Source organism: Ochotona curzoniae, unplaced genomic scaffold (genome assembly GCF_017591425.1).
Source record: "Ochotona curzoniae isolate NIBS_2020 unplaced genomic scaffold, NIBS_Ocur_1.0 contig_3520, whole genome shotgun sequence".
NCBI lineage: Eukaryota > Metazoa > Chordata > Mammalia > Lagomorpha > Ochotonidae > Ochotona > Ochotona curzoniae.
In genome coordinates, this window is record NW_024465894.1 from 3,433,574 (window position 1) to 3,717,856 (window position 284,283).

The window sequence follows — 284,283 nt, forward strand, 5'->3', positions numbered from 1 at the left end:
CAGCCCCGCCTTCGTGTCTCCTCCCCCCCAACTCTCTCTCTCTCTCTCTCTCTCTCTCTCTCTCTCTCTCTCTCTCTCTCTCTCTCTCTCTCCCCGCTCCATGAAGGGATGGTGAAATATATCATTAAAAGCTTAAAATAGCTCAACACTGGGGAAAAGATGAGACTTTTTTCCCTGATATCTCTCCCAGCCCTGTTTTTTTTTTTCACCCAAACATTGCATAATGTTAAAAAAAAAAAAAAGCTCTTTCTGTAGGATTGAGTTTCATTCTCCATGTGGCTGTGGTCACGGGGGATAACGGGAGCTCTTGGGGACCAGCAGATTTTTGGAGGATGCGTGATCCCAGATCAGTTTTCATGTGAAGTTTTAGTGGAGGGAACGCTGTGTGCCCTGGGGTCCCACCCCAGCCATCACCACTACCATTGCGTTGTACACGGGCGCTTGCCTTCTGCCAGATGTGGACATATCCCCCCTCTGGCCCCCCACCACCGAACCTCAGGACGCCGATCGTGTGTGGAGTCTGCTTGGCCCCACACCTGTACCCGATGCCAGGCCAGAGCTGTGTGTTTGCTTAGCCCACGGGGCCTGGCTGCCCACTCTCGGGATGTGGTGTTCAAGCCCGTGCTGTCCAATTTTGTGAGACGTGACAAGAACTGCATTTTGTGTTTTATTGGGTCTATATAAACCCAGCAATATTTTGACAAAGTTTAGCATCTGTAAGAAAAACAGGTGGGGCTTGGCATGGCAGCCTAGTGGCTAAAGTCCTCACCTTTAATGTGCTGGAATCCCATACGGGCACAGGTTCTAATTCCAGTGGCTCCACTTCCCATCCAGCTCCCTGCTTGTGGCCTGGGAAAGCAGTGCAGGATGGCCCAAAGCCTTGGGACCCTGCACCTGCATGGGAGACCCAGAGGAAGTTCCTGGATCCTGGATTTGGATCAGCTCAGCTCTGGCTGTTGCGCTCACTTGGGGAGTGAATCATCAGACAGAAGATCTTCCTCTCCTTTGTATATCTGACTTTACAATAAAAATAAAAATAAAATAAAAGCAGGTGTGTGTGGTGAGGAGCAGCTAGTATTTGCTCATGTTTTCCTTCAGTTCACCTGATACTGATAAACACCTGCTTTTTTCTTTTAAAGATTTATTTATTTTTCTTAGAAAGGCAGATTTACTGAGAGAACAGGAGACAGAAAGTCTTCTGTCTGCTGTTTGACTTCCTGAATGGCTGCACTGGCCAGAGCTGAGCCAATCCGGAGCCAGGAGCCAGGTCTCCCACACGGGTGCAGGGTCCCAAGGCTTTGGGCTGTCCTTGACTGCTTTCCCGGGCCACAAGCAGGGAGCTGGATGGGAAGTGGAGCAGCGGGACACACATCAGCAGTCATATGGATTGCTAGTGCTTGAAGATGGAGGATTAAGCTGTTCAGCCACAGCACCAGCCACAAGCACCAACTTCTTAAAAATGTTTTCACTTATTCCCATTTGAAAGCAGACACAGGGACACAGAAAAATCTTCCATCTACTGGTCCACTCCACCCCTCCTTCCAAGTCCACAGCCGCCAGGGCCTGGCCAGACCAGAGGCAAGAGCCTGGACCCGGTGAGGCCTCCCATGTGGGTTGGCAGAAACCCACGTCCTTGGCTCGCCCCCTGCTGCCTCCCAGGGTGTGCAATCGCAGGAGGCTGGCACTGGGAGCAGAGCTGGGACAAAATGACACACTTCCAAGCAGAGGCCTGATAGAGGCCCAGTGCCTGCCATGGGTCAGCATTGGTCTTTTCTCGTGCCTGGAAGGACGACTGCGAGCCCAGTGCTTGTCCTGGTGGCCGTTAAGACGTGTGTGAGGGGGAAGAGACAGGAAACCCACATGCCAACCCTGACATCAGCTGAAGGTAAAGCCAGCCAGGTAGGGAAAGGAGGTGAGAGGAGGTGATGGGGCGGGCCACTGGAACAGCAGCCCGTGCATGCGGAAGCCCTGGGGTAGAAAGGGCTGGGTGTGTTGGAGAACACGTGGCTGCAGGTGAGGGCCGTGGGAGAGAGTGGAGGACGTGAGATGAGGGGTGGACAGGACCCACAGAGGCCCTCAGGTGTAGGCATCCTGCAGCAGGCCAGTGTGATCAGGGCTGGCCCTCTGCGCTTGCGCTGTGCCCAGGGTTCTGTTTACTCCCTTCGCCCACTCATCAGTGATCTACCCAGGGGCTTGGGCTTCCACCCACGTCCCGGAACCCACAGTGCCACGTCTGGCCGTTCAGGGAAAGGGCACAGTGACCAGTCCTTGCAGGCAGTTGCTTTTCCTACCAGGAAAGTGAGCGGTCCCTGTTGGGCTGTATTGCCTGCAGGACCCTCGGCAGAGGTGTTTGTATGCTCTCTTTTGGGGGGCTGTCTGGCAAGCCTGGGGCAGTAGCCAACCGCCAAGCCCCAGCAAGTGGGTCTGGAGGAAGAGAGGGATAGAGAAAGATGAATTGGGTCCTGTTCTTAGACGCTGCCACGTTTCCCGAGTGTGCCCGCCCGGGTCGGATTTCCAAGACGAAGCCATTTTTTTTTTCTTTTTTTGCAAGAATCAGGCTGGGTTCGGATTCCTCCGAAGAAAGGAAGAATAATGAGAGCAGCTGTGGCGAAGAATGTAGCTAGTGTCTTAAAGATGGGCAAATCCTCGTTCTCATTTGTCCTTTGATGTGAAACAGATTTCTTAAAAGGCAATTGGAGTAGCTAATGACATCCAGAGCCCTGTTGATTCGAGTGGGGCTGGCAGGGGCGGGGCGGCTTCAGTGGGCCCCGGCAGCTAATCAGGCCCCCAGAAAGAGGTGAGTTGATTATGCTGGCAATTGCACAGGAATTCTTCAAAGCCAGGGCCAGGAATCAGAGTCGAAGCTGCTACTCTGTATGCACATAACTTAGCATAACTTTATTAGGCAGCTCATCACCGGAGGAATAAGGGTAACCCACGTTGCAGAGCAGCCGAGCCCCAGCCTTTCTGCTGGGCCCTGCTGGGACGTGGGAGGGACAGGAATGCAGCGTCAGCAGGGGCGGGGAGGGGGCAGCAATGTGGCCCAGAGGCAGCTGGCACTGGATGCTCCCCGGCTTAGGGATGGCAGCCTCCATTTTCTGAGCTTGGGTCCCTCTCCTGGGATTATAGGAGTGTAGACACCAACTGTGAGGGTTGGCAATGAGGCTGCACAGGAGGCTTGCAGGCACAGGGGTGGGAGTAGTCCAGCGCTCTATATCTGTGACTGGAGGGCGCCCATGGGACCTCAGTGTAAACGTTCCCCTGCACACCTCTGTCTCCCTCTGGCTGGAGTTTGTAGAGGATACCAGAGTGTGTGCACGGGGGCAGACTCCAGCCCCACCTTCCACGCCTTTTAACCATCTCGTGGGTGCTCCACCTTTGGGAATGTGCAGCTGGGCCAGTTGCCTGGTCTCTTTTCCTTGAGCTGGGAGAGGCTGACGTTGAGCTGGGGCCCACACAGCCCCGACAGGTGTTCTGTGGCTGAATTTTGGCAGGGCATGTATCTAAGAAAAAACATCCAGAAAATTTCTTGACAGTGAAATTTAAAATAAGATAGAAGGTGCACCCCAGACCCTCCATAAAAGGCAGCCACAGTTACCAGGGCCAAGAGGAGCTGTGCTACTTGGGTGTCCTTTGAAACCAAGTCCCCAGCTCTCTGGTCCGCTGTCTTCCCCTCAAGGTCCAGGATGGCTGCTGGAGATCCAGCCCTCATGTCTGCAGCCCGGACAGCAGGAGGGAGCAAGACCCTGAGTGCTGTCTCCTGAAGGAGACTTCCCACCACTCCACACTGCATGTCTGCTGACATCACAGGCAGGCAACCCTGGGCCCCAGCTGGCCGACTGAGCCTTTCCCAGCTCCCTGGTGGCAGCTGACACTGTTCCCAAAGCCAGAGGGGAACGTGTTTTGGGGGTGAGCACATAAGGTCCCCATGCTGAAGAGGGGGGATGTGGGGTCCTTGGAGGGCTGGAGCAGGTGTGGACACCTGGGTGAGAGACGGTGCATGCTGGCCAGACACGGTGCTGCGTCTCTCCCTCCTTTTCCTGTTTGCTTCCCTTTATTTCATGCATCTCCGTGTTCATCCAGTCCTTTAGATTCTCTTTTCCATTGCCTCATATGAACATAGCCTAGTCTGCCCGAGTGGCCCAGGCTGATGTTAAACACATAACCGATGACTCTACCTGCATGGCGTTACAGCTGGGAGGCCACCAGCAACGTCAGATGGGGAGTGTGGTTCGTCTATGGAATGGCCGCTGACGCCACAGCGAGATGTGGCTTCACGCTACGGGATGAGCAGAAGAAAAAGGCAGGCTAGGGCTCAGTGTTGTGGCACAGTGTGTTAAGCTGCTGGTTGGGACGTTGGCATCCTGTATTGAAGTGCCTGCTGAAGACCAGGCTGCTCCACCTGAGCCAGCCCTCTGCTCATGTTCCTGGAAAGGCAGTGTAGGATCGCCCAAGTGCTTGGGCTCCTGCATTCATGGAATTCTCAGGCTGCTGTTAGATTTGCCTGAGGCCCAGCCCCAGTCACTGTGAGCATCTGGGGAGGAAACCAGCAGGTGGAAGGCCCCCTCTCCCTTCCGCCCTCTTTCCTACCTCAGCCATCTCTTTTTCCCTCCCTCCCTCGGTGTCACTTTGCCTTTGAAGTAGATAAATAACTTTTTAGTAAGTTAAAAAATAAAAAGGGTAAGTGGGGAGTAGGCCAAGAACAAACCACCTCCTCCTCTGCCCTTCCGAGCAGCCTTCTTTCCCAGACGCCCCGGCTGTTGGCACAGCCGGGTTGCTTCGTCTCCTGGCTGGTCTGGCTTACTTGCCCCTCTGACTTGAATGAGGTGGCAGGTGGTGGGTGCAAAGAGAAAATGAAGTACACAAGGCGCTTGCAGTGTGCGGTGGTTGAAGTTAACTCGGATTCCACCTGGGAGGTGGACTTGAAACAGGATAGCGTGTGAGAGGCTGTTTTGGACGTGGTGGCTGTGGGGGGCACCTTGAGCCTTGGGGGAGGAGCCAGCGTTGTTCAACATCAGAGAAGCTTATTTCTGGCAGCTGAGGGGGCATGTGCAAATGTCCTGTGGCAGGCAGGGCATCCTGGATCAGAACCCGATGGGTGCTAGTGCCACTGAGCACCGACAGGGGGCAGTGCTGCCTAATAGGAAATCATGTGTTTACCCCAGCTGCTGCTCTTAACCTGTAGTCGGCTCAGAGAGTGGGTCTTGGGGTCCCTGACTCCCCTGGCCAGAGAATCCAAGGCTGTGACTCCACCCCCGAGCACAGCACTTGCTCTTGCACAGTGAGTGTCTGTCTGAGTTCAGCCTGTGGCTTGGGCAGTAGCGTCAGCACAGAAAAAAAAGCTCTCCAGACTTCCCTGGTCCAGGGAAGAGGCTCCTGGGGCTGTGGGTGCTGGGCACATCCACTGCTCTCATTGGAACTGAGCAGACCTGAACTCATCTGACAGATAAGGGGGATGATTTGTTCTCAGGCCCCATGACTTAGGAGCCTGGGAGTGCCAGGCCAGCCCTGTGCCAGGAGCCTGGGACTGCTCACCTGGGCAGCAGGCACCTGCCTGTGTCCCTGTGTACCAGGACCCGCACCCTCACCAAGGCCGTTTGTCAGGAGAGAGGAGTGCAGTGTCAGTGCTGGGTCTCGCGCTGGGCATGCACGCTTCCTGTGTCCGTTACAGCCCTGTGGCTGCGTGTGACAGAAATCAGTACTGGCCGAGTCAAACCAGGAAAGGGGGAGGGGAGCTCCACAGCCGGCCTGCGGTATGGCTCACAGACCGGCCGTGGCTGGACACCAGTAAGAACCCTCGAGGCGCTGGGGCGAGCAGCCGGGGCCAGGGTCCCAGCCTCCAGCTGCACCTGTGGCCTTTGCTCTCCCTGCCCCCACCTTGCCTAACCTCCAGTGACAGTCAGATGGGCAGAGCTTGGGTCCCATGGCAGGATGTTCCGACCAACAGCCATGAGGAAGAGGGATTGTTCCAGGCAAGGGGATGCTTGGCCAAACTCCCCTCCCCTGCCCGAGGGCCTTTAGGAGGATTTGTCCTCTGACCCGCCCACATGGCTGCCCCCTCTCTGGACTTCAGCTCCTGCTGTGTCACTGGAGGACACCAAAGGATGGCTCGCAGAAGATGAAGACACTCTTACAGGCTCTCTTACTGGACTGGCTTTGAAATCGGTCCAGTGCTCCTCCTTATATCTCATTGGTCAGTGCTGGGACACACGCCCATGGCTAAACCAATCACTGGTGAGGGGGAATAGATGGAGCCCAATCAGAGTGGGCCAGTAGTCTACTCACAGAGAGGGTGAAGGCAGTAGGGTGGGCAGACCAGGTGTTTGTATCCAGCGCACAAATAAGTAGTGGCTGAGTTGGGAAAGGTCACCCTGCCTGGCCCCAGGCCCCATCCACGTAGATGGAGTGCAGGTTTTAATTATGAAGCCAGGTATGGTCTGGTCTGCTCTGCCTGTGTGGGGCTGTGGACCGTGACACGGCTGGGCTGGCCTGTAACCTAACCCCACATGGCCCTCAATCACTGGTAACTAAATTTGAGGTGCTGAAAGAAATATTGCAATTGAAATAACACTCCGGGGAGCATTCCTACGCCTCAGAGTGAATTAAAGTCTCAGGGAGAAAAAAGTCCCGTCTCTCCCTGCCCAGATGGATCCCTCGCACCTTGCTCCTTGGACACGGAGGGGCTTGACAGGGGTGTAAATCAGGGGCCACCGGCCACATATTTCAGGGAGGGAGTTCATTTTGTGTGTGAGAGCTGGCATGTGCTGCAGGGCAAGGAGTCTGCAGTAATGAGTGCTGGGCTTTCTGATCCAGGCAGCAGGCTGAGGGGCCTGGGGTGCTGCTAGTGAAGTGGCTGTTTCTGCGTGATCCCCACTTACTGGACAAGGTGCTGTAAGGCGGGGAGAGCCAGCAGGAGCGTGCACTCAAAATGCCTCAGTTCAGGGATGGGTTACTGAGGCAGGCTCCCTGCTGCTGCCTGGAAACTCAGTAGAAAATAAGGTAGGGTCTAGTATGGCTGGCTTTTCACTTTGGCAGAATAAATAGAACATGTACTTTTGAAACTAGATTTTGTTTGTGTGAAAGGCAGAGTTAGGGAGAGTTCGAGAGAGAGAGAGAGATCTTGTGCCCACTGGCTCACCACCAATGGCTGTGCCATTCAGGCCTGAGTTAGGCCAAAGGCAGGAGCCTAGGCCTCCGTCTGGGTCTCCCACTTGGGTGCAGGGGCCCGAGCACCTGGCCATCTGCTGCTGCTTTCATGGTGCATATGCAGAAAGCTACATCAGAAGCGGAGCAACCTGAACTAGAACCTACACTTAAACTTGCGGGGGGGGGGGGCTTAATTGCAACGTAGGCCTCAGAATACTTACAGTTATCAATAAGACTGCAGTCACTAACTACAAGAGTGTTATGAAGGGAAACCTGGGTGTTACAACGACTGGGTACTTTGGGAAGACCCAGTAGTTGCAAGGTAGGGTACGGGGAAGGGAATTAGGAAAGATCTTTCTGGACACAGTAGTGGAGAGGGCTTGAGGCTGGGCAGAGAGCTAGCGGAAGAGTTGAGGATGTGCATGGGAGGTGGAGAGCAGGCCTGCCGTCTGTGGCTGATGCTCAAATACCTGAAGACTACCTGGTGGGCTCTCAGCTGGGTTCAGGATGGGGAGAAGAGCTGGGACTTGCATCAGCTGGGCCTATGGTCACAGCCTTCACAAGCCTAACCAGCTAGGAATTTAGGGGTGCATGTTCCTGAAAAGCACAGAATAGATGGCTTCAGGCGTGACTGGCTCCGGCATGCACATGACTTCAGGCATCTGCATCTTCTGTATACTTTGCTGCGTTCTCAGGCAGGGCATCTCTCCCTGCTGGCCACCCCAGGCTCTCAGCCCAGTCAGGTGACTTCCTTGTCCATGGTTCCAGGACAAGTTACAGGTCTGAGTCTCTGGCCCTGATGACAAGCATCACTGTGGCCGTTTCTGGCTTGTGTGCCATTGGTGGAGCCAGTGAGGGAGAGAATGGAGAGCAGAGAGACATGGAGAGGAGAGAGAAGGGGAGGGCAGAGCAGTGTACTCTGTCTAAACCTCAAGAATGAGGATGGAGATGGGCAGGTTCCCCAAGGGGAACTTGGGCTGCTTTCCTGAAGGGAGAGGGTATTGGATGGTGAGCCGGCAGGCCAGCTGGCTGTGGGCGGGGGAGCCTTGAAAATCCGCCAAGTGGCCGTAAGCCTTGGTGGTGTTTCTGCTTTGTGCTTAGAAAGTGCTGACCAGGGATGGCTCGTGATCCTGCAGGTGTCTGCCTCTGAGCAGGCGGTCAGCTCCGTGAGGGGCTCAGCTCACCAGAATGCCATTTACCATTGTTGCCAGAGGCTCATCTCAAAGTGGCTTAAAAACCAAAGGGAGATGAAGCAGGTGGTGGATTGGTTTCAGGCATGGCTGTGTCCAGGAAGTAATTTTTAAGTGTAGATGCTGTCAATTTCAGAGCTCTCCTTTCCTTGAGCCGACAGGTCTCATGGTGGCTAGTGGCCCTCAGCAGCTGCTGCATCATACCAGCCTAGCAACAGAGGGGGAGGGGGAGAGAGAGCAAGGAGGAGGGGGAGAGGGCAGAGAGAGAGGAGGAGGGAGAGAGTGGGGGGAGGGGGAGGGAGAGAGTTGGGGGAGAGAGTTGGAGGGAGAGAGGGAGAGAGACCCTCCCTGTTCTAGTTAGGGATGGTAAATGGCCAACTGTGGGTCACTGGCTGGCAGGTTGCACATCTGTCTGCCCAGACCAGACTGGGTTGTGTCACCTCCTCCTGGACTTGACCCCAAACCATATGGTCTCAGCGTTGGGGAGGGACGATTCTCTGTCTCCTCAAGAGAACCAAAAAAGGGGAGCTGGTCTTTGCTTCAGAGAGCATGGCGAGCCATGGTGGCTGCTCGGCAGGGTGTGGGGCTGTGATCTAAGCGGTTTCCTGCACAGATAACTGCAGAGAGAGAGAGAGGAATCAGGGAGTTGGGGGAGGAGGGCTCTGTGATGGTCAGAAGTTTGAGACAGAATTGGGGCTTCTGGGGTGACATGGGGAGCTCTTGCAGGGGAGGGGAGGGATGGGCAGGGTCTATGATACTGGTTGGTGGTACAGGTGGAAGAGGGGATGCCATCCCTGGAGGTGGGAGGGACATGAGACATGACCCATGCACCCTCAGAGCAGTTGGGAACAGGCGGGCATGCACCCTGGGGGCACTCCCCTTCTCACTGTGGGCAGGGGGCCCTCAGCTGGCTGCCATTCCCCCTCAAAGCTTTCCAGATGTCTGCTGGATTGCTTTGGCTTATTTATTTTTTTAAGTGGTAACAACAAAGGGAAAACTTAAAAAAGAAACACACACCAGAGCAGAACGGAAGTTGGGCAAGAAGGAGGAGAGAGGCAGAGGTGTGCACCTGCCCTGGGGTGCCAGCCCCTCCATCCTCCCTTCCCTCCCCATCACCCCCAGGCTCTGAGCTCACCCTGGCCGGATTCCTTCGGAGAAGGAGCCCCACTGGGCTCTGGCTGATCCCAGGCCCTCCCCACACTGAACTCCGGCCTCCATCCAGGAGCTTCACCAGTGCAGCTGTTTGCCTGTTGGCTCCTCCAAAGTGCCACTGCTGGGAAACTGAGTAGCAGTGTGACCAGGTGAGTGTCTGCGCTGGGAACCTTGCTGTACCAATCTGTTTGAGGGGGTCTTCTCGAATAGTGCACGGGGAGGAGGCAAGCTGAGCCCTGGCATGGCTGCCTTTCCCCCAGAGAGGCGTGGTCCCCATTCCTTACACAGGGTGTGTCTTTGCAAACAGAGGACATTGTGGCCCAAAGGAGCCTGACATGGACTGGCTGGGACTGAGGGGTTGGGGTGCTGTTATGTTACACTCAAAGTGTTATTTATTGCTCTTCTGATATTCCCTTTAGTCCCTTTAGTTCTGTGATGTAAAGTGCAAAGTGTTAAAGTGATCCAAGTAGAAGGCCGACCTGTGTGGAGGTCAGGTTCCCCCAGTGGGGCTGGAGTTTGGTTTTGATCTGAGCCTCCTGGCTCTGCTCTTACTGCTTCACGTTGCTCTCCTCTCTGTTTCCACGTCAGACAAAGCGGGATCCCTGGGTGCCTCTTGTGCCCCCTCTGAACCGGCCGCTGTGGGAGGACTTAAGGCTTCCCACACAGGCCTGCTGAGGGCAGCCATTGCCGCCCTGCCCCCAACCCCGTGCCCCTGGGGAACAGGGCACTGTGAACCTGTTTGTCCAGGGTGGAGGCGTTGGCATGAGTTGGCCCTGAACACACACAGGTGCACATGCGTGTGGGAGCCATCAGTGTCCGGTTTTCCTCTGGCACCAGGGCCAGCAGCCCTCGTCCACAGAGGGCCAGGCACAGCATGGCCCAGCTTTGCAGGCCCTGCCTCTCCAGTCAGCCGTCATTGTGCCACTGGATGTGTCAGCAGCCCTGGGCAACTTGCAAGCGGATATGCTTGGCTGTATTCCAGTACCATTTTAATCATAAAATAGGCAGAAATTGCAGAGATGGCAATTGTCTAGTCGGGAAGCTGTTTTACCTATTTATTTATGTTTCATTTTTATTGGAAAGTCAAATATATAGACAGGAGAAGAGACAGACAAGATCTTCTGTTCGTTGATTCACTCCCCAAGTGGCCACAACATCCTGAGCTGCGCTGATCTGAAACCAGGAGCCCGAAACCTTTTCCAGGTCTCCCACATGGGTACAGAGTCCCAAGGCTTTGGGCTGTCCTCAGCTGCTTTCCCAAGCCACAAGCAGGGAGCTGGAAGGGAAGCGGGGCTGCTGGGATTAGAACCGGCGCCCATATGGGATCCCGGGCGTGCAAGGCAAGGACCTTAACCATTACGCCACCGTGCCGGGCCCATGTTTGTTTATTTTTTAAAGATTTACTTTTTTATTGGTAGTATTTTACGTATTTGAAAGGCAGAGGTAGAGATCTTCCATCTGCTGGTTCACTGCTCATATGACCTCATTAGACTGTGTTGGGCCAGGCTGAAGCCAGCAGCTCCATTTCCGTTTCCCACGTGAGTGCTTGGGTCATTCTCTGCTGCTGCTTTGGGCCATTAGCAGGGAGCAGGATTGGAGGTAGAGCAGCTGGGACCCAAACCTGCACCCATATGGATGCCAGTGTCACAGGCAGCAGCTTAACCTGCCATGCCACTATAATGCTGGCCCGGGAGCTGGTGTTTTAAATCTTATAATTCCCATAAAACCATGACACAGAGGTCAGTCAGTTTTGACCTCGTTCCGATCGGGACCCAGCGGCTGGCAGTGCCATTGCCTTCTTGCCAAGGCACCTGGCGCTGGCTGCTGCCATGCACGTTCATGTGGACCATTCCACAGCCTGCACACAGGCGAGCATGCCTGTGGCTGGGAAAGTGAGTCAGGGGCCTTCTGTTCCCACTGGGATGTCTCTTTGGCTCTTGTCATGCCCTTGAACTACACGTGCAGGTTTTAAGCAGCCCTCTTATCCCTGTTGTGACTCAAGCAAGCCTGCAGTCATTCATTCTTCCAACAAATATTGACTTCTTCGTGTTTATTTCTCTTCATTCACTTGCAATGCAAATGGAAAGCGAGGGAGACAGGCAGAAGGGAAGAGCTCTTCCGTGTGCTGTTTCACTCCCCAAATTCCTGTGATAGGCAGAGCTGGGCCAGGCAGAAGCCAGGAGCCGCGAGGGCCAGCCAGGTGGGCTGCAGAGATCTGAGCCATCCTTGCTGGCTCCTCCCAGGGCGTGCATCAGCAGGAAGGAGGAGTCAGGAGCGAGCCAGAACGCCAGCTCAGGCAGCAGCATTGGCTGCCGTGTGCACCCTGGCCTCCACACACTAACTTCTTCAACAGCCGTGATGTGGGCTTTGCTGCCACTTCTGCTCTTGCATTGTGCATACTTCTCCCCACTCGTGTTCCTGACACCGGAGTCCCCATTGGACATTGGTGGTCATGTGGCTTGTGAGTGCTGAAGTTCTATGGGAGACCTGGGTCTCAGGGCTGCCACGTGGCCTCTCCCACTACCCATCTACCCAGCAGGTACAGGTGTATCTGTGCTTACACCTGCTCCAGCCCAGGCCTGGGCTCCCCCAGGGTGGAGACTGTGTCTCTTCTGCCTGTGTGGTGCTGGGCCCAGAGCAAGGCCTCACAGGGCCTGACCAGCAGACAGACTCATTGGACATAGGCGGGGGGGGGGTGTACCTGGCACCTGCAAGCCAAGTGCACCTGAAGAACAGGGACCTTGTGCAGGACCAGCAGCTCCTGGGCTGCCTCCTGCGCTGGCACTTGGCTCAGGACACTGGGATCCCTGGCCTAGGAGGCACGGCTCTCCCACTCTGCCGGCGGCCAGGCTCCCCCACTCTGCCGGCGGCCAGGCCCGGGGACACACTGTGTTTACTTTGGAAGGCCTTGTCTCTTTTGTAACACTCACTCATTGTTGCTGGGAGCCCGAAAATACTTTTATTAATGGAAAAACAAGGATAGCTCCACAGAGAAATATTTTGACAAGCACAGAGGAGCCGCAGGAGGATCCAGCGCACATCCTCAGGAAACCCTTGGGCTTCTGATCTGCCAGGACGCCCAGCGGGCACAATGTGACCCGCAGCTTCTGGTAGGGCACCCACTCCGTTTCCGTGCAGCCCAGTCTCCTGAGCTGGACATGCTGGGGAGGCGTTTTTCTACAACACGCTTGGACCCAGCCACACCTTTATGCGGGACACAGCACCTTGGGAGGAAGCCACCGGGAATTGGTGGGGGCCTGTGCCTCCCAGCTTGGCATCAAGATCGAAAGGTGCAGGAGAGGGCAGCTGCTCATGGTCTGCACCACAGGGTCCATGCACCCTGGCTCATGATCACTCATGTCATAACCACCACGGCTCCCTGGGGCAATGGTGCCCCCATATTGCAGAAGAGAAAATGGAGGCCTAGAGAAGTCACTAAGTGATGGGCAGGCAGAGTGGGAATATGAATCCAGGTCAGCTGGCCCGGAAGCCTCACCCTGAACCCCAGCCAAGACCATCTTCCTAAAGTCCATTTCTGACCTTGTTGCTTAAGGTCTCCATGCCTGATGGCTCCCGTTTCAGCTGTCGTACTGAAGACCTCCAAGTAGCAGCAGCTTGGGTGAGTTATTTATTTTTCTCCGAGGAAAGAATTTGGGAGGACGGTCTGGGTTGCTGTGGAGACTCCAGGATTGGTGGGGATGTGCGCTCCTTCTGTCTGGCAGCTCCCATCTCTCTGAACTCTTTCCCCCTCATGGCCCAAGGTGGCTGCCTGAGCTCCTGCCGTCCAAGGAAGTTGGAGACTATGTCCCCAAAGGATCCCAGCCTCCTCCATCCCGTGGCCATAGTAAGCCTCCCAGCCTCTTTTGTCATCCATAGGAAGGGAAAATATTTCAGTTGCTTTCAAAGACGATGTGAAGACTAGATAAGTTGCTAGAACAAGGTGCCGCGAGGATGCGTTCCAGGAACTGCTTGTACCGACTCCCTTGCAGTGTTGCTGCTCTTGGAGACTCCCCTGAGATCCCTCCTGTCCTCCCTGTGGCTCTCTTAAAGACAGCATGGTTGCTCATTTTCTCACTGCATCCCCAGTGCCAAGTTCACAGCCCGTTACCAGGAAAACCTGTCAAGTGCTTAAAGCAATGAGCATTTCCAAGGACAGCAACTCACTGCCTGCAGGACCCTTTCCCTGGGGCCTTTGCACCTGTTATTCTTTCTGCGTGCCAGGAGTTTCCCCAGGCCTCGGGACGCTGCGTTCTGCTAAGGGTACCCTTTGTAGTGAAGCCTTCTGCCACCCCTGCGGTTACAGCTCCCCCCTTCCCCTTGTTCTCAGTGCCATGGCTTTCTGGTGTCACCCCCACCAGCATCATCCATATGTGGACACTGACCCTCAGCCTCCCCAGCTGGACTGACAGCTCTTTCCAAGTGGCATCTTCAACTTTTGTGCTCACCGCTGCATCCCCAGTGCCCAGAACATTCTAGGTAGGCAGTGGTGTTTGTTGTACCCATAAGCAAAGGCGCATGTTAGCCCTTTTGACTTTAAAACAAACAAACAAAAAAGGTGGGGGGAAATGCCAGTGATTGACACCTCAGTCCTCTCCTTGGACAAAAGCAAGCCAAGGTGATACCTCCCCTCCCTTGTCCCTCTGTCTTCTGCCCAAAGACATACAGTGGGAGCGGAGTCTGCTGCAGGAGTGTCAGAAGCAAAAAGAGGCTTCTAGGAACATCCGATCCGCCGGGCCTCTGCACAGCTCCTCCCGGCCTGCCTGCCAGGGAAACTTGCTGTCAGCAGCCCCAGTGCTGGCAGGACACATGGGGCTTCCTCCCAGTGGCTCGGTAACCTCCCTGTTGGGTTACATTCCAGCCTGGGGGGACCCTGGGAGGCGCTCGGTGGCAGCCAGGGGCTGATTGGGAGGGAGGTAGTGAGATTCAGCAGTTCAGAGCTGGAAAAAGTGTTGCCGCGGGTTATTTTGGGAACAGGCAACCAGAGCCTCGGGCGAGGGCCCCGGGGAGAGAGGCTATTAAAAGGAAGACAATGTCTTCTGCAGGCAGTCGGGTTAGGGACCCCTCACACTGAGCCACTGCCAAAGCCTAAGCGGCAGAATGGGACGTTCTTGCCAGATGAGAAGATCTAACCGGTGGCTCAGAGTTGGAGAAGGTGGCCCCCTCTGCCAGCTCTCGCCCCTTGGCCCCCCAGCCACATGACCTAGCAGAGGCCTCCCTAGCCAGCTGAGCAGGTGGCCATGCTTGCCTGCCGTCCATTAGTCACTCAACAAGCACTGACGGGACCCAGGAGTATGGCTCCGGGATGAGATTGCTGCTGTCTGAGTCCGCTTCTGCTATTTGCCATTTGGTGATCTTGGAGGCTCGGTGCCTCGGTTTCCTTCTCTGTAACATGAGGCTGATCATCACCTTCCTGCTGGAGACATGTGAGGCCCAGAGTGGGCTGGTGTGGGTGACTGGACATGTCTGCCGTAGCATTGCTCAATGGACCAGAGTGGGGGGAGGTCCCTGGCCTGGTGGCCTCCAGTTACAGACAGGGTGCCAAGCCCCAAGTCAGACAGACAGGCCTCTGTCTTCCTAGACTGGCGGAGAGATGAGTCAGAAGCAAGCAACCAAGCAAACCACCGAGGCCACATCCCATTCAGTTATTCACTCAACAAGCATTTTTGAGGTCCAGTCACAGGCCAGGCGCAGTGTACAGATGCTGGGGACCAACAGCGACTCAAACACGGGCCCCACCCTTGCCAAGCTGGGGTGGTTGAGGCGGGCACCAGGGGTGCCGAAGCCTACACAAGGGAAGGCGCTGGGCACCACTGATGTGTGCAAGTGCTGGCTTGCTCGCTGGATGCCACATGGAATGCGGGGAGGGGGTTTCCCAGCAGGGGAGGAAGGCCAGGGTGAGAGTTCCAGGGGCTGGTGTCCAGCCTCACCGTTAGGATGCTACACTTCCATATGTGCCTGGGTCTGAAGCCCTGTGCCAGTCTTGCTTCCCACTGCCTGCAGGTACACATCTTGGGCAGCAGAGGAAATTGTTCAGGTGCTAGGGTTCCCGCCACACACACAGGGGACCTGAATTTTGTTCCCAGTTTCCAGCTCTTCAGAGCTGTCACTGTGGGCATCCGTGCAATGAAGGGACAGAAAGGAGCTTTTCGGCTCACAGGTAAAGACAGAAAAGTTAAGACAAATACAAAGGCCAGCCATGGTGATCTGGGAATGGAAGGTGTTGGGCCGAGGCTTGGTGAGGAAGCTGGGGCAGGCCTGGGGGTGATACGATGAGACAGGTGGGCGGGTCAGGTCTTGGGAGGCTGTTGTACGCCTTTCCAGTTGTGTCCTCCAAGCTTAGGGGCATGCAGGAGCAAGCTTGGGTCATTTTACAGGCTCTGGGTCAGGTGCAGCTTTCTGGGAGCGGTGTAAGGTCTTTCTTGGACTGGGCCACAGCCCGGGTGTCTGAGGGACTTTGAGGACTGGCCGCTGGCAGGGCCACCGGAGATACAGCCTCGGCCTGCGTCAACATGAGGAATCCAGGAGCACAGGGCCGAGCCACACACCATCCTTGCTGCAGTCTCTTAGGGTTATGTGGTGGGACCTGTGGGGGCCATGCGTGCCACAGCAAAGGATGGTTTGTCTGCTGTGTGAAAAGGGCAGACAACCTCCTGAGTATCCATCTGGCTGGCCCTAGTGCTTGCAGAGCATCCGTAGGCCATGGCAGTTCCCAAGGCCAGAGCTGCATCCAACACCAGGGTACCAGATCCTCAGATCTTCCTAAGAAGTCAGTGTGGCCCCGCTTCACAGATGGCAAGGCAGAGACCTTTGAGGATAGGTTGTTCAGGGCAAGGCCAGGAGGCCGGGAGAATGGCTCAAGTGTAGACAGGAGACTTGGGTAGACCCCAAGATGAGGGGAAGTTAGGGAGCTTGGGTCTGAGGCAGGGGTCAGTGGCAAGGCTGGGGGCGAGGGTGGGACATGGGATTTGTGTTTTATCCAGAGGGCAGCTGTCATCCAGTGCAAGGGCCTAAGCTGAACAGATATCCCTTCAGAGTTCATCAGGTAGCACAAATCATGTCCACTTTGCAGGAGCACACAGACCTTGGGGAAGCCACTGGGCAGGTCAACAGGAAGGGCAGCGAGCAGCCTATGGGGTCACCTGGGGGCGGGGCGCATCCAGATGGCCCTGGCAAGGCAGTGATATGGGGAGGCATGGAGTTAGAGATTCCTTAATGAAACTGTCAGGGCTGGGACGTTGGTAAGCTGTGGCCATGGATGGAGTATCACAAGTCCTGGGTTGTGGCAAAGGGAGCCCAGAGGTCAGAGGCTTCCACTCAAATACCCCTCTATCCCTCCAGATATCACCGCATCCAAGGCAGTCATTGCCTTGGAAGGGAAGCCCGTCCTTTCCTTGGGCCGCCGACCCTAGCTTCACCACATAGCCAGGGAGCGAGGCTTATGCAGAAGCCCAAGGAATGAATAAATGTTTGCCAGGTGTTGGAGAAACCACTTGACAGCGTAGCTTGGTGGGCAGAGTTGTGGGCACTAGAGTCACGTGACTGGACCCAGCTCCACCTTTGCTGCTTACTGGCTGTGCAGCCCGGGCTCAGCCCCACAAGCTCCCTGTGTTGCCCGCCTTGGTCTTTAGAAGAGAGTGTTGGGAGCATTTAATGAATGAGTGCACCGCACACAGCAGGTGCTCAATGCCTTTGCTCTCCTGGGGCAGGTCGGTGCATCCTGTGGAGACTCGGGCAGGTTCTACTTTCTGTACTGGAGACAGGTATGGGGACACAGTCCCACTCCCATCTGCCCTGTGCATCTCAGCCAGATTGGGGTTGATGGTCAAGGTGACCCATAGGTGCAGAGGTGACGCGTGGGCTCTCCAGGCAGCGAGGTGGACAGGGAGGTGTCACCTCTTGGACTCAAGTCCTTGTAATCCTGCCTGCTGTTGAATTAGTTGTTTGGGGCAGCAGCAGTAGGTAGCGTCTCAGCAAAAATACCTGCCTTTCCTATTTACGAGGCTGTCACGGCACAGGGAATGTAATAAAAGGTTTCCCCGGTGATTCAGGACCTCCTCCAGGCCAGATGTCGGCCGCCTCTTGGAGCACTCCGGCCATGGCCACCTGGCTGCCTTCTGTTTGCTTTGATTCAGCTCTCTTCTGCTTTTTCCTCCCAGCCTGGCGTGTTCCCATCCCAGCGGAGGGACTCTATTTTGGGGAGTTTTCGTGGATAATTTAGTGGGCGGAAGCTCCCCACCCACCCCCCTTGGAGCATCCCTTAAAAGGGGGAGTGGGCAGGAGTGCTCCAGAGAAGCGAAAAACAGTGGGTGGTTCGGTTCAAAAGGACAAAATATTTCTTGCTCTGGCACTGGGAGAGGAAAGAAGTTGTCTGAGGAACCCAAGAGCAGCTAAACTAAAAGAGCTGCAGCCCAGGAGGGTGAATTAGGTGACTCAGCTGCGACGGCCTGGGTTCCAGCCCTGGTAGTATTAATGTGCTTTAAAAGGGAAAATCGCTTAACAAAGAGAGGCTTCCATAAAACTGTGGCCAATGCTGATTCCACTGAGTTCCAGAAGGAGTCCCCCACGCAGCAGCAACAGCAGCACCACTGGGCACCTGCAAGTGGGGGCCTCGCCTCAGAGGCCCTGGGGTTGGGTGGGACTGAGTCTAAAATTAGCCCGATAATGAGCCCGCCAGAAGAGGGCCCAGCAAGCAGGCTTCCTGGCTGGCGCTGGCCTCCAAGACCTCAGCTCAGGAGGCCTCTGGAAGGCAGGGGCGGTGGTGCTAAAAACACAGCCCTGGTTGCCAGAGTGGAGTTGGGCTCTGGGCCGGCCATGTGAGTACCCACTCACAGAGCCTCAGTCTGCTCATCTGTTTTTTTTTTTTTTTCCTTTATTGATTACATTGTATTATGAGACATTGTTCTGTATGTATTGGGATTCCCCCCACCTTCCCCCAATCCTCCCACCATGGCAGTCTGCTCATCTGTAAATGGGACTCACAGCACCCAACCCAGAGGAATGTGGGGGAATCTGATCTTGCAAAGAGCTTCCTCTACGTGGCCTAGATGTGAGCAGCAGAGCTAAAGAGGCTGACTCCTGGGCTTCATCCCTCCTCACTGTTCCACCATGGGAGGGCACTTTTTCAATGTCTCATTTTAGCATTTGTTCATGCCTTGCTGCTCTTAGTCCTTTGGTGAAATGCCCTCTGTGAACCTTAACAGCCACTCGTTTTACACAGCTCCATGTGGACATGGCTGAGCCAAGAACCAATGAGTTTTGAGACCTCTTGGGTTGCCCAGCCCATTGCTACCTGCCAGAACTTTCTAGAGTCATGACAGTGTCCACATTCAGGAGCCACCTGTCACATGGGGCCTGGGAGCACTTGAGATGAGGCATGTGTGGCTGGAGAGCTGTCATTGACCTTTGTTTTAATTGCTGATTGCTTTTGCTTTGTCAGAGCCACATGTGGCCAGCTGCTGCCATGTTTCCCAGTGCAGCACAAAACTCTCCCCGCTTCCCTTGTATTACCTGCAGGAGAGTGGTGGAGGGGGAGCTTGTGGGCAGGAATTTAGAGATGGCCTAAGCTCCAAGCCTGATGCCTAGCAGGTGGGAGTTGGGGAATGCCAGTCACAGTATTAGCATGGGAGCTGCCTTTAGAATACAGTGGTTGTTCGGTTTTCTGGGCATCTGGATGTCTGCCAAAGGAACTTGTGCTTCCTGAGTGCCCAGGGTGCCCAACAACCTCTTCCGATTTACCTGGGACTTCTTTGGCCCTAAAAATGACAGCCTGGCATCCTAGGAAACTCTCTTGATCCCAGACCCAGGATGGTTGGTGGCCCTACTGCTGCTTCAAGGTGCCTAAAGAGACCTGGAGATGTGCAGCAAGCTAGCCATCTGCCCTCTCTATGCCTCAGTGTCCCTTAGGGAAAGCTTGCACAGAGCATCTCTTGCTGACAGGGTTGTTGCAAAGAGGCCAGGAGACTCCCTCACTTGGAATTGCTTGGCAGGTGTTCAGATAACAGCTGCCCTCTGGAAGGGACAGTGGAACTTGAGCTGTCAGGTGCAGAAGAGAGTCCCCTAGCGGGGATGGGGATGGGAGTGGGTCAGAGGGCGTCTTTGTGGTACCACTGTGGGCAGAGGCATGGAGAGGAGTGTGGGCTCATGGCTGGAGCCAGCTGTCCATCAGTACTCCCGTGCAAGGCTGTGTGTGTGAGAGTGCAGGCAGGCAGTGAGTCAGCAGCCGGGGGCAGGCTGCATCTGAACACTTGCAAGGTCCCCCAGGGGTCGCAGGTGGAGAGGTTGAAGTCTGGGACCCTCGGCTTGCCAGCTGCACCTCTCCCTCTGCCTCCCCACATAAGACCCCTGGCTGGGGCCCATGCACAGTGCCCATGCGTGCCATCCCACAGACCTTCTGCTGGGGTCCCAAGTTCATGACATCCCTCCTTTATTTTCCTGTTTATGCAGAGCGTGTGTAAACACATGGGTTGCCTGGTTTCGGCGTCGTTTTGGCCATTTCATTACTGCTGGAGACTGCGAGCATCCCTGGAAACCCTGGATTCCCTAAATGAATCTAAAAATAAACCCTTTGAGAAAAAAATATCTCCAAGCTGGAGCGTTGACACAGGCACTGTTATTTATTTCTTTTCCTTTCCTCCTCCTCCTTTTCCTCCTGGTCCAACATCCCTGAACACACAAGACTGGGTAGCCAGAGGAGCTGGCGAGGCAGGTGTCCGAGGTGGGGGGAGGGAGTGACCCAAGGACTTGGGGTGCAACCTGAAGTCCTTAGTAACCCTTTAAAACGAGGGGCCACGCGATATGGTGTGGCCCCTCCTTGCACGCAGCCGCCCTTTGCGCCTGCAGGGCCGCCCCGACACCCGCGCGCCCCCACCCCCTCTTGGCAGCATTGCCCGACTAGCTCCCTCTCCCCGACTTTTCTCGTGAACAATCAGGGACTTGTGCTGGCTGCCGAGGGAGCCACGGAGCTGGCTGGCCGCGGAGGAGGCGACGTCATGGATTCCTGAGTGTGAAGGTTGCAGGAAAGCCCTTAGTTTTGGAGATGGACGGGATCCAGCGGTTTCCATGGCGCTGGGTAAACAGGAGGAAACAGTGAGGGAATCCCGTTATTTTACTGCATTGAAAGCCTATAAACACGGAGCGCAGGGAAGGAAGTCGCGCTGCCTCTGGAGTAAGCCGGAGCGCGGAGCCGTGCCGACTCTGCCGTGCCGGGAGCCGGGAGGCGCGCAGTCCCCGGGCCGCTGGAGGCTCCCGCGGGCGCGCCCCGGCCGAGACGGCGCCCCGCGGCTGCTGCATTCCCCACGCAGACCCCCGTGCCCCACACGCCGAGCCCCCGGCCCCTCCAGATGCAGAGAGAGGCTGCGTTCAGACTGGGGTCGTGCCATCCCCTCCGCACCATGGGGTCGGTGGACCAAGGTAACGGACTCGCGGCCATTCCTGCCTTTCCCCACCCCTCGCGACCCCTGCCCGCTCCGCCGGCTCCTGTCCTGGGTGACGCTTCCCGCTCCGGCCCCGGGAGTGAGGGTAGGTGGGTGGGCGCTCAGGACCCCCTGGATTCCGCTACCCCAGGGACGCACAGGTAGAGCAGTTGAAGGATCGGCGGCCAGTTGCTGCCAGCCAGGGGAGGGAGCGGACGGGAAGCCGCGGCGAGACGAGTGTGCGCGGGGGGCCGGGGACGTGTCCAAGGCGGGATTCCCTGGCGAGCCTTGGGGAGGACTTTCCTCCACGGGACCCCGGGAGGATCCTTGCTACTAACCAACCGCTGACTTGCTTAACCATTTCGGCGCTCGGCTTGGGGACAGCACACGCCAGGCAGCTTGCATGATTTTACCCTTCCTAATGATGGTCGTTCTTATTTAGCTACTTTTACACTTTGAAGCAGACAGGCTCGGCTTTTTGCTGTCCAGTAAATACGGTAAGGGAGGCCGTGCTTTCCAACTGTCTTGGCGGAGGATGCTGCGGGACATTTAAACCCTTCCCGGCTGGGCTCCTCACGGCGCCTGCTGATGGAGAGCGTCTCCTGCACTCCTTTAAAGTGCAGTGTACCGTCAGTTTGTTTCGTGACCCGATAACTCCCCCCATTCTGTGTTTCTCCGGCTGGCCCCTTCCTCTTGGATTTAGCCCCAGACTCGTCCTGTATGTATCTTATATCAGAGGGCTAACCGTGCAAGAATATGATCCGGGAAGACCCTGTTTGGTTGGGATTGTTGGGGGGAGGGAGCTGCGCTCGTTCGGCTGCTCCGTGCTGACTCAGGCTGTGAGAGTGGAAACTCGGTAGTACCCTGTAGTTTTCGGAGGCCAATCCTGCGGGGAGGAGGGATGGGGCACTGCCCAGTGGGCAGGGCTGCAAGAGTTAAGTGAAATAAATTCGTGTAGGAGGAGTTAGCCTCGTGTCATAAAATCTGAGTTGAATGTAGGTTTTGTGCTCTGCGTGGCTGATTAAAGTTCTGGGGGGAAAGAAATGACAATTTCAGTAAATAAACCTCAAGGGTTTTTTTTTTTCTTCTTCTTTTTCTTTTTGAAAGCCAGACTAAAGCCAAGTGCCTTGGGTTAGGTAAATGGTTCACTTTTGCCTCAGCGGACCTTCATGACATATTTTTACTGAGTTGCGTTTTTGAAAGCAAGATGGTTGCATTTTTGAAAGCCAGTCCTTTGACTCCTTTAACTGGTACCAGTTTATCCTGTCCTCGGCTCCTTGTCAAGCCTGTGACACAATATGGCCAAAAGAAAAAAACATGACTAATGTCGCATCATCTGTGAAAAACGACGGTGTCTCAGATGAGTGGCACATGGGTGAAGGACGCAGATCAGCTTTTACTGTCCAACACACTGGATGCTGGAAGTCCGGGTGGTGGGTGGGGTGCCGGCCGCCGCGTGCGCGAGAGCAAAGCGGGCTTCTGTTTAGCCCTGTGAGCTAACACAAGCCTCGCGTTTTATGGGTACTGGGAAATCTCAGCTTCCAGATTTCTGAACTTGTTTCTCTGAAGGTTAAGGGTGTGCATGTTTTGTGTATGCTTGTGTGGATGGAGAGTGTGTGGATGCCAGTGTGTGTGTGTGTGCGTGCGCGCGCGTGGGTGAGCGCGCATGTGGGCAGCAGGGCAACAGCTTGCACCCTGGGAGACACACGTGGCATGACAAAGCAATGGAGCCTGTGGATGGAGTTCTGGCCATTAGGAACAGCTGGTTTAAAGTAGCCTGATCCGAAGGCTTGGCCTGTGTGTCCCCCACCTCCCTCCAGCACGGGGGTCTCTTGGGAGAAAGCTGAATGCTCCTTTCACACGCGAGCCCCAGGGTGAGCCGAGACACAGACCTCAGTGTACATGCACATGGGTGCGGTCATTCTCTAGAAAATAGAAATATTTACATGGGAAAAAAAATACCGAGCCTGCTGCCCAGCTCTGGGCCGAGGCCCTGGGGAAAAAGCAAAGATCAGAAAGAGGTGTGTTCAGTGTTATCTGAAGTGAGATGATGGAAAGTATTTCAGAAATAAACAAATGGGCCAGGCTCAAGCTCTGTGCTTGCTGGCTGGATCTGAATTTCTGCTTGTTCACATTGCAATGCTGTGATCCTGGGCAAGTGACTTAATCTCACAGGGCCACGGTTGTCCCATCTGGGAAATGGAGCCATTATTGGTACAACAGTCAGACCAGGTCTTTGGAGTTGATGCCCAAGAGATGTGAACTGTGCACTTGCTACAGTTGGAAGATGCGACACAGTAGCTACTGTTGGAGCTCGCCTGAATTTCCCAAAGTTCTTCGGAGAGGTGCAGGGGCCCCCAGCTCTCAGGGCACTTTTGAACTTACTACAGGAGCTTCCTGCTGCCGTGGTTTGGGTGAAGATAATGGCTTCTGAAGCTTCATTTCCCCATTTGCCAACAAGCATAATGACAGCATTGATTTCACAGGGCTGTCTCCAGCATATGAAATCACACTCGCAAAAAAAAAAAAAACCCTTAGCTCCGTACTTAGCATGTGGTGCACCCACGCTAAATGCCAGGGTCGTGTGGCAGTTGAGGGAGAGGCAGACCCAGCCTTGTCTGAAGTCACACTCAAATTAGTAGCTGGGCAGTCGATGCCAAGCAAGTGCTCGGCTGCTGTGGGTGAGGACGCACGCTCATTGAGCACTGACTCAGCTGGGCTCCAAGCTGCCCAGCTCCAGAACAGGGCTGCCCCCTAACCCACGCAGCGGACACTCAAGTCCCCTTTGTGAAGGCCTGGAATGAGCCCTGCACATTCTCCCTTACAATGCAAATGATACACAAATCTATGCAAATGAGGATCATATTGCATTGTTCAGGGGATAGTGGTGACCCACGAAAACTCTCCAGGTTGGTTGAGTGTGTGGAATTGGAACCTGTGGCTATGCAGGTAACTGCACTGAGAATTTTCTAAGAATTGATTTATTTGAGAGACATGGGAGAGAGAACATGTGAGACCACAAGAGAGTAAAAGAACCAGAGAGATCTGATACAATAGCCAGATCTGGGATAGACTGGAGCCACTTCATTCTGGTCTCCTGCGTGGGAGGCAGGAGCCCAAGCACTTGGGCTGTCTTCTGCTGTTTTCCCAGGGATGGGAGCTGGATGGAAAGTGCAGCAGCTAGCACTTGAACTTGCAATTCTAATATGGGATGCCAGCAGAAACTCCACTTTCCCAGAGGACAAAGAGGCCCCAGGTGGGCAGTGAGGATGCCCAGAGGCCACGTGCTTTTCCATGTTCCCAGAGTCGAGGCCCAGGCCTTCCCTGGCTGCCTGGATGGCGGTCCCCCTCAAGCCTCCGCCCACCCAAAGCCTCTCCTCTTCCAGAGCTTAGGGTGAGGCCCCTCTCACTACCTTTATTTAAAATTTTGCTTTCTTTAGGTGCCTGGGGGACAGGGCCAGGTGTCCCCTGGGTCTCTAACTGGGAGGCCAGCAACTTGAGCTCTGAGCCAGAAGTTGGAATTCTGACCCTGCCACCTGCCTTGCTAGCTGCAGGAAATTTCACTGTCCCCACCTTTGTTTCCCCATGACCAAAATTATGACAGAAATGTTACTCATGGTAATTTTTTTTTAAGATTTATTTTATTTTTACTGGAAAGGTGGATATACAGAGAGGAGAGACAGAGAGGAAGATCTTCCATCCGATGATTCACTCCCCAGGCGGTGGCAAGGGCTGGAGCTGAGCCAATCAGAAACCAGGAGCCTCTTCTGGGTCTCCCATGTGGGTGCAGAGTCCCAAAGCTTTCGGCCATCCTCGACTGCTTTCCAGGGCCACAGGCAGAGAGCTGGATGGGAAGCGGGGCTGCTGGGACTAGAACCGGCGCCCATATGGGATCCCGGGCTTGCAAGGCAAGGACCTTAACCACTGCACAACCCCACCGGGCCCACTCATGGTAATTTAATCAGCGTGGGGTGCTGGTTTAAAACTCAGTGTCTCCACTTATGATCCAGCTTCCTGCTGATGTGCTTGGGAAAGCAGCAGAGGCTGGCCCACAGCTGGCCCATGGCTGGCCCCTGCGCCCACGAGGGAGAGACAGAAGCTCCTGGTTTCTGGCTTTAGCCTGACTGAGCCCCAGTTGTTGCTGACATCTGGAGAGTGAAGCAAAGAATGGATGAAGAATTCTCTTTCCTCCTCCTCTCCCCTGCCCCAGTAACTGCCTTTCCAGTAAACAAAATAAGTATTAAGAACAATATTTATTTTTATTGGAAAGGCACTTATACAGAGAGGAGGAGAGACAGAGAGGAAGATCTTCCATCCACTGATTCACTCCCCAAGAGGCTGAAACAACTAGAGCTGCGCCGATCCCAAGCTAAGAGCCAGGAGCCTCTTCTGGGTCTCCCATGTGGGTGCAGGGTCCCAAAGCTTTGGGCTGTCCTTGACTGCTTTCCCAGGCCACAAGCAGGGAACTGAATAAGAAGCAGGACTGCTCGAATGGTACTTGCAAGGCGAGGACTTTAGCCACTTAGCTACCCCACCGGGCCCAACAAAAAGACTACACATGGATAAAGGTTTTATTATTTATTTAATAATAATTAATACAACAACTGGATAGAAACCCATCAGAACAGTAGGAGAGCTGGATCCCAGTACAGTCCCCCGCTAGGCCAGGCATCAGCCTGTTATTTGCTGAATTGTGGAGGAGGGTCCCAGCGGAAGTCCTCAGAGGGGGTTGGGAGTGGCAAATGGTTGACAATCCATGGTAGTTCTCAATCTTTTCATAGACAGTCTTACTCAATAAGCAGTTGCTATCATTATTGTCCAATGTATTGATGTAACATTTGCTGTCACTCCCTTTAAAAATGTCGACCCTCAAACTAATTCCCAAGAGTTTGGTGATGTTTTCTCAGAATCCCTGAGAGTATTTTGTATCTGACCTGGCAGGCCAGACTTGAAGCTGCCTTTCTGTCCAGGCCACCCCAGGGCCTCCCAGGTGTCCCTGGGCCTCCGTCTTGTGGCCCAGTGATTTGTCCTTGTGCCCCACAAGAAGCTGAAAAACACATGGCACTTCATAGGCGTTCAATAACACTTTTGGTCAAACAGGTGGAAGGTGAAGAAATGAGGAACTGAATGGCTGGTGCATGGGAGAGGCCTGGCTTGTTAAACCACAGCATGGAGGGAGCCCTGCTCCCGGGGCTCTCTCTGCTGCCCCCTTGACAGTGACTTTCATGTCAGTACCTCCTTGCTGGACTGGACTCAGAAGCCCCCAAGACAACACCATGGTGACTGTCACTGACAGAGCTCTAACTGTTACCAGGCACCACCAGGAGAGCTGCCTCCAGGGTCCTCACTCTGCCTTATGGTTTTGATCCCAGAGAAGGGTGGGGACTCGACTGGGGTCCCTCCGTCCCCGGAGTCCTTGCTGCTGTCTGTGCCAGCCCTTGCCTGCTTTTCTCATTCCTCTGCTCCCACGCTCTCCAGCCTTCCCCATGCCCATGCTTATATCAGTCTTCCTGGGCTATCACATCTTTCATGAAGGCCCTGTCCAGAGACAGTGCCCTCTTGACCATTCCATTTGCTGGAATCAATATTTTCAGAGCATCTGTTGCATGCTGGTCAGTGTCCAGGACATGAACAAGGCAGACATGAGGCTTGCCTTCTGGGTGATGAACTGAACAGTATCTAGCATGATCTGTGATCTCCTTGGCTGTGAATGAGTGTACGTACATTGTGTGTGTAGGCGCAGGCGGGTGTATATGTGGTGGGTTGAGTCTGTCTTGACTTGGTATTGCTTGTACCTGGTACAATTATGCAACATAAATGCCAGGTAAATGGTTGTTTTACCATATTATTCAGGAAATAATGGCAATTTTACTAGTCTGCACGCCCTCAGAAGAGCTCGTGTTTTTCTGTGGATTCTGTACCTGTGCTTGACTGACTGCATGAACACAAAGGCCATGTCTGTATTTCTGTTGGAAGCGACAGGCACAACCCAATCCATAACCGTGTGGTGACCGACTGGGCGGCCTCTCCTCTATGGAGACATCTTTTTGTCACTGCCTGAATGGGAAGGAATTTGCCAGTAGCTCTGGGGAAAGAGCCTTCCATCCAGCCGGCTCAGGAGATGTTGGGGCTATTCTGTGAGCAGCAGGAACCCAGTGTAGCTGAGGAGACAGCAGTGGACACCACAGAGTTGGGCGCGCAGCGTCCTGGAAGAACAGCCAAGTTCTTTCTCAGGGCACTGAGGATCCACTGGGGATGGGGACACTTCTGGTCACACAGTATGCAGTCTTACTCGCCCTTCTACATGTTTCCACTGTCTTTGCAATGAGGAAAACCAGGGAGAGAGGCTGCTGGGGTGGGCCAGGTAGGAGAGGGAGGTAGCTGGGTCTAGGAGCAGGCAAGGAGAGGGCATTAGGAGCAGTGCCTCCCTGTCCACTGTTCTCAAACTGTGTTCCCTGGAACCCTGGGGTTCTGCAGGAGTCTTGGAGTCTCTGGGACCTGAATGTGGAGTGTTCAGTCCATTCACACGCGAGCCACTAGGGGCATGTGTCCTCTCAGTCCCCATAGTCCCCATGTCACTCCTTCTTCACCCTCTGCTTTCACTGGGAGTTGTAGCCATTTTTTTCCTCGAAGTTCTATCTTGGACCAAAAATGTCCCTGGACAGGTGTATCCTTACTACTGGCCTGGGACTGGTGTGACAGGGTCAGGAGGAACAGCATGGCATCTGTGGCTTTCAAGGTGGCGCTACAGCCTGCTGTGTGCGCAGCATGATGGATGTGTTTTGGCCGCCACAGCTACCATGAATTTTGTTGTTGCAAATTTGAGTTATTGCTTTTCTGCAGCCAGATGGTTTCCAAGAGTCCTTCCTGAAGGGAAAAAATCCATTTCCCACCAAATCCTGGGGATTTTTGGTGGGCCCGTCTGTCAAAGGAATGAATCTGGAGGGTTTATGGAGAGCTGGTGGCAGGACGAGCTTGGCTGGCTGGGGTGGATGTGGGACGTGTGCTTGCTGGCACAGGACACATCACAGGTGTGGTGAGGTTGGGCAGTGCCAGTGTGGGAGGTCACCCACACCCAAGGCTGCTGGTGGCCTTGGCCACACGCCACATAGCTGCATGGTGCTGTGTGGGAGGCAGGGACACCCTCTGAGGTTGGCCGGGCTTGTGGGAGCTGTAGATACGCAGCCCATCGGTCTCCAAAGTGAACTCACCTGTCCTTATCCTGGCTCAACTGCAAAGCTTAGGAAATGGAGATGGTGTTGGATTCTCCACAGACTACAGCGGGAGAGAGGAGAGACGCACAGATGTGGGACAGATGTGGGACACAGGAGACAGGTGGGAGCTGGCGGAGGGGAGTGAGGCGTTTCAGGAAGAAAGTTAAGGAAGCGCTGAGAACCTGTCAACAAGATGACTTGTATGTTGATGTAATGTTTTAAACATAAACATGAATGACAGCAATCCAAGATAAGTCCACAAAAAGAGAGATAAAACATGTTGATAATGACAGGGCTATGAGACTCCAGTTCAGGCTCTGGTAGTTGCCCATGCAGCCCCAGCTGCTGCTGCCTCCGTAACGCCCTAGGTGTTCACCCTGGGGATTTCTATGTTCATTTTGCTTCTTTGGAACACTGCATGACAAGGTAGTTTATTTGCTGACTTTGGAGTTGGGGGGCTCCCCCAGCACCAGCCCTGCGGAAGTCCAGTGCTCTGGTCTGTGAATGAGTATAGCAGACCAGCATCGGAGCAGCCGTGAGCCCCTGGGCACATCGGTCTCAGGGCAGGGTGGGAAGAGGGGGTCGTGCTTTTCAGATGAATGGTTCAGTGCCTGCCTTTTGAGATCATGTTTTATTGTTATCAGGATGTAGGTGGGGAGATGAGAATCTGTTCAGAAATTATTAGGAATTTAAGGATGGCAACAGCGCAGTGGTAAGCCAAGTGCAGGGCTCCTCCAAGAATAGGTTCTCCCAAATTCATCTGTGGTGTGACCTGTCTCACCCAAGCCCTGGTTGTTACTTGGGCAAATGTTTTAGCATGACAGGCTCCTGGACTACTGCAACAGGGATTGCCTAACTCACTGCCCCCCCCCCCCAACTGGCCCCATTCTAGGGATGGAGAAATGGAGGCACAGCGATGGCAGGTGCCTTAACTTTCAGTAAGTCAGAGGAAGTACTGAGATTGGATCATGGACCTCCCAGCTCTGGGCTATTACTACTCAGCCCCGTCTGCGCATGCGGGTTTTCATGCCTATAGGGGCCATTGACCTTCGAGAAGGTCAGCGTGGAAGGGGTAGCAGGATTCAGATCTGCCAGTCTCGGTGTAATGACCCCATAAATGGATCCCCTGTGAATACTAGAGATTTTCCTTTATAGAGAACTCTCATCTTTTCATTAAAAGCACAATAATGGGAGGCTGAATTTTCCTAAAGCCATGGAGTCAGATGGAATGGTGATGCTATAAAAAATGATTACAGGTTTTCTAAGCAGGCTAGAGGCTGGGCCACAAGCGTATAAAACACCACTCCTTTCACATGTGAAGCCTGCCTGTCTCCACAGGAAGCCAGGCAGGGCCGAAGGACCTCCTGAGATGCAACTTTACTTACTGGTGGCTCTCTTGGGCTGGAGCTTTTGTTGGCCCTGGTTTTTCACTCATTGCTAACTTAGAGTTTAGTGAGAGCCTAGCAGGTGCTGGGGGATCCAGCAGGGTGGCCACATGATGCCCAGTTAAGTTTCATGCAAACAAAACAAATCTTGAGTTGAAGCATACCTTAGATAATATGTGGATATACTTGTCATAGAAAAAGCCTTTTTTTGTGTATGTAAAATCAGCATTCTTGTGCTGTAAACTGGACAACTCTAGTAGAGAAAATAGACAAATCTTCCTGCTCCGTGTGCACCTGCCAATCCAGTCTTCTTCTAGGTCCTCCATGACTTCCCCCTTCCTATTGCTCAGGGCCTTGGCACTCACTTGTCCACCTGTCCATTCCTGTCCTCTCCGTTCGCTGGCCAGCTTCTCCACAGCCTTCCAGCCCCAGCTTACACATCAACTCCCTGGGAGAAGTCTTCCAGGAACTGCCTGCCTCAGTTTCTCGCTATCTACTGGGGCTGCTACTTGTGGGCATGTGGCATGTTCCTGGACCGGGATCACACACAGCTCCCGTGTGTGCAAGAGTCTCAAAATCTCAGCGACTGCATTGGGTTCTTGTTGCTCTTTTGTGGTAGAGGAAAGGCCTGGGCCTTTGCAGGGAGGTCAGCTGCAGGGCAGCGAGGAGGCTGACCCAAGTGCACTGTCAAGGCCTCTATCTCACCCCAGCCCTAGGGCAGCCTCTTGGTGCGAAAAGGTCCTGCATTCTCCAGCTGGCCCTTGCTGCTAAGAGCACAGATGATTTATTTTGGGGCAGAAAATATGCATCCTTCAACCTGCATTCCCATCTTTGTTTTATTTTTTCTTAAAAAAAAAAAAAGCCAGCGAGCGAGAGAATTTATTTTTATTTGAAATGCAGATTTACAGAGAGGAGAAAGAGTGAGGTTTCCAGCCTCTGGTTCATTCTCTGAATGGCTGCAATGGTCCAGGCTGAGCTGATCCAAAGCTGGGAGCCAACTGCCTCTTCTGGTCCTCCCATTTGGGTGCAGGGTCCCAGGGACTTGGGCCATATGCTGCTGCTTTCCCAGGCCATAATCAGAGAGCTGGATAGGAAGGAAGTGGCCAGGACATGAACCAGCATCCCATATGGGATGCTCACACCACAGGGTGGCAGGTTAGCTTGCTGAACACAGTACCAGTCGCACATTCTCATCTTCCAAGGTGAACTTTAGGGAAGAAGTCTCACTACCCACTGCTCTGGTCTGAATCCCTGCCTTCTAAAGGACTCTGGATTCTCTGGTGTGGACTTCAAATTCTAGAAGCGTTAGAAGATTTCCCACTGTTCAGAGACAGGGACAACTAGGGCAGCTAGCGTCCTGAGCCATCCTTCCTAAGGCTGACATTTTTGGAGCATTTAATTGATTGTAAAGTGGTCCTCGCTTCATGATTTCATATTATTATTAGATTTTCAATAGGATTTTAAAAAATATTTATTTTTATTGGAAAGTCAGATATACAGAGAAGGAGAGACAGAGAAGATCTTCCATCCACTGATTTCACTCCCCAAGAGGCCACAAGGACTGGAGCTGTACCAATCTGTTGTGGACTAAGGAGTTGATTAGCATTTGTTAAGCTTAGCACCTGCAGGAAATGGGCTTGAGGCTAGTGGCACCTGGTCTATCAGACTCATTAGCATCCTATTGTTCTGTTAAGGGGCTTGGGGGGAAAAGTACATATGGCTGGTAAGCTTCACCTCAGATGGATGGATGGATGGATGGATGGATGGATGGGTGCATGGATGGGTGGATGGATGGGTGTGTGGGTGGGTGGATGGATGGGTGGGTGAGTGGGTGGATAATGGATGGATGGATTGATAGGGAAAGCTTTTTTTATGTGTCTGACATCCTTAGATTTTTCTTAATGGATCCTCCTTGCTGAGGTTTACCCTGAATATGTAATTTCGAGGTTGAGAACAGTTTTACCCTCTACTTAATATCCTATTGGGGCCCAGGGCGCCATCCATCCATCCACACATTCCTCTGTCCATCTGTTTACACATCTACTGTACACACTAATCTGTAAATGAGGCCATCGTAGTGCCTGCCTTAGTAGCTCCCATGGACTAGTAGAGATAAAACTGTCGGACTGACCAGGACTGGGTCATTCACTTTCTTGCCAGGAAAGGTGGAACTGTGCTGATAGTTCTGCTGAGATGAAGCTTACAGTTCTTTCCCCAAGGAACACACTGGGGCGCTGTCCTCTGAGTGACGCTGGGTAGGCAATCAGCTGGTCTCCGGTAGACAGAGGGGAGGATGGGAAAGGGCATGTGTGCAGGAGGCTTTTCATGGATTTTTTTTCCTTTTCTGAGCACATTCAAGGTGGGGCCCTTGGGTCCCTGTTATAAGGACTCACGAGCATCCGTCTCCTTCTAGATAACTTGGCTATAACTACCCACAACTGGATCACCACTCGCTCCCTCCACCCACACGATCAGCCGCTCCCTAGGGAGCGTGTTGGGTAACACAGTGAAGCTGTGCTTATGGTTGGGAAACTTAAGAAAGGAATTTCCTGATGCTTTGACAACCAGAAAATGTGTCCTAAAACTCTGCAGGGAGTGCCACGCCAGACCCAGGGGCCTGCAGGGGAGTTTGATGCTGAACACGTGGTTGTCTTTCGTGCACATTGGAGGTGTCTGGCAAGCTGTTACAAGAAACCGAGGCCTCAGGTCCACCCCTAAACCTCCTGCTAACATTGGTTTCTGCTGGGGTCCTGGGGATTTAAATGCTTTAACAGCTTCCCAGGTGATTCAAATGTGCAGCCTGGTTAAAACCTGTGGTCTAAGCGCAGAATGAAAAACCCTAACTGTGCCTCTTGGCTTCCAAGGTCCTAAGAGTAAGGAGGGCGGACACTGCGTTGCTGACAGCGTCTCTGCCTTGCAGCAGGGCCAGGCGTCCTGAAGCAGGCACCTGACGCAGGTAGGTGCTTCATAGGTGCTGGTGGAATGAGTGCTGAAAGCTTTGCACAAAGCTCCGAATGCGGCACAGGTGGAAGACCTCTGCCCTCCGGCCTCTCCCTTCCTCTTCCTGGCCCCTCCCCAACCACAGAGAAAGAGTCAGGTTGCTTGGGATCCAGCCATGGTTGTTCCAGTGGACTTGTCCCTCAGACACCTGCGGCACACAGCATCCTTCGGAAGCTCTAAGATGTCTTTGTTGCAGTGGGCTGGCGTGGAGTTGGGGAGGACTGCGTCCCACACATTTTAAGTGCCCCAGGGGGTTCTCCCGCGCCCTGTGAGTCTGTGTCCTGACTTGGGCTTGGCCCAACACCTGTAGGGCATTTACTGGGTGGGGGTGGGGGTGTAGTATGAGGTTCTTCAGTAAGAACCTGCTTATAACATGCACCTTAGGGCTTCATTAAAAACAGGTTTCTGAGCCTGGCCTCCCGGCTGCTCCAGAGAGGGGCCTGAAATGTTGGGCTCACAAGAGCATGCAGGTGTCCCCCAAGCCTTACTGGTGAGCCTGGGACCCTGGCAGTGCTTCCAGTGCTGCTCTCCCACAAGCTCTGCCTCCTGCCGCGGGCCTTGGCCTGTCGGCTTCCCTGCCTCCATGCTGGCACCCTAGAGGGATCTCAGTTCTTTTGTTTCCTTCCCGCCTCACCCACCACCAGAACCACGTCCAGGGCTAGGGCAGAGTGGAAGAGTGGCACTGCGCACCTGCAGCGCTTTCCCAGGCCCCGGGAAGTCGAGTTCAGGCCCTTGCAGTTAGGCCGGGATGAACCTGGAGGCCCAGGTCTGTAACTGAGGGGGTGGGTGGGCGCGCCCTCCCTCTCTCCCTTCCTCTTGGAAAAGAAAAGCCGCCCAAAGTTCCTATGGGCCAAGTTCAAGCGGCAGCCGCTTTCTTGTTTACAACCTGGGCCGGGCAAGGTGCGCAGCGCTCCAGGGAGGGTGGGCGGCCGCGGCTGCCCGAGCCACCGACAGCGGCACCGGGACCGGCCCCCTTCCTCCGCCGCGGCCGGTGCCGCGCGCCCCTCCTCCCGCCCCCGGGTCCCGGGTGGCGGCCCCGCCCTCGCCGGCCAGGCCGTCCTGTCCCCGCCTCCTCGCCCCGGGCTGCAACAGGTGCCTCCCCGAGCAGGAAGCTCGCGCCGCCGCCGTCCCGCTGCGCTCGGTTTCCCCCGACGCGTTCAGGACCTGCTGCGCCAGGCGCGCCGTCCCCCGGGCCCCGCGTGCGTCCCCACGAGGAGAGTGACCCCACCGCCCGACCTTCTCCTCCTGCCGCCGGCCAGGGGCCCCGGGGGCCAAGCGTGCCCGGCCGCAACTCTCGCAGCCCTTTCGCCGCCTTGCAAGCCATGGACGCCACGGAGCCGCAGCCGGACCCCGATGGCGGGGACGCCCCTGGCCACGAGCCAGGGGGCAGCCCCCAGGACGAGTTCGACTTCTCCATCCTCTTCGACTATGACTATCTGAATCCTATCGAAGGTCGGTGGAGGCTCCTTCTGCCCGGCGCCGGGAGCCCAGGCAGGGGTGTGGGCAAGTGGCCCCTCTTTGCTCCGGATAACGACCCTTCTTGGTGGTGGAGGAAGGGCCGATGGTGTGGGGAGAAGCCTCCCCAGGTGAGAGGAAGAGGAGGCACTGGTGGACGCCGCTACCCTTAGGGGGCAGCACCTTGGCTCGTAGGGGCGTCGGCTTCCAGTTTCTTCCCGGGGTCGCTGTTGGCGAAGCCCCAGACGGCGGGTGCCAGGGTGGGGTTGGCTCCGCGGGCTCCTTGCCTGGGAGTGTCCGTCAGAGGCCCCGGGGAGGGCTTTGCTTGCTCTGAAGGGAGGATGTGAGGCAGTAGCCTGGAGTATGCCAGGGACAGGCCCCTCGGGAGGTCGCCGCCGCCTCGGCGTGCGAGCAGCGCGTGCTGGAGACCTTGTGTGCTGACGCGAGGAGGCGGCCGTTTCCTCCTGCATCGCCGCTGTGTTTGGGTTGGGATGGCGGGTGGAGGGTTGTCCCGGAGTGGACCAGGCTAAGCTGGTCTCAGTGTTCGGCAGCCTCCAGCCCTAAGAGGTGGGTGGGTGGGAGGTGTGAGTTCAGGAAGACAAGCTGGAGCTATTTCTGGCCGAGCTCTTGTCGCCGCTCAGCGCCTCCAGCTGCCCTGTCTTGCAGGGGGCCGGGGACTTCCCCAGGCTGGGCCGGTGCTCGTCTGTCATTTCACGTTTTGAGCAGGAGCCTTCAGCAGGAGGGGGAGGAGGAGGTCACAGATCGCTGTATTTTTCTGGTTAGCAGGTTGTCTTGGAAAAAAACACACCAAAAAAAAAAAAAAAAAAAAACCCTAAGCAGGCTTCCTGATTTTGACAGCCCAGCCCAGCCCAGCCCGGCCAATGCTTATTGCCAGCTCACTTCAGGGCGAGCCTATTGGTGACTTCTAGATGCTGCTTGTGGCAGGAGGGTAGATCTGGTGGGCGAGGCCTGGAGGGCTCCTTGGTGGTGCCCTGGTGGGCTGCCGTGCTAGGCAGCTGGATGGAGCGGCTGTCCTGCTCGTCTCGCCCTTGGCCTTGCTGGCCACCGTAGGGGAGGGGCTGGATTCGGCTTTGGCTCCTGTCTGCACTTGGTGAAGGCAGGTGCTGATTGGTAGCAAGTTTGTGTTTGGGATGGAGATGGGTCTCGGGAGAGCTGCAATCTGGAGGCCATCTTTACTTTGAAAAGATAAAATGAAGGTTCTGCAAACTATCCCTGCTGACATCAGTATTCTCTGTTCGTTAAGATTAAAGTCATGTTTCGCAGGGGACGAATACCCCCTTTCCAAGATTTACAATTGGTTAGCTTTCTTTTTTGGGGGGAGGGTGTGGGGGTTTCCAGGAAATAGCTTCCAAGCTGAATGTGGTGGGAGGTTCTTCTCTAGTTTTTCTTGGCAAGAGTGGTTTGGTGGCCACCAGATGGGTATCTAAATGACCACAATGAAAACTCTGGAATATTTTTTTTTAAATAAAGTGTATTTTTCGGAACAGTCTCATATTTACAGAAGCGTTATAAAGACAGGACACAGTTTCCATACATCCCAGCTCCCAGTTTTCTCCTATTAACATTGTACATCAGTAATGGGACCTTTGTTTATAGTTAACGAACCAATACTGACACGTTCTTTTTTAAATCCATCCTAGATTGTTCAGGTTTGTGAAGTCCTTGTTTTTATGACCTTGGCAGCGGTGAGGATTCTTGAGGGGGTAACTGCTGGTGCTTCATAAAGTTCACGCAAATGGGGAACTCAGATCTTGGTGCAAAATAATTCTGGAATCCTTGCAAAGGAGGTGGTGTTCAGAAGCTTCCTGCAAAATGCAAAGGGTGGAAAAACTTGGAGGATTTCAAACACTTTTTGCATCAGAATAAATTCCCTGGTCTCTGTGTAGCACCCTTGGGTTTTCCTGATATTCTTTTCTCTGATTTAAATTAGAGCTTGGGGTTCCTGGGAGGCCCAGTTTGAAGGTGGATTGTCCCTCTGAAGAGCAAGTTGAGTGTGCGTTTCTCAACTAGGCTGATGTTGACTGGGGTCACTTGATAACAGGCTTCCATACAAACCATGCCCGGGAAGGAAGTTCCCGGGTGCATCCTGCCTGTAAGGAGGCAGAGAGCTGCCCCCTGAGACCAGGCAGGAAGAGCAGGGACCGTGTGAGCTTGGCAGGGCTGCTCTGGGAGGCAGGTGTGGGTCCGGCTCCCACAGGTACACTCCCCTCCCCCCCCCCCAAAGCCACGTGGCAATGTCTTTCTTGGCTTTTGTGGAGTGGAAGCCCCCACCCTTGGACTTACACATTGCGTGCTAATGTGTACATTCAGCTTCTGGGTACAATGCAAATCGAGCGAGGATGGGGACTGCTCACAGGGACAGAACTGGTGAGCAGCATTAGTGAGGGACTGTGGTACCTAGCGGGCAGGCTGAGCAGCGGGTTCTGTTATCCCTGCACCTTCCCACTCCCCCACTTGCAGAGGGGCACAGCAGGGCACAGAGAGGTAAAGTAATTTTCTCCAGCCTGCAGAGCTAGTAAATGGCAGAGCTGAAATGTGAGCCGCCACGCCCCGTGCTGCGGTGGGAGGGATCCTTGTCCTGCAGTTGATGAGAGACACGTGTGAGCCAGTTGGCAGGGGCCTGAGACCAGGGCACAGCCAGGATTGGAAGCATTCGCCACGGGGGCCATCTTGAGCAAGTTTCCAAGCTTCTCTGCTTACCTGGGCAGTGCCTGGAGGCACAGTGCTTAGCTCCAGGGCTGTGGGCACACTCGGTCCAGCCCGTTAACACAGGGTGTGGTTTGTTCCCTGCAGTTCATTAGCCCCATGGCTTTTGTTAAATAGAGGTGCTCAGACCTTGTGAGCTATTATTCACATACTCATCAAGGAGCTGTTGAGTACCTGCTGTGTTAAATCCTGGGATACCTGTGCTGGGTGACTAAGGCCCTCTCCTCCCCCACTCCTGCCCTGGGTTGGGAGGTGAGGCCTCCGTTGAGTCCTCTGATCTGTTGTCTTGTCTGAACATAACATAGTAGAAGTAGTAGGAATCCTGGCCTTAGTTTTGGCTCTAGCGGGAGTACCTCTAGCACTGGCTTTAGGATGGCGATGTGTGCATGATGCACCATTTTGTTCTGAAAGGGAGCTCTTTTCTGCTGGTTTCCTCCCCAGATGGCAGCAGTGGCCTCCAGCAGGAGCCAGGAGTGCTTAGTCCTCCCCCATGGCAGCAGGAACCCAGTTACTTGAGTCATCCCTGAGCCTCCTGGGGTCTGCATTTGTAAGCAGGTGGCATTGGGAGCACCAATGTGTGAACCCAGCGATCAGATGTGGGCTGCGGGCATCTGAATTGCTAGGCCGAATGCCTGCCCAGGATACATTTAATTATGTTAAAAGAAGTACACTCATCCATCCATTCCTATTTCCTTGAGATATTTTTTAGGTATGGGAGTTTAATCAAGAAGCTTCTTGACATTCGTGCAACAATGATTTTATTCTTTTGAGACCCATGAATATGGTGGCTTGTACTGACTGGTTTTCTAATATTGACACATTCCTGGTATACACTCCACTTGGTTATTGGGGTGGCATCTATTTGATGCTGTTTCGTTTTCCCAGCAGACTTGACAAAGATTTGTGTGCACTGCTGTCAGGTTGATGTTTCTGTTCGTCTTGGCCCGGGAATGCTTTGTAACTCATGGCATTCTGGTTTGGAAAATTTGATAGAATTTCTCAGATGTTTTTAGGAGAGTTGTTTCTTTTTAAATTTTGTATTTGTTTATTTGATGGTGCTCGTTCACTTACTTGGGCTTCAAATGCTCTTGGTGGAAACTGGGAACTGGCAACACAGTCCCAGGCTCCCAAGGGTGTGGCAGGACCCCACTCTCTGGGCCCGTCACTGCTGCGTCCCAGCTCTGCGTCCGCAAGCATCTGGACCCGGGAGCCGAGCTGACAGGGCTGAGTCCAACCCGCGTCCTCCAAGGTGGGGAGGGGCCCAGCTGCTGGTCCAGGCACCCACCCGGAGCTGTCACTGCATGACTTCCTCTGTGTGTCCACAGGCATTGGGCTGCTTTACACTTTCTATTTCTGCTGGAGTCAGTTTTGGTGGTGAATGACATCTGACTGAGAAATCGTCCCTTCCATCTGTCTAGATTTGAGACAAAAAAACCACATTTGCTTGATGTTCCAAGGGGACATCTGCTTTTTGTGTGTATGTTGTTGGGGAGGTCAGAAGCCAGGGATGATGTGATGGTGCGGGCAGAAATGGGCGGCCTTACTGAGGTCACGGACCCGTCACACTGAGTGCTGGTCCTGTGCCAGGTCCTGTGGGAATGAGAGATGAATTAGTTGTGGTCTCTGCCCTTTTCTGGTCCTCAGGGCATTATGGGACATGGTAAACAAATAATGACAAATGAGGTGCTGTGATATAATATCTGTGTGTGTGTGTGTGTGTGTTTATGATGCTTACTAAAAATAGAAGCCAGCCAGCAGGTTCGCTAAACACACATGGCTTTCAGGCATTGCTGTCTGTGTTGTGTTAAGCACAGACCTTCGTAAACCTGCGCTGGGCAAATAACGTCTCCAGGTGCAGCTGGAAAGGTGAAGTGGGGCTGAAATCAAGCTCTGGTCATGCCAGGGAGGCAAAGGGAATGGACTAAGGTGGCCTCCATCAAAGGCTTCCCAACTGAGCACAGGGCATCCTGGGTTCAGGCGCCTGGTGCCCCTGTGCTTCAGGCGGCCTTTGGTTTTGATTGGGGAGCAACCTCGCTGTCAGCCTGGGGTGGGCAGTATTGGCAGCTGGGTTGCCCCGGGCTCACCGACCCTGTGAGGTGGCAGGTTTACTAAATTTGGAGAACACAGCTTAGGCTATTTCTCTAGCCTGCCTCAGCGATACAGTATCCACCTGGCCAGAGGAGTCGGTCTGTTTGGGGAGGGGGGTGACTTAAGTTGGCGGAGAGTCATGCATTAGAAAGTAATGAGGACTGGATGCTGGGGATCCCCCAGGCTGGACGGCTCACAGCTGGAAAGTGCTCTGCATTCTGATGGAGCCCCAGTCCTGTGACACTGTGGGCACACACTCACTCCTGTGGTTATGGGTATACACTGTGGGGCTGCTACTCCCCTGAGGGCGGCATCCTCATTATCACACTTCCAGAAAACTCAGAAATGAGCAAAGACAGCGAGCTGCCCAGGGAGCCTGCTGTTCTCTCCTCCTTTCTCCATCCCCGCGGAGGGTCACTCGTGGCGGTGGCTGGCATCCCTGGGCTTTCTTCTTCCTGCCAACCTTCTGGCTTGGCAATTCAGAGCTACAGGTCTCCTATCAGAGCATCTCGACTGTGCATTCTGCCTCGGCTTCCTTCTACCAGGGTAACCTCAGCTAAGCAGAAGTGCCTGGCGTGTGGCAAACACACAGGACGTGCTTGCTGGGCAGATGGGTGCAGTGTTACGCAATTCCTGCATGGTGTACTGGAGGACATGTGATTGTGGTACTGCTTTGGCCTTGCACATTCTCATCTGTGAAATGGGACTGGGGAAGCCACTGTCCATCTCAGGTGGACTGGCCATTGTAGGCACGTGTGATTCAGGGCCCATGCAGTGGGGTTTCTCTGGGGGGTGGGCTGACAGTGGCCCTGGCAGTGGCTCTGAGAGCTCCCACCCTCCTAAAATCTTGGGATCAGAGCTCCTTGTCTTAGGTCCTGGAGCTGAGAGAATGGGCAGGAGGTAAAGAGGCACACAGCCCCAGGGATTGGTGATGGAAGCTGCTCGCTGCAAGAGTTAGTGCCTTGACTCTGTCAGTCCTTGAACTCAGCTGGCTGCAGTGGTTGCCTGGAGCTGTCTCTCTAATGGATGCAGGGTCCCCCAGGGGCCAGGCCCTGTTCCCCCCTCCCTCCCAACCTTTCCCCTCCCCCATGGCTTGAGCCAGAGCCAGGAAGGTACAGTCTTGAACTTGTGGCATGGAGGACGTGCTGTGCACCCCCACCCCCACTTCCTCCTCTTTCCCTCCCTAGCACAGGAAGTAGCCTCAGGCACTGAGCTTAGGTTTTTTGCTGATTGTTCTCAAACTGAGCTGTGGGAATGAGGCAGGCCCTTGACCTTGCAGCTCTTCCTGGGGTGGCCCACCTGGAGAAGAGCCTGCTGAAGGTTCTCCATTTGACTCTACCTCCTGAACGTGGATGGGGAACTCTTTCCCCCCAAAGATGCAGCTAGCAGAGACAGTGACCTGATGAGCCCTGGTCACCCCACTCTGCGAGGATTGGCCTGAGGCCAATCTCACTCCTTCCCTTCTGTCCCACACACCCTCTCCATCCCACCTCTGATTACTTTAAATCCAATGTTAGTTAAAGTTAAGGATTCTTGAGAAAAGCTGGGATGAGGTGGCAGGGCAGTGGGGAGGAGGGTAGCACCATGGTATGGCAGGTAAAACTGCTACTTGTGGTGCCAACATCCCATGTGGGTGCTGATTTGAGCCCTGGCTGCTCCACTTCTGATCCTTCTTCCTGCTCATGTGCCCGAGAGCAGCAGAGGATGGCCCAAGTGCTGGGACACCTGCCACTGATGTAGGAGGCCCTGAGCCATTGCAGCCATTTGAGAAGTGGAAACATTGGCTGGGATGGCGTCTCCCTCTCTCCTGCCTCTCCCCACCTTCCCCCCTCACCTCCTTCTCACCTCCTTTTCCCTTCTCTCACCCTCTCTCACCCTCTCCCATCCTCCCCCTCCCCTTCTCCCTCCTCTGCTTTCTGTGTAACTCTGCCTTTCAAGCCAAATAAATAAATAAATCCTTTTTAAGAGAGCAAGTGTCATTATTGCAGCCCAAGTGACTTCATAACAAAGGGCCAACCTCGGATTTCTGGCTGGTCACACAGGTATTGTTTCACCGTGGATCGGCCGAGATGCAAGCTTGATTCACACGGCGTGTGGGCTCACTGCCCAGTAGGTAGGGCTCTTGTGTTTTCTGGTTGGGAGCCTCCTGGTTTCTGTGCCATGTTCCACATTGGGTCCTCCCCTGTTCTTGCTCCAGGAATCTTGATTTTCCTCTGCAAAAACACAAAAACAAAACAAAACAAAACAAAAACTACTGAAGGTAAAGCGTAAACTAGAGGCCAAGCCCAGAGTTGGCACTGGGGACTGGCTCCTCCCTACCTTCTAATCTGATGATTTGTGAAACGGCGAGTGTTTTTTTTTCCTTAGGGGGCCTGCATTAGTTAATAGATGTTTGGCATTTGAAAAAGCCAGCCCTTCCCGTGTGAGCCTTAATTGAGCTATGCTCGGGTGAGCTTTGTGGAGGGAAGAAAGCAGCCAGTAGAGGTGGGGATTTGTCAAAAGTCCTTACTGAAACAGACCTGCTTGGGGAGGGGGCAGGGAACCCTAAGTCCCTGCAGGAGTTCTTTAGCAGCCCACCAAAAGGGGCTGTTGACTCACGTGCTCCCCACAAGGTGGGCTGCAAAGTCTGTGGTTTTGGTTGTGTTGTCCCAAACAGGGAAGGAATGTCTTAATGACTGGGGGCTGCCAGGGGCCCCACTACCTTTAGCCCTGTGCTGGGCAAGAGTGCCCACCCTCATGAACATGGCCGTGAAGTGGAAGCTCAGGGCTGAGGGGAGAAGTATAAACAAAGAACCTGCCCAGGATTTAAAAATCTCTGCCCTTGGCCAGGTGTTGCCCAAGGCCCCGCTGTCTCCAAGGGGAAGCGTGCACTTGGATTTGAGGTTGACCAAACGCAGAGTGGAAGTTGGCTTTGTCAGCAGACAGGGCTGACGCTGCCGGAGGTGGCTAGTGGCAGGAGAGGAGGGCTGCTGGCTGTGTCACTTTGGAGATGAGAAGGGCTGGGCTCGCTCCTGCTCGAATCCCTTCCTGGCTGGAGCTAAGTGGGGAGATCATCTCAGCCAGCTCTGGCGATCTAAAATCTATTTCTGGTTCTTGCTTCTGACCACATCTTCCCTTCTCTTTTTGGGGAGGAAGCCAGCCCAAATCCTGCTGGCTGCTGTACACTGCACCTCTCCTTTGTCACACACAGGCCCTTCTCAATCACAGGCTTGGTCTCCGGTGGCTGACTGGGGCAGCGGCCAGAGGGCTTGCATCCAGAATTCATCTCTACTTGTGAGAGTAACGAAGGATCTACCCTTGCGCCTTCCCCAGGGCTGCCCGCGCTGTGTAGTTCCGTGTGTAGGACATTTCAAGTCCAGCTGGTGCAGAGGGATCAGTCAAGTGGTGGCTCCTGGGTGGAACACACACATGTTGTATGTCCCGAGTGTGGTGATTTCGTGCAAAAAGGCACGAGATGGATGTGGGTGCGTTTCAGGGCACATAAAATGATGCCTCCAGTTGCACCCCAACTTTGTCCCTATTTCTGTCACCTTGAGGGTGTTTCTGCCTCCCTGTGCCTCAGTTTCCCTATGGGAAACCCATCAGAGAGGACATTCCTGCCTGAAAGTGCACCAAGAGCTGATGGCAGAGTGACTGTCCCCTACCTGGTGAGTGAAAGAGCAGGAGGAGCACTGTGGGGTGCTCCAAGACGGGGTGCGCCCCAGGAGACAGCCCCAGCTAGCAAGGGGAGACTTTCCCGGCATACAAGAGGCACAGAAAGTTCTGTCTGCCGGATGCCTCAACCCTGCTGGCTGCATCTCCAAGGTGACCTTGAGGTCTGCGGGTTGCAGATTCCATACGTTTCCCCGCCCTCACACGTCAGTGTGTGGGCGCGCGAGTGTTTTTACACAGGGCTCTGCCAGCCCCCGGTCTGTGAGGCTCATTGCTACAGTGCCTGGCCTCACGGCAGGCCTGTTGAGCCTAGCTGTTGGCCATGTCTGGAGAGTGCAGACGGTCTCTTTGCTGGGGCAAGGTTGGGAAAGACCAGAGCAGTCGGGGTGGCTTTGTCCAGGGTTCTCATGGTGCTGAGCCAGGATGGCAAGTGTCCCTGCCTCTCCTCGCTGGCCCTTCGATGCCTGATTTATCCCCGGGGAATTTCTCCATGTCCAGGCACTCAAGCCTGTGTGTGTCACCTCTGGGTACAGGGCGGGACAGCCTGCGTCTCTGTTGTTGTTAGCGTCCGTGATTCACTGGTTGGGAATCCCATGCCTGCAGAGCCCGAGTGCATGGTGCGTGTGGTGCCGTGTCTCCGCGGGCCTTGGGCACTTTGGAATTGGGGAATTGGGGCTGAGTGGAAGGTAATCTGTTGCTTTGCAGAGAGGTTCTTTCCTGTCTGCCAGATGAAAAAGCCACATGCCAGCCTATGCTGTGGCCACGGATGGGCCGGCAGAGTCGAAGGGATCGGGGGCTGTCCCTCCACTGTCCTCTGGTTGCAGATCTGCGGTGGCAGGTGGTGGCATCCTGGTCGCTGCCATGGCGACAGACTGTAATGTCTGAAAGCCACTGGGTTGGGAACTCGCACTACCTCCGGCCGTGAGCTCATGGCGTGAGGGGCCGGCTGGCTGATCACTTCGGATGGGGATGAGCCGTAGCTCTGTGGCCCTGTGGCCAGCTGGAGGGCTATCTGGTTTCCAGGCTCTGCCCTGCCTGTCTTTTTCCCAGGATTTAAACCTGAAAGCCCTGGTTCACTGTGCTGCCCCTCCTTGGAAGGACAGCTGCCCCCAGTGCAGGTTGTTACCCTGCTGAGCTTCTATTTTGGTCACTCTGTTCTGCTTCCCGAAAATTCCAGCCGCCTACAGTTCTCGTTGGAGAAGATGTTCTCTTACTGTTCCCCTTTTTCAAAAGCGATCTGTCAGCGGCCGTTTCAGACTTGGCCGTGGGTCTGTCTGAGAGGGTGGGCAGCGGGCCCGCAGGAGAAGGCGCTGGCGGGGACCACCCTGCGGCCTGCATATGATTTTAAAAATAACCCTTGACTCAATTCTGGGGCAAATGGAGGGATGGGGAACATTCCAGAAGAAAGGAGCCAGTGTCTGTGGTTGTTGGAGCTACCTGCTCCAGCCATGTCTGTCCAGGGGAGCCTCCTTACCTACCTCGGGACCAGGAGGTAGCCGTCTAGGAGAGAGCCCCTTGTGTGAGAAGTGGGGTACAGTTGTGGTTGCGGGGAGGGGCCAGGTTTCATGAGCCTGACTCCCAGCTCTGAGCCTCAGCAGCTGTGTGAGCTCTGACACACGAGTCACCACTCTGAGCCCCCGGCCCCCACCTGCCGCAAATGATTCCTGGGCAGCAGGCAGGTAAATGCAGGGCAAGTATGCACAGTGCCTCTTGGTGCAGGCACGTGGGTAACATCATTCCTGGCATTGCTGGTAGCTCGCCGAGTTGTTCCCCCAGGCAGTCTGGAGCAAAAAGCACAAAATACAGAATTAGTGGGGCGGGGGGGGGGGCGGGGGAAGGTGCTAGATGCCACCTTTCCCTACTTCACATGTTTCTTTCTTTTGTTTTTGAAGCTTTATTTATTTGAAAGCGGAGTTGGTGAGAGAAGGGGAGACACAGATCTTCCATCTGCTGGGTCCCTACCCGTGTGGCTGCAGTGGCCAGGGCTGAGCCAGGTGGAAGTTGGCAGCCTGAAACTCTGCCCAGGTCCTCCACATGGGTGGCAGGGGTCCAAGCCTTTGGGCCATCCATGTCCTATTGCTTTCCCAGACACAGTAGCAGGGAGCTGGATCGGAAGTGGATTGATCAGCCACATGGAATGCCAGCGACGCAGGCAGTGGCTCAACTGGCTGTGCCATGGAGCTGGAACTCCCACGTCGTTTCTGAGGGCTGATAAGACCAATGATGAAGTGCCGACCAGCGCATTTCCTTTTTATAGAGATTCTTTCGGTAGCAGGAACGGAAGGGAATTTTCTCTTTGAAGATTCTTCAGTAATAACAACCACACGAGGGTCCCGTCTGCTGAGGCTTCTGTGTCGTGGGCGGTTGTGGGATGAGCAGACCCTCAGACTGTGTCAGCACCCACAGTGCCTGCCCCACCCGCTCCCCTCACATGGCATGAGTTGCTGGAGTTTCCCCAAGTCTCGCGGCTGGGGCTGGGACTCTTGCATTGGGCTTGCCTCTGGGGTGACCGAACGAGACCTTTTGCTCATAGTAGCCTGGACTAGTCTCCCCAATTTCTTGCAGTTTCTGGGAGCAGTGCTCTAATATTCAAGGGGTCTCTGAGCAGCCCCCGACCCAGTTCTGAGGAAAGGCAGGATTCCCTGAGAGGCCCACTAGGCATGGCCTGGGCTGTTTGCTGCAGCTGGAGGTGTGCTCATGTCCTCTCTGCGTGGTTCTGGGCTCGAGGCACACCTCGTGGGAAATGCCCACAGCAGCCCTGAGCCCCTGCCCACATGCAGGTTGCGTCTGCTGGGCAGGGCTGGAGAGCATAGTAAGTGCAGTGGCGGCTGGTGAGCCAGCTGCCTTAGCGTCTGCCTCCATCCCGGGTGAGAGGGGCCGAGATGCCAGTGCTGGCCTCCAGGGAGCAGGGCCCGTGGCTGCTGTGGATGCCACACAAGCCCTCGCTGCAGAGCAGCTGCCGGCAAGGTGCCACCTCCCTCTGGCTGGGCTCCAGCTGTGTACCGGGGCAGTTCCTCCACCTCCTTGGGATTCACCTCATCATCTACGTCTTTCTACATCTCACGGGGTCGTGAGGATCGAGTGGTTTTCTACCTGCAGTGCTCCCAGCAGTTCCTGATGATGATGATGATGGTGCAGGTGGGGGTAGGGGTGGTCATTGTTGGGAGGCCCCTGTGTGCCTTCCAGTGGCTTACATTCTAGGGGGGAAGCAGACCAGTTAATCTGACACACTTTCAGTGTGGGGCTTAGTAGGATCTGGGGCATAGAAGCAGAGCTGCCTGCTTGAGTCTGGGAGCCAGGGAGGGCCTCTAGGTGGAGGTGGCTTAAGTCTATCACAACAGGGAAATAGGAGCTCCTTAGGAGAAGTGAAGGCAGGAGGTAGGGACAGGAGTTCTGAGCAAGAGGAACATGTGCAAAGGTACCAGGGACCTAGAGCTGCCTCTTCTGAATCCCCAGTCCTCCAGGCTCTGCCTCCCTTTCAGGTACCTGCTGGGACCGGGGAGATGTGGATAAGACGATGCCGCCTTCTTTTAGCAGTGCTGTTCCCGCTGCAGCAGTCAGGAACAGGAAGTCTGGTGGGGCTCCTCCATCTCTTTCTCTGTTTTAAAAGATTTATTTATTTATTTATTTATTTTTGGAAATGCAGATTTACAGAGAGAAGGAGAGACAGAAAAGTCTTCCAGCTGCTGATTCACTCCCCAAGCGGCTGCAATGGCTAGAGCTGACCAGTTCCGGAGCCAGGAGCCTCCTCCGGGTCTCTCACACGGGTGCAGGGTCCTAAGGTTTTGGCCGACCCTGACTACTTTCCCAGGCCACAGGCAGGGAACTGGATGTGAAGTGGGGTGATGGAATATAAACTGGCGCCCGAGTGAGATCCCGGTACATGGAAGGAGAGGACTTTGGCCACTAGGCTACCCCTACACCTGCAACACTTTGTTCCTTTCTTGTTAAAGATAGGTGGGTGTGAAAGGCAAGGGAGTGAGCGAGAGCCAGTGCAAGCAATGACAAGGGCTGGGTCAGGCCAAAGCCAACAGCCTGAATGCTTTTCTGGTCTCCCACCCGGTGGCAGGTGTCCAGGCACTTGGGCCATCCTCTGCTGGTTGAGCAGGGCTCTGGGTCAGAAGTAGAGAAGCTGGGACTCGAACAAGCAGTCGTGTGTGATACAGACATCACAGGTGGCAGCTTGACCCGCTGCAGCGCAGCACCAGCCTTTCTCACATTCACTCTTCGATCCGCTTCTGCTTAGTCCTGACCGTGCGACGTGTTGAATGCGGTGGGGGTAGCAAGGTGTTGGGATGAGGCAGAAGTCCACGAACCTGGCTCCCCAGGGATGTGTGAGTGAGTGAGCCTCAGCTCTGAAACCCCAAGGTGGAGTGAGGTGGGCAAGCCGTACCCGGCTACGAGCCTTGGCTAGCCACTGTGTCCCAGTTGAATTGAGTAACTTCTTTTTTTGTGTTTCTACACTCCCTCCTATATATGGAGGTGACACTGATTTTCCATTTGCGGGAATAGTGTCAAGTTTCCTTTTAAAATTATAGAAAAGAAATTCATGTAAGTGAATTTCAGTAGAAATATTAAGTAAATACTATTTCCTGGCGGTGCCGGGCTAGCACAAGAACCGTACAGTTGGTAAGGAAAGCAGCTTTCTGGAAGCCCTCCCGAGAGCACAGCGGGATTCAGAGCTTCAGCCTGGCTTCACCCGCTGTCTAGTGGGCATAAGATGGTGACAAGGGTGGCAGCCCAGGGAACAGCCACAAAGAGTCCCAGCACTTAGAGGGGTGCGTGGACGGGCCGATGCCTGGCACTGAGCACAATTTGTTACCCCCTGCTTCCCTGCTTGCTGCCAAGTGAGGCCATGGGACATAGAAGCAGAGATGCAGGAGGTGCTGCCGGGCTCAGCCATGCCTTCAGGCCTGATCCGCTCAGTGGAGCAAGCCAGCGGGGGCTTTCTGTTCCCCAGCCTCGTGGGGCGTGTGTGACCGTATTTTGCCAATACCCTGTCAGCCCCCAGGGCCTGCTTCCCTCATCATGTGCCATGTGGTTTTTCCTCTGATCAGGCCGGAGTTTTTTTGCCCACAAGCTTCCTGTACTTAGTTGGGTCACAGGGCCGTGGACCTACAGGGTGCTCCCAGGCATGGATTTGCCCTTGATCTCTTGCTAGATTAGGGACGGATGCTGTTACCTACCAGGGAAGCGCGCGTGTGTACGAGCTTGCACGCACCCAAGTTCAAAGCTAAGTTGACTTTGTCAGTAGCTTCCCAAAAAACTCCAGGCCCTAGCTGCTCACACCAAGAAGAGATCTGCAGAGGCTGATTCAGTCGGTGCTGCAGCCTGGAGTGGGCGGGGACTTTTCCAAAGCCACACTGCTGGTTAGCAGTGGAGTGGGGCCGCAGTCTCAATTTCCTGCTTTGTAGACCGGTGTTTCATTACCACATTATCATGTTACGTCACTCCCACACCACTGGCAGCGAAGTGGAAGGTTGTCTCTGGGGAATTGCCTTTCGTTTCACATCCACAAGCCAGCTACTTTCCTGTCTGCCCAAGTGAAGCCATTGTCACCTGGGCCCAGCAGGGACTGCGGTGCATTCATCTTGTGTGTGTGTGTACACGCAGCCCTCTCAGCCTCCTTTTGTACACTGTGCATTTTGCTTTCTCCTTTAAACCCAGTCTGGGCGGCGTTCCCAGCAATGCAGCTGGAGCATCCCACGCCTTTTGTGGCTGTGTTGCATCCTGGCTGCGTGTGAACAGGGGAGCTGCTTGGCCGTCCCCCTTGGTGGGCTTGAAGACGGCTTACGGGGGCTGCAGGCCCCTGTTTCAGGTGCTCTTCATTCTGCATGTTACCCTGCCCGAGCGACTTGCCTTCTGCCTTTAGTTTGGGACTTTCTATCTCGATTTTTTTTCCCCACATGGACATTTCTGAACTTGCATTATTAATTCAACCAGCCAGCCGGCAGATCTTATTTGAGGTCCCGCTTGGTGGCAGGCCTGACCCTGTGCCGAGCCAGATCTTCGTGGCATTTAATGGGTGGCAGCAGTGCGGCTGGAGGTGAGGGGAGAGGCAGACACGAGGAACTTCATGGAAGTCTCAGGAGGCACAGAGAACACAGCAGGGACCCACAGGAAGGACTGAAGGTGGACAAGAAGCCACCCTCCTCCAGGCCTTGGGTCATGATTCCTTCATTAACTTGTTCCCTTGGCTGCTCAGCCACTGTTTATGCAGGGCCTGAGAGTGCCAGGCACTGTGGTAGGTGCTTGGCAAACAATGCCGAACCACGAGAGCCGCGGATCCAAGCTTACGGTCAAGTGCAGAGTCGCCGAGTGCGTAAGGGGCCAGGGAACAGATGCTCTTGTGTGTCCCAGCTGCCACCTCTGCTGCAGTCAGCTGTGCAGCCCGTGGGAATGAGCAAGGGCGGCTGTGTTCCAATAAAACTTTATTTACAGACACTGTCTGTGGGCCATATGGGGCCCCCGGGCTGTGGTAGCAGGACGAGATTCCCTAAGCAGGTGCATGTCACGTGTGGTGTCGGCGGGTAGCAGGTGTGAGTGGAGGAAAGTCACTAGGGGTGGGAGTGATCTTGTGATGAGCTGATGTAAGGAGGTACTTGCCGAGCAGGTGCATGGAAGGCTGCAGGAAGCAGCCACGGGAAGAGCTTGGGAGAAAGATTCTAGGCAGAGGGACGGCACAGTCAAGGTCATGGAGGCAGGAAGGACTTGGAGAGTAGCAGATGTGTCAACCAGGCCTTGTGGGCCACTGGGGCCAGCCGGGCCTTGTGGGCCAGCCGGGGGCCAGCCGGGCCTTGTGGGCCACTGGGCAGTGAGACAGGTGGGGCATGGGGTCATGAACGGGGCATTGCCGACTCCTAAGTCCAATCTGATATATTCTTATTGGAAAGTGTCGCTGTCCTGCAGCGATGGATAATAACACAACACGCATGGACTACTGACTGATGGGCAATAGCCGAATTTTATTAGGGGCAACAAACTTTATACACTGAGGGTCATATAGGATGGAGGTATTTAGCTCATCAACAAACCCATCAACTTTCTATGTCTTTGGAAGTCCTTATGTCTTGAATATTTCACCAAGTGTTCTCATACACATACTTTCCACTCAATTGTTCTTTTTTTTTTTTTTAAAGATTTATTTATTTTTATTACAAAGTCAGATATACAGAGAGGAAGATCTTCCTTCCGATGATTCACTCCCCAAGTGACCACAACCGCCGGTGCTGTGCCAATCCGAAGCCGGGAACCCGGAACTTCCTCCAGGTCTCCCACATGGGTGCAGGATCCCAAAGCACTGGGCCATCCTTGACTGCTTTCCCAGGCCACAAACAGGGAGCTGGATGGGAAGTGGAGCTACTGGGATTAGAACCAGCGCCCATATCAGGCGTGCAAGGACTTTAGCCACTAGGCCACTGCCCCGCAGGGCCCAACTGTTCTTATACAAATGATATCCCATCAGGTTTACAAAAGGTAGTCATTGGGTTGTTCTCAGGCAAAGGATACACAAAAGGCACCCATTCAGTTGTTTATCATACAAATATTGTCCAATCAACTGTAATCTTGTGCTCCCTGACCTTCTAGGGTCACAGTGTCCTCCTACAGGAAAGGCTCACTCTATAAAGTGGTGATACAGAAAGATCTTACATCCACTGCTTCACTCCCAAAATGGCCTCAACAACCAGAGCTGAACTAATCTGAAGCCAGGCGCCAGAGCCTCCTCTAGATCACCACGTGGGTACAAGGTCTCAAGGCTTTGGGCCATCTTCTGCTTTCTCAGGCTGCAAGCAGGGAGCTGGGTAGGAAGTGGAGCAGCCGGGACACAAACCGGTACCCAAATGGGATGTTGGTGCTCGCAGGCAGATCATTAGCTATTTGAGCCACTGAGCCATGCTCCAGAGGAAGGTTCTATGCTGGGTTTTGACAATGGACAATTTTAGGGACTGCTGTATGGGGACCAGACTGCAGAGGCACGTGTGGGAATGCAGGGACTTGAGAGAAGGTGACAGCGTGCCAGATGGTTGGGCAGGAGAAGATGTGTGAATTTGGTTTTTGGTGATGGAGCACTGAGGGTGTGTTGCTGGATGAGAACCAAGACTGACCCATGTGGCTGACAGCTGGGGGGAAGGGCTCTACTGGGCAGAGGTCATGGAGATGGATGAGAGTGGGTACTTGCCCCGTAGCAGTGCTGTGTGTGCACCTGTGTGGGGGGTGCACAGATCAATAGCACAGGTGTCTGCCGCGGGAGTCCATGTCGGTATCAGGTGGAGGGTGGTGATGTGGTGAACTGGGGCACTGGATCTAAGCAGTGTTCTATGTGTGGGATCTTAGTTTGCTCATCTGTAAAGTGGTGTTGGTGGGACAGCAGTGAGGGGTCTGAGTGTGAGACTTTGTGGTGTACGTCTGTTGCCATGCAGGATGCCACAGTCAGCATGGCATCCTCCTGGGTCACTCCACCATCCTTGTTTGCACAGCAGGAGGCAGGCTATAGATGAATGCTTTTCAGTAGTGGTTTGAAAGCCATCGGTGACCAGCGTTGGTGCCAAAGCAGCAGAGGAGGTTGAAGTCAGTTCTAGGTTCTCTGTCGTCGGGGAACCTGGGCTGAGGGCACCTGACTTCCTGTGACGAGGGCCCAAGGCTGTGGCTTGGGGGCTGGCATGGTGGGGAAAGAAAGATGTGGATGACGGGTCGGAAGCCGACCCAGGATGGCTGTTTCAGAGGCTTAAAAAGACCCCTCCCCCCTTCTCTTTCCAGAAGAATCGAGTGCGCATAAGGCCGGCAGCCCACCCTCCGGACTCGAATACCCCGGCGATGTCCTGGACTGTGGCCTCAAGCCATACAGCCCCCTTACCAGTAGTCTCTCTGGCGAGCCCCCCGGCCGGTTCGCAGAGCCGGATAGAGTAGGGCCCCAGAACTTTCTGAGCCCGGCCCAGCCAGTGAGGGCCTCGGGCCTGAGCCCTCGGATTGAAATCACTCCTTCCCATGAACTGATGCAGGCAGGGGGTTCCCTCCGCATGAGAGATGCTGGCCTGCCGCCAGAGCCGCCGCTGGTCGGGGCGGCCGCCGGCCCGAGGTTCACCTTGCCCGTGCCCGGCTTCGAGGGCTACCGCGAGCCGCTTTGCTTGAGCCCCGCTAGCAGCGGCTCCTCTGCCAGCTTCATTTCCGACACCTTCTCCCCCTACACCTCGCCCTGCGTCTCGCCCAATAACGGCGGGGCCGACGACCTGTGTCCTCAGTTTCAAAACATCCCTGCTCATTATTCCCCCAGAACGTCGCCAATAATGTCACCTCGAGCCAGCCTCGCCGAGGACACCTGCCTGGGCCGCCACTCACCCGTGCCCCGTCCGGCCTCCCGCTCCTCGTCGCCTGGTGCCAAGAGGAGGCATTCGTGCGCCGAGGCCGTGGGTGCCCCGCTGCCCGGAGCTTCCCCCCAGCGCTCCCGGAGCCCCTCGCCACAGCCCTCGTCTCACCTGGCGCCTCCCCGTGACGACGGCGCCCCAGCTGGCCACCCCCCAACGGCCGGCTCTGCCGTCCTCATGGACGCCCTGAGCAGCCTCACCGCGGACTCGCCTTGTGGGGTTCCCCCGAAGATGTGGAAGACCAGCCCTGACCCGTCACCTGTGTCCGCCGTCCCAGCCAAGGCCAGTCTGGCCCGCCACATCTACCCGGCCATGGAGTTCCTGGGGCCCTGCGAGCAGGAGGAGAGGAGGAACTCGGCCCCTGAGTCCATCCTGTTGGTGCCGCCAACCTGGCCCAAGCAGCTGGTGCCGGCTATTCCCATCTGCAGGTGAGTAGGGCTTGGGAAGTTCATGGTCATCACGAGAGACGCTTTTCTGGTGCCGAGTTTCAATCCTGGGTTTCAATCCTGGCTCTGCTGCTGGCTGGCTGTGATACCCTGAGAAGGGGAGTGACTGTTCCCAGCTTCCTCACCTGTAAGGTAGGCAGGATGAATGCACCTGACTCAGTCCCACAGTAACTGGGTCGCTCGTGTGTTATTCCCTGTACCCCTTCAGTCACAGCAAGTACACAGGACGCACCTGTTGTATGCCAGCCTCTGTTTCACAGGTGCCAGGAGCTAGTGAAGAATGTTTCTGCTCTGGGGAACTCTTCCACCTCCTAAGAGGCTCTCAGTGCCAAGTGATTTGACGGAGGCCCATGGAAAAATAGGTAGTGCGTGAGGCACGAACCCCTGGGAGCTTGGATCTGGGCAAGTTGAACAGGTACATGTCGGCGACAATGGACAGGCATTGGGGAACTCCCAGAATGGCCTCTGCTCCTGTCGGTCTCAGGCTGTGCCTGTGGTAGACATCGCTAATCAGTCAAGATTCTTTCTCATCCAGCAGCTTTTTGAGGCCAGGCCCAGGCAGGTGTCACTAACCTATCACCCGTTGTTATGAGCCTTTTGCTGGCCTTGGTTCCTGTGCTGTGAGTTGAGGATGATAGCGGTGCCTGCCTGTGGGGGAGGTACTTTCAGAGATTAGGAGCAATCTGCAAAGCCCTCAGCACAGAACCTGCACAGAGTGAGCTTTGAGGAAAGGAATGGGAGCGTTCCATCAAAGGATTCCCCATCACAAGCCTTGTGCAAGGAGACCGAGCTGGCTTGCCGAGACCCTGGGGCGGTGCTCCAGGATTGCCTCCACTGGCTAGGGTGCTTGCTGAGGGATGGACATTGTTCTGACGCCCTGGATCTGTCATTTTATTGAATCTCCACAACAGCCCCCCACGACAGGCTTGCTATCACTTCTTCATTTTGGTGACAAGGAGATGGGGGCGTGCAGAGGCAGACGGCGGCTGCTCTCCCACCAGTCTTACTAGGAGAGGAGTTGGGAGACTTTGCTCTCCCCTTAGATCTGGGCTTCTCAGGCTCCTTTATCCCTCTGTATTTCAGGGAGATGAAAATAGACATTTCAGCAGCAGGCTTGAGGTGTGTGGGTCTGAGATTGGATGTTTCTGAAATCCTTCCTGCCGTGGCAGCTCGGTCTGAACACGAGAGTTTGTTATCCACCCATTGAGTCACATCCCAAGTGGATGCGATGTCCTGGGCTGGGCTGGGTCGAAGCCAGGAGCTTCACCTCCATCTCGAGTGGATGGCAGGGTCCCAACAGACCGACACTTGGGGCAATGTCTGCTACTTTCCCAGGTGACGGTCCCATTCTGAAGACTGCATTTCACGGTGAAACCTCCTGTTCAGAACCAAATCACATTTTGAGTGGAAACCGGCAGTATCTCACTGGGCCTTCTACCTACTGTAGTTTTTGATACAGGGCTAAAGAGTCTTGTTTTCAAACTCCAATGTTTTAACATACAAACATGATACAGGCATGAATGTTTAACACTGAGGCCTCTTGGCTCCAAGCGGAATCCTGAAGGCCAAGTGGAACTAAAGGCCATCGGGATGCCTGAAAACCATCTGGGAAGGGGGCTTGAGGGAGCAGAGGGGCAGGAAAGAGATGAGTGAGGATCCCAGCCACTGTCAGCAGACGGAACCGGCTTGCTGGCGAGGGCCGCCCAGTGCTGAACCCAGCTGAGTCCATCTGCGGCCAGCAGCCCTCTGCTGAACCCGGCTGAGCCCATCTGCGGCCAGCAGCCCTCAGCTGAACCCGGCTGAGCCCATCTGCGGCCAGCAGCCCTCAGCTGAACCCGGCTGAGCCCGTCTGTGGCCAGCAGCCCTCAGCTGAACCCGGCTGAGCCCGTCTGCGGCCAGCAGCCCTCTGCTGAACCCGGCTGAGCCCGTCTGCGGCCAGCAGCCCTCTGCTGAACCCGGCTGAGCCCATCTGCGGCCAGCAGCCCTCAGCTGAACCCGGCTGAGCCCATCTGCAGCCAGCAGCCCTCAGCTGAGTGGGAGAAGACATTCTGATTCATAGTTCCTGCCACTTGTGACATGGATCCATGCACCTGCAACCTCAAAGCCACTTTGACTATGCAGCGCTTCTTGGAATGTCCTTCCTGCGTTTAATCCTCATCCACACCACCATCTCCCTGCTGAATCACCACTGAAAAGCCGCCATGTTTCAGGGATGGTGGCAGAGTCACCCCATGAGTGAGTTCTTTGCTTGGGTCTGTTTTAAGGAAACAGTATGAAGCTATGAGTGGTGCACTTGGCGTGGAGTCTGGAGGCAAGAGTTGGATCCTGCCTTGCCCTGTGACTTGGGGACACATCTCTGAGACATGAAGGAACAGTGCAGACCAGATCTTCAAAGCCCCAGCTGGCTCTCCAGTGACATAATTCTAAGCCCGCGCCAAGTCCCCGTCCTTTATGCTAAGTTCCTATACTGTGATAAAAAATGAAAACGGATGCCTACCCCCACAGCCTGACACCTCCTATGTGAGAGTTGGAACACCACAGCTAAGTCAGAGAGGTGATGAGAAATCCCTGCTGATTGGAAATGCTCGTTACAGTGCAGGAGGAAGTTATTGTGGTTCGTACTTACTGGGCCCTTACCGTGCTAGGCTCTTTATATGGTCTGAACGTTCTCATTTCACTCTAAAAGAGACGAAGATCAAGGGAGACGGGTGTTTGCTCAAAGTCACCCAGAGGGTCGGAGCTGGGACTTGAACTTGAGTGTGTAACTTGAGTTGAGGTAGCAACGTTTACTCGCCACTCCATTCAGGGAGTCTTGAGAGCTTTGTCTCACCTCTACCAAAACTAGGCCCCTTTCGGAGGCTTAACGCTCAACACTTGACCTGATAGTGACTGCAAAATGGTGTCCCCCCAAGATGCACTTTAATTAGTAATTGTTATTTGAAAGACAGAGACTTTTCTCCACCGGTTCCCAGATGTCCGCAGCAGCTGGCGCTGGGTCAGGCTGAATGAGTGTTCGAGCCATCACCTGCTACCTGCCAGGTGTATGTAGAAACCAAACCTGGACTGGAGTTGAGTTGCTTTGACATAGAAGGAGGTGTCGCAAGGGACATCTTAACTGCTGTGCCCATGTCTGTCCCCAAATACACTTAAAAAAAAGATTTATTTATTTTTATTTGAAAGTCAAATATACAGAAAGGAAGATCTTCCATCCGCTAATTCACTCCCCAAGTGGCCGCAATGGCCAGAACGGAATCGATCCAAAGCCAGGATCTTCTCCCGGGTCTCCCACATGGGTGCAGGGTCCCAAGGACTTGGGCCATCCCTTACTACTTTCCCAGGCCACAAGCAGGGAGCTGGATGGGAAGTGGGGCTGTCAGGACACAAACCAGCACCCATATAGCATCCTGGTGCTTGCAAGCCATGGACTTTAGCCACTAGGCTACTGTACCAGGCTCCCCAAAATATACTTCTGAGATTATTACGCATAGAGGTGAGAGCTGTTATGGCCCTCAGATGCCATCTGGCCCATTTGCCACGTGGTTGTAGGGGACTGTGGCTAACTGGAATGAAGTTCTTGTTTGGAGTCACATGACAAGGCAGTGACAGTGAGGGCCCCTGCATCATGTCTGAGATGTATGTGCTTCCTGAATGTCCATTGTCTTGTGCTTGTGTCCACTGGACACAGTTCTCAGAAAAGGAGCCATTTACATTTGCTGTGCAGATTGACAACTGTCTCCATTTCCCGCTGCAGCATCCCGGTGACTGCGTCCCTCCCTCCACTGGAGTGGCCACTCTCCAGCCAGTCGGGCTCCTATGAGCTACGGATCGAGGTGCAGCCCAAGCCGCATCACCGGGCACACTATGAGACGGAGGGCAGCCGAGGGGCCGTCAAAGCTCCAACCGGAGGCCACCCTGTGGTTCAGGTATGAACTTGAGTTCTTCTATGTGCCATGCCTGTTGCAAGGTGACCGACTTCTGCTAAGCTGTCATTTGTTGGACTGTCTCCGCCTCTACCTCCTCTGAGGGATGGGTCCCTGGAGCTTGAATTGGCATCAGAAACGAATGCAGAGGAGAAAGTCTTCCTAAACTGGATGAAGGTAGTCGTGGCGTTTGTGTGCAGGATGCTCCTTTTCTTGTTTTTCTGATGGATTAGCGCCTAGGTTGTGCTGAGATGTCTGTGTTTGCAGAAGATACCTGAAGTCATTGTCCTAGGTTTCAGGTAAGAGGTCACTGGGGGGAAGCAGAAGACTCTTGTAAAACACAGAAAAATAAGAAGTTAAAATGGCGCGTGAGCTGCCTACCATAACTGCGATAAGTATTTTCAGGTTTTTCTTTTTCCTGCTCACGGTCATTCTCCAGTACTGTGCAGCTGAGTACCTGTAGTTTATACTAAGAGTTGTTAAAAGATTTTTACTTTATGCCCTAAGCCTAAGCATTTGCTCCTAATTTTTGTTAATATCTTTTATGTTGATTGCTTTCAGCTTAATCCCCATTTTTGTTTTCCAAAATAAATTGAGTCATGCAGTGTTTTCTGCCTTCAAAATAGAGTTGAAGTAGTTTTAATTGTGTAGTCTGGTTAGCCAGGAACCACCTACAGACTAGCCAGCTGGAACCTTCAGTATCATGAGGTGAATGAGACTTTTTTAGGGTGGGGGGTGTGTCCGTGCCTTTAAGTGAAAGCATTGTGTGAGGAGCTGGGCTCTTTCCCTCTTCAGTGATTCTCAGAAATGCGATTTCTTGACCGTTTCCTGAACATGCACTTCAAAGCTGTGAAATCTGAGCAGCAAATAGAAATCCCCAAACCTGCATGGTGCTTTGGTGTGTTGCCCTGGTGGAGGATGTGTGTGGCAGCCAGAACTAGGAGCTAACAAAATGGCTCTTCCCAAACCCCACGCCTCGGCCACGTTGGACACTGCTGCTGTTCATTGATTTTTTTTTCTCTTGATGACAAATCACTTTGCTGTCTTGTACTTATTGGCTGTGTTCTGGCATCGAGACGGTACCTCCTGAACAGAGCAGAGCCTCTGGGCTGTGGGAGCTGCTGCTGTGTCTCCCATGTGCATGCAGGACTCCAAGCACTTACGCGGTCTTCCAGGCACTTTAGCAGAGAGCTGCAATCCTGGCTTTTCTTTATTAGGATGGGAGACTTCCTGCCTCAGAGGAAACTTTTTGAATCAAAGCTTTCCTAGAAACATAAATTTTTTTTCCAAAGTGGATTAGAGAAAGGGATACATCCCTGGGATTTTGTATAAAACCAGGATGAGAAATTTCTCGGAGACCTTGGAGAGGTTGACTTTCTGTTCGGTGAACTCTCTTGGCAGGTGGATCCGCTCTGCAAGTGTTTGTCGAGTACCTGCTGTGATTGCACAGGAGGAAAGAAGCTAGGGCCTCTCTTGCACAGGGCACCTGGGCTGGGGTCGGGGAGGGAGAGATTGACTTAGTAATGTGGAATACAGCTATGGCACGTGGCGTGAAGGGGCAGGTTACAGTGAGGGCAGGAAAGCTTCTGAAGGTCACTGCCACACTTCCTGTAGACCACTTTCCCTGCCTGCCCTGCTTGCCCTATTGCTTCTTCTGAGAAAGCCGCATAGAAAAACGCCTACACCTGTTGCCTGCCTCGTCCCACACTTTACATGCTGTTCCCATTCTAGCCCCGTCCTCTGCTTACTGGAACCCAAATCCTCATCCTCAAGGTGCCGGTTGGCCTTGAGCGGTGAGTGTGTCCCTCCCTGTTGGCCTATTGTGAGGAGGCCCTGCTCAGAAATGAAACCGAGGTGGAGGAAGAGCAGGCAGAGCTCGAGAGGGGCCCAAGTACCGCCATGGCCGCACAGCTCTGCTGGGAGCAAACTGGGTGACCCAGATGTCAGAAGGGGTTTTCCTCCCATTCATTGCAGGCTGGGGCCGTGGATGGTTCCAGGGGGCAAGACACCTGCTGCCCTTGGCTTGAACTTCACACTCCAAGCCTCCTGTGCCTCCCGTTTTGAAAACCCAGTGCACAATTCAAATATGCACAGCCTTGGCCTCAAAAGACACCAGCTAGGGCCTGGCACGGTAAGCCTAGTGGCCAAAGTCCTTGCCTTGAGAGCACTGGGATCTCATATGGGTGCTGGTTCGTGTCCTGGCAGCCCTGCTTCCCATCCTGGCAGCTCCCTGCTTGTGGCCTGGGAAAGCAGTCGAGGACAGCCCAAAGCCTTGGGACCCTGCACCTGCGTGGGAGACCCAGAGGAGGCTCCTGACTTCGGATTGGCTCAGCTCCAGCTGTTGTGGCCACTTGGGGAGTGAATCAGTGCTCGTAAGATCTTCCTCTCTGTCTCTCCTCCTCTCTCTATATCTTACTTCACAATAAAAAATTAATTAAATAAAAATCTTTTTTTTTTTTTAAAAAAAAGGTAGAGGATTGTCTCCAAGCCACTGGGACGTGTTGTGTCTTGCTCCAGGCAAAACACAGTAATCCCTGCCAAGGCCCTGATCCTGGCCTTGGGAAGCCAATATTTTCAAAGATGTGTAGAGTCAGAGAGAGGGAGTGACAGAGACATTGTGTCTGCTGACTCACTCCCCAGATGGCCACAACTACCAGGACTGGATCGGATCCAGGAGCTTCGTCTGGGTTTTCCACGCGGGTGGCAGGGGCCCCCAATACTTGGCCTGTTCTCTGCTGTTTTTCTCACGGCGTTAGCAGGGAGCTGGATAGGAAGTGGAGCAGCCGGGACACAAACCGGCACCCGCATGCAGGAGATGGCTTACCTGCTTCACCATAGTGCTGGTCCTGGGATGCCAATTTTTAGAATAAATAGTGGGGATGCTGCAATGTCGGCTGCCACGGCCCAGGCCGTGGTGGTAGCGGCCTGGCTATGTGGCTGCCTCCTTCCCGCAGAGCCCTGCGCCTGGCCAGCCCTGCCTGGATGCCACTGAGCCTCACTGCACCGCTGCTGTCTGCCTCTGCATCTGCTGCTATTTGGGGCCTCACCGCAGCAGCCTTACCCCTCCCCAGGCACAGGGCCCCACCCTTCTCTTCTCTCTTTGCCACACTGTAGAGCTTCATTTTTTTTTTTTTATGCCCAGTGGTTTTGAGTTGCTCTTATATAAAAAGGAAATGAATACAAGATTATTTCATTCTCTTTCCTTTGATAGAAAATTAAAGTTCTGAAAAACATATGTCAACCTCAGCTGTTGCTCTCTCTGCACACACACGCATACCCCTCCCTCCAGTTTTTGACTGTCACTTGATCTTGGATGAAAGGTTTTTTTTTTAAAGACTTATTTTTATTGGAAAGTCAGATTTACAGAGAGAAAGAGAGACAGAGATCTTCCATCCGCTGGTTCACTTCCCAAGTGGCCGCAATGGCAGGAGCTGAGCCGATATGAAGTCAGGAGCCAGGAAACTCTTCCTGGTCTCCATGTGGGTGCGGGGTCACAAAGCTTTGGGCGGTCCTTGATTGCTTTCCCAGGCCACAAGCAGGGAGCTGGATGGGAAGTGGGGCAGCCAGGACATGAACCAGCACCTATATGGGATCCCGGGGTGTGCGAGGATTTTAGCTACTAGGCTACCGTGCTGGGCCGGAAGAAAGTTTTTGTAAGCTTTAAATGTTCTCAGGCCTTGTGATTTGTTCGCTTGGTGACTGTGTGGTGGAGATCCTGCTGTGGCCAGACAGTGCCCGGTGCCAGGGATATGGACTCCTCCTCCAGGTGATCTCAGTGGCTGCCTTGGATTGGGGGCGGGAAGGCAGGGCAGATGAGCTAGCATGGGACTGGGAGTGCAGGACGCCTGGGGAGGGTCACCTGGAGGTGTGATGGCCAATGCAGGAGCGTATCCATGGAGTTTACAGATCACACCGAACAAACCCTGCCAAGAGGCAGTACTTGGAAGTCCTGTCCACCGAGGATGTGATGCGTGAGTCGGGCCTTGGAGCAGGTGGCGGGAGTGGTCCAGGCACGGGGGCGCAGCATGTGCAAAGGCCCCGAGGCAGAGAAGAACTTGGTGTGTCTGAGTTATTGCAGGCTGGTCAGTGTCACTCAAGTTTAGCTTGGTGGACTTGATCAGGGTTCAAAGGCCAAGGTCAAGAGGTACGGCTGATGGTTAGAAGGAGGAGGTGACACTGAGAAGGCCTCGAGACCGCTGGTGGCGGATTCACCTGGACGAAGGGAGGCGCAGAGAGCGCGAGGGACTTGGCAGGCGGGCCAGAAGGACCATCATCATCATGCAGGCCGCTGCAGATCTGAGCGTAGGCTCAGGTAGGGGTGTGGCGGGGAGGGGACTGAGAGTGGGCACCCAGCAGGGGAAGCCTGGGAAGGTAGGGGTGTGGCAGGGCAGGGTTGGGGAGTGACAGGCTCATGAGCACCCAGCCGGGGAACTGGTAGGGGTGTGGCGGGGCACTCCGCAGTCCCTGTAGGCTGTGCCCTGGGGGGGGGGGTGAATGCAGGGGGGGCACTCTGCAGTCCCTGTAGGCTGTGCCCTGAGGGGTGTGAATGCAGGGGGGCACTCTGCAGTCCCAGTGGGCTGTGCCCTGAGGGGTGTGAATGCTGGCACTTTGCAGTCCCAGTGGGCTGTGCCCTGGGGGTCTGAATGCTGGCACTTTGCAGTCCCTATAGGCTGTGCCTTGGGGGGTCTGAATGCTGGCACTTTGCAGTCCCAGTGGGCTGTGCCCTGGGGGGGTCTGAATGCGGCTCCCTTGGCTGGTGGCTTGTACCAGCTGTTTTCCCAGGAGCAGTCAGGACTCAGATCTTTTTGAGAGGAAGGAAGACAGCAGGTCTGTCCCCTGCTTGTTTATTCCCCTAATGCCTACAGCGGGTGGGGCAGAGCCGGCTGGTGGTCAGAAGGGTGAAACTCAGTGTGGGCCTCCCACTTGGGCCATCACCTGTTGCCTCCTGAGTGAGTGTGAACAGGAAGCTCAAGTGCAAGTGGGAATGGAACCTGGGCGTGCTGCTATGGAGTGTGGGTGTCTCAAGCCATGGCTCAGCCACTGGGCCAATGGCTCACCCCAGGAACCTATAGTTTTAGGTGCAACTTTTGATTTTTAAAATTTTGGCCTCTTGATCAGATGATGGGTTAAACTTGACTCATGGCAATTGTCCTTATGCAGAGTTTTGTGGTGTGAGTGAGAACAGTGCTGCCTCTAGGTTGGTGAGCGGGGATGGAGGTAGTGCCATTCTAGAACCATCCACACTGGAAATGGTCCACCCTCCCTGGAGCCTGTGAACTGTGAGGCACACCTGGGGCTCCTCAGGGAGAGCTGGGGCATGTCAATGTACTGGCCTGATCTCGGGCTGCAGGCCTGTGACAAGGCGGGGAGCTCCTGGACCCAGCTTGGAAGCATCACCTGTCTGTGGGTGGGAGCCTGTGCTGTTTCCTCCTCCTGTTTCACGGTGGGATTCTGGGGCCTTTTGCAGTGCTCACGGGCTGCTGGATTGTGACTCAGCTTATGGGATGGCACAGCACCCAGCAGTGAGGGCCCTTATGTCCGGGCTGTTGCCTCTTGCTGGCTTCCTTGAGCCTTGTGCCTGTCACAGGCCTCCCAGGGAAGAGATCTTGTCCCGTTCTTGTCCATCCTTGAATGGAACCTTCTTTCTGGGACGTGTTTGCCAAGGGAAGATGGTCTGAAGGCATCCTTTGGCTTGGCATGACTCACCATGGAGAACATTCTGGACTGGCTCAGCTGTGCAGACACACGGGAAAAGCACAGTGAGAACCCTTACAGGTGCAGAAACTGGTTTGTGCTCCGTCGCAGGTTTCTCAGGGCAAGGGGTGGGGACCCTGTGCTTCCCTGCCCGGGTGACTGTCCAGCTCACCTGGGCCGGAGGAGACTGGGAGAGGCTCCCACAGCACATCACAGGCGCTGCCGTGTTTCTTGTGTCACCGCCGGTGAGTCACTACCGAGAAGGAAAGGAGCCGGGGGAGGTTTTGTGCTGCTCAGGTGAGGTGGGAGCTGTTGTGGCTGTGAGCGGGGCCGTTGGCAGCTGGCCACCCGTGCTGGATGCACTCCTGATCTGCATGAGACTGCAGGAGGCAGGTCTCGCTGCAGCTGCGGCTCCATCGAGGCTGTTGCGTTGGTTGTTGCCACAGGCTCTGTGGGTCCTTCTGCATGGGGGGGTGGGGGAGGAGAAAGGGGGCAGTCCGTAAGTGCCTCAGGCTTGGGAAAGCAGGGAGAGGCAAGGGGTCCGAGTTGGTGTGTTTGTTCCTAACTTCATTTATTCACTTTCCCAGTACCTACTGGGTGCTGGGGGTGGCTCCAACCCAGAACTAACATTCTGGCCCAAGGGAGAGACGTGATATGTGATATCGTTTGTAGGAGCATTGTGGATGTGCTGGAAGTGTTGTGACATCCTGTGGGGAAACCCACCAGGGCCATGAGAGGGCCTGGCTGAGCAGCAGAGGGTGTGTGTGTGTAAATGTGAAAAAGGTGCAGGGGCCTGGGGCGGCCCAGGCCAGGGGATACCCAGGCCAAGAGCATGTGGCTCTGGGACAAAGGGGGGCACTTACAGGATGTGTTGGGCAGGAAGGGGGTTGCTATGTGGCTGCTTCGGGGGCCAGGGTGCCCTGGGTGGGGATAAGGTGAGCTCTGGTTGCATTCAGGGCGAGTTTTGCAAATGGAACTGCCTTGAGTCTCAGCGATTGGCTGTAAGTGCAGGGTACACACCCAGGTGAACTTGCAGCTTTGGGAGGCTGGGGGCCTTGGTTGGGGTGACCCTGTGTCCCGTCCCCATTGGGCCTCCCCTTGTTCCAGGACAAATGACTTCTTTGAGGAGCGACTTTCTGTTAGCAGGTGAAGGGATGGAGTAGGGTATAGACCCAGCTGGGATCACTTGAGGAGGTGCCATCCTCACCACCCTCTCCTTGGCCACACCATGCTCAGGCCGATTCAACTCACAGGACTGTGTGAGAGTAGGGTCTAGGCAAAGTAACCCCTTGCAACCTGCTGCTGGTGTCACGGGTGACCTGCAGCCGACGCTCTTGTGAAAGAATGGGAGGGGGTGCCAGCCCCTTTGGGTGTGCAGGTAGAGAGGGAGGGTGCTGGTACAAGTGGAGAGGTGTGTGTGCCATTGGCTCAGGTTTTCAAAAACTCTCGGAATGTGTGTGATAGGAAAATAAGGCACAGATTGATCTGCAAAAGGATTTAACCAAAATAAACTTAGCTTCTCATTCCATTTTCCATGCAGCCTTGACAGAACCGCTTCCTGGTCTCCCTCCTGTATGGCTGGAACTCGAGCGCTCGGGCCATTGTCTGCTGCCTCCCAGGCACATTATCAGGAAGTTGGGTTGGTGTGTGGAACAGCCAGGACTGAACAACCACTCCCATATGTGTGTGGACGTCTTATGCAGTGGTATCACCTGCCGTGCCACATGCCCACCCCTCACACCTTAAATTTGTTTGACAAGTGTTGAGTGGACTTCTGCCACAAGCTGGGTGCTGTTCTAGGTACTCCCTATTTGCTGTGGTCCCTGCATCCCTCGATAGCTTATTACAAAAGCAGGTTCCTGGTCCCCACATTGGCCTGCAGGATCGGAATCTGCAGTTATATGTAGGTTGTCTCTATACTTGGGAGTGCGAGGTACATGTTTCTAGGACCGGAATTGCCAGATGAGGCAGCCAGGTGCAGCCAGCCACCTACTTTTCTAAACAAAGTGGGATTGGCTCATGGCCACACCCGCTCATTTCCCTGTGGTCCACAATGGCTTCTGTGCTACTCTAGGAAGGCAGGGGCCTGTGAGGTACTGTAAGTGCCTGAAGTGCTGGCTGGCTGAGATGGCAGTGAGGGGGAACAGGAGAGGACCGTGACTTGGCGAGGATGGCTTGTGAAGAAATTCCAGAAGAGGTGAGACGTAAGCAGAATTTGGAGTGCAGGGACTGAGTAAGTGCTGCCATCCTGCGGGAAGGTGTTACAGCAGACAGGACAGTGAGGGCTAAGGTCCCATGGACACTTGGTGTCCCCCCGAGTGTCATTAGTACAGAGGTAGGAACCAGTTGGACCTGACCAAGGAGTTGACCATGGACGTGGTCTTCCTGTGAGCTGTGCTGGAGCCTTTCAGTGCCCTTTGTAAGATGAGGCAAAGAATGGAAACGGAGATCTCGAATTCTCTTCTTGAACTCTGTTCTGGGTGTCGCTTGGGGCAGTAGTGCAGGCTGTGCATCCTGAGGACATCACGTCTATCTTTTGATCAAGGCAGCATCCTGACACACCTGCCCGAGGCCCAGAGGAGGAGGTGCCTTTTGCCAATGGGCAGCAGGGTGCGAGGCAGCTGGTGGCCATGACACCTCTTCAGGGGAGGCCGAGTCCTCTTGCTGTGTGGTGGCTTTTGTTCAAGCCTTGGTCACATGGGCCAGAACCTCAATCATGTCTCCTGCTTGTCCCCCGAGAGTCCGACTTCGACACGAGAAGGCACCATTGCCGGGCTTGAAGCCCCTACCCCCTGCTGTTTTCCTTGTGGGTGGGGATGTTGGCCACCCTCTCTTTTCCAGCCCCACCCTCCCTCCCCACTAATAGGGCTTGCCAAACCTGCAGCCTCAGCCCACGTACTTCTCTCTGCTGCAGAGCTCAATCCTCCCACCCCTGCACGTCCCTGGTGAACAGCAGGACAGGTGCTACCCGCAGAGGGGGCCTGTGTGCGGGTCAGTGCTGCCCACCTCTCATCCCACTGGCCCACGTGGACTTCTGGCCCCTGGATCCATTCCTTCAGGGACTTGAAACTGGTTTCCTCTCTCCTCCTTCCCTCTCTACTTTCTTGAGTTTGCAAAGATTGAGCCAAAAGGAGCCAGGAGGGGACTTGACAGTGGTAAGATTGAATGACTGTTCCTATTCATGGCAGTGAGGGCATCTTCCGTGTGAGGGCCTCTCTGTGCCAACTTGTCTCATGCCATGTCACCTTGTCTCTGCCAGGTGGGCTCTGTCATTGTCAGCTGGCAAGGGATCAGATTGAAGCTCAGGGAAAGGATGTGAATGAAGAAGATGGCAGTGAGGGAGGGTGTTTGGCCAAGTGGTGAAGACACTGGCTGAGATACCATGTCAGTGCACCTGAATTTGAGTCCTGGCTCTGCTTGCAAATTCGGGTGCCTCTTAATGCGGACCCTGGGAGGGAGCAGGTGGTGACTCAGTAGTTGGACCCCTCCCTGCACTGACATGAAGACCTGGGTGATGTTCCCAACTAGGCCTCAGTGCAGATGCTGGGGTGAACTAGTAGATGGAAGATCTTTTTGCTGTTGGGGTCTCTGTCTGCCTCCTATGATGATGATGATGATGATGATGATGATGAAGGAAGCGGAATGCACCTGTGTTATAGCCAATATTGTGATCTATAGAATACAAAGGTCATGCAGTAGTGAACTCAGCAGAGCCACAGCTATGACTGAAGACGAGGGTGTATTTATTGGGCAGCTGCAATAGTCCTGATGCCATCTACGCATGGACTTGGTTTATGCATCCTAACTCTAGGGATCGGGTCCTGCATCTGACAGATGAGAAACCGGAACTCCAAGGAAATAGGAGCCTTGCCCGAGAGAGAGGACTTACAGGAGCAGGAGGTGGCACCCTGGTGGGCTTCTGTTCTCTGCCTCTTCCCCGCCCTCTTCCCTGTGCAGCGGATGCTTTGTTACCATCTGCTTCTGGCACAGGACTGTGCAGCTGTGCCAGCGGAGTGATGCACTCAGGTGGCTCAGCTCAGCTATTTCTCAGCCCCTTCCCTCTGTCAGCTGCAGCCACGCTGTTGTCCCCCCGGTCTGTCCGTGTGACAGCTGCAGTCTCCCAGCCTGCTTCCCTCCACCGCTTGTTCAGTCGGTCTCCTCTCCCCACGAGCTGCCAGAGGAATCTGTTGCAATTACAGCTCGCTGCACCCTGCTCCCCTGCTCCCCTACTCTGAACCCTTGGGGTCCCCCCCACTAAGCACACACCTTTCCCCCTGCAGACTCTAAGGCCCTGTGTCATCCTGTGGCCCCAGGCGCCACCCCCTCCTGTGCTGTCCCTCCGTTGCGCCCTGCAGCACCTGCCTCTAGGCCTTCGTGTTTACTGTTCCATTTCCCTGGACAGCCACATTCAGGTGTCCTCTCCCTTGTCACCTGCTCAAAGATGCTTCCCTGATTTCTCTGTGACAAGAGCGCCTCCTTGCTCTGCTGCCCTCTGTCCCTCTGAGTGATTCTGCACAACACAATAATCCCTTTCCTTCTCCCTTCTTCCCTCACTTCCTCCCACCCAACTGCTCACCTGTTCCTCGCCGCCGTGTTCTCATCCATTTATCACCTCCCAGTCATTGCATCATCCCCAGCCCCGAATGTCGTGCCTGTCACCCAAAAGACACTTTTTAATGTGCAGAGTTGAGTGAGGGTCACCAGTTGGGGGGCGCCTGGTGAACCCGCAGTCTCTGGGGGTGCATGTGTGGAGCCCTGGCAACTCAGGCAATGAATGTGATGACGCAGGTGGCTCCTCAGTGTCTTTCCTGTGTTGGGGAAGCAGAGGAAGGAAGTGACAGGCCAGGGCACCGGGTCAGCTCGCTGGGACATGCCCAATATCCCCGTATCCCCCCAACTTCATGTTCAATAGGATTTGGGCTTTTCCCAACACCCCCCAGGGCACACGGAAGCCGTGACTTGGTAGAATCGACATAAGTTAGTTTTCTAATGATTCAGAAGGAGGGAGGGAAAAAAACCCCGTATTTTTCACTTTCCTTTTTTAATCAAGAAGCATGATGTGGGTGTTCCCCTGTGGTTTCACTCAAAGAGAGCGTTGTTGCCCTGCTCCCAGCACCCCTACCATCACCCCAGGGCTTCGGCCTTGCGTGTGTCTAACTTTAACCCTGAACTGAAGCTTGCTGGGCCTGGGGGCCTGGGTGTGCCTCCAAACAAGGAGGCAGGCTTGTCGATTGTGTGCACAACCATGCCTCCCCGGTGGCACCCCCATGGCCTCCCTGTGCCAGCCACCCCTCCCCTGCACTTCCCGCCTGGCTCTCTGCGGGAGCTGGGGGGTGTGTACACCCACTGCAGGGGAGCCGGGCCAAGCCGTGAGGTCCATGGAAGGGTCTGGTCCCTGCCTGTGAGGGATCTTGATGGAGTGATCTCAGGCAGGGTGGATGGAGAACAGTCCCGTGCAAGGCTGTCTTCCCAGGTGACCCAGCGTGTGGTCTCTAGAGTGAGTTCTATCTCTTGCCACGTGTCCCCTCTCACGCATGCCCACCGCCCTGACTTTCACTTGCTTTTTTCTCCACAGCATTTATGTTCTGCCAGGTTTCTTGTCCTTGCCTGGGGAGCATGAGGCCTGGCCTCTGGGCCCTGGATTGTGGGGACTGCCTGCCCGTTGGGTCGAGGCACACCCTTAACCGTTGGCTCATCAGGGAGAAGTGGCGCTTGTGGGCACTGTGACGTGTGGGGGACCTGAGTGTGAGACCTGAGCCATGGCTACCCTCACCCCGCTGCTCTCAAGGTTGGATGGGTGTGGCAGGTCTCATGCGTAAGGGTGTGGGTGGGGTGTGGGAGGCTGTTGGCATTTCCCGAGGCTTCCTACCAACCACAGGCGAATGCCTGGGGACCCCCAGAGTTCAAGCCTAGCTGGCTGCACGGCCTGGCTTGGAAGAGAAGAATTCTGTGTTTGCCCCCTGGGAGCTGTCAGTCTCCTGGGGCAGTCAGGTGCACGAGGCGCTGATGTCATGGGGCCATTTCCCAGAGGTTATGGCAAGAGGCAGACGGTCACTTACCCTCCCTGTGCTGGGTCAAGTGGGAAAAGAGCTGAAGATGACCACAGAGCTCTAAGCAGGAGGCTTGGCCGGATATGTGCAGCAAATGTTATGGGCTCCTCCTTGTCTGGGAGATGAGAGCCGTGCTGGCCGGTGGCCAGCTGCTCCCAGTGTCCCTGGGCATCCACGCAGCTCCCGGGGTGAGTGACAGCTGAGTGCGTGTGGCGGGATATGAAGGGAGAAAGTTCTTGGCTTCAGGAGCTGCCAGAAGTGAGTGCTGAGCTTAGAGGTCACCATGTGACAGCTGTGTATGCCTGTAGCCAGTGTGGCTTTTGGCCCCTTCGGGTTTTAAACATCAGTGGGCACGGTTTCCGGAGTTTCCAAGTTAGATCGTGTCTCACAGGCAGTTGGATTTTTGACCTGCTGTCAATCATGAGATCTGGTGATACATGGCCTGCCTACTGCCTGACCACAGCTGGGCAGCACTTCCTTTAGACCAGGCCTGACTCCCTCAGAGACCAGCTCACCCAGCTGGCCCCTGGGAGGTCTCCTGGGTGAGCCCAGGGGCAGGAGGCACTTAGAGGAATAAACCCAGAGCTTGGGAACTTTTGTGTCCAAGGGCAGACGCATTTATTGATTTTAATACAGAAAAGATATTTCTGTGTGCAAAGCTGCCACCCCCTTCCCACATCTCTGCCTTTTTGTCAAGTGAGAGTTGTTCTGATACACAATTTCCCCCCAGAGAGAAAGAGAGTGATGGATGTCGGGACTCTTCCCTGTGCAGGTGCCAGACTAGAGGGCACAGCTATGTAGATTGCTGGCTTCAACCTCAAAAGGTGATGAACTTGAACTCTGCATGTGTGAGAGAAAGCAAGTCAGCGTTCCCTGGTCCCCAGGAACTCCAGGCTCCATGAGATCAGCGCCATTGGCACTCATTGCGTTCTGCCCGCTGGGGCAGGTCTTCATGAAACGGGCACCTGTGGCGGTAGGTGCTTGTAGCTGTGCACTCACCCATCAGGGAGCAGTGGTCAGTCCCCCCTTTACGTCTGCAGAAGCTGTTTCCCCTCAAATTGGCTCCTGGGGTCACACTCCAGACTCAAAGCAAAGACAGGAGACCCTGGGGTGAGCCGGCTGCCTGTCAGCACAGTGCTTGTCAGTGGCTGTGACCCACCAGAAGCCATGCTGCTGGCTTTGGTCCCGGGTGTGGTGGGCTCATGGAAGGTGAGCATGCCCATGTGTGGTTGAGTGTAGGGCAGCCTGCGGGGAGGCCCTGGTCTTTCCTAGCAGGCAGACTTCAGAGCGGAAGCCCAGAGGTGGCTCCAGGCCTGGCTGGTCCTTACAGTGTGCAAGCATGCAATTTGCACTTACACAGGCCTCCACTTCCTCTCTATCTGGCAGCTGCTCCTGCACAGCCCTGGTTTCTTTGCCCATCCCCTTGTGCTGTGGGAGATGAGAACCTCCTGCGCAGAGAGAGAGAACGGGACCGGGACTTGGTGGGTTGGTGGCTGCAGCACCAACCCCTCTAATGCCTGTTAGCCTCGGGTTCTGCGTGGAGCACAGTCCCAGCCAGGGCAGGTTGTTGTCCTGAGGATGAGGTATGAAAGCAGCAGCAGGCAGAGACCCTGGGACTCCCAAGTAAAGGCAGGTAGAGTAGGGAGGTGCAAACCCTCCGCTGTGAGGTTCCCGGGAAGATGGGAGTTGCATTTGCAACTTTTTAGAAAGAGGAAAGGGAAGCAGGTATAGTGGAAAAGCACTGGATCTACATTTGAGCTTTCATTGTGTCCGAGCTGGGCACTGGGGCAGCTTCCTGGGCCCCTCAGAGCCGGGGCTGTCAGCCCTCCGTGTGGAGGGCAGCATTTGCCGGGTGCTGCTTCTGTGCCAGCCCTGGTTCTAGGTCCTGGTGCTCCTGGGAAGTGACTTAGTACTCCACTCGCCTTCCCCCCAGCCCCCCGCCCTCGATGACCCCACGGGGACCTGAGCTCAGGTTGGCTTCCCTGCTGGGATCTGTGGCTCAGGGACCTCTTCTGTCTTCCTCATGTTGACACCAGGGCCCAGATGGCTTTGGTGACTTTGCAAGAGGCCACTCGGCTCCCAGTGCCCAGCCCCACTGGCTCGTGGTCGCATCCGTTCTGAGAGTCTGTTCCCAAGCTGCAATCCATGGCACGGACACAGCGACAGCAGGATGGGGGAGGGAGCACCCGGGGACATGAAAGGAGCACGCGTGGCCTTGAGGGGGGTGGCGGACGCTCACTTGGAGGCAGTTGAAAGGCGGCTCCAGCTTTATCACGCCCTCCGCAGGCGCCGCTTCCTCCTCCTCTTGCGTGATCCTTCAGCCTCCGCCAAGTGGCCTGGCCAGGAGCCCAAAGCCTCCCGTCTGTCCCACGGGTCTGTCCCACGGAGGCCTGCTGGCAGGTCGCCCAGGGCTGGAGTGGGCGGGGGCCGGCTCCAAGGACCCTTATCTTGTGCTGGAAGCGGGAAGCGCAGAGTGAGCCTTTGGCTCCTGGGCTTTTGTGTTCCCTAGGCAATCAATGAGCATGCCAGGTTTTGTTGTTTATTTTCCTCCTTTTCAGAGAGAGGGTGATGGATGCCTGTGGATGTTGCCAGGGCCTGCCACATGCCATGCCACACTCACACACAAGCACTCCCAGGGTGTATTCTCTACTACGTGTCTTCTAGAAGCCTGGTCTGAGGGGGTCTCCAAGGCCAGGTCGCCCCTGAGCAGCGGTGGCCTCAGTGGTACAGAGCGTGGACGGAGGGTTGTGGCTTTGCTGGCTTGGGGGAATGCAGGGGTAATGGGGCCTGCCAGCAGGTGCAGGGGCAGAAGCAGCCGCTGAGTGAGCCAGCAAGATCCCCACGTCCTTGCATGGGGAGCAGGGCTGGGGGGCACGGTGTGAGGGGCTGTTCTCAGTTGTGGATGTGAGAATGGGTGGATAAGTGAGAGCAAGTGAGCTGGCTGGATGGATGTGCATCCGGTACTGGCTCGTGAGCGCTGATGTTGAGTTTTGAGGCATTCTCCCTCGCTTTGCTACCTCCCATGCTGCCGAGGTTGTGGGCACTTTCCATTTGCATCAGGTGCAGTGAGAGATCATGGCGGGTCATGGCGTCTCTTTTCTCAGCTCTGTTAGGGCATCAGTTGGGCAGCTGGCAGTGGACCTCAGTGGCAGCTGGACAGACCCCACATAGCAGAAGCCTCCCTTTTGAGACCTGCTGCCCATGCAGCTCCTTGCGGGCACATACACAGAGCAGGGCAGACAGTGGCTGTGGACATGGGTAGATACCATTTCTAGATCTGGTAGTGGAGATGAATGGGATAGGCTCAGACGTGAGCCAGCACTGGTGAGCGAGGTGGCAAGGCTTATTGGGACAGGACAGCTGGCAGAATGGGTGGGTCCCTCTGTAGACAGACCAGCAAGGTGACACGGCTTCATGGGAGAACACAACCTGCCTGGCAAGGTGGGCAAGTCAGGAAAGATCTGAGAGCTTTGTGTGCAGTCTGTGTTCACACTGGGGCCTGGGAGGGAAGGGGTCCCAGCTCCTCCTGCCTTTCTCTGCCCCCTCCCCGCTCTTCTCCAGAACAAGGAGACCTGGTGAGGTTGGGAGGTTGGTCAGGGCCACTTATATTCTTCCCTCCCTGGAACAGACAGCTGGGCCTGCCACGTCTCTTTTCCCGGCTGTGTGACCTGGAGCCGATTGCCTAAGCTCTCGGTGCCTGCCACGAGGCTGTGGTGACAGATAACAGCGCTTAGAACTACTGGCAGGACATAGGCGGACGGCTGTGGAGGTGACGGTGGTGACCACACCCGTTCTGCGTGTTCCTTAGCGTGGCTTCTTTGGTGCAGAGGCAGCGCTCAGCAAATATTTGTTGACTTGCATTTAAGGCTTGTAGAATGCTGCCAGGCCTGGCACCTCTGGACCAGGAAAAAGCAGTTCGGAAACCAGACGGCAAGCAAGCACAATTTTATTTCTAGAACGCAGCCTCACCGTCCCCGTGTGTCCCCTCCCCTCTGTGTGGTAAGAGGAGGGAGAGGACGGGCAGACGGCCTGGGTGTGGCTGCCGGGCCGTCTCTGAGTACCTAGGGCCTTTGACCTTGGATCCACATTCACTTTCCCTTGCTGCTGTCCTGGGCCTCCGTTCTCTGAAGCCACTGCCCAGAAGGTACGTGCGCAGGCACTTTATGCTCTGTGCACGCTGCAGCTTGCCTGAGCCCAGCTGTCTTGTGGCCCCCAGGGATCCAGAGACACGGTCAAACCAATGGGGGTCTCTCTTTTGGGCTTAGTTGTGACTAATAGAAGCCCCCCAAATTGAAGGTGCTCAGGCACCCCAAATGCGTTCTGTGCTAGAGAAAGCAGAGAGATGTGTGCTCTGATGTTATCTGGAATCCTGTTGCTTCTCAGTTCCTCTTTTACCCAGAGTCCACTCCTGAACCAGTGTGGTTGCTGGAGCTCCAGCTGTCATACCTGCAGTCCATGCAATGGAATCCCAAAGCAGAGGGGACATGTGTAGGCATGGCTACTTCCTAGCTCTGTTTGTCTCCTCCAAGGAACCTCTCTAAAAGTCTCCCAAATGTTCCTGTTTAGTGTTTCATCAGCCAGATTTAGTCAGTAGCCATTTTCATGTCTTTCCATTATTATTAAGAATTTATGGGCCAGGCATGGTAGGCTAGTGGCTGAAATCCTCGCTTTCCATGTGCTAGGATCCCATATGGGAACCGGTTCTAATCCTGGCAGCCCCACTTCCCGTCCAGCTCCCTGCTTGTGGCCTGGGAAAGCAGTCGAGGACGGCCCAAAGCCTTGGGACCCTGCACCCGTGTGGGAGACCTAGAAGAGGCTCCGGGCTCTTGACTTCGGATCGGCTCAGCTCCAGCTGTTGTGGCTGCTTGGGGAATAAATCAGAGCATGGAAGATCTTCCTTTCTATCTTTTCTCCTCTCTGTATATCTGACTTTCCAATAAAAATAAACCTTTTTTTAAAAAAAAAAAGAATAAATGAAGAACCCAGAGAGAGGGAGGGTAAATGAGCCATCTTCCAGCCACTGGATCACACCTCAATAGCCAAGGCTGGACCAGGCAGAAGGCAGGAGCTGCTTCCGTGTCTCCCTTATGGATGCAAAGGCCCATGTATGTGGGCCATCCTTCGATGCTTTCTCTGGTGCACTAGCAGGAAACAGGATCAAAAGTGGAGCAGCTGGGACTTAAACCTGTGCTCAGGTGCAAGAGTGCCTTGCTGTAGGTGGTGGCTTAACCCGTCTGTCCTTTAGGCCCAGTGGCAGGTATTGGGTCTGAGCTGTGAGGTAGATGAAGTCACTGTCTAAGGGAGATGTCCCAGGCCCCTTCCCTATAGGGCTGCTGGGTGCAGATCCTCCCTCTGTGGGGCATTGGGGCCGACAGGCCTCTCCCCGTAAGAGGCGCTGCTTGCTGAATGAACGAGGCGGAGGAGTGAATGAGCTCCCGAGCTACCTCCTGCCGCCCCGTGAGTCAGGCTGGCGGGGCCCAGGCCTCTCCGAGGTGTTTATAAAAGCCAGGCCCACCGCGGCCCCACAAGAACGGGTTCCTTGTTCCCTCGTGAAGCCATCTGCGGCTCCGCCTGGGCCCTGCCCTACCCCAGGTCAGCGACATGGGTCTGTCGTAGCGCCCGTCTGGCCTTGCTCAGGGTGCAGGAGGTGGGCAGCGAGCCCTCCCTGGTTCCCCACTTTGAAACCAAAGAAATTGGATCTTAAAATCCCAAAATAGCGTGCCGAGAGGTCCATACCACGTCTGCCTTCTCCTGTTTCCCCTCCCCTTGTGGCAGGAGTGACTCAGAATTCTTGGTCCGGATCCAGAGGGACCTGCGGCAGCCTCCGGGCTGGGGGTTGGGGAGTGGGAGGCGAGTGAGGGGGCAGCGTGATGGGGAACCCCTTACCCCTACGGCCTGGGCTGCCCAACCTGGGCGTCTTGTGTTGTCCGTGTCTTTCCCTTTGCGATTGTGGCGTCTTGGAGAGCTCAGACCTGGTACAGCTGTCTCTGGAGGACCGCTTAGGTGAGCCTGGCTGCGCTCACTGGACACTTGGCTGGTGGGACCGTCCTACTGTCCTGGGGCTGACGGCTGATGATTGCATGAGGTTGCTGCAAAGCTCTTGCTCTTATCCCATGTACTCCCTCCTGGGAATTCAGCCCTCTCCTGGTCTCCACCTCGTGGACACGCAGCAGACGCCTTATGCGTCCATGCCCGGCCAGTGCCCTGTGTGAGAGACCCCGTGTTGGAGAAAGGCCCTTTGCATATAGTCCTGGTGGCTGGTCTCGGTGAACCCCGGGCTGGCTGAAGGCATGGCTTATGCCTCAGCTTTCTCCACGTCGGCTCCACACAGTTGCCAAGTCCCGGGCTCTCGCCCCGTCTCGAGATGGGCCGCTTGGTTGTGCCAGCCCTGCTTGGTCTCCTCTCTGGACTCCAACGTGGCTGGCCTGAGCTCACAGGTCTCTTTCAGGGGAGCTGTGTCCCTGGCTGCCTGGCCTGGACGGCCGTGAGCTCAGGCAGCAGACAGCAAACCCGGGGCTTCTGCGCCAGACAGCAACAAGCGTCCTTTCTCAGGGTGCTGGCGGATGAGTCACGCCGTGATATGTTGACCCAGTCGGAACCCGAGAATCTCCCTGTCTGTGGAGTCGACAAATATTTACTGAGTATCTCCTGGCTGCCAGCCGCTGTCAGAGGCGCTGGAGGCACGGGAGCACCGTGATCAACACCCTTCAGCATAAGGGGATGCTGGCTGTTACAGGCGGGTCGTGGCCGAGTGATGCTGGGGGGTCTGCTTTGGCTGGGATACTTGGCAAAGGCCCTGGGATTCTAGACTGTGACCCGAGGATTCGGGAGGAACCAGCGCTGGGAAGACCCAGCGAGGAGTATTCTAGGTTGCAAGGATAGCATGTGCCAGGGCCCCTGAGGTTCGGATAAACTTGGCCTTCTGAGAGAGCAGCGGAGGCCCATGGGGCAGGGCCAGCACTGGGAAGCGAAATCCAGTGATGTGGATAAGGGCAGGGCCAGTTGTGGTTTGGGCATGGTTTGGCTTTTATCCTAAATGTATGTGGAGACCCTTTTTGAAGCTGAAAAGCAATGTTGGCCTGCCGGAAGTTAGCCAGGCATGGATGAAAAGCTCCGTGTGGTGTTGTCATTCACTGCACTCTGCACACACGGATGGTGAGGTGTACACTGCCCTCTGTCCATTTACAGATGAATCAACTGAGGCCTGGAGAGGTCACTAATGGCCCAGGACATGCTGGAGACAGAATGCTTTGATTGCACCATGGTGCCATCCCCCGGGTGACTCAGCCGCATCAGGCTCAGGGCAGGAGCAGGAGGCCCCCATCTCTCTATGAGCATCTTGTGTTTTGACTATGTTGTCTGGAAATCGCAGGCTGAGAGGGAGAGAAGGAAGAGTCGCTGTCTAACTCTTGGAGGAAGGGGTGATAAGACCCAATTTCCTTTCTCTGACATGCCTCCCAGGGGTGCTGCCTTTGGTACTGAACCCCATTCGGGTGCTGGGCCTTGTCTGTGCACCCAGCACTTGCTTGGGGTCCTAGGCACAGCCATGGTAATTGGAAACAAATTTCATGCATTTTGAGCCATCGGGCCTCTGCCGAGCGCGTGCTTGCTGTGCGGTAGAAGTGTCTGTTTTTAATTCCCTGCGACGTGAGAAATGGAGAATGGCTCGGTTCTTAATTTAGAATACTAAGAGGAAGGGACTTGTTCTGTTTTCAAGTTTGTGCAAAATGCTTCATTCTCTTTGCACGGTTCCCTGTGTGATTACCAAACTCGCCCCTGTCAGCGGCACTGCAGTTCTCGCTGGGATTTTCAGGGCAGCGTGAAGGTGCCTCCAGCTGGTGACACCCCAACCCAGGTCACTCTCTTTCCCCTTCTCCCTCACACCCTGGGGTGCTGTCACCTCTGCTGGGAGCAGTGCAGTCCAGTTGCCACCTGTCTGAACAGTTAAGTCCTGCCGATGCCCAACAAGACAGACCTCCAAACAGAAGGATCACCAAGGGCCAGGTCGAGTGGGTGGCAAGTGAAGCAGATCTGGAGATTTGTCATCCACTCGTGTCCATGGCCCTGACCTTGCTTCCCTTCTGGTGATGCTCACGCTCTGGCAGCTGCCACATGGAGAAGCTGGCATGCAGCTGTAGGCAAGGGTGGAAACTTGGGAGCAAACACTCCCCTGCCTCCCACCCTTGGATAAGGAGAGGAGATAGAAGAGATGGTGGGGACGGATAGAAGATTTGGGAAGGATCCAGGGTGGGGGCAGCTGAGGGTGAGGTCAGGAATCAGGGCTTCTACTGAAGTCCACACCAGCGCATTTGGTGGATGTGTGGTGCTTGTTGTGGAGTGACAGATTGTGGACGGGTTGTGCCTGATGAGTGTGTGTGTGTGTGTGTGTGCGCGCACGCCTGCCTGGTGTACCACGTGTGTGTCCATACCATCTCCCCATGCACCACGTGGCTGGTAGGAGTGATCCTGAAAGTCCCCCAGGCTTTTCTCCTCTTGGAGTGAAACCTTGGAGGGTGATGCTAATTTCCTAATCTTCCAAATTCAAGCAAAAAAAAAAAAAATGCTACTTAACATTGTTCCTGTTTGATTTTAGGCAAATTCAAAACAGGTTCCTTGGCATATTGCCCCTGGGAAAATCAGTCGCACATTGCAGACCCAGAGCCTGGCTGAGCGTGTGGGCGTCCGCAGCTTGCAACGGTTCCTCTCCTGGCTTCCCCGCTTTGCTATGGTGCTTGTGAGAAACTGCTGTGCAACATTTGACTTTGGTAAAGTCCTTGACGCCATCAATCTGCTAAATTAGCCTACTTTAATCACCTCCCGGATCAACGTGCAGCCAGACCTTGCCTGTGGTGCGCCATGAGGGCAGAGAGCTGTTCTGGCCAGGGCCACCTGGTCCCCAGGGCCACTATTGCTTGCAGGACTCCCTGTGACAGGAAGGCTTTTCCCAGGAGCTGCATTGGGCTCCTGACCCTGTGCATACCGTGGGTTCTTCTGTCTGTTGCCATCTAAAAACCCCCTGGAATCTTGTCCACTGCCTAGGGGAACTGTACCATGCAGCACACAGTGGTTCTGTCCGCTGCAGGAAGCAGAGGCTCCTACGTATCACCCAGGCTTGGTTGTGCCCACAGACAAGCACCCAGGGGACTGCCACTTTGGAAAAGCCTGGGCAGGTCATGCTGGGTTCTTCCTGCAGTGGGGTTTAGCAAGGACCTTCAGGGCAACCCGGGTCACTTGTCAAACCAGCCCTGCGGGACCCTGGGCCCTCAGCCTCTGGAGACACTGCTGGTGGCCATGCAGTCTTCTCAGGCCGCTGGAGAGCTGGCCAGCAGGACTGCCCCAGAGCGAGCCTCCTTACCACGCCGAGTCAGGCTGTTTGGCCAAACCACAGAAAAAGCTGGCGCTCTGGCCTGGGCTCTATGGGGTTTTCACTTTCTGTGTCTTTCCCATTGGTTCATTGCTCTGCCACTCTGTTCTGTAAGGAGACCTCTGGGGTGCATGTTGCGTCATCTTGCCGCGTGCGTGTGTACTTCTCCCCAAGGAGGGTGCACTCGGAGACCGTTTACCACACGAGTGAGGCCAGAGCAAGCAAGGGACGCCCTTGAACGCAGAGGGCCGTCCCAGACTTTCCCAAAGGAACAGGCTTTCCTCCAGAGGAGGAGCTGTTTCAGTTGGTTCTGGCTGTGCTCTTAGAACTCGGCACTTGCTCAGGTTGCTTTGACGACCTCTAAGTTCTGCAGATACTGAAGGTGAGGGGAGTGGGGTGGTGATGGGGGTGGGCTGGGGGAGCCTGAGTCAGGGTTGGTTCCTGTCCTTGCTGAGCCCCATGTGGGGTAAGTTGCCCAAGCTTAGCAACCCTCAGTTTCCTCATCTGTGAAGTGGGAGGAAGAGGCCTGTCCTGCATAGCATTGCTGTGATGTGTTGACTGCAGTTTTGGCAGCAGGGTGGTGTGCCCTGTTGCTGCTGTAGTGTTGTTGATTAAAGTGATGGTTGCTGAACAGGTGCACGTGGCTCCTACTGCTGTGGAACGTGTGTAGGTTGGGGTGGTACTAAGCGAATAAGCCAACAAGGAGATTTCAGGTGGTGATGGAGCAGTGAGGCCAATGATGTGCTTATAAATGCTTAACGTCCAGTGTGGAGCAGCTGCATTCATAGTGTTTGTCAATTTCTGTGGCATCAATATTCCCACCAGGGCTGGAAATGTACATACCAGAGTGACCCAAGTGTCCACTGGCTCATAAAATGCCTATAGGTCTAGCCACTGGGTCTTGCAAAGGCTGAGCGGCAGGTGCAAGGTACAGCACTCCAGGCCTGTAAATCACAAAACAGTGGACACTCTGAGAAGTGAATGTCCTGGGGCCAGAGGTTTGTAGACAGGATGGAAAGACCCTGAGGTCAGAAAGGGACTGGTGTGTTCTGGGAATGGGAGGGAGAAGAGAGGCTGGGCTTCTGGACCACAGCAATCAGTTCAGATCTTATTCTAAGGCTCCAGGAAGTCTTTGGAGGGTTGTAAGCAGGGGAGTGTCCGGATCTGATTTGCATCTTTGAGCAATCTCTGAGCTGCTCTGTGGAAGACCAGGCAGGTGGGTGGGCACCGCAGTGAGAGGTGATGCTATCTCAGAGTTGGAGGTCCAGGGGGACCTGTGGGGATGTGGCCAATTGATGGGGTGTTACCGTGGAGAAGGAAGCAGCTCTGGTGTGGGCTCAGTCTCCCCCGCCTGCTCTGTGCTCCACAAGCCCGTGTTTACCACCTCCTGACACACCCTGGAGAGGAGAGGAGGAAATACACTTATCTCAGGTCCCAATGTAAAACAGAAGCACCAACAAGAAAATCTCTTTCTCCTTTTGGTTCTTGTCACTGCAAGCAGTACCAGTTCTTCTGTCTCTGACTGTCTCCTGGGTGTGTATCAGAAACTTGGGCGAATGTTGTGGGTGTCAGCCTGGTGATGAAATGCTGTTGCCGGCTCCACCCCCAGCCTGGCCCTTTTTAGAAGGGGAGAGAAGGTTCCATCTTTCTAGAGTAGTACTGGCCTGACCATGCATGTGTTCTGTATTGGTGTAGCCCTTAGCTAATGCAAGGGAGAAACTGCGTTTTCCATTTCCCGTGACTTTTGATATGTGTCTTGGCTCCCGCATCAGACAGTGCCATTCCAGACCCAGTGTGGCAGAGCCTGCTGAGGTCATGCTTCAGAGATGGGGACATCTTGGTGAGTTCTCACTGCTCACGGCTTCCCTCCACCTGCAGAGAGAGGAATGGAGGCACAGAAGTACTGGGGTGTGTGAGGATGACTTGCTGGGAGTTGCCAATGGACAAGACAGGAACCAATCATCAAATCTCGGCAAAATCTTTTTTCTTTTGTTACTATATAAATGAGTGCTCTTATTTTTTAAGTTAAAAAAATTAATTTGGAAGGTATGGCGATGGGGAGAGACACAGAGACATACGTGCTTTTTTCTGTCCTCTGGTTCACTCTCCCAATGTTGTAACAGCCAGGGCTGGGTCAGGCTGAAGCCAGGAGCCTGGAGTTCCATCTGGGTCTCCCATGAGGGTGGCAGGGACCCATGTCCTTGAGCCATTGTCTGCTGCCTCTGAGTTGCTCTAGTAGGAAGCTGGACTGGGAGCAGAGGTGGAACTTGATCCCAGGCACTTTCGGTACCTCAAGCAGTGGTACCCTAAGTTCCCAAGAAGCCCTGTGTTCTGTAACATAATTTGCAAAGCTGCTGTCCTCTTTGACTTCCAAACCGCCCCTGCCCCTCCAGCCCCAGGCTCCTTCTGGAGCTCCCCCTTCGTACAGAGATGATTGTACAGGGGTCAGTTTGGAGTGCCTCCTCCCATAGCTTCTGCTATTACATCCACTTGTGCGTGAGTAGATGGATGGAAAGCACTCTGCCTTGTTTCATGTGCTGTGTCTCGTCCATCGTTTCCCACACTGCTTTCTCTTTCAGCAGTGGGTCCTAGGGCTCTCTGGTCGGCCCTCTATTATGTTGTATGCCTGTTTTACTGGTGTCTCCTAGCTGTTCAAATTTGCCTTTGTCGACAGTTCAAACTCAACATCTTTTCTCTGGCACTGATCTTTCATTTTTATTTGAATTTCCTGTTCAAATATGTTGCCCATGTTCCTGTTGGATAGCTTTATTCATTTATTGAGCCAATGCTATCCCCGAGCGCCTACCACATGGCAGGTGTTACTGTAGGTGCTAGACGCTGTGACATGTGAAACAGACACGAGTTCCTGTCTTGACTGCTGAGTTGTAGGGGAGTCAGGTGGAAGGAAGTCAAGTGCATCAGTTTGGCCTGGAGGAGGAGCCCCTGGGAGGAAGCCTTGGTTCTGAATGGGGTGGCCACGGTCTTGCATCTTTCCTTTATTCCCCTGGAGACGTGCCTTCCTCTGCTTGCGTTCATCTTGGTCCTGTTGAGATGTTGCCCGCATTTTCTTCCAGTCTTCAATTGCCCCATGACTCAGATGATGGTGGTGTTGTTGCTCTTTGATTTCTTAGATTTTAAAGTCAAGCTTTCCTTAACTGGGTTGCAGTTCTGTAAGAAGCAGAACCTCTTACTTCCTGTCTTTCTGGGCAGCTGCTGCCAAGAGCTCTGAGGGTACACTTTCGGCTTGCTTCGTGTCCCCAGAGTTCTGGCTGTTTTCCCATTAGCACATTCTTTCCCATGGCCGCTTGATAATCCATTTGAGCACGGATCCCGGTGGCTTATCCAAGCAGTCCTCCTTGGCTGGACATCACGGGTACTTCCAGCCCGGGTGGCAGTCACTGCCCTCGCTGCTGCCTGTGAGCTTCTTGGCTCTGTGTATCTGCTGGACTAGAGCCACACGCCCAGCATGTGAACAGTTCTGTTTTCTCCCCTTAGCTCCACGGCTACATGGAAAACAAGCCCCTGGGGCTGCAGATCTTCATCGGGACAGCCGATGAGCGCATCCTGAAGCCGCACGCCTTCTACCAGGTGCACCGGATCACAGGCAAGACCGTCACGACCACCAGCTACGAGAAGATCGTGGGCAACACCAAAGTCCTGGAAATCCCCTTGGAGCCAAAGAACAACATGAGGGCAACGTAAGGGCTGAGCGCGGCGGGCAGGGAAAGCACAGCCCGCTCCCAACTAGTAAATGCCCCTTGGGATCTCTGTTCTAGAAGTTTCTATTTGGAAGGTTTTTTTTTTTTTTTAATAGAATATTTGAAAGGCAGGGTTGCAGAAACACAGATCTTCCATCTGTCAGTTCACTCCCCAGATGGCTACAATGGCTGGAGCTGTGCTAGTGGAAACCAGGAAACCAGGAACCTGGAGCTTCTTCCAGGTTTCCCACTCGGATGGCAGGAGCACAAGCACTTTTGCCGTTTTCTGCTGCTTTCCCCAGGCAGGAAGCTGGATCAGAAGTAGAGCAGCCAGGATTCCTGCAGGCACCCTCATGGGATGCTGGCTTTCTAGGCAAAGGGTTTACTGGCTGTACCTTTGGCAAAGGTTATGCCGCTGCGCTGGCCCCTATTTGCAAAGTTTTATATGCAGATAATCGCATGCATCTGAAAAGGAAAAGCACTCAAAAATTGTTGAGTTTTGTTGCTTTGAATTTTGTTGCATTAAAAAAAAACTCTGGTTAACATTTAGGAAATAATGCACACATGTCTTGGGATTGAAAAAGCCTTTTTATGAGAAAATAAAACTACAAGATAATAAGAGAATGCAGAGACCTGCTGAGCCCCGTGCACACGGGATTGCCATGTGCTCCAGCCCTCACCTTTGCTTCCTCCCTCTCCTGCTGGACCTTCTTGGTTTTGTTCCTGAGCCCCCGTGGTGACCCAGCAAGAGCCCTCAGAGCCACTTTGCTTTTAAACCCTGCAGCAAATGCATCCTGCCACGTGGCTTCTGAGCCAGCCTGTACCCCTCCCCAGCCAGGAGACTTCCTGTTGATTCACTGCCCTTCCCGGGGAGCACCCTTGGGGGATTTTCAGGTGTGAAGGCAGCACTGTCTTGAGAGTAGGATTGTTGAGGACATGACAAGTCTCCTAAAAGGGGAGACTTGGAAAGCATTGCTCCTCCCCCCTGGTGCACTGAGATGCCCCCAGAGCTGCCAGCAGCCCAAAGCGGGTCTGTGGCGGACTTACCCAGCTCGCTGAGGAGGCTCTCTTAGACACGGGGTTGTCGTCTCGCTGCAGCATCGACTGTGCGGGGATCCTGAAGCTCCGGAATGCAGACATCGAGCTACGCAAAGGCGAGACGGACATCGGCAGGAAGAACACGCGGGTGAGGCTGGTGTTCCGAGTGCACATCCCCGAGGCGAGCGGCAGGATCGTGTCCTTGCAGACTGCGTCCAACCCCATTGAGTGCTGTAAGTCAGGCTGCGGGCTGGGCTCCGCCTGTGCACAGCATCCCCGTGTGGGCTTTCACACTGAGCAGGGCAAGGGACTCGGGGTGCCTGGCAAGTGTGTGCAGGGCCCCAGGGGTAGAGTTGGCCCGAGGGTCAGTTTGAGGAGGGATCTTTGCTAATGTGGAGGATCTTGTGGCCCTTCAGGGAATTGGGAAAAAGCAGATCCTACAGCTAATGTGTAGCCTGCAGCTCTGTTTAGATTTGAGATGCACAAATCAGGTTCTCCTGTTAGGGTGTGTTTATTCTACCTTGGGCCCCCTTTGTCTTCTCCTTTTCTCCTCCATCAGTAAGAAGGGCGGTGGTCCCCCAGTGGTTCTGGTTTGTTGAGCTTTGGAGCCTGCCAGTTGCTAAGCTGAGTGTTCCGGATGTAGTATTAGCCTGGGAGTATTCACGGCAGCTCCCAGCACTGCTGTTGTCACAGTGCCCGTTTGACAGACATGAAGGTCGTCGATGCGAGAAGTGGAGTGAGTGGTACCCACAGCTGCAAGCGACAGGGCAGGGCTTCCAGTGATCCACGCCCCGCCTTCAGTGCACACACCTGCAGGTTTACCAAGCTCAGGCATCAGGGGCTGTGCTGACTCAGCTGGCCACCTGCGGGGGCGTGGACCATTTTCTCTGTGCTCGCCGAGGTTACCATCTGAGAAGAAAGACCCCCGAGGTTGCAGAGGGCTCTTAGGGCCCATGGGGAAGCAGCCGCGATAGGCCCTTGGGAGAGGTCCTGCGAGAAGCCTGGCTGGGTCCCAGCAGGTTTGAGAAGCAGCTGAGCTGTGCTCCTGCCTCCGCACTCCTGAGTCAGTTTGCTGTGAGTGGCTGTAATGAGACATGAGGAGGCTAACTGCCCAGGGCCTGAGAGTGTAGACGTAGGAAGCATCGAGAAGCGAGGATCCAGAAACAAAAACCATATGGTCTTTGGGGAGGAGTCTCTCTTTTATCTCTGGATGCTTTGTGTGGGTACCATGTTCCAGGGTAAATGATGTTTCAGTGTTTTTTGTTTGTTTTGTTGTTGTTTTTCAGTGGACATTTTGCTGTAACTGTTACCTTCCTGAGGCCAGGGGGTGATGGGAAGGAGAGAAGTGGGTGGTCTGACTGGTATCGAAGGATGCAGTTTGAGGATGAGGAGGGCTCATTCCCCACCTGCATTAGTTGCTGTGACTCTGCTCCAATCAGTATTTCCATGTGGGAATATAGACCTGGTGTGGCCAACTCTGCTGACTTTTAAGGATGCACTAGGAATTTACAAATAAGTGTAACTGAAGAAAAGCATGGGGAGGGAGCAGGGCTGGCCCATGCAGGAGGTTCGGCTGAGGCACCTGCAGGCAAGGGGGCTCTCCCTTCTTTGAGTTGGGTTACAGTTGATTGGTCTTTGGAAATAAGCCAAAGGTCTGACTCATTCCAGCGTGTGTGTGTGTGAGAGAGAGAGAGAGAGAGAGAGCGCGAGCGAGCGAGTGTGCGCGCTTCTGTGACCTTCCTGCTGCTGTTCCCCCTAAATGGCCCAGGCTGGGTCCTTTATGCCTAGAGGAGCCACTGAGCCCACAGTTTTGGATTCCAGAAGCCTAAGATTTGTCAGCCCCATTTGTTCAGCCTCTGCTGGGGGCCCAGGGCTGCATCCAGCAGAAGTCAGTGGGGGCAGGAGAGGAAGCCACATCTGGGTGTCAGGCTGGCTCTGTCTTGGCCGACTGACTCTGTCACAGCACCAGCCTGAATCCAGCCCCAGGTGGATGGCTGCGTGCACTAACCCCACCTCTTCAAGGTTCTGCCACCCCTGGGGACCACGCCTCCTGCACTTGAACCTTTGTAGGGTGCTCTAGCACCATGCCTAGGTAGCTGGCAGCAGAGAGAAGGGCCCAGTGGGCACAGCGGATCACAGCACCTCATAGTTGCTGGAATTCCCCTGCCCCTGCTCAGCTGCAGCTTGGCGGGCATCACAGTTTCCCCGCGTGCTGGCCTTGGCCACTGGTCCAGCCGCCCTGCTTTGGCTTAGTGCTTCATGCTGTCCTTGGAGGAGAGCTCAGCTCTTCCTCAGTGATCTTGACGGTGGGGTCTTGAGCAGATCTGGCACTGCCCCCCCTTTTGGCCAGTGACTCATTCCCTAGGCTGGGGCCCTGCTTTGGATCGGGTAGGGAAGAGGGGGCCCTGGTGGAGTCCATGTCCTTTCTCTTGGGATTCCCTGTGTTGTCTTCGCTGATCCATAGGCCTCCTGCTAGCTCTGAGGGGGCATTGCGAAGCTGTTTGAATGTGGGAAATCGTGTTTCCTTTAGAAAGCTTTGGGACGATTCCCCCTCCCCTACCTTGTCTGACAGAAAAGGCAACTGAGGCTTTCTGGATGAAATGATTTACCGGCTTGTGCTCGGTGGGAAGGGGGCTGGAGGCTGCAGCTTTCCGCTTCCAGGCAACCCTGAGGTTTCTGCTGCACCACCTGCCTTGGGCTGGCAGGCTAAGCTGCCACCTTCCCTCCCAGCCGACCCTGCTGCTGTTTCCACATTCCTCCTTGCTTCTTTTCCTAGATCAGTGTCTAGTGGCTGCACAGTATTTTTACAAAGATCGACATTTCCTTGAAAAGCAGAGTGAAAAAGAGATTTTCCACCTGCTGATTCGCTCCCCTGATGGCTGTAACAGCCAGGGATGGGCCAGGCTGGAGCCAGCAGCTTCTTCTGTGTCTCTAAGTGGTAGCAGGGATCCAAACACTTGGGTCGTCCTTCCGCTGCTTTTCCCAGGCACAGTTGCAGGGAGCTGGATCAGAAGTGGAGCTGGTGTCTATATGGGATGCCGGCTTGCAGGTGGCAGCTTTACCCACTGTGCCAAGATGCCTGCCTCCTTCACAAATATTTATTGACTCCTTAGCTTACTGTGTAAGCTGCACTGAGATGACCGGTAAATATTTATTGGTGCTTCATCAACTCCATGCATTGACACAGGATTGTAACATAAATATTTATTGCTGAATTGCCAGAGTGGGTAAGGAGAAGCTGAACGAGTTGGTTCCTTCCCCCTGCTGCCTTGCTCACCGTGGAGCTCCTCGTCCTGGGAATCCAGGGCAGATTGAAGATGATGGTTGGAAAAGCCTCGTGTCTGTCCACGCCGGCTGTTCAGGCTCCAGGCTCACAGGCACCCAGGGGCTGGGTCCCCACATGGCTCCCACCCTGGGTCTACTGCCCAGGAGGCCCTGTTCTCCGCTCTTCCCTCCCTTGGTCCCAGTGAGGGTGGGTGCAGTTGTCACCCTCCAAGTGCCACCTGCACCCCTTCCAATCCTGACAGAGATTGGGGAACAGGGCAGAGATCCCGAGGCGGCAGGCCCACCTTCCCAGCACGGCTTGAGGCAGCCACTGGCGGCCTAGCTCTGCCTGTCCACTTATTCCTCCAGCGCAGCTCCTGCGTGGCCTTGTCACCTGCTCCAGCTGGGTGCTCAGATGCTCGGCCCGGGCTTTCTCACAACTCTGGCCTTCCACGCCAGCTCCTGCTCGCCTGTGTGCTCTGAATTGCCAACTACAAAAGGGTGCTGGTGATGAAAGCGGAGAGTGGGGCTATAGTGTCCTGGAACCACAGGTCCCCTGTGGTGACTCTGAGGGTACAGCTGTCCTGTCCTCTCTGTGGCATCTCTTCCTGTAGCTGCCTTCTCAGTCTGTGTGTCCTTTGCTGTCCCACATGCTCGCTCATTTAGGGCCCCCCTCCCATTCAAGAGGCCTCCCTTTCTATCTGTGATGGCAGCCCCCTCTGAGGTCAGGTGGGCGAGGGGGCCAGCAGCCCCTCCACCTACTTGCTCCACGCTGCTACTGGCTGCCCTGGCTGCCCGCGCCTTAGGTCCTCACTGTCCCCTCCACCCAGGCCACAGGCCGTTTATGTGGCTGCGTGGTGGGGTAGAAAGACATGGGGACTTGGCTGAGAAACACTGTTGCCTGGGACCCACTCCTGATAGGAGCCTCAGGTGGGGTTTGACTCACCTGTGGCCTGGGCACTTTGCAGAGGTCCCCTGTGACAGATGTGGGGTCCTCTCCTCCTCCAACCTCCCATTGCTGCTGACTGTGCTTGCCCAAGACGCCAGTGGGTGAATCCTCCAACCTGAGGGAGATCTCGGTTCTCAAAGGGCTGGGCTGGTTGGTGTTTGCCAGGGCCTGGCTCATAGGGAAATATGCATGAGAGAAGGAAGCGGGCATGTCCTTGCCATCAGGCGTGCAGGAGAAGGCAGCAATGAGGCAGAGAAGGTTCTTATCCTTGAAGAGCTTTCCAGAATTTGAGACTTGCTGCAGCTTCGCCCGAGGCCTGTGGTTTTGTCCTGCCCTGCAGCTGTCCTCACTGTGCCCAGCAGCCCAGAAACTGCCTTGGGCTATGGTCACGCCCCGCCCTGTCCCACGGAACACAGGATGCAAAATCCATTTCACTCCATTTGCAGGGGTGTGGGGTGAATATGGAGGGTGGGCTGGAAAATGGCTTTTCTCACCTGCTCTCTGTCCCCGCCCTGCATGTTTTCACTGAAATGTAACGAGGATACAGCAGACTGCAGGTTGTCAGTGTGTGGTTCAGCGAGTTTGGACAATCGCGTGTCCACACCATAGGTTCCCTCTTGCACCTGCTGCCTGTCCCTCACACAGAGGCAGCCATTGTCCTGATTGCGATCGCCATTGATAGCCCTTGGACGTGGCGGGACGGAGTTGTACACTGTACTCTGTGGGGTCAGCCCGTTGTTTGTGACAGCTGTTCTTGCGGCTGTGTGACTCAACTGCTACTTAGCACTGGACTAGCTGGTGTTGTCCCGTGTGGCTGCGGCACGCAGCTTTGATTTTGCTTGGGTCAGCAGTCCAGCAGTGGCCTTGTGGAGTCACAGGTGCGTGTGTGCTGCTGTTGGGGCACACTCAGTCATTTTGAGTCTGACCAGAATGTGGGCAGGTGTTGTCCTATCACTTGGCACTTGAAGTTAACCTTCTAAGCACTTGGCCTGCCAGCTCTAACAGTGAGCCCAAGATGGTGTCTCCTGTGACTTTGAGCCCGCCTCAGTGTCTGTAGGCTGCATGTTTTCCACAGCGAGGGGTCTGTTCTTGACTTTGGGAGCTGTAGTGGTCCCTCACTCGGACTCACTGCAGGGCCCAGGGCCTGCTGACAGGGGAGTATCTCTCCCAGCTGCAGTTTGCTGAGTGATGCCTTTTGTGAGTATCCGAGTCTGGCACTCTGCAGGCTGATCCATTGGGGGTTCATCTTTGGGGTTGGTGTCTGTCTGCAGCTCCTGGCTGTGATGGTCCTCAGGCCTGAGACTCTGCAGGGGGAGGTGAGGCAGGCCGAGAGCCACTGGTGCCCCTTGGAGAGCCAGCTCTGCCATGTGCCTCCTCCTAATGTTAGATCTCTTCCCCCTCTGCCCCCTCTCCCCTGCTTCCCCGTCCCAGGGTGGCTTGGGAGGGAGGTGTGGCTGTGCACTGTTGCTGTGAGAACGCCCTAATCTGCAGGGAGAACTGGGGATGCGCTGGCCGTGTGGCTCGCATGTGCTTCTCTGCACGTGCTCTGTCACGTGCCAAGACCCTTTCCATCCCCCTCGGGTTTCTCTCGTGCGCAGCAGCACCTGTCGTTCATGCTGGTCAGGACGGGTCCCTCTGCAGAGACAGCAGTTCAACCTGCACCCAAGTGGTTGGTCTTGTGGGCCAAGAGCCAGTGCATCATGTGCAAAGAGGGCAGAGACCAGCTTGGGGCCTTCAAGGGGCAGAAGGTAGCTGGAGGAGACTGTGCAACAAGGCGGGCAAAGGGGATTTGCAGACCACACTGGGGACTTCGGGTTTGACCCCAAGTAAATAGGGGAAGCTCTTGGTTCCAGGAAGGAGGCTGGCCTAGTGGAATTTGTTATTTAAAACTCCCTTAGTGCAGCAGCTAGCACAGGGCAGGGGCTGCTAAGCATGCAAAGCCTGGGTAATGGAAGAAGGGAAGTGAGAAGGACAGGACGCAGGTGAAGGGTCGTTCAAGTGCGAGTGGCCGGAGACAAGAGTCACAGTGGGTATGGCCTGATCTGCCTTTTCACCAAGGCCCTGTACTTCTGGATGGGAATTCCTGTATGGTTGGAAGCCCACCCATGAGGTCTGGTGCTGTGACTCAGACCACATAGCAGGAAGGTGTGAAAACCATGGTTTCCTCACCCCCCAGCCCAGGCTGCCCTTCGAGGTGTCCTCCACGGCTTCCCACCACCCTCGTACACACGTGACAGTCAGCTGAGATTTATGAAAAGCAACCCATGCTGATGGCCCCGTGCACAGACCACTGCACTCACAGCCCCCATAGCCACCTTCCCATCTGTGGATGGATGGACAGACAGCCCCATCTCCAGAGGGCCTTAAGTGTTGTGGCCACAGCTGGGCACTGTCCCCTGCTTAGTGGAACCCTCCCTCCCCAAAGTGACACAGGACAGTGCCTGCTGCATGGGGTCTGTGGTGGTCAGGCCAATATCTCCTCCCTGGCTTCAGGGCATGGGGCTCTGCTCTGTTCAAGCTCCTCCCAGCTTCCCAGGTGGTTGGCTGGCCATTAGGATGGGCTGGACTGGGCTGGGCCTCGGACTGTGCATTCCTGACCAGCTCCTCTCTGGTCCATGCACAAAGAGCAGGGTTGGAGAAAGGCCAGCAGGAATCTGACCGTGGCCTTGGTGTCACTGGTCTCGGTGTCTTTAAACTTTCATGGTCAACAGGTTGCCCTTCGAGTGAGGTGCAGGCAGTGCCAGGCTGACCAGGGCTGACTCCCAGGTTTGCAAAGGAGCCCAACGCAACGAGTGGTGATTCACAGAGCAGCCGCCCGACCTGTGCTGGGAACTCACGGCTGGTCCCCGGCCCTGCTGACTACAAGCCCTTGCCTGGCTTGCTCCAGAGCGATGACTCAAGCTTTCCACCTATAAAGTGGGAGGCCTGGCTCTTGCTGCCTCCGTACCCACTTAGGACCACCAGCCCAATGGCTGTAGCTTCATCAAAGGCTGATCAGAAAAGCTTAAATCTGCAGCTGCTTTTTTCACTGCTAATAAATTTCCATTTGTGACAATGCTGCCAGGATGTCATCCCAAACTCTAATCCTGCCCGCCGACCCATGTTGGCGCCATCAGCTGCTGCTGCAGGCAGCTTTGTCAGTATGGACTTGGATGGCATGGTTGGACGGCTCTTTGTGGCCGGAGAGCGCTGGGGGAGGGGACTGTTTGGTGGCAGTGTGCTGGTGAAGGGTCTTGTGACCTCTGACTGGTGCACAGCAAACTCCTGAAGTGTCGCCACACGCATCGCTGCTTTGTCAACGTGGCTGCAACACTCCAAGGCAGCTGCAGAAGCTGCTGAGGCCACCCCGATCCTAGGCAGGCCCGAAGTGAAGGGATAGGACAGGGCCTCCCGTGGCCTGCTGCCTCAGCTCCTGGATAGGGGGGCCCTAGGCCCCTGGCGTGAAGGGAGCTGGCCAGCAGCCCGGTTTTCTGGGAGGTGAGCCAAAGAGCTCAGACTGACTCACCCTGGGCAGCCCAGACTCCCGGCCACGCCTCCCCAGAGGTGGGGCCCAAGGAAGCGGGGCTGGGGCCTGTGCCACACCTGCCCCCTCTGGGAAGGCTCCTGGAGAGGCAGGGTCTCCTGTTTCCTGAGGGCTGCTTGACCCTCACTGCATGCCCTTGGCCTAGTGGTAGTCAGATTTGTCTTGTTTTGGTTTTCTCTCAAGTGTGATTTTAACACTTCCTTCCTGTGAAGGGTGCTGTGAGCATTCTGCCCTGCCCTTACGTCTCATCTGTTATAGATCCAGATGAGGAGATTGAGCGCCTGTTGACAGCTGGATCTTCAGGGCCCATGCTCCCCACCCTCCCACTCTGGTTCACTCCTAGGCACTGATGCCCAGCAGGAGGCCTACAGCAGGCAGTGCACAAAGCAGGCCCTTCCTGATGGGGCTCCCCTTTGAGTGCGTGTGGTAGGAAGGATGACAGAAGAGAAACCAGTGCAGACACGACAGCAACTGGGGAGACAGGGAGCTGGTCCCATCGTTGTCTCTGTGCATGGGAGGTGGAGGGGCTGGCAGTAAGGAAGTGAGAGCCGTGTGGGTAGCTGGGAGAAGAAACTCAGAAGTACAGGCCCTCCGGGGGTGGAGAGTACTAAGTGTTTCAGAGACAAGGGGATTCTTCCAGAAGTGAGTTTTAGAAATGAGCCTAGGGACGTGGCCACTGTGGCTGTCCTAAAGACCATGATCATGTTGCAGGTGTGTGCAGACGCGTCTAGGAGCAGGTCTTAAGGTTAGTAGGCATGGTGCCTCCGTGTTTTGGCTGACACAAGTGTGCAGACAGACTTACAGGAAGTATTACAGAGCTGCCAATCTCTCTCTGTAAAAACAAGTCCCCTGTAATGGGAATCGGCACTTGTTCCTTGATGGATGAAAATAAGATGTGTTATTAAAAGGAGCCCGCATTCCTGGGGGTGCTCTGATGGGAACGCAGTGCATTTCCTTGGGGTGGTGGCTCCTCAGCTGCCATGGCAGCAGGTGGTATGGGCAAAGCCAGATGGCCTCTTTATCCCAGCACCTTACTCTCTTGCCCTCAGCCCAGCGATCTGCCCACGAATTGCCCATGGTGGAGAGACAGGACATTGACAGCTGCCTGGTATACGGCGGCCAGCAGATGATCCTCACCGGACAGAACTTCACTGCCGAGTCTAAAGTTGTGTTCACCGAGAAGACCACAGGTCAGTAGCTCTCTGCTCGTCCTCTGGATTTGTACCAAGTGACCACGTGTTTCTTGTCCCCAGCAGTAGATCCCAGTGTGTGGAGTTTTATACCCAGATCTTTTGGTTCATTCTTTTTTCGGTAATGACTGTGGCCACACAGTTGACCATTGTATAAACAGTGTCTTAACTGACTGGGAGGGTCTCCGGGAGCTGGGTCAAACTGCCCCTGATGGAGAACCTCTAGTCTGCAGGCTAGAGATGCCAGGACGGGGGGCAGGACAGCATGGGAGTGTGAGATCATCCTAAGCCTTTTCTCTGCTCAGGCACAGGCGGCTCTCCCTGGTGGAGTGGAGAGAAGATCAGTTCTCTTCATTTTGTGCCTTCCTACTGTGAGAGTTAAGCCAGCTGCTACGGGCCCTACGCACCCCTGGCTTTGAGTCTTATTTGGTGAATAGTAACGTGTCACAAGCATCTATCCACGTTTTGCATATTCTTTGAGAGCCTGACTTTGAAGACATGCATTGCATTCCATTCTGTGGGTTTGCGGTGCGTTATGTAGCCATGCCCTGTTTATTGGATACTAGGCTGCTCCCAGCCACTCGGGGATGAGCAACCTCTGTGTTCCTTTGGTCAAATGGGTAAGAACTCAGGCGTTCAAGTCAGGCTGCTTGTGTTTGAAACCTAACGCAACTGCTTGCTAAGCGTGGGACCTTGGGCAGGTCCCCTTGCTGGACAGTGGTCGCCTTGCCTGCAGAACCAAGATGACAGCAGTGTTGATTCATGGGCGGCTGTGAGGCCCGCTGCTCGGTAAGCCTTGGTGAATCCCCTTCATCTTTGCGGTTGCCCAGAGCTCAGGCTGTGCGTGGTGCAGTGGATTCAAGGCTATGGACTGTTTTAAACGGACTGAGAAAACAAGAGGGCTGTTTTCTCAGAACAGTGTGTGCTAGAAACTTGCTAGACTCTGAGAGGCAGAGGCAGATTGACAAGGTTGGTCAACACCAGGAAATGCCTTTGGATGGGCAGCCGGGTCTGGAGGGGCTCCTGGTGCCAGGTACTGATGTGGCTTTGGTTTGGTCTGGGCAGGGGTAGAGTCACGAGAATCACATGGTGTTGCTGAGCAGGAGGGAGGTGTGGAAGAGCAGTGGCCCAGTTGACACAGCCTCTCCAACTTTGCTGTGTCTGCAAACCAGGAAACCACACGCTGGCCACCTGCTGGCGTTCCCACAAACGTACAGGAGCACCTTGCTGGGCAAGGGCGGTGCTCACAAGGGCCATCTTGCTGCTCTGGCCAGCTGGAGGGAGCCTTGCAGAGAAGGGCCTGAGCCGGGCCCTGCCACCTTCTCCGGGGTGCCAGGAGCCAGCCAGCCGCCGAGTATCCTGGATACTCCTCCAGAGACTTCAGTTACGCACTTGCGGGATGAGTGGCTGGATGAACAGGTGATGCACACGTGAATGAAGGAATGCCATATACTTCCATTCTTCCCGGAATGTTCCCCGTGCCCCTCGTGAAGTAGAGAAGAGGCAGAGCTGGCTGCAGCTCCAGAGAACTGGGTGCCGATGGCTAGAGGCACAGGGCCCGCTCCTTCATGACCCAGCCCTGTCTGCAGGTGGACTCCTTGCATTCTCATCTACCCTGGCCCCCACACGAGGTGGACAATGAAGTCTTCGTGGAAGGCTCAGAGGACTCCGCAGGCAGTATCTAGGCTGGGCTTTGCTTTCCCACTTGGTGAAATGGGATTGTGTCAGTGAGCAGAACACACTAGGCACCTAGTTGGTGTGCACTGGAGGTGGACTCTTGTTGATGTGGCCTCCCAGCATTATCGCTGCTCGGCCCTACTGCAGTCCAAGGGCCTCAGGTTCGAATCCCTGCTCTGCACTTTCGAATCCACCCCCTGCCACACACACCGTCCAGCAGCTTGAGTTGCCTCACCTCCCTGCTTGGCCTTCTCCTCCATAAAACACACTTAAGTTTGGCTTCTCATGGGAGGCTGGAGCTGCAGGGGCGCCTCCAGCTTCAGTTCTCTGCATGCAGATTGCCACTGAGCAGGGTCATAAATGTTAGCTTTGACTGTTGCTAGGGTTTGGCTGTGCAGACAGGCGAGTTCAACAGATGCCATGGAAGTGAGAGACTGGAGCGACCGTGAGGAGCGGTGGCCAGGCCTCGCTCTGAGCCCTCAGTGTGTTAGCTTATCCTCGGACAGTGACAAGCTGCTTAGTCTGAGGACGGTAGCACCGTGAAGCTTGGAAAGGGGGGTGGCAGTACACACTGCAGAGCTTGACGGGGGCAGCAGTGAGCATCTAGCTGGGCCTGGGGCGCCTGAACCTTCTGGGACCACGTGGCAACAACAAGGCCCAGTTCTGCAGTCAATGGTTTGGGAATGGTTTTGGTGCCCGTAGTTGGGGGGAGTCCTAGGAGCAGGATCCCAGAGGGGCCTCCTGCACTCCTGTGCTCCCACAGTGGGGGCCTCCTTGCCCTTGCAGGAGCCCATCCTGCTCTTTTGACCTTGGGGGACACCCTGCCCAGCCCGGCCGCCTGCAGCAGAGGGAATCCCTGTTGCTCAACTTCTTTTTCCAAAATGCATCCCCGTTCCCATCTCCATGGCCACCGTGGTTGGCCGGGGAGCCGCAGGGCGGGTGGAACACTTGATGTGTTCCAAGGATGGGGAATCCCAGCTGCTTCTCCCATCAAGGAGAGGTGGCAGCCTCCTGGGCTAATCTTAGGCCCACGTTGGGTCATCGGCACCACCCGCTCCAGCTTGCTTTTTATAGCTGTCGACTAAAATGCACTTGGCAGTTCCCCTCCAGCAAGATGACAAATTGGAGAACGGTGGAAAAACAGTAGGAGAGGGGCAGCGCGGGGTTCCTCCAGCCGGCCAGACTTCATGTTTTGGAAAGTGCTGTCTTATTTATAGCAGCAGTAATAATAACGGTTATTCTATTATTTTTATTTCTATTTTAAGTCTTTTCACGACTTTTAGAGCCTGTGTGCTCTGGCCTCTGCCGCGTGCTCGCATCCCAGCCGCTGCGTCTCTTGCTTGCTCCTGGCTGTGAGTGGCTCTGTCTTCTGTCCTCAGACACCCCGTGCTCATGGCTGCCTCAAGCCTTCCCTGTGGCTGCTGGCCGCTGCTTCTCCTACCTTCTCTTGCTTTCTAAACTTTCTATTAAAAACGTAGTATCCGTATCAAGAAACGCACAAAAGTTTACTTGTCCACAAGCTTGCCTTTTGTTTACAAGTCTGGTGCCTCCTTGACTTTTTAAGAAAGATTTAGTTTGTTTATTTGAATGGCAGAGTTAGAGGGAGAAGCAGACAAGTCTTCCATCTGCTGGTTTACTCCCCAACTGGCTGCAAGAGCCGAAGCTGGGAGCCCGGAGCCCCATCCAGGTCCTCTACGTGGAAAATAGGGAGCCATGCACTTGGGCGGTTTGCTGTTGCTTTCTCAGGCAAATTGGCAGGAGGCCGGAGCAGAAGTGGAGCAGCACGGCCCTAACTGGATTTCAAATGGGGTGCTGACGTCACAGGCAGTGGCTTAACTCGCCATACTGCAGTGTTGCTTAAGAGCAACAGAGCAGGAGAAATCTTCCATCTGCTGGTTTGCTCCCCCCAAATGGCCACAATAACCAGAGCAGGGCCAGACTGAAACCAGTGGCCAGAGGCTGCATTTGAGTCTCCCACATGGTGCCAGGCACTTGAGCCATCTCCTGCTGCTTTGTGAGATTGGAAACAAAGTCGGCAGGACTGTGACCTGCGATGTAGGTGTCCCAAGCAGCAGCTTGGTTTGCTGTGCCACAACATCAGCCCTTCTTGTCTCAGCTCAAAAGTCACTTCCTCCAGGGAGTCCTCCTAGATCAGCTACATTTCTGAAGTTCCGCCTCGCTTGCTACCCTGTGCCCTTCTGTCCCCTTGCCCTGCTCAGTTTGCTTGGTAGCACTTAGCATTGTTGTGGTGATCTTGTCTGGATCTTCTGGTCTCCGAGGCCAACTCTTCACTCTGTGAGAGCAGGGACTCGCTGGCTGCTGTTGTTTCAGCATCCGGACCTGCCTCTTGCACCCAGGGGGAGCTCATTTGTATGATAACCTCTCATTTTAAAAATTATTTTGGAAGAGTTTCAGAGAGAGGGGGAAGGACACAGCGAGATCTTTGATGCTCTGGTTCACTCCCTAGATGGCTGCGATGACCAGGCCTGTGCCGGGGTCAGGAGCTTCATTTGAGTCTGCCGTGTGTGTGGCAGGGGCCCAAGCACTCAGACCACCTTTGTTCTTCCCAGGCATCTTAACATGCAGCTAACATTAAAAGCAGAGTAGCTGGGACACGAACTGACGCCCCTGCACAGCGCTGACATCACAGGCAGCGGTTCTGCCTGCTCTGTCACCATGCTGGCCCCTGCATGCTTTCTCTTTAGTTGTGACCGTGGTCCAGAGAGACAGGTGGCGTTATTATACCCATCTCACAGTTGAGATAACCGAGACTCCAGGGTTAAATCAGGAGCCCCAAGTGACCCCACAATTGGGGACAGAGCAGGAAGCCCAGCATTGATTATTCATTGTCACCTGCAAAATGGCTTCTCCAGCCACATCACAGAGGGGGGCAAACAGAACAAATAGAATCTTTCTTGTTTTGTCCTCCTTGGGCATTGCTGAAGAGCCATTTCTGGGCTCCCTGAAATGTGAAAAATGTGTAACCTTGCAGGCAGGGTTCACACGGGAAGTCCAGGCTGTTCCAGGCTTCAGCTGGGAGCCCTGGCCCCTGTCCACCAGGCCTCAGGCGGAGTCGGGGGTCCCAGCAAAACATTGCAAAACAGGAAAAAATCTAAGGACACAAAAATAAAAGTGATGTGGCAGCGGAAACAGGGTTGCCATGGTACCGGGCGACTCGCCACGCCTGGGCGGGACCCAATGTTCTGGAAGGTTCCCCCACATGACACAGGGTTTTGGAATTTTTCGGCGGGTAAATCCTTCAGAGTGCAGGCCTCCCTGCACCCCCGGCCAAGTCGCTCCCTGGCTCTCGGAGTCCTGCGGGGGTGTAGGTTGGACTCGGGCCTGCCTGGGATTACTCAGCTTTGAAACTCAAATTGTTTGAGGAGAATTTTTGTTTTGTTTTGTTGGATGATTTTCTTGGCACAGTCCCATGGCAGAGCCTCCTGTCACCTGTCGGCAGATGGGTTTTTTAGAAAGGAGGCGTGGGCGGAGGAGGAGTTCCCTGGTTTCCACCGAGTCATCGTGTCCTGGCTTGTCACCTCGTTGCTTGGAGGTTCCCAAAGGTGGTATTTTTGAGCTTGGTTTAATAAATATAAATGTATATGCTTCAGGAGAGGCTTTTATTTTGGGGGCTAAGTTAGGATTTTTCCGTGTGTTTAGTATCCTGGAGACATTGGGATTGTCTTGGAACAGATGCCACCTGCTTGCACCTGCTCGCATCTGCTGCTTTCCTTGGCTGTGCTCGAGCCCCGGGGTGGCAGCCCCTGAAAAACAATGGTTGTGCCCTGGAAAGCTCTGCACTGGGTTTCCCCGTGGGAAATGTCAGACTCCAGGCGGGGCAGGGCCGTGACTAAGGCCCCGCCGGCCTTTGCCCTTGGTGACTCATGTCCAGCTCCTTGCCCCCCCGGGCTGCAGCCCACCCCTTACGCAGAGGTTGACCGGGACACAAAACCTTCCCTCCCGTCCCCTGGGACCTGAAGCCAGGTCTGCAGCCTGCTAGAAAAGATACTCTTGTTTGTAGACTCGGGTCCATGGAGCTTTTTGGGTAGACCTGGGTGTGAGTGTGTCCACCCCCAGCCTCTGCGTGGTTTCTGCTCAGAGGCCGGAGAGCTTGGTGATTCTGTTTTCGGGACTGTTGGCCCCTGCTGGTGTGTGAGCCATCAGGCGCACAATGCATTGGCACATAGGAGGTGTTCACAGGAGTCCAGTGGGCAGGACCATGCTGGCACTCATCTGGGAGGGCACCTCTGCCCAGTGCAGGTGGCTCTGCCCTCAGAGGTGACTGGGCACAGCAAACTCCTGGAGGTGCCACCTGATGGAGCTGGACGAGCTGTCTACTGTCTCCGCTTCCTCCATGTTACAGATGCGGGGAGCTGAGTCATAGTGTGGTTGATAGATTTACTTGAGGTGACAAAGCTTGGCAGTCGAGCCCCAAACCCCAGCTTCCTGCTTCCCAGGGCAACCGGCCGCCCACGAGGCAGGAACAGCGTGGAGGTGACGTTCAGCACTGAGCAGGGTCGTCCCTGGAGGGGTAGAGATGTGGAGGTTGGCTTCTGCGTAAAGCTGGCCTTGCCCCAGCTGGCTCTTCCAGCCTGACCTTGCCTCACGGTGCCTGGTGCATCTGTGGTCATCCCTGGGTCCCTGCTGGGCAGCTGCTCCATGCGGTGCCCTGCCAGACATGAGGGCCACATGTCAGGGGGGCTGCTGCCCTCAGGAGTGGGCAGCCTCACACGTGTTAACGAGGCAGACAGTTTGAGGCGGGGGAGCAGGGGAAGCTGTGGAGACAGTGAATTCAGGGTGCGGCAGAAGCGGGCCAGGGGCTTGCAGTCCTTGAATGGCGAGCGTAGGATGCCCAGCTCAACGTGCGCCTGACAGTGAGTTTTCCTTACCGTGATCAAATCCCAGGGGAGGATAGAAGGTTGCACACACTCAGTGCAGGTGACGTCACTGTTTCCTGAAATTCAGATTGAAGTGGTTTCCTACTGTTTTCAATGGGTTAAATCTGGCTCTCCCTGAAGAGAGAGGTCAGGGAGGACTCCCTGGAGGAAGTGGCTTTGAGAAGAGCCTTATCCCCCATCCCCCTCAAGGGTAAAAGACTCTGTGGTCCTTGGGATGTACATTCCATGTTGAAGAATCCATCCAGTGTCGAGGCGCTGTTGTGGAGGTGAGCCTGGAACAGTTGAGGAAGTGAAAGCAGACATGCAGGCAGTGGTACATCCTGGGCAAGGGCAGTATGGCACCTGCCGAGGGGCTGCTGGTGCTGGGCCCTGCAGGGGCAGCGTGAGGGAGAGTTTGGGTTCACTCCCAAAGCAAGGAACGCTCCTGGGTTTTTGAGCAGGGGGCGGTAACATGCTCTCTGGTGACCTACATGAAGAATACAGGTAGGCCATGCAGGCGGGCAAGGGCGCCGAGCTGCAGGTGTCGGGGATGAGGGGGTAGGCGGGGAGGGCAGCAGCCAGGCAGCAGTAGGCCAGTGGGAGGAGGACCAGCCTCCTCCCCCCCCAGGTCACGGTCACTCTGGTGGCTCTGTGTCGGTGGAACCCTAAGCTAAGGGGACAGTCCTGCTCGCGAGTCTGCTGGACTCGGCAGGCCTGGTTCCCAGGACGGCATGTTGTTGTGCGCTGTAGCAGCCAAGATGAGCAGGCCGAAATACCCGGAGCCAGGAGTGTGGGGCCAAGCTCGCCATGCCCAGCCAGGCCTGGCCAGTGTCACGCCTGCCGGGCTAACACGAGCTGACACTTTGGTCCTCGCCCTGGAATCCGAGGCCCAGTGGTGGTTGCAGCCCCCGGAGGGTGGATGGGCCTCACTCCCTCCACGCAGGCAGACCACCTAACCTGAGCCAGCTCCGCTGCCCCCGGTGCAGGGTTCACCAGCGGCCCCCAAGAACAGCCGGCTGGAGCATGGGAGACTTCGTTTGTAATTTTCCTAGGTTTATGCTAATTTTCATCTGAAAGGCAGAGACAAAAAAGGAGAGAGATCTTGTGCCCACAACAACGGAGGTGGGCCAAGCTGAACCCAGAACTTGGTCTGGGTCCCCATGTGACGTGGCTGTGACCTGCCGTCTCCTCAGTTAGAGAAGCCAGAACTCAAACCAGGTGCTCAGATCAGCAGTGCTGGGGTCCCAAGCAGCATTTTCAACCTCTGTGCCAACTGTCTGCTCCAAGAATTTCTTTAAGAAAAGAAGGGAAACCCGGACAAGTGAAAGGCCTATGCGATTCTGCGCATCTCTCGGGTCGGTGGAGGAAACCATGAAGGTACTGCCTCCTCTAGCCCCACCAGGAGAACCACAGGAGTGGCCCAGGGCGCAGGACCCTGAAACTGACTCTGCCATGGTCCAGACTGGCCTGATGGTGCCGGCTGTGTGCCCATGGGCCCGCAGAGCAGGGATGGCAGTACCCCACCCCACTCTCACCCCCAGATCCCAAAGTCTGTGGTTGCTTTGATCCCAGATAGATGAAGTGGGGAAGGGTTGGCATACGGCCTGCACACCTGTACACACATCCTCCTGTTTACTTTAAGCCATCCCAATTACTTCCAGCCCCGCCCTCAGTGTGAGGTTACGGCAGCGGGTGGTGTGCTGTGTTGTTGAGGACAAGTGGCAAGAACAGCAGCTCGTACATGCGAATGCTTTCTTGAACATTCCGTTGAAATACGGAGTACATACCAAGAAAGGAGTGTCAGTGTATGGACACATGAGGTTTTGGTCTCCGGATCCCAGGCATAGGCTAACACCCAAACTGAGAACAAAGCGTGATGAGCACCCTAACAGCTCTCACGCTTCCCCATGTGGGAAAGGAGAGTGTACTGTCATTTACATGGAATGGTTCAGTGATGTGATAAGTGTAGACCCAAAAGATGACATCCACATGGTCTTTGTACTGTCTTGACTATCATCCACGGGGGAAAAGCAAACTAACATTTGTCTTTTGGAGTCTGGCTTACTTCACTTAGCACGGTGACCTCCAGGTGCTTCTGTTTTTCTTGCAAATGTCCGGATCTCGTCCTTTTTTATGGCTGAGCAGTATTCCGTTTGGGATCAGTCGGTCATCGCTGGCTGTGAATTGCAGAGCCAGGGAACGAGGCCATCCTAGCCTGCACACATGCACATGCTGCCTTCTGCCGTGACGGGGCCGTGTTCCCAGGAGGGGGCAGCTGCCGCTGCAGACAGCCCCATGTTCTGACCTGCTCCACCGGCTGCTGCGTCCTCATTAGGAGTGGCCCGTGAATAAACCCCCCACTTGCCTACCCACGAATACCTTCTGGGTAATTTTATCTGCGATGGGGAATTTGGTGCGATAAAATAGAAGAAGCAGCTTTGCCTGCCCGCCCTCCTCCCCCGCCCCAGCCAGTGTGCCTCAGTCACGATGAAGGGCCCTTCTGGGTCCCTAGAGAATGGCCACTGACGCCCTGGGGACTCCCAGTTTCCCACGTGCTTGAGTGTCTTCTGAAATAGTGATGATGGGGGCAGCCCTGTGGGCGGGGCCTGGTTCTGGGCATGGCCCAGGCACAGCACTGCTGGAGCACTCGGCCCCGCAACTCCAGGACATCAGGAATACTAACTTTCCCATGGTACCTGCAGGGAAAACTGAAGCACGGAGAAATTTTAGCTGCTTAGAGGCCACCCAGCTGATCAGTGGCTGTTTCTGAGGCTGAGAGACCCCCAGCAGTCTTGAGGGGGTATGGCTCAGCAGACAGAATTAGCTTGTTTCCTTGCTCATGCCCAGCAGGAGTGGGGCAGAAAGCAGGGGAGCCCAGAAAAGTGGTCTTGAGGTGTTTGGTAAACGGTCTGGTGTCTGGGAGTCCAGACCCCTAGAGTGTGCCTTTTGCATACCATGGAAGAGCCACAAGGGCCTCTGTGGCCTGCTGCCCCCTCTGCAGGCTGGCATGATGGGTGCTGAACACAGACCCCACACAGGCTGCATGTGCACAGCTGCCCTTTGCCCTCTGCCTGTGCTAGTGCCCCAGACAGACAGCAGAGCCTGGGCTCTGGCCACGGTAGATGTTGGTGTCGCATTGTCCGGAGGTCTTATGTCTCCAAGTTAAGCTGGTGGTGAAAAAAATCCATTTCTGAAAGTCCACAGAAACCAAGCCCAATGTCTCCATTTCACTCAGCAGTGTGTCCCTTGGTTGGTCCTCCCTCCCCGCTGCCCCCATCCGGACCTGCAGACAGGAAGTATGAGTGGTTGCACTCAAGAGATTTTAGTTTCTGGTTTTAAAATGTGTGTTAATAATTAGCATATGTGCCCGAAAGTGATGAACCAGGCGATGTTTAGACGATCTGTCGCCGCTGGCTGCAAGCATGATGCTACCGGCAGGTGCCCCTGTTGACACTCACGTGTGCCCCTGGTCTTAGGTGACCCTAAGTTAACCTAGGAGGTAAGGCCACTGTCCATGATGGTCTCCACATCGAGGTGCAAGGCACAGAGAGGTCTGCTGCCTGATCTGAGGTTACACAGCTGATTTGGGACAACTTATAGCCAGGTCTGTGTGCTACAAAGGTTTGGGTGCAACGGGATGAAACAGTATGTGCTCTTGGGTGGAAAGAGAGATCAACTCTGCTGTGGGACTTGCTGGAGGAAGAGGGGCCTTAGGGTGACAGGCAACAGGTGTTAGAAGGTCTGACCAAGACCTGGTGTGATCAGGCATCCCCTGTACGGCATTGCCTCCCCTCCTTGGCCCAGCCCTGCGGAGCTGCAGAAGGCTTGGGTATGTATGGCCTGTGCTGCCCTACTGTGTGCATCCCCAGGCACGTGGGCCTGGTTTTTCTGGCTAGAGTTCTGAGGAAGTAAGGTGCATGGAATGAGGCCCGTGGGCGGTGGAGTCATGTGGCCCGGGCCCATCTCTGCCTCCCTGTTCCTTGCTGTGTGGCTTTGCTGGTGGGCTGTCTCGTTAGACACCTCACCTGTAAGATGTGGGCAGGATCGGCCCTTGCTTCTGGATCTTGAAAGGCTGAGGCAGGTCCCTGCCTGGGAGGGGCTGGCACGCAGTAAGGGCTGCATCAGTGCCCAGAGAGGTGCCCAAGGAGGGCAGTGGACAGAAGCTGCGGTGTCTCGCAGTCTGTTGGAGCCTGTAGGCTGCCCTGTTGCCGGAGAGGTGTGTGACTCGTCCTGCCCACATGTGTCCTGCCTGTGCCTCGAAGGAGCCAGTGGACTGACCTTTGCTTAGCTACCTGGATGATACCTGTCCCTCCGGGGTGGCCTGTCCATGGCCTCAAGGCTGCGGACTTAATAGCTGACCCCTGGGTGTCTGTGTCCTTGCTTCCCCGGTTTCCCCATCTGACAGTGCTGGGTGGGTGATTGCTAAGGATGCCCCAAGAGCTGGCGTGCCGGAAGTGCCTGGCTGTGGTTGGTGCAGCCTGATTGACAGCGCAGTCTGCCACCTGAGGAGGGGGGAAGAGGTCACCCCCCTATCCGCTTTGGGTCCTTGGACCTGGGGTGAAGAGGCTCCTCTCCTGGGGAATCCTGGCCCTCACAGTACCGCTTGGTGTGGTCTGGGTTTTGCCTGCCACTTACCACGCGGCCAGGGCTGAGAACTGGGAAGGGGCTCAGGCCTACTGGCTTCTGGTCAACGTCCGACGGGCTCGCCCATTGCTTACGAGTTACTGAAAGTGGTCCATCCCCTTCTGAGGAGGGATGCACAACTATATGACAGAATTCGAGTCGGCCAGCAACTGGCTAGAGAAGGCCCCTGTCAATCAGTGGTCACCATGGTTACCCCAGCGTGTCCTCCCTTTCTCAGCCTTCTGGCATGGAGCCCAGGTGACTGGTTATGAATGGAAATGAACTTTGTGATGGGGACCGAGCCTGAGGACATAGGTGTCTGTGGGATGATCCAGCAAGGAGGATTATCCCCCTGGCCCCCAAGATCTGTCCAGAGCTCACAGGCTGGAAGAATCCAGGTCAGGGTGAGCTCGGTTTGCCTGGCCTCGTGTCCATGTCTTTATCCTTGGTTTCTTGGGAGTTTCTGGCCTTTGCTGTGGGCGCTTCATAGCCGTGGGAGCTACCGCTGTGCTGTGCGCTCTGCTGTGCACTGGGGCAGCAGACATGGTCACACCCCAGCCTGCTCACAGGGACCCCCAATGTGCTGAGACTCGGGGGCATTCTACCCCTGCCTGTGCCCCTCTGCTGCCAGCTCTTGCCCTGAGTCGTTTCAGGATGCACGTCTGCTAGAACCGTGAGGCCGAGCCTGTGCGGCTGCAGCTGGACAAACGGAGCCTGTCAGCATGGGGGGCTGTGGAGGCAGTGTTAACTCCAGCTGCAAGCGCAAGGCTGCATTCATTGCTCCATTGCCCTCTTGTAGGGCTGGGAGTGTCCCCAGAGGCGGGCCTTAAGAGCCAAGGCTGGTGGGATCTGAGCTAGAGCAGCAGACGCCAGGGTGGTGAGAGGTGCTGGGGTGCAGCCCACCTCGCGTGACCTGCTCACACCATCCCGAAGTCCTGACAAGGCCTGCAGTCCAGAAAGCCACTTACCTTTGACTCAGCAGTTTCCACATGCTTGTGAGCGGGAAGAATCTTCCCCTGCTCATAAAGCTGTTCCACCAAGCACCCTGGAGATCCTGGTGGAAACGATGCGTTTCAACCCAGAGCAACCCAGAGGCTGACGACGTAGGTGGTCAGCAGGGAGGTGTATTATGTGCAAATGCGGAGTTTGGTTTGGCTGGTGCTCTTGGCCCGGAAGTGCAGCTGGGAGGCCGCGCTCTGTTCCCAGGCAGGAGAGCTGAGCCTGGAGCTGGCGGTTCCTGCTGCCTGCACTGTCTGTCATGGGAGGTCCCTATCGCCCGTTGCTCGGAAGGCGGGGGCCTTGGCTGTTGCTGCATTCCGTGTACCGTGACTTGGGAGCTGGGTCGTTGGGCTCCCGTGTCCCTCTCAGCCACCTGTATTCTCAGAATGGAGAAGGCACGTCTGGGTCAGGCAGGGCCAGAAATGAGCACCTGCGACAGTCCTGGATGCTCAGGACCTTTGGCAAATAGTCTTAGATGAGCGAGAGTTTTTTTGTTTTAATTTTTGTGAAATAATGACAGCATGGGACATGCAGGCCAGTGGGGAACTATGGAAGATCATGGGCGACTGACTGTCTGCATTTTTCTGTGGTTTCCTGCCGTCCACACCACGGTCTCTGGAAAAGGGGCCATTCCTTTGTGGAAGGGTACACTTGACCCACCTGTGCTGCTGGATGGCCGGCAGCCTTACAGTCCCTGGACCAGGAGGAGGACGGAGGGGACTTCTGCTTGCGCTCTGCTTTCTCATGCCTCCTAAAGAGTCCATCGTCCTCTTGTTTTTCCAGATGGACAGCAAGTGTGGGAGATGGAGGCGACCGTGGATAAGGACAAGAGCCAGCCTGTAAGCAAGTGGCCAAGCTGACCTGCAGCCAGCTCAGACCCCGACCCCGAGCCAGCCAGTTCCTCCCCTCCCCTCCCCCGTTCACTTCTCTTTCCCTTACTTTCCCTTTCTCTCTGCCCCTCTCCTAATCCTTTCCTTCTTTCCTTCATCACAGTGACCCCCCCCCACCTGCCCGCCACCCATAATCGGGACCTGACAGGCCACAGTGTCGCTCCACCCCGCTTTCCCCTCCCTGGGAGCTTGTCAGGACTCCTCCCGTCAGGAGCGCAGTCTCTATGTGTTGAGGGTCTGCATGCACCTCTAGGCGTGGTTGCAGTTAAGTTCATGACCCCTGCTTCCTTCCAGAACATGCTTTTTGTCGAGATCCCCGAGTATCGGAACAAGCACATCCGCACCTCTGTGAAGGTGAACTTCTACGTCATCAACGGCAAGAGGAAACGGAGTCAGCCTCAGCACTTTACCTACCACCCAGGTGAGGCACCCTCTCAGTCGGCGCCTTGCCGTAGGGTGAGCAGCACCAGGGCGTGGGGCTTGGGACACCTGAGGTCTGCCCCAGCGGGGCGACTGTGGACAGGTGACCCCACCTCTCTGAGCTTCAATGCCCTCATCTGTCAGATGGTGCCTTCCTTGTCCTAGTTAGGGAAATCAGATGCATAGAAGAGACTTGGCACATCTGGGAAGCTGGTGTCAGTGATGTTGGTCGAGGAAGGCTGTCGTTATTTTGCTTTGGGGAGAGGTCACAGACATCAGTGTGTAGCAGCACCTGCCACGGGGACAGCACCTGTCTTGTCTTAGATTTTCTTCTGCCTGGGCTAGCAGGATCACCCAAACTCCTGTACTTCCAAGAGTAATGGGTGCCGCTCACTCCTCTGTTCAGAAAACGTTTGTGTGTCAGGCCGTGTTCCAGGGCCAGAGTTGTCCAACCCAGCAGTGAGCTAGACATGAGGTATCTGTGCTCTTGTGGAGCGGGCCCACTCTGGAGCACCAGCACCACACTGGGCTGGCTGGGATGAGGGCTGCAGAGGGAACAGGTAGGGATGGCAGGGGCAGCTGTGGCTGCCAATCAAAGATACTGCTTCAAGCTGTCCCTTGGGAGGCAGGCTGTCTCTGTCCAGCGCTAAAAACCTGGGACTCGAGCCTGGCCCTCACTGCCATGTTGATTCCATCCTCTGACAGTTGTACATGGAGCCTTGGCAGGCTGGAAGTACTGAACCCAGCGGACAGCTTGGTGGACATGGCCATAGCTGGTATGGGTACCCACTACACACCTGCCCCTGGCCAAGTGGTTTCTGTGTGTATCTACTGTGGGATGAGGTGACTGCCTCTGCCTGTAACACAGAAGGAAATTGAGGCATGGGCCGCCCCTGCACCCTAACCAAGGACGTCGCTATTCTTTGGCCTGGGCAGGGTCCAAGGCTCACTTGGGTTCTGTTGGGTGCTGTTCTAGGCTCAGCAGTGAACAGATCAGGCTAAAAACTTCACTTGGAGGGTCTGACAGTATGTGCGCTGTGGTGAGAAAGGGGATTCTAGGTCCTGAATCAAGTTCCAGACATGCTCAGTGTCATGTGTCTTATCTTGTCGTCCGTGGCAACGCATGATATGAAGGAAACTGCCAACCAAGGAAGCCAGGGTGAGGTCATTTGAGGTCACAGGCCTGCTCCTGAGCCCCTGCTGGGGAGAAGACCGCTTAGCCATGCCCCAGGGCCAAGCCAGATCCACCCCCCCAAACCCCCCCCCCCTCCAGCCACCTCTCCAATGCTGGAGAAGTTAGCAGTTGGAAGTTTGGGTTTCTGATCTAAAACACTGACCCAGGCTCAGGAGGGCCAGAGTCTGGCTGTTTCTGCCCCACCCGCTAGAACCATGTTCTCATGCAACCCTCTGCCAATCCTCCTGCGTGTGTCCACACTCACTGCTACATGTGTGCCCATTTGCTTTTTTCTCCCCACAGTCCCAGCCATCAAGACAGAGCCCACGGATGAGTACGACCCCTCTCTGCTCTGCAGCCCTGCCCATGGAGGCCTAGGGAGCCAGCCATACTACCCGCAGCACCCCATGGTGGCTGAGTCCCCCTCATGCCTGGTGACCACCATGGCACCCTGCCAGCAGTTCCGCTCGGGGCTCTCATCTCCTGATGCCCGCTACCAACAGCAGAACCCAGCAGCCGTCCTCTACCAGCGGAGCAAGAGTCTGAGCCCCAGCCTGCTGGGCTACCAGCAGCCGGCTCTCATGGCCACGCCCCTGTCCCTCGCGGACACCCATCGCTCTGTGCTGGTGCACGCTGGCTCGCAGGGCCAGGGCTCGACCCTGCTGCACCCGTCTCCCACCAACCAGCAGGCCTCGCCCGTGATCCACTACTCGCCCACCAACCAGCAGCTACGCTGCGGGAGCCACCAAGAGTTCCAGCACATCATGTACTGCGAGAATTTTGCACCCGGCCCCACCAGGCCTGGCCCACCCCCTGTCAGTCAAGGTCAGAGGCTGAGCCCGGGTTCCTACCCCACAGTCATCCAGCAGCAGAATGCCACAGGTCCAAGAGCTGCCAAAAATGGACCTCCAGTCAGTGACCCAAAGGAAGTCTTACCTGCAGGAGTGACAATTAAACAGGAGCAGAACCTGGACCAGACCTACCTGGATGACGGTGAGTTTTCTGTTCTGGACCAGGAAAAATGGGGCTCTGGGGAAGGTCCCTGTGTGGCCTACATGGCCTTCCTGACCTGCCCAGGCCTCAGCATCCCTTTTTTTAACTTAGCACAAGAATAAGATGAACTGGAATGTCATGCAAGTGGTGTTTCCCAGTGAGAACCTTTGGGGGATAGAGGTGGGTTGGGTAACAGCTTTAACAAGCAAGGGCAACTCTGGCCCTAGGAGCATCCCTTGGGTTGTGAACTCACTCTGTTTAACTGTTTCCACTCCCTAGCTGGTGGCCAGATTAAGGCTGGGGACAGGCCCAGAAAAGAAGGAAAACACAAAACTGAGTTCCCTCCGTCCTGGTGGAGAGAAGCTCCATTCTTAGTGTTCTCGTGGAGGGCAGGGGAGAGGAGGAAGAGCACTCCCTAAGGAGGGGGTTGGGCAGTGGGAGTAGGGGCTGGTGGCCAGGCAGCCAGCAGAGGCTGGCCACGTGCTTCTCAGCAGAGTGCACTGATAGGGCAGAAGTTGGTTTCCACCAGGGTGGGCCCAGCGGAAGATGCAAGAGGGCCTTTGTGTGGTTCCGTAGATGCCCCAGTTTGTTGGCAGGTGTGGGGCCTGACCTGAGGGTGGTCTTGTTGGCATAGCTGGGATGTGACCTTGGCTTGCGTCATGCTGACCAGGCTGAGTTGGCACTGGCCAGGGGTAGCGGAGGCACAGAGCATGGGGCACGATCCCTTGGGGACTCCACGGAAGATGTGAGAACTACGCAGGAAGGAAACCCTGGTGGCCGCTCTCCCTGATTCCTGTTGTGAGCGCTGCAGGTGGCGGATGGCACCTGACACGCAGGTTGGAGTCAGAAAGCTTTGGCTGTTGAAGCATGGCATGTTTTCGAATTAGCGGTGTTCAGTGGTACCCCAAAACCTCAGTTGCTTGGGAGCACTAACTCTCGGGCATCCAGATAAGGAGTAGGAACTCAGAACACAGAGTTCTGTAGTCATGGGAGGTGGGTGGGTTGCTACCTTTTCTGACACTTGAGTGACGGGAAGAACCTTTGGTGCACTATCTGGATAAGCTAGGTTATCTGGGGCTCTGTGGCTTCTAGAAGTTTCCATGCCTTATCTCTTGTAAAATGATCCACCCATCCATCGAAAACCTCCCCCTTCCTGTAGGCTAATACCACCCAGGTGCCTCCCCAGGCCGACCTCAAGGTCCTGCTTCTGAATGATTGATAATCCGATCCCAGATAACCAAATGCAGCTAGGGCCCCCCTGTGTTCCATTTTAGATTTGCCTCTGCTTGCCTGCATGGGGCAGGGCTAAGATGCGGTGCAGGTACCTGTTCTCAGGGGGTTGATCTCCAGTGTTTGCGTGGTGCCTGGTGCCTGGCAGTGGGGGCAGTTGACAGATCTATCTGTGTGCAGGGGTGGTTGTGTTACGGTTGAGCTGCTTTATAAGTGGAGGTCCAGGTTGTTACCAGCAATGCCTGGTGGTTCTCTCCTCAGCTTAAGCCGGGAATCTGTTGCTGTTGCAGACAGGAAAGTTGATTTGCGAAGGGTCCAGGTGAGCAGGAAAGGGGAAAGGACCTCCATAGAGAAAGCCAGGAGGTGGGGTGCCTCTCCTGCAGAGGGAGAGACAGACACCAAAGGTTTGGGGAAGGGTCTTGGGATTTTAAGCATTCCCTGACCCCTCCTTGTTGGGCAGGGAACCTACAGGTAAGATGTTCCCCATGGGTAGTCTGATAATTAGTTAGGAAATGGGTGGGCAATGCTGGTGCCGCCCACCTGAAGGTGTGGGCAAGACCCCAGCAGGCCTGGATGGTCTCAAGGTCACTTCCCAGTGGTCTCTGAGGCTGGCAGGTCTGTTCCCTATCCCTGGTTCCCACGAGCACCTCTCAGTGTCTCTGTGAACCCAAGTGGGCTCTGGCCACAGCGCTGTTTGCTGTCTTTTAAAAAAGTTACAGAGGATGGCTAGGTGTGCAGGACTTTGTGAATGCTGGTGGCATCTGCATCATGGTCACAGCAACTCCTGGTAGTCCCGTCCCCTGCTGGCTCTTAGCAAATGGAGCGTGGCACCGTTACTGCTGCTGGAAGGACCCTCAGAACGTTCTGGATGACCAAGCCATGCACATTGTTTGCTGTTTGCTGAGACTGCAGCCCTGCCGGGCGCTGGGTGACCAAAGAGGTGGACCTGGAACCTGCCTATCTGCCCCCTGCGGCAGAGGGACCTACGGGCGCTACATCCGGGCCCACCTGTCCCTCACGGGCTGCTCGGGTCCATGAGCCCCTGGCGTTAGTCTTGAGAGTTTTTGGAAGTGTGGCAGGAACTTGGTTACTGTGCCAGTAGACTCTGGGGCTGTGGAAGGCAGCTAGATAGGTGGGCAGGAAGAGGGCAGTGACCCAGCTGGGAGGCGACCACGCCCCTTCCCTGGGGGCTGACGCCCTTGGGGTTTGGTAACCTTACACCAGAGCTGGAGTGACCCAGGGGGTCTTGACTGGGGTCTCACTGGGCTCCCTCTCTGTGGCACCTGCTCCCTGGTCTCTGGGCAGACTGTGTGAAGTTCCAGGGCACAGTGCTCCCAGTTGTGTTGCTTGGGTGCTTTCTTCTAGTTCTTTGTTCCTGTGGCCCTCGGACCTGTTCTCTGCCCTTGACCCCTTGTCTCTTGTTCCATTAGCTCCAGGTGGTATCAGGAGTCACCAGCCCCTCCCAGCAGTGGATGCTGTGGCTGCGTTCTTGCTCCCCTCCCCCAAGCCCTGGCCATCCTAAACCCTTTCTCTTTGTCCCTGACTCCTCTGTCCTTCACTCCATCCTTCTTACACCCAGACATTTTGCTGGCTGCCTGCCCTGTGCCAGGCACTACCCTGGGACTTGGAAACACTGATGACCAAGTCCACAGAGAGCCTTGCTTTCGTGGGTTCTTGTTGGTGAAGGGGTAGATGCTAGCAGAGCAGGTGATAGGCAGGTGAGCTCAATTCTGACAGCAGTGAGAACCACGAGGGAAATCACTGAGTCAGGAGCCGGCGGGTGGCAGGATGGGGGTGGTGGTGGCCCCTCAAGACCCAGCAGGTAGAAGAAGCCACAACCGGGGGGGCCTGGGGCACAGGGAGCAATAGGGAGTGGCGGCTCCAAGGTGTCCCACTTCCCAGCAGCAGTGCAGGGGCGGGGGGGGGGGGATTTTGCCCTAGGAAAGTAGGCCAGATGGAAGGAGGCAAATGAGTTCCGTCTGATGGTCTCAGGACCATAAAAGGTTTCTCTCACTACAGACAAGAGCCTGTTGTGAAGACCGGAATGTTCTGGAGGGATGGCGTGGGTTTCAACATGGGCGCCTCACTGTTCCCTCCATGCTGAGGTTACCTGTGATGTGACCAGCATGTGAAGGCTGCAGTGTAGGTGTGACCACTTCCGCTGCATGCAGTGGTGGGCCCGCGCAGGCCGTGCAGAGGCCAGGGAAAGTGGACTCTGATGAGACTTTCACTAGGTGTCAGGGACTTCATGGGGGACCCTGGGTTCAGAGGTTCCTGGGCCACCTCACCACCAAATCCACCACAGATTGCAGGGGAGTGAGCTTGCCTCCACCCTCGGGCTAGACAGGAGGCTGCAGGGCAGGGGGCGTGGCTTGCAACTCGGAACTTCTTGACCCGTCATTCCGGAAACGTGCAGGGACGGGATGTGGTCTGAATGATGGCTGGAGGCCCTGGTGGGGCTTGCAGGGGCAGCAGATGCCGTGCCCGCGTGTGCATGCATGTTGCCGGTGAGGTGAGAGCTGGTCCAGGGCTGCTGTCCTTCTTAGATACCTTCTGTAGAAGGTATCTAAATGTTATTTCTTGAATTGCCTTGGGTGAGTCCTCTCTCTTCATGTAATGAAATCTGGGCACATTCAAGATCCAGAGTGTACTTGGTGTGCGAAGTGGCTTTGAAAGTATGTGGGCAAGTGGAATCAAAAGATAAGTTTCCTTTGGTGCAAAAGTTTCAAAATCCATGCGTATCATTTTTACAGCATGTTTTTCTGTGAATTTTTCAGACTTTTTTTTTTTTAACGCATGGTTCTCAAAAATGCCTATGTACCGGAACAAATTTCTGCTTGAATTCCATTTTACCTGTACTTTCCAAAGTGCACTCATGTCGGGCAAGTGGGATACCCGCATGGCTCACGGCAGAATCTTTTTCCCCAAAGTCCTGGCTCATGTGCCTCTGTCCCTTCCATGAAGGCAGACCCTGCCAGTCTGCTATGTTGTCCTCAGAGGTCACACAGGGTGACGCCCAGGGCCACCCAGACTGTAATGTGCACCCACTGCAGGGTGCTGCTGAGCCTCCCTAGTTTTTTGTGCGCGGGGGCCTTATTGTTGGGGGCGCATCCTGCCCGCTTCCCAGCCACATTTCTGCTGATGAGCCCTGGGGCTGTGTCCAGTCTTGGGGAACTGCTTGTTTCTTTGCCGCTCACGTGACACATTTCTGCTGAGTACCTGTGTACAGAACCTGCCCACACATCTTGTAGAGCGGTCATACCAATTCAGACCGCTGTGAGGCAGCGTGGGAGTTATCAGAGGTCATCTTCGGGCTCATTGCCTTCTGTCTGTGGCCTTGGTGCAGCTTTCACTGCCCAGGAGTGAGGTTTGTGTCTAAGCTGCTCTCAGTAGCAGACCCGAAGGGAGAGGGAGGGAGCAAGAGGTTGGGGGTCGCCTGCTCCCACCTTTGCTTGGATCAGCAACTTGAACTCTCCAGCCTCTTGTTTTTGTACCTGCGGACACCCCTTCCACTCCAGCACTCACAAATCACTCTGACTGCATCAGTGTTTGACCTTGACATTGCCAGCAGAGGACCTCTGGCCCGTATACAGCCATCTGGATGACAGTAGCTCCACAGCCAACTTTCTTGGGGCAATTATCTCCACCCCCCCTTAGTCTCAGCTCTAGTTTTGCTACCTCCACACTCTGCGCCTTTCTGTGATAGGAATGTTAGATTTATATATATATATATATAAATAAATATATATATATAAAATATAAAAAAGACCCTGGAGAAGGAACTTGGCAGCTGGCAGGTATTGGCTACGTTGGGGCATGGATGGTCCCAACTTTGATCTGACACCTAAAGGCTGGGCAGCAGGGGTAACTTCCTCTGCCCAGGCAGAGTCCCTCAGATGTCCTAGGGGAAGCTGTGTCACCTCCATGTGCAAGTTTCTGGGGAGGTGGCTGCCTTGGGTGACCAAGTGGCTGATCCAACCAACTGGTTTAGACAAGCATGGGGCAGTGGTCGGCTCCCAGGCGTTTTCTTGTTCCTGTTTCATTTTATTTATTCCCTCACCTCCTCCCCACTCCTCAGTATTCCCCCAGTATTCCCCCTTCTGACCTAAGATGCTGGCTGTGCGAGTTAGCCCCACCCCTGGCTGTGTGGCCTTGGACAGTGCAGTGGATGCACCAACAGGCAACTGTGCACCTGTTGGTGTGCCCTCATTTCCCCGGCTTGAGATGGAAGCTATCAGAGCGACCCTCTTCTCTGCCTGTGCCCACGATGGAGTTGGTGCATGCCAGGTGCTCTGTCCATGGCATGAGGAGCACCCCACCCCCCAGTCAGTATTCATAGCAGTTCTGGTTTGTTTAGGAATTTGATTGCCATGACTTCCTCTAGGATGTGGTACAGATTTTTTTCAGGCAGGCTTGCATAGGAGGCTCGGCTGCGTGGTCTCTGAAGAGGGGTTCCTGCTGTTTCGGGTCCAGGATCTTCTATGTGGGCAAAGCCCAGAGTGTGCCCAAGGCTCGCTCCTGCAGCCCTGTTTTGGGCTTCCTGGGTATGGATCTGTGCCCCAAGATCCTACCCTGGGCTGTGAGCCCTGCTGTGGCCCTGCTGTGGGGACCCTGGCCAGGGTGGACCAGTGACCCACCTTGTGCTAAGCTGGGCCATCGACAGGGGACCAGGGGTGCATGGGACGGCTGGTTAACCAGCGGCTTGTGTTATCCAGCATGTGGGGAGCAGACAAGGGGAGTACCGACAGAGAGGCAGCCTTCCTGGGCCAAGGAAGCGAGGAGGCACGGAACAGGAATGGGCTCTGACACTGGCCTCGCTTTGTTCAGCAAGTCAGGATCTGTCATGGGGGCGGCACAGTGCCCACGGCAGGCCTCTGACAAAGCAGCTCCTGTCTGGGGAAGCGTGCAAGGGCCTGGCCACCACCCATGAGCCCAGCTGCTGTGTGGACTCCCATGGGCTGGGCTTCCGGGTGCTAACAGTTGGCAGGGGGCAGGGCACAGGAGTTCTCCATTTTAATGAGAACCAGGCCTGGCCACTGCCTGGTGGGACCACCCAGAAGCTCTGCACACCTGGAGAGGCCAGTGCAGGTGTTGTGTGGGGTCCCAGTGTGATGGGTCAGAAACCCCTGGCACCCATCAATACTGTGATCAATTCACACGGCTGACTGTGGTGGGCACCAACTAAAGCTCCTGAATTCTTTCTAACATTCATTCAAAATTATATTGAAAATGTACTTTGCTATGGGCACTATGTTCCTACAGGTTCCTGGAAATTGTGCATCAGTTTTCGTTCCATTGTTTCATGAAGTTCCTGAAGCTTCTTCATAGGTTTGGGAGGAGGGAAGGAAGACGATATGAAAAAATATCCAGAAAAATACTGTGCCCATTTCTGCTCTAGTCTTTCTGGAGATTTTTAGAACATTGCTTCCCAGGCTTGTTTTTTGTATTGCTGTCATATTTATTTTTTATGTTGGCAGCAAGCTAAGATAATGCTCCAGCTGGTGAGGGCGTGTGGAGTAGGCGTTACCTGTACTGTCCTCACTGGACGACCAATGGACAGTAGCACAACCCCAAGGATGGTTCCAAGGAGCCTTTTAGCCAGTTGTTTCCTGGTCACCGCGCCTCTGGCAGGTCGGTGCAGTAAGAGCACTGCACCAGTTGGCATGGCCAGGGGATGCTGAGGGGTGGGGCTTGCTCAGCTCCTCCCTACTGGGGCAACCGTGTTGACCCAGGGAGAACACTTTCGGAGTTTCCTTCTGTAACCCCAAAGAGGTGCGGATTCCATCGTCCTCTCCCTTAGCCACAAACTGGCTTCCTTCAGTTACAGCTTCCCGGGGTTAACTTAGGAACAAAAATATTAAGTGGAAAATTCCAGAAATAAGCAAGTTGGTAAGCTTTGGGATGTGTGCTGAGCAGCTGTGGCCCTCCTGGCAATTTGCATCATTTCTCCTTCTGAGTGCGCCTGCTGTGTCTGTTACCCACTCATTAGTCGCTCAGTGGCGGTCTCAGCTGCCAGGTTGACTGTCCGGCATCACAGTGCTTGTGTTTATGGGACCCTTATTTTACTTCGCAACGGCCCCAAGACGCAAGTCTAGGAAGGCTAGCAATTGGGATGTAACAGAGAGGGTGCTTGCAGGTGCTTCTGTTATGTGGAAAGGGGAGAGTTTGTTGGGGGTGTATACCTGTAGGGGGCAGCAGAGTACCCGTGGGGCTCTGTACTGCCCACAGCTCCACGTATCCACTGGCAGTCTTGGAATAGGTGGGGAAACTATATTGTTCCCCACTTCTTTCTTCTACAAAAGGGAGCAAGGTATGCACACATCCCACCTCTGCCCAAAGCCAAGGGCAGCCTGGGGTCCCTGGCTGTGATGGCCTGGCAGATGGCTTTGTACACCTGTTGTGTGGTACGTGGGGCTGGTTCTTGGCATTGGGATTGCCTGTGCACAGAGCTCATCTCACTTCTGGGTTGTCCTGCTTGGCTTTCCGCCTGGCTGTGTCACTTGGGCTAATGCTGGCCGCTCTCAAAGCTGTGGAGGGATGAAATTGGGAGCATCTTGGAGAACGCTTTCCTGGTCCCTGGCGTGTATGGTCAGTGTTCCGTGGTAAATGTGTACATGTTTGGATGGGCATTGCCAGTACTAGGCCAGGCAGGAGGGCCCTGCCTCAGCCTGGATTCTTACCATCCCATCAGGATGCCTCTCAGTATTTCAGTAGAGGATAGTGTCTTGTTAGAAAATCCCAAAGGCACTGTACTGCCCGCAGGTGAGCCCACAAAATTCGCAAGAGCTGCTGTTGCCAGACCTGTCACTGAGCTCATGGCAGGTGAGTGAGCATCACATAGATGTCTGTCCCCAGCAGGTCCATCTAAGAACGTCAGGTGTCCAGTGGGACTGCTTAGCGTTAGTGCTGTTCTTGCCTGGGACCCGGCGTGTGTGCTTTGAACTTGAGGCTTAAGGAAGAGGCGGCCGGCCTTCCAGCGGACCCCAGAGCCTCTGCACAGCAGATGTTTGCTAAAGAATGTGCCTTGCATGAGGAGGTCAGAAGCCACCAAACCACAAGAAAGTCCTTCCCAGACTCGCTGTCCACTCAGCCAGCGTTCCAGAGCTGCAGCTGACCCACAGCTCCAATGAACACAGCCAAGAGAGACGCCATCCCGTGGCCTGTGGCAGTCTCGCAGCTATTCCCCAAAGCCCAGCACTCCTACAGTGGGTTACAGCTCCTGGGGAAGGCATTGCCTTAGAGTGGAAAGCAGGCGTTGTGGTCATGGAGTGAGCTGCTCAGGGAAGTGGGGTGTGTGGGGAGACTGGAAGCTGCCAGCTCTGTCCTTTTGTTCTCACTGGAACATGGTGCGCAGGTGCTTGGACCCATGCACCTGCCTCGGCAGAGTGGTGTGCTGGACCCGCAGTCCACTTAGCTCATTTCAAGATGCTGCAGCTGGTGCAGGGCCACAGCCCAGGAAAACCCAGGGGCTTCCGACATGTAATGCTCATGTGAAATTATTCATGTTTGCACATAGATTCCCAGTGTCAGGTCTGACGAGAGTCTGTGTCTCTAGGAATACAGGGACAACAGCATAGGTGTTTGCGGCTGGCGTCGGCTTGGTGGCAATTAATCCATTTACTATAAATTAGATTTTTCTCAGTGCTTTCTGCCCGCTCCTTCCTATCAGTAAGCCCATTTTGGACAAATGGCAAAACCTTGTTCTAGGAAACACACATGTACATGCGTGTGCATTGCGTACACACAGGCACATGTACAACACGTACACACACACACACAGTGTACACACACCGAGCCCTCATTGATGAAGCAGCCCCACTCCGCCCTCTGTGTCTCGTGGCCTTTGTGTGCGACTTGGGAGGAGAAGAATCCAACGCTCTGTCCGGTGCTGACACCAACGTTCTTGTACTTTTCACCCTCTCAGGAAAAAGAGAGGGGCTTTCTTCTTGAGGACTGGGGAAGCCACGCGTTTGGCTCTTCCCCCAGAGCACTTCCAGCACCTCTTGAATTTTCCAGTGCTCCAGGGATCTGGTTGAGGGGGAGCTGTGTGTCGGGGGCCTGCCTGTCTTGCCTGCTGTCTTGTCTGGCATGCTGGCGTCTGTCTAGGCAAAAGCAAGACGTGCAGCGCGTGTCTTGAGGAGGTAGTGCTGGCCCTCAGAAACGCCTCCCCGGCTTGGGCATGGCATCAGCTTAGCCCTTCCCAACTGCCATCAAGTCAGCTCATGTAAAGGGCAAGATGACCAGCTCTGGGACCCTGCCGTGATTTTTAGGATGGGATCTGTGGCGTGACGATGCCCACAGTCGGTTCTTACAGATTTCCGGACGTGGATCGTGCCTTTTGAAGTCCCATATTTATTGGATGCCCCAAATTGATGAAGGCATCCTTTGCATTCGGTGCAGATGGATCGAGTTGTGGTCTGCCTTAGCGTTTGGAAAGGGACGACCGACTGGCATTGCCCTGCTGCATTTAGCCTGCAGAGACTGTGTTGGGCTCACCCACACTGTGCTTCAAAAAGTGTTGGGCTCAGATGCCAACATTTAGAAACCAGGGGATGGCAGAGTAAAATCTAGGTTTCTGGCTTTGCTTAGGAACTCCAAGGATCTAGCCCCCTTAGGTCCCGCATTTTGCATGACCACTCTCTCAAGTCAGAGCCAGGACTGGTCTTGGAGAGGGACATGAACCTGTCCCCCTCCATGTTGACCACTGCTCTGTACTGTCCCCTGATGGTATGCAGAGTGGCTGTGGCATCTGCCACGCAGTAGCTCTGTCATTTCTCTTGCACTTGGCCAGCCTCACACAGGGAAAGTTTGCCTCACCTGTGGCATGCCTCCTGCTGCAGGAAGATCTCGTAGTGTTAGGTGGCGCCCACAGGAATCACACTAGTATCTGTGACCAGCACGGGTGTCCCCCTTGATTCAGTGACACATGAGCTGCCAGCTGCTGATAGCCTGTTCTGACCCTGCAGTCCCCCTTCCTCTTCTGGTTGGAAAAGTTCTATAAAGGGAAACTTTCCTTGCTCCACAATGGGAGGATTCATATAGGAAAGGCAGGATGAATGCGTGATTCTTTCCCTTTATTTGCCATCTTTAAAAATAATAATAAGTTAGTTCATTAGCATCCTCCGGCGGGGATCTATTAGGGGTTGTGTTTTGTTTGCTATGGAAGTTTTTCTGGGCACCATTGTGTACTCATGGATGTAAGCATAATTGAGGTTTTCAGATTGTAATGGGCCTTTGTGGGTAGTTCCTTTGTCTTTAGCCTCTGATGGGTCTAAATGATGTGACTTCCTCCCCGCGCTGCCTCTGGCTTAGCAGTATGCTCGGATGCTCAGGGGCAAGGAACCTACATTTGATGCAAAGCTGCCACCCTAGGGTGTGGTGAGGGGGAGGCAGTGCAGGGGGCCCTGAACACTGTTGGCTGAGCTGGTCCCCATTGCATTGTGCAACTTTTAAAGAGATGTCAGAGCAGGTGGGGTTTGCAGGATGGGGCAGTGTGGTTGTAAATGAGGCTGCTGTGACCAAAACCCAAAAGAACTGCAGCTTCACCAAGCCCCGGGGCTTCATTGTTATGTGATGGAGTGGACAGAGGCACTCGGGGGCTGGTCTGCTGGAACTCCTGTTGTCAGGAATGCAAGGCAGGGACAGCCTTGGGGTGGCTCTTCTGGGGTGACTCCCAGAGAAGAAGAGGTAGGAGAAAGAGGAAGAAGGGCATATCTGGCCTGAAGATCTCACACATACCTTGAGCTGATGCCTCCTTGCCCAGACCCTGTCATGTAACTGCATTGAGTTGCAAGGGATTCTGGGAAGTGTAGTTTTTATATTTGCATCACCCAAGCTGGTATAGCTAGAACTCGTGTGGAAGACAAGGACCATGGATTTTGAGTCTGTGCTGGATACATGACCATAATGGGCAAACAGCTTCCAAAGGAGGCTGGATGTTTTGTATTTTTGAAAAGATTTATTTTATTTTTATTGGAATATCAGATTTATAGAGAGGAAAATCTTATGTCCACTGATTTACTTCCCAAGTGACCGCAGCAGCCAGAACTGTGCTGATATGAAGCCAGGAGCCAGGAGCCTCTTCCAGGTCTCCCATGCAGGTTCAGGGTCCCAAGGCTTTGGGCAGTCCTTGACTGCTTTCCCAGGCCACAGGCAGGGAGCTGGATGGGAAGCAGAGCCACCAAGATTAGAACTGGCAACCATATGGGATCCCAGCATGTACAAAGCAAGGACTTTGGCTGCTAGGCTACAGCGCTGGGCCTGTGGGTGCTTTGTATTCTTTAACTTCTAATATTTGTTAAATGTCTCCAAAGTGTCTAGTATGCTGTTTAGGGTCTGGAGAGAGACAGTGGTACATGAGACCCAGCCCTGGCCTTCACAGATACCACCCACTGCTTGGGGAAACAAGCAGCTTGCTAAATATCTATCACGACACGATATTTATAACACAAATGATATCCTAAGCATGGTGATAGGTGTCACAAGGACAATGGGAAGTAGTGAAGGAGGAGCCCTTAAAGGTCTTGTCACTGCTGATTCTCTCCAAAGCCAGGGAGTTTCATCTTCAGGGCCAATCTGGAAACCTCAGCACGTTTGCTTGCTGCCCTTTGGTCTGGAAAACTCAGCGCTGTGGACAGGGTGGGCCGTCCTCTCCCACGGGCACTGTCCTGTGCGTGGCAGGAGCTCTGTGGCATCCTTGGCCTCTGCCCTTCCAGCAGTGATGGCCTCCAGTGTTCCCAGTTACTTCCCAGCATGCCCTTGAGGCTCCGTGTCTGGAGGACTCGGTGCCCAGTTCTGGTGGAAGGCACAGCTTTGTAACATTGAACGTGGACCAGACCATGGGTGCTAGGTGAGAGGTGTTGGTTCTGGAGAAAGCTTCGGCTGGCTGGAGGGTTCTCGGGGCATCCTGTGCTCTGCCCGGATGGGGGCTGCAGGCTCGGAAGATGCCAACGAGCGGATGTTGCTGAGAGACGTTCCACGAAGAGCCTTTGCCATCTTGCTGGTGGGTGGCCTCGAGTGAGGAAGGCGCACACAGCTGATTCTGAGGCTGCCGCGTGGGTCAGGGGTGGGAGGGGGCTTCTTGGGCAGCTGCTCGGAGCCCTCTCCCTTGAGCATTTGTCTTCTCCCTTTGCTTCTTAGTAACTGGTGCCCATTTATTCATGGAACAGATAGGTGTTGAGCACCCACTGTGTGCTAGGCCTTGTGCCAGGTGCTAGGAGGCAGCAACGAGTCTGGTGGCTGGGGCTTTCCCCAGACAAAGGTGATCGGGATAAAATGGACAGACGCCGGTGGTCAGGGACAGCCTCTCCAAGGAACTGAATTTGGTGAGACCTGTGGGGAGAGGGGATGGAGAGGAATTCCAGGAGTAGGAATAGCAGGTGCAACGGGCCAGGTCTGCTGAGAAATGTGGCTTGTGTTACAGCTGATCAAGACCTACAGATGTGGAGCGGAGGCTGCAGAGGCTGCGGGGGCAGGACAGGCCAGAGCCCTGAGGGCTGCTGCCAGTCTGCTGTGTCCTGGGAGGCAAGGGAAGCTGCTGGGAGATGGCAGGTGCTGGTGGGAGCTCTGTGTTTGCCAGGTTGGCAACTGCAGGAAATAATTATGCCAACAGTGCCTCCCACTTAATGAGCACCTTGGGAGAGCAGGGACTAATTGGCATCTTCGTGTCGCCTGTGTGGGCAGAGGGTGGGCTTTGCCTGATGAGAGCGGGAAGAGGCCGGCGTGCATGAGGAATGCCTGGAGTCTAACTGTAGTGAAAGGGTCAGTTCTCCTGGGCCGGGCCCTTCCATGGCCCCTGCAATGAGACTCCAGAAACTGGGCTCTCACTGCCTATGTGCCATGTGACCGCCTCCGGACACCTACTTGTAGTGTCTGTGACCCCGGAGAGCAGCAGTGCTTGGAGCTTGAGTGGCAAACACCTCACAGGGCTGGCCCCACAGCACTCCAGGGGGCACTCACTCTCCCATCTTGCTCTTCATCATCTTCTGTCCATAGATAGAGCCAGCTCTCTGCAATTGGCACATGCAGCCTGTCTTCAGGCTCTTCTGGCCAGTTCCTGGCTCCCCTGTGCCAGCTCCTGGCACAGGGCCCTTTCTCCCTTGGTCACCATTCCTGCCACAGTCACCTGGCAGGGCTCCGGAGCCGTCTCTGGGCTAAAAAGCCAGGAGCTGTGCCTTCCCGGGCTCAGTGTTGCCCTCTTGCTTCCTGCATCCTGTTGGGACCAAATTCCCCTGCTGTCCACTAGTTTTCTCTACCTTGCTCCCTGAGTACCAGCTCCCATGCTCTGTGTAGGGCTGGGTGCTGCAGACCAGAGCTGACATCTGTGGGATGGGCAACGTGGGCAGGAAGGAAAGGCAGAGACGCCAGCATGGCACAGGGTTGAAAGATAACTTGGGAAAATACCAGAATATAAAAGACACGAAGCTCCCCCTTTGTCCCCGAGTCCCCACCCCTTGCACCTTGTCCCTTCAGGCTGGCTTGGTGATGCCACATTGTGACGTCCAGAGCTCCTGCCTGCTCTGGGGTCACTGGAAACAGACAAGGTCTCCTGGTCAGAATCAGAACTAGCCCTGTCTGTCTGCAGGGACCCTGGTCACCCCCGCCCCCGGGCCTGGCCTGGACCCCTTCCCCTCCTGGGCCCGGTTTCCCCGGGGCAGCTTGCTTGGTGTGGGATGTTGATGGTTGTCTTGGTGGCGGTGGCAGGGGCCCCCGAGCAGAAGCAGGCGCTTCCTGCTGGTGTGTTTAGACTCTGGATTTTTTCCCCCTGCGCAAGAAGCACGTGTGACTTGGAAGGTGATGAGGCGAGTGCAGAGAGCAGGTGTCAAAACAGGTTTCTGGTCCAAGGGGTGACCCCAGAGGCTCCTAGACATTGCCAGTACCTAGAGGCAGAAGAAACTCGTTAGTTCAGCCGAGGGGGGACTGTCGCCAACCAGGGGCCTCTTCCTGGTCGTCCTCACCCGGCCCCCTCAGCTGAGGGTCCAAGGATGAGCCTGGCTCTGCTCAGGCTCTCTGGCCTCTGCCACATGACCTATGCGCTAACATGTACCTGGAATGCCACCCACGTTCCCGTGTCTGACAAAGCTGGGTCTCTCAGGGAGGTCCCTTTAGGTGGTTGCCAGCCGTTCCTGCCCCAGGCTGGTCCTTAGGTGCTGAGTACTGACTCCTCCCCTGGCCGTCCCTGTGTCCAAGAAGCCCTGGATGATGTTTGCAGGTGTCCATGCTTGGCCCATAGCCTGGCTCAGCTCCCTGCATGTGAGGCGCCCACTCCAAGTCTGCAGGATGGGATGGATGTCCAAGAATGGACAGGTGACCCTACACTGCCTGGGCTTTTATTTTTAATTAATTAATTAATTAATTAATTTGAAAGGCAGAGTTACAGAAAGGGAGGGGTGAGAGAGAGAGAGTGACCAAGCACGTGTGCTACAGTTCACTGATTCACTCTGCAATAGCCACAATGGCAGAGCCTGGGCCAGGTTGGAGCCAGCAGTTTCATCCAGGTCTCCTATGTGGGTGCAAGGGCCCAAGCACTTGGTCCACCCTCCACTGCTTTCCCAGGCCACACGCAGGGAGCTGGATGGGAAGTGGAGCAGCCAGGACTAGAATCAGCACCCATATGGGATGCTGGCACTGCTTTATCTACTGTGCCACAGTGCTAGCCCCCACTGCCTGGTCTATCAATGGTTCAAAACCATTGATCGTGGAACAGGCACAGCACTTGGACTTAGCAGGCACTTATACGCTGGGCAGCTCTGCTAGGACATTGGCTATTGAGGTATCTACTGTTACGATCCCTGTCTCATAGATACACACACAGTAGCCCAGAGGGGTTAGGTAGCTGGCCCAGGGTCACACAGCTGGTGAGTACATTGGCAGGCAATGTTTTTAGAAAGTTGCTCTTCGTGTCTGAGGATTCAGCAGGGCAGATACACTCAATGGAGCTCAGCAGCCAGGGTGGGCTGGAACCCAACCCTTCTCTCCACTCAGCAGGTTGGCCTTGAGATCTGTGGCTGAGTTTTCAGAGCGCAGGGATGAACACTTGGGGCAGGTCCACAGCCATCTGCAGTATTCTGGCTTCCAGGCCCACGGTGCTCAGTGGGGCTGCCCGGCACTGGGCCACCCAAAGTGGGTATGACAGCAGAACTGAGTACTCTGGAGGCATCCTGGGCTTGCAGGCAGTGCCACCTCCATGGGCTCCCCGTCCCATGCCCTGGTTATTCTGTGGTGCTTGGCCTGGTTATTCTGTGGTGCTTGGCTCTGCTCGCCTTGGCCCCTGGAGCGGGGGGAAGTGGGGTGCTTCCTCACCGGGGCTGAGTTTTTGGTTCAGAGAGTTTGGCATTCTGGCTCCGGTTGCTTGGATTTCACATGTGCTGAGTACCTACTGTGTGCCAGGCAGAAAAGCAGTCAGGCAGCCTTGGTCTGGGATCCCAGGAGCTGCAGTGCCTCGGAGGAAGGGGCCCAATGAGCACATGCCTCCAGGAGCACCCGGTCATCAGCTCAGATGCCTGAGGCTCAAACAGAAAGCTGCTGTTGTTTCTATTAAACAAACCTCAGTTGGCAAGCCAGGAGTCCAGGCTGAGCCTAGAGCTAACCGCTGTTGGTCAAGTCCCTTCAGAACTTCAACTTACTGAACTGCAAAATGGGAATATCACCTCCCTGGCTGCCAACCTTGGAATAGATTAATGTCGTGAATTTCTTAGAGCAGGGCCTGGCACAGAGTAACAACTCAGTAAGTGCCAACTGCTGCTGGCACAAAGACTGGCACCGTCATTGCCATGCTCTGCATCGGCCAGCACCTGCTAGCAGCCAGATACATGGGCAGGTGCTGGGTGAAAGCCACCCCATGTGTGCTGCAAGGCCCATTACACACACTGCCACACTGAGCCCATTCCTCTCTCCCTCTCCTCTGTGTCACCTTCTTATCTTCCTCTCCTCTCTCTGCTTTCCCTTCCTCTACTTTTACTAACTACACAGGAAAATGAGAGCAGCATATGCTGAGCCACCCGAGATATAAGGAAAAACAGGCAAACCAGTATCTTTAGTTCTTCCATATTTGTCTGAAGACTTACTTATTCATTGATTTTGAAAGAGTGAGACTGATCCTCCATCTGCTGATTCACTCCTCAAGATGGCTGCCAATGATGAGGGCTTGGCCAGGATGAAGCCGGGAGCTAGGGTCTTCCATATGGGAGGCAGGGGCCCAAATGCTTGGGCCGTATTCTGCTGCTTTTCTCAGGTCATTAGCAGGGAAGTGGCCAGGACTCGAACTGGTGCCCACATAGGATGTTGGTGTCATCAACATCAGTGGTTTGACCCACTGAGCCTCAACATTGACCCCAGATCTTCCATCTTTGTGTAGCATGCTATTTGCAAATCTTTTGCTTACATTTCTCTAAAAGATTACTTTAAAATCCCTGATACCATACCTAAAAACGAAGAGGTCTTTAACATCAAACTCCATGTTTGCATTTTCTGTAGCCTCAGCCACTCCCCTAAGACTGGTTTTAGGTTTGCCTTTGGGACAGGAAGAGCCTGGGTGCTGGGACTGAAGCCGCTCAACTTTATTCCTCTGCACGAGGTCCATGCCTTTCCCCAACTATGTTTGTGCTGGAAAAGCAGGTGTTTCTCTGGTATGCTTGTCCCTCCCCCTGCTTATGACTGGCTGCAGTCCCGTGGTGTTGGCCTACACGCCGTCCCCAGTGTGTCCTGTACTTTGGCATTCAGTCCAGTTCAGCTTGGATATCTTGGCGAGACCGTGGCATGGTGTAGGCAGTTCCCATCGGGCATCACACAGGGGCAGCTGGTCGCTCCCCTGTTACGCTCTCTGCCTCAGTGCTTGGTGCTCTGGACACTAGCTCTGTCATTTGGAATATCCTTCTGGTTTCCACCTGAGAGTAGCCACTCCATGGGATTTTTTGTTTGTCATCTTGTCTCCTTGGTGGCTTGGCACATGTTCAGTTCCCAGCATGATGCTCCGAGCTCTGCGTGCCTGCAGGATCTGCTCACGGCCATTGGTGTCCTTCTGCCCTGTTCTCTGCTGTGTGGTGTTCCATGGCAGAGTGTGTCTGTCCCTTTGCAGTGATGACCTCTAGGGGTTTGCAGGGTTTTGCGCTTTGCCAGGAGTGACAGCGCTGCCTGGAATGTTCTTTGTCTTGATGCAGGTGCATGGGAGGTCCAGGCTGGACACGCCCCTAACTTCAGCACACAGTGTTGTGCAAGTTGTCTTCTGAGCAGTGGGGGCCTTTAGCACTTTGGTCAGCAACACATGTGAAGGGCCCACTTGTGCCCTCATGTGAGATGCTGCCAGGTGCGAGGGGAGAGAGGTTTACTCAGCTGGTGGGTAAAAAGTAGTAACTGCTTTTAAAAAATTCTTTGAAAGGCAGTGACCGGGGGCGATGCAGAAACAGTGGCCTTCTAGCCACTCTCCCTGCCCAGTGCCCACAGCAGTCCAGGCTCGGCCAGAGGCCTGAGGCCTGAGGCTCCCTCGTGGGTGACAGGAAGCCACACATTTGAGCCTCCCGCCACCACCTTCCCAGGCACATTGGCAGGAGCCGTGTGGAAAGCAGAAACCCAAACCAGCAGTCATAGGCACTTAGTCCATGCATTACACTGCCTGTTGTCTGAAGTGAGAAATTTTAGAAAGCAGAAACTTTTAAAAGTTTTTTTTTTCCCCAAAAGATTGATTTATTTGAAAGGGGAAGAGTGAGAGGAAGGTCTTCCATCCACTGTTGACTCCCCTAGGGAGTGGCAGCGTCTAACACTGGACCAAGCTTAATACCAGCTTCATCCTGGTACAAGGTGTGGGTACAAGGGCCCAAGCACTTGGGCCATCTGCTGCTGCTTTTCCAGGCCATTAGCAGGGAGCTGGAAGGAAGGGGAGGAGCAGCCAGGACTGGGACGGGTGCCAGGATAGGATGCCAGCATCCCAGGCCAGCACGTTGACTTACTCTGCCACAACACCAGTACATGAAGGTTTGTTTCCTAAAGGTGGGGCTTTTCTGAGTGTGGGATGTTGTTAACCAAATGGGCTGCTGAATCGCCAGGAGGGAGCTGGTGAGACGGGCAGATTCTCTGTTCTCGCCCAGACCTGCTCTGCCAGATAAGGCTGGCAAGGGGACCCTGCCCTGGCTCTTCCGCCGCCTCCAGGTGATCCTGGGCCCCTCCAGCTGGAAGCACTGGCTAATCTTTTTCCCTGCTGCCATGTTGTAACCTCTCCCTTTGTGATCTGAACACGTAGTCTTTTTGCACACGCAGTGTGTCAGCTTCTGCAGAGTGACCGGTGGGTCCTGTGCAAGGTCAGCCCCGAGTCCATCATCTGTGTGACATGGTGAGCTGTCCTGGCTGTCAGGAGGAAAGCACAGCCTTCAACCTCCCGGGCCTGGGAGCCACTGATTTCCTTAACAGCATGGTCTGTTTCTGTGACGGTCTTCCACCAGCCAGTAATATGCTGTCATTTTCAAACCGAAAAGCAATAATTGCGTGCATCTATGGACACAGTCCTGATGGCTATGGCTCTGTGGAAAGTCCTTGTATTTGGCAAGTTCAGGCCTCGGCGGGGCTGTTTAACACGTTACTGTGGGCTTGTCTGGTTCTGCGGAGCTGTGTGGGATCTCAAACCAGGCAGAGCTCACGAGTGTACCAGCTCATGGAGGGCTGAGTGGACACTGGACAGTGCTGAGTTGTAGTAAGGGGTTGCCCAAGACTGCTCATTGTCATCAGACCCTCTCTCAGGGGGCCTGGAATCCACCCGACCCTCCCCACGTGAGAAATGGTCTGGTGGGCAGCCTGGAGGGCTTTGGTTGGCAGGCTGGCCACCCTGGTGCAAAGTGTCTTTTCGGGGGGCTGTTTCTGGCCATGTCCCAGGATGGCGGTACTTACACGTGGGGAGTTTATCTCCTGTAGGTTGCTCTGCGTGGGTGGCCATTGGCTAGTTTACTATACCTCCTGGGGCCAAGAGTGCCTCAGGGGCATCCTGTGACCGCAGAGGCCACAGTGTGAACCTCTCCCCCACCACCCTCCTTGAATGACAGCAGCCTCTGTGGTGCCACTGACCCTGGCAGCTCCAAGCCTCACTTCCTGCCCCGCCCTGTGGGAACAGGGAGGCTCCCCTCACCCCGTTTCCCCAGCAACTGCTTCCTGCAGCTGTGCCCTGTGGGCTCATTGGTCACACTGAGCCTGGCTGTGGCCCAGCTGCTGGGATCAGGGCCGAGGCGTGAGCATGGACAGGCCTGGGTGGTACTCGCCCTGGGTTCTACAGGAAAGGAGGTGGCTGTGGGGCTGCAGCAGCCGCTGTCCCCCTGCACCGCTGCCTCTATCCACTCTCACCCTCTGTGCTCTGCCCACCCCTCAGTCTCTGTGGTCTCTGGAAACAGCAGCTGAACATACCCTCTCCTGTTGACCAGGTGTGAAAATCGTGGCTGTATCCAGTGGCAGAAGAAGTGGGTTTCACACTGCCTTCGGTCTCTCCAAGAGCTGCCTGGGCACCTGTATGTGCTGGCTCGGCCTGGGCCCTGGGGACACAGCATCTGATGGGAGAGCTGGTCCCTCTCCATGCCTTCGTAATGTTCCTCCTGGCCAGCCAGGGAGTTGACTAGCCAGGGCTTCAAGAGGCGGGGTCCCTCTGGCCTGGCCTGTGCTACCCCCTGGCTGAGTGTCCACCACAGTTGTCCATGGGGCTCTGTCTGACCCTCTGAGGCTGATCATCCATGAAGGCCAGCACATGCTCCTTGTTCTGCTGCTGTGGCATTGTGGGGTGGTCTGGGTTGAAGTATAGGGTCAGCACCCAGCTCTGAAGGGGAATCGGACATCCCCGATGCCCTCCCATTTGCGTGCCAGCTCTGGGGAGCAGCCCCCTCCTCCTGCTGCAGCACTGTTCTCTGGACCCCTCAGTGGCATTGTACTGCATGTGGACTTGGGCTCTGAAAGGCATTTGTGGGAGAGACATGGACACTGGACACAGAGGCAGCCAGGACTGGGCACAGGACGGTGATTGACGGATACAGCCTGGCTTGTGTTGTTTGATCCTGGCAGGGGTGAGTTGTTCCCTGGACGCTGGCTGGAGGCCAGCAGCTCCTCTCTGCTCCCTTGTAGCTCAGGCCCTCTTCCTGTCACCTTTCGCATTTACTCATTCTGAGAGCCAAGAGCCGGGGACAGTTTGGGATGTAGACTGGCACCTTGCTTTTCTCATAAGCCCCACGGCCTTGCTCAGAAGGTGGCTGCCGCCAAGCTGGTTTCCGGAGGCCTCGCGTTTGCAGAGGAGGGTGGGTGACTCAGTGCGGCTGGGCGTGGCGCCGGCCCGGCGCAGTGGGCGCAGCGAGGGCTGGGAGGGGGCCCGGCTCTGCTCTGCAGGATGTGGAAAGCCATCGCCGAGGAAGCTCGGCTGACCTCAGCCCCGCCCACTCTGAAGAGGCAGAAATAGCTTCCAAGGTGAAAGTGCTCCAGTGGCAGGGCCCGGCCTGGACTTTGTAAGGCCATGGCCACTGTGTGATGGGTAAGAGCAGCTGCCGGCTCTTGGGATGTGGAGCTGGACATGGGGCCCAGCATTACAGATGAGAAAACTGAGACTCAAGGACGTGGAGTATTGGTTTGCATTTGCTGGCTGAGCTTTGGGGATAGAGCGCTTGCTGTGTGCCCAGCTCACCTGGCACACACTCACTGGTCACCAGTCCCCTTGGGCACCCTAAATGGAAAGTCAGCTGTCTTCTGCCTTTGATAGACAAGGGGCAGGGCCAAGGATCTCCCTGTGATGCTCTTGTCAGTTGTAAGCCAAGTGCTACGCAGCGCATGGGGGGCTGAGTTTGTGAGCTTGGGGTGCCACAGAGAGAGGTGCACCAGCCTGGAGCGGGGCGGCAGAAGGGGGATATGGTGGTCATTGGGGTCAGCTCTGTGCTCAGGGCCAGATGCCTTTGAGACACTAAGCAAGTTACTTGGTTTTGATGGCACCGGTGGCAGGTGCCTCCTATGCATGTGTAGACAGGGAGCTAGAAGAGGCATGTTCTCAACCCAGGCATTCTGTGAGGGCCTTAGCTCAGCCACACAACAGCACCCAGAGATTGGGGTGGGGGCAATAGTCAAGTTATAGGTACCAGCAACTCCTACCTCCAGTGCCAGAGCCTGCCACCTGTGAGCAGGTGCCAGTGCTAACAGGGATCCCACATGCCTCTTAGAAGGCCGCTAAGACCACCATGAGGGCCCCACTCCTGATGTCACCACTCTCATGGGGATAAGTTCTAGTTTTCGACAGTAAGGCCCATCGGTAGCAGAGTGGATCAAATCATGGCTCGGTGTCACTATTCTTTAGGGACACCGCTTCCATGATCTTACCATTCACCCCAGGTAGTCTTTCGTCCTGAGCATGAAGTACCAAACCTGTGGCCGTCATGGGCAGGAGTCTGGCCGTCTAGCTCCTGCTTATGCCTGGTGGATCAGAGATGTGACTTAATTTTTTTTTTTTGTGGGAGATTTGTAACTTAAAACACAAAAGTCAGATCAGAGGGTATTTTAGGAATATGGACTGGGGGTGGGGGGCGGGCTTTGGAAGCCTGTGGGACTTCTGAGCTGGGACTTTGCTGTGAGCTGTTCCTAGCATAGATGAGAAGCTGAGGGATGATCTGGAAGGTAATGAATGAGCAGGACACTCAACAACCAATCGAACAGCAGGTGCCATGCTGGGGGTACGGGGCGGGAACCAAGGCCAGGCGTGAAGAATTCAGGTGGAGGTTTACACTTCAACTTGAGCAAAAGGGTAGAACCTTCCTTCCCGTCCCAGGCATCTACCTGACCCTCTCCAGCTATCCCTGGCCCCTTCGGGTCTGACAATGCCTTGTCATGGCTAGACCCCTCGTCTCAAGGGCAGGCAAGCATCACTGAGCACAGGTGTCTTGGAAGAAATGCACGTTCTGGTCCTCCGCCGTCTAATGAGAAAGGAGCCCTCACAAACCATCAGTTGCTGACTTGACCATCTCAGTTGTGGTTATAGGCTGATTTATGGGCTTGGAACACTGCTGCTTTCCTGAACCTCAGCTCGAGGTAGTAACAAGTGCTACTCTGCTCTCTTCTTTAAGGCAGTGAGTTCTTTGGCAGTTCTTGATGCTGCTTACCAGAGGGAGTCAAGGCCGCGATGAGTAGGCAGGACCAGGAAGCTTGCTGTGGTTGGTTGTGGCGCTTCTCTGCCAGTGGTGGCTGCTACTTTAAAGGTGCGTGGTTGCTCGACCAGAGAGGTGTCGCATAGCCACGTGCCCTCGGGAGACAAATGGCCCCTCTAGAGGCTCGGTCTTGATGCTGTGACTCTGACCTCCTGTGCCCAACAGCCTTTCCTAGCTTGGCTTAGAGTCACGGGTTTTTTCATGCCAGAAAGTCAGTGGATGTGTGCTCAGAGTGTGAGTTTGCAAGTCTGCCCCAGGTAGGGATGTCTGGCTTTCTTTGTAGAACCCCTGGAGCATGCCTAAAGCCACCGGCATCTGTTCCAAGCTGTGTCTTTGCACAGTGCAATCTGACCTTGCGGAGGTCTGGGGGACATGCCCAGTGTGGGTGGCACAGTAGCCTGGACAGAATCTGTAGAAGCTTGTTCCCTAGTGAACTTTGGAAACTGTCAGTCTTAACCCATCTTCCCAGAGAGACACCTGCCCTCCCGTGTTACACAAGGCAAGCGGGGTGACTCACCCCCTGGTACTGCCATTTGGGCCTTCAGTAGTAGCCTGGGGAGAGTAGTGAGCCCCCAAGGTGCCTAGTCTCTGTGGAGCGTGGAGCCCTCTTTTCCCTTGCTATCTTCCTCATCACCAGAACTGCCATACAGCCATGGGAGCTTGCTTCCTGTTTATGGGTGCAGGGACCATAAGTGTCTTCTTGATGACTAGAGGGGACCATCTTGACCTGCTGTCTCTTTGCTTGCTCATCCTTCTCCCTGTAGTACCCACACTCACGATCCCATGCCATCAAGCCTGCCGGCCCAGCTCACTGCCACCTGGCTGTGGGGACATTCTTACATCCCTCCCAACCCCCAGCCAAAGAAACTCAGCTTCAGCAGGAAACTGTGCAACCTGGCCAGAAACTTCAGGTGCTCCTCTGCATGTTCAAAGAGCCCCCAGGGCAGACCAAGGGTCTTCCCAACTAAGGAACTGCTGAGTCCCTGGAGCAGTGGGGCCCAGTCCCAGGCTGGTATGAGACAACCCATCTCTCTGCCTTGGACTCCAAGCTGAGATGCAAGTCATGCAGTTACTCCAAAAGATGGCCAGGAGGAGGGAAGGAGTGGAGGTGGAGACGGAGGGGCTGCACCAAGGCAGGCATCTGAGCTGTTTTCCTCCAAGAAGCACGCATGCGAAACTCCACAAGTCAACAGGAAGCGGCATCTCAGCAGCCCGCAGGCTAAGCCTCAGTTTATTGCTGTGTTTCTGAGAAGGTGACAGAGCTGGGCTCATCTGCTGTGCCACCCGAGACACAGTGGGAGCTCAGTGACGGCCAGCACCACATGGCTCAGTTCACGGAGGTTTGGAGAACAGACCCTGGTTCTGGGTGGACAGTGTTGCCCAGGTCCCCAGTTCCAAAGTCGTCCTCCTGGGATGTGGTCAGCCTGGGTGTGACGGCTGGCCCTCAGAGCTGCTCAAGGAGCATGATTGGATGAAATGAGCACATTGCAGCCCAACTGTGCCATGTGGGGCTGTGTGTCCCGAGAGGGAGCAGGGCAGCTTGCTGGCGTGCTGACACGTCAGGGTGGCTTGCCCTATGCACACAAGGCAGGAGGTGCTCCAAGTGGCCCTGAGTTGCTGGAAGGAGCAGCAAGTTGCTTGTGGATGGGGCTGTGGCAGTGGCAAGGATCTAGCTTTGGTCCTGTTGACTTTTCCATGTCTGGGGAAGGAAGGGGAGGAGGGAAGGCCCCGTTATGAGGTGACTGTGAATTAGGCCACATATTCTTGTCCTAGTTTTGAAACAAGGTCGACATAGCAGAGAGAAGGGAGATCCTTAAGAGCTATGTCAGGGCCATGCGCACCTTGGGACTTTGACTAAGACAGGATCTGTCTTGGCAACGACTGGCCTGCTGTGCGCCTTTCTCACTGGGGGGTGGGGGAAGTCCTGCAGTCCAGCTAGAACATTCTGCTTCCTGAAGGTTCTGTTCCCCACTGCTGAGGGTCCTGGGCTCCCTGTAATAGACTGACCCCTGAGACCAGTTCTCTCTCAGGCACCCAATGTCACGTCCTGTGGCTCAGTCACCCAAAGGGGCTGGGGGGGATGAGTGTCCTGATGGCTGTAGGCATTGTAGATCAGAGGGCTCACTATGACTCACCCCGCAGACAGGAGACGATAGAGTGGGCCTCATTCTTTCCTGGTTCCTGCACTCTGACCACACAAGGGGCTATGAAAACACTTTTCCAGCTTCCCAGAAGGCAACATGCAGTCTTGCGCATGTATGTGGCCCCTGGGGCCGATCTCATGTCTTAAGAGGAGCTTGCAGGAAGGTGACATCGGAAGAGCTCCCCAAGGACGGTCTTGTTTTCTTCCGACTATAGCAGGAGCCGGCTTTGTTGTTTGGCCTCAGGGAGCTGGGAGTTCCTCGTCCAGCTCAGACACACACACTCAGAGCCCCAGCCTCCCGTCAGTGCGTTCCCATCCCAGTGCTTAGGGCCCGGGGTGGTGGGTGAATCCTGGTGCACTTGCTGAGGGGATCAGGATTGGGGCCCAAGCTGCAGCCAGAGGGTGGAGCTCCCTCTGGGATCCCAAGTGGCTACGAGTCACTGTTCTGCGGAAGAGGATGGCAGGAAGGTGGAAGCATGCTAGAGGTCAAAGGTGATTTTTTTTTTCCTTAAAAATGGTTTTGCACATCTTTTTCAGAGCTGATAGACACACACCTTAGCTGGATACAAAACATTTTATGAAACAGAGTGACTGTGATCTTTGGTCCAAGAAAACAGAGTCAAAGGTAATCGGGCCCTCCTGCTTCTCCTTGTTTCCCAGCTGTGTGTTTGAGTTTTTATTTTTAATTTTAATGAAAGCAGAAACCTTTTACAGCCTGCAGGGTCCTCTCTGCGCCTCTCCCAGCCATCCCCTCACAGAGCTCCTCCCAAGGGCTGTGTCCCCACGGGGACCTCCCTGCACTGATCGGTCTCTGAGGCTGGAGGGCCAGCCGAGGGCGGGTGGGTGAGGCGCTGGGGGACTGCATGCTCTCTGGGGTGTCCCTGTCCCAGGCCTGCATGGGACACACGGCCTGGCGCTGCTCCTGGACTCTCTCTCCTCTGTGCTTTGTGTGGGTGGGGGTGCCATGCCAGGGCCCCAGAGTGGCCAGGAATGTCAGCACACCATTAGCACACTGGAGGGCCTGCCCAAGTGTAGGCGACTCCCCTGAGCTTGGCTTCAGCCCTGCCCAGGGGCTTTCTCACTGTGGGTTTCTTTAAGATTTGAACAGCACAGTTGCAGAGAGAAATCTTTCATTCCCTGGTTTACTCCCCAAACAGCTCCGCTGAGCCAGGGTGAAGCCAGAAGCCTGGAACTCCATCTGCATCTCTCATATGGGTTGGTGGAGTACGTTAGCAGGGAGCTAGAGCAGAAGTGAAATAGCCAGGACCCAACCAGCTCTTGCATATGTAAGTCTGCAGTCAGCCATCAGTGTGACGTGCTGCCCTGTAATTCTGGGCTTCTGACAACATTAATTTACTACTCTCAACATGAGCCCAGAACTCTGGGGGATCCTCTTGCCAGATTTCACCCAGGAGACCCCTCTGTGGGTGGTATGAGATTCCAGGGCCTCCAAGCTGCAGTGCTGTGTGCACTGTGCCCTCCCCCAACACCAGTTAGTGCCAGGTTAGCCACATGGTGCCACTCAGCCAGTGTTCTCTGGGCCATGGGTGTGAACTAACCCTTTATTTGTGAAAGTGGCTTCATCCCTCAGAGCACCACACTATGGTGCTCCCCCAGAGAGACCAGGAAGAAGCCCCAAGCATGCACGGAGGAGCTGCCAGGCCCAGTGAGGCGGCCCAGAATGCATCTACCCTGCACGGAGACAGGACTTGCTCCAGTGCATTTCCCTGCAGGGCTTGTCAAACAAAGGACAGTGACCTCAGAGAGTACTGGCCATGTACTGTCCAGGCCATGCTCCCGCCTAAGGGCTTTGCACCTGATAGAGGTGCAAAGGAAGCAGTGCCAGGAGTGTCGGCTGCTCAGGATGGCTGTCCAAGGGACGCCTTGGCGGCATGCTACTGGAGAACACCGGCCACCTCGGCTCTCCAGCCTCCCCCTTCCCACGCAGACAATCCCGCGACTTCCTGAGGATTCATACAGTTGCTTTGGGCTACATACCTGCTAAGTGATTTCTGTTCTTCTCACTGGCCAGGCTCTCCTGGAAAACTTTTCTGCAGTGTTCCCAAGTGCCCCAGAGCTCATGGAGATGGCTGAAAAGAGAGGGGAGGCCAGGAGGTTACTCAGCAAAGAGCCAGCAGAGGCCAGCAGCCGGCTTTCCTCCCTGTCCCTTCCTCTGCTCTTGGAGTTCCTGTCTGGCCCTGAGAGGGAAGGACCCCAGAGAGCTGGGCAGGTGCCTCAAGGGCTCTCTCTTGCCCTCACGTCATGCCTTAAACTTGGCAGTCTTGGGAATAAGTTCAATAAGCTGGGGCTGGGGACATAGGCTGTCCCGAGCTCTTTCTGGCTTCCCAAGTCCCATCAAAGCTGTCTGACCCCGGCGTTGTGACCGGCCCAGGTCCTGGAGAACATCCTGGAGGTTCAGGGAGAAGCAGGACAGGGCCTGTCTCCTTCTGCCTGCCGTTGCTGTCTTAGGGGAGTAAGCTCCAGTGGCAGCAGTTGGAGTGGGGGGTTTGGAGAGAAGTAGCTTTTATGCACTTGCCCTTACCGTCACTGATGGGCACCTGCCACCAGGCTGAGGGATTCTGTGCATATCAACCTGAGCAGCTGCTCTGTGGGATCTCTGGGTCCTGACAAAGAAGGGGTCAGCATGTAGGTATCAGGTCAGAGACCCTTGGAGCAGTCGCTTTCCCTTGAACTCCATCCTGAGTCAGCTGACAGACAACAGAGGCCTCCGTGCCTCCTCCTTGCCATCCCTCCTAAGCAGAAAGAGAAAGTGCCCTCCTTTCCTTTCCTCCTTTGCTATTGTTTTGTTCCTGAGTCAAATCCGGCTACCAGCCAGAACACATCCCCGCCCAGTGCCGGCCCATCAGCACTGGCTGCTCTAGCGCACAGGAGCAGGGCGGGAGCCCTGACGCCCTCCAAGCTCAGAACTTACAGTAAGAAGTTGTTGACCCTGGTACATGCTCACCCTGCAACACCTGCAGCCGTCTTTCCTGGAACACCATCTAGAGCAGCAGCAGCTGTAGCCTATCCTGGGATCCTCTGTGTGGTCGTGGAAACCACACAAATTCCAAAATGCTTGCATCAAGGTGTTGTGTCAACTCCACTTCCCCTGACCTTATCTTTGTGACAGGTGCATCAGCACCTACTCTGTCATATCACACCGACTTCTTTGGAATAGTGGAAAGTATGTCATTTCTATGTCCTTAAAACCTGCCCTCCCCCATTTCTTTCCGGTTGCAGCACAGGCTCAGGAAAGAGCCTGAACTTATAGACAACTGCCCAGGCAGTCTGCTCATCCCGGCACCTCTCCCTAGGCCCCTTGGGTGGGGAGAGGGCAAAAGCACAGACTGATCCCACAGGGTGATGCTGTGGTTGGCAGCGTACCTGCTTCAGCTGCTTGCCATGGGACCCCTTACTGCTGTTAACCAAGCAGAGGCTGCCGTCTCTCCCTGGCCACTCATAAAAGACAGAGGATTCTGGATCCTTGAAGGAAGTACAGTGAATAGCAAGCTTCCTAACAACATTTTTGGGTTTTTTTGGCCAATTTGTGGGTCATTTAGTGTCCAAATTAGGGGTCCCACAATCAAAATGTTAATGCCCTTTTTTGCACCACAGTATGCCAATTTTCCCATTGCTAAAGCAGGAGTGACGATACCCCGGCATTGAACGAGACCTAGCACTTGGTGCTCAGTCTACCTGAATGGCTCATCTGCTCCCATAGGGGAGGACAGCTACAGGTCGGCAGTCCTTCTTGTCAGTGGGACTTGAGGGATGGCAGAATACCATAACCAAGCTGCCTGGGCCCACAGTGCAGGCATTCAGCATCGACTGCATGCCTGGTGCTGTGGGCAGACTTGAGAACTGAGGACTTGCTTCCAGATGACTGAAATGCTGAGGACAAGGAAACAGGAGGTGTTTGAGGATCTGACTGGGGCAGGAGATGAGGGTCCTGAGGGCCACTGGGCTGGTGGTAGTCCCTGCAGGTCCCATCAGGCAGCTGTGTGGAGGGGACTCTTTGAGCCTTGTATGAGGTGAGCAAGGAGGGAGAAGCCATGCTCCTAGGGAACCAGTAAGGACAGAGGGCAGCAGGGGGCAAGGTCACAGGGTGGGAGAGATAGCCAGGGGCTGGGTCCTGGGGTCGTTAGGAAGCTGCTGGACTGGACTGGAGCAGGAGACTTTGGACAGAGAGAAGGGGCAGAGTGAGGAGGAGGCGATGACAGGGTGGGGGTCTGGGGGAAGGGAGAAGGACGCGGGCTGGGGGTTCCCAGGGAGCTTCGTGGAACTGGGGTGGGCAGTGATGTCTCCCCTTCACCCAGGCCCCTGAGTCTGCAGTGGGAGATTGAATCCAGGTGACGTGGATGAGGACTCGTCCCACCCCAACCTCTGAACTTGGGACTCCAGTTTCCAGCCTGACCTTGGAAGCCTTTTTTTCTAGAACACCCTTCCTCTCTGCCCGTAGCAGGGAGAGCAGGCCCTGAGGTTTCAGAGAGAGGTTTCGCAGCAAGGTTTTGGTTTCAGTACTGTCGTTTCTCAGTGTGCCAGTGCCACTCTCTGCTCCCACCCACAGGGCCCTCGCACTCAGGGGTGTCACTGTCACCCACAGTGGGGTGGGGAAGGGGACAAGCCACTTGCTGGGAAACTTTCCTGACATCCCCACCCCTGTTCTGAGAAGGGAAACGACCCTGGGGCAAGGGCCATGGGGCCCCACATCTGTGGCCTCCCACTGTTTTCAGAAAGATAAAGCCATGGAAATTTTCTTCCAAGGATCCACTCCTTTTGCCTCCTACGCCAAGAAAACAGGAAGCCCCGTAGAGTTCAGGCTTTGAAAGGTGCTGCGCAAAGCTGCAGAAGCCCCAGGCATTTCTCATTCAGCTCTTCTGCCCAAGCAGTATTGGCCCGTTCAGTGGAGTTTCTATTTCAATGCTCACGCACCTGCATTACCGTGCATGGTTTCACTCCATGTCACCCACTGAGCACTGAGTATAGGTCACCTCTTTACGTCAGCCCCACTTACAGATAGGCAGTGAGCTCACAGCTGTGTCTCCATGCTGTGGTCCACCAAGCAGGGAAGAGTTGGAACCCTAATCGCCCCTGCTTGCCTGAGCTCTCAGAATGTATAGACCAGCTGTGAGCTAGATCTTTGGGCACAGAGCACAGTGCTGCGGTCTAGAGCCCTGGGTTTCTGTGGCCAGTCCCTGCTTATAGCCACTACATATGTTCTCCAGACATGGTGCTGCCCAGTCCACTTACACTTCGGGTCCTCATGCAGCCCTGGAAGACATGCCCCACGATGAGCTAAGAGAACTGAGACAAACACACAGCCATTCCGGGGGTCCGAGACACACACTTGGGTGTGCAGCCTGGTTTGGGTAACTAGCTGCTTGCACTTCCTGACCCTGGGCTCTGGGGAATGTTAACATGCACCACTCCCTGCCAGTTTGGCCAATCAGGATAAAGCTAAGATGAACAAACAAAGGGAGAGGAAGGTGAGGGACGAAGTTGGTGTCGGATACAGGAAATGGGCACTAACCCACCCTGGATGGACCTCTACAGGACTCGCCATCCCCTCCCAGGCTGCATGGCAGACTCTACCTCCGGGACACAACCTACCTGGCCTCTGGGCTGCTGGCGGTAGCTCCCTCTTTGCAAGTGCGTGGAAGGAAGGAAGCTCTTGACACATGAGCTTGTCTCAACTCCAGTGGCCTTGGCTGCAGGAATGGGTGGCCGACTGAAGCAGCTACCCAAGCAAAGCAGCCCCAGCGGGGAGAAGGGGGCTTTCCCTGCGTCCCTGCAGGGGGTGAGGGCAGCAGTCTGAGGACATCTCCTACCTCTGCAGACTCACCAAGGAGCCCTTCACCCGGAGACCGCTGTTGTGATGCTGTTGTTAGAGACAATCCTGTTTTACTGGCCGTTGAGTTGGGCTGGGTGGGAACCGTGCCCTGTGTGGGTCGGGGAAGTGGGCTTTGTTCAGACTTCTTCACAGAATCAGGGTTTGCAGGACGTTGTCATCCGGCCAGTAACTAGGCATCCTAAAGACAACCTCAAGTGTATAGGGCAAATACAGACAGAGAGGTGACTGAAGCTCCACCCCCTGGCCTGGCCCTACCTCTGCCATGGCCATGACTTCCGCTCCCAGAGCTGGAATACAGATTGCTCTGCCCAGAAACAGAGGGTCCCAAAGGGGAAGGCAGGGCGACGTGTGGAGGGTCAGACACCTGCCTTAGCTCAGCGCATGAGCCCGTGGGGCACAGAGCAGCTAAGCATGTCTGATCTCCATCCCTTCTCTCTCTTCTGCAGTTAATGAGATCATCAGGAAGGAGTTTTCAGGACCTCCTGCCAGAAATCAGACGTAGAAGCCGCCATTACTCAGACGCCTTCCATAGCAGACCCCTCGGAGTCCCCCACTGTCCAGCTCTTCGGCCCAGAGGCTGCATGCAGAACAAGGCGTTTGAGTGCCCATAGAGGAGCCGGCCCCCCGCCCATGCAGACCCAAGCGGCCCTGTACTTCTCTGCATCTTCCTTTTAGATCCGTGGGAACTTTTCCAGTGGAACCTGCCAGCATCTCAGCCAGCTGTTAAGTGCCTGCCCACTAAAGTGACATCTGGGCCCAGACAGGACACCAGAACTCAGAATTGACCTGTGGTCTGAGCGACTGGAGCCTGGGATTGACTGAGGAGACCCCAGCCCTCGGCATTCATGTTTCCTGTCACACATACAACCATGGCCCCCTGCCCCACCCCAGGAATCCCAAAACTGACACGCCGACGGGGCCCATCCTTGCCATCGCAAAAGCTTTGGTCCTGAATTTTTTTCCTTCCTGAACAAAATTTCCTTCCCCACCAAGACCACCTCTCCCAGTGTCTTGGTGTTAAGTTATAACGTGTCCACATTTGTTAGCATCTGGGTTTCTCTGCGTCAGGGAGCTGGTGCCGACCGCCGAGATCCTGCCCCCCACCCCGGGGCAGTGCACCTGCAGACCCAGGAGACTCCTGCTGCGGCTGTCCCGCTCCCCAAGGTCCCCACTTGCCTTTGTCCTAACGGCTGGAGTACTTTCCCATCCATCATGTGCATGAAATTTTGAAGAGGAAATGGTAGAACGGCTAATGCAATCCACGCCCCCCCCCAAAAAAATTCAAGTGTTTTTGTTAAGGAAAAAGGACCCTGTGCTTCTGCAAGTGGATTTTTATCCAGCGAAAGAGGAGAGGAGCCCGCTTTCCTCTCCACCTTCAACTTAAAACAGGAAATCTCATGAGGTAGCCATTGGTTGCTTTTTACCTGACTCCACCTACAGAGGGCCCCAGAGTGCCAGCCCCTGCAGCCCTGCCTCCATCGGCAGGCACATCCTTTTCCTCACTGAATTGGGGCCACCACAGGTCCAGCTCTGCACCCATCCAATGTGGGTCAAGTGAAGGGCCTCCCAAGAAATCCATGCAGTTATTTTTTTCATAGCACACTTTTGTTTTTTTGAAGACCCCTTGTCTGTGACTTCTCACGGAGCTCACTACTAATCTAATCTTTCTCCATTGGTGCAGTTTTTGCCAACAAAACCCTTAGAGTCCTTGGGTGAGTTTTTCTGGGACTGTTGTTTCTCTAGGCATTCATGACACCCACTCCCTGCTCCTCGCCCCCTCCCCAGGATAAACTGGGAATTCCTCTTCAGTTCGCAGCCAAAGATTAACCCAGGGGAGCTTTCTTAGCCCTGCCTGCTGCATACAGACTCAAGATCAAAGTCACAGCCACCAAGTGCCCAGGGTGGGTCTTCCACGCCCTGGCTTCCTTGTCAAGGTTCCTCAGAGATCAGCCTTCCTGGGAGCTGGGTCTGTGGGCTTGCTTGCACCTCACCTTGGGTCTGATCAGTTTCTATCCGCCATTCCCTGGGCCCTCAGGGGTGCCCCCATGCCCTCTTCTCAGCATCTGCAATGGCAGTACCTTCTCATCAGCCGAGGACGCCCCTGTGGCAGTAGCTGTGGCCCATGGCGTCCCTAGCTTCACCGGATGGGAGGAGAGCTGGGGACAGTGAGCCCTTCTCCCTCGGCCTGGCTCAGGGCCGCAGCCTGCACGCCAGGGGATCCGGTCTTCCCTCACTCATCTGAATGTTTCGCCCAAGTGCCTTCCTGCTCTTGTAGCCAAGTGGCTCTGCTCCATTGTCCTCAGGGCGAGAGCCCTAATGCATCTTCCATCGTTAGTCTCCTGCCTGGGATTAGCACAAATGGCCTGCTGGTAGCTCCAGCCCCTGCACACAGATGTGCGTGTCTGGGTGTGTGCACAACACACACAGACAAACCCTCTCTGCTACCACATCTCAGCTGGATATTGCAGGAAGCACTTTGATCCACAACTACACCTAGCAGCCGAGAAGAGAGAAAGCAAGTCTCCAGACACACGCAGGTCATGGAACGTGGAGGAGGAGCCGACAGCTGTCGGGAGAGCTGGATGCGTCAGAGGTGCCAGGAGCAATTGCTTGTGAAATACTTTCAGTACGGGAAGAGGCAATAAGACCCTCTAAAGCACAAGACTGTGTGGGGAAATGAGAGTCGGAGCAATGACAGGACGTACCACACGTCCATTAGAAGGGTCTCAGTTAAGTCGTAGTTTGCACTTGCCATGTCCAAGTTTGTGTAAATAGGCAGCCCTCAGACGGGGGACACATTGCTGAGTGTATTGCCGAAGGTCGCGAGTCTTCCTGCATTGTACAAAAGCTACTGCGGCTTGATAATACATAGCAGTCTGAATTCGTTAGTATGTCATTAAATTTTATTTTCTTATCTGTATTTTTATGCTTTCTAGCTATCCTCAGAATATTACACCCTTCTTGGAATTAGAAAATATTTATAAATGCTCAGAAGTCTTTGGAATTGTCTCTTTTTACACATGTGGGTTTTGTGTTTTGTTTTCTTTTTCTTAAGAGAAATGATGTATTTGAGAAGGATTTGCTGACATTCCAAGACACCAAAGCCCTCCAATGGGGACACTTTTCCTCTCAGAAGGTTCCCAGAGGGCTGGGAAGGGCGGGAGGAGTGGTCGTGAGCAGACAGATACCTGTCCCTTGCCTAAGAACAATGTGGACTTTCTTCAGCACTGGGCCTGGGTCTCCTCACTGAGAGAATGACTGTGAGACCACCACCCCCTTTCATCCCCACCAAAGACAGACTCAGAGTGGGGTTTCAATGAAAACAACACCAACCAGCAACAAAGCCCTGCCTGCAGACGGGAGACTCCAAGGGGGTCCCCTTACCAGCGCAGGCCAAGGCATCCATATGGAACTGACAAACCTAGCACTGCTGGCCACCTGCAGCCATGGTCTAAAGAGAACCTGGGTCCCCAGCACGCACGCACACACACAGCCTGGGAGGAGTGGAGCTGACAGCCTCTAAGAGCCAGAAGTCACAACCTGCGTTCATGTGCATCCAGAGGCCGAGGCACCTGCCCCAGTGAGCTAGAGCTGACACACCAAGACCAAAAGCCCATGTGTTCTGACATTTGCGTGCTCAGCACTTGCTAGTGAGGCTGAAAGTGTTTATTTCCATGTAAAAAAGACATGCCATTTCCAAGTGCTTTCTGTTGCTCACAGTTAGAGATGGCCAGGTCCACAGAAGAGCCGTGTTTACAGAAGCAGTGGTGGGGGTGGTGGCTGTGACAAGCAATCCTACGTGCATCTCCTGGAGAGGCAGCTCTTTAAGGATCCACCAAAGCCTCCAGGGGGGGTCTCCTCTCACCCTGAGCTTGGGTGTAGAGTTCATGGGCCCAAACCAGCCAACTAATAGCCGGGCCATCCGGCATTCATGACAAAAGCAGTGTCATGTCCAACCGCACTGCCCAATGCCAAGATTTCTCAGCTTACCTGCCTCCAAGTTAGCCGGCACCATAGTCCTTACTCTGGGACTGGCAAGGAGGGGATGGGGAATCTGGCTGAGTACCCCTGAAGAGGAGCCCGAGGGAGCAGGTTAAGAACATACCAGAGTGTTTCCCCACCCATAGGTGCCTGGGGTTGGGCCAGAATCTATGCACTGGCTGTCATGCTTCTAGAGCAGGTGCTTGCAGCGTCAAACGGGCCGTGGTCAGTGGGATCTCGGGTGTCGCGCCCTGGACAGCTGGTGCCCGAGCCTCACTCGGCCCTTTTGCCACTGCAGCCCTCAGAGGCATGGGCTGTGGAGAGTTCTCATGGGATTCTCCAGCAAATCCAAGTCTCTCCACCAGGCAAAGGAAAGACTAAGCTGCAGGGCTTAGCTTTGGGAAAATCCTGACTGTTAAATGAGTTTGAATACATCACATTCCTATGCAAGACGTTTTTAATCTCGTTTAATGCAGTTTATTTTTGCTATGTGTAAAGTATTTTTATACGCCTTGTATTATGATAGTTTAGCAATAAAATGGTTGAAACCAACTTTGGTGTGTCTCATTTCTGCTCTCCTTGGGGACCCTGGGGCAACCTCTTGTTAACTGGGGTATTGTGCACCTGCTGTGTTCTCAATCACACCTTCTCTCAGTGTTAGGAGGTTCTGTTCCATTTCCCAGTTAACACTTGGCTCAGAAGCCACTGTCCAATGGGACAGAGCCATAAGGTCCCCCCCACCTCCCCGCACTGGTCTGACTCCCTCCCGGCTCTGCCATAACCTACTCTGAGGTAGCATCCAGACACTCTGTGCATTTCATCAGCCTTGGACTCTGTCAGATCCCGGGGTATTTGGGGCCAACGGTGTGATGCCAGCCACTTGGAAGGTAAGCACCATCCTTCCTGTTGTGAACCTCTTGCCAAATTCCAAAGTCAAAACTCAAACAACACACCTGTGCCATCAAAGCTGCGTACAGCACTAGAAATGGCAAGAATAGAACCTTCCAGCCGGAATGGTGTTTCCCCTTGTCCCCCAGTGAGAGCTCAAGCACCCAGGTGGTTTGGAAGAAACCACTGCCAGTGAAGTCTGAGCTTCCTTCACTACTTTCAGTGCTGCCCTCAAATTCCTGCGAAGTAGGGTCCCACGCAAGGCCTTGAGGACACACCCCACTACGTCTCAGGGATTTCCCAGATCCCCATCCCAAGCCTGGAGGCAGCAGTGCCATCTGGGCATGGTCCTGGTGGCCTCCAGGGACCTTGTGAAATGTCCTAACCCCCCCTCCAGGGCCTGGGACCTGCTAATGTGCATTCCACCCATTCCTCCACCCCCAGACTTCATACCCTTGCCACAAGGGCAAGGCCAGCTCCCAAAGGAGGCAGACTGCTCCCAATTTTAGTATTTCTAGCATTGTGGCAACAGGGCCAGCAGAATGGTGCTACCATGACTCAAAATTCCAAGAATGTATCCAGCCAAGGCTACTTCATGCTTGGGGCGACCCTCCCTTACCCCCTGCCCCTTGCTCCCTACCCTGTGCCCCGTGCCCCCTGCTGGTATCTGCTTCATCTGTGTACACCTCCCTAAATGCCTGCCACTTCTGAACCCAGGATTATCTAAAGCCGAGGAAAAAAGAACAATCCAGTCACTCACACACTTGAGGCCGCATTCTCCCTTTGTGTGTGAATCACACGGGGTCCCTACAATGCCAGCCTACCCTCAGAGTCCCACATGCCAGGTGAGAATGGAGATTCGGGGCTTCGTGACTGTCAGCTGCAGATTGCACAGTCCACTGAGAGCAGATTTCTAGTCAGTGCAGCCTCAGCTTAAATTACCTGGAGGAACCTTGCGTTCCCACTGCCTGGGAGGGAACATTCCTTCTCCCCCTGTGGGCCTGACGTTGGCTAACTACACAGTTCAAGTCAGGAACTTGAGTTTACACAAGGAAATACACAACAGGACATGTCAGGGTGACCTGGTCAGGAGCTGGCGAGTGTGAACATGCTCCTTGTTGCACACGAGTGCGTGGGGGTGGTAGTGTACCAAGCAGCAGAAAGTAGCACGGGTTTGGTAGCAAGTGGGGATTCAAGAAGTATAAGGCTGGTGGAGGAAAACACCGCTGATTCATCTTGGGTTCAGCAACTGGAAAGAAATAGGCTTTGGTGGCAGGACCAGGTTGAGAAAACGGTTTCATCAAGCAGTCATCCCAGTATCAAACTGAGTCTATACCAGGCAATCACCCCAGTATCAAACAGCCTAGATCACCCATCACCAAAGTACAAACGCCCTGGATCAGGTAGTCAACCCAACAGCAAACTGAATATAAGCAGGCAATCACTTTAATATCAGTCTGGGTTAGTCACCCCAATATTAAAATATCAGTTACCCCAATAGCAAACATCTCGTAGCAGTTTCCCAATAACCCAAATAACAAAGTGAGTGGAACAGTCACCCCAGTATCAGGGTCAGGCAGCCACACTAATATGAAACTGATCCTGGCACAGGCAGTTCCCCCAGTATCAATCTTAAGCAATCACCCCAATATCAAACAATCTGGAATAGGTAGTTAGAGTCTGGATCAGGAAGCACCCTGATATCAAACAGTCTGGGTCAGAAGTCACCCGAAAATAAACTGAGTAAGGACCAGGCAGTCACCCCAATATCAGTCTATATCAGGCAATCACCCAAATAAACAGGACAGGACAGTCACCCCAAAACCAGTCTAGGTCAGGCAGCCACTCAATACCAAAGTGAGTCTCATTGGAAACATCACGAAAGTAAAGTGAGTTGGAACAAGTGGTTACACCAATAAACTCGGGATGAAGCAGTTCCAACGGTCTGGAACAGGCAATCACCCCAACACAAAACAATCCGGATCAGGAAGTTACCCCAGTAACCATCTATGTCCATATCAGACAATAATACTTCAATATCAAGCTGAACCTCATCAGCCTGTCACCCCAGATTCTGGGGCAAGGAAGTTCCCCCACTTACAGTCTAGATCAAACAGTAACCCCCACATCAAACAGTCTGAGTAGTCACCCCAATATCAAATTGAGTGGGACAGGCAACAGTAACAGACACTGGGGTAGGCAGTCACCCTAAAAAACGAGCAATAACCCCAATTTCAAACAGCTTGGCAGTCACCCAAGAAGGGTCAGAGAATCACGAGGCAGGACTCTTCAGGAACAAGTGAGGGCAAGTGCCCACGACCCTGGTCCCCCAACCACTGGGCATCTGTGACACACCTCACGCCACTGGGCTGGGGCCAGTGGTCTCCAACTCTGGCATCTGCCTGCTCTCCTGGCACAACTCAGCCGCCAAGCCTGGGGAGCTGCCCCACGTGGCTTTGTCTATCAACAGACTTGCCCAGTTCCAAAGCCTGGCACTGGATCCAGGACACAGGGCATATGACAGCCCAAGCCACTGCCCCAGGGCCGTCCTGACCTTGGTTTGCAGGGTGCTGGGGGGAGGGGGGGAGACAGCCTTCTAGAACTCATGGATCAGATGCCCCTGAGCGTACGCCCATGCCTTCTGCCAGCTCAGAGCCTCCAGGCTGTTCTCACAGAGGAAGCATTCGGACCGCTTGCCACAGAATGTCACTTCACACATGCATGCTCCAGACTCCCCTACTGCCACCCACCTAGACAGACACTGCACAATCACATCCCAACACGCCCCTAGACCTCCCCCTTCCCCACCACGCTCGTCAGCTTGGGGCAGCGGCAGCTGAGCCCAGGCCGTGTCAGAGAGCCAGCAGGAGCTGAGTCTTCGCTGAGTCCTTTCCCCGTGTCTCCAGGAGTCCTGGTGGCCACACCTGCTGAGGGGGACTGAGCTCCTGTCCATCACATCACGTCTGTCCATCATGCCCACAGACCCCATGAGAGCAGAGGACAGTGCTGGGGTCTGCTGGACATCACAGCCCGGGCCCGAGGCGCAGTAGGCCCCTCATTCCCTGGGTGACTTTTAGACGCCAGCAGCACCCCGGCAACCACGGATTCGCCTGGAAAGTACAGGAAATCAATCCACCACTTCCTCAGACTTCACATGTTTTTCAAAGTCGGCAAGAGACTGGAGAGAGAGCTTTCAGGTGCACCTCGGTTTATCCCTTCCTAATGGAGGATTCCTGTGGTCTTCCAGAAAGCCAGCTCCCCTCACTGTAGGCAGCAGTAAACCTGGTGCCTCTCGCCCCCGGGACAGAAGTGAGGGGCCTAGAGCCTGTCCTGAGCGCCCTGGTTCCACTCCTGTGTGCCACCCACCCCCAGCTCCACCTGCAGCCAAACCAGCAGGAACCCAGCATTGCCCAGTGCAGGGTCTCTGCCCTGGGAAGTGGGACCCAGGCCCACGGCTGCCCATCTCCCTGCCCGTTATGGGTACTCGCGTCCAACTCTCCAGTCTCTTCCAACCCCCATTAGGGACTGGAACCCCTCTTTCTTCCACTGGCCCTCTACCCAGCTCACTCCCTGGGCAGGGCCCCATGACCCTTACCACAACTCAGAGTGACACCCACTCACCCATTCAGTGCTAGCAGATAGAAGTCCACACGATGGCTGTGTCCGCAGAGCATGACCCGGGCAAGCACACAGGCCCCATCTCCACTCAGCCGTGTCTTCCACAGGCCGCAGGGGAGAGCCCACCCCTCGCCCCTTCCCACTTCTGTAGAATGAGTTGCTGCCCCCACAGGCCTACACCATGACCACCTCCGATTTCGGAGCCAGCAAGGCCCGAGCCAAGCCTCATCTCCGCCGGCTACAGCTAACTTACCTGCCTCCCCCACAGGCCTCTGGGATTCCCAGGAGCACTTGGGGCACAGCAGGCTCATCAGCGTGCGGGGGTAGGATTCACACCTGTACTGTGTCCAGGGCAGATCCTGAGCTTCCAGGGATCAGGCTTGTCCCCCTGAACCTCCTCCAGGGTTCCTCTGCAACCCCCTGGGCCCTTTCCGGGCAATCCTCCTGGTTTCTCAGGAGCTGTTGACTTGGTTCAGCTCAGCTCACTCCCTGCCACCAGCTACTTCAGCTGTGGCATCGCCCTCCCCCAGCCCTCACACCCAACCCAGGCCCTCAGGCCTTAGCAAGCTGCACCTGGAAGCTCCTACAGGGCATCTGGGGCAGATCAAGGCCTTGTGTTTCTAACAGGCCCAGGTGAAGCTTTGGAGAGCCATGGCTGAGACTCAGACACGCACGCTCTGTAGCTCAGGCCCCGTGTAAGACAGACCATCCCAAGGTGGCTCCCAACTCTTCCCAAAGACTACTCCATGCCCCCCTGCTTCCGCCACCCTCCTTCTCCAGGGCCCTCTCCTTATGCCCTCGCCTCTCATTCCAGAAGGAACATGGAAGCATCTGGAAGGGGCCCACTGAGCATTCTTGCAGCTCCATTCGGTCCCCTGTGTCCTGACCAACCCCAGGTCCTGCTCCTGAGCGAGCCACCCCAGCCCCTCCCCCTTCTCAGGACACAGCCAGGCTCTTACCCCCGACCCCCAAAGTCTCTCCTAAGTTCAGACTGCTTTGGGTTCCAGTCAAGGCCTCTCCTAGGTCCTCTCCTCTCCCCGCCCCCAACACAAGGCAGACTCTCCATTGTTCTTGTTTGTGCCTAAACCCCAGCAGATGCTGGCTTGCCTTCCAGAAACCCAGGTGCATTTGTGGTGGGTGTCCTCAGCTGTAGTCCCCTGTGGCCTGCCAAGAGATAGGGATGGGGGAACCAACCCACCGGGACACAGGCAGCCATGTCTACCTCATCCACCAAGAATCTCACAGCTCTAATGGGGCATGTGGGCAGCTGATCTTATCACGAGGTGTGGGCAATTCACACAACACCAGCCATAAAACACTCCTTCCTACCAGGGTGGGCCACCCACCGCTGACTGCTACCATCCATGACTCAATCATTCATCTACCAAACAGCTCCTAAAGTCCTACTATGCGCCCCCACACAGCAGCTGCCACGGTGGAGACAGCAGGGAGAGGCCCCACACCACCCCAGGGCTTCCCCTTCATTTGTGCCATTCTACAGGTTGCTGCCCATTCTCTAATGAGCACAACGGTCACTCACTCTAAGACTCTCAGACTGGGCTTGGTGCCCGGATCTGGACCTGACAATGCCCTGCTGGCCTCCCCTGTGTCAACTCTGCAAGCTGAGGTCAGTCTGACCCAGGACCTTGGCACTTGCCATGCCCTCCTTGGCATGGAGGCAGGTTCTGGGGTCTCTGCTCATCCTGCACGACACCTACAACTGTGATCGCTCTGCCACCGCATCTCTGTCCCCTTGTGCCAAAGCCCAGATAAAAGCCATTTTTGTCAGACACAGATGGAAGGTTCTAGAGGGGGAAACGTAGATCTGCCTAAGAGAAGCCCTTCCTCAAGGACTCTCCGTGAAGAACCCGGAGACACCCATGCTGTGGGTACACATCCCACCCTGTGCACCTTGCAGGCGGGTCCCTGCTTCCATCACACTGCAGCAACTGAGGCAGGTGCCCTGCGCCACAACAGCACCTTCAGCTGCCACCTGCTCTGCGTTCAGTTCTCCCACACTGGTGTTCGGGGTATCTGAGCAGAGCAGGTACATGTCTCCCATTTTCCCTTTAGAGGCTTCCTCCTGCCCCCACCTCCTGGGAGATGTTGGGGAGACACAAACTTTCTCCTGCAATTTATCAAACAGAAACTCATGAGGATTTCATCGCCCCTTTGGAGAGGGAGAAACAGTGCACAGCACAGCGGCCAGTGCCCAGGGCCCGCAAGAAGCTGCCACAGGAAGTGTGGCCTGTGGGACGATGGCCCTCAGTGGTGCCCACTCCCTGGTCCCAGACCTCGGGACTTGGTCACCTCACAGGGCCAAGAGGACTGTGCAGATGTGACTGGGTTAGGGACTCTGAGGTGGAGAGGGGACCCTGGATCACACAGGTGCATCCAGGGGCTCATGGGAGTTCGGGAGGGAGATGCTGGTAGACACGGTCAGAGTTCACACAAGCCTCCAGGGCCAGAGAAGGTGAAGGACAGACTCTCCCTAGAGCTTCTAGAAGGAATCCACTCTATACACCCCTGATCTCAGCACTACCAAGTCCTGGAGGGGCAGGGCACTCTATCTGGGCTGTCCAGGAGCAGGCATTTGGCCTGGTGGTTGGACGCCCCTTGTCCACATCGGGCTGCCAAGGCTCAGGTTCCACTTCTGGCTCCTGATTCCAGCTCCCCACTCACACAGACCCTGGCAGCCGTCACAGTGGCTTAAGTAGCTAGGCCTCTGCCACGCTGGTAAGAGGCCTGGATGTGGCCCCTGGTTCCCCTGGTTCCGGCCACATCCAGGGGTCATTACAGGCATCTGGGGAAGGAACCAGAGAGCATGACCCTGGAGGTGCTGCAAGTTATTCTGTTTGTGGTGACTCATCACAACATCATGAGCAAAGCAGCACACCATCTTCTCTTCCCGTACTACCTGCCCAGCATGCCGTCCACCTGCACCCACCAGGTGACCGCTCTCAGGTAACCGCTGCCAGGCTCCTTACTCCAGCACCCACCTGCTTCCCAGGGACCCCTACAATTTCTTGGGCTAAGGCTGGGGACACCCAGTGTGAAGAGCTGAGCCGGATGACCTTGAAGGTCTCCTGGTGCTCCAAGAGCTGGCCTTCTCAGAGGTGCTGCCCCAGCTGCGGGCAGACGGCTGGAGGAGCCAGAGGGCAGCTACCATGTGGGGGTCATGGGGAGAGATTGAGCTTATCTGGGAAAATTGTTTCTGGGATTCTGGAACCTCGGCTGGAGCCTAGAGCAGTAGCGTGGGGACATGTGTCTGCTCCTGATGCCTGTCCGGAGCCTGGGGTTCCCCCTGCATTCTGTGGCTCAGCTGGACACAGCTGTTCTCAGCGACAGCCCGTGCTAGCCTAGCATCACAGCTGCTCTTTTGATGAGCCTCTCCCCTGTACATACCTGGCCCAGCCACTGCTGAGGGTGTACATAAACTTCCCCGAACCTGGAGCTGAGAGGCAGTAGGTGGAGGCTCACGATGGAGCCCTACTGCCCCCTAGGGGACCAACCTGTGCCCAGCTGGGGATACTTCCTCCGGCAGGGGACTCACATTAGAAGCCCTTTCCCCAGACCTCTCAGCTTCTCTGCCATTTTGCCAAATCTGGCAGCTGTCGGAGCCCTCCTGGTCCCCTGGCCATGTCAGGTGCCCACACCGAGAGCTCAGGCCCAAGGAAGCCATGGGTCAGTTAATCCATAAACTCTGAAGAGGGCATGATGCCCATGGCCCCAGACTCATCTGAGCAAACCCACAGCTGCCACCGAAGGGTCAAATGTCCACCACATTTCCGGGCAGAGTGACAACCACTGGAAACAGCCCTGGCCCCGGCATCCCGCTCTGTGGAGCGAGAACGCTGTAAACCTCTGAGCATGGTTCTCATTTGGTGTCAACAACCACCCACAGGGTGGGGCCACATGCTGCAAGGGTCTGGGAGCCCTTGCCAAGCCTCAGGACGACACTAGGATGCTGTCATTGTCACCAGTTGATGCATGAAGAACCAGAAGCACAGAGACATTCAGCAACCAGCCCAGGATCACACAGCTAATAAGTGTGGCACTGAGGGCTCATACCCAGGCACACCCTCAGCCCCTACCCAGCACAGCCAGGCACAGAACAGGTACTGACATATAGATGAGGTGCTGACACAGTACGACACCTAAGACACTGCTTGGGTTGCCCACGTCCCATGGCTTGGCTTCAGACCTGGCTCCGCTTCCCATGCCAGCCCCCTGCTAACGCCCACCCTAAGAAGCAGCAGGTGAAGGCTCAAGTTCTTGGGTCCCCATGATCAATATGGGAGACCCAATGGAGTTCCAGGTTCCTGGCTTCAGGCTGGTCCAGCTCTGGCCCTTTTCTCTCTCTCTCTCTTTCTCATCACCCAACTTTACGCTTAACTTAAAAAAATAAATAAAAGATTTCTTTGTTTAGTGGAAAGGCAGAGAGAAGGTGACAAATGTCTTCCATCTACTGGTTCACTTCCCAAATGGCCACAATGACTAGAGCTGAGCTCGTCTGAAGCCCAGAGCCAGGAACCTCTTTGAGTCTTCCACACAGGTGCAGGATCCCAAAGCTTTGAATCATCCTCCTGTGCTTTCCCAGGTTACAAGCAGGCAGTGAGCTGGATGGAAAGTGGAACAGCTGGGACATGAACAAGTGTCTATATGGAATGTCGGCACTTGCAGGTGGAGGACTAGCCAATGGAACCACCTCCTCAGCCCCTATTCTTTACCTTTCAAGTAAATAAATACATCTTAGAAAAAAAAAGCAACAAGGGTGGGCAGACGGGGGCTACACATCTCACCTCCTCACTGGGGAAGAGCCTGTTGTCATCCATGGAACAGTCACGGCTCGGGCTCAGACCCCTCCATGTTCCCCATGTCCCCAGCTGCTTAGTCCTTCAGCGGCCCACCCCCAAGCTTCTGTCCCCTGCAGTGTCCTCTTCCTGTGTTAGCAGGGGCAGGTGAGTGTCCCTGGTGTGAAACGCTTGGGGCCAGAGGTGTCCAATTTGGGAATATTTGCACACACCTTATAAGCTATCTTGGGAGTGACACCCAGGTTCAATCATGACATCTACCTCCATTTGCAGCTGCAAGGTAATTTTACACAAATACTTCTAACATTCCCGTGCATGAACAAAGGCTCAAGGGGAGGAATCTTCACTGGAGGGATGGGAGAGTTCACAGCAGCTCCAACTACATCCTGCGGGTCAGGTGCACTTGGCCCCACACAGCTCAGGTCCAGGCAGGCGCCTCACCCAGGTCCAGCCTCCTAGGGTACTGGGAGCACTCCTAGACTTTGGGAGACTGAGTCACAGCTGGCCTCTCTCGTCACTCCTGGGAGTGGACCGTGCCAGGCTGCCCTCACCCTCCCCCCGGCCTCGTTTCCCCAAACCCCAGTGGGATGCTCCTGCTCTACTTCCCTTCGTTCCCGGGGCCGGGGGGCTCCCCTTGCTGTGACAGGCCAAGAGAAAGCAGCTGCACACAAGAGCTCACTTTCCTCCACAGTGGTTCTCATGCTGAGGTCGGTCAGCCTCGCTGGTTTGATGTGGAGGGGGCAGTGGAGGACCCTACAGGGATGCAGAGCTGGCTCATGCCCTTGGGGAGGGGATATTTCCTGCCTCGCTGGCTCTGTGCGTTAAGGGCCACATTGCACACAGCATTGGGGGGGCCTCACAGTTGCCTTCCACTGGCACCCAATCACCAACTTCCCATCGTTAGCCACCCTCTCCTGGGACCATGTGCCTTGAACCTATCATGTCTGCTTTATACCTGACCCACCTTCCCAAGGAGAGAGGCCACACCATCCATCTCAGGCCTTGTCTTTGGGGCTCCCTGCTTCCGTAAGATCCCGGCTCCACCCACAGCTGATCAGGGAAACAAAGGCGATCACCCCCGGACCCTCCCAGCACCCAGGAGGTGCCACTCAGATGTTGATAGCCAATGGAGCTACTGGACAGGGTGACATGACGGGACAGCAAAATGAGGGCACATAGTATGACTTCCCAGAAGTCCAAGCACTTGACAACAGTAGCTGCTCTTGTTGGAGAAGGTATCAAGAAAGACCATGATGACGATGGTGATCCCAGGTCGAGCCCCAGGTCACTACATATAGCCAGGGGCATGACAGGGACAGGACCCGAGCTTCGATTCAGGCCAGCAATCCCCCGGGGAGTCTTGGGCAGGCCCTGGCTGGGGCTGGGGCAGAGCCCACGCCCATCTCTGGCTCCCAGCCACTCCACATCCCTTCTGCATTGGAGTCAATTTCTGCGGCACTGGGAGATATTTTCAAAATGATGCAAGTGTGTTTCTGAGGTCAGAGTCTAATCAAAAGTGACTCCCAGACGGTGCCCTGGTTTAGAAAGGAAGAAAGAAGAAATTGAGTGCGTCGTCACCCAAACCATTTGAATGAAACAAAGACACAACAAGCTCTGCTCTCCTCTCATGCCAGCAGGGGTGACCTCAGGCCTGCAGAGACGCAGCTGGAGGGAATTACGGGGGATCTCCGGTTCCCCCAGATAACAGAGCCGCCCTGCCAGCCACTGTGACTCATAGCAGAGCCACGGAGATGCGGCCCAGGATGGGGGGCAGGGGTGGTGTGGAACCCCGCGCAGGGACCAGAGCCAGCACTGCTGGCAGGGAGGGGTGCAGTAGGGTGGGGTGCCAGGGCCCCAGAGGGTTGTAGGCAGTAGGGGGTGGGAGAGCTCCCAGAGCCAAAGTGATCTGACCCCCACAGTGTCTTCTCAGGACCCGGGGAGAGGCCAGGACTGGAGGGGTGCTGTGCTGGGTGTGTAGCTTGTGATGCCCACGACTCCTCCGAAGCCCGGCTCTCCCCCATCTCTGATCCGAACCCTCAGGCAGAGGAGGAGCAAGTGCAGCTGCTGCCCAGGAAGGTGCCTTGGGAAGATCACATCTGCTGAGGTCCCGGGGGGTCCTTGGCGGGGGTGGGGTGGAGACTTGGCGGACACAGAGCAGGTGGAGCAGAGGCAGTGGGTGGGCTCAACCTTGGCTGTGGCTGCCACACTCATATTCTTTACCTTTAGGCCATGTCTACAGTTGATTGTTACGAAAAGAACTGAACCGGTTTCTAAAGTGATAGCAACAGTGGCCAACATTGTAGCTCAACATCTCACATGGAAGCATTGGTTCAAGTCCTGGCTGCTCTACTTCCAATCCAGCTCCTACTCATGTGCTTGGCCCCTGTCATCCACATAAGAGACCTGGATGGAGCTCAGTCTTTGGCCTAAGTCCTCAGCCATCGTGGCTATTTAAGGAGTAGACCAGCAGATGGAAGAGCTTTGTCCTTCCCTCTGCAAGTCTGCCTTTCCAATTAAATGGATAAGGTTTTTTTGGGGGAAAAAAAAAAAAAGAGATGACTTTCGAGTCCTAAGCTGGAACTGTCCCAGGATGAACAGGCGAATGCTGGGCTCTGGGCTGTGGGATCCCCAGGCTCCATCATCCATGGCCCTCCATGGAACTGATTTAGATGAGGGGACAAAGTCTCCTGTGACACACTCCAGAGTCACACTGTCTAACCCCAGCCTCGGCGTGTGCAGGACGCTCCCAGTCACAGCAGCAAAGTGCACAGACTGGGTACACCCCCAGTCGGAATCCCCAATAGTTCTGGGCTTCCCCTTCAGCAGATTGTGCCCCTAAACCTCCGAGAAGCTGCCGGTGCATGGCTCTGGTGCCCACCCCACTTCTCTCTGCAGACACAGCCCAGAGTAATATCCCCAGCAGTGGGCAGTGTTTCCTGAGTCACTGCTATGGGCCAGGTAAGCGACACTGAGATGCCAATAAATCCTGGTCACTAACAGACTCCCTCAGGCATCACTATCCCCATGAACAGATGAGGACACTGAGTCTCGCTGGGACATAGTACATGTGTTGAATGCAGTGACAGTGGCTGCTGCAAACACCATGGAGCCTCCCAGCTTGTCCCTGAAATGCTGACAGCTGTCAGTGCAGACACAAGCTCCGTCTCTCCCTGAAGTGAGAATCATCCAAGGTGACCTCACCCCTCTGGCTGCTGTGGAGCAGGTGGCTGTTGCTGCTACTCCTCTCCCTCTCTCCTTTCTTGGTCCCCGAGGGACACGGGCCCTCCATTCAGTTGGGTTTGGCTAACAACACCACCACTCAGGCTGGGAGAAGAGACAGTTACACTGTGCCTGGCACCCACCCCACCAGCTCCAGGAGCCGCTGAACCCTCGGGGAAAAGCCAAGCTGGAGTGGCCAATCCTCTAGAGCCACAGCTCCCATCCGGCCCAACAGGAAAACTGGCTGTGTGTTGGCCTCCCGGCAGCTCATAAATGTGATTCCCGGAGATTACCCGGGCCCCAGGCTCCCGTCCGCTGCCTCTGCCGGGGGCCCCAGGAAGGACTAAGTCACAGCCCCTGGCCCTTTCCAAATTAGACTTCAAATGAGAAAATAAATGAGAGGGGAAAGGGCTGGATTGTTTTCCGAGAATAAAAAGGAGCTTTCATCATGCAGGCCTGCGGGATGACCCAAGGGACTGAGCTGAGAGCTCCCTCACCCCCAAACCTCACCTTCAAGGTGAGGCTTGGAGCCAAAGAAAACATATGCTCCGACTCGGGTCACAGGCACTGCTGCTGCTTGCCCTGCCACTTGATGAACTGGAGTGCGTGCCAACAAATCACACAGCGACTTCCTCCCGGCCAATTCAGGGGTGAGGAGAAGTAGGGCCTGGGTTGGGGCCAACCTCACACTCACAGAGTCCCGCTCTGTGCCCAGCTCCTGGCTCCCAGTGTCTCTGGTTTCTCTCAACAGTGGCCCAGGACTGCTCCGTGTGCTGTGGGGAGGCTGCAGCCTGAGAGGGGCGGCTGGCCGCCTGACACCAGCGTGTCCCACCCCTTCCCTGAGATTCCTGGATGGACTTGCACAGCATTTATATTTGCTATTGAGCGCTGTCCTAAGTAAGGAAACATGCAGACTTCTGGCTTACTAATATCAGGTTTTATTGTGCTTCTAGATGTCACACAAGCTCAATCCCAAGTACGAATGGAGGGGCTGGTGCTACAGCGTCACAGGTTTAGTTGCTGTCTGCAATGTGGGCATCTCCATACCAGAGCTCTGGCTAGCATCCCGGTTGCTCTGCTTCCCACTCAGCTCCCTGCAGTAAACAGCACAAATGCTTGGTCTCCTCTACCCCTGGGAGAGACCAGATGGAGTTCTGACTCCTGGTTTTGGCCTGCCTCAGTCCCAGACTTTGGGGCTTTCCCCTCATCTCTGCATAGCTGTGTTGGCAAGGGGAGGACTCTTATACAACACAGAGTGCGGGGAAGAAGGGCAGGGCCCAGGCTGTGCTGGCAGCAGTGGGCATGGTTTACCCTGTCACACAGGCCTTGAGATGTTCAGTTCACAGCCCTGTAGAGGCCAGGTCCCACCCCTTCCCTATGCGGAGGTGCCCCTTGGGCCCCACAGGTTGGTTAGTCCCAGGCCACCAGCATGCCATGTCCCAGGGCTGGCCCCAAGGTGTGGGTGTGCTTGGGTGCTCCCTCCTGGCCAGCTCTGGTGCCCTGTGATTCAGACATGTACAGAAACAGCCTGTGTCACCTGTGGTGATTGCTGCCAACAGCTGGGCTTCGGACAGGTCCTGACCCTGAATGAGCAGGTGTCCCAGCCCTTGAGGATGAAGAAGTGATATGCAGCCACATGGCTGGCTACAGCAGTTCTGCAGGCAGGCAAGCATGAATGAACAAATGACCGCAAGTCCCTGACACTCATGCGAGCTGGTTACAACCCTGCATTCTAATGCATCTCCTCCCATTGGAGCCTTATGATTCTGCAGAGTGGTTCCCACCATAAGCCCCGTTTTACAGATAGAGAAATCGATGCCCCGAGAGACAGCATTGTCCGAAGACACTGACTTCAGATCTCAGTCCCCCTGGCACGCCTCACTATGTGAAACTGTCCTGGCAACAGGCATTTAATTCTGTGTTCATCTCACGAGGGAAGGAAGTTCACCAGTCTCATTCACAGACTTGTCTTCAGGGCCCAACAAGGCCCGACCCATATTGGAACAAATTGGAACAGTGAGCCTGTGAGCTGATCCAGAGCAGGGTCTCTTCCTCAACACCGCTGGTGTCTGGGATCAGCCGCGGGGCTGTCCTGGGCATTGCATCCCTGGCCATGCCCCACCCAGGTGGCTGGCTGCAGCTCCATGCCTGCCTCCTTCCCCAGGGCACAAAGGTCAGCAACGTCTCCTGTGAAGGCCCAGCTGTTCAGATGCCACTGAAATGCCCACATCCCATATCAGAAGGCCTTCTGCCAATGTGCACCTTGGGAGAGAGCAGGTGGAGACTCCAGTAACTTGGGTTCCTACCACCCATGTGGGAGACAAGGATGAAGTTCTGTGCTCCTAGCTTTGCCTGGCCCAGCCCTAACTGTTGCAGGTATTTGAGGATTGAGCCAGGACACAGGAACACTGAATCCCCCCAAGTAACTGGGGGGATAGAAGATACTTTCCACATATCATCAACAGTCACTCCAAGTGAGAACCACTGGTCCCCTGGGTTAGAATAACCCACCCAACCACCTGAGATGCATGGAAATGCCCAAGGGACCGATGAAACTGGCGTCTGACACACAGCCCGGGAGCACCCGTGTCAGGAGCCTGAAATAGCCATGATGTGAGCGAGCGCGACTGGACGGGAAGGTTCAGCAGGGACCACAGCCCACAAGTATGCGGCGTCCTTTGTCAGCCCTGGCAGCCCCAACCTCCATCCATCCGCAGCAGCCAGACGGGACCCTGAAAGCCCCAGTGATGTCAGGGTGCAGCGAGGCCTGAGCCCAATCAGGGTGAGAGCGTCTGAGCTCAGAGAACAGCCTGTGCCCCTTGAGGCGCCCTCGGCAGATGGCAGCATAAACCCTAATGTAATTTGCTTGGCCACAACTGGCAACAGTGGGTTTCCATCAGCAGATGGAAAGAGAAATTTTTGTTTCTTCAGAGTCACTTGTTTCTTCCCACAGATAGAATGAGAGGCAAAGAATGTTCCAGCGTGAAGCCCTGTCTTGGTGGGCATACCGCGTCCTTCCCAGGGTGTCAGGCTAGGATGGGGGCTGGGGGAGGAGGAGGTGACGCAGCCATCACCAAGTGTCAACCCTGTGACTCTGCCCACCAAGGACTGGAAATGGTTTGACACCAAGCACTTCTGGAGTGAGCCTAGGCAGGCCCCTGGGCTTGTAGAGAGTGTGCCATGGAGGGGCATGTGTGCCAGTGCTGCAGGCACTGTAAGTCACCTAGAGCTGATGTAGAATGGACAGGTGATACCGTGCAGGTTTTAGGCAAAATCCTATCATGGAACACAGGTACGGGGGAGGTCCTGGAACCAGTGTCCGGTGGCCACTGCGGATGGCTCTGCAATGGAACCTTGCCTATCACATCCAAGACACACACACCCTACAGATCACAGGTCATCTGTGTGCGTGTGTGTGTGACAGAGAATCTTACTGTTTTCCTTGGCATCTTTATGTCTTGCTGACTTATTCACAGCCTTGCTGGGAGGTCTCACCAGTCCCATTCACTGCTGGGGAGATCAAGGCCTGAGGAACCCCAGCGAACTACCCAGGCAACTCTGTCCCCACATTTCCCATCACTGGAAGCAGCGCCAGCATCCACAGGGTGTCACTGTGACCATAGTCACAGGTGTCTCTGAATCCACCATTCCTGTCACCCCACACATCCTGCCCACTATGGGTCTCAAAGTTCCACTTCCACTCCACTGCCTGGGTCCAGTCATGTGTCTCCCTGTCCCCCGCGGCCATCTGGTCACTTTCAGGGCTCTGTCAGTCTCCTTGTTGCTGGCTTTCCCCTGGGTGACCTGTGCTTGCCAGGACTACACCCCCAAGGCCTCCTCTACCCTCCAACCTCAAGATCGCACCTCCTATGTGCATTTATTGGGCACCAACTGCGTGCCCTACCCAGGGGAATGGGGCAGAGATACTACATGTGGGGCAAGTTTGGACTGTGGCAGCCAGAGTTCTAACCCCACCTGATGGCTGTACCAGGTGCCCCCCACCCTTGGCCCTCAGCTTCCTTGTAGCTCGCTGCATGGTGGGTCTGCTGCCTGTGCGCCTCCCTTCTGGCCCCTTCTTGCTTGCATTTCTCCACATGCTGAAAGAAGCACCCGGTGGGCTGAAGGCCTCTGTCCTTCACAGTCCCCTGCATCCCCCTCTTGGCCTGCTTGTACAGCAAGAGCAGAGGCAGAGGTCAAGGCCACATGACTGAAAGAGAGCATGACCGCTACCCCACACCCAGGGGGCTCTGAGGGAAGGGGGTGGGGAGAGCACCTGCAGAGCCACAGCACACAGCACAAAAGCCAGTGTGCACGCGCTGAACCCTGGCCCAGCCATCGGGCCCCTCAGTGCCTCAGCAGGACAAGGACAGGCACAACCCCAGGATGGCAAGGGAGAGGAAGGGCGACAACAAAGCTGAGTGAAAGATCAGCTTTCCTCCCCAGCCCAGGCAGGTGGGCATAGCATGAGGGCACTGGAGAAAGTGGTGTGGGGGCCGGGCTGGCACCTGGGCCGCTTCAGTGTCACCTGAGAATGTACGATGACCCCAAATGTGAGTGAGGGCAACAGCTCTCATCTAGACTTCCAGCTTCTGGAAAAGTTTTCCCTTGGCCTTTTCTCACGAACAGAGAATCCAGCTTGGCCGGCAGGAAGGAGGCCCCAGGGGGACGTGGGGCCCCCATCTCAGCCCAGTGCCCAGGCGGAACCCACCGCAGCGTTCTTGCACACCCGCAGTCTGGCTGGCCCTGCTCACAGCCGTGTGGTCCCCACAGGATGGTGCATCCTAGGCGGAGTGTGTCGGATTGCCCACGGTGACTCATGCGTGTTTGTGGGGCGCCGGCTTGGCTGCCAAGGGGCCTCCACGGGGCTGCCTTTGCTAAGGCAGGGATCGCCCCAGCGGCTCTGCTCCTCTCCAAATCCTGGGCTCGGCCTGGATCCCACACTGGTGGCCATGCATGGTCAGTGTGCCTTCTATGGCCCTGAACCTAGAGCCTGAGCACCACCCAGAATGGACTTAGCAGCTCCGGGTTCCAGGCAGAGTCCCCTGGGGTTCCCCAGGAAAGCAGAACCTCCAGCTCATCCAGTTCCAGCTGCGACACCTAAGAGTTGACCTTGAAAAATGTTCATTTATGTATTTGACAGGCAGAGAGCGCGAGCTCCCCGCCTGCCAGTTCATGCCCCCAATGTCTGCAGCAACTAGGGCTGGGCAGGGGGCTGAAGCTGGGTCTCCCATGTGCCTGGCAAGAACCTAACTGGAGCTGTCCCCCTCATTGCCTCCCAGAGTGTCCACTAGCAGGACCTGGAGTTAGGAGCCAGAATCAGGGATTGAACTCAGGCCCTCTGACACGGGATTCAGCTCTCTTAACTAGAGCCTTATCTGCTAAGGTCAAAAGCTGCCCCTCACCTGGCTGCGGAGCCAGTCACAAGAAGTGGCTTCAAAAAGTTCATAGAAAGGGGAATTAAAAGATAATAAAATAATGCATTCTGTCCATGAAACTCTCTTGGGGGATCTCTGAGGTCTTCAACTTTCTTGCCTGGCAAATGGGTAGGTGGCAGCAAACATTATCTGAGTTGTGGAGGGGAGTGCAGAACAGGGCAGAGTCTGTGTCTGTGTTGGCCAGGGCCAGGAAACCCTGAGCGACCCTGGGGGCCGTCAGCTGCTCACAGAGTATTAGGCTTCTACACTCTCCACCTGCTGCAGCCTCACTGGGGCTCCCTTCAGGATGAGGTGACCCCTTCCGGATGAGGTGACCCCTTGTGTTTCTGTCCCAGGGCCTTTGCATCTGCTCGGCTGCCTGCCTGCCTGCCTGCCTGCCCGCCCGCCCGCCCACCCAGGGGGCTCTTGCCCTCCTTCCTGGCTGTGAGAGATGGTACCCTTCTCAGAGCTGATGCTCCAGACCACCATGTGACAGGGCAAGTCAGGCCCTCTCCAGCGCCCTCTGCTCTGTTCTCTGAGCACTGATCCTCTATCTGAATGCTACATGGGCTGCTTCTTTGGGGAACCATGTCTCCCACCAAGGTTAAGGTATCAACGGCTATGTAAGAAAATTACTGCAGGACTGGTGCTGTGATGTAGTGGATTAAGCTACTACCTACAACACTATATCCCATATGGGCGCTGGTTCATCCTGGTGGCCCCGCCAGCTCCCTGCTAATGGCCTGGGAAAGCAGCAGAGGACGGCCCAAGCCTTGGGACCCTGCATCCACATGTGAGGCCCAGAAGAAGCTCCTGGGCACAATCTGGAAGTGACACAGCTTTTGTGCTTTGTCATGCGTGGCAGGAGGTGCGGGATTACCATCCAAGAATGGAGAACGGCTCCCACAGAAGCTCGAGGTCAAATTGCTGTGAGATGCCCCTCCAGTTGCTTTTCTGTGTTTCTCTCTCTCTCTCTGATTAGATCTGCTGCAACCACAGAAGCTTCCTTCTCCTTTCAAGGACTTCTTACTGTCGTCACCCAGAGCTGATTTCCATTGCTTCACTGTTTTCAAATCTGCAAATCCACCACTCGCAAGCGGGGAAGGGATCCCTACAAGCACTGTGCACTGTGATCATAATTAGGCTGGAAATGCCTTCCAGATGATTGGCGCATAGAGACGGGGACCCCTTCTGTCCTCAACCCACATTCTCGGGTTCTCCCACATCAGCCGCGGTTTCCTTCCCCAGGGCCCTGCCCTTGGCGGAGGCCTCAGCAGCAGGAGTGTCTCTACGTTGGCCTCTGGGGAACCCGGCCCGTCTAGTGGAAAATCCTGATGCCAGCTCTGGCCCCCGTGTCACAAGCCTGTGGCCAGCCTGGAGGGATGCCCCACCGGAAGTGACGCGCCTTGTTGGACCCGGCTGGCAGATGCGATGTGCTCATCTCGGCAGAGAGCAAGATGAGCAGCTGCCCTGTTACAGCCACCACGGGTACATTCCTTGGTGTGGATGAACAGACGGCCGCACACACCCCGCTTGGCGCACGCGTGTCCATATATGTGCAACTCAACGTGCGTGTGTGTAGACGCCCACCCAAGGTGACAGAGCCCACCCAAGGTGACAGAGCAGTCGGCTAGTCTGCACTGCCCCTGGCTCCGGGCGAGGGTCCGACAGTGCGAGAGTTAAGAGGCGTTTGCTCACAAATGAAGGTGGCAGCAAGGAACAGAGCTGGGTACCCGATCAGCCTCCAGGTACCAAGGAGGAAGCCAGACCACACGGCCACAAGGGCCTCCTGTTCCCACCAGTGGGAAGGCAGCCTCAGCTGGCCATCCCCGTGATTGGCAGTTGTGGCCCATGGCTGGCTGGTCAAGTTTTCCGGGGTCACAGCCACATGCGCTGTCTGCAGCTGCTCTTGCGACAAAGCCCGGGACAGCAGTCAAGTGGTCCTGAGTCCAGGTGAGCTGCCCGCGGGCAGGCTCCATAACTGCCAGGGCTTCTGAGATGCCCAATTGCCATAAACCAGGGACATTTCAGTCCCTCCTCCCATTCCCAGTGTCCCAGACCCAGGGACTCCCGGGGTGGGAGGGGCTAATACCAGTTCCAAACCCGCCCAGCAGCGGGGTTTCTCACCACCGCTAGAGGTCACTGGTGAGCGCGGGTCGTTGGGGCTCAGGATGGCCCCAAGACCTGATCCATCCTGCCAGACACTGCCAGACACAAAGCCAACCTCTGCATGCCTGTCTGTCCTGGAGTCACGCATACAATTATCTACCTCCAATCTTTGCTTCTGAACCCCCTGACTGATTTTTCCTTGCTGTCGACATAAGCTACCAGTAGCTTTCAATACCAGGAGGTAGATGACAGGATGGCAGAACTGCCCAGACTGAGGCTCTCACTGTAGTTGAAGCGGCTGGGTCCCAGGAGGTTCAGCAACCTGCTCCTGAATGCACAGCGCGTTTCCCAAGCCTGGGCCCCTCTCAGAGGTGCCACCGACTGTTGGGATCTGAGTGCCCCACATGGGCTAGCTAGGTCACCTCAATCCCATCCCTGTTAGACAATTGGCAGCATCAGCTCCAGTCTTTAGACAGGGAGACAGGCCCTGAGACTTGCTGGGGTTCAAACCATCCCCGGCGCACTGCTCTCCCAGCACAGATTTCATCAAAGACCATCCTAAGGGGCGACATGTGCACCCTAGGTCATCCCCCAGCGACCCCCCGACCTGAAAAATCAACTTCATCTCCCCTTGTCCCTACCACTCAGCCTCAGTGGGCTTTTTCTCACATCACATGCCACATGCCCAACACTCGCTCACACCTTCACCCCCTCTTTGATGATCATCTGCTATGCCTGGCTGTGTTTTAGACCCGAGGAAGCAGCAGCAAAAAAAGAGAGACAAAACCCCAGCTCTCCTGGAAGAAGGTTCCCGTGGGGAAAACATTGCATAAACAGTCCCACGCGTGACTCTGCTCCAGGTACTCCCAGACTCCGCAAACGCAGCAGGGCACGAGGGCTTAGGGGATGGTGATGAGGGTAGCATTTTAGAAATCATGGCGGGCTTTTCTGAGGTGACCCTTGGGCTGAGGAGTGCCAGCTAGGGCTATGTTGGGATGTGGCTTTTAACCTCTTTGTGACTGGAGGTGGGGTGTGTGTGGTGAGGGTCCCACTGGCCAGCGGGAAGGAACAGGGTCCCTTAACCCCAGGTTCAGGAGCTTCTCCCCATGTCCCCAGAGTAAGCAGCTGAGCAGGGTCGGGTGTGGGAAAGAGTGACTCACTGCCACTGTGGCAGGGGACCCTGCAGTCGCTGAAGCTGCTTTCTCTGTGACTGTGGAAACCACATACCATGTTGGGCTGGCCCACGGCGGAGCCCAGCGACCGACGCCTGCCCACGCGGAGCCCAGCGACCCAGGCCTGCCCACGGCGGAGCCCAGCGACCCAGGCCTGCCCACGCGGAGCCCAGCGACCCACGCCTGCCCACGGCGGAGCTCAGCAACCCAGGCCTGCCCACGCAGAGCCCAGCGACCCACGCCTGCCCACGGAGGAGCCCAGCGACCGACGCCTGCCCACGGCGGAGCCCAGCGACCCAGGCCTGCCCTGCCTCCTTCTTCACTGCCCCCACTGCAGTTAAAAACCAGGTACAGCCAAACGCCCCCTGCTTCATGCGCCAGCCCTCCCTGTGTATTTGTGTACATATGTGTTTGTGTGTGCACATGCAGTGTTTGCATAGCAAGTCTGTGTGTTTGCATGTGTGTGTATGCTTGTGTACACCTGTATGTACATGTGTATATGCGTGTCTTCAGTGTGCAAAGCAAGGTTTATTAAAGATATTAAAGAAGGGAAGTTCCTGTTGCAGCAAGAGAGGAATTTTCAAGACAGAAAGACCCAGCATCCAGGTGTTTTAAAGGTGACAACCGAGACCCTTCGAGCAGGAAACCCAAGTGGTTGCAGCCAGCTCCCATGGCAGCCTCACTGCTGCCCCCTCCTGGTGGCTCTGCTGCAGTGCACACTCCTCAGGCTCCAGGCTTCAGAAGGATTTGCTTCATCAGTCACCCCCACCCCGCCGCAGGCTGCAAGCAGGCAAGGACGGTAACCCAATCCCCAGCCCAGGCTGTCTGACTTCATCGGGACGCCAGAGGCCAGGAGGGAGACACTTCTGGCCACAGACACCGCAGAGGGGAGTTCCCGTACTGCGGCTTCAATGACCTCACTCCATTCCTGTCCCAGACTTGAGGGCTACCCCAAGGACACTGGCCCCAGGCATCGTGGGAAGCATGATTGGTCTGCCCACCACAGCCCGGGCGCCTCTGCTTCTGGCACCCGTGGGAGATGGGTTGGGGGGCTGCAGAGAGGAGTTGGATTAACCATGAGCAGAGATCAAGGTCTGAGTGTGTGGGTTTCTGAGTAGAGGTGGGAGGCATGTGAGCGTGCACACACATGCACGCATGGCAACAGCCCTCTGCAGTCTTTTAAAGGGACACAGTGTTCTGCGTGAGCATGAACACCAAGAGCAGAGTCAGGATGCAGACACTTGCAGTCTGTCCTGGCTATCCCGGCATCCATCTCCAAGGACCAGTGGTCCTGCTGGTGGCCATGGCAGCTCCAGGCAGTTCTGTGTTGCAGGGAGACACCTGGCTGGAGAATCAGAGATCCAAGTTCAAATCCTTCTTCCAGCCCTCCCTGGGTGGGTCATGCCAGGCAGGGGCAGAAACTTCCTCCTGGGAAGCAAAAGTGACCTTTAACGGTTCACCTGTGTCTCAGAAGACCTGGCTAATGGCAAGATGTGAAGTGTCCTCAGTACATTGTGGCAGTCAGGGGTCTGATCCGCCAACCTGTTCCTGCCACTCCCAGCCCCCACAAGTCCAGGCTCCAGGCATCGTCCAGCTGCCCGGGCCCTGGGGAAACCAGCACAGGAGCGGCTCTGCACTGGAGCTGCAGCTTGAGTGATGCGACCTCTGAACCATGCAGCTCTGGGTCTCATGGCAAAACTTGCGATGCTCTCGGAGGACAGAGTGCCAGGCCCCGGCACGTTCATGGAGCTGCTGCCTGAGCTGAGTCTCCAGGGTCCTCACCCTCCGCATGCCTCCTCCCTGGCCTGTGCACCCCACCCTGTTTCTCTCTGAGCTGACGCTGCCTACACCTGGCCACCAGTGGGCGCCACTGGGCCACGTCTGCCCTTGGTGATGACACTGGGAAGAAAGGGAACCAGGACACTCCCTGACTTCCCTGCCAGCCCAGCTCCTGCCCTCTTCTCAGGCTTCAGTGCCAGGATTTCCCTCTGGGACCCTCCTCCCCACCTCCCAGATCACGTGGCCCTCATGGTGGCAGGCCCACTTCCTGGCTGCCAAAGGCCAGGTGACCCAGAGCTGGCCAATCACAGGATTCCAATGCTCTGACCAGGGTAGAGGGTTCTGGCTCCATCTCTCAGGCTGGCTGTTTGCCAGGAGGCCTTCCTTGCCTATGAGCCCACGAGCCCTGATTTTGAAGCATGCCACTTCCTTCTTCGTCCACAGCCACTGGCATACCATTCACCATGTGACCTTTACCGAACATGTACCCTCTCCTGCTGTTCCCCACCTCCCCTGCCATCATTTCTCCAGTTGAGGTTAGAATAAACAAGCCAGTTTCAGGCTGTGTAATCTCTCTCTTCCACCTGCCTTGGGAAGATACAGGACTCAATTTCCCAGCCTCACCACCACCCACCCTGCTCTTTCCAGATCACTCCTTTGTGTCTGTCCTGCCAGGGGTCTTTGCCTCAGCCATTTCCTCCCCTGGAAGGCTCTCCCTGTGCTGCCACCGTCCCTCCCCCTCCCCATCACTCTCCCTGCCTGCCTAATGCCTTGTCATCTTCGAAGGTGCAGCTTAAATGTCACTTCCCCAGACGGGCAGCTCGGGTTGCTGTGGCTGGGTAGCATGGTGCCCCAAATACCAGGGGCATGAGACAACCACTGACTCTGCTCACTGACTCTGTGGGGCAGGAATGTGGGCAGGACACGGTGGCACAGCTCATCTCTGCTGCAGGATGTCTGGGCTGGTCCGGCTTCGGCTTATTCCTTCTGTCTGGTGGTGGCACTTCCCTGCAGCCCAGCCGTCGGGTTCCCGGGGTGACTTCCCCCAGACAGACAGCCCCCCAGGCGGAGGACAGACTGTGCCCTGGAGTGTCACCCAGCATCCCCTGCCTTGGGCACATTCTGGTCGCTCAAGGCCCATCCCCAGGACTGGTCCACATTCCAGGAGTGGGAGAAGCATGGCCTCATTAGGCTGTAGGAAAACGTGGGAGGCGAGACGGTGACGACGCGGCCCTGGGACAGGCAGTCTGCCACCGAGGAGGCTAAGATCAATGCTGATCCTGTTGTGGTGGATCCATGTACACACACACACTCAGGCACGCATGCTGGGTACACGTCCCCACTGTACTGTGCAAACAACCCTGCAACATTGTGCCGCCTTGTCACACCGGGCACCTGGCCCTGCCACACTGCACAGGCCCAGTGTCCTGCAGCCTGCCACATATCTGTGGTCACTGTGTGCCTAGGAAGGGACAGCTGTCCAAATAGCACAACACGGAGCCTGTGTCCCCACCCCAAGTGCCCATGTCAGTCCCCGGGAGTCAGGGAGGTTCCTGGGTTACCCAAGACACACGCTGGCCTCCCGTCTCCTAGAAACAAAACTTCCTGTGCTGAACCCTGCCCAGCTCCAACTGTGTGACCCCTAGCAGCCCGAGGAACAGGGCAGGCGCTGACTGATGTGGCCTGGACAGACAGACAGCGCCCCTACGATGTCGGGTCCCCCACTGAAACAAGGGTTGCCGTCTCTCTGGCTCACCTCTCCCCTGCAGCCAGAAGTGTGTGTGACAGGGGACACCTGAAGGAGCTGCTGAGCTGGTCACCCTAGTGGCTCCTTGCCAGGCTGTCTGGGCCTTAAGACCTGTTACTACTGATAGATAAAATAGGGCTAAAGTGGTGGCATCACCTCTCAGAATATTCAAGAGACTGGGATTTCTGTCTGCGTGGAATTGCTCGTCTCTCTCCCTACATCTTGACTGGCAGCCTTGAGAGAGGAAGACCCATGGCCACAATAACCAGCATGGAACTAACACCTTCAATCCCTAATTGTGAGGAACTGATCTGCCAAATGAACCTGGATGTAGAGCCTGCCCCTCGTGACCTCAAGATGTCCTGCAGCTCTGATGGATGCCCTGACCACCTCCCAGTCAGCCCTGATGCAGGGGACTCCCAGGGGCCAGGACATGGCCAGTGTGTGCTGCTCTGAGCCACTGAGCCTGGCGCACCTGGCCATGCAGCAAATGACAGGCAGACAAAGAGGCCAGGAGTTGAGCACTTCACAAAGCAAGGTGTCACCATGCTGTTGGCACAGATGCCGCCACCAGGGAGAAGCCTGCACCTGCTGGGCCAGAGGCCATCCAGAGCCATGCAATGGAACTGGGCTGGGCAGGCGATGCCAATCAGAGCCTGGGCCAGGTCACAGTGCTGGCTTCTCCAGAGGAGTAGCGCCCCCTCATGGCCTGAGCAGAGGGAGGTAAACTGCTGGCTGAGGGTCCCAGAGTGAATGAGACCCTGCGTCAGGATCTGGCTACTGCCCTAGAATTGGTGGTCACTGCCTGGGTAGAGGCTGTGAGTGCTGCCCAAGGTTGCCCTCCCTGACCCCCTGTGGCTGAGTCTGCACAACCCAGGGGACTCACTTGCTGGGCTCACATTGGACAGCTCAGCTGACCTTCTGATGAGGGTTGGCCCAGAGCCCAGGAAAGCCCTGAGTGGCCTGTGGTTAGATGGGAAAGAAGCTGGAGAAAGTGGCTGGAGTTACAGCGGACGTGGAGGGCTTTGAGGGAAGACACCCAGCAGGCCTGGGCAGGGAGTGGCCCCCACAGACGGCTAGCAAGGACACGAAGCCTTGGGAACTGGGCTCTGCTCACGGCCTGCACACACTTAGGCACAGCCTCTTCCCCAGCTCCCATATCAAGCTCAGCCCGGCCAGCCCCTCCTATGAGCCAGGAGCTTGCTGAGCCCCACCCCTAGGTGAGCCCTACCCCTAGCTGAGGACCTGGAGGCAAGCCCAGGTGGTAACAGCTCATCCCCCTGGCTTGTTGAACTTGCATGGACTTGGAACCCCGGGCAGGGGGACCACCAGCACCTAAGGAGCTCAGTCCTCGTGGGTGACATCAGCAGATCATGAGTGAGGAAGCTACACTGGAGGGTGAGCCAGGACACCCCAGAAGGCCCCAGGGCATCCCCAAGGCCAGCTCCTGGGCTCTGGCTGACAGAGCCCACCCCCCCACAGCTCTCACCCATGGCCAGTCACAGTGGGCTCTCACCCACGGACAGTCCAGGTGACAAGACTGTGCAGCAGGTGCTTCTCCACCCACCACGCACCCAAAAAGCTGCTCTGAGGCTTGGGCACCCAGACAGGACCCCACCCTTCCACATGATCTGTTCTCTCTGCTTTTTGACATAGGGAGCCCCAGGGGTCAATGCCACTGGTCCACCCTGAGCCCTTAGGCCACTGAGCTGCACCCCTGACCTCCAGCCACTAGAGGCCAGTAGCACCTCCAAGCCTTAAGGCCCCAATATCTCCAGGCTCCAGAGAAGGGTCTTGACAGCTGTCCTGGGATGTCCTACCTCCTGCAGCTGACTGCTCACCATCCAAGCACAGGGCCACCATCAGCCTGTCCAGCGCAAGCCCCTAGCGAAGTGCTCTGTGCTCAGCCTGGGTCAAGTCTACCAGAGGGAAGGGTGCAGGATGAAGGCAGTGCCTGAGCAAGGACCTGCTTCCTGGCCACCTGCAGCTCCCTAAATTGTTGACGCGGCACATTGGCTCCTTACACGGAGCTGGGGTCCCCTTGTTCTTGGGGGGGCCTAGGAGTGTCCTCCCAGGTCCCAGTCTTCCCATGGGACAGGGGCTCGCACACACACCTGCCCTCAGAAGGCACCTTTCAAACGGTCCAGTTCGCTCACCACGAACAGCGACACTTTCCTGGCTTCAATTTACACCTGCAGGCTCCTGGAACTTCATGATCACGGATTTCAAGGTCACACAAAAGACCAGAGCATAGTATAACAGAAAAGCAAGTACTGACCACGCAGCTCAGTCCATGCATGTTCCCAGACACAAGTCACTCCCGCAGTTTCTTCAGGAAAACCACCCGCACACAGAGCAGTGCACACGTGATAGGCAGATGATTGGCCCCATCGCCTCTTGGGGGAAAGCAGCTCTTAGGACTCCCCAAGAATGCCTCGGATGGCCAAGGCTGACACGACACAGAGCGTGCCAGGCGCAGAGAGCCCACCCCGTCCCCTCTCCCACTCCACAGGGACGGAGCATGAGCCTGCACTCTACCAGGCCCGTGTTTGCCCAGACACTCACCGCTCACATGCAGTGGACACCCGAACAACAGCTCCTGTTGCTTTTTGTGTAGAACACGTGCCACAGATAAGATACTAACTGGGGTTCTCACTGTGCAAAGCCACCCAGAGGCGTGACCGTGGTACTAACCATGGCTTCAGGACACGGCCACTGCTAACATGACCTGTGGCATTTGTCACTGTGATCGATGTCCCAATGGCTCCCAGCATCACCCAAGTGCAGCTCCTGCACCCCGCAGTCGGGGTTGGTTTCCTGGGGCATCTGTGGCCACAGGTGTGAGACGGTTCTATCTTGTGGTGTCAACTTCAGGAGGTCCTGGGAGTCTGGCAAAGCATCCTTGTGGTCTGTGCTGGCTTCCGTGGCCACGGGAGCCGAGTCCCCTGAGGGGTGTGGAGCAGGGGCGGCTGGGGTATGTGTGTCAGACTCACGGAGCTTTAGGCTGGGCACAGCGTTAGTGACACAGGTCTGTTCAACAGCTACGACCCACCGCCCGCGGAGGACAGCACGTGATTTGCCCCCAAGTGCCAGTCCAGGCACCCAGGCAGGGTCAGGTAAGTGTTGACCAGGTGGCAATATTTCCAGTTTCCAACCCCATCCCATGCACTCACAGACCCACCCCAGTGTCGACCGCACAACCCCACCGACCCCGGCCACTGCCCAGGAAGGAAGCAAACATCTAGTTCTCCTTGGAATGTGGGGAGTCTGAAGTTCAGAGAGCCCCCGTCATTTACACAGCAGACCAAGTGTGGAGCCGGACTCTAACGGCTGCTGGTCACACTGCTACAAAGTCACATTAACACCTCCACCTTCCAGGACAAACAAGGACACTCAAACCCAACAGAGGCCAAGGAATAACACAGGAAACCCCGTGTTCCTGTGCTCAGCACCCCTCCTCTAGACCCAGCCCCGGCCTGGGCTCCCACAGGATGCACCTGCTCAGCTGGAGTGGGCGTGGCCCTGGCTACCTCTGCTTGTCCCATAGGTGCCTGTGTGCTTGGCCAGCCCCTGAGCCAATGGAGTCAGCCCCTAAGCATCTGTGGCGGTGTGGGCCTGGAGGGCAGTGGGGCCTCGCGTCCTCCCTCCAGACTTCTGCACTCACAGTTAGGGCTCCCACACTTGATATGAGCTGCAGCGCTGCTTTGTCACATACTTGAAATTCACCACAATTCCGTATTCCTGTTTGTCTTCTTAAAAATCAATTTAAATGTAGGTCTTAGCCCTCCTCCGCCTCTGAGAGGCCCTGATTAGGTGTCAAAAGCAAGATGCTTCCCAAGCTACACAAAAGCCAATTCGTGCAAAACGTGAGTGGAGTGCAATTCAAATGATCAGGGCTCAGAAGGACTTGTGTGACAAATCCCCTCTGATTGCTCCCACCCCACCCCCTCCCAAAGCCCGGGGCGGAACAGACAGGAGCACAAGGAGGGGCTGAGCCCAGAGCGCCTGCCAGTCTCCGCCCACGGACGGGTGCTGAGGGACAGCACAGGGGCCGAGGAGGGATTCCCAAATGGAACCCTCGGGCCCTGTAAGTCTTCAAGCTTAAAAAAAAAAATCTTGGTTGAGGTTTTTTAAACTAAGCCAAGGGTTAGGGGTAGAGGGGCTCAGTGGTGTATGGGCTAAGCCCCCTTGAGAGACCTGTAGCCCACATGGCAGCACCCGGGATCAACTTTTTTTTTTTTAAATATTATTATTTTTATTGGAAAGGCAGATATACAGATAGGAGCAGAGACAGAGAGGAAGATCTTCCATCCGATGGTTCACTCCCCAAGTGGCCGCAATAGCTGGAGCTGAGCCAATCCGAAGCCAGGAGCCAGGAACTTCTGGGTCTCCCACGTGGGTGCAGGGACCCAAAGTTTTGGGCCGTCCTCACCTGCTTTCTCAGGCCACAGGTAGGGAGCTGGATGGGAAGCAGGTCAGCCAGGATTAGAACCAGCAACCATATGGGATCTGGAGCGTTCAAGGCGAGGACTTCAACTGCCACACTATCGCGCCGGGCCCCTGCTCCCAGTCCAACTCCCAGCCGATGCACCTGGCAGGTAGCAGAGGGTGGCCCAAGTGCTTGGTGTCCTGCTGCCCTGCTGGGAGACACCGATGGAACTTCTGGCTCCTGGCTTTGGCTTGGCTCCGCCCTGAAAATGTTGTGGGTATTTGGGGAATGAACCAGTGGATGGAAGCTCTTTCAATCTGCCGTTCAAATAAACAAGTAAGAGTCCTTTTAAAAGCCAAGTAGAGATGATGCAGCAGTTTAATCCACTAGCAGTGTAACTGTGCCGGTGGCTGATTTCGCTAGATAGAACCATGTGAGGCCAGCACAGGCTCAGCTCCTGCCCCAGTGCTAGAAGCCAAGTGACCTTATTATGAAAATCGATGCATGAATGGGAGCCACCTGGCAGCCCTGTTGAGGATACCATGGAGGGCAGATCCTGGCACCTCTAAGTACCCCCAACTGCATCCCACATTCTCTTCCAGGCTCAGGATCCTGCCAGAGGCGGCCAAAGGATCCAGGCAGCTGCCAATGTTGAGTCCTGCGGCAGCGCTCCTCTAGGCAGCCACCAGATGGCGCCCGTGCCTTTCCTAACACAGAGGCGGCCAGTGCTGCCGTCAGCTAGGCGTGCTGAAGGCCTCAGGGGCAGCTCATGCCCGGACCAGGACTGTGCTACAGGGCAGCCTGCCTGGCCCTTTAACTTGCGCCTGGCATTTCTTACCCCTCCCCCAGCCTTGCTCCTGTCCCCATCTCGCTCTTTGAATCCTAAGGGGGCGACAGTGGGGCCTCATGCCCAGCCCAGCCCATGTGACAAATGGCGACAGGCATTTCCCGCTTTCCCTGAGGCCTGGCTCTGGCCTTGGCACCAAGCAGGTTGCCCTCTGGGGCTTCTGGAAAAGTCCCTGCTTGCTGTCTGCCCTGTAGATCTTGCAGCCACCCTCCCCTTTGTCCTTCTTCTTGGGACACAGGCAGCCATGGGAACCATCCTGGGACCGTGGGACAAGCGGTGGGCAAGAGGGGCAGCCTGGCCCAGGCCAAGCTTCCTTGCCCTCTTTGGAAATGTGCTCATGCTCCCAGCCCCTCTGGGCATAAAGCAGCTGCCTTGGCTGGATAAATTCCACTTGGAGCCCAGCTGCTTCCTGGACTCCAACCTGCCTGCCTGCCTGCCACCATGATGTGCTGCGCCATGCAAAGTCCATTCATATCTGCTGCTCCAATTCACCCGAGTTTTCAGACTGCTGGCTCTCCTCTCCCACTCTGGCTCAGACCAGACCCCTCCCTCGGCTCTGTCCTCCACCTACCTGCTGGGGGAGCAGCACTCCATCCCTATCCCTTCACAACACTCAGTCCCGCCCACGCTCCCCTTGTTTGTTCCCACGGGTACTCAGCTTCCTGGGGAGCCAGTGGGCTTGCCTTCTGCTGCAGTTTGTTCTCTGTTGCTTCAGAACTCTTGCCTAAGCTAACCATGCAGGGGGAGACCAGCCAGCCATGAATGGCAGCTGGACGGCAGCTGGCCAAAGTGCCGGCTCTACTCCCCTCGCTCCAGCACCCACCTGCTTGCCTGCATTTACACTCATCCCTGGAGGGCGAAGCTTTGCTGAAGGAACAGCCCCTTCATCCCCCTCTGCTATTTGTTACCATGAGGGATGAAGATGGTGGCCATGGCCCCAGCCCCCTGACTGGCGATGAACCCGTTTCCCCAGCAGGTGGCTTCAGGGTGCGGCATTGCTCGAGCCGCCATGCACCCTGGGGCGCACTGTGCAGAGGCATGGGGACTCCTGCCTACCCCTGCCACCCCTTGTGGCTTTGTGGATCGACTGCTGGGAGACCTGCCTGGGGGCTGTGTGTCTGCTGTAACCCCAGCCCTGGATGGGCAGCTGGGAAAGGATAGAGTCGAGCCCTCGGGATCCAATCGCCTCTTAGTGCTGCTGCAATGAGAATGGAGCCTCCAGCGCATGAGACAGGAGATCTGGGGACAGCCCTGAGCCAGAGCACTGCCATGTCCACAGTGCAACACTGAGCTGCCATTTCTGTCTCCCCCCTGCTCTGCTGCTAAATGGGACGGCCTGTCAGAGCAGGCGCTTCAGGCTCAAGGCTTTGGCGACCACTGAGACCCACCTGGAAGGTGGGGGGAAGGCGGAGTTTACACTGCCTTGTTAGTGTTGTCGCATTTCTGGCAGGTGATTGCCACTTTACTATGCAAGAGGCAAAGGGACACAGAAATGGACAGAGATCTCCTAAAATCCCCACGGGGCTAGCTGGCTCAGAGGCGGGAGCCGAGAGTTCAGCCTCCCTGTGGGCGACAGGGACCCCGAGTCTACACCTGGGAACCAAGCCTAGGCATGGGTGCAGGACAAGGCCATTTTCACCCTGGGCTAAGACACCTGCTTGAGACAAGTGATGGATTTCCAGAAGTCACCGTGCAGGTGATGGAACAAGAATAAATAGCCCGGTTAACAGTGAACACTGAGGTGCATTGTACTCCCACTCCCATCACTCACATGTACTGAGACAAGGCCGTGCTCACTGCCATGGCCACCACTACCCTGCCTGCTCTTCTCTGCCTATCTCCAAAGCTGCGGTTTGCACCCAGACAGCACTGGAGGTCAGGAGCCCTCCCCCACCCCCGTCCCACAGCCCCCATGGCCAGCTTGCTCATGGGCTGCAGGAAGCCACAGAGGGACCATGAGAAACCCTCATGCTGAGTCAGCCCTGAAACTGCAAGCAGGGGACCAGCCAGGCCAGGGTGCAGGAGAATCTTTGGGGAGATAGTCAAAAATGCAGATTTTGGGGTCACCCCTCCAGTCCGACTCTAGGGCTCAGAGGCAGGGCCCAGGAATGTGAATTTTGACAAATACCATCTTCCCTGGTCTGGGCAATTTTGCAAGACACGTTCCAAGGGGTCTACTTAAAGAAACACGGATGGAGAGAGAATACAGTGAGGTGAGATGGGGTGGGCCGCAGCCCTGCAGAGTGACTGCAGTAGGTAGGCACCAATGCCCTCCTAGCCCTGTCAGGGCCCCTCCCACCCCCATACCCTGGGCTAAGACATGTGGCCCGTGCCCATTGACAGCTCAAACAAGCACATAGGGGCCTGGGGTCTCCACGTGTTATCTAGGGGCTCCCGGAGGCCTGCAACTCAGACTGTCTTTCTCAAAGCCAGACAGCTTGACCACACCAGGCAAGAAGCAAGGAAGCTGGGGCACAGAGTGGGTACCTACAGGGGCTGGCACCTACAGGGGGCAGCACCTCCCTGCCCCAGTTTGCTCTCACTGTGGCCCAGCAAGGGGTCCAGCAATTGGCTGTACCTGCCCATCACGCCAGAAAGCATTGGGAAGCAAGGCAGGGCTCAGATGGCGACAAGCACAGGCTCTCATTAGGGTCAAAGCAAGCTCGAGCCGGCCCCAGCTCCATCTTATTCCAAAGCTGCTGCCTCTTGGTCTACTTGCCATTTACCCTGCAGCCCCAAATACCGCACCCATCAGCTTGGCTGTGTGTCAGATCCTTCCAGAACTCAATGACATACAACAGGGGTGTTTATCACTGAAAGACTTTATAATAACTTTTATAAAGATTTATTCAAGAAGTTATATACAGAGAGGTGTCTTCCATCCTGCAGTTTACTCCCCCAGTGACCTCAATAGCCAGAGCTGGCTATGCTAGGCTATGCTGGGCTAGGCTGAAGCTGGGATATTAAACTCCATCTGGGTCTCCCATATGGGTGGCAGGAGTTTGGGCCATCTTCCATTGCCTTGCCAGGTGTATTAGCAAGGATTTGGATGGGAAATGGAGTAGCTGGGACTTGAACTAGTGCTCAAATGTGAGGCTGGTATGGCAGGCAGCTGTTGACCTCTGTCCCACATACCAGTTCCTGGTTATACGTAAACCAGCTCATTTCATCCAGCCCTGGCTGGGATGGCCACTGGCAGAACTGAGGGTCCAGCAAGGCCATACCATCGTCTGAAGGCCATGGGGGTCTGTCAGCACACAGCTGGACTCTGTCCCCCCAGCCCCAGCTTCTGCTTTCCGGGTGCCTGGGCCCAGTAGGCATCGAGGGTATCGCTGGCTGCCAGTGCTAAAGACATGTCAAAGAGCTCCACCCAGAGCATAAATTTTGTCTGAATGCAAAATTTGTAAAAATAAAATGCAGAAAGAACCCACGGTTAACAACTCTGAGGCAAAATAGCACATTTTGACATGAAACCGGATTGCTCTGGCTGATTCTCTGCTCAGCGTGGCACCTGAGCCTGTGCTGGCTGTGGCCCCAAGTGTGAAGAGGTGGTCCCAGCAGCCCCGACGTTCTCTGAGTGAGGGGCGTGATGCCTCCCCCTCTGACATGCAGATTGAGCGACAGACTAGTCTCGCTGGCCTCGGTGAGCAGGGCCACCTCTGGAGCAGTGAGACTGGCACCCCGGGACCGTGTGCAGGGACAGATGGCAAGGGTTGTCAGTCCCTGAAATGCCAGGTGCTGGTGCAGGGCTGTGGAGGGAACTGAGTATGGCATGGCCACAGGAGCAACACCATGGCCGTGGGCAGTGGGCCGACGCCCAGCACTCGGGGGTCGGCTCAGGGCAGAGCAATTTGGGCCAGGCTGTTCTGCCAGGAGGGCGCTGGGGCTGAGAGACGGCCACCCCCTCGGCAGGGTCTACTCTCCCTCTTGCTGCGAGTTCCCCCAGCACCTCTCCTGTCTGTGATGGGAAGTGGCAGGTAGCTGACAGTGACCAGGTGCCTTGTCTCAGCCTGGGGCCTTGAGGGGCCCTTGTGCATTTCCATTGGCCCTGGTCCTCTGGGAGCTTCCAGCTTCCCCTACGACAGCAGCAGAGACTGTCAGGGGCTTCTGTGGCTGAACCCTCAGCTCCCACTGCACAGTGGCTAAGGAGCATGCTCAGGGTGGGGCATGGGCGGGGGGGAATGGGCGGAGCTCAGGGGTTGACAGGCAGAGGAAAGCGGTCCTATTGTTGCAGGTGTCCTGGGGCCATGGGCAAGGTCACTGCAGACACGCACACATCTCCTCACCAACGTGCCTCCACTGATGGTCACGAGGCAGAGCCAGGCAGTGGCGGGGAGGCAGCTGCAGGCTGGAATCAGGCAGCCCCACTGCCAGCCCCACTGCCAGCCCCACTGCCAGCCGTGCATGAGTCTGAGGCTGTGAGCAACTGCTCTGCTTGGAGCACTTGAGGCTCTTGAACTTCCATGCAGGTACTGTTCTGGATCGGTGTTAGCAGCCAAGATGCTCATGGTTCTACTTGGGGCAGGAGTGAGCCCATATCTGCGTGTCTGGGTCCCAGTTCCACCTGTGCTTCCAGTCCAGCTCCCCACGAAAGCACACCCCAAGAGGCAGCAGAGGATGGTTCAAGGTCTGTGTTCCTTCCACCCACACGGAGGACCAGACTGAGCTCTGGGCCCTGGCTTTGGCCGGGCCTTAGTCCTGAATAAAGTTCCTGACTCCTGGCTTCAGCCTGGCCCAGCCCTAGTTATGGTGAATTTTTGTCTGTCTGTCTCTGTCATTCTCTTTTCAAATGAATAAAAGCAAACAAGTTTTGCAATTCCTTGATCATTAAGATGAGTAGGAGCCTGGTGGCTGCCCCTAAGGAGTGCATTGTGGGTGCTGGCCGTGGACATGCCACAGCTGTGGGGGCACATGAAATGAGAGTACCACGGAAAGACTTCAAACAGGCACAGCCCTGTGTACCAGCAGAATGGGAAGGACAACTGATGCCACCCGTGTACCCCTGGGACTCCCACCTGCTTGAGCCGTCTGCACGATACCTACCCTCCTCCCTAGGGCCCTCCTGACAATCTCTGGAAGCTAGTGGCACTACTGTCCTGATTTTATTGACAAAGGAGTGGTTTGAGATCTCACCACGCCACATGGGTCCTAAGGGACAAAGAATGCCTGCACTTGCGCCCTGCAGCCCTCAGTCTGTGTCTCTGGGTCTCACATGTGACCGGCAGGGACTAAATGGGAGGACTGTGTCCTTGACTGACAGGGCTGCAGCACCAGCAGAAAGCAAGGGAGCCGGGGGGTGCCCTGTGACCCCACTATCCTGCCCCTGTTCACACAGTCAGCTCTGTCCAACAGGCAGCCTCCTTCTCAGAGACCCCCAGAGAGCAAACAATCTCTGTGCGAGGACTCCAGGGTAGGCCCAAGTGGGAAGAGGCTGGTGGGGGTTCTGCACTCTTTCTTCCTGCAGGGAGGGGACAGGACAGGACACAAGGTCACTATGTGCAGACAGGGCCACATAAAACGGGCATCAGTTGACACCCTGCCCATAGACTAGTTATGCACACATACAAACACCACATCCAAAATGCGCCAGCTTCAGGAACGGCTAGACCCAGGCACAGCAGCGAGCTCATCACTGCTCTTGGCTCTCAGGCCTGACTGCTTCTGTCAGGTTCAATGTCAGGCAGTCGCCCGTCCATCCGCTCAGCTACTGCTTAGCAAGCATTTTGATTTTCCAGGAACACTTGCAGAAGTCCCGGGCTAAATCTTGCCTGCCTGGCTTGGGCTTCCTGTTTGCACCCCAATCCCCAAGGCTGTTCAAAGAACACACCGACTGGCACACCTAGTTAACCAGACCACTCCCTCGACGGGCCTGCAGTGGGCTTCATCCCCTCCCCAAACATACCACCCAAATGTGGAGGTGGCAGCTGCACCCCAAGGGGCTGGGGGTCCACAGAGGCTGTTTTTCTTTCCCCCACCTAAATAAGAACCATTTTCTTCCACAGCAAATTCCCTAAGTGAGAGTTTATCTCAGGGATCCATCCAGCAAAAAGAACCCAGACAAGATGGCACAGTGCAGGGCCACCTGCTGCTCACCTCCCTGCACGCATCCGGCCTGGGAGATGGTGGTGGGCAGAGCACAAGCTGTCGGGATCAGCTGCTTTGGGTGGGAGCTGCGGCAGCAGCTGGGAGCTGGAATGGGCGCGATGCCTTTGGAGATAACAGCAGCCACTTTCCGACGTCGTGATAAAAAAGGAAGGCAAGAAGTAAAGTGACATTTACGTGCTAGGAAAAGCATACCTTCTCGCCCGCTCCAACACTGTTTCGGGAGCCGGGGAAGCGGGGAACGTAGGTGTGTGCCCCACCCCCACCTTTATGACTGGGGGAGCATCTGGTCTTTGGCAGGATGGGTGGTGGTCCTATCAGCCTTGGCAGTGGTGGGGGGTTGGGGGTCCAACCTTCCATCCTTCATGCTCTGGGGGGCCAAGACTGCCCCCACTGCCACCCCCACCCCCATCTGCCACTGGCAAGGTTAAATACCAGCCCATTTCAGCTCAGAAAAGGAAACGTGGGGCGGGAAGCAAGGCAGGCAATGAATCACTTTGGCCCACATCCCTGTTCGCTGCTGCGTCGGGGTTATTTTGGTCGGCCCCGGTGCGGTGTGCGGCGCGTGGTGTGTGGTGTGCGGTGTGTGGTGTATGGTGTGCGGTGTGCGGTGCGCGGTGCACGGCGCATGGTGTGTGGTGTATGGTGCGCGGTGTGTGGTGCGTGGTGCGCAGGGTGCGGTGGCCCGTGCGTGGTGTGCTGTGTGCGGTGCGTGGTGTTTGGTGCCTGTGCAGAGGCAGCTCTGAGGAGGAGTAACGGCTGGGCAGGTGCCATGACCTGTTTTAGTTCTGGCTGAACTGTAGGTGAGTGGTGAGTCTGCCCCCACACTTCAACCCCCACCCTGCAGCTCTGCCAGCCTGTACTTCCTTATCTGCAAACGGGGTTCAAGCTCGCTCCCAGCCCATCCAGGAGGGGTCAAGGCCACCGCTTGAGTTCAGGGCATGTGATGGGGTCTTCACCCTTTCTTTTCCTCCTTTGGCCCTGCTCCATCATACTCACCACCCACCATTTACACCGTGGTGCAGCAGGGCCAGCCCCCACCGGGGACCCTGGAAATCCGGCCAGTGCCTGGCTGCACCCGCGTGGGCTGGTGCCTCTTACTTGAGTGTGTGTTGCCCCCCCCAAGCTTCCCTCTGTTGCCCTGGCCCTTCCCCAAGGCTGGCTCTTCCTCAATGTTCTCTCCCCAGGGAGCAGCCTAGCAGACTGAACCACACTTTTACAAGCCAGGTTCTTGGTCATTTGCTTGTCACCTGCTGATCTGTTGCCCCAGGAAGAATGGAAGCATCAAGAAGCAGAGGACATTTCAATGTTGTTGGTCTCTAAATCCCTGGTACCTGGCACAGAGCAGGAACTCAAGTATTTGGGAGAGGGAGAGAGGAAAACCAAAGGAAAGGGCAAGAAGAAATGGGGGAGGGGCATGCGGCAACATGGCATTGCATGCTGAGCCTCTGCGCGTGGTGCTGGTTCCTATACAGATGCCAGTTCATAGCCCAGCCTCTCCATTTCCAATCTCGCTCCCTGCTAATGACCTGGGAAGGCAGCGGAGGCTGGCCTAAGTCCTTATGCCCCTGCACACATGTGAGAGACCCAGAAGCTCTCGATTCCCAGCTTTGTACCAGCTCAGCTTTGACTATTGTGGCCATTTGGGGAGTGAACCAGCAGATGGGAGATTTCTCTCTCTCTCTCTCTCCTTCTGTGTAACTGTCTTTCAAATAAAAATGCTCAATTTCTGTGGTCTGCTTAGGTGAGTCCATACTCTCTTCTGTGTGGGTGACAACTGTCCTGAGCCCTTTTCCCCTGGGTAAGTCTCCTCCCCCTTCGTGGAGGAAGAACAGGACAAGAGAGGCGGAGGAAGGGGAGGAAGATGGAGAGGGCTGGATCCACCAAACACAACAGGACTCAGCATGGGAAGCTGCAGGTTCCCCTCACCCTGCTCTTCCTGGGCATGGTAGGTGAGCCACCTGTTGCCTCTGCTGGGTAGAGTTTGCTCATGTCCTCCTGGAGCCTTGCTGCCTGCCCTCCATCATCCTGGTCTGCTGGATGCTCGGCCACTCTCGTCACAGCAGCCTTGCTCCTGTAACATTCAGCTCCAGCTCACTGTGGCTGCACAGAGGCTGCACAGAGGCACCTGCTCAGAGAGTTACCACGTGGATGCAGGAAGCAGCTTGTGGGATTCAAGGACCAGGCAGATGCACATGAGCTGTGTGGCCGAAGAAAGCCACAGAATGCTGTCTGAGCCTCAACCACCAGACATCCACACGCACTTCTCACTCTGCTGGTGCCTCCTCCTTGTGTCACAGAGAGGCTTGGAAAGGCGCAGTCTGCATGCCATGTGGTCCACGTGCCAGTGTGATTGCTAGCTGGTTTGCAGACTGTCCTGCCCTCCCAGAGCCTTACTTTTTCTTTCTCCCAGTGGGGACAATGTCAGCTTCCAGGGGTTCCTGATGATTGCTAACTTTAAATGTGGAAACTAGGCCCAGTGTGATGGCTCAGTGGTTAAATCTTAACCTTGCATGCCTGGAATCTCAAGTGGGATGCAGGTGCCAGTTTATGTCCTGGCTGTTCCACCTCCTGTGGAGTCCTCTGCTTGTGGCCTGGGAAAGCACTAGAGGATTGCCTGAGGCCTTGGGACCCTGCACCCCAGTGGAGACCCAAAAGAGGTTCCTAGCTTTCGATGGGCTCAGGTCTGACTGTTGCAGCCACTTGGGGACTGAATCACCAGATGTAGTATCTTTCTCTTTGTATCTCTCCCTCTCTGTGTTCCTTTAAAACAACAACAACAAACATAGTCCTTATGCTTTAAAAAAATGTGGAAATCAAGAAGACAGCGGGCACATCTGCTGTCCCTTGATGGGGTGGCTTCCATCGCCAGAATCTGGGAAGTGCATCAGGGCTTCCACTATGTCCTGACTCGCTGTACCCCTTTGCACAAGTGTTGTGCTTTACGCTGAAGCCCTGTTCTCCTTGTGGGAACTTTGACACATGCCAGGGAGTGGATGCCTGCGAGACCAGCCTAGGAGAACCAAGAGTGCTGAGTTTCCACCAGGAGCCCCGGGTACACAGCCTCACACATGTGCCCTGGGTGACCCTGTGGGGCATGGGTCTGAGTTGTTGTGCCTGCCTAACCCTGAACCCCATTGCGTTGATTTGATTGTGCTCTGTATCCTCTCACGGTGTGCACAGACTCAGAAGCCAGGAGTGGCAAGGTCAGACAGGAGCCACCAGGGAAGGCCCCTACCTGTGCCTACAAGCTGATGCCGCCTGTTTCCTCGGTCCATGCTCTGGGACGGACTCTGATCTCACAGACCTCACAGATCAACATGGGATGCATGCTGGGGTCACAGCTGGAAAGCAGAACCGCCAAGGGAAAGAAAACCTGGGGAAGAGCAGGGAGGGGGAAATATTGACGGGAGAATGTTGGTCTCATTTTGGGTGAAAGTGGAAGGTATGGAGCCAATGACTCCCTGGCAATGACTCCCTTGCACATGGATGGAAGATGTGACAAAAAACTTGCCAAAGTGGGCTGTTCTTTGAGATGCTATCCTGAAACTCCCATAGGGGCTGACCTTGTAGCAAAGCAGATGAAACCACTGCCTGTGATGTTAGCATCATGTAAGAGCACCTGTTTGAGTCCCATCTGCTCCACTTCCAATCCAGCTCCCTGCAAACGCATCTGGGAAAGCAATGGAGGATGACCCAAGCATTGGGGCCCCTGCACCCATGTGGGAGACTCAGATGGAACTCCTGGCTCCTGGTTTTGGCATCTGTTGCTCCATTAGGGTAATGAACTAGCTCACAACACATCTCTCCGTATCCTCTCCCTTTCAAATAAATAAATATTTTTCCCCAGTTGTCTCCCCTATGACTATTATAGCTGAGGGATGCGGGGAGGTGCTGGGGTCCTGTGAAAGGAGATATGAGAACCAAAGCACTTGGGCCAGGCCAGTGGGCTCAAGTTCAGTGATAACCAATTATATCACTGTATACCAGGAGACAATCTTTGTGTCTCCCCTTGGCCTGGTGATCAGAAATGTCCACCTTCTGAATTCTAATATTCCCTGGTTTTAGCTTTTTGGTGTCTGGGTTTCAAAACAGGAAGTTACACCTGCGAGGGCAAGATCAGATTTTCCTAAAGAGAAAGAACCTGAAACAGCTTCGAGTGGGTAAACATCTCACAGCTTATGGCAGGAAAGGCGAGGCAGGTACACATGCAAAACCCAGGCTCCTCAAGACCCAGGGGTTTTGAGAAGAAAGGAAGGCAACACTTTCCAAAGGCAAGAATGCACCAACAGATTCATCATCAAGACATAATGTAATTTATGCAAATAAAAGACATAAAATATTATTGGAACAGGCACCTTACAGCGAAGCTATCCAAAATGGCTATAAACACGGGGAAAAGTTCTCAGTTTCACGACTTATTGGGGAAATGCAAATTCAAATCATAAAATAATATCAGTACATGCCCACCCCAAAGGTTCAGGGGAGAACAGCAAGTGTTGGCAAGCTGAGGCAATGGAACACGATGCCCTGCTGGTTGGGGGTGGAAGTGAGGATTCAATTCTGAGTTCCTCTGGAACACTCTTTGACAATGTCTCCTGAGGCTGAGCACACCCATAACTTCTGCCCCAGGAGCTCCACTCCCTGGGATGTTGTAAGAAAATGTCTGGTGGTTCATCTCCAACGCAGACTGGAAAGTTACTGTTAGTCGACTTGCAGACATAGCAAAACTCACCATGCAAACAGAATGTTACGGAGTGGCCAGCAAACAAGAAGAAATGAAAGGACAGAGGAGGGAGGAGGGTGACCTTGTCCAGGAAGGCTGTACGCCTCCCAGTTCTCAGGCAGCAAACTGCACACTAGGATGTAAATTGCTGTGACTGCTCCAAGTGCTCATCAGCCTTCAGATCTCAGAAGACTGAAAATAAAGTCTTGCTTTCACTGCATTTCCTGGGTCAAAGTTCATCAGACTGGGCTTATAAGCTTCCATTTACCAAACCTGTGTACAGAAACGCTCAAAGCAACACTGTTCAAGTGTTCGTCACACAGTGAGTCTCAGACCCTCAGGCTCATCACCCGTAGAGTAGATGAATCAACTGTGCATCTGCCTGAGAGGACACTTCACAGCAGGCAGTGCAGGTACAGCTGTGTGCTTCTAAGTCACCCGGCTGCCTGCTTTTACCAGTGAAATGCATGTGGCCCTGCCATTGGCTTGGCTACTGCCCATGGCTGTTTTCAAACCACAGCGGCAAAGTTGAGGAGAAGTTAGAACAAACATCACGCACCTGTGTTGTGGTGCAGGGTTTAGCTGCCCCCTTGCAATCTCCAAAATCCTGTAACAGAGCCAGCTCAAGTCCAAGCTGCTCCCTTCTAACGCACCTCCTAAAGCAGCAGCACAGTCCTAAGTGCTTGGACCCTTGCCAGCCCCGTGGGGACCGGGATGGAGTTCCAGGCCCCTCGATTCAGCACAGGCCAGCCATCTGGGGAGTGACCTGGCAGATGGAACATCTGTTTCTCTGTCTCTGCTTCCGTTACACTGCCTCCAAAACAAACACGTAATTCTTCAACAAAATAATTCAAACACCCAGAACTTCTTCAGATCCTGTGCAATCCTGGAGAGGCTCACTTGCCCTGTCTCATTGTGCTGACAGCATCAATATATTCAGGAATTTCAACAAGTTCATGGAAAGTGGAATAAGAAGGTGAATGAATTTTGGTTACACAAACTTTTTGGTAATATGTATGGATCTCAAACATTTTTTTTTTTGCACCAAAATTCACTCATCTTTTCAGTCCATTTTCCGTGAAGTCTTCAAAGCCTCTGCCTAGCATTCATACAATAAGGATGTGTCTCACAAGTGAAGACAAGCCAAAGAGATACACCTGTCTGTATCTGTTTTCATGGAGCTAAAAGTGGACATAGCCAAGTCAGAATTGACAGACCCATACAGGCACTTGAGAGGGACAGGAAGGGCCTTGGGGAGCTGGTACCTTTCTATTTTTGGGCCACACATGGGTGACAGGGTAATGTGGCTATTCATTCAGGACATACTCTCCTTTTGCTATGTCACATGGCAGTAAGAAGTCTCGCAAAATGGCGCTGAAGCTCCCTTCACCCCACCATACAGCTCCACACTGCTCACCCTGCTACCACACTCACGTGCACCTGTGAACAAGTTCATGGCCTCCCCTAGAAGAACTCTTCCTCCTCTCCCTGAGAGAACCAGGCCAACTCAGCTCAAGTGTGCTTTCCTTGGAGACACCTGCTCACTGCCTTGGAGCTCACAGACAACACAGGGAAGCAGGGCGCAGAGCCCCAAGACAGAGTGAGACCAAGTCTTCAGTGAGGTTGGAGAAATTGAAGAAACAAGGCTAGCTGATTTTCAAGTGTTTGTCACACTAGAGAGGCCAGGTTGGCAAGGCCTGGGGAAGTGCAGACTGTTCCACACTTCCTCCCGCTGTTGGGGCAGCCTGCTTCGAGGGGAGGGACATGCAGGGTGCCTAGAAACAAGAGCTGCTTGCAACCAGAACGTAGTGATCTTTGAGTAACTAACAGACTTGATTGTCTTACTTAATTCAGGTAAGAAGTTTGGGGGACAAGACAAGTCGGTTTCAGGCCTGATCCAGGGCTGCAGACAATGGCATCAGGAACACTGGGACACAACTCCCCTCTTTTGTTTTTTTTAAATTTCTACCCTCACCCCAGAACAATTCCTCCTGTTCCATAGGCAGCAGAGCAGGGGATACCCTTGCCTTCTCTGCTGCCCTGGTACGGTCTGGGCCTCGGGAGGCGCTGGCAGCGTCTGCAGATGTCCCGAGTTGCAGTGGATGTTTTGTATTCACTTCACTGCCCTCCTCCCCCACATATACCCATGACACAGATGGAGGAACTGAGGTCGACTGTTAACACCCTGAGCAAGAGCCAGAGATGATGCAGATAAGCGGCGAGGATGAACACTTCTGCATAGCACCTTTTATCATCAACAGACGTTTCACACAAGCAGAAGTGCAAAGAATCATCAACACCCTGTCGAGGACCAGCCAGACTTAGCGAGTGCTAAAATGTGCTCATCTCATTCTCTCTCCCTTAAGTAGAAATCTCATCTGTTAGCCAGGGACATGACTGCTAGAATGAAGACCCCAGCTGGTCTGTGCCTGAGAGCGGCCTTGTACCCAGGCACCTCCCAACGGTACAGGACTAGAAGTGATGTGCACTTCTGTGGCACAGTCTCAAAGCGACCACCAGCAGGTAGGCAAACACAACAGCAGTAGTTACAATGGGTTGTAGCGGCAGGTGCTGGAGAGCCACAATGTACCATGGGACAGAAATCCTGGATGTGAGAAGGTGTAACAGGAGATGCAAGGCATGGGTCTCACATGAATGACAGCTGCCACCCCATTCCTTATGCAAGGCTCAGACCACCTTGTGCAAAAAGAAAGGAAAGTAGGCACTGCTCTTTGACAACTGCATCAGCAGTTGCACCACCTTCTAAGTTCTCACAGGGATACTTCACAAAGTTTGTGAAAAAAATGTAACTAAAAGATCACATGCATTTTCCATGGCCTTTTAATAATACCCTCACACACAAGTTTCTAGTGTGCTTAGAGTTATTTATTTGAAAATTTGAGTTTCAGAGAGGGAGAGACAGAGACCGTTTATCTGCAGGTTCATTTCCCAGCTGGCTACAATGGTCAGGACAGGACCAGACCAAAACCAATAGCCAGGAGCTTCATCTGGATCCCCCACACAGTTACCAGAGGCCCAAGTACTTGGGCTATCTTCTGTTGCTTTTCCCAGGGCATCAGCAGGAAGATGGATCCAAAGTGAAATAGCTGGGACTCAAACTAGTGATGTAAAATGGGATGTGGGCATCCCAAGCAGCAGTTCAACTGGCTTTGCCATGGCACTAGCCCCACTCTCCCACTTGTTTGAGGTTAATGAAAAAACAAGCAAAGCAGAGCTGACCCACTCTTCCCAAGGGGACTGTTTAGCTCTGGGTAGACCCTTTAGGTGAAAAGGGTGGCAATAATGCTGCCACACAGTGACAGAGCAAGTAGGAAGGGCCACCGTCCAGCCTGGCCCCGCAGGAGGGAGGCCTGTGTGCAAGCCTGGCCCTGCTGGACCCAGACTCGGGTCTGGACTTGGCTTCTTCCTCTCAGTAGGAGCTTGATTACTTCAAGTCAGTGCCCAACAGGGGCCTGGACAACTCTACCATGCAGGTGGCCAGGGTGCAGGCAGTCTCTGACCCCATTGCTCCCTGCACCCTGAGATGGACATGGGGCTTCCTGTAGCCTCGGCAGACCACATGTACCCTGTTCAGACTGCTGGCTCTCCTGGGAACATCTAGAGCTTGTTCCTCCTTCTCTCCCTTGTTGGAGCACAGAAAGGGCCATGGTGCTGGGGGTGCTGGTGCTGTGTGTGTGTGTGTGTGTGTGTATGGCCTTTCCTAGTGACGCCCCTTTTTCTGAGATTTCTCAGTCAGGATTGTGGGGGCATATCCACAGGTCCAGAGCAGGTACCACCAGCAAACAGGGCAGGCTGGGCCTCCCTTGCAACATTCGCAGCTGAAACTCAAGCTCCTGAGACTGCATACCTAGCAACCCAGAAATAGCACGCTCATCCTGTGACCCCATGACATTGCCAGGGTCTCCCAGAGGCCATCACAGAAGCCCCACTCATTAGAACCCCAAGTGGAAAGGGGGCTGATGGGCAGCAACAGCGGCTTGAGACTGCACACTGGGACACATGCAGTGGTGTTGTCTGGTTCGAGTTCCAGCTGCTCTACTTCTGATCCAGCTCCCTGGCATGGCCTGCGAAAACAGCAGAAGATGGCTCAAGTGTCTGGGTCACTGTAGCCATGGGAGAGACCAAGATGAAGCTCCTGACTCCCACCTGGCTCAGCCAAGGCCACTGTAGTCCTCTGGGGAGCGGCCCAGTGGGTGACTCTGCTTTCACATAAATAAATACATCCTTTTAAAAAAAAGGATGAGCCACTCACACCATGCCACCTCCCCCGCTGGGCTCTGGTGAGTCCAGGGAAGTGTGTGAGAGGGCTGAGGACATGAGCACTGCCCTGGATATGATGAGGCCTTTTATTACTGAAGATCACACAGCACGGAGGTGGCAAAAAGAACCTCCCAAGAGAAAACACCGGCGCCCCAAGAATAGCAGCCTTTGCTAGGGGCTCCCGCGGGGCCCCAGAAGTGCTAAGTCGGAGTGTAAAAATCAGAGCTTCAAGAAGGAAAACAGAGACCTGGTCACAGCTGGAGCAGCCATGGCTTCCTCGCTTGGAAAAGCGACAGAAGATGGCCCAAGTCCTTGGATCCTGGCACCTATGTGGGAGACCAGGATGAAGCTCCTGGGTCCTGGCTTCGGCCTGGCCCAGCCCTAGCAGGCACAGGCATTTGAGGAATGAATCAGTGGATAGAAGATCTTTATTTCTCTTTCTCTCCCTCCCTCTCTCCACCCTGAAAGTCTGCCTTTCAAAGAAACAAAACAAATATTAAAAAGCAAACAGTCATAAGTGACACAGCCAGTACTTGGTTCCCAAAAGGTGGGAGGTGTGGACATGAACCCGGACTTCCTTCCTACTTTCCCCTCAGGAGATTTGCTGGGTGGAGAGGCTGAGTCACCAGGCAGAGGGCAGCTGCTGGGGACAAAAATTTTCTCAGGATCTTACGGAGCTCAGTCAAAACATCAGGGTCTGAGAGCCACTTCCCTGCAAGGAGGAAGGTGCAGTGAATTGAACCTAGGGCTACACAGCTCTCCAGAGATACTTTCTGGGTTCCTAAGCTTTATAAGGCAGGAGTCCCAAAAACAGACCATGCTATTGGGCAGTGTTGTAACACTGAGGGGGGCAAATAATTGAGTCCAGATTTGCTAAGGACAGCAGAACCTGGATAGCGTTATACATCAGCTCCCTGAAGGAGGACACCCCAACAGCAGAGGTGCCCTAGAGTCAGCTCAGCACCTAACAGGATGGAAGGGATCCCTCCCACATCAGTTTCTTACCAAAGGAGAGCGGAAATCACCCCTGAATGAAAAATGCAATGCAAAGACTCATTTTTTTTTTCCCCCAGGCACAATGTCCAACGTTTGATCAGAAGTCACCAGGCATACCAAGAAACAAGATCAGGAAAAATGGCAGAATACAGATGTGAAAATTAGCATCCATTTTGAAATAATTTTGGTTGAGGATGTTCCAGAAAAGTTGTAAGTGGGATTTCACTTTTTCCGCCCCCACTTTTTCCGAGGTACTAGATCTGCTGGTTCTATAGGTGAGTTCTACCAGACACTTGTTGAAGAGAAGGTGTCAGCTGGGAGAACGGAGGCCAGATGAGCACATGATGGCACAGCATGATCAGAACTAGAGAGGGTGTTAATACAATGTGAAGAGAGGAGACGGGGCTACAGGGCTGGATCACAGAGGCCATCAGATCAAGACGGAGACTGAATCGAGTTTGACATGGTAGATAAAGGGAGGTTGGTGTGGGTTCAAGCCAAGGTGAGGTCAGAGAGCACCTCAGGCATTTCCTCCCTGAAGGGCACGCTCCTGAGGAATCCGGCACAAATGCCAAGTGACCACAGTACCCCATGCACAAAGGAGCATCTGTCGCCTACGCTTTGAACTAAGGGATACTGAAGCTGCCCATAGACTTGGGGCCAGGGGCATTATGTGTGTATGTATCCACCCTGCAGGTGTTGATGGAGTCCTTACTGCAGGCCACACAGTCTTCCTCTAAGCCCTGGTTCATAGAGATGAATAAAACAGACAAGATCCTTATCTATACCGCTGACAGTCGGGGCTGTTCTGGTTCCTGTCCCTGTCACGGAATACCACAGGTTGAGCAGTTATAAACAACACAAGTATATTTGGCTCATGGAGCCAGAGGCTGGGCAGGTCCAGACCAGAGCCTGGTGTTGGCATCAACTCAGCATCTGGTGTTGGGGCCTCATGCTGTGTCATCACATAGCAGAGGGAAGCTCACGAGGACACACAGCCAGAAAGCTAAGCTCTCTCTTCTTACAGAAGCACTGATGTCATCCAGAGGACCCCAGGACCTCATCTCATTCTGATTCTCCCAGAGGCTCCAACCCCGAGTCCCCTTAACATACTTTGGAGGGGGAAATGCTCCATTCATAGCACTGAGTCAGAGATGGGTGGCATCACTCCCTTAAGTGGCAACAATCCCCACGTGTCAAGTTCCTCTTTGCTTATGTATTATAAATTCACTAATCCAGCTTACTTATTTATAACAGAATAGAGTGATAACTGGCTGAGAAGGATTTTTAACTTGGTAAGCATGGAACGCCTTTTGGAAGAAAAGCCATTTGTGCTGAGATGGAAAGAACAGAATGAGCCCAGTGCCTAAAGAGACAATGGAAGAGTATCCCAGGCAGAGCAGCAAGCAGCAGGAAAGGCCTGAATGAGTTCAATGAGCAGAGGTGAGATTGACATGGCTGGGCCCGGGCACCGAGGGGAGGACAGGCGTATACACAGCCCTGCAGCCATGGCAACTAAGTTGGACTTCATCCAAAGCACATCAGGAAGGTTCTAGAGGATTTTAAGCAAAAGAGTTATGTGTTCAAATTTCTTTTTTTTTTAAAAAATATATATTTATGTGTTTGAAAGTCAGAGTTTCTAGTTCATTCCCTAAATGGCTGCAATGCTCTGGGGCTGGGCTGGGCAGTAGCCAGGAACCTGGAACTTCACTTGGGTTTGCCACATGAGTGGCAGAGGCCCAAGCATGCAGGTATATTAGCAGGGAGCTGGATCAAAGGCAGAGCAGCTGGGACTTGAGCCAGCACTCTTATGGGGTGTTGGAGTGAGAGGTGCTGGCTTAACGTGCTGTGCCACAACTCTGGCCCCTAGACACCAATCTGAGTGCACCAAATACAGTAGACTACATGGAGGAAAGAGTGCAAGCAGGGGAAAATTCTGATGCTCCTACTGCAGTCTTGGCCAGAGCATGATGGGGTGAACTTGGAATGGATTCTGGAGCTGGAATTTATAAGACACAAGGATGCGAAAGTGTGAGCCTGACCACTTAAAGGATGATGGACAGATGTAGAGTTGAGGCCATTGTCACAGGTGTCTGAGGTTTGGGAGCAGAGAGACCTCCCTGCTAGACACTGCCCCCCCTGCTGCACTGGGGTCCTCAGCCTCCTAGGAGCCTTAAAGTCAGCATCTTGCTCTTTGAGATGCCAAGTGAGTTCTGTTGGCTAAGGTCATCTCTGAGCTGGGCCAGGCGTGGGAAGACTCACAACCAGGGCCCATGTTAGCACGGATGCCAGCATCTGCCAAGGCCACATGCTGAGACAGGAAGTGGGAGCGATCTAGAGGCAGGGCCAGTCTCCTCACATCCGCTCCCTCTGGAAGTCCCTCAAGCCCCAGCCAGCACCACCTTTAGATCCGTGGTCCATCCCACTTGTCATGGGCCATAGTGGTGGACATGGTGACTGGGCTGGCAACTGCCGCTTAGCGCCTGATGGTGGAGAGCTTGAGAGCATTCTTTAGACATCAGTATCCAGGTGGCCCCTGCTGCCACAGGCCTCAGCAGGCACACTTACCCGGTGTGACTCAGTTTCTCCATCCATCCCACGAGGACAGGAAGATTCATCATACTTGTACACACAAAGCTCTCATGCCCCCAGCATGGTCAGTGCTGGTGTCAGTCCCCATCAATTACTCATGTGTAATTTGTTTAGCCAGTGTTGCCCAACAGAACTTTGTGATGATGGACAGGTCCTTATTGGTGCTGTCCAGCAGGATGACCAACTGTCTCTGCTTGATCAACACTTGACATGTGGCTAGCAAGACAGAAGAACAGGATGTTAAACTGCCTTCTTTTAACTGTTTTAAGAAGCCACAAATAGCAAACAACAGCCATGCCAAAGAGGTTTGGAAGCTAGGTGCAGGGCAGCATTGTGGTATAGTGGGTTAGGCTGCAACACTGGCATTCCATAGGACACCAGTTCATGTCCCAGTTGTTCTACTTCCTGTTCAGCTTCCAGCTAATGCACCTGGGAAAACAGCAGAGGTTGGCCCAAGTGCTTGGATCCCTGCCACTCACATGGGAGACCCAGATAAAGCTCCCACACATCTAAACCTGTAAAAGCGCTGGACTGTGGGGTCCACAGTGGTGCCTGCTGCCCCGCACTGCCCCAGGTATGGACCCCTGCCCATCTCCTGACCAGCTGCAGGTTCCTGTCCTGGTATTCCTGGGAAGTCTAAGGAAGACGGCTGGGCTGGCACTTCTTGCAAATCCTCCCCCACCCTCCCAGGAACCAGGCCTGGATTTCTCCTTGCATCAAGCAGCTCTGACACGATTTGCAACAACAAGCCTGTCACTGCAGTGGCCTGGGACTCTAGTAGGGAACGCCCAGTGAGAGGGTCTCAGACCCATCACTAGAACCACTCTAGCCAGAGGGGGCTGTCAGGGTTTGGGGGGTACTGGGTCTATTGGCTCTCTCCTGGGGTCTGGACTATAGGGATGCCTCTTGCTGATCAGCCCTCCTTGTCCTCAGAGCCACATGAAGGACCCAGAAGCATCTGCCGTCTTCTGGCCCCTGCTCTGTGTCCCAGTCCCCTGCCCAGCAGTGTCAGCACTGCGAAGTAGGAAGGGTGGAGGGAACAAGAGGAAGCAGAAGAGAGTCTGGTCTTGAAGCGAGTCTTGTGGTTACATTTCAGGCAGCCATACTCAAAGGATTCTAGAACATTTCATCATTCCTGGGCCCAATGCAGTAGCCTAATGGCTGAAGTCCTTGCCTTGTATACACCTGGATCTCATATGGGTAAGGGTTTGTGTCCCAGTTGTCCCACTTCCCATCCAGCTCCCTGCTTGTGGCCTGGGAAAGCAGTTGAGGACGGCCCAAGACTTTGGGACCCTGCACACATGTGTCAGACATGGAAGAAGTTCCTGGTTCCTGGCTTCGGATTGGCTCAGCTCTGGCTATTGCAGCCACTTGCAATGGATCTCTGTCTCTCCTTCTCTCTGTAAATATGACTTTCTAACTTAAAAAAAATATATATATATTTTCTTAAAAATTCTATCACTCCACCCTCCCCCACCAATTAGCCGACTCCCTCTTTGGAGAACCGATGCAATCCTTAGGCCTCTCTATTCAGATGGGGTATCTGAAACAGAAATCTGAAGTGCATCTTCAGTATTCGTAATAGTTCTGAGATCCCTCTTCCAAAAGGCGATGCCAACAGGCAGCTCATTCATTTTTATTATGCATATTCTATAAAAATTTTGGCAGATCACACAAAGTGCCTTCAGGCTCCTCAGAAAGATCTCTACTGCAATGTGGTGGGTTTGACACCTGCAATGTTCAAGGATGGGAAGGGTTGGGTGGGAAGCCCCGGCCAGCCATCTGGTCCTGCATCTGAAGCAATTGCCTTCTCTCTGGGGCCCTGTTCCACCCTCGCACAGCCAGAGGGATCCTGCAGCAGCCCCTATGGGTCATGCCCCTCCACTGCCCAGAGCCCTGCAGTGACTCTGGAGCACACTTAGCATAAGCTGTCTCCTTTCAAGACCTGCCAGACCTCCCTGGGCCTGGCCCTGCTGTGTCCCTGGGGCCCAGGAGTCCTGGGTCCTGCCTAATAGCCCTGGCAGGCACAGCTCAGCTCCAGGCTCCTCCGGGCTGTGAAACACATTGCCAATTCTGCATGCAAACAATTCCAAACAAGATCAAAGCCATCCTGGGCTGCAGACACCCGCAGAAAGGCTGCACGACCAATGAGCTAAATTAGACGCATAAATAATGCGTGGGCTGGGGACTGCTAGTGGGAGGCTGGAAATTGGATTGTGGAAGCCTGGTTAAGAGCTGAATCACGATTTGAGTGCAGCATAAAAGTTCAGCAATGTTGCAAGGTGAGGGAGAAGAAATCAAAATGAAAGGAGTGTAGCGGACTCTCCACGGTACAAGAAAAAACGTGAAGTTGGTGTGCAAGTGTCTGTGACTCCAGCAGACTTATACGATTGGGGCCAGCAGCTTTCCACCACGTCCACAACACAGGCATGAAACTACGGCCCTCACCACCATGCCAGGCCAGGGGCTTCCCCTGCAAGCTGCACCCATAGGCACCAACCCTCAGGTACCTAGATTCTTGGCAGCTGGCTCACATTGGGGGCAGGGCCCACAGCCGGCAATGGGACACTCCAGTTATGTCAACCCATCCTCCTCCAGCTCCGCCACTGTCAGCCTGGGGACCACACTCCTCCAGGGGGCCCAGAGATCTGCACAGTGGCTGCTGCCTGCTGCCCCTCAGCTGTGTTCGCAGCTCAGTGATGACGCTCAGCTCCACACCATCTCACAGACCTCTTCCTCTGCCTGGAACATTGTTCCTTCTTGGCCTGGTGAGCAGGACCTATTCCTTTCTCGTTGGCATCCTCTAACCCTAAGAATCTGTTGGCCTACAGCAGGATGATCACATCAAAGCCCCAGCCCAGCAGCTGGCCTTATAGCACATCAGATGAAGCAGTTGTGTGCAGCGCTGGCTTCCCACAGCAGAGCACCGGTTCAAGACCCAGCTGCTTTGCTAATGAGCCAGCTTCCTGCTAGTGTGCCTATGAAGGTGGTGGATGATGACTGACGTGCTTGGGTTCCTGTTACTCAGGCGGGAGAACCAGATGGAATTCTCAGCTTCTGGCTTAAGCCTGGCTGCCAAGCCGCTAGGAGAGAATCAGTGGATAGAAGATCTTTGTTTTCTCTTCAAATGCAGAGTGGCACAGAGAAACAAACATTTTTTTTTTTTTAAAGTTGCCAGTGGACCACGGTGTGTCCTCATGCTACCCAAAGGCTGCCATGGCTCCTACAAAGTCCTGCAGAGGCTTCAAAGCCAAGACAATCTAGTCTGTTTGGGCTGCACGCAGCTCTTTTCAGTAATAACTTCCTAATCCTAATGACAGAAATCACAGCGATGACTTGACCCTCCCTTATTTTCCTGGGCCCCTTCTCTGCTCCCCACAGCAACAGGAGCTGCACCTGCCTACTTGGAAACAGATGTCATCAGCAGAGTTCCCATCTCCAGAGCCTTCACATGATGCGGGCCCCACAGGAGGGCAGGGCAGACACATTGAGAAATGTTCATTGCCAGGCCTGGCAGGGCCATGGCACAATCCCTAGATCACGGAAACCATCTGGGCTGGAGGAGGTATTGGCTGAGACGTTTCTCATCGGGATAGTGTGATTCTGAAAGGTGGGTTGGGGGTGTCAGCATCAGGGTGAGTGGGGGGAATGTAGCACAGGGGACTAGAAATTCCATGACCCCACCCGCCTACCCCATAGCTGAAGCATGAAAGTAACAGGAGTGTGGGCTAGGACAGGAGTGAAACTTACACTGGATTCATTGCACGATTTCCTAGGGCAGCTTGGTTACAGCTTGGCTATATCACCACGAGTAACTGAGTGGTTCAAAACCCTGAAAATGTGTTTATGTATGCCTCAGGCTTTCCCAAATCCAAGATTAAGGGGCAAACAGGGCCTGCGACCTCCCAGTGGCCTACAGCAGTACCCTTCCTGGTCCCTTTGGGCTGCCAGGGGCTTCCAGCAGGTCAAGGCTGCCTGTAGCACCACCCCTGTCCCTACCTCTGCCACCTGGCCTCTCCCCTGTGTCCTTCCGTGTCCTCTTCTCAGCAGGATGCCAGCCATCGGCTTCAGGGCTCACACCCGGTGCGGCAAGATGCTGTCTCTGGGCTTCCCTTAACTACATTGACAAAGAACCTGCTTCCCCTGAGGGTGCATTCACAGGCCATCCAGGGTTGGGATAGGACTTGGGCATGTCCTGTGGTGGGGACATGATGCATACCACTGATAATATTCCCCCCGCTGTGTTCTCAGCTTTGTTAAATTTACCTATTAGAGAGGCAGAGTGAGAGAGGAGATATCTTTTATCTGCTGGCTCACTCCCCAGATATCAGCAATACCTGGGCCAGACAGGAGCTAAGACCTGCATCTGGGTCTCCCACATAGGTGGCAGGGGCTCAAGGCCTTGGGTTCTTGTCTCCTGCCTTCCAAGCACACTAGCAGGAAGCTTCATAGCCAGGACTCTAAACCTACACAGTGACGTGAAGGCATCCCTGGCAGCGGCCTAACCAGCTATGCCACACTGCCCACCCCTGATTAACCATCTCCTTAGCTTAGGGCCTGGGAAGCCCTCTGCTGTCACTGTGAATGAGCAAGTGGTGGCAGAAGTGGGTGGAAGCCTTGGCTCTAGGAACGTCGCCAAGGGAGTCCCATGGGCTCCCTCTGGGCCAGGGTCAGAGCCACACTGCTCATGGAGGCCCACAAACAGGTGCCCAGCTTCCCAATGTGTTCGGCTGTGTTTCCAGTGGTAACATCACAGCCAAGGTGAAGACCCCAGGATGAAAACCCCACAGGCCTTGAATGTTTGCAGAAAGTGGCCCTAAGTTTAAACCCCTCCCTGCTTTGGGTTTCCTTCCCTCCCTGGTTGCCTTCTCCTCTCCCTGCAGTTCTTCCAGACACAAGCCTTGCCCCCCACATCTAGTGTCCCCCAAGGCTGGGGCCTTGCTCAGCAAGCCCAGAGAGGCCCACACTGGCAGAAAGCGGCTGCCTGCTCTGAATGGAACTCCAGGCTCTCCCGCGTTCTGCCAGCCGCTGCTGGATTTAGCCTTTTGCATAATGCATGAGGCCCGTCACTTACTCAGCAGCTGCGGATCACTGTCTTTCCCAAACGGCTCCTCTCCAAAATCAAAATTGGTCTCTGCACGTAGAGGCTTGTGGATACGACTCGAGGGTGGGGTCAGGGGATGGGGTCTGGAATGGGGCCCATGGGTAAAGGGCAGACAGATGGCAGGCACCTACCTACTGCCAGAACCACAGCATCCCTCTCACTTGCACTGGAGTTGGACAACAGCAAATACCATGGGAATCTTGGAGGGGCAGTCATTTCTCCCAAGGGAGAAAGGGGCCATCTCAAACCTTCAGGCAAGCAGTCTGTCCCTGGAAGATCTGTCCCTGGCACCTGCCCCACCCTCTCCGCCTCTCCTCCTCCTTGATTTTCTGACCCTGCTCTGCAGGAGAGGGGAAAAAAAACCAGAAGCCAAGGCGGGGGGACCATTGCCAGTCATGTCACCCCACAGGGCAGTCGCACGACTTGGGTAATTTTCTTCTGCTTCCAAAATGGTTCTGAGTGTTAATATAGAATCAGCTTTTGACAAACCCGCTTCCCAACCCTGTTCTTGGAGACCTGAAGCCAAGGAAGTATGCATAAGCTAATTGCTGTCATGGGATTTCCCCTGCCCCCTGCCCTGCGATTATAGCAAAATCATCATAACGCTCATCACTGACCCTGGCCATCAATCTGATAACTGCCTCTCTGCAGCCCTCTCATGTCCCCCTGAGGACGGCTGCCCCCACTTGACAGGTGAGGGAGTGGAGGAAAAGCAAGGTTGAGAGGTTAGCCCAAGGCCACGTGGCGAGGATGTGCTGCAGCTTGGACTGGAGACAGACAGCTCTTAGGGAACATCTCACTGCTTCTCAGCGCATCAGGATACTTTAGATAAATAAATAATGTGTCCTAGCCACAATGTGGAGTAGTATGCAGCCATTGAAAAGCCACTGTGGTCCCCTAAGGACCGCCATGGAGAGTTCTCCAATACACGCATTAGAGAAGCTGTTGGGAAGAAGTCCTTGGGCAATTTCCTCCTGACAAAACTGAATCTTCCTAATTGGCAAATAGCAGCTAATGATATTTCTTACCAGACAGGAAACAAGATTAAGTATAGGTGATAAGGGCTAGTGATGAATCTTAAATTACACAGTAATCTCTAATATTTTCCAAAAGGCATCTGCAAACACCGTCATCCATGGGATGGGAAATTCTTACCAAGTTCCCAGGGAAAATCTTTGTCCCCTTCCTCCCGCAACCAACACTGTGCAGCTTGTGGCCCAATGTCACTGTTAAGGGAGAGGGGGCAGGTGCCGGGCCCTGGGATTCAGACAGAAGACACTCACATCCCACACCCTAGTGTCTGGGCTGGCTACCTGGCTCTGGCTCGTGACTGCACCTCCCTGCTGACATGCACCCTGGGCGTCAGCAGATGATGGCGCAAGCATTTGTACCCTGCTCCCCAAATGGGAGATCCAGACAGAATTTCTGGCTTCTATCTAGCCAAGTTGTTGCCATTGCAGGCGTGTGGGCAGTCACGCAGCAGATGGAAGCTCTGTCTCTCTCTTTCCTCTTATGCGTGTATGTCTCTCAATCCAATAAACATTTTCTTAAGGGAAAGCAAGAAACCTGCCTGTAGACCCTGTCTGCTGGAGAGTGTGAGCAGCATGGCTGCCTGGCACTGCCCGTTTGCCCTCTACGAGCAGCCAGAGGATTCTGTTTGAACACAAGTCAGAATCAGGAGGCTCACAGCCTCCTGGGGTTCCCTCTCAGCCCGAGTATACGCCAATGTCCTTCCTGCGGCCACCAAGATAGTGCCATATTCACCCCCACTACCCCAGCATTTCTCTCTCCCTCAGCCCCTGTAACACTGGCCTCTACACTATTTCTTCGGGGTCAGCCACACCTCCCCGGGGCCTCTGCATCAGCCATGTCCCACTCTGGTTCTCTGCTCTAGTCAGCTTCTCTTAAGATACTCCTGAACTTCAGCCCCAACTTCGTCTTCTGGCTTCTTGCCACGTATTTCTCCCTAGCGTTTATCTGAGATGCTACATACTTTGCTTCCTTACTCACTGCCTCCCCCGCAATGCTTAAAAATCACTCTCCCTGTGAACGTGGTCTGCTTAGCTCTCGGCCATGACATGATCACCTGACATGGAGCCTGGCATATGACACGTGCTCAGTACGTATCTGTCAAGCAAATGAGCACGGCCCTCGCTGGCTTAGCGCAGGCCCCAGGGTTCTGGAAAGCCCTGCTCTGAGCTCCACCCTCCCCCAGCTCAAGGCTTGGGGTCTGTCAGAGTGTTAAGGTCATCTTTATCCTCCTCACTGGTGCCTACAGGCTGTGCCCTTGCAGATGCCACACGGCCAGTATTGTGGCACAGAGGATCGGGTTAGCTACTTGCAATGCCGACACCCTAGATCAGGGTGCCAGTATATGTTCCAGCTTTTTTGCTTCTTATCCATCCCCCTGCCAGTGAGCCTGGGAAGGCAGCAAATGATAGCCCAAGTGCTTGGACCCCTACCGCTCTTGTGATTGTGATTAAGGTTAAGGTTAGGGGAGGCCCAGATGAAGTTCCTGGTTCCCTGACTTCAACCTGATCCAGGCTCACTCAGTGCCACTGCTGCAGTTGTGACCAGCAAATGGAAGCTCTCCCTGCCACTCTGCCTTTCAAATCTTTAAAAACAAGTACACACTACTACCCAGACCAACTTGCACTCATAATTTTTTTAGCATAAATATGCCTCTTACAATGATTGGAACACATGCTAAGGAGCTGTTTATTAGACACAGGTGCCCTGTAATTTTCCTTCCTCACCCTAGCAACCTCCCTTATCTGCATTTTCTTGCTTATTGATATGCATTATTTTATTTAGTTGTCTCGAGGCAGGCGTTATTATTGCTGCCATTTGACGGCTGTGGGGTGTGGGCTGGAGAATCTGGAGGAGCTTTGTGATGCTGCCAGACAGCACTCTGCCAACCTGGAGACAGAAGGAAAACTAAGAAAGTGGAGCTGCCTGCTATTTCAAATGAGGACATAAAGAAGAAGTGACAAGAGTGCCTTAAGTCAAAGCAACAAATGAGCTTCTGATCCCAAAAATGAATGAAATGAGATTCTGGTGAAAGCACATCTCACCCCCCTCCCCTTCTGCAGAAGATTAAGTGTGCCAGCTTTGAGAGCCGTCCAGGCTGCATCCTGGGCTTTTGCAGCTTGGGGCAGGTGCCCTGGTTGGGGAACCATCTTTCATCTCCGTGGGACAGGTGGTAGGGGCAGGAGCTCAAGTGCGCCACCTGCAGGAGGAAATTTGTACTTCCTCACCAAACCACACCTGTGACTTCGCCAACACAAATAGCTCCCTCTGCAGCCGCACATGTCTTCAGATCCCAGCTTCCTCTTCCTGGTAGTCTTCATACTGCTGCACAAGGGCGCAGTAGTTACTTTCTTACCACCCCCCAGTGGGACATGCCATACTGGCAGGGATTTTTGTTAAGTCTTTTCCACTGCTTCATTCCTAGTATCTAAAACAACATCTCACACATGAAAAACAGTCAATACACTGAATGAATAGGCCAGGGCAGCTTCCAGTGGTGACTTTAAGCGAAAGGCCCAACCTCGCTCATCCCTCCATATCCCTCCCACTTGGCTGGAAGCTTCCTGAAGTGGTGGGTATCTGGGGCCATAAAGTAAGGACAAGGGCCAGGAATGGTGGAGCAGTGGGACAGCAGGAGCCATGGTGTCCTGACATCACGGGGTGCATGCCAGTTCCAGACCACTTACACCTGCAATGGGAGCAGAGAGGAAATGGACATGCCTCTCTTAGGCCACTCCTACTTTGAGCTCCTGATTCAGCTGTCCCCATGCCCTCTGGCAAGCAAGAGCAGTATCTGCTGAGAAGCACTGTGCTGTGTGAGTTCAGAGAAGACTCTGGATTCCACATGGGGTGGGTGTCAAGAAAAGTTTCCCAGAGAAGACCCTGGTAATTAGGTCTTAGCAAGTGGACAAAGGAGATGGCATTACTAACAGAGGCCACAGCTTATCCAAACAGAAACATGCCAGCCCACCATGCTGAGTCCTGAGGCTGGGGGAGAGGGGAGACACAGGTGGATGCAAAGGGGGTCTCAGGAGGAGCCCTGAGCAGCCTCGGCTTGGGAGCAAAGTTCTCTCTCCCTGGGGGTGCTCTGGCCTGGGTGAAGCTTCCATAGAATCCACCCTACAAGGAAAATCTGTCAGCCCTGAAATTGGTGCTTTATGAACACGTGGGTCTCTAGCTCCCAGCATCTCACCTGGACCAGCCTCAGTTGTCAGAGACAGAGACACCAAAGCCACCTGGCCTTGCCATCAGCAGGCCACTCTGCCACACCTCTCTCAAGGGGACACACGGCCTGCAGAGGACCTGGACACTCTACAACCACGCACCAGGTAGCACGTCTCTCTCCCTCCCCTTTTCAAATGAACTTTTTCTGGTCCGCACCCTCAGGCCACCAGTCAGCTGTTTCAAGGACATGCAGAGCCTCCGCTAACCACGTGCTGTGACTCTGGGTCCAAAAAAGGGCCAGAAAGCAAGCCTGACCTTCTTAGAACAGTTTGGGCACAAGCAAGAACAAAGAGCCCAGGAAAAACTCAGATCCGGACCCCCACTAAAAACAAATGACCAGAATGACCCTGGGAGATGTCACGTGGACATTCTATCCAAAAGCCTCTTTTGTCCTTTTCCAATGGGCTTTTCAGCATGCATTCTCAGGGAGAATTGGCCTGCTTTCCGAAATTCTGCTCTAATTGTATATAATTTTCATAAATACAGTCATCAGCACTCAGTGGGCCTCGTGGTTTAAATGGAATTGAGTCCTTAGAAGAGCCGGGTAATGAGGCGGCCTGACTGCTGGCATCCTTGAGGTCGCCGACTTCACCTTCACACAGAACCCAGCTACCGGGACCCCCAGGATGGCCCAGAAATCACTTGCCCCTTCACGCCACTTGGGAGTTGGGACAGCAAAGCGCTCCCCCAGCAATCTCATTCATCCTGACTTGGAGAAGAGTGATTGGGCCCCAGAAGCCCATTTCCGACATGTCAGTGCATTTTCTTTCTCAGCCTCCGGAGGTTCTGAAGACCAGAGCACACGAACTCAGGAGTTAGAAGTAAGGTGGCAGATGAGATAAGGCCGGTACTCCCCCACTTGGCCATGGACCACACAATGTGGCTTGTCGCCTCTCAAGTGCTTTCTGTTATCCACACAACGAGCATTCTTAAAGAAGTATGCATGGGTCCAGGCGTGGTAGCTTAGTGGCTGAAGTCTTTGCCTTTCATGCATAGGGATCCCATATGGGCGTCGGTTCTGGTTCCGGGGGCTCCACTTCTCATCCAGCTCCCTCCTTAAGGCCTGGGAAAGCATTGTATCCAATGTTACAAAGCCTGGGACCCTGCACCCACATGGGAGGCCAGGAGGAGGCTCCTGGCTCCTGGCTTAGAATTGGCTCAGCTCTGCCCATTGTGGCTATTTGGGGAGTGAACCGGTGGATGGAAGATCTTTTTCCCAGGCCCAACACAATAGCTCAGTGGCTAAATTCTTGCCTTGCAAGCACTAGGATCACATATGGGTGCTGGCTCATATCCTGGCTGCTCCACTCCCCATCTAACTCCCTCCTTCTGGTGTGGGAAGGCAATAGAGGATAGCCCAGAGCCTTGGGACCATGTACCTGCATGGGAGACTGGGAGGAAATTCCTGGCTTCTAGCTTTGGATCGGCTCAGGTCTGGCCGTTGTGGCTACTTGGGGAGTGAACCAGTAGGAGGAAGATCTTTCTCTCTGTCTCATCTTGTCACTATAAATCTGCCTTTCCAATAGAAATAAAATAAATCTTAAAAAGAAAAAAAAAAATCTGTCTCTGTAAATCTGATCTGCCTTTCCAAGGGGAGAACAAGAAAGCCACCTGTTGTGTTAGCATTCTATAGGGGGCGCCAGTTCAAGTCCTAGATGTTCCACTTCTGATCCAGCTCCCTGCTAATGCACGTGGCAAAGCAGCCGAGGATGGCTCAAGACCTTGGGCCTAGAGTAATGTGCCCATTTCTCTGCCCAGACCTGTGCTCACTCCAGCAGTAAAGGAGCCTGCTCAAGAGCTCACAGTCCCTTCTCTTCTCCTGCCTTCACCTACCTTCCTCCCTCCAGTCCAGGCTCTCCAAATGCTACTCCCAGATTCTGCCCACTGCTGTCTGAACTGCCAAGGTCACTGTCCTTGTCTAGTAGGAAGGGATTCGTTGAGGCATTTCTGTTTCCAGTTTCATGAAATGGAGTGGAGCAACCAGTTTCTGTAGCTGCCCTTGGGTCAAAAGAAAAGGGACGGAAGAAGGAATATTTAGGCCTGCAGCATGGCTTTTCTTTACAACATCCCCTGATCCTTGGGCTCCCAGTTCACCTCGTCGCTTACACTCAGAGGATTGCCAGCCTCTCCTAGCCACCTGGCAAAACCAGAGGAAGGGACTTGGCCTGTCCCTGGAGGAAGGAGCAGGTGGAGACCAGGCAGATCTAGAAGCCGAGATGTGGAGTACTGAGACCCAGGAACATGGCCTTTGCTCGAGGACTCTACTTTGAGGAGGCAGAGACCAAATCAGGCCTGCCGGCTTTGAAGTCAGGGTTTCCTTCATTCTTGGAACAAGAGCCTTCTGAGGTCTGAAGGGTGTTTTGTAGGTTTTTCCAGTTGCCTTTATATTCTTCAGTAGCTAATTTATTTGTGAGCTTCCATCTGATGACTGATTCAATGAATGTCCACATGAGTTGGGGCTGGGCAGAGGCAAAGGCTGGGGAGCAAGGAACTCAGTCAGGGTCTCCCATGTGGGGGCAGGGACTAACCGAGCCATCATGGCTGCCCCTGGTATTTGCATGAGTAGGAAGCTGGGGTCAGGAGCCAGAGCTGGGGAGCAAACCTCAGGGTTTGGATGTGAGACACAAGCATCTTAACCAAGAGACTGCCCATCCCACATGGGCAATGCACAGTTTGTTTGAACACTAATTGGGTCAAAAATCATAAAATACAAACAAGTCCACATGCTTTCTCTCAGGTTACAAAATTCCTGGTGAGTGCCTTGGGGTGAATTTTCCCTCTTCCATTGCTTGCAGGGTACTTGGTACTTTCTTGGGCCGTGGGTGAGTGGGGCAAGTCTTTAAAACCTCTGAAGGTGGGGTGACGAGCTCCCAGCATCGCCCAGAGTCCCACCCCCACCCAAAGCCTTCATCCTAGTGCTGAGTGCATGCTCTGGCTCCTCCACCTTCCTCCTGCTGCACTCTCTGGGAGACAGGAGATGGCCATGGTGGTTGGGTTCCCATTCCCCACAAAGGAGATCTGGACAGAGTTCCTCACTCCAAGCTTCAGTCCCACCCAGCTCCACCAGCAGGTGGGAGCACTCTTTTTTTTTCTTCTTAATCTTTGCCTCTCAAAAATAAAAATATACTTCTTAAAAGGACTTTTTAAAAAATCCCACTGAGCTTGGATACCAACATGCCATTTCCCAAGCCTTAACCCATGGGGAAAGCAATTCTGCAGGTCCAGCCAAAAAGTTGTAGTCCTGGAAACTCCCCTGGAGCCATGGAGTCCTCGCCTGACTGAGCTGCTAACATGGAACACCCACCAACCCTGGGACCCAGGAGCTCTATGCCTACACCCACATACTCAGCAGGAAGAGGAGTGGCAGGACAGAGACACAGGATCATGGCGTTGTTATTTGAGCCGGGACAAAGCTAGAGGCCACCTAGAGGTCCAAAGACAGTGGTGTGCACCAACACTCCATCTCCACGTAGCAGAGCATGATGGAAAGCAGAGCAGCCACCTGTCACGACACATGTGAGTGAAACAATCCAGGCAGGAGGACACCCCTTCTGGGCAGTTCCACTGCCTGAGACACACGCCCCGCAACAGTGCATTCCTGCCTCAAGTCAGAGGGCGGCCTCCTTGGGTAGGGGGAGGTACCCTGCCTGGGAAGGGGCGTGGACATGAACTCAGAGGGTGGAGGTGTTCAGGCTCTCCATGTATAATACCAGCAAGCCTGACACTTAGGATGTATGGGCTTTTAAAGTAATAAATAATACTAAAGCTCCAGGATTGCGGGTGCCCACGCACATACCCCCTGCCCCCACTGCACCATAACGCTGATTAAGAACAAAAGCCTCCAGCAGCTCAAACAGCTCTATTCTGAAGCCATAACCTGCAAAGATTGAGCTGTGTAACATGGATGAAGTCCTTGGGCAATGTTGTGCCTTGTACAAGGGCTCCCCTGTCGTTTCTTTAAATGGTGGGCTCCCTTAGGTGCACATGAAAAATAAGATGTAAGCTGCCAGCAGTTATTTATTCACAAATGCTAACAGGTACACGATGTGTGCTCCCTGTCCCAGTGTTCCGGAAGGTAGGGGGCAAGGGTGGGTGGAGGAAATCTAACCTTAATAACTTGGAGACAGTGAATCAGAGCTCCTTAAGACCGCAGGCACCAGCCTCCTGCAGGCTGCACTGCGTTGTGGGCACTGGGTCATGTGGGAGGAGGGAAGGACCTTGGAGAAGGGAGGAAGAATAGAAAACCCACTGTCCTGAAAAGGCCAGGTCTTGCCATGGAGAGGTGGGGAGGGCAACAGACAGTGCCATTCAAACCTGCCATGTCCCTGGGACCACCCTGGCATGCTGGCCCCACGCAGGCATGGGCTGCTGTGTTTCCCTCAGAAACCTGTGCCACAGTTTGAATAATGTGGCACCGAGCTCCCAACAAAATGCTCTGTTCATATTCCTTGAAAACAGAGCCAAGAGGCCTTGTGGTCAGATTACTGGGCAATTGTCCAGTTATCCAGCAGTTGTCCAACAGCTGTCCCACTGGCCAGGCTCATCCAGTCCCACAGCCCACCTTCCCTTTAAGGATGTGTATTTTTTTGTAGTTCTGCCCATGGCACACTCAGCATGGCTCTGCAGAGTGAGTGACTGCTGTAGCATTCAGAACCTCCCAGGGACCTAGACTTCCCCAAGTTCCTGAGGCCACCTGGCCAGTGTGTCCTGGGTGGCATTCCTATTCTTCATTCCCAATGAAGACATTACTAAGGGGATTTACGCCTCTATTTTTTTCTGGAATTTAACAGGTAACAAAGGCAGTGGGAAAATAACTGAATGTAGCATTCCTCAGGGTCTTCACAGCCAAGCTCTAAGGACACATGATTGGGCCAACCACTGTGGGACAACAGGCTAAATCGCTGCTTAGAACACCTGTGTGCCCTACGCAGAGCGCTGGGCTGAGTCCTGGCTATTCCGCTGCTGATCCAGTGTTCCGCTAATGCACCTGGGAGGGAAGCAGATGATGTCCCAAGCACTTGGGTTCCTGCCAACCATGTGAATGACCTGGATGGAGTTCTGGGCTCCTGGTTTCTGCCTGGTACAGCCCTGGCTGTTGTGGGCATTTGGCAAAGTGAACAACTGAGAATCAATCTCTGTCTTTTCTCTCCTTCTCTCTCTGTCATTTAAATAAATAAATGCATCTTTTAAAATACATATATGCTATTACCCCTATTTTATAGATAGGGAAACTGAGGCACAGAGCAGGTAGGATTTGGATTTAGGCTTGTCTGACCCAACAACTCAACCAGGGACAGAACAGGGCTTGAGCTGACCAAGTCTTCTTTTCCTGTCACCCCAATCTCCTCCCCTGCTCTCCCTGCTTCCCAAACCCCATGGCTATGAAGGTCAACAATCAGCTCCCCCACCAACTGCCAGCTCGACTCCATCCTCAATTATCTTTTGTTAGTATTAGAAGGATATCCTCAGTGACCGAATATAGACGAAGGCTTTGGTAACATTCCCTCCCCTTCCCATGATTGCTGAGGCTAAGACTGCAAGACACTGTGATAGAACATGGAGTTACGAACTGGCCAGCTACCAAGACACAGAATTCACCTTGATCTTCCAGACATGACCTCGGTTCCTTTGCCCGTGTTAGTACTTCCTGTTGGGTCTTGCAGCGTGTCCTCCTCATTGCACTGTTCACTCTGCAGTTACAAACTACATGCAAACTACAAAAGCCATCCTATTGAAAGGAGGCCTCTAAAACTACATGGTTCACTCTTCTTCTCAAAAGGCATGCCCCAGGTGCCACTCTAAAATCTAAATTTCCAGGATACCAAAGGTTCTCCACAGTAAAGACAAGTTGGATGCACACAGTGACTTTAAACTTCTAAGGGACAGCCATCCACCACTCCCAGAGATCCAGCCAAAGACACACAGAATGCAGTGGTTGTGGATCTTGCTCAGGTGCCTCCTCTGCCAAGAACTGCTTTACTGAGACTCCCAGTCCAGATTCCCATCTTGCAGGGGGCATGGCCCTGAGAGCTGGCATCACTGTAAATGCAGTGTCTATCTAGTGTTTAGGAAAAGAGATTCCCCACTTTGCTACTCTGTGGAACTCCTCAGTAGGCATGAAGAGGAACCAGATGTATAAACATCAAGCCAACAAGGAAGGCAGGCCTAACAATGAAAAGTTTCATCTTCAAAAAGATGCAATGATTCTGAACATGTATGCACATAACAACAAGATGTGAAAACATAAGAGGCAAAAAGAGAATTGACAAGTGGAGAAAATGCACAGAAGTAGCTGGCCATGCCAAAATTCCTCTCTCGTAATCAATTTAAAAAATAGGCAGAAAATCCATCCTGCCTAGAGGGACCTAAGATAATATCAAGCAATTCATTGAGACTTGAGAGGAAACTATAAGGGGAAATAAAGATATTTGGACAATGAAAATGTCAAGATTTGTGAACTATAGCTAAAGCAACACTTTACAGCATTTAAAGTGCTTATATCTGAAAAGCAAAAGTGAAAATCAGAAACCCAAACTACCCCCCCAAAAAACCAGAAACATAAAAGCAAATGAAACTGAAAGTAAGCAAAAGGAAAGAGATAATAATGACTAAAGTAGAAAGTCATGAAACTGAAAACAGAAGAATGAAGACAAACAAGGAAACCAAAGTGGATTCTTTGAAAAGAGCCATAGAGTTGGCAAGTGTTCAGCAAGGTCAACCAAGAAACGGGAAAGAAACAAATTAGAATCAGAAGTGAAAGAGAGGATTTTACCACTGAACAACCAAACCTACTCAGAAGAAATGGACAGGATGCCTTGGCATCTATCACAGAAACACCTTGAATAGTCCAAAGCCAGTCCAAAAAGCAAGCACTCCAGGTCCATGTGGCATTTTTCTTCCAAACATTTAAAGACGAAGCCATGTTGAGAAAATCAAACAAAAGACAAACTCTAAATCCAGAGTTACTGTAGTACCAAACTAGGGAACACAGAATTCTGAAATTCTCAGTAAAGCAGCAGCAAACAAAATCTTAAAATGCACTGTATACAAAGCACTTTAAAAGGACCTTATGACTTGTGGGGTTACCGCAGAGATGTGACACTCTTAGCATCGAATATCAAGTGACACAATTCACCATATTAACAACCTAAAACAACAGAGCAGACACAGGATCATCATAATAGACACAGAAAACACATTCAAGAAAACTCCACACTCATCCGTAATTAAAAACTCCCAGCAAACTAGGAACAGAACTTCCTTCTCCTGTAAGGAGCAGGTACACAAAGCTTAGAGCTAACAGACTCTGCAGCAAGAAATCTTTTTTCTTGTAAGACTGGGAGCCAGAAAATCCTTTGCTGTTAAACATCATATTGGCCATCTTATCCAAACTGCTAAAGCAAGAAAAAGAAATAAAAGCCACGCATATGGGGAATTGTCCCTGTTCACACAATCCACTGAGGGATAAATCAAACACCCATGCCGATTCTCTACAACTTCATTTGCAGTTCCAAGTCACTACAAGCTGAAGTTTCAAGCCAAAGTCTTAAAGGGCATAGAGAAGACGATTCTAGGATCTATGTGGAAAAACAGAGAACCTAGAGCTATTCTGAAGAAAAAGCACTGGAAAAAGCATGGTGTTCCCTGCAGCCAGTGCTGGGACAACGGGTCTCCCTACAGGGCACTCACACTGCAGGTCAAGTACCATACTAAGTGTCCCACATGCATCATCACCCGAATCAACATGATACTCAGTGAAGCCAAGATTATGACACTCTACTGTTTAAGTGGATACATGGAGGTAAAGTAATTTGCCTGAAGTCAACAGCTGCTCTGGGGTATAGCCAGGTTTCAAGAACAACAACAAACCATAGCTCCAAAGAAAGAGTGCCAAGGAGGACATGTGGTCTAGGCACTGAGCAGCCAATTAAGATGCCTCTCCCCACTTTGCAGAACCCGGCCTTTGTTCCCAGCTCTGGCTCTTGATTCTGGCTTCCTGCTAATGTAGACTCTGGGAAGTCACAGATAATGCTTAAGGAGTTGGGTTGCTACTACCCACGTGAGAGGCCTGCTCTGAGTTCCCAGCCCTCAGCTACACAGTCCGTTATGAGCATGTGGAGAATGAGCAAGGGGAGTGTTTACAGTCTTTCTACCTCTCAATTGTCTTAAAGGCCAGGATTCTAAACTATAAAAGGCAGGTTACTGGAGTCGTCAACCTCAAGGGATTGCTGGAAAATTGAATTCAGAGAGCACTGTAGGTAGTAAGTCAAGGCAGCCCCGTCTTCTCCCCAATGCAGACCTGGCCCAGGGCCTGGCACACAGCCGGCCCTTTTGACTGTGTCTTACATCACTTGTATAGGGTTCTGTCATGCTGTTGGGGGAAAAAGCCATGGTTTTCCCCACTCATGCCCCTTATCAGCCCTGGGCTGCCTCCTCCAAGAAGGGAGAAGCATCCCCACCTTGAGTCGCCATCAACTCCTGAAGGAATGACTAAGCATAAATCCCCAGAATCACTTTTGCCAAACTCTCTTGGAGGTCTTGAGGTCTTCTCAGTGCTACATCCAAACTTGTCCATCCATTGGCTGTTCCCTCACGTGCTAACTATGCACTGTCCACTGCTCACACCATGCTGCCACACTCAAGATGCTGAGAACACTTCTCCCTCCCGATCCTGGAGAAACTTGTTGTCTAAAAACACCTTGGGCAATTGTTGCATTGTCTGGCTGCTCTGTTCCTTGAAATACCTTTCTCTTATTTGGGAAGCTCTCCCAGCATTCCTTGCTTCCAGGGTCTAGTCACATGACACAGGATTCACCAATCAATGTTATGAGATACCTTAATTCAGAAGAGAGGGGGTACGGTCCTCGGGATGGTGGCACGAAGAGATTCAGGACTTTGCAGCTGTATTCTGGGCACCACAGTCCCTGAGTCAACTCCAGCTCTCCTGTGAGTTACCTGATGTTATTAACGGTGCTTCTTCCTGCTTCAGTAGCAAGAACAGACTGTGTCTATGCTTACCAAGCACAGGCAGGACTTGTGAGGCGGTAGTCATGATGGGTGTTGTCATTCAGTCAGAAGGACGGGGGGACATCAGGAAAGGAATCTCAGAGGAGGGGTGTTTTAGTCAGCCATTGTTGAAGAACGGACAGGCATAAGAGCAAACCTCAACTTGAGTGCATTATCTGGGAAAGGGACTGGCATATTAAAGAATCAGACTATCTACCTTCAACACAGAAAAGCATTTCTGCAAGGTGAAAGAAGCCAGATGCCAAAACAAGCATTCTGCAGTATCCCATGTTTGTAGAATCCTGGAGCCACCAGAGCCAACGTGGAGTAATGGGCACAGCAGGTGCCAGGCACTGCCCAGGGCTGGGACAGGACACATTGCCTACAAACGGCATGAGGGCATCATCCCAGGGACCACAGATACCCTCTAAATCATGGCCAGGGTGGTGACTGCCTGGAGCCTGCCTTGTCACAGTCCACTGCACAGACAGCTTGAGTGCACGGTGTTATATGTACATTAGACTTCCTCAATCCAGTTTATCTTAGGAGAGGAACACTGACAAAAGCCAGAGTCCCACAGCCCCATCTCGCCTGCCTCCCCCTGATGCCTTGCAGCGACTTTTCCACGTCTGTCTTCTCTCCCTGCAAGCTGAAGACTTCCAGTGCCTCATTACCGTTTGCTTGCAGTCACCCAGGCAAATGTCTTTCCCTCCTATCCAATTTTGAATCAAGTCAGGAAAAGACAGATTGGCTAAACATTACCAAACAGAGTTGGAATTTATAAGAGCAGCTATTTTTTTCCAAGAGCCTGTTATCATCTCCCCTCAATGATGACTCAATGCAAAAGCTGGCCTTCCCTCTGGCTGCCCCACCGTCTTTCCACACTGCTCCAATCACCGGCTCGAGAAATGACCTGTGCCGCAGCTCATGCTCCCAAGGGCCCCACCAGCTGTCCTGCTGTGCACCTAGGAGTCCATGGGGAGACAGGTGTCCAAGAACCCAGGGGGTTTGCCCCTTGCAGGCCACATGGTCCTTGGGGCACAAGGGACATGGTGGTATCTGCTATGGTCCAAAGTCACATTTTGGAACAAAGCAACTCAGTGCAGAAGAGAGGCTGTGGCAAGGTGCACTCACACGAGTTAATGGTAGGTGCTTTGGGGTGGCTGCACAATGGATGAACTTTTTTGCCTCTTGAACGCTTTCTGTATTTCATGATTTCTCTCTAAGGGAACAACATCAAAAAGGTGAGAAATGGAAAAACTCAGGAGCAAGGACAACAGAACCTGCAGGCATGTCCTTGCCTCGCCTGCCTCGTCCCCAAGCACCTTCCATGGCAGGGAGTCCCCCACCAGAGCCCCCTCTCCCCCGAGCACTGAGCATGAGGCAGCCCACCTTTCTTTCATTCTATCGCCACAGTGCCCCCTTTCCCTCTGGCTTTCTTCCTCTCTTGACGTTCAATTTCACCCAGAAAACGAATGAGACAAGGGTTCTAAATTGGAAGGAATAAATGACATTCCTATTCATTATTTAATCTGCTCTCAGACTTGAATGAATGCTTCCAGGGGTAATTACTGCACGGCTCCAAATTCGTCTCAAGGAATTTGCCACCGCTGGCGTGTGCAGAAGGTAGCGGCCTGATTCAATATTTATGAAGCAGCACTTCCCGAGCAGACCAGCCTGAGTCAAAGTCTGGTGGTATTGTACCCACAAACGTGAAGACTGTATGCTCATCTTCATCGCCCTTCAGCAAGGAAAAGGCCCTTCTGTCTCCCACTCCACTCCATGCACACACACATGCTGGATTTAGTCCTGAGGCAGCCTGACCCCCAGAGTATTAGAGAATCATGAAGCAGGGGCAGGGAGTAGCCTTCTAACACAGACCCCAACAGCAGAGGGAGCCTAGCAGTCACACCCTCAGCCTGGCAGGCTCTGGCTGCCCTCAGCAAGACCAACCACCCATACGTTTCCCAATTACCCACATAGCAGGTGCACAGCGTGCTTTAAAAATGTGACACCAGAGTAACAACCATCAAAGAAAAAAAAAAAAGGATAAATCTTAAACAAAGCCTGCTAATGGGAAGACTGAGTGAACACAAGAAAGCAAGGCACCAGCCAGGAGGAACTGCCCGTAACACATGCATCTAACCATGGACGTTGCTCCACAATACTTGAGGGTATTAAAAAGCTTCACGCAACACTAATTTTTAAAACACTTATTTTGGTGCAAAAAAAAATTGAACTCTATGCTTAGTGTTTCATAATATGCATTTTGCATGAACTTTTTGGAGATCCCTCATTTGCATAGATTCCAAATTTGTTTGCTCCCGAAACTGATCTTGTAATTCCATTTTCCCATGAGCCTTTTGAAGTATCTTCATATAAAGAACTCTTGCAAGTCAGTAATAAGACAGGAAGTCAGTACTAAAATGAGCAAAAGAGTGCAGCAGACATTTCAAAAAATAAAATAGATGGCCAGTAAGTCTGCTCAATACGTTTAGTCATCACGGAATGCAAATTAAAGTCACCACGACATACTACTACAAGCTGTTAGAAGAGTGAGAGCTAAAAAAGAAAACTGACAGAGGCCGTGATGGTGGTGCCATGTGCTGAGATGCCATTTGCAATGCATTTCCTGTCAGAGCACAATGACGTTTTGAGTCTCAGCTGCCCTACTTCAAATTTGGCTCCCTGCTGGTGTGCTGGGGAAGCAGCAGAACACAGCCCAAGTGCTTGGGGCCCAGCGCCCATGTAAGACATCCGGAAGAAGTTTCTGGCTCTTGGCTTCAGCCTGGCTCAGACCTGCCCATTGTGGCCATTTGCAGAGTGAACCAGTAGACAGAAGATCTGTCTCACTGTCTCGCCCCTCTCTCTTTCTCTCTCTCTCTCTCTCTGCCTTTCAAATAAAAATCTTTTTAAAAATTTTTACCGTGTGTTCTCCTTAGGAAGAGAACAGATAAATAAATCACCTGTGCAGGCAGCCCTGCACTCCCCAGAAGCTCCCAAGCTCCTCCCCTACAAGCACTTATTAAACCTTTCCTGTGTACACTGCACATCAGGAAGCAACAGCAAAGTGATTAATGCCATAGCGAAGGTACCTGTACTCCCAAACTCAGGAGCTGAGTCCCCATGTCTTCTGTTACTGGTTCCATGGGTGGGAACAATCCAAGGACAGTATTTAGAGGAGGAACCTAGGAGAGGTGAGTGAATGGGATCAAGTTGTCAGGGTGGGGTCCCTATTGCCCAATCCTGTTGGCTTTATACGCAGAGAGACAGACTGTGATAGTCTGGGCCACCTTGGGACCCTGCCAGTGTGAAGGTCAGTGCCTTGGGCATTTCATCATAGTAATGGAATGTTGACTGATACAGTCAGGAGCGTAGCTTTGCAGGCTGAGGATTCTGGATCCAGACCCTGTTAAAGACCCTGCTGACGGGAGGTAGCCAGGGTCCATGTGAACATGCAGGAGCTGCTATGCTAAACATGGACTGGACCGAGTGGTGGCTTCCTGCAACACACACTACATTGCCCAGCGTTTCTGGCACCTCTATGTGGCCCTGCCCCACCCACTAGTCAGAACTAGTGAGGCCAGAGTTGCTGGGCCTTTTTCAGGAGCCCTCAAGAGGCTCTGCGTGCCTCCCTGTTCTCTTGGTCCCTGCCGCTCTCACCCATTGCCTGGACTTGGCCTGTTGCCTGGATTCAGCATGGCTCCATATTCAATTAAGAGCCCTTAGCCATCAAGAGGTAGCATCTAAACTACTGATCCTTTTGCACTGCCAGGCTTTCCAGCCTCATATCATCCTGTGAGAAAAACAAGCATCTCTTTTGCTTGTTTGGAATTTCTGTCAACTTCAGCTCAACTCAACCTTAACTAAAATAACAGTGCCTCTGCTGAGATGTACATTGGAAACCTGGGTTTAATCACAGAAGAGCTTAATTGGCTGCTTAAGGAATAGCAAATAGCTTGATACACCTGGAAGATGGCATTTGAAGAGGAGAGGGAAAATCTAGGATAAAATCAATCAGGGCATGGACAGGTGTGAGATCACCCAGGGCTTGGTGGGCTGTGTTAAGAGGTTGGGCCTCCATCCAAAATACAGTAGTGAACAGCAGAGGGACCCAAGCCCCTTGGCCAGCCCTCAAGACTGATTCCTGCACCTGACCCCTGGAGAACAGACTAGGGGGAGCGAAGCAGACACAGAGGCTGGACTGGACAGGAGGCTCCCCAGGGTAGCCCTGGTGGTCCTAGCTGTGCTCTCATTTTTTCATATAGTGTTGGAGCTAAAAACAGAAATATCTCATCTACCGTTTTTGCGGAAAGATACCTCTCCTGTTTATGGAGGCCCCGTGGGTGAAGCAGGCAGCATGTAGGATCGCAAGAGCTGGCAGTGGGGGCGTCGGCACACAGGCGCCAGCTGCCCTATGCCACCACCCATGCCTTCATTGTTGCCTGTGGGAGACAGCCCGTATCCCTGGGGCTGCCAGTTTTTTTCAGAATTCCAAACATGGATTTTTGTGTGGGAGCTTGAGGTGTGGAGGCAGGCCTTCCTGCAGGACCTGTCCTGGGGGAGGCGCTGTCCTGCAGGCTGCCAGCTAGTGTTCATGATGCACTGTCTACCCCAACCCCATCCTCCCTGGCCTGGAAGTAGGCTATAAAGTAGAAGCTGAACAGAAGAGTGCTGCAAGGCAGGGGCTGGCTGCAGAGATGCTTGCTTAGAAGTCAGCAGCTCCAAGTTTCCTATCAGCTTGCTGGGAGCTTCCCTGCCTTGGCTGGATGGACCAGGAGGGCTCCCATGCCCAGCACCTAGGTGGCCTCAGCACCCCAGGCAGCAGCTTGCAGTAGCCTGGTCCCTGACCCAGGGACGCAGCACTGCCTCACCCATGCTGAGCTCGGTCAGCAGCAGCCCTGCTCCACTCTTTCTGCTTGGGTCCCCAAAGGCAGCTGGCTGGCTGCGAGAGGTTATTATGCTTTGTAGATACAGCACTGCCCACGGAATTTTCTGCACTGTCACGGTCTGATAACTCTCCTTTGCCCATTTATTATGACCGAACTTAGGAACACGGGGCTCCAGGGAGCCTACATCCAGCCCTGGAAAGAGGAGAGGAGGCACATGGCCATGCCAGGGGTCCATCATGGGTTCTGCCATCAGCAACAGCCCCCAGGCCCAAGTTGTGCCTCCAACTCCCCCAACCCCTGCCTGCCTGCCTGGTCTTGTTAGTAAAGTTTTATTGAGGCCCAGCTGAGTCAATTTGTGTTGCCAATGGCTGTACTTTGGCTGTAGTGGAAAAACCCCAGTTAGGTGCTTAATGTCTAAGCTACTGTTTGACCCCTTGTAGAGTCAGTTTGCCCTGTAGAAAGACAAGCCAAAATGCAGGACCCACTGTGTGACTACCGTTGTACTAAGAATGGCCTTGTCACATCATTTAACCCTCAAATAATTCTTTAGAGGTAAAGTTCATTCTCCCCTCAGTTTTATCAAAGACATGCTGGGTCCAGTTGACTTCCTTGAAAACACAAAAGGGAGTTGGGGTATGGCTCATAGCAGGCCCGGCCCCACCCAGCATGTAGTGTCTCCACAGACATGCAGCTGCCCATACCAAGATATTTTGAAAATCCATAGTGAGTGGCTGGTGCTGTGGCACAGCAGTTTAAACCACAGCTGGCAATGCCACCATCCCCTTTTGAGTCCCTGCTGTTCCGCTTTTGATCCAACTCCTTGCTAATTCACGCAAGAAAGCAATGGAAGACGACCTAAGTCTTTAGGCCCCTGCAATCACATGGGAGGCCTGGATAGAATTCTAGACTCCCAGTTTCAGCCTGGCCCAGCTCTAGCCAATGCAGCTATTTGGGAGAGAAACAGTGGATGGAAGATCTCCCTCTCCTTGTAACTCTGTTTTTCAATTAAATAAGTATATTTTTAAAAATTGAAAATTCACAGGGACATCATAGAGGAATCACTGACTGGCTTTTAGGGGTCTGGGACAGGGAGACCCCCAGCCCTGCATGCACACGGGTCAGTCACCTGCTGTGTCAGTCTCATCTCAGATATGTGGAGGGAGACGCTTGCTTCAGCCCTTCCTTTCACGCAGAGGGCCGGACAGGTAGGGGAGCTGACATAGTGAGAGCACACAGCACCTCACCAAGTGGCAGCCGTGATCATTTAGCCACATCCTAATGGCAGACAAGCCCCATGTAGGTGTTTAAGCCAATAAGAGCTCTGTCGGTGTTTCTCTTTATTGAACATTTTATAAACAAAACAAAACTCAAATACCTTGCTTTACATATGTTCTATCACCAGGATCAAATCAGATCCTGGCCATGACAGGCCAAACATTAGGGCATGCTCAGTGCATTCTTCAGTCCACTGAGACCTCAGCCTCCCTCACATCACTCAGATCCAGCCATTGTCCTCCTCTCATGGCTGTCCTGGGAACCCCTGGGTTATGACCCACAGAGACGAGGGTGGGAACCTCACAGTCCACTCTGACCCTATCACTGCACCTGAGTTTATCAGAACAGGCGGCTGCAAGACAGGGTGGCAGAGAAGAGCAGCTTAGCAGCTGGAGCAGGGGCCTGGAGGCCCGAGGGCAGGGGTTGGGGTCTTGACTGTGCCACTTAGCATCAGGAAAATGCTGATCATGTTGTTAAAGCTCCTGGAGTCTCAGCTTGCCCAAGGACACAAACCTTGCCTGGGCTGTGGGATGGGGCTTCTCTGTCTGGGCTCTTCAAGACCCAATCCCACTGCCCACTGCCCTCCCCGGCACCCCTCTCCCTCTCCGTGTGTGTGTGTGTGTGTGTGTGTGTGTGTGTGTGTGTGTGTGTGTGTGTGTGTGTGTGTGTGTGTGTGTGTGTGTGTGTGTGTGTGTGTGTGTGTGTGTATTTAAGAATAGTCTGTATTCAGTAAAGTCCTCTACAATTGTTGTGATTGCAGTAAGAAGCCTTCAGAGCAAGGCCAGGAGGGGGTAGGGTCTAGCACTCTTCCTCCTTCATTGCTGCACCAAACCTCTGCCATCCCTACCCACATGCCCCTTTCTGAGAACACTAGTGAGAGAGGCTGCCCAGGCCCTGGGCATCTGTCCAGTGCATCCTGTTTGTCACAAGCCAGGTGGGGAAGATGGAGACATTTGACTTTAAGGCACTCTCCTGTCTACCCACCTGAGTTCTTCTGTTGCTACCTGCCAGTCTCCCGAGCAAGCAGGGGATGAGGCAAGTGCTCTTTGGGCATTTCCCTCCATCCATCCAGCTTGGCCCAGGGCTTGTCAACTAACAGCAGCCTCTTCCTCCAAGAAGTCTGTCTTGACTCACTGCTTTTCTCATCTTTCCCTCTCCAAGGCATTTTACACCATTTCAGACATTTGAAAAATTATTTTACAGTGCCAAGAGCTCGGAGCACAGCGACAAACAAGACACATCCCTATCCAGAAGGTCCTCTCTGAGATTGCTACTGCATGAGTCAGCCCTCCGTTTGCACCATCACATGCCATCTTCACACACACAGAGGCCGTGTGGGTGAGCTAGGGAGTCATAGGACTCTGGGGTTTAGCTAAGCACCAGCTCCATTTCCTCCAAGCAATCCGCCGAGTCCAGCTCTTCCTTACCTGGGAGTCAGGAATAGCTTTGAAAAGCTCATAGCAAATGAAATGAAAAGAACTTTTTGAAGATCCCTGTATGTGTTTCAAGAAATTCAAGTAAAAGTATCATTATAAATTGTATTATGAGAAAACAATGCACAGATCTCAAGTATCTTTTGTACTGGGACCAGCCTTGTGGGGCAGCAGGTTAAGCTATTGTCTGAGATGTCCACAACCCATATCAGAGTACCTCCTCAGCTCCCGACTGCTCCACTTCTAATCCAGCTTCCTGCTAAAGTGCCTGGGAAGGCAGCCGATGGAGGCTGGGCCCCAGAAACTTGGTCCTAAACACTACAGACCAGACACTTCAGTCTTTGGGGAGAATAAACCAATGGATAGAAGATCTGTTACTGTGTCTTTCAAAAACAAAATATTTAAAGCTTTCACAAATTAATAAGTGTCTTTGTTCACGCATCTTCCATGAACTTGCTGAGGTAGTTGAGGCACTAGTGCCTATCTCAGGGTGTGTTGAAGACAGTAAGTGTCTGAGGGTCTCATGCCTAAGGTTCTGCTAGTATATCACACCCCACCAGTAGCCTCCTGTTGTGCTTATACCTGATGCCTAGTTAGGTTATTAAATTTTAATTTGATTTGAACAAGTCTCCCCGATGATTTTATCAACTCCCTATCAGAAGTGATGATATCTACCAGCAGAAACCAAGCTGCTGAGGACTCAGCAGCTGAAGGGATAAACATGCTCCAGTTCCAGGTGACTAGCTGCCACCATTTCTCTGACCACAGCAGTCAGCTGTGGCACCATGAGCCACAACACAACCCACTGTGTGACTGGCTATTGGTAGACATAAGGCGGAGCTCCAGGCCTCAGGGAGCACTCTTCTCATCCACTTCCATGGCCTGGACCTCTTACCCTTCTAGAACATGTCTCTCCCTCCCCCCCCAATCCTCGAGTGGCTTAGACAACAGGCGCTGGAGTCAGGCAGGCCTGGCTGGAACCCAGGGCTATCTATGGCTTACCAGCTGTGAGTAAATCAAGCTGTCACTAAGCAACTTCCAAAAGGCATTCTCTGAATGTCTTTTCTGAAAGGGACAGGAAGATCATGTGGCTCACATGTTGATGAGATCTGGTCCATGATAAATGCAGCCAATGCTGTCACTGTCACCCTCACTGCCCTACGTGGGGGACTGAGGTGAGGGGCACCTCAGCAATGTCACAGCATGGAAGCCAAGGACTTCCTTGGGATCTGGTGGGGATCCCAGTCTGTGTTGACAAGCTCCCCAGTGCTCCATGGGTATGTGGAAGTTGAAGAAATGGCAACACAGAAGGCCAGGGTTGCCACATCAATGCCCATGGTGAATAGAGGCAGCTGGAGTCCATCAATGCATCAGTCACTGAGGGCTTTGGCTCTTCTCAACAATAGGACTGCCTACAGCTCCTCTGGATGGCACAAAAAGTGCCAACAAATTCATTAGCTGCCTAGCAGCCAATCAGATTGAATCTATTGCCCATCTGGAATGCAGCATACACTGTTATTGGTCAGATCCAGACAGGCTCTTGTTTGAAATGCCTGGACTTGAGCCTCAATCAGTCAGGTGGGGAAAATATGCAGTGGCATATATGGTAGTGGCAGGGGTGGCGACCACATAGTCCTCAGAGAGACAGAGAGGAAGACAAGTTCTGCGATGCCTTCCAGATCTGGGGCAGGGGCAGCTGAGCTCTAGGACTGACGGCCTGCTCCATGCAGTCAGACAATCCCTCCATGCTTCAGACCCCCTCAAGGTTAGCAGGTGGGAGCTACACAAATCCTTGACATGGACAGCAAGGCAATGGTGAGGACAGAGGACAGTCTTAGTGTACTGATGTGTCCAGGGCCCATTTAAAAGCAAAATACAAGTTCCTGCTCCACATATAGAGGTGCTTCAAAAAGTCAATGGACTATGCATGGGTTTCACAAACTTTTTGTACCAAAATAACCTCACAATGTCATTATCCATGAGCTGTGTGAGGTACCCTGATATACAATGTGATCCCACTTTCACTTTTGAAAATACGTATCTAAGAACTACATGTAACAACATGAACAAATCTCAGGAGTTACTGTTGAATGAACAAATAGATTTACAGCACAAAGTCCTCCCTAGGAATGAAATGCATGGTCACATAAGAGTCGTGCCATGCATCTACATATCCAAGAATGTAAGTCATGGGAGTGGCCATGACTGAAGGATACAGGGAGAGTTAGGAGTGAAATGGCATGGAAAAGGCAAAAGCCAAAAGGATTAGCTGGAAAGCAGCTGCAGTCCCATGCTGGTCTGGGAGGGTGAAAGGGTGGCCTCTGAGGAACCATGCCTTGGCAGAATCTCCCCTCCGAGTGCCAGGCAGGCCGTGGGCCTTGCTTCTAGCACACAAGCCACATCTAAGGCAGGAGATACTGCCTCCTCAAGAGAATCTCCTTCCATAGCAAGAAGCACAGAATGATCCCATCCCGATTCTTTGGGTTGTGTGAGATTCCTGTTCATCAGACTGGAATACATGAGTGGCATGTTGTGACATGCCTGTCACATGTCATGAAGCAGTCACATGGCAGGGGCCTGCACAGGGTCTCCAGGAGCTGAGGCTGAGTGCAGGCTGGCCTGCCAGTGGCTGCAGAATGCTTCTCAGTTTTAAAGCCATTAGAATGGAGGAGGTGGGAGGCTCGTTAGAATTTAGGAATGAAGATGTTTACTAGAATGGGAGCTTTTGGACGCCAGGGAGTCTCTCTTCCCGTTCTCTGCTTTATTTTCAAAATCTGGACTAACCCCAGGGTCAAACAGCTCAACATGTGCTGAGTATGTGTGGCTTGGCTCTGCTCTGGCTTTGGTTCAGTATCTGAGCTGTGCCTCTACAGAGCGGCTTCTAAATCCAAGTTTTGCTCCTAATTGTCTGAGCCTCATGGCAATAATGGGACACACAAGTAGCCCATGAGTCAGACACCCCAAGTAGAACTAGGCCAACACAAAGACTCCTGGATCTGTCTGAAATTTGGAGTTCATTTGCATCTCAAACACCAGCATCAGCCACCGCCTGCTGACTTCAAAAGAGCATGTTAAGGACATTGCTGTGCAAAGAGACACAGGCAGGTGAGCAGGGTGAAGCGTGGATGCACTTCCACTGTTGGCTCAATGAGGGCTGGTTGCACCTGCTGTCGCTGCTGTCCTCATTCTCAGTCCTCAACAACAGACCTTGCTCCTGTGCCCATCTCAGGCAGAGGAAGTACAGCAGCACAGTCTCTTTAGCACCTAGAACCGCCCCTGCTTTGGAAACCCTCTAGGCCACTGGAGCAGGGTTACAGCCCCCTCCGTTTCCTGCACACACTTCACATTGTACGATTACAAAGCGATGCACATTTGGGAGTCTGTACTTCATTATTTCAAAATTGGAAGCTGGAAAGTGACACATACTCACTGAATTATAATGTTAAGATTAAGCCAGTAGACAGATCTGAAACGACAGTTTCCCACCCATCTCTCCAAGGCAAACCCTGTTTAGTTAGTTGTACTTCCTTGTAGAATTTTTTGTCCATACATTTAGTCTGTGTGTATACAAATCTCTCTTTTACAAAAGCGGAATCATTCCACACCCACTATTCTGGTATATACTTTCTCTGTTCGTGGAGGGTATCACTTCCATATTCGTGTCTGGGCCTAGCTCTACCTGTTCTCGCAGATACCGGAGCTACAGCCAGAGCCTCTGCTGCCTCACTCTTTTTAATCGTTGCTTTGTGTGCTACCATATGGACATATCTCAAGTTTATCTGCACACATTTTTCTTACAGGTCAATTCCACATGAGGTGATGAATGTACACACTCATGCACACACACATTCCACATATTTTGCCTTTAGTAAACCTTTCTGAATGACAAATCTTTGGAGCAAGAAAAGATAAATGAGCTAGGTGGTTTTCAGTTGATGATGCTGAACGTTCACTATTCAGAGAAACCACGGCCCACTCTCTCCACACCTGCATGGTTACCTGAGCCAGCTTCCCCTCCAGGTGCTGGGAACACGGCCAGGAAAAGCACCTGACCCCACGGAGCTGACGGAGTTGTGAGGGTGCTGGATGATGAGTGACATGGAGGTCCCGCTGTGTCATGAGATGGTAACAACTATGGGTCAGAGGCAGCGAGAGGGATACAGGCTGGTACCACTAGAGAAGGAACTAGATCAGGCCATGTGCTCAGGATGCCTCCCTGAGGGACGAGGGGAATAAGGGGGATCTGCATGAGTCCGGGGAAAGAACATATCAGAAAGTCAGGAGGCTCTGCATATACCCCATCCATCACCCCAGCACATCAGAGTGAAGACAAAGAGTGGGACGCATGTGTGTGCATCACAAGCCAAAGCACACGCCACTGCTTGGTCCCATGTACACTTCCATCCCTCTGTGAACAGTGAGGTGCAATCCATGTGCAAGCTGCAAGGAAGGAACTGTGTGACTTCAGCCATAACCACGTCCAAATTAGCCGCCCTGCTGCTTTCATTCTAGATGGGTGCTAGTCCCATGTGGAGATGGACAAGCTCATGCTAATGTAAAAGTGCTCATTTTCATTCTTCTAGAACCATCGGAGGCGGCGCAGGATTTTCTGTTTCAACCCCTGTAACCACAGTTTTCTTGAGCTTTCAGTAGGGCCATATGTTTTCCTTTTATAATCAACCCCACCCTGCACACAACAGGTGCTTCCAATACCAGTGACCCCATGAGGTTCCTGCAGCACAGCCCTGAGGATGCCCTAGGTTGGGGATGACAAGCACAGATAGGACCAACCTGTGCCCCTCAAGTCACCTCTCCAAGAAATGCCTGCCTATCAGCTCTGCCCTGCCCCTCCTGCCTCTGAATAAAGCCATGTGGTATAGCCACATGGGGCAGCACCTTCTGTAACAAGCACCTCCTTCCACCTACAGTCATGGTACCAGCAAACCCCACAAGGAACAACAACTTGTTACCCAGTTTAGGACCTGGTGTACAAGAGCACATTCCAAGAGGGTCCCCAGATGGTCCCCAACCCCACCACATCTCAGAGAGCCTCACTTTCATTCCCACCGGTGCTGCAAACCACCTGTGCCTCAGACCCAGGAAGCTTCCAGGGCATTTTCCAAAGCATTGCCTAAAGTCGCTCACTGGTGTGAGCTGGGACGACCAAGCATGGTACATTTCTGCACTGTTAATGATATCTTACTAGCCAAGGGCCTTGCAGCCGCCTTTTACTCCAGCCAGCTTTTGGTAACTTATCTTGGCTGAAAATACCAAACTAAGAGGTGCGGGCCCAGCCTCCGCTCTTGGTTGTTCTTCCTGCCACAGAGGCCAGCACTCACTCCCATTTCTCTGGGTCCTCATTTGTCACCCATGACACTGAGCCAACTTGCATTTCTCTTGCTAGGCATCTTCACATCCTGCAATCCGACTGTGTTCAAATTCATGCATCTCCAGCCTGGTCCCCAATCACACACAGAGACCTTCCACCCCAGGCTGATCTCAGGCCAATGCCGAGACTGAGAACTCACCTTTGAGGGCATATCCGTGACTTGTTGGTGCCCCTCTGGACTCGTTCGCTCTACGAGGCTCCCCGGTGCCTCTGAGAAGCAGGGTCCTCGACCCACACACACAACATGGAGGGCTTTTCTCAGCAAGCTTGGGCTGTATCAGGATATGAGACTCACCTGCAGGAGATATCCACGCCCACGGGCTTGAGCCTCACCCCCAGCAATCTAGCAGTCTTCTTAGAATCCAACCAGTGTTCCTCAGCTTGCATGCTGGTTTGTATTGACAAGTAATGGCTCTGTCACATTTCTAGGAACTTGGGCAACTAGCTGATAAGTCCAGCCATTAAGCTGTGAGATTACATAAATTTAAGTAACTTATATTAAAGGCAAAGTAAATACTCAAAACCTGTGCTTATTAAGTCCTTCGACTCACCCATGCTCTTGCAGCCCTTCCTGCAGGTGCAAACACCATGGGCATTTTCTTTCCAGCTCCACATCCAGTGATGTCAGCTGGGGTGTGGACAGCAGCCAATCAGGCCTTATGACCCCAGAGAGCTGCTATCAATCATTTGTCAGTGGACTCAACAAGACTCAGCACAACTGAAATCACTTGGGGCGCCTGATAAAATACAAACAGCTGCAGCCTGTCCAAGTGGCCCTGGATGCACGTTGCTAGGGTGGGATTTGCAGGTCTGCAGCTGCTTTCAGATAAATAACCCAGGTGCTTTCTTATCTACAGTGAAGTTGTTCTAGAATGTGAATTAAGTCCTCCCAATTGGCAACACCGCAGGTGCACTGAGACCCTCTGGTGCCATTCTGCCTCCCTGAGAAGCCATTGCTATGCACTGTGTATGCCTGGCTCTGGGTCTCCAGGAGCTCCTGTCACATCCCTGCGCTGGACAGAGCCCTTCTCCTGCCCCAGGCCCCAGCAGAAGTCACAGCAGGAAACTCAGCAGAGGCCACATCCCAATTTGTCCTTGCTTCTGACTCCATGCCCCAAAGTGTCAACCTCAGACTTTTCACCTGAAAACAAAGTGTGTGATGCAGAATTTTCTCTAGTCAGACATCTCTTCAGGAGTATGTCCAGAATCAGGCCCCTCTGAGATGTTTGGAACAAAGAGGGGGGAATACACAAGGAGGTTAAAAAGGAAGCTTGGGCCCAATAGTTCACTCTACATCCTTAGAGAAACGTGCCCACTCCTACTGTCATGAATCGGGGCAGCAGTGGTCCTCGTGGGGAGCGATCGTCCAGCCCTGGACCTGAGGCCCATGTCTCCCTTGCATGGGGGAAGAATTCACATTGGCTTTCTCGCAGGTCCTCGGCAGCCCGTTGAGAACTGCCCAAACAGCGCCCTCACGTCTCACGATATAATGGGTTCATTTGGACATGGCTCATCTACTTCCTATTGATCTGTGAAGGCTACCACCAGGTCAGCAGCTTAAAACAACACACAGGCATGGTCTCACTCCCTCTATAGGTCCCGCATCCAAGGCACAGTGGCCAGACCCTCTACTTGGGATCTCTGGGAACTATGGTCAAGGTGTTTGCCCAAGGTCACATTTCTCTTCAGAGGTTCTGCCAAAGCCAAGAGCCACTTGATTTTTCTTGACACAAGCTTTTTAAAGCTCTGTTTTGATTAAAGCAGTCATATCCATCAAAGTCCAGAGTTTGATGGTCATGTTCTCCTTTCCTCTCATGAATATGTTGAAATGGGCACAGTGGGTTAAGGGGCTACCTGAAATGCTTGTTCCCACATTGGAGGGCTGGTTCTGACATGGAAGATCTGGATGGAGTTCCAGGTTCCAGGCTTTGGCCTGGCCCAGCTGCAGCCATCACTGTCACGGCCATCTGGAGAGTGAATCAGCAGATGGAAGATCTTTCTCTGTGACTCTGCCTTTCAAGAGTTATAATAAATAAATAATACACTGACATAAATGCATCCTTATTTTTAAAAAGTGTTCAGTGTCACATTTGCATTATCTTGTGTCCCAATTGTCCTCACACACACTTTAGAACACTCCCAGGCCCTCCCGATGAGCTGACATCACAGACATCTTAACATGTACCTCACCAGTGACTTCCCGGCCATCCAGGGAAGCTGTCAGAGCAGGCAAGGGGCACCTGGAGACAGATGACTGGCCTTTGTCCAGCGGCCTCATGGACAAGACACATGCGTTCTTGGTGAAAGATTTCTGGAGCATGTTCCTCAGTGTTCAGGTGTTCTGAGAGCCCAAGAAAGTAGCTGCCAACTTTCCCTGTTATTTAATCTGCACATGCTGGGCAGGAAAGCCAGGTCCCCTGATTGGATAGCATCTTGGCTCTCTCCCAACAGCCTACCTGACCTTTCTCTGAGCAAGACAGCACCCAAATTGTACCTACTGCTCAGTGCCTGGCAGTCAGGAGAAATAATACATTTGTCAGCTTCCTTTGCTGCTAGGCATGGCTGTGAACCAAGGGCTGGACTGCTGGTATGTGAATGGACAAGGCAAGATGCTTCTGGGAAAAGAGATCAATGGGCAGGTCAGGATTTGCCCTTCCTCTTTCCTGTTGGCTGTAATGCAGTCGCAAGGGCAGGCAACTCTGGGCAAGGAGGTGACCTTGGAAATTGGAGGATCCTGGGATATCACGGGTTACAAGCGGTCAGCCAGCCTTTCCTTCCTGCTGGACTACTACTCAACATCAGCCAGGATCTGGGACTCTGCTATTCCCAGCTGAGCTTTCCCCCCAAAAATGCAGAGTTCCCGTGTTCCCACTGTATAGAACACATAGCCCACGGTCAGGCTGTTGGAGCCAAGTGACAGCCTGAGTCAGGGCCCCCAGGTGGCACTTTGTAAACGCTTCTCCACTCAGGTACAACTGGGCCCCAAGGCATTGGTACCTGCCACCTACAGGCAACTTGGCGCCAGGGAGCTTCCTTCTGACAGATCTTCCTAATGATGTGTCGCCTATCAGCCAATGACTCACCAGGAATCCAGAAAAAAAAAAATCCAAGCATGCCAGGCAGTAACAAATATTAAATCAAAGCCAGCCAGGCTGGCAAAATCCTGCCGCCTCCTTTTCCAAGCTTGCCTGAGGGTTTGGGAAATTGCAGATGGCAGTAATTGAGGGGAATCAAATCTCATTAGGCGGCGGAGGAAAAATGAAGCCATGCCCGGGTATGCCCACCCAGAGATGGCAGAGAGAAGAGTAGCTTAGGGCAGGAAGTCACTGTTGGACGGAGGAAGCTAAGGACTGACTTTTCGGGAAGCAGCTCCAGGGCTGACCTGTCTACCGGGTCTGGAGCAGCAGGACAGGAGCTGGAGTTCTGCAGTGACCCCTTCTCACTTCTCACAGCCACAGTGGGGGATGGGGCCCTCCCAAGAGCAACCACTCCCAACCCTGAGCGCTCGCTGGAGTCTTACACTGCTGCCAGGACACGATTTCAAGAGCACGGACCCTATGCCCCTTTGCAGTAGCTGCCCGAGAGAGGCCAGATGATGCTGCAGGACAAACAGGAGATTGGACAGCTGCGTCTGGACTGGAGAAATGACTATGGCCATGGTGACTACCCATTTCTCATTCACAGTGTGTCAGGAGAGACCGCCCTCAAGTCTCATGGCTAAGAGGTGGCTAAAGGCAAGACTGACCCCAACCTGGGAGCACTTTGGGAGTGAGAAGCACAGGCAGGCACAGCACAGGCAGAGGGCTGAGAACACGAGACAGAAATGTTTGTGTATCTCCACAATTATCCTGATATGCTTCTCCACAGAACCTAGCACTACAATATACACTGCTCCCAGTCACAACTCTGCCTTATGCATCAGCTCTGTGGCAAAGGATTTTCCTTGTGTTTTCTTCGTTGCTGCATCCTTGGCTTCTAGAAAAGTCCTCAGTACCTAGGTTCAAACTAGTTGGAGATGTTGCCATAGAACTCCCATACCTGATCCACTCGCCCCAAGCACACAAAAGTGGGGGGAAAATGGGGGAAAAAGCAGGTGTTTATTGCAAAGCACAGAGCAAGCTGCTGAGCAGTCACAGCTTAATTCCCAAACTCTCTGAGGAGTTAGAGGTGAAGGTTCTTCTAGATTGAAATTAGGGCTGAGGTCAGTTCGTGTTCAAGTTCTTGGTTGGTCAGTGAAATTGGTCATTGAGTTGGTCGGTAATGCCATACTCTTGAGGGAATTTGTGATGGCTGGGCAGGCTCCAGTTAGCCTGCGGGTTACAGAGAGGTGGTCGCAATGGTCTGTGGGGACCTGGAATTCTTCTAGATGAATCCCCCTGCCCTGCCCAGACAATACCAGCTATCAGGACTCTTAGTGAGTGGGGAAGCAAATGACTGTTGAGTCCTGCAGTTGCAACTTGGTAGGTTCAGTTGCATCTCTTCCTCACTTGAAAGAGTTCCTTGTTAGAGGACAGACAAGGAGACACGGGGCCTTGGGAGACAGACGGGGCCTTGGGAGACAGACGTTGGGTAGTGCTTTTACATTATAGAGGTCCCATTTCCATAGTAGATACTCAACTAATAGTGAAAGTGGAGGGCTGACAGGAGGGTGGAGAGAAGAGGACATGGAACATCCAAGAGCACAAAGCAGCGTTGGCAAAAAAAGCAGCTCTGATGACAGACAGCATCGCTGAGCAAACAAAGGTCAGGGAAGGAAGCCGCAGCCTACAGCTACTGGGCTTGGGCAGGGGTAGGGGAACAAGGAAGACACAAGGGCAGGCTCTGATGGGAAGCCAAGCTGATAAGGCCAAACTGAAGTGATGCCAAGACTGATAACTTTAGTCTAGGAGACAGAATACAGAGTGGTAGAGATAGCAACAAACTGGGCAGTCCACTGGCCTTCCTGGAGGATAACGATGGGGTGTTGTAGCCATATAAAGTTGTCACCAGTTTTTGCCCCATAGGAATGTGATCTCCAAACTTTTATGGAATATTCCAACTTTTTAGGTTGGAATCAATTCTGAAATTTTATTCCCTGCTATGGGAATGGGCATTTGTCTTTGTCAGCCTCCACCCTTCCCCCCCCAACCTGTGACTCCCCCCAATAGACATGGCATATTAGAGAAACAACCTCTTGATGGCCCTGGAGGGCAGGCAGCGGCAGAAACAACAGGAGCGCTGTCCTGAAAAGCGGGACCTGGATTTGTTTATGTGCTGGTTTGTGGCTTTCTGCCAGAGGGTATTCAGCAGCTCAGTGCGAGAAGGCTGCAGCCTGGCCAGGTTAGCAGATCAAAGGACAGAGCTTGAGGCTGCAAATGCAATCAGAAAGTTTGGAGAGGAGTTCTGGAAGTTGGGCTGCCTCATCTCCCTCAAGCCTCGGTGGCCAGCAAGACCCCATGTGTGTCAAGATCCAGGGGCTGCAGTGAAGAGATGGGAAAGGGTCTGACAGAAGAGACTGGGGTCTCAGTTCTGGCCCTGCAAGCAGTGAGGAGAGTTCAGGGGCAGAGCCCACCCTGGGAGGCAGCCAATCTGCAGAGGAACATGGCAGGATCAGAAGCACTCACTGCCTTGCGCTGGGCATCCAGTGGTGAACTGAGAGCCATGAGGCACGCACAGACACAGGAGATGTGACCCAGCCCCAAGAGTGAAAGTTCAGACAAGACGGTTAGGGCAGCTGGTGGGTAAAGAGTGGACAGCTGGAGAATCCCAGGAGAAACGAGGAAATGGAAATAGAAACCAATAAAGGAAACTGGCTAAATGTCATATTTAGAGCTAAAAAGTACAATAGATGAAAGGAAAATCTTACCAGACGGGAAGAACATCAGACAAGGGGCAAAAGAGTCACTGAACTTGAAAAAGAATGAAAATACCCAACCTGAAGAATACAGGCAAGGGCTGGTGCTGTGGGGCTGTGATTTAAGCTGCCATCTGCAGTGCCAGCATCTCCTAGGGCACTGGTTCAAGTCTCAGCTGCTCCATTTCCAAGCCACCTCCCTGCTAATGGCCTGGGAAAGCAGTGGAAGATGGCCCAAGTGCTTGCATCCCTGAAGCCACATCAGATACCCAGAAGCAGCTCTGGGTTTAACCTGGTTCAGCCCTGACAGTGAGGCAGCAGTTAGAAAATCTCTCTCTCCCATCCCCCCTTTTCCTTGTAACTCTGATTTTCAAATTAAAAAAAAAAAAAAACCTTAGAACTTTAAAAAAAAAAATTAGTCATGCCCAAAATCTTCCCTAATATGGTGAGACATCAACTTACAAGTTCAAGTTCAGTTAAAAGGGGGGGAGGGGTAAAATTAAAACTACACAAACAATACATGACAGTCCATTTCCTGAAATCTAATAGAAAGAGAAAAATCATGAAAGTTTCCAGAGAAAAATCAATGTATTACATACAGGAAAACAATGCTATGAATCATCACTGACTTCTCATTAGAACTGATGAAAGCCAGAAGAGAATGAATAACATCATTACAACATTTGAAGGAAAAAAGAAAACTGTCAATGCACAATTCAAGCCAATCATCTTTCAAAACTGAAGGCAACATAAAGACATTTCTAATAAAAACAAAGTGCTCATCCACAGTTACCTTATAATGGAAGAACTGCTACCAAGGGGGTGGGCATGGGGGCACAGCACACTAAGCTGCCGCCTGTGACGCCAGCATTCCATTCCTGGAGCGCTAATTCAGACCCTCGCTGCTCTGCCTCTGATTCAGCTCCCTGCATCCACCTGAAGCAGAGGATGGCTAAGGTCTTGGGCTCAGGCCATCAGATGGGAGGCCCTGAAGGAGCTCCAGGCTCCTAGCTTTGGTCTGGCCCAGCCCTGGCCATTGTGGGCACTTGGGGAATGAACAAGCACATGGCAGAATTCTTTATATCTCTCATTGTCACTCTACCTTTAAAATACATTAAATAAGTCAAACAAAGAACTACTGTGCTGAGGTTTTCAGGCTGACAGGAACTGACACCAGGCTGGTATTGGGGCTTTGAATGTGCTCTGAGTGCATTGCAAGAGTTCCACGCCAGGAGTGTGGTACTCACAGCATCTGTCCTGTGAGAAGAGGTGGACTTCTATGAGTTCAGTCCTGGGGCAGGTGTTCAGGGCTGTGGTCAGGACACTGCTTGGGACCCCCACTTCTCATAGCAGACAGAACACCTGGGCTTCTGCTTCTGTTCTGCCTCGGAGTCCAGCTCCCCACTGACTGACCTGCACATGGGAGGTGGCTGATGAGGGCTCCAGTGCTGTGGCCCCTGCCATCCCTGTGGGCGGTATGGGTTGAATTCTGGACTCCTGGCTTCAGCATGGTCCATCCCTAGAAGCTGTATTTGAAGGATAAACCAGAGGATAGAAGAGCTCCCCACCCCCAACCTCTCTCTGCTTTCAAATTTAAAAAAAAAATTGAAATATTTTTATAAAGCATATTGAATGTTAAAAGGAGGTGAGGCTTTGTGGGGTAACTAGGCGTCTGGGGGACCTGCCCCTGGATGTGGTCAGTTCTGAGTATGTGGGGAGTGAGCTCCCAGGGGTGAGCTGGTCCCTGAGCCTTTCTGGCTTTCTGGACAGCCGTGTGACCTTTTCTGCAAGTGCTCCTGCTGGGGTGACATCATCGCCATGAGGTCCTCGCCAAAGGCCCAGCGTCACCTGATCATAGAGTTCAGTCTCCAAAACTGTGAGCACACCACACTTCTTTTCTTTATATATTACCCAGCCCTAAGTATTGTGAGAGAGCAACAGAAAACAGACTAACCTCGGCAATAACTCACAGCTAAGAGAAGAAGCAAAGATCCCCAAATACGGCCTGTGCGTTCCTCCCGGCCCCAACCCAGCGTCATCCCATAAAACATGTGTATGAGAGACCAGACGATCAAGCTGGGGTGACAACCCTGCCCCTTGGGAAAACAGCAGAGCTGGAAGCGTCTTTCACACCTGCCTGCCTGATGCCAGGGCAGGGCAGGCCCAGAATGGGGAGGGGCCTGGGAGGTGCTGCCAGGGGAGGGCGGCATGCTGCGAGGGACGTCCCCCTTCCTCTTTCCCTGCAGCCCAGTGGGTGCTGAGGGCCCAGCTTACACGTCCGTAGGAGGAGGCTGGTTTAAGAACCTCAAGCCTCTCTGCCTAGTGTGTAAGTCTCCCTTGCCAGGGGCAGCACAGCAGGATCAGGGAACTGGGAGGGGGCAGACAGCCAGCTCCAGCCGGGTGGGAGGACATCAGCCTCCGGGAGCAGCAAAATCATTTGGTCTGGTTGTGCCAAGGCAGCCGCAGGCAGGACTTGAAATGTAGTAAATCTGCAGCAGGCTTTTGGATGTCCTGTGAACGGTGTCATAAATGACCAAATGACCCTCGGCAGACAGCAGGTGCTCTCCCCCTTGCTCTGCAGCAAAAGGCCAAATTGGCCAGGAAACCAGAGTTCTAGTCTGGAATCTTCCACACTTACTGAACTGGGTCCTCAGCCCCTCCTTCTCTTGAAAGGAAAAGCTTGAATGAGAGAAAAAGGTGACCCCAGCCCTGTCCACTGGATGGCTCTGCGGTCAAGTTCTGGGTGAGACAGGCTGGGGAACCGCTCTTTGAGGCAGCAGAGGACCGGCAGAAACAACAATGGCTGTGAACAAAGATCCTCCCGTTTGCACTACAGGCTTTGTACAGGGCCTTCAAAGGCAGCTGAGTTGCAGACATATCTGGGCTTAGTGAGGACCAGGGGGAAGTCGGAATCCTTGTGTGTTGCTGCTGGTAAGGTAAAAGGATGCAGTCACGAAGCATGATTATTACAGGACCCACAACTTCCAATCCTGGGCACACACACAAAGCAAACTCAAAGCAGAGACCCCAGCAACTGGGTGTTTGTAGAGCATCAGTCACAGTTGTCAAAGGTAGGAGCAAAGCGAGGCCATCCACGGATGGGTGAATACACGACATGTGCTGTGCATACACGGTGAAACAATGGTCAGCCTTTAACATGGAAACCCCAACCTCTGATACAACATGGGTGAGTCATAAGAGCAGCGTCCTGAGAGGAATAAACTAGACACAGCAGGATAATGGAAACTGTGATCCACTAGTGTGTGACCTGAAGGCCAAAATTCACAGGAAGTAGAAGGATAGTGACAAGGGTGGGGGACAGAGAAGATGGGGGGCAAGTGGCTGATGGGGACAGTTTTAGGCTGGGAAGACGCCAAAGTGGTGGAATTGGATGATGGCTTGTGTTGCACAACTTACACTGCACACTCAAAATGGGCAAAATGGTAAATTTTACATTCTAGATTTTTTAACATACACACAAATTTTGAAAACCACTTGGAAACTCCCAGGATGACTCAATGCACTTTTTAAAATTTAATTTTGAAAGGGAAAGAGGCAGAGACGGACTGAGAATGCCAGTTTGCTAGTTGATAATCCAACATCTGCCCTAGCCAGGCTGGAACCAAAAGGCTGGAATGCAACCCACGCCTCCCACGTTGGCGACCAACAAGAAGCTGGTGGTGGAGCTGAAGCCAGAAACAAACCCTAGGAGCACTCCCACATGAGAAGTGGAGTTTTTGAAGTGGAGATGTCCCTGAGGTGTGAGCCCCAGCTCTCGAGGCTGGCCAGATGCCACTCACAGTCTTAGAGTAGCAGAGGAGGCAGTAGAGGTTATGGTGGGGGTCTCAAGTGAGGCAAAGCCTCAGGTTCTCACACGCAACATCTCTTCAGGCCAGAGCCACTCCCACTGATAGCTTTCCACTCAAAACTTGATCTAATGATTTCCTCCCCAACACTGGATGTGATCATATTTATTAGGACAGACACACCAGGGAACTCAGCTAACCAACTGCCCAAAGAGGTGGGTACCACCTTACCTTACCTTCATCTAACGTATGGGAAAACTGAGGCACAGAACAGTGTAGCCACCTGCCCACCCGAGATTAATGAGCAGCTGGGAACATAGGCCAGGTAGAAATGCAGGCTAGCTGACTTACAGCCACATCTCTTTAAGACATTTCCTGGGGGGTTGAGATACAACAATTAAAGGGGCATACGTGGGATCCAGGGCAGCATTTCAACACACAGATGTTGTTGGGATCCAGAAGGGAATGGGCCTATCATCACCTTCCATGCATATGAAGTCTTCAAGTTCAAGGAAGACATGTATCATGAGAAAACTGCAGGGGGGCTTTGAATATTTTTGTAACAGAATGGACCTATTTTCTAAGTCCATGTTCCACAACTTTTTAAAGGCTCCTGATAACAACATTGCTTAGTGTGGCAAAATTCAAATGTTCTCTACTAGCTACTTGGAGATAACCAACTGTTGCCAACCACCATGGCCCTACTGTTCTAGAAAATCTTAGCCCTCATTCATCCCACCCTGCTACACCCCTGCTGTGTTGTGGAGCATCCCACCATGTAGCACCCTGCATCTATTTAACACCCTCCCTCCACGTCCCTTCCCCTCTCGGCCCTAGCAGCCCTGTTCAGAGCCACATCTTTGTCATCACCCCTGTCACCACACTGAGACAATGTGCACATTTTCTCAGGCTGTGAAGGCCTCCCCAAGGCAGAGAAGCTTTCGCCACTGACCTATTCGGATTTGGGGAAGCCGCAGGCTCCCAGGACAAGGATGGGCAACAGTTTCTCCCTGAGAAAGGTGCTCCATGGCCCAGGCCCCACCTCCGCTAACCCTCACTACTCTCATGAGGGTGGAGACTGCCCTGTGTCACAGACAGGGGCTTGCTCACTTGCTCACTTGTCAAGGGATCTGGGATTCAGTGCTGGGCCAGGCTGCCGCTGAGCTTCTACCAGCCCGAGTCACACAGGGCCCACTTGACACTTGGGGATACAAGAGATACTATCTCTGGTAGTCCTGACAATGGGGGCTGCTACTGGCATCTAGTGGGTGGAACCTGGGGGTACTGCCGGGACCCGACAGTCCAGCCAGCATCCAGGAGCAGGAGACCTCCTATCAAAATCCCAGGCAGAATGCAGAGCAGAACAGGGCATCTCAGCCTTGGGTTTGTAAGACTCCCCCTCACACACACACCAGCACATTGGCTGTGGCTATCTCTGGGTGACGAGAACGCCAGTGAGTTTAATTTTCCTCTTTTGGCAAAACTGCCTTTTCTAAATTCTCTTCAATGAATATGCATTAGTCTATAATCAAATAAGTTCCGGCTTCTTAAAAAAAAAGGCCGTGGGCTCTGAGTTGGAGCTCCCTCCTGCCACTCCATTGCCCGATGTGACGTTTGGGGAAGGCGGGTCCTGCAGCACCAGGGCGAGGACCTAAGATCTGGCTCTGCCAGCCACCAGCTGCCCACTTGGCGACTTCATCCCTCTGGGCCCCGGGCCATCCCTGGAAACACAGCAGGGCCAACTCTCCAACCCAAGATAGTTCTTCTGGATGCCTGGCAGGCTGCCTGGAGCTGTGGAGTTCTGTGTGAAACATGTGGTGGCCCATTTCCACTCCCCAGCGGCCTGAATGATCAGTCACTGAAGATCAGAGAGGAGGAGAGGGGCTTGCCCTTGGCCATGCTCGTGGCAGGTGCTATGCAGCACACAGAAGCAATACAGCCAAGCTCTGCATTCACACCTGCCCAAGATCACACACAGAATGTTCCAGTGCACCTGGACACATGCTTGAAGCAAGAAGCTGCTGGCTTTTTTCCTCTCTCTACTGGGGACACACTCATGAGGTAATAAGAATGATAATAAAATCAAAGGCTGGCCCAGATCGCAAACTGCTGCTCATTGGTCAGGCATATGCAGATAGAAAGTTGACCTGAACTGGAAGCTCACTGCCACAGGAAGTGGCACAGGAGAAGTCCAGGCACAGGTTCCATAGGGCCTTGAGAGTCACCTCTGACTCTGTCTCCCAGCTCCGCTAACCTCCATATTGGCAGCGTCATCCCACAGGGTGGCAGGATGGCCCACGCCATCTCTAGGCTGTCACCTTGACAATCCCAGATAGGCCAATGCACTCAGCAAAGACTCAGACCCAGGACAGGGATCAGTATTCTGCTGCACCCACCCAGCTGGGCACAAAGCCCGCAAGTCCCACAGAACTCCCACACTGTCAGCAGGAGCTGCAGGCAAAGGACAGTCTCAAGGCACAGCAAATGAGCCTGGTCGCCTAGCAGTGAAGTCCTCACCCTGCAGAGCCAGGATCCCATATGGATGCCAGTTCTAATCCTGGCTGCTTCACTTCCCATCCAGCTCCCTACCTGTGGCCTGGGAAAGCAGTCAAGGACAGCACAAAACCTTAGGACCCTGCACTCATGTGGGAGACTCGAAGGAGGCTCCTAGCTCCTGGCTTCAGGTCAGCTCAGCTCTGGCCGATGCAGACATTTGGGGAGTGAATCAGCAGACAGAAGATCTTTCTCTCTGCCTCTCCATATATCTGACTTTCCAATAAAAATAAATAAGTTTCTTTTTTTAAAAAAAGCACAGCCCTCTCTGAGCTATGGCATTCTCATTAGGATCAGCAAGATGAGCTTCAACACAGGGACTCCGTGCAGGAAGTGGGGAGCAGGTGATGTGACTCAGTGGGAGGCCCCAGGCACAAAGCTTGGAACATTCCATGGGTCCTACAGGGCCCTGGGGACTGTAACAGAGACGTACTTTGATCACAGAGGTGGGAGGAGGGGGAGAAGTTCTTGGGAATGAGGGGAAAATAAAGCCATGGTTCCTTCAATGTGCTGTCCTTGCTGCTCTGTGGCCTCCGCACACACTGCTCCCTCTGTTCCTTCACTTCCTGCTCCACTCCCAGTCCGCCCTCAGTTGTCATCCAAGGAGCTACTGCCAGCAGCAACACCAGTGTCCTTCCCACAGGTTCCTCAGGACCCTGCTCTTGGCCAATCAGAAGTCAGACATTACTCTTTATTTGCTATAAATTTTCCCAAGAATCTATGCTGGAATTCAGCTTTCTGCTTGTGTTGAGATTTTTATTTTATGCTTTTATTCTGCTCATGCAGGGATGGCACTGATTAACTTCAAATATGAAAACACAGCCTTGCATCTCCTGACCACTGTTCATCTGGTCATCTGAGTTGGGATGCCAATGCGTCCAGAATATTTACACTTAATCTCTTTTTGCTTCCTCAGAAGAAACCTGAGTGATGTCCGTGTAATTTCTTTCACAGATGATTAAAAAGTGTCACCAGTTGAAACCACACAGGCCTGCTTGAGGTTTTCCTCGTGAAATGCTTTTGAATTACATCAAAGACCCTAGTAAACAAAGGATCTTTTGTATTTTCTCCTGCGCTACCTTTGTATTTCTAGGAATTTGTCTATTTTATCTAAGTATATTGACATGAAGTTGTTCATGGCATCCTCTCGTTATTTTTCTAACGTTCACTGGCACTGTGGTGATGCCTTTTCTTTGTTCCTAATACTGAATTTTATGCCTTCTCGGTTTTTCTTGGTAAGTTTTTGCTAAGAATTTATCATGAATTATTTATGATTAATCTTTTCAACAAGACTAAGGCTCTGTGAGCCTGACACTCATGTATTTCCAATGTTTTATTGGACAGCTCCACAAGTTTGGAACCAGCATTCTTGTCGAGATACAGAAGGGAACGTTCTGGCACCTCCCCAAACAACCGCATGCCCTAAGAGAAAAGAAAGTCACTTTCTCCCTAGCTACAGCTGTCTAATCCATTGATTTTCTCTCTAGCTATGTCTAATCTGTTATCAAACAAATCCACTAAATCTTTATTTTCAAGCATTTTATTTCTCAGTCACAGCAACTGTTACTCATATAACCACTTGCATATGATCATATAATTACTGTTCTTTCATAACTTCTCCCCATTTTTCAGTAGTCTAAAGAAGGGTAAGTCCCAACTCCATTGCTTCTGCTTAGAATGAAGACTTACATGGTGCTGACCTGTGTCTTCTCCTTATTAAATAGAAGGAAACACTGGCTAATCCCATTGTGATTTTGTCTTGGATTCTGTTACTTCCCAAACATATGAGATTCTTCTGGTTATCTTTAGATTACCATCTAGCTTCCATCTCCCGTGGGCAGAGGACACATTCTGTGTGATTTCAGTCCCTTGAAATGTGTGGCAGTGCCTTCTGGCCCAGCATATGGCCTATTCTGTTCAGGAGTTCTTGGCAGAAAAATGCATTCTTCAGCTGTTGCGTGTAATTTTCTGAATATGTCAACTAGATTGAGTTATCAATCATTTATCAAATATTCTAAGTCCATGCCTATTTTTATCTGATGGAAGCATGCTACAGATTCTTTGTAGGGGACAAAGCTGATCTACATCCCTTTTGGTTTTGTTGGCTTTTATATTACTTCATTAGATGCAAATGAATTTAAAATCGCCATCTGCTCCTTAGAGCTGTACTGTGCTGTCACGTGATCTCTAGGAGTGTTTTGACCATGATGTATCCTTTGTCCGCTCTGGGTAAAGTGGCTCCAGTCTCATCTTGGGTGTGTTTTTCTGTATGCTTGCTTTCAGGCTGTCCTTGCCTTGACAGCAGTCTCCTGGCAGTGGCCTGCAGCTGGCTTGTTTTCCTGTTCAGCCTCATGGTCTTCATCTCCTCACAACGTGTCACTCACATATTCAATCTATCATGTGATTATTACCATCCTTCTGTCCTCTTCTGTTACAGGCTTTGGAAGTTCAAAGTCCAAAATCAGGGGCTGCTTCTGAAGGACTCTGGGGAGGGCCCCTTGGGCTGCACCAAAATATGGAGAATTGGGAAGGAAAAGAGCCATGTGCCAAAGGCAGATGCATGTCATGGTCTCACTTTATAGGAGTGACTAAGCTTCCTCTTCAAATCCAATCCTACCCAAGGGTGGTGCCCCCTCTGATCAGATTACTTTTCATAACCATGTTGGGGACGCAGCCTCCAGCACCTGACACCTTGGGGCACATTGCCACAGCAATGCTAGACTCTAGAAGTTCCTCTGCTGTACTTCCTGTCTTTGTAACAAACACTCAGATTTTGTCCTTATGTAACATGCACCAAGTGCCCAGCTACTTCCATGTGCTTTCACTCACCTCTTAGCATTTACCTAGGTAGTGTAACACACCAAAAGCTGTACATTGGTGCTTTAATCATGTCAGAAAATGGGCCTGCTACATACTAGTTTTGTTATGTGTTTTTAATACTATGTATATTGTTAATTTTTAACAATTACGGTAGTAAAGCTATATAGGAACTACAAATCAAATAAACAGATAAAATATATGCTTGCGATGAGTGCTTAGACACATCACTGCATTTGTACTTTACACTGTCCCTTTTTTCCCTCCTGCATCTGAGTGGCTACCTCAGATCACGATCCTTCTACATAGAGAACACGATTTATCGCTTTCTTGAGTGCTAGTCTGCTGGGAGAGAAGTCTCAGCTGTTAGAAAATGTCTTCACTTGCCCTCAGTTTTATGTTAGCACATTTCCGTTTTTTACAATCTTGGGTTTTTACAGAAGCAGAACGGCAGAGACCTTTTGGTTTGCTTCCCAAATGCTTATAGCAGCCAGGACTGAGCCAGCTCCAAAGTCCAGAGCCTGGCACTCAATTCAGGACTCCCAAACAGGTGACAGGGACCCACACATTTGAGCCATCACCTGCTGCCTCACAGGAAGCTGGACGCAAGAGTAGAGCCAGGATGCAAACCCAGACACGCCTAACAGCATCTCAGCCACTGAGCAACTGCCCCAGGTGGGAAGGCCTGTCCTCCCTGCACTCAGAGGCCATCATCTCATTGCCTAATAGCTGCTGACCAGCAGCTCCAAGGGCTGTGTTATCTTTGTTTCCTGGATGGTAACCTACCTTTTACTAGATGTTTTTCCCTTTGTCATCAGCCTTAAGTGCGTTGACTATGGTCTGACTAGAGATGACTTCTTTTTTTACTGTTTGCTTGATGTTCTCATAGATTCTTTGCTATATCACTTTTGAAAAGTTATCGGCAATTTTGTCCTTAAATGGTACATCTTGCATGGTCTCCTGTCTCCTCTGGAATTTCAAGTATTAGAATGTCACATTTTATTGCATGCTTGTTATTTCATTTGTGTTTTACAAATTTTATCTCCAGCATTTGTCTTTCTGTGCTTTAATCTGTTTTCTTCTGATCTCTTTTCCAGTTTAATAATTTTCTCTTCGGCTGCATATAAACACTCTTAAACATTTTCTCTCTCAATGGTAAAAACTTCATTTGATTCTTTCCTAGCTTGTTGATCTCTGCAAAAATTCTTCACCCTTATCACTCAGTGCTCTGAGCATTTTAATAATTACTATTTCAAAGTCCCTGGCAGAAAACAGTGTCTGTATTTCCTATGGTTCTACCGATCCTAATCATTTTGCTTTTATTCCTATCTTGTCTTTTGGTATTCTTAGGTTTTGCTTTTCTGTTTTGTTTTTTTTTTTTGAGTATGTATATGACATGTAGACATGTAGAAGAAAAATGTAGAATTTCAAACCTCTGTATTCTATTTGGATTCTTCCAGAAAGCAGAATCTGAAACTTTGATTCCTATTCTGGAAGGGTGTGAGTGTGAGAACAAAAGAAAACCAGTTAAGGGTCAGTGCTTGTATTGGTCATTACTGTGCGTGACTGCGCATGGATCCAGCTAAGATCTAACATTTAGCTGGTTCAATTGTTCTCTGTCACAAGAACAAAAGACACATTTACTCCCCCAACTTCCATCCCCCTGGTCAAGGGGTGGCTAGCACCCTTTTACTTCCAGGTTAGCACACGCAAGATTAAGAGACCAATGCCATGATCAAGGCATGGAAGAACCCTGGTACAGAAAGTCGGGGCTTTGCGAGGCTGAGCAGGTGGCATTGTGCTGCACCTGCATGGAGTTAGTTGTAGGCACAGAGGCTGGAATAAAGCACAGAGTAGCAGGATGTGTGGAGCTGAGCAAACCTCCCAGTCTTTCTTCTCTGCTTCTGCCAGCTTGATACATCAGCAGACAAAGAAGCCACTTCCAACAGGTCTGCGATGACAGAGCTGTGCCTCAATGCCCCCGAGCCATGGTCAGCTTCCCATCCTCCTGCACTCCTGGGGAGCAGCCCTCCAGGGGCCCAACTCATATCCTGGGGTGCTCCATGGGGGTCCTTTTTTGGGATGCGACAGTGGTGTCTGCTGCCCTAGCTGTGCAGTTATGCCAGAGTGTACTTGGCCTCTTAGCCTCACCTCTACTTTTAAATCAGCATGCGCCTCATGGAGCAGAGCAATTTGCAGTTTAGGCCAAACACTCAGGATGTCCCTTCCTGATAAGATCATGGCCCCTCCAACCCTGGCTGCTTTCCAGAACTTTCTTTTTAAAGTTTCTGATTTATTTGGAAGACATAAAGACAGAGAATCTTCAATCTGGTGGTTTACATGTCCTGCCCCACCCCGCCATGGCCCTCACATGTTCCAACTGCCTATAACGGCCAGGGTTGGGTCCAGTCACAGGCCCAAGCCAGAAAATTCAATGCAAATTTTCCTCCCTGTGGCCAGTGGCTTGAGCCCATGCCATGTCCTACCCTGTTGCCCATGTGCCCTTGATCCTTCCCTCCTAAAGAGCTCCCTGATACCAGCCAAGAGACACACACTCCCACCAGCCAGGGCCTCTGGGTTGCCTGAAATAAACGCCACTGATTAAATGGGGGCAAATTTGTTGCCAAAGTATAAGATCTGGGAGCAGCGGGGAGGTGGTAGGCAGTGAAAGGCCCCGCCCAGCACTTGGCTGGGAGAGAAATGACTTTCATTTCCTCCATGCCGCCATCACATAATCACCCAAGTACCCTAGCCCAGTTTAATTTCATATCAGGTGCTTTCACAACTGAGACACCAGGGCAAGATGTGTGGGGACATCTGGGTGCAGGTGCAGCCTGCAAAGCTGAGGAATCATGGGGTTGCTCTGGGGAGGCAGCAAGGTTGTAAGTTTCAGAACTTGGATGTGTCCAACCTTGGAGGGGACAGAGCTTGGAAAGAAGGAGGGAAAGTTACAAATGGCGGCACAAGGGCCCAACATGGCTGGCAAAGGTGTTTGCTTAGACCACCTTAGATCTTGTGACTTAAGGCTGAAAATATACAGAAATTCAGAGATCTAACACTGAAATCCAGTTGTCTTGTTTCTCCCAAAAAATAAGATCTGGCCACATGGATGCTGAGTTGGTAACACTGCCCTATCAGCCCAATTCCAGAGTTTTTGCCTACAGTACAGAACCTCCAGTTTGTGTGGTGTCCTGGGAAGGGGAGCCCCTCTCCCCACTCAAAAAAGATGAGGTGCAGGTCCCAGTTTGATCATTTTGCACCCTCTGTTTGGTTAGGCAGGCCCAGGGCTGGATGTATGGTGGTGAAAGATGAGGGGTTCATTAGAAGTTTTCATCCCTGACACATGTGGTGACTGGGTAAGGCCTCCTCCTCCTTCCTGCCTTGGATCAAGCTGTGTGAAGTATGGCAGCTCTTTTGTGACTAAGGGACAATCCTGGAGAGCAGGCTGGGTCCTAGTCCTTGATGACACAGTCGAGGCACTAAGTCAACCCTGGAGCCCCATGTTGCCTAGGTCACTGATAATTTTCTACACTGTGACCCATGAGCTGCAGGCTCTCCTCTCTGCTTCCCCTCTGAGCTCCACCTTCACCCATCGGGGACTTTTCAGTTCAGGGGTGCAGCTCCCCCATCCTGGGGCCAGTCCCACTACAGCAGCTACACGGGAGCAGAAAATATTCCTGGGTTAAAGAGCCCAGAGCCTGTCCCTACTCCCAGCACTTCCAGGGCCTGCGCCACGGTGTCCCTGTCTATACGCTATAGACAATAACTCCCACCTCATGGGGTCATTGTGGTGATCTAACAAAGCCATGACTGTGGATGCTGTCTGTCACTCAAGGGTGCTCTGCTCATGTTCGGCGTTGCTCACAAGCATATCAGGTAAAAAAGACACTTGGCAGCATTCCTGTGTTGCAGGTCGGGAACCCTGAGATGTTAAAATGGATTTTCTTCAAGTCATCCAAAGACTCAGTAGAAAGCTCAGCTTGAGTTCAAGCCTGTTCCAGAAGCAGATACCAAAGATGGAGAATAAAGCGAAAATTCTTAAGCAGATTTGGCATCCTGATGACACCGAAAGCTCTGAGGTTTTTCGAACTGCAGGGTGAACATATTGACAGACCCGTGATTAAAGCCCATTTCCCCGGTGACGGAGCAGCTGATATCTTCACACCACAGGAGTCACCCCAAATGGCAAGTGGAATTAAATACCCATCCCACTTCCGACAGATGCTCGGGGAGGTCCCAGAATCCCGGGACTTGATTACAGTGGCAATACTAGGGTCCTGGGCCCCAGATTGGAAGAGAATGAAATCCACTTTCCACCAATTCTCCAATGACTTCAATTAACTGTGGGCTAAATCAGGCAGTTAGTTGGAGAAGTACAGATATCTTTGTGGGTTTAATTAAATTTCATCTAGTGTAAATGCAGCCCTGAGATTTGCAGAAAGAAAATACAATCATCAGAAAATGCAGCTGAATCTCATCTGTGTGTGGACCCTGGAATTAGCGAGCAGGTAGCCACCTGCCTTTTCCACAGCTCACCCTATAAATAACAATTTACAGTCACTATCAGCAACATCCCTACGATCTGCTGCCTACTCATTGGAGGCCCAATCACCGGCTCTAGCCTAGCTTCTGATCCACAGCTGGCCACGCTTGCTTCATAAACACGGTTTGGTGGGGCTGCAGCCACGCTCACCATTGACATCTTGCTTGAGGCTGCAGCCCTGCCATGGAGCAGAGCTGAGGGCAACCAGGGGTGCCTGTGATAGGCAGGACCTGACATGTCTACTTGCTGGCTCTCTAGAGAGAGAAGGTATTGTGAGCAAGACCTTCTGAAGGACATACTGCTGGCCTGTGCTCAGTGAAGACTTAACCCAGAAAGCACGAGGAGCTACAGGGCAGGGAGAGAGTTGGAGGGAGGGCAGCACCTGGCCTCTGTAGCAGACATTGATGAGAAAAAAAAAGTGCTAAGGGGCAAGCATCTGACACAGCGGTGCATCTGACACAGCGGTGCAGCGGCCACTTGGGAGCTGGCATCCCATCTCAGGCTGCCTGAGTTCCAGTCCGGCTCCACTCTGCATTCCAGCTCGCTGGCAACAGTGTGCTCCTTGGGAGGTCCAGTGATGGTCAGGTAGGAGGCTCATGCCACCCATATGGGAGACCCTGACTGAGTGCCAAGCTCCTGGCTTTGGCCAAGCCCAGCCCTGCCTGTGAGGGCATCTGGTAAGTAAAGCTGTGGAAAGGAGGTGCCTCCCCTTTCTCTCTCTCTCTGCCTTTCAAACAGATAAAATACATAACAATTAAATAAAAATATTTTAGTCTGTGATATGCACTACCCATGCATTATCTATAAAAAGAACCTTTGTACCCAAAACCGTTTGTACCAAAATAAACATGCGCCTGATTTCATCTCTCCATGACCCCATATGGGCGCTACTAAACATGAACAGCTGCGACAAGCCAGCCCTGCCCTCAGTCCAGGCTTGCATCAGCTGCTCTAAAATCCAGAAAATGCAGCCTCCGAGTCGCCTGTATTCAGATTTCAGCTTCCCGGATGGCTAACCTTCTCTGTGGTTAGAGGTAGGCAGGTCAACCTCTTAGGGCCTCCCGGCAGGGGAGTGGTGGGTGCTGTGTAGGGGAGCAAGTAACACAGATGCCAAATATGATCTGTACTTACTCGAAACATTAAGGAGAAAAAAAGGATCAAAGCATACTATGCTTCCTGCTTGAGTCTTCTTTTCCACTCCACTCTTTGACAGAAGGGCTGAGTCTAAGAACAGAAGTCTATGACTCCCTTTTACTCTTGGATGTGAATAAATCCAGCTCCACCTGCTTAAGTTGCAAGCAAACAGTAGTCATTTGATGTGAACAAATTATCACTTTATTCTGGAACGTTCACTATAATGACCAAGAGCGGTTATAAACACTCAGAAGGGAGGGAGAGAGACCCATTTCACTCGGATGACAGCAAACCACATTTGAACTTGAGCAAATTGAATTCTCTGTTCCAGTTCAATATTTCCAGCAAAGAGTTTCAGAAACAAAATTAGATTTTCAGTAATGGAGATGCATTTCAACATGTGTCACAGCTGGGCAGATTCAACTGGTTGGGTCAAAGGCACCCTTTCCTGTCCACACTCTAGAGTCAGATCTGAAACTTGGAGTTTAAATGGATCCAAGAAAGGAAAAGAGGCCCATAGCACCAGGCAGGTGGAGAGGGGGCTACTGGACCTTGAAACCCCTTGAAGCCCCTCATCCCCTCCCACACACAGTGTGGGCACCCACCCTTATCCTGTCTGCCCACAGTGTGAGCAGAGAACATCACCAGGAATACAGGCTTGTGAACTGGCTTCCTCTTTAGATGGTACAAGCAGTGAGGGCCACTGAACCCAGGAGAGCCAGAGCACAGCCATGAATGACAATGTATCTGAATCCACCTGTTGAGAGGGGTGTTACCTTGTCAGGCCATCCAAGAGGGTCTCTGGTGTTAATAGTTCTTTCACACTTGCTTCCAAGACAGCAGGTGCAACTTATCCAGCTAGAACTCCGACATATCCTATTCTTCTCTCTGAAGGCCAGGAGGAGGCAAACAAATTTTTTTAATAGGCCAGAGCAAATATTTTAAACTGTGCAGGCCAAGTAGGCTCCTTCACAACTAGAGAACAAAGCAGCTGAAGACAGTGAGGGAATGACTGAGTGTGGTAAGGTTGTAATACAGCTTTATTTATGGAACATCGACTTTGGAATATGCTGTACATATCATGAACCATGTTTCCTCAACTTGTGAAAAATGCAATTCCCAGCTTGGAAGCAGTATGAAGGCACTTTAAAATTTCATGGAAAAATGGAAATTGGAGTAGAAAAGCAAATCCTCATGCCAGCATCTTCCTATGTGAGGACCAAAGCACAGTGTCCGGCCTGGGACTCTGGCTCTGGGCATCCTGCATCACAGCTCTCCTGCTGGCCCTGCTGCTGGTTCTCAAAGTGCACGAACACATCCTCCCCAAGCCCTGGACCCCGTCAGATGTGGTGACAGTCCACAGAAAATGACCACTAATATTCATGGCTTTGATGGTGATAGTTGTAATGTTTATTCATCCATTCGACAGTCAAGGTGACAGGCAGGTTCGCTCCTCAAGGCCTGCAATTCCTTTGGCCAGGAGCCAGAACCAGGACCTTGGCAACTCTACCCAGGTCCTGCCATTAGTACTTGACTTCTTAATGACATAAGGAGACCATTCCATCTCAACATATCTGAACCTCCTAGCAACTTTCAGTCTCCAAGAAGGCAGGCATCTGAGATTGGATGGCTGGGATCCTCTTATTTCTTCACTCACTCAGGGTCCAAATATTAAAGAGCCCCAATCAGGAGTAGGCCCTGGGCAGAAAGCCCAAAGACAAGAAATAAATGATCACAGCTGCTGAGCTGTGCCTGGCCTGGGGCAGGCAGTGTTGGGCATTTCTGATTGTGTTACCTTAGAGGTCAAAACCTGCTAGGCACTTCCCTTTAACACACATGGGATCACAGCTCCCCTGTCCCAACATCACTGGAGAAAAAAGGGAGCAGCAAGTCCCAGTCGCCCACTCCCCAGTCCAGGCCCTGCTCATTATTGGAGAGCAGCCCCACCACCTTTCTTCACCTTACGATGGGCTTGGGCGTTTTGCCTCCTCTCTCCTCCCTTTGCACACTCAAGGAAGCCAGTATGAGCACAATGCAGCACCATAGCACTATGGTACAACCTCCTGCTGTGCCCATCTGACCAGAAGCCTGGCTTCACCACTCCAGGCACTGCCCTTGGCGCCTGTGCAGGGTGTGAGAAAGCCTTGTCGCGGAAGGAGGGTGAATGTGCGTTGTGGCAGCCCTGTAAGGCCCGGTCCCTCTGCCTCATGGGCATCTGTGCAGGGAGGGAGGGAGAGAGGGAAGAAGGGAGATTAGTGTCCCTGATTCAGAACAAAAACAACATCAGGAATTGGAGGTGGATTTCTCTACTTTAAATTTTTATACCAGCTGCATCAAAGAGATGAGAGCCCTGGACCCCAGAGAGAACGACTCTCCAGTGTCCCTCACAGGTGGTACAAGGCAGCCCCAGCTCGCCTGACTCTAGCCAGTGGCTTCAATGTAGGATCAGAAGGGATTCTGATGGTTGTCTCTCACGTACCTTTGCCATCTGCTCACCTAGAACCCACTGGGACGTGTCCAGAAATGAAACTTGCATTTTCCCCTTGAACAGCTGGAAGAACCCAAATCTGGTGCTGTCAATGGTCTCATCACGACCACATATGGACTCTGCCCTGTGGAGCTGACAGCAGGTTCACTAATCGCTGAGATTAACCAAACACTTCTTAGGGGCCAGCCACTCCACAGACGGCATCCTACCAAATATCCACACAACCGCTGTGATGTGGATACCACCACAGCTCGTTGTTCAGATGAAAACCCCAAAAGGCAAAGAGCTTGAGCCACCTGCTGCAGGCCTATCAGGAGTCACACCCAGCTCCAGATGCCAAAAGCACCTCTGCTCCCAAGTTCAGGAGTCCTCTACCCAAGCACAATGGATCAGCCCAGCCTTTCACTTCTAGAGACATCCATTTGGGTTAGTCAAGTCGTCTCTCTCACTTAAGACATTTTAGAAGGCATAGGATTCACACATAATCCCCTCCCATCCAAGAAAACACCTGTTAATACTTTAATGCAATTTTATATTTAGAAAGAAGGATGGTTTTATTTTGTACAAAAATGAGCTCATAGTATGTATGTAATTTTGTAACCTATATTTCTTACCCAGAGATATATCTGGATGGTCTTCCCATAGCAACACATAGAAGAGCTATGCATTGTCCTTTTATGATAGCCTGGGATTTCAGCCTATGGATAAACCAACATGGATTTAGTCAGTCACCTCTTATTGCACATTTAATTTTCTCCAAATATAGACCCTCAACACATATCCTTGCACATACATCTTCATGCACATATGTCATTGTTTGTTAGGAGATTATGTCAAAAAAGAATGGTTAGAATCCAAAGTTGTACCCTCCTCTACATTAGCCTGACCCACCTGGAGGGAAGGGCCTGTCTCCCCACCTCAGGCCACGGGAGCTGCTTGCTCTCTTCTATTCTTAAGACTGTTGTTTGTTTGAGAGGCAAATAGGAAGATGCCATCTGCTGGCTCTCTCCCCAGATGCCCACATCAACCAGGGCTAAAATCAGGAGCTGGGAACACAGCCCTGGTCTCCTTCATTGGCGGCATGTGAGCCGCCACCTGCTGCCCCCCAGGGATCAAGTAAGCAGAAGCTGGAATCAGGGCAGAGCCGAGATGTGAACCCAGGTGCTTTGGTACTGGACACAGGCATCTTAGCCAGCATCTTCACCCACCTAGGGCTGTCTTCTTAAATGTGGTCAACCTTGGGGCCTGCACCACGGCACAACAGGTAAAGCTGATGCCTGCGGCACTGAGTTGAGTCCTAGCTGCTCCATTTCCAACCCAGTTCCCTGATAATGTACCTAGGGATGCAATAGAGGATGATATAAGTACTTGGGACCCTGCACCCATGTGGGAAACCTGCAAGAAGCTCCTGGCTCCTGGCTTTAGACCAGCTCAACTCCGGCTGCTGTGGTCATTTGGGACGTGAACCAACAAATAGAAGATCATTCTCTTCCTCTTCATGCACATGCATGTGCATGTAATTCTGCTTTTCAAATAACTAAATAAATTTTTAAAGATTTTTGATCAATCTTGCAGACCAGAGGGGGTTAAATAAGAAACCACAGCTTGCTGTAAGGTGCCTTACCTTTACCAAGAGTGAGAGAGAATCTCTTGCATTAGCAGATAAGCCCATTGGGCTTGTGCATTGGGCTTGTGCTGCAGCAGTGTCCGTGAGGGCACAGAATACTCCAGGTGATGCTCTAACGAGCATGGGCAGCAGAGGAACAGCGGGGAGGGGTACTGAATGGTCCTCAGTCTACAGGAACAAGACCATCTGGCTGGGAGCAGGTGCAGGGCCCTTGACAGCCCTACCAGCAGCTGTTGGCCTTTCAGGGAACTAAGCTGTGTGGTTGTCAGGTCTGCATCAGGCGCTGGGTTGGCTCACATGACAGGCACCTCACCCCTTTTGTCCTCTGGCCATGAACAGTGCAGAAATTCCCACACTTGGGGCCTGGTGGCGTGGCCTAGCGGCTAAAGTCCTCACCTTGAATGCGCCGGGGTCTCATATGGGCACTGGTTCTAATCCTAGTGGCTCCACTTCCCATCCAACTCCCTGCTTGTGGCCTGGGAAAGCAGTCAAGGATGGCCCAAAGCCTTGGGACCCTGCACCTGTGTGGGATGCCCAGAAGAAGCTCCTGGATCCTGGCTTCAGATCAGCACAGCACCGGCCAATGCACTCACTTAGTGAGTGAATCATCGGCTGGAAGATCTTCCTCTCTGTCTCTCCTCCTCTCTGTATATCTGACTTTCCAATAAATAAATAAATCTTAAAAAAAAAAAAAAAGAAATTCCCACACTCCTCTCTCTGGGGCTTGGGGCTTCTTCCCCAGTGACTACTTTATTAAGCCAGGAGCTAGATAAAATTCAATTTAGCTAGAAATCCACATTTTTCCTCAGGTAAAATGAACTCACTTCCGCCAGCCAAACTTTCGGTCACTCTCTGCCACCCAAACTTAGCCCCCGACATTGAGAAAATGAGGTTGTGCATACAGCTTTCTTCTATACTCCCAGAACCCTGGTGTTGGAAGACAGGTAAATCTGGCAGGACAGGACGCAGACCAGGACTAACAGAGGAGCTCAATCCACCAGAACAAAAGCTCCCTCTCAGGCTGGGCTCTGCGTTTAGGGCCATCTCCTTCTGTGACCAGAGGCAGCATCTTCCCGGAAAAGGCCGGGATTTCTAGGAATCGGCCCACTTCTTGGCCTTGTGGGAAGTCCTGGAAGCTTTGTGGTGTTGGGTGTGCAGCAGGAGCGGCAGTGTCTGTCAGGATGACCCTGTTCTGATGGTATCATGACGGGCTGTGGGAATACAGTGGGCGGCCATGCTGGACATTTTCATCCAGTCCCATTACTGGGAGAAAGCTTTATTACAATGTCAATTTAGGGGCGAAGACTACGGCAAGAGTTTCAGAGGCAACCCTAGGCACTAGATGGTGGCGTGCTTCCTCCTGCGCATTCTCTCTCTCTCAAAACACATGAAGCATAAGAAGTAACAGCCAACAAGGAAACAAGCAGCATTTGATGTGCTTAATGTATGGTAAGTCACTCGTAAGTTCAATACTCCCATGTGGTAGGAGCTATTATTATACCCATTTTACAGACGCAGAAAGTAAGGCACAGAAAGGTGAAGTAACTTGCCAAGGTCTCAGGTCTGGCATCGGCTGAAGCTGGAGCTAACTGGCACCTGCCACACCCACTTCACTGGCATATTCGCCTGGGCATCAGCAAGGCCAGCACCATCCTGGCTGTCCTCCTGGGCCCAGGCACCTCGGGCAAGATGGCCAGCAGGGTTAGAACAACACAAGCCCATCTTCCTGTTCTCTGGCAGGAAGATCGGTGTGGGCGTTGGGACCTAACCATTACCCCTCTAAACCCAGCCAGCTTAGAACATCAGCGCTCCCAACAAGACTAGCTTGCTGGAGGCTCACAAATCCACTGTAACAAATCTCCGAGAATTATATTCTAGAAGAGTCTGGGGCAAGAATGAGGACAGGTAAAGGGCCCTTTACATTGGCCTCCAAGCACAAGGACTTGTTTGGACAGTTTTATGTGCTCTGCCATCTGGCCTGCATCTACTTTATAAAACCAAACTACATTCTCTGAGCTTAAAAATGTCAAAACATAAAAATATATATATATATATATATAACACAGGGCTGGTCTGCATCTCTGTGTGCCCATGAGGGCTGTCTCTGGCAGACTCAGCTCTTCTCAGCTGATCCCTCCACTGTAACAGTTGAGCTGCGGGGAGTCACTTCCCGAGGAGATCAGTGTCAGGGCATAATCCCAGTTTCTGAAGAAACAGAGCTACAGTTCCCAGTCCTCAAAAGGTAGCCTACTGGCTAAAGTCCTCACCTTGCACATACCAGGATCCCATATGGGTACCAGTTCATGTCCTGGCAGCCCTGCTTCCCATCCAGCTCCCTTTCTGTGGCCTGGGAAAGCAGTCAAGGACGGCCCCAGTGCCTTGGGAACCTGCACCCACGTGGGAGACCCAAAAGAAGCTCCTGGCTCCTGGCTTTGGGTTGGCTCAGTACCAGCCAGCTCAGCTACTTGGGGAGTGAATCAGTAGACATAAGATCTTCCTCTCTGTCTCTCCTCCTCTCTATATATCTGACTTCCCAATAAAAATAACTAAATCTTTAAAAGTTACTAGTGCCCTTGGACCTGACCGAAGCTTGTAGCAAGTAAATGCGAACATCCCAAAAGTAGCCCTGACCGTGGCTTCTGGGGCCCCAGCAGGGAGGACAGGCGGAGCTGTGGGTGTGGCCAGCTGCACTGTCCATGTAGGCAGGCCCTAGGTGCACACACCAGGTTTCCTAGTGGAACTTTTATAGGTGTGAAGACTTTAGGCCCTTGGCAGATTCCATGAAAGGGCAGTAAATGGAGATGTCACACTGTGACAAGACCAGCACACACTCCATCTGGAGGCCACATAATAAAAGATCCCGCCTGGACCAGAAGGACCAAAGGGATGATGCATCTGTACATTTCCACAAAGCAGCTCCCCTTCCAAGAGGAAAGACAAGTCGGGCCTTGGAGCAGCCCTGGGGCCAGCCCCACTGCCTGAAAAACCTTCTGGGCTTGGGTTTTGACAAAGTCGCTCTGGCAGAAATAAGGGCCAACAAACCACAGACACTGCCCGGAGAGGGCCCTTGGGATGGGCTTTCACACAACTTTTACTGAAAAGCAAAGACTCATGTAACAGCCACAAAACCCCAGCTCATCAACAGGTGCTGGGTGAAACCTCTTTGAACATTAAGCATGACTAAACACGAGCTCTTAAAAAGAATAGAGGGAAAGTGCTGGGGCATACTGTTAAGTGAAAAAGGAAGGGCAAACTACACAGTTTAAAATTCAGTTTTAGATGATATGGATACATACTTGAAAGGGAAAAAAAAACCTGCTATGTTAAACCAAACATCACATCACCAAAATGGCAAAGTGCTTATCTCTGAATGGTGGAAACATAGTGGTTTTTATTTGCTTGTTCACCTCGGTCTGCATTCTCTAATTTTCCATAATGCATATGAATATTTCATATAATTAGAAAAACAAGATTCACAATTTTTAAAGTCAAAACTATGCTGCTGGTGTTTTCCTACATACATTTACTGTAAAAACAACTACCATTTACTGACAGCCTGGCATGCACTATAGTGATGTTACAGCAACCCAAAACAGAAGCGTTCCCATTTGCATTTTCAGAAGTTCAATGCTTTGTCCACAGCTCCGTTACTCCCGAGGGAGCTGCATTAAGGGAACAGCTCGTGCCAATGTTCATGCTGCTGATTCTGACAAGAACTCAGAGGTAAGGTCCCACACAGGGCCACCAGATAAGCGATAGGACACCCAGGTAAAGGTGGGTTGCAGAGAGACACAGCCCAAGCATGCTGCATGAAATATCTACCGCTCGCCCAAGTTTCTGATTTAAGTGGGCATCCTGCTTGTTTGTTATTGTTAGGGAAGTGGCCTCCCTTTGGGAGGGGCTTTGAAGCACACAGTACACTAGGGTCCTGGAGAAAGTCAGGCTCAGACCCCAGAGCTCTTCCTATGAAATCCACCAACACTCAGTCCCTGCCAGGCCCAGGAGTTATATATATATATAATTTGTTTGTTTGAAAGAGTTGCAGGGAGAAAGGGAGACACACACTCACAGACAGAGGGAAAGACAAAGAGAGAGATCTTCCATCTACTGATTCACTCCCCGATAATGGTCATGGACAGCCTAGGCTGGGCTAACTTGAAGCCAGGAGCTTCACTGTACCCATGTGGGTGCAGTGGCCCAAGCAGCTGGGCCTCCCTTTGCTGCTTTCCCAGGTGCATTAGCAGGGAGCTGGATCAGAAGCGGAGGAGCTGAGATTTAAAACAGCATCCAACCAGGACACCATTGTTGCTGGGGACAGGTTAATCAGAAGTGCCAGGCACCACTGCTGAGTGCTTGGAGGCCATGGGGGAGCGGAGAACATCCTGGGTGTCCACAGGTTTCTGAGTCCTCTCTGTGGAGCTGCTGGTCTGGTTTGTGGTCAGTCAGTAACCAGAAGGGACAGCCCTTGCTCCCACACCCATAGCCTGGATCCTGGGCTCTCAGTGACAGCCGTGTCATCTCTCCACTCAAACCAGGGCTGCTCGACCTGGCTGCCTGAGAGGACTGCTCCCCTGAGAAAGTTTAACGATATGTCTGGAGACGCGGGAGGGGGCGGGGAGAGTGGGAGGAGTGTAAAAGTCGCTTTGTCACCAACATTGCCGGCTAACTGATGCCAAGTACGGGTTAAGCACCCCTAGGCTGCATCAGCACAGGGCTCTAGGTGCTGGGACAACCCTGGCAGGGAGGACGTCTCCTTCGCCAGTCCAGCTGGAAAGCGGGGTGAAGCTGGTGCAGCTGCAGGGAGGATTAAGTGAGATTGGCTTAGAGCAACTCCGACAGACAACATTCAGCAGGAGCCCTCTCTTCCCAGAGTCCACTGCGATCCCTGGCACTTTTTTGAGCCTTTCTCTTTCTCTCACTTAATCCTCTAGGCCTAAGATAGAGATCATCCTTGTCTCCATCCCAAGGGACAAGGGAGCACTGGAGCAGAGAAAACACCATCTTTCCAAAGGTCATCCGCTGGCAACAGAAGAGCCGGGGCTTGGAACCCCGGCACTCCGACTCCATCTGTCCCTTCCCCATATGGCCGTCCTCTCTTTGGGACACATTAAGGCACCTCGCGGGCCTGGCCCTGGTTTTTCCCTGGCCCTGCAGCACATAAGAGTGCAGATGAGGCATTTCCTGTTTTTAGTGTAGCCTTCTCCCCTCGTGTGCTGGGGATACCCCAAGGAAGCAGCTCTCCACACGCGTGCAGATGCGTTACAGGCCCACTGCCTCCTCAGGAAAGCCAGCTGGGGTGGAACCACACTGAGGCTATGAGAAGCCCACAGGCAATTTCCTGGAAACACTAACTTTCTGGAAGACCCTCTCCCAGCCACACGTGGCTGGTTTCTGGGGACCACCCACAGGAGACCCTCCCTCAACCCCATGCAGCTGGTTCTATCAGGCTTGTTCCCCTGGCTATATTTCTTCCCATGACTGCCTCCCACGGGCTCTCCTGGCTGCCCATTATGTGTAAATACACTTCACTTTTATGGGGTGTGCAGGACTCACGACATAAACCATCTCCTCCAACCCGCTGGACTGGGGGTAGGTGCCCACATGTGGCAAAGCCAGGACAGAGATCTGGAGGGTCAGAATCCACCCGTGGGGCATGGTCCCCACGGGCCTTTTGGACTGCACCCTTTCCGTGTACGCCGGGACTGTCGCCCACCCAGAATGGATGGACGCAGCTGCCTCTCCTATCTCCTTCCTCTCGTGTTTATGGAACCCATGAGGAAGTCCCTTACTCGGGTTCCTGACCCTGCTTTCCAGTGGGCTCTACTGTATGCAAACCATCTGCAAACATTTTCCATACCCCACTGCTAGTACCCTTCTGGGCTGATCCTGCCCTTCAGTCTCAAGGGAGGACTTGAACTTGCAAAGGTTTCTGGTTTGCATATCCAGCAGCAGCAAAGGCCATCAGCTCTAAAGCCAGGCTCCCTCATCCATTACTTCCTGAGGGCCTACTGGGCGCCCTGCTTTATTCCACCACTAGGGGACAGTGGTGAGCAACCCGGGACCAGCTGCAAGGACAAGGCTCCCTGCCTTCATCTTACAATGAGCCCCCAAGTCTTTGGCCAAGCGGCCCTGTCCTCAAGGAAGACACATGCTGGAGCAGGGGAGATGGATGCCCAGCAGACCCCTGCTTTAGATCACAGAAAGGGCTCTGGCTGGTCTATGGCATACTCAGTTAAGCTGCCATCTATGATGCCGGCATCCCATGTTGGCTCCAGTTCAAGACCCAGCTGCTCTACTTCTCACCCAGCTCCCTGCTAATGTATTTGGAAAGGCAGCCCAGAAGGCAGCCCAGGATGGCCCACATGCTTGGGCCCTTGCACCCATGTTTGAGACCTGGAATCACCTCATATCTCCAGGCTTTGATCTGACCCAGCCCAGTTTTGCAGCCATTTGAGGAGTGAACCACCAGATGAAAGATCTCTTTCCACCCATACTGCAAGATTCTAAACTAATTCTCCAAGCCACAGATTGTCAGTGTCTCACACATCGGGAAACTGTGTTAGGCGCTAAACTCCAAACCCAGGGTTAGCAATGCCTCCATGCACTGCTTCTAAGGCCACAGCCTGGTCCATCTTTCTCAGCCACAGTGATGGGCAGACAGATGGCAAACAGATCTGCCCATGTCCTGATCCCTGGACTCTCCTTGTATGGTAAATGATGCTAATTGCACTTAATTAAGAGGAGGCGTGTGTCTTGGATGATGTGGTTTAGTCCTGAAGCCAACGACAAGTATCCTTTCAGAGCGAGCCTTGGGGAACTTGGACAGCCAGGAGAGAAGCTAAGCTGAAGATGGAAGCAGAGTCGAAAGATGCAGCCACAGGCCAAGGCATCCCCACAGTCCCCAGAAGGGCCCGGCCCCCCAAGTCTGAACTCTGGCTTCACCACTGTGAGGGAACAAATGTCTGTTGCTTTAGGTCCCTCCACTTGTGCTTCTGTGTTGCAGCAGCATTTGGGATCTAATTCAGCCATGAAAGGTGCCAGCTCTGAATGCAGACAGCTCCTGCTTACAATTTCCGTGTGTGCTCAAATCTTACCTCCTCACAGGAGCCTTCCCTGACCCTACCTACACCCCACTATACCCCGCAGTGGGAGGGGCTGCCAGTTGCCTTCCAGCCCCTTACCTTGTTGTGGCATTTACTTTTACACCCCTCAAGATACAGAGCAATCTGTTGTTGGTTTATGCATTGTCTCCATGGGAGCAGGAACCTTCTAGCTCAAGCACTGCTGTAATCCTAACGCGTGGTACTAGGTTTGGGGTGAGAATTACTATGACTTTTTTTTAACTGACGCATGTGATAATGCTGAATTCTCCAAAGCAGTCTTGAACTCCAGCAGGTCTCTGGGCTACACTGTCACCACCCTCGCCACAGGGTCATTGAAGTGTGAAGCTGACCACTGGACCTCAACCCCTCCTCAACAAGTCACTGCTGCATGACCTGGGGCTTAGCAGCCCCTCCCCCGAGTCTGTGGCCGCATTAGTAAAACCAGAGGTTTGATTTACCACCTGCACTGGGTTTGTTCAACTGAGCAATTCTCACCTGCCTTACCCTGTGCCACACCCTTACCTGGGAACTTCCAGGACCACATGATGAAGGTGTGATGTAGTTCCTTATACAGTCAGGGAGGCTGCAGCACACAGGAGGGTTCTGTTGCTTGCCCAGGGTTATGGAGCTAGCTGGATATCACACAGCTCCTGAGTTTCAGGCCAGGATGATGTGCCAGCTAAATATGCCCTCAGCTCCCAAACCTGCAACTTGCTTTGAGTGTTTGGCAGAGATTGACTTAAACTGCTCACCAATGCGCATTACTCAACTGCACGCTTGCTGGTCTTAACGCAGATGTCTGGGGAGGATCATTTTCTTCCTATTTCCCTAGCTCTTTAAAACAGTACCAAAAGCCAGGACACTGACAGTTCAAACCAGCTGCGTCCCTCAACCAGCTGTAACAGCTGTCACATCAATGGCTCTCTCCATGGTGGGCTGACACACGGTCTGCAGGTGGGAAACACATCACGTCTTCTTGAAGCATGAGCTCTCTCTCACCCTCTCTGAGTTACTCAGCAGAACGTGTTTGCAATATCCACACATCTTGTCCCTTGCCCTGCCTCTTTAACGGGACTCACTCCACGGGTGTGGCACCCACTTCCTGCCCTGGCATCCAGTACTCTTCCCATTTCCAGGTCCAGAAGTGCCAGAGGTGCTTGCCAGGTGTCAGAGGTCATAATAGCCCATGAGGAATCACAAGTGGTCTGGTGCCTCCAGAAAATGTGAGATGGCAGGGAAAACAAGCAGAACATTGCATGTCCCAGGTACACGGTTAGAAGCTGAGCAACCATGGCAAAGATCATCTCTTCTAACAGTCCCCTGCAAGGCCCGAGATTGGTTCTGAGTGCTCCGCTGTGGGGCACATGCCAGGCCCTATGCCAGTCTCTGTGGCCATAGCAGGTAGGGTGGTGAGGCCAAGGTCACAGGTCTCAAACTGAGCCTCTATACAGTGTCTGGCATGCAGCTGCCAGACACCATCTGGCACCAGGCTCCCAGCTTCCCTGCCTTAGTTTAAGGTACCCTTGTTCTGCCTTTTTGATAGATAACACCGCCTGTTTTCTCCAGTGGATGACACCATGATGGGCAGCACTATCTCAAGGAATTTCCTCCCAGAAGTTCCAGGTCCTGTTCAGAAAGTGGCTACACCTGCAGGTAGCCTCCAGACAGACTGACCATATGGCTATCACTAAAATCTCCTCGATGGCATAGAGAGACCCAAGGACCAAACTACTCTCAAAGAGTGCTCTGCTTAGCTGCACATGAGGATAGCAGTGACCAGCACAGGTGGGACCAGCAAGGCTCAGAGCTCTGCCTTGGGGGAGGGAGCAAAAACCTGGCCAAGGTTGCTGCACAAAGCTGGGACTGACACGTGTGCACAGGGCAAGTCTGAGGAGCAAGCCAGGGCTGGCTGGAAGAAGAATGCCCTAGCCCTCCTCGCCCCCAGAATACTCTGCACCGAGTACCTGGCTGCTTCTCTCAATCCAGACAGCGCCACCAGCAAGCAGCCACCAAGAGGCTGTCTCAGGACCCAAGGAGACTCAAGTCCCAGGAGATAACTCCACTCAGCCAAGGTCACATGATAGTAAGTGACAGAGCCATGATGGGAGTCCCCTCCCACTCTCCTGGGCCTGAAAGCTCCATGGGGCACCCTCTCTCGCAATGAGTACCTGCCTGGGGAGGCACTGGACCACCTGGTTTACAAAGAACATGACAAGTTGCACATGGCCCAGGTGGAAGCCTGGGCTGGAGCCATAAATGTACCCGTTGTGAGCCACTGACCTCTGCCAAGGTGCTGGCCTCTCACGGCTCTTCCACCAGCTGCTAGAATCACAATTATCACATCTCAGGCACCCAACCTGAGCACCACCTGACAGTGCACATGCCTGAGTTTGAAAACTGCACAGTACTCCCCAGACATAAATGACCAACGTCCACCAGGAGGGAGCCAAGCATGGCACCTGTACTGTGGAGGGAGGAGAGGACCTGTGTGGCTCACATTCCCAACAACTTCTCAGCAAGAACAATGCCATCTGCCTGCAAATATTGTGATGGGGAAGGAAGAAGTAGTTGTTATCCAATTATCTTCCTTAGAAAGATGTGCTGGAGAACAATCCATTCCCCAACTCTCCCATAATATTCTCTTCATTTGTGGTAAAAATAGGCATTTCCTCTCCATGCCTCCGCTATTATATACTAAATGCTGCTCTCCCATTTGTGATATGCTAATATACTGGTAATTAAAAGCCTCAAGATTCTGTTTAATGACTGTGTATGGTTTGTTGAAGATAATTGTATCTCCTACCACTCTCCTAGAATTTCTAGGAAGAACTTAGGAGATGAATGAGCACAAGGCAGGGAGGGGTGCTTCCCTCTATGAGGTGGTACCTTCTAGACTTATCTCCTCAGACTCTGATGAATCTTGGCTTGGGAGCTTGCCCCTTCTGCTTTCTGGAACGCAGAGTGTTGTCAGGGCTTGAGTGTTGGCACTTGTTTCATGTCCTTGGCTATGACACTCCCCACTTTCCACCTGCAAGCTCTCAGGTATAGCATGACACTCATGTAAGAATCGCTGGCCCAGTGTTCAAAGACTAGACACAGCTGAAAAGTTCCACTAGAGAGGCTCTGCACAAGAAAGGAGGAACAGCTATGTGGGGAACAGATCAAACGAGGCAGTCAGCACTGTGTGAACACACACAGGGCAGCTTCCGGCAAAAAACAAGATACAGAACTGGACACACTGATGTGGGAAACTAAGCCAGGAGCCTCTTCCAGGTCTCCCACACAGGTGCAGGGTCCAAAGGCTTTGGGCCGTCCTCTGCTGCTTTTCTGGGTCACAGACAGGGAAGTAGAGCAGCCAGGATACAAACTGATGCTCATATGGGATCCCAGCACTTGCAAGGGGGAAGATTAGCTCATTGAGCCATCGCACTGGGTCCAAGGCTGACATATCTTACGGCTAGCAGTTAGAGTCCAACCCAGATCTGAGCTAATGTGCCTAGGAAGGCAGTGGAAGATGGTTCCAGTACTTGGGTCCCTGCATCCACATGGGAGACCCAGCAGAAGCCCCTGCTTCCTGGCTTCAGCATGCCTAAACCCTGTCATCTGCAGCCATTTAGGGAATAAACCAGAAAGTTTTTGTCTCTCCCTCTTTGTATCTCTGCCTTTTAAATAAGGAAAAACCAAATCCTTAATAAAACAAACAACAAAAGCACTTGCCATCAGCTCATTGACACCACACAGCGCACAGCTGAATGAGCCTTGCTCATTGCCTCCAGTCAAGACGAGTCCCAGCTGTATCCATCTCCAAACGTCTGTCCAGGGCTTGGGCACACCTGCCTCCTCCAGGCATCAGAATGAGGGGCTGCACAGAGTGTATGTTTGCTTTCTGCCTGGGAGTCTCAACAAGCCCATGTGCAGGCAGCATAAGCTGGGATGCAATTCCTGACACAAACGCATATCCAAGGCCATGGGCAATGAGGGTGAAGGCAGGATGGCGGGTCACAGGCTGACCTCATCTTGTTGACAGGCTTTCTCACACCCTCAGGTCCTCCAGGCGTGCACCACCAGGTGCATTCCTGGGAACCATTGTGGGGAGCAGCTGAGCCCAGTTCCCAAACCTCTGAAGCCCTGGATTCTGGATCTTCAATGTGTCTGCCCTTCCCTTCAGAAGATTCTTCTGCACTTCAAGTGCACCATGAGGGCCTGGAAGTGCTGAGTTAGACAGGCTGAGAGGATCAGAGTGGGCTGGACTCTCCTCTGGGCTCTAAGATTAATGCAGCCATAGGAAGGAAGCCATCTGGGAGGCAGTGGTTGAGAGAAGCCAGGACTACAGCCAGACACCAGAGTGCAGCCAGGGCCAGGCCACAGCTCCGGGATCACAGGGGACAGAAAGGCCTTGTGTGAGTGGTGGAGGTACCTCTGAGCCAGTGAGAAGGTGGGTCCCCACACAGCAACCACCAAAGCTGAATCAGCATCTTACTTGAGTGTCCAAGCAGACTTCGAGTCTCTGGGCTCCACAGCATCTTCTTTGCCGACGGCTCTCTGAGTTGCAAAGGGCATCACAACAGCCTGGATGCACAAAGACCCTGGCAGGCTGGGAGTGGGTGCCACTGACCTGTCCAGTGGTAAATGCTCATCTCTGTTAGGAGTAGTCTGGGCCACAGGTGATAGAACACCCATGACAAAGACCCTGAAGGCAGCTCCATCACAGCATCCCAGCACTGTCCAGGCATGGGTCTCTGTGGTTCTAACTGGCATACAAGTCACCTGGGTATCCTTTCAATGTCCCAGGCTTTGGTTCCAGCCTGCAGTGGGGTCCCTTTCTAACAACCTGGCCCTCAGACCACATTTGGAAAAACAAGACACTTGGCCTTTCCCTCAAGGCCATCCCAGTTGCAGGTGAGACACAAAGGGGTCTGAGAGAGGGCTAAGCTACCTAAGCCAACATCCTGATGGTTGTTGTGGGTCTAACTTAGGCCCCACAGCCTTTTCTGGCCACAAAGGAAGATGGGAAAGTGGAAGTAGTTTTGCTGGGTTGGGCTTAAGCCCACTGCGATTCTCCCAGAGCTTGGCACACTGCCAATGGCACACACTCAAGTCCCTTTAGCAAGAATGTGAGGGTGGGTAGAGGGAACCTAAGAGTAGGCTTGCAGCCACATGCCACAGCTCTCAGCAGGAAGTGCTTAAACTGCACTGATCCAGGTAGAGCACTTGAACCCTGCCAACTCCTGGCCACTGAGGCTCCACCTGCAGCACCTCAGGAAGACGTGTCGGGAGCAGAGTGCAGGCTGTCCTCCACTTCTGTCATCTGAACCATAACACCACCACACACAACCCCATACAGAATGGGGGAACAAGACTTTGGTGGAGCTGCCACATCCTTGTTTCCCTGAAGACTTGGCCTTGAAGTTAAGCAGAGCCCACAGGGAATCTCCCATGGCCCACAAAGAAAGCACCTATGCCAAGCTATTGCTAACTCCGGGATTATGCAGTGCCACAGGGAAGTCCAGGCTAAGGGGCCAGCTGGCCTCTCCTTCCACAGGGGTTGAGGGGGGCTTTCCAACCTCCCCAGCCTCCCTTCCTGTTAATCCCAGCTTAGGACTTGTGGGGCCGTGCTCAAGGAGTTGCACCAGCAGGCAGCTCTTGCATCCTTCGGCCCTGCTGAATGAACTGAGCCCGAAGAGGAGGTACCTTCGTGGCCAAGTCTTGGCCTGGCTCCCTTTTCTGGGATGAAAAGGTGGAGGAAGCCCCCAGAGAAGCTGGAAGCTGTGAAGTTGGCCTTCCCTGCCTGCTGTGCTCACTTGGTAAGTCACTCAGGTGCCACCCTGATCCACTCAGAGACCCCCAGCTGCCCAGGGCTCAAAGTACAGTGGCCCTGGTGGGATCTGCCCTCCTGTCTCATTGTTCTTTTGGTTAAGTGTCCATGGTGCCCCTGCCCCACTGCTCCTGCAGTGTCACCTCATGACTGCTGCAGAGGGAGAAGAGCAGGTGACCAGCAGCAGGAGGCAATATGTGCAGGCTGAAACTGGCAGGCAGGGAGGACTGTGCATGTGGAGCCCAAGAGCACAGGGACAATGTATCAGAGTGCTCAGAACATGGCCTTAAGTGTTGTACATGTGTTAACACAATTTGCAACAACTCTGAGGTTGGTATGAGCTATTACCACCCCCTCTTTCAGATGAACAAACACTTGCCCCAGGCCACACAGCTGATAAACAAATAAACTTTGGTCCTGCAGCCCAAGCTTATTTCCACACTTGCCCTTTGGTACTCTGCAACCCAGGAAACACTAGAGCACATGAGGTATAATTTTGCTACTCAAGTGTCACCATCCCCATCTTCTGATGCAAGGGGTCTGTGGTTCTTCTGACTTTCACCAAGACACAGAGGGCGGCACCTTCTGAGGCAGGGGGGCTTCTCTGTGTGGTAGTCTCCCCCTCCTGCGGCCCACAGCCCACACACAGCCCCCTCACCGGAGCTGGCACCCCCCGACAGAGCACCACTCCCACAGCAGTGACCTCCGTGCAGGAGCACAGGCATCCATCTGAGCCCTGGCAGAAAAGGCATTTTGCTATTTTCAGTTCTGCCAAGCCACGGGGGGTGATGCAGAGAGCAATTTTTCTTTCTTCTTTTTTTTTTCCTTTTTCGCTTTTAATAATACATAATTACCTTTCTTCAATCATTCTGGCAGAGCGTGTGCTTTTCCATCTAACACTGAGTCTTTTTTTAAAACAGGGTGGCGAATGGGTGCAGCCCAGTCCCAGGAAAGCGAGAGTGAGCAGAGATGGATATCATTCTTGTAATACTGATTATTATTCCTGGTGCAGGGACATGAATGACGAGCTCAAGGGCAGGAGGCACGGCAGGCATGAGTGGAAAGATAGAGTCGCACTTCTGCTTGCTCTGAGTAACATCAGGAGCTGCTACCAGGCTGAGCAGGCTTGCACCTGACCCTGGGTCCCAGTGAGAATGGGGCTCTAAGGCCAAAAAACTCGCACCACTCCGGCTGCTCTGAGCCAACGCATTCATTGTTATTCAGGTCTTCACTCAAAAATGATGAAAGTGTACACAATCCGTGGAGAGGGAGGAAAGCACACAACACAAGCATTACCCAGTGGTGCTGCCCGGCAGAGCTGAATCTCAATTGAAGGAGGTTTGAGTAAAAGGGCCCCCCTGGGAGGAAGAGGGGGGCCCTGCCTGCACAGTGGGAGTCAGAAAGGAGGTGAATGGTGTGTGCCCCTAACTGGGTGCTCTGCTGGAGATGCAGCTCAGGTAACAGGGTAAAGACACGGGGCACCTGTTCCAAGGTGACCGTCTCGCCATGGCATCCCTAAGCTGTGCCCTGGCTAGCCACAGTGCACGTGATGATGCTTCTGTGTTGTCATTATCACCCAGAGCTGCAGGCAGACATCTGGAGCTTGCAATGCTACACCAGGCTTCATCTGTCAGTGTGCCCACAACCCCGAGAGGCGACCACTGCTGCCTTCTCTGTGTGACTGGTGCGGAAACAGAGGCACAGAGATGCCCTTGCGTGTCCTAATGCGTGAGCTCTGACCCAGACTCTCCAGGGGTCAGCAAGAAGAGGAATAGCAGGGGCCTAGCAAGTGGCTGCAAGGCCAGCCTGTGGGCTCCAAGACAGACCTGGGCCGCTTATTTTCCTTATACACCAGAGATCCAGGCATCTGGCGTGGTAGTTAAGATACCATATGCCTTGCGGGGGGGTGTATCTGAATTAGTCCTGGCTCTGGCTCCTGTCTGCAGCTTCCTGCTAACACAGACCCTGGGAGGCAACAGCTGACAGCTCTGATAGAGGGACTCTGGTTATCCAGGGGGGAGACTTGGATTGAAGTCACTGATTCCAGGCTTTGGCCACTGCAGTCACTTGATGAGACAGCCAGCAGAGTTCTCTCTTTCTCTGGAAACACACACACGCGCGCACACACACACACACACACACACACGCACGCACGTCAATGGCCTTGAAGAGCCACAGGAGACAGTGAACTTAAACTCGTAGTAGAAGCCTGGGAGAACAAGGGCCAGTGAGGACCTCCCATACCCCAGTGTAAGTCATTCCTCACACCTAGGAAGGGGCACCTAGCTGCAGGGCACTGAGCGGGGCCGAGGACGTCCTGCCGTCGTGACAGTTGACGATCCAGGGACTCCACCCTGATGTGTCCTCCCCGGGCCGACACTACTCTGCCTGCACACCTACTGGAGCTTTTCTGATTGATTCCAGCCGAGCTTGGAATCACACCACAAACTTCCACTCAGCTCAGTGAAGGCTATTCATAAATTCCTTAGAAGTTTGCTCTTTTTCACTTAAAAAGACAAACTTCCTGGAACCCATCTGCTGGGGTGGGTAAAGCTCCTGCCTGTGACACTGGCAGCCCACATGGGTACTGGATCAAATCCTGACTGCTCACTTCTAACCCAGCTCCCTGTGAATGGCCTGGGAAAAGCAGTGAAAGATGACCCAAGTTTTGGTCCTGGCTTACTCCTGGCTCAGTTCTGGACATTCCGGCCATCTGGAGAGTAAATTAGTGGATAAAAGATCTTTAGTCTCACCCTCTCTATAATTCTGACTTTTAAATAAATAAATAAATCTTAGCCAGAGAAAGAAATAAAGAAACTTCCTGTGTCTCTCTTCAGCATCCCCTTCAGTCAAACGGCAACATCAGCAGCCCTATGCCCTGGGGTTTTGGGGAGCTGGACAGGAAGTCAAGGCGGGCAAGTACTGAGGACAGAGCAACTTTCCTGTGAACATGGGGTGTGATGGCAGCTCCCCTCACCCACAGCTGTGTCACTCCCACTGGCATTAGCAAGCTGGGCAGCTGGGCAGGTTGATCTGGAACCAGGTGCACAAAGTGTGCCCAAGTGGGAGCTGTACACCTTAGAGTAACTCTGCCACCTGCACGTACTTCTGAGGGCCTGGCAGGTAGGTCCTAAACTCACAGCACCCCACAGGGAGACTTGGCCCTTTTTGCCTCCTTCCTTGTTTGGTACCTGCAGGAGCTGAGCAAAGCACAAACAAGCTAGGTCACTGGCCCAAGGTCACGCTGCAAAGGAACTGTGCAGAAGGCACTTGAAGTCAGACAGTGCCACCCGGGAGTCTGGGTGTGTGACCCTGCACCACACTACCGCGCATTTCAGAAAGTAGCCACCAGCAACATCACAAGGTCGCCTCTACCCAGCCACCCTCACTGCTGCTTCCTCGTGAGCTGATGCTTTCTGTGCTTTCATTTTATGATTTTGCTTTCCTTATTTTGTGAGAAATATCAATGCTGAATGAAGCCAAGTGTTCACTCGCCAGTGAAACCAGATCGTCCACAACTTGCAAGTGTGTAATTAGAGAATGTTCATCTCTGGCTGGCTCTTCCCCCTGCCCAAACCAAAAATATACAAGCACTTGCAAAAAAGAATTCATCTTTACCTAAAACTATAATTAAGCGGCTGCTGGCGGTTACCTTGGTGACACTTTTTTTTAATCCTCCACTACAGCTCCTCACTCTAGATAATGCCAACTTGGCAGTCAAAGGAGTCAACAGGTTGCCCAGGAGACTGTTTCCCTGGCAACCATGAAGTTGGAAGGGGGCAGGGGAGGTGGGGAAATGTCAGCGGTGTGATGCAGCACTGGAGAAGGCAAAGCCCCCCGGGGCTGTCTGTGCACCACCCTCACCTTGGGGACAGCCAAGCAAGGGACAGCACAGCTCTGGACTCACAGGACATGCAGATCAGCAAGCCCTAGGCTTCTGTTGCTCACCCATTGGTCAGTTTCCACATGCAGGCAAGGAGCCAGGTACACTGAGGCCATGGACCCAGGCTTCCACCGAAGACCCAGATGGAGTTTGGGGCTCCTGATTTCCGGCCTGGCTACTGTGGCCATTTCAGGAGTGATTTAGTGAATGGAAGATCTCTGTTTCTTCCTCTCTCCATCTGTCACTCTGCCTTTCAAATAAACACATCTTCACAAAGCAAAAAAAAAAAAAAAAAAAAAAACAAGCTGAAGCTTTGTTTTCAATGATGGTCCAAGAGCCCATGAGTAGGAGCTAGCTATGCATTCCAGAAAAACAGGAGAGGATCCTAGGGTTCCTGAGGATCACCTGCCAGGGGAGGGAGGGATGACCCCAGGACACATGACACTTCCTTGAGGCTGTGGACCTTCCAGGAGTGGTCCTGCACCCTGGGCCCTGGCCTGGCTGCAGGTGCATGAGGAATGTTGACCTAATAGGAGGAAATGGCTTTGAGGCCTCAATGTGACTGATGGTGGCCAGGGAGAGCACAACTGATCAGAATCAGTAGAGACAACCCATGTCTTCACTATGACCCTGTGGGCAGGCAACCACAACCATCCTCTGTCAGAATCAGGGGACCCCAAGAACAAGAGATGGAGGTTGAAACTGATGTAAAGACAGCACTTTCTTTTGTGCTACTAGGCACGTGGACCGAGAGCTATCCATGCCAGCTATAATGCGTAATGCTGCATTTCCTGAAGCATTTGCAAAGCTCCTTCAGCTCAACTCAGCTAAGGGAAAAAGGAAGCAGGGGATGCGGGTAAAGGGTGTTTCAGAGCCTTCTAGACCTAGAAATTCCAAGTCTGTTTTCCCTTCCACAAAACCAGCACCACTGCTCCACTGCTCACACCTCATCTGAGTGTGCCAGTAACCGGGTGACAAGTGAGAACGCCATGGCAAACCGCCGATCTTCCCAGAGTGCGTATGAATCAGAAGCCATCTCCTTCCGCAGGCCCTGCTGGCACCGACAGAAACACAGGCTGATCTGACTCACTCAAAGCTTGTTGGAGGGGCGGGCATTTGGGTGGCAGCAAGTTGAGTTGTCCCATTAGGACATTTGTATCCCACATCCAGAGTGCCTGTCCAGGCTTGGCTCCTTGGCTTCTGATCCAGGGCCTTGTTAATGCAGTCCAGGAGACAGCAGATGATGACCCAAGTGCTTGAGTTCCTGCCACTCATAGTGGAAACCAGGGTGGAGACTGCCTGGTTCCTGACTTGAGCCTGGCTCGACGCTGGCTGTTGCGGCCATCTGGGGAACGAAACAGCAGATGGAAGATCTCTCTCTCTGTCTCTCTTTCCCTCTGCCTTTGTAACTCTTTCAAACAAATAAACTAATGTTTTTTTTAAAAAAAGTTCATTAACTTCCTCCCTCAGGAAAGGTCTAGGAGTTCACGAAGAAGTGCAGTGTCCTGCTGGGTGGTCAAGTTACCTGCCAGTCTCCAAGACTGTAGGCAGCACCCCAGACAGAACATCTACAAGCTCTGTGAGCAAGACTCCCAGAAAGCCCAAAGCCGCGGGCTCTTCCATGCTATTACACATTCCTTCTCCCCACATGCCAAAAGAAATCATTGCAAGGGAAAAAAAATCATCCAGGAAATGCAAATCCACCCACGAGACACTGCTTACAAATCCAAGAACCTCGGGCCTCCAAAGCAACAGAATAAATGATTTTGCTCAACCCTCATTTCTGCCTTTACCCCTCTCCCCAACAAAGAGCGTGGCTGGAAGATGGCGGGGGGGGAGGGAGGGGGTGAATGTGACTTGCATATTGAAATGACAGGAGTCAGAGAAGACGGTGGGAGCAGTGTAGCAAGGAAGGGACAACATTTCAGAGTCTAAACATATGAGTTAAAAATAGCCCTAGCACCTGTCATTCACACAGGCGAAGGGCTGTTTAGACAATACTAGGATCAGGCTGCAATTGCTACCACACCCCGCCCCAGATGCTTACACACAACCTGACTTTTAAGAACCCAACAGCTGCCTCCATGTCTGTCTGGAAAGCCAGTCTACTTCTGATTGGCACTCCAGGGGGGCCCTCATCGCAGCTCCTGTATCCCCACCACCCAAATTCAGACGCTGCTCGGCTGTGGCCCAGGGCAGCTAAGGGGGGTGTGGGGAGGCACATAAAGCAGCTACACTTTCTACTCCACTCATCTCTCCCAAAACCAAGAGCAACGGATGTCAAGGCAATGAAACAGGGCAACCTGTGGCCCTGGAAGTCATGAGATTCCTTCCTTGGGCAGAGGAAACAGCACAGGCTAGCTCCAGGTTATGTGTGGGGGCAGCTAGAGGGAGCTTATCTCTAGGGACCTGCAACGGCTTCAGTGAACACATGTGAAGCCCTGTGCCCCAACCCGACCACATGCGGGGAAGAGAGGTGCTGGTGGAACCCAAGGAGGCCTCTGGAAGCCAACAGCCACACAGATGCCACGAAGTTGTTATGCGAAGAAAAGGTGTGCCTGGGTCTGCTCAGGGAGTGGAGGTAGGCAGTGAAAATGTTCCAGAAGGAGCCAGGGGTCGAGTTTAGCATGCTTTTAGTAGATGCACTACTTGGTAAATGTACTGAAAACTAAATTGCACACTTTCAAAGGTGAATTTTTGGTGTGTCAATGAAATTTCAAATAAGCTACTATTTACAAAAAGGGAAAATAAAGTACAATCTGGAAGTTTTTCCAAGTATATTTTCCTTTCAATAGGGGAGGGAGTAAGTTTAGCTACCAGGGCCCAGAGTTTTGTAGGCTTTTTCTGCCTCTGAGTCTCAACTACTCCATCTGTAAGGTGGGGGTGCCAGACATGTGCTGACTGGTGGGGCTGGGAGGACCGAGCACACAGCCATCTGCAAGGCACCTGGCTCAGGAGCATGCTGGCTGAGCCCTGTGGGAGGATATGAGCAGAAGGAATGCTATGGAAGCTGCAGGGAAGCTCAGCTTGCAGGTGCTCAATGGCCTGGTCTGCATATGGGGAGGGCCCTGCACTGGCAGATAACAAGTAGAGTGGCAGATGTAATCTGGGCCCCAGCTGACCAAGAGATGAAGCATGAGCAGTGCATTTATTAAGCATTTGCTGGATGCTGCAAGAGCTGGAAGTCTCTGGATTGGGGGAGACAGTGAGCGTTGCTCTCTCAGCAAGCAAAGCTTCAAAGTCAAGCCTGACAGAGCCTGTGCCTGGTGGGAGAGGCAGATGATGGAGGTTCTGTGAAGGAACAAGTGAAGAGTCAACTTTATACCCAGAGACCCACAGGCACCTTCTCAAGCTCTAAGTCCAGAGCTGAGGTGGACCTTGGGCTATAGCAGTTACATCACCATTACAACGGCCAGGTCTCTTATCACAATGCCAGGCTTCAGTACCGGCCCCATTCCTGCTAAGGTGCCCTGGAAGGCAGTGAGTGATGGGCTAAGAACTGGGCAGAAACCTAGCCTGTGTGCATGAAAAAAGGACAAAAAGGAAAAGGGGAAGGTTTCTATGGATGAATGAGCACCTGATAGCACTGTATGTGGAGCCAGCACCACCGAGCTTCCAATCAACAACACTTCAGAATCCTGTGCCACCCTGGGACCATCCCCACAAAGGCAGGTGCCAGAGCCCATCACATTCCCTGATAATGCCCCCATCAGGGACTCACGTGCCAAGGAGCCCTCCTGCCCAGATATATCCCAGAGGAAGCAGTGTGGGCAGGGGAGAGCCATGGGAAGAAGCTCACTGCTGACCCACCAAATCCCAGTCTAATTGCACACAGAACATTCAGGTATCTGCCAAGCTGTCCCCCTGCCCTGTCAGGTGCACTCTGTGGTTAGCCTTCACCAGCTTACTTTCTGCCAGTCACTTCTGCCTCCTGTCCAGGTTCCAACTTCTACCCACATAGGAGATCTGGACAGCTTTCCTGGCTTCTGGCTACAGCCTTGGTCCAGCTACAGCCATTGCCAGTGTTTTGGAATAAATCAAAGATGGGCTCTCTCCCTTTTGCACTCAAATACTAAACCAATAATAATAACAATAATAATAAAGTATCAGGACTGTATGGTAGATTCATTTCACATTGGGTTCATTGAGGGTCCCTCTGCATCAGTACCCTTCTCTGCAACTATGCCACTTCCCTTCCCTGGCAATGGGAATGTAACGGCTGACAGAAAGCAAGCAAAGCTTGGAATGCCAGGAGGCTATTCCAGCAACTCCCAGGCCTGACTGGGATACTGACCCTGATATGGGGCCACTGCCAGTCAAGGCCAGAGAGAAACGCACCCAGAGATCCATGGAAGAGAGCCAAGCCTAGCCGGGGCCAGCCTCAAGACTGTCAGCCTCCAGCTGACCCACCTGCTGACCCCAGACACAGCATTGAGCCCAAAGCCCAGGCCAGTCTCCCTGTCCTGAGTGACACACCTGCCCCTGCAGCTGACAAGTCAATGTTGTCCTCTATCCTGAGAACCTATGCAGGAATGCATAGGTCCCATCGAGGAAACCAAATACCAACCCCCGCCCACAGACCCAGACATCCTGGAGGTCACTTGGCTATTCTACTGGAAACCCACTGGCCACTATCACTGACAGTTGAAGGAAGGCCTTGTAGACCTACAGACTGCTGACACATGAGCCGATCACTGCCTGCTCAGCCCCACCTGGAACTGCAAGACTCCCCACCTGCCCTCCCTCCAAGAGACAGAATTGAGCATTCTCCCCCCAGCCCCCACCCCCCGCCCCATTACTCTGCATTCACAGTAAACACCTGCTCTTTCCACCTCCCCAGAGTCAAGCATCAGCTTCTGTGAATCTGAGCAGGTGAGCAGGTGCAGTTTGGGAGTATTCCGCCGCAATTCCTCCAGCCATTTTGGGGGTGCTCAGGAATAGGATCAGCTGAGAGCAATCCAGTTGCCCAGAAAAATCTTGACAAGTTACTCTTTCGCTATTTTTTCCTTCCTTGAAGTTATCCTTAATGTTTATTTTGTTGTGAGTATCACTGTCCAGACGTGATGTGACACACACATCACGTGAAGGGAGGACTGGGGCCATTGGGGAATGTGGTGTTTGTAATGCCCACCTACCTTTCAGGGCTCTAGAAAGCTGGCAGGTGCCCGCTCCTTTCTCCCCTCGGAATTGGCCACCTTACTAAGAATTCCAACAAGTGAGGTGCTTCTAGCAGCTTCGCCTTCCCATCACCACCATCTCCCAAGAGGGGAGATACCATCAGCCACCAGCACAGAGAAGCTTCCAGCATGCCCACACCCCTCTCTAGGGGACATAGTCTCCCTGGCTGAGAAAGGCTTAAAGCAACTGGAAAGGAACAATGGGCCTCATTTGCATTCCTGCCTTAAGGATGAATTTCTGCCTGAATCACTGCCCACGCCCCTCCCTGCCTCTCCCGATGGCATGGCGCAGTCCTACCTGCCACCTGCTTCTAAGAGGATTTACAGGGACAATGGCTAGAAAGGGTCTCACCTTTCCTGAGGGATTTTTTTTTTTTCAGCTAAGACATGAAGTCCCAAGATACACCAGAAGTAACGCTGCAGAATCTGCAACATGATTTTCGATCTTTCCCTACACAGGCAAGTTTGCAATTTCCCCTCTCAGAGTATAGTCCAGGGACCAGAAATGTGGGATTAGCCTGGGGTTTGTTACAAATTCCCAGTCCCAGGTTTCAGCCCAGCCAGCGACAGGCCCTGCACTTGCACTGGATGGCAGGGGATGCAACTCCACACATGAGTGTGGCAAGCACAGCTCTGCAGTGCTGGGCCCTGCTGGACACAGCCACAAGCACACACATGTTCATACATGCACCTGTGCATATACTGCCTTCGCCAAACTTGCCCGCCCTGAAAAGTCTGTCTTCCAAAAGCAGTACTGATACCCCAAAGAGCGTCCTGGTCTGCCCTCACCGAGAAAGCTTTCAAAGATTCCCTTCCGGTCCCTGCCCAGATGCTCTTTGCTTGAAATACAAGAGTTTGGTCCAAAATAAATCTCCACGGAAACCATTAACCTAGCTTATTAACAAGGGGAATAAAACCCTAAGGACATTTTAAAAGATCTTTGCCAACTAATGACAATGAAAACAAAGCAAAGCATTTTTAAAAGCAAAAAAAAGCCCCTAAAGCACAAGTCCCATTCCAGCAAAAACACTCTCTGAATTTTAACAATCCTACTTTAAGCTTTTAATCAGCCCTGGAAATCCTGTTAATTTAAATTACTGGCCACACACCAACACCTTTCCTGAAATAATTTACACCTCCAGTTATCTCAGGGAATATTTTATACATATGTGGGTATGTATATGTGTGTGTGCGCCAATGTGCCTGTGTGCATCTGTGTAAATCTGTATTGTGTAGGTGTGTAGTTGTGTATGTGTAGATACACGCACATGTAAGTGTACGCATATTGTGTGCATTGTGTCTGTGTATATGTGTCTCAGTGAAAGGGTATGTGTGTATATATCTTGCATGCATATATATGTATGCACGTGTGTATTATGTGTAATATGTATACACATAGCTGTGAAAGTCAAGGTGTGTATATGTATATATGAGTCTCTTGCGTGTGTGTGTACATGTGCATGTGTGTATTTGTATATGTATGTGCGTGTGTGTGTATGTTCCGGTATCTCCGTGTGTGTTTGTGTGTGACACTAATTCTGTTCTGCCTCTGCAGACACAAGATTTTCTTGATGTATTTCTCTGACTTTAGCATGCAATGACAGTTCAAAACCAGCCAGACCTAAGCTGTGTTTCTAAACCATTTTTTGTCCACTGGTCATGATGACCTTTTCAAAGAAAGACCAGGTGAGGCTGAAGGTTGCAATGACACAGTTGCCAGCACCAAAGAGACAGCACCGTGCAGTAACAAATACAAGGTGTGAGGTTGAATGTTCAAGGTGTAATGCAAATGCATTCTGATTCTTTTCAGTTCCCTTTAGAAGGAATTCAACTCCTGTTGGAAAGATGTCCTCCAAACAGAGCAAGCAGCAGGCTGACTAGGAGAACAGGTTTGTGACAGTGCTGGGGAGGACAGGCCCTGTGGGTCTCAGCTCTCCAAGGCCAGCCTCTTCTTCCAGGGGTGCTCAAGCCCACTGGAGCTGGCCACCACCTAGACCAGGTGGGGCCCAGATCCCATCTGCCCCCTCCGCGCTGACTCCTCTGTAGAAGCTGCCTTCTGTTTCTCAATCTGGGGGAGGCTGGGGTATGCTGACCTCACCTCTGACCCCAGAAGGAAGCACGTGACTGCTCTAGCCAATTGGCTCCTTTTCACCCCAGGGATCGGTTCAAGGTTGGGCAGGCAAGCCGAGTAAATGGAGTTATTCCCAGAACTTTTCCTGGAATTATCGGAGAAGTGGTGAGGATTTGGCTGTGGGGGGTGAAGCTGGGGCCACTAGAGGGGCCTGACCGAGACAGGGTCAGCTCAATATTGGATAGGATTGAACCAGGGAGCACAGCCCAGTCGGCATGAGTCCTGGATCCAACCGTACCTGAAACCTGAAAAGTCTGAAACCTGAGAATAAACCCCATATTTTTGTTTTAACCTCAGCAATTTTGAGTTGGGTTTCTGTCTCTTGCACCCAAACAAAACTACTTGCCTTTTCTATTCAAAAGCCCTTAGGATTTTCACAGGAAAGTGAAGAGAAACAACAAATTGTACCAAAAGAAGCAACACATTCTCAAGAGATCAGGTAGTCTGCTCCTAATTAATATCTATGTCTTTCCAAAAATTCTGTGTTCTCAGAGAAGTGTCCAGAGGACCAGGCCCTGTGGTGTCCAGCTGGAGCCGACAGATCGCGCTACGAGATGAAGTTGTGCGTCTGAAGATGCACCATACGCGCGTAGGTGGATGGGGAAGTAGTCTTCTGGCTGACAAGGAAGAAAGAAAAAAAAAAAAACTCCCAACAAAACCAAAATCCTAATGTTAGATCGCATGTGCTACCCAGTCAACTTCTCTTATAGAACAAATTGTTTCTATAGAAACGAAAGCTTTTCCTGCAACCCCATCCCTTATTAGGGTCGCTATGGCAACAGATGGAGAAAAAAATGGGGGAAATGTAAGAAAAGGTAAATGACTGCTCCTAGTCCACCTTCCCTTGCCCTCCCCCAGAAACCTCCAGAGGGCAGACGCCTTGCCACTCCCTAATGCCCCAACACTCAGGGGTGCAGCAGCCACTCACAGCCCATGGCTATCTCCCCACCACATGACAAGCCCCACCCTTGCAAGGTTGTCCTCAGGGGACCAGGGCCTAGAATAAAAAGCCCTGGGTGTCAGAACAGACTCATCAATGCTGACCACCTCAAGTGTGCTGTGGACAGGTTCTTTAGGGGCGAAACCCTTCATCTTGGGGAACCACAAGCTCAGGCCTCTTACAAAGCTTCATTGTACACTGCAAATCCACACAGGGCTGCTGGCTCCCATGGCATGAGCAGCAAAGATGCTGCCAGGCAGTCTCTTCACCCAAAAGTAGGAGTCCAGAGTTGAGACAGACACAGCTCCTTTTCTGTTGCTCGCTTTCTGGAATCAACTGGGCAAGCGTAGAAGGTAGCGTCTTTTTGAGGAAAGTGGCTACCAAGGCGCTAGGCTGCAGAAGGGAGGGAATGGGCACCTGAAAGCCAAAGTCACCATCCGAGCCTCACAGCCTGGCCACGGCTGTTTCATCACCCTGAGCCACTTCACTTACCCCGTCTGCAAAAAGAGGTCATAGAACTCTGAGTGACAGAGATGCTTCAGAGTGGAACTAGCAACTCCACCTCTACTGACTTTATACTCTACACAAGCTGGACGGGTAACGGAAAAGAGCAGAACTGCAGAATGCAGGGGCTTGTAGAACACACACACAACAGCTGCCGCCTACGAAGGAAGTGCAGGATCACAGTGCTTTCCCTCAGACCACATGCATCTGGGAGTCAGTGAACCTGCTGTCCGCCTCGTAGTGTGGAACTGGGGCTTTGTCCATGGATGTGCGTGCACTTGGTGAAAGCTCATAGTGGCACAGAGCCCAGCCACTCCCAATACGGCCTGGGATAAAAAGCCAAAGGCCTCCCAGCCAGCCAGACAAGACTGGAGTCTCAGCCCCTTAACCCACCTCCTGATCTTCCTCCAGATTTTCTCTCAGTTCCATCCCTGATCCCAAGACCAAGGTCAGAGCAGAGGTGATTCTGTGGGAAGAGGAGAGAGAGGCTGAGTCCCACTGTGTGGAGCAGGAGTGGCTCAGGGGAGTCAGCTGGAGGGGCACAAACCCCTTATTCAGTACCCCAGCCACCAAGGCCTGCAGCCCCTCACCAGCGCACCAGTCACCAAGGCCTGCAGCTTGGGTCAGAACCCTTGGGCAAAGCACTGGGTTCCTACAGGCATAGATTCAGCTTTAAGACAAACTTTCAGTCCTTAAACAGTGAGGACTCCACAGCCAAGAGCTGAGCGACACTACATACCCCACCCCAGGAGCAGGGTGGGGTGGGGCGAGGCAAGTACAGGGAAAGGACAGTAGCATCCATCACACATGGCACAGGCTGCAATTCCAGGTAGACCCTCAGTCAAACACTGACTCTACAACGTGCCCAAAGAATGACCTTGGGCAAGTCTCCATCACCATTAAGCCTCAGTCACCCTGTGTGCAAAATGGGGGACAGCAATTCCTGCTGTGCAGGTGACACTTACAGCAAGTGTTTGGAGTGTAGGGGCTGCACCTGTGAAGGAAGTAATCCGTGTGGAATCGACTTGAACCTGGCAGGAGGCAGATCCTAGCAAGGACAGCCAAGGCCACAGTCTGTGCAAACAGCTTTGCTCTTTTGCTGCATTTCTGGCAGAAATGCCTATAAGCACCGACCTGACCTTTAAGCTGACAGTTGGAGAAGAGTGGCTGTTCCTGTGTATATGGCGTCACTCTCTCTGAAACATCAGCTAAGTAAGAGAGATGCACAGAATGTGGGGCCACAGACTGGGAGGATGATGAATCTGCAGGCATGGTTAAGAGGTAGTTCCTTAGCAGCCATCATGCACTGCTTGGTTAATTCCACAATGCTCAACAGCCCTGCCCTGGGGCCACAGACATGGTGGTGCTGTCCTAACCAGCTTACTTGCCACCGAACGAAGACAGCTGCTGGACACCTGCTGGCGTGTGTAATCATGCACGAGCTCATTCATTCTCCTTGCTCATTGACGAACAGGTCTGAGCAGGAGTGGCAGTGGGCTGGGGAAAGGCTTGAACAGGAACACGTGCTCTCCACAGGGAAAAACATGAGTGACACAGACAACACCTGCCCCACTGCGAGGCCCTTTAGCTCCTGGAGCCTCCGACATTCATCGGTGAGATGGGAATAAACACGTTCACTTCCACAGGGCTGGCTGCCAGGGTTCAGAACAACACAGGACAGAGTACTGGGCATTAGGAGGGTACATAACACTGGAAGGGTTGCAAGAGAATTGAAGGAGAGTGTTCCTGGCACATTACAAGCCTGTAAGAACAGGACATCTGCCACGAAGGACAGGACAGGTACAGGGCATGCTCAAGAAGAATGGCCAAGCCCTCCAGGGACACGCAGGTCCAGAAGGAGAAAGGGAGGACAGAGGAAGATGCTGAAGGCCTGGGGCATGCGGAGCCAGGCAGCCGGCATCAAGAACAGGATTCCTTCCTAAGGGCATAAGGAAGGTGGGAGAGAGGGGTTGTGCTGTCCACTAGATGAAAGGCCACCCTGGTCCACAGGGTTAGCCAGCCCAGGACACTCTGGCTGCAACCCCAGTCACAAAGCAGATGTGCCTATGGAGGGTAAGCAATGTCCAATCTGAGCGCTGGCCCTTCCAATATGGCAAGTCACCATCACCTGACCAATAGGGGCCCTGGGAGTGGACGGAGAGAGTCACTGTCCTAGCACTGGGCAGATGCCCTAGGAGCTGGATCCAAATCTGAGTCAGCACAGAGTCCACAGAAACCAGTGAATAGGTGGACACAGCTGAGCTCTCCAAGACCCTAACTACAAGTAGACTCCACAGCACCCCCGTACCCAGCTGTGGTCCTATGGTTGGCTGAGAAGCAGGAGAGACACCCGACCAAGGTCCAGTTCTCAGCAGGTTGGAACAGATGGGCATCACCAGGGAGGAGTGGGCCTTGGTGACACAGCTTTTCATCCTGTGTCTGAGTCTAGTTAGTTGAGCCAGGATATTATGCCTGAGTCAGAGAATGAGGCAGATATGTGGGAAGCTGACCTATGGACAGCAGGCATGGCACCTTGCTGGGAAGGGTAAAGGCAGTGGCTGCGGGTTTATTGGCCACATTTCCAAACCACCCTGGTGGACATCCCAGGGCTTGCAAAGACCTGGTAACCAGGAGAGTCACTGCAGTAATGACCTGCTTCCCTTGCTGGCTGCTACACTGGCTAACCCCTGAATTATCCCATGAGGGAAGGGGTCAGGGTGTGTAGGGAGGGGTGATCACCAGGAAATGGTTCACTGGAGAGTTCCTGAGGACCCTCACAGGTCAAACCAGGATCCACAGAAGAGCAGAAAAGCTACTCACACCCATCCCTACCCCAGCCTTGGGTTGAACAATCCTCAAAGCAAACATCCACTCCTGGGCCCTATCGGTTCCTTCTGGGTGGCCTCACCCAGTGGCTGGGAAACAAATGAAGATGCAGTTCCCACTGTTTCAATTTACTCTTCCAGTTGAGTTGCATCAAAGGAGAAAGTGCATTAAAATTAAAAGGAGTCTGGCTATACCAGTCTCCTACTACCTCCCCACTCTGTATTTGGGTCTTCCTCTGTTAGTTTGGCCCACCTACAGCCTTCATTGGTTGAACTCCTTTCTGTACTATCAAAGACCCTTGCTTCCCGCCCCCCAGAAGCAGACACGTTGTATCATGCACACATCATATACACTACACCCCGGCTGGACAGCCTGGGTCTCTCTCCTGTGGATACACAACTTCCCCAGAGAAGGTCTCTTCTGGGGAGTGGATGGGAGGAGGGAGCTAACACTGTTCCCTGGTCAGTCAAGGGTCTGCCTGCAGACTGACAGCTGGGTGCTCATTCTCCTTCACCAATCACAGTAACCTGGAGGCAGGTAGCACCATCCATTTACAAACGGGATGTTCTCATTGGCATGGAAACTCAGCTGTGTGCCCTCCTGACAGCTGCGTTCTCTTTGTTCCCCTCACTAGCCTGCTTCTTGCACCGCAGTCCAAGCCCTTTGGCCTCCAACAGCCTTCCTGGGATTAGCAGAGCCCAGATCACAATCTTCTAGATGGAATCTAACACAGACAGGAGACAGAACTCCCCTAGTGGCTGGACACCCGGGGACAATGTCAGAGCAAAGCATCACTTCAGCATTTTAGCTTTTAGCACAGCTCTTTGGTCAAAAAGGGCATAGAAAAATGAAACTACTTTGAGCCATGGAAATGGATCATTCAATAGCCTTCGAATACATACATGTATAAGCATTACAAAAATCAAGTACTGATGATATGGGATAGCTAAGCAAGGAGTTAGTTAGGTCTAGGTGAGTTGAAAATTTTGCCATTCCTCCAACATAATGCTGTCCCTTCTGTTGGCATGACTCACACGTTTCCAGGCTGCCCCATGTCTCATTCAAGACCAGAAAGGAGAAGCCACCACACCTGGAGGTGCCATTAAAATCCCAGAAAGCAGGCCTGGCATGGTAGCCTTGTGGCTGAAGTCCTTGCCTTGCACGCTCCAGAATCCCATAATGGTGTCGGTTCTAATCCCTGCAGCCCTGCTTCCCATCCAGCTCTCTGTTTGTGGCCTGGGAAAGCAACTGAGGACAGTCCAAAGCCTTGGGACCCTGCACCCACATGAGAGACCTAGAAGAAGCTCCTGACTTCGGACTGGCTCCGCTCCAGCCATTGCAGCCACTTGGGAAGTGAATCAGAAGATGGAAGATCTTCCTCTCTGTCTCTCCTCCTCTTTAAAAACAACAAAACAAAACAAAACAAACAACAACAACAACAAAAACACAGAAAGCTGCATGCATGCCAAGCCCCCAGCCTGTTTATTGACTCAGTGATGGGATGACACCCACCTCACAAGAGAATGAGACAGGCTGGGTGCTCCTTTTTGCACCCCCTCACACAAATGTGGGTGCCACTCATGTGTTCCCGCTCTCCTCTGGTGAGGGGTTTCTCTCTGCCTGGGGTTGCCTATGCTCACACCACACTCCAGTTAACCTGGAGCTGTGCCTCCAATTTGAGTTCTTATCTCATGGCGTAGAGAGGGAAAGCTCCCAGGTTGCAAATTAACAACCCCGTCTGAGAGCACATCAACAAATACACACAATAGCAACAACAACATTTAATACAAATTAGCAGCTGCTAAGATCAACGAAGCACAAGGAAAATCTGAAGATACTGTAAATAATTAAGAAAATGTTTGAAGAAAATACTACTTGCTTCTTTCTGTGTACTCATTAGCAACAAGAGTATATCTCAATGACGCAACAGTTGAGGTCCATACATTCTGTTGTGCATGCTTTCCCAGTCATTAAAAAATGTGCTCATAGGCCACAGCACATGCCAGCACACACAAAAACTGGGGCTGGGGTAAGCCTGGTGGGGGGTTATTGGGGGTCACTTCAACTAGAGTCTGTGGCAACCACTGGTGTGTGTGAACACCAGGTCTGTGGCAGGCAAGTTGAGCTAGGCCAAATACCCACTGTGAGATACGGGGCTGGGGCGGCACTGACGAGGCAGCTTTATCTGCTGGTATGCGTGCTGGCTGGTGCAGGTGATGGACTGAACCTGACCCTGCACTGGCTGGAGCACAACTAATCAAGTCTGAGGTCACCCCAGGTGAGGTTTCTTGGGGGATTCCGACTAGAATGCTGGACTCAAACCTCAGTCTCAGGGAAAATCACAATATACGTGGTCTAATCTTGGAATGCATGTATTGCGACTCGGCCTCCACAGTTGCTGATGCCTGTTCAGTGGTCAGCATGCCCAGATGCACACAAGGGACATGAAGGCAGGCTCATCTGAGCCAGCAGAGGATGTTGAGTTCTTCGCCAGAGATAGAAAGCAGAAGAGGTAGTACCATCTCCTGGCCAAGCTTTGCAACATGTTCCTGGAACTGTGGATGCACACTGAGGTGTACTTGGTCAGCTAATAGTCCTTGGAAAGATATTCTCAACCCTGGTGCAACAAAGCCAAAGATGTAGCAGAACTATCAAAACCACTCAAGTAACACCCTTGGAACATCCTTCCCCACACTGGAATCTCTAAGATGTCACCCATAACTGTCCCCCACGCCCCCTGTGTTAACACAGTTTGACAGCAAGAAGTGGCCCCCTCCTCTTCCTTCTCTGAAGACACAGGAAGAGAGAAAAAATTAAAACATGTGTCTCATCCAGCTTCCTCCATAATCAGGGACCCACATGGGTGTGCATCCCTCTCAACTACGTAAACAATGTTTTAAAAAAAAATGTGCTCGGGGCCAGTTGTGGCATAGTAAGCTAAGCTATGTGTCACCTGTGGCAACAGAACCCCACATAGGCACTGATTCAAGTCCCAGCTGCTCCACTTCTGATCCAGCTCCCTGTTTATGGCTTAGGAAAACAACAGAGGATGGATTAATCCCCTGGGCCCTTGCACCCATGCAGGAGATCCCAGGAGGAGTCTTTAGATACACCTAGCTCCCCCTGTGGCAGCCATTTGGGGAGTGAACCAGCGAATAGAGGCTATCTCTCTCTATTTCTCTTTGTCTCTCCTTCACTCCGTAACTAATAAAAGCAAAATAAATTATATTTTGCAATTTATTGCAATTGCGCTTGAACACACCAGGATCCCACACGGATGTTGGTTTGTGTCCTGGCTGTTCCACATCCCTTCCAGCTCCCTGCTTGTGGCCTGGGAAAGCAATCAAGGATGACCCAAAGCCTTGGGATTCTGTACCCATGCAGGAGACCCAGAAGAAGCTCCAGGCTCCTGGCTTTGGATTGGCTCTGCTCTGGCAGTTGTGACCACTTGGGAGTGAAACAACAGATGGAAGATTTTCTCTCTCTCTCTCTCTCTCTTCTTCTCTGTAAATCTGCCTTTCCAGTAAAGATAAATAAAATATTTTTAAAACTAAAATAAATCTTAAAAAAATTATGTTGTGCCCCCATGTAAGAGGTACAGAAAGGTCTGAGCTATTAGCTCCATTTATTAGGTTCTGTGACATCCCGACAGTACACAATTTGGAGACCTTTCGGAACAACTCATTTCTTTTCAGAGACTTTTTTTAACTGAGAGGAACTCGGAGTTTCTTTAGGAAGACTGCCAGCACCTCAGTTTCCAGGTCATGCCTTGCAGCATCCACAGATGCAGATCACCTGTCAATGTCACTGCACAGTCATCTATACAGGCTTTGGGACTGTCATGTTCCTACCTCATCTACACAGAAGGTTGATGAGGATCATCTTCACAACACATGCGTGGCTTCGTCACATGTAACTCTCCTTCTCTTCAAGATAACGGAGATGGGCAAGGTGTCTTCCACACAAGTGATCTTTTGTTCAATGAAAATTTTTAATGCCTCATAAAACTTTCATGGAATGTCTCAAGATATAAATGATTCAGCTTTCAGGCTTCTTAAAATAACAGTATTACATTTAAAAAAAAGTGTTTGGTGCTTAAAAATAGCACAGTATACCAGAACACCAAAATATACATTCAATATATACAGATATATATATATATATATATATTGCTGAAAGCATTAACCCAGTTGCTAGGAAACCTGTGAACAAGCCTAGAGCAAGGGTATAGGTAGGCAGAGGGCAATTCTTCAAGCAAAATAAGGAAAACCAGAATTAATTTTAGCAACCACTGGCAATAGAGAATGCAAGATAATAAGATGGTACTTGGTTGTACTTAGGAGTTCGTATTTCTTTAGAACATGCTTACTCGTATTCTTCTCTGAGTAAGCATGCAGATTGTAATGATTAGGAATAATTAGACATGATGTTTGGATACTTGTAAGGAGAGCTTTGAAACAGCACATTGGTGTTTCCACTCTCTGTGGCTAAAAACGACACGGCTGGGTCTCATGCTCACAGTCAAGGCCCCGCAGGTTTGGAAACAGCGCGTTGGGTTCCGCATCTTTGCAACTTCTAGCCTTGTGTGTGCTGACTAAGAAAACCTAACAAGCAAAAGAGAAGCCAGGCCCGGAAAAAAAGGAAAAAGGAAGTGTTTGTAAAAGAACAGAGTTTAGTTCATTGCTGAGTAAACTGCTAGACTGAGGTCCCACGATCACAGCTAACAGCCAGGATGGAGGAGACCCTACAGACACACAGTGAGAAATGGCAAGTTCTGGTGAGGAGCTGGAAGAGTGGCAGAAGCTTGGCTTCTTGTGCCTTGGGTTTTTTTTTTTTTATTATTATTATTATTGCTTTGTAGCCTGTACTGCACAAAGCTATACCTGTACCTGTGCCGCGAAAGCTGGGCTGGAAAATTCAGAGTCCCTCTGGCCTCAACAATCAGCGGACGGAGTCCAGAACAACCACACTCATTGGAGAGCGAGAAGATTGCTGGAGGGAAGAGATCCAGAGGCAAAGGGACCCCACGTCTGGGCATGGATGTCATCTGGATCTCTGTCCGGCTGCTTTAGGAACAGAACTTCACAAACTTGGTGGTACGCAGGGACAAATGGTGGTATCTCGGCAAACTCAGGCTTTCAATATTCATGCCTCCTAACTCTCTGCCCAACCAGCGGCCAGTTAGCGCCCCTGCTATCAAGAAAGCTTGCCCATCAGCCAGCTCCTAAACACCTCCACTCATGGGGAAATCATTTATCCCATTTCTACAGCCACAAATTGTGCTTGGCAATAAGGAAGTGCTCAGAACTGATGGCAGCTTGTCCCAAGGTCAGAGACGTCAGCCTGAAGGGGCTCCCACCTGCCAGGTTTAGGGGAGAGGTGGGAAAGGGGAGAAGCCCTAAGACCAGCATGATACTAACAGTAAGACGTTTTTGAAACATCTTTTAGGGTCTGATGTTGTGGTACAGCAGGTAAAATTGCTTCCTTTGGCTCCAGTATGTGTGTTCAAGTATATGGCTCTATATGTGTGCTGGCTCACGTCCCAGTTACTTTACTTCTGATCCAATTCCATGATAATAGTCTGGGAGAAGCAAGAAACCCAAAAATCCAAGTGTTTGGGTCTCTACCATCCACATGGGAGACTGCTGAAACTTCACCTTGAAGAAACTCCCAACTTCGGCCTGACCCAATTCCGGCCACGGTGGCCAACTGGGGAATGAACCAGCAAATGGAAGATCTATCTGTCTCTCCTTCTCTAACTCTCAAAAAAAAGTGTTTTTTAAAATCCTTTTTAAAATTGTTGTTTTATCTGAAAGGCAGAGATACAGAGATCTTCATCCTCTGCTTCATTTCCTCCAATACCTGTAATAATGAAGATTGAGCCAGACTGAAGTCAGGAGCCTGGAAATCCCACACAGCTGTGCAGGCACCCAGGTCCTTGAACCACCATCTGCTGCCTCCCAAGCAATATATTAGCAGGAAGCTAGACTTGAAGCAGAGAGGCAAAACACAAACCAGCCACTCCAATATGGGATCTGGGCATACCACATGGTGACTAAATCTTAACAGCTATGCCAAATATCCACCCCTAAAAATAAGAAATTTAGGGGGGCCAGCACCATGGCATAGTAGGTTAAGCCTCTCCCTGCAGCTCCAGAATCCTACATGTGCATCAGTTCAAGTCCCAGCTGCTTCACTTCCTATCCAGTTCCCTGCTAATGTGCCTGGGAAAGCAGTGAAAGATGACCCAAGTCCTTGGATTCCTGCGCACATGTGGGAGGCCTGAACGAAGTTCCAGGATCCAGGACCTGCCCAGCCCCAGCTGTTGCAGTCTTTTGGGGAGTGAACCAGGTGATGAAAGATTTGTTTCTTTATCCAACTTTCCTTTTCTATTTGTAAATCTACCTTTTAAATAAAAAATAAAATATTTTTACAAGAAAATTTTTAAATTATTTTATTTATTTAACTTCATGTACTTGAAAGAGAAAGCCAGTGACAGAGAGGTGGAGAGAGAGTTCCTCCACATACTGTCTTACTCCCCTAAATGCCTCCAACAGCCAGGGCTGGGTCAATCCAAAGCCAGAAAATCAGAAATCCATACAGATTACCCACATATTGGATGGGAAGCATGGGCCATCATCTGCTGCCTCCCATGATGCATTAGGACTCTGGAGCAGAAACAGACCAGCCAGGACTTGAATTGTTGCTGCAATAAAGGATGAGACCATCCCAAGAGGAGCTTAATGCACTGCACCACAACAGCCATTCCACAAGTAAGAAATCGTTTTTAAAATATTTACTTTATTTTTATTGGAAGCTCAGATATATAGAGGAGAGACAGAGAGGAAGATCTTCCATCTGTTGATTCACCCCCCAAGTGGCCACAATGGCCAGAGCTGAGCCAATCTGTAGCCAGGAGCCAGGAGTCAGAAGCCTATTCTGGGTCTCTCACACAGGTGCAGGGTTCCAAGGCTTTGGGCCATCCTCAACTGTTTTCCCAGACCACAGGTAGGGAGCTGAATGGGAAGTGGGGCCCCCAGGATTAAAACCAGCACCCATATGGGATCCCAGCACATTCAAGGCGAGGACTTTAGCTGCTAGGCTACCAGTGCCGCCCCCTGTGCCCCAAGTAAGAAATCTTTAAGATGGAGGACGTGGAGGAATAAATACTTCTGTGTGCAGGAACTTCAGTTGATAAAGTACAAAATGATGACAGAACCAGAAATCGGCTTCAACTACTATTCTAGTGATGAACTCAGGCAAGCATCATCAGGAGATGCTAAAATCACTGGGGAAATGCTACTGGGACCAGAACAGTCATGTTATCTTGCTTGCTAATTGCAAAAGGAACCGAATGTCTTCACAGTGAGGAAATCAGCAAGCACATCTGAGGTAGATGTTCAGGAAACAGCAAGCAAAACCAGGCCCCGGCATTACATTTTCCAAAAACATGTTCTTCCTACATTTAATCATAAGTAAATATAAAGTACTGGACATTCCAGAAGACAGCTGGACAGCTTTTCAAGAGTGTGAGTGTTATGGGAGATGGAAAGAAAACAAGGTTGATGGGAGGGAGCTGTGGGGGAAATTCCAGATCCCAAGAAATGTGACACTAAATGCAAAGGTGGTCCTTGATTGGGTTCTGGATCCAGGATAAGAATCTCAGAAGAATGACTATGATAAGAGGATATGTGCCCATGGTCTTGGCACTAGATGAAATGGCCGCATCAATATTCAACTGTTAAACCTAATGATGGCATCAGGATTAGACAGAGGAGCCCTGCTTCACAGGAGATGCAGGCTGATGCACAGAGGGGGTGGGTCAGAGTGTCTGGAAACAACTTCCCAGGTTTGGAAAGAAGTTTACAGTGTGCCCCAAGTGTGGACTCCAAGTGAGTTTGCAGGGGCAGTCACTGTACTGTGCCTTTATCTTTAGGGCGGACTTGAACTGTTTCAGAATAGGAGGTGGGGAAATAATGAATTGGGCATAAAAATCCAAATGCACCTATGGATCAAGGGGCCCGTTTTCATCAACTGGTGTGAACACTGTTGGAAGAGCAACAGGTAAGTGTTCCCGCTCTGTTGTGGAAATGGTTACTCGGCAACTGGGGAGGAAACACCCTTGTGGATTCACATTGGAAACTGGAAAAGCGAGGAAGAAAACAATTTACTACCAAGTGCGGCGGATGAATGAAGCTCCAGCTGTCCCTCCTCACACCCAGGGGGTAAAATTAGAACTTCCAGATGTTGGCTTTCTGTGAAGTCACTTGGCAGAACTTTGCCAAGCAATTGTCTGCTCTCACCCAGCTTGTTTCCTGGCCATCTGAAGCTTGCCACCTCAGACACATAAATGCCTTCTGCATGTACAAGACCACGGGCACAGAAGAGGAGTACAATTTACTACCATTTGTGTACACACAAGAGAGATTGTGTGTACACAAATGGAAGGAAGGAAGGAAGGAAGGAAAGGAAAGCTGAGTGGTTGGATGGGTGAATAAATAGGAAAAAAGGAGTTACACACCACTCCCACCCTAGACATTTACTCCATAATCCCTCCCCACCACACACACACACACACACACACACACACACCAGTTACAAGGATCAGCCACCAAGCTACAAGCCACCTCTGGCTGGAGGATGCTGGCTTCATGCCCTATTTGGGTCTTACAGATGATGCCAAAACACAGCATCTCCCAACTCTTCCTCTCCTGTGATGCCAGGGGCCTTCCTCCACCTGCCTGTATTCTTGAGTCTCTTCCTCCTAGCCCACTGCCACCACACCCCTAGCCAAAGGGACTTACTACATCTGATTCAAACAAGCATCCACTTTATCTGCAAGGACAGAAATCCTTCACACTGCGATTGCTCAGCTTGGCACTCGCTGCACACCCTGGGATGTCTTCGGCTGAGCTGCCAGGGCCTCAGGCTTTCCCGGGGCTGTGAGCTGGTCCCTTTCTCTGCAGAAAGCTGCCCTTATAGCAATGTCTCTCGTCCCACCAGGTCCAGGGCCGCATCTCTCTAGCCTCTGCGTGGGCAGTGTTCCTGGCGGCTTTTGGTGCTGGCAAAGGGCAAGCAGCACTGCAGGCTCTTCAGACCTCTCCTCACTTCAACTGTCTGATGCCACCAAGTAAATGACACTCCTTGGCAGGCTGGTGTTATCACCATGCCCGCCACGGGGCCTGTAATGGGCCGCTGCCTCTAACATTCCATAGAAATAGCAAGGACTCCACATTCAGACATAAGGAGTGAAGAAGGGGAGTGGGGGCCTTGTCAGGACCCCATCTGAAGCCCCCCATCCTCCCTGTCCCCTTTCCAGGAGCATTACCTTCCTTCACAAGCTAACATTGGCTCCCTACAAGCCCAGGAAGCAGCCAGGAGCAGTGACTGGCTTCCCAGGGGGAAAAGGCTGTCCTTTGCCTGCAGGGAAAAGGCAACCACACTCCAGATCCCAGCCCAGCAGGGACCACAGCCTCCCCCAGCCATTCTGCCAACCCACACTGGCCCAGACCTGCCTCCACGCAGGAACACAGAGGCCCAAGTCCCATCCCAGGCCTGTTTCTCAGGAGCCCCTTCCAACACAGAAGTACCCTAAGGCTTTCAGCATCATTGCCATGAGCCACAACCCTGACACTGCCCATGGCCCCAGGCATTGGTCAGACTTGACCCCACGACCATCCTAGGAAGGGGAGGGCACTGCTCCTTAACCCTGTCCTGCAGGTGAGGCAATAAAGATGAAGGAAAGTGAATGCACAGCTCAGAAACAATGCAAGCAACAACCAGGGAGCTGGAAGGGGTGCCACACCCCAAGAGATAGGACAGAACTGAGGGTTGGTGGCTTCATGCACACACAGGCCAGGTTCCCCCAACCTTCTGTCACAACACATTTAGTCAAATGTACAACTTTAATCACAAAACAAAAACCTTTCTCATACACACACATTTATTTTCTAAAATTTTTATTCATTGAATCTATCTGAAAGGCAGAGAGATGAGCATCTCCCATCTGCTGGTTCAACTCCCTGGAACTGGGCCAGGACAAAGTCAGGAGCCAGGATTGCAAGCCTCCCACAGGCTCCCACAGGGAAGGCAGGGATGCCCT

At 53.4% G+C, this 284,283-nt stretch overlaps 1 protein-coding gene and 1 long non-coding RNA gene across 6 annotated transcripts; one reads left to right on the forward strand and one right to left on the reverse strand.

Annotated features, from left to right (window-relative positions):
• The first annotated feature begins 20,638 nt into the window (after positions 1-20,638).
• Positions 20,639-140,996, forward strand: NFATC2 (nuclear factor of activated T cells 2). Of its 5 annotated transcripts, none has more exons than XM_040981304.1 (10): positions 20,639-20,897; positions 51,177-52,209; positions 55,979-56,150; positions 80,751-80,953; positions 82,052-82,224; positions 90,777-90,917; positions 103,877-103,932; positions 104,278-104,404; positions 105,881-106,570; positions 137,381-140,996. In XM_040981304.1, the coding sequence occupies exons 1-10, from the start codon at positions 20,828-20,830 to the stop codon at positions 137,434-137,436; spliced, it is 2,721 nt and encodes a 906-aa protein (XP_040837238.1). In that variant the 5' UTR covers positions 20,639-20,827; the 3' UTR covers positions 137,437-140,996. The 5 variants fall into 5 exon arrangements, with proteins under 5 accessions (XP_040837238.1, XP_040837239.1, XP_040837236.1 ...); XM_040981305.1 differs by having other exon boundaries at positions 51,691-52,209; XM_040981303.1 differs by lacking the exon at positions 20,639-20,897 and adding an exon at positions 33,602-33,950.
• A 100,783-nt stretch (positions 140,997-241,779) lies between these two features.
• LOC121157063 lies at positions 241,780-245,499 on the reverse strand. The gene is made up of 4 exons (XR_005883978.1): positions 245,384-245,499; positions 244,790-244,873; positions 242,464-242,575; positions 241,780-241,836 (listed from the first exon to the last, which is right to left on the reverse strand). It is a non-coding gene; the product is annotated as an uncharacterized LOC121157063 (long non-coding RNA).
• Positions 245,500-284,283: the final 38,784 nt, after the last annotated feature.

Coding starts and splice junctions, on each gene's coding strand:
- NFATC2 (XM_040981301.1), top strand. CDS start 33,821: ATGGACGCCACGGAGCCGCAGCCGGACCCCGATGGCGGGGACGCCCCT. Junction 33,951..51,176: donor CTATCTGAATCCTATCGAAG/GTCGGTGGAGGC, acceptor TTCTCTTTCCAG/AAGAATCGAGTGCGCATAAG. Junction 104,405..105,880: donor GCACTTTACCTACCACCCAG/GTGAGGCACCCT, acceptor TTCTCCCCACAG/TCCCAGCCATCAAGACAGAG.